The 284,546-nt window shown below is 41.8% G+C and overlaps 18 protein-coding genes and 3 non-coding genes across 26 annotated transcripts in view; 9 read left to right on the forward strand and 12 right to left on the reverse strand.

The window, feature by feature from the left end:
- The window catches only part of LOC132998606 (LIM and senescent cell antigen-like-containing domain protein 1), an 8,054-nt gene extending 3,095 nt beyond the window's left edge, over window positions 1-4,959 (reverse strand). For both annotated transcript variants that reach the window (XM_061068332.1, XM_061068333.1), the window contains exons 1-7: window positions 4,803-4,959; window positions 3,423-3,579; window positions 3,215-3,281; window positions 2,159-2,279; window positions 1,842-1,991; window positions 1,293-1,443; window positions 147-239 (exon numbers count right to left, since the gene is read on the reverse strand). In XM_061068332.1, the coding sequence (XP_060924315.1) occupies window positions 147-239; window positions 1,293-1,443; window positions 1,842-1,991; window positions 2,159-2,279; window positions 3,215-3,281; window positions 3,423-3,579; window positions 4,803-4,831 (768 nt within the window). In that variant the 5' untranslated portion in view covers window positions 4,832-4,959. The remainder of the gene's footprint in view (window positions 1-146; window positions 240-1,292; window positions 1,444-1,841; window positions 1,992-2,158; window positions 2,280-3,214; window positions 3,282-3,422; window positions 3,580-4,802) is intronic.
- Window positions 4,960-6,458: 1,499 nt separating this feature from the next.
- Window positions 6,459-14,064, reverse strand: LOC132998368 (F-box/LRR-repeat protein 3-like). The gene is made up of 6 exons (XM_061067974.1): window positions 13,889-14,064; window positions 12,322-12,565; window positions 10,902-11,066; window positions 10,649-10,771; window positions 9,966-10,137; window positions 6,459-9,618 (listed from the first exon to the last, which is right to left on the reverse strand). Exons 2-6 carry the CDS (start codon window positions 12,562-12,564, stop codon window positions 8,978-8,980), a joined length of 1,344 nt encoding a protein of 447 aa, XP_060923957.1. The 5' UTR covers window position 12,565; window positions 13,889-14,064; the 3' UTR covers window positions 6,459-8,977.
- Window positions 14,065-17,148: 3,084 nt separating this feature from the next.
- tgfbrap1 (transforming growth factor, beta receptor associated protein 1) lies at window positions 17,149-27,354 on the reverse strand. 3 transcript variants are annotated; one of them, XM_061068415.1, is made up of 13 exons: window positions 27,153-27,354; window positions 25,047-25,757; window positions 24,253-24,447; window positions 22,964-23,118; window positions 22,703-22,785; window positions 21,764-21,944; window positions 21,488-21,648; window positions 20,922-20,979; window positions 20,671-20,814; window positions 20,384-20,527; window positions 19,991-20,150; window positions 19,225-19,694; window positions 17,149-18,477 (listed from the first exon to the last, which is right to left on the reverse strand). In XM_061068415.1, exons 2-13 carry the CDS (start codon window positions 25,741-25,743, stop codon window positions 18,289-18,291), a joined length of 2,637 nt encoding a protein of 878 aa, XP_060924398.1. In that variant the 5' UTR covers window positions 25,744-25,757; window positions 27,153-27,354; the 3' UTR covers window positions 17,149-18,288. The 3 variants fall into 3 exon arrangements, with proteins under 3 accessions (XP_060924398.1, XP_060924397.1, XP_060924399.1); XM_061068414.1 differs by having other exon boundaries at window positions 25,047-25,762; XM_061068416.1 differs by having other exon boundaries at window positions 25,047-25,762; window positions 27,149-27,354.
- An 891-nt stretch (window positions 27,355-28,245) lies between these two features.
- Window positions 28,246-35,388, forward strand: cul4a (cullin 4A). 2 transcript variants are annotated; one of them, XM_061068023.1, is made up of 20 exons: window positions 28,246-28,840; window positions 29,930-30,045; window positions 30,405-30,508; window positions 30,678-30,747; window positions 30,837-30,910; window positions 30,987-31,149; window positions 31,236-31,325; window positions 31,459-31,541; window positions 31,820-31,887; window positions 32,287-32,405; window positions 32,493-32,685; window positions 32,785-32,889; window positions 33,043-33,153; window positions 33,303-33,388; window positions 33,510-33,617; window positions 33,761-33,874; window positions 33,964-34,069; window positions 34,174-34,346; window positions 34,444-34,596; window positions 34,684-35,388. In XM_061068023.1, the coding sequence occupies exons 1-20, from the start codon at window positions 28,699-28,701 to the stop codon at window positions 34,777-34,779; spliced, it is 2,274 nt and encodes a 757-aa protein (XP_060924006.1). In that variant the 5' UTR covers window positions 28,246-28,698; the 3' UTR covers window positions 34,780-35,388. The 2 variants fall into 2 exon arrangements, with proteins under 2 accessions (XP_060924006.1, XP_060924007.1); XM_061068024.1 differs by having other exon boundaries at window positions 33,519-33,617.
- A 2,711-nt stretch (window positions 35,389-38,099) lies between these two features.
- Window positions 38,100-45,149, forward strand: lamp1a (lysosomal associated membrane protein 1a). Its single transcript, XM_061067618.1, has 9 exons — window positions 38,100-38,470; window positions 41,507-41,613; window positions 41,696-41,918; window positions 42,036-42,197; window positions 42,289-42,494; window positions 42,592-42,717; window positions 42,797-42,863; window positions 42,960-43,127; window positions 44,124-45,149. The coding sequence occupies exons 1-9, from the start codon at window positions 38,416-38,418 to the stop codon at window positions 44,261-44,263; spliced, it is 1,254 nt and encodes a 417-aa protein (XP_060923601.1). The 5' UTR covers window positions 38,100-38,415; the 3' UTR covers window positions 44,264-45,149.
- A 225-nt stretch (window positions 45,150-45,374) lies between these two features.
- On the reverse strand, window positions 45,375-52,743 carry grtp1a (growth hormone regulated TBC protein 1a). Its single transcript, XM_061068025.1, has 8 exons — window positions 52,331-52,743; window positions 50,368-50,519; window positions 50,125-50,283; window positions 48,630-48,754; window positions 47,555-47,651; window positions 46,992-47,164; window positions 46,105-46,290; window positions 45,375-46,009 (listed from the first exon to the last, which is right to left on the reverse strand). Exons 1-8 carry the CDS (start codon window positions 52,414-52,416, stop codon window positions 45,917-45,919), a joined length of 1,071 nt encoding a protein of 356 aa, XP_060924008.1. The 5' UTR covers window positions 52,417-52,743; the 3' UTR covers window positions 45,375-45,916.
- Window positions 52,744-59,710: 6,967 nt separating this feature from the next.
- On the reverse strand, window positions 59,711-63,127 carry adprhl1 (ADP-ribosylhydrolase like 1). Its single transcript, XM_061068886.1, has 7 exons — window positions 62,914-63,127; window positions 61,068-61,232; window positions 60,856-60,981; window positions 60,519-60,659; window positions 60,192-60,319; window positions 59,974-60,106; window positions 59,711-59,880 (listed from the first exon to the last, which is right to left on the reverse strand). The coding sequence occupies exons 1-7, from the start codon at window positions 63,125-63,127 to the stop codon at window positions 59,711-59,713; spliced, it is 1,077 nt and encodes a 358-aa protein (XP_060924869.1).
- Window positions 63,128-64,475: 1,348 nt separating this feature from the next.
- Window positions 64,476-71,487, reverse strand: dcun1d2b (DCN1, defective in cullin neddylation 1, domain containing 2b). Its single transcript, XM_061067835.1, has 7 exons — window positions 71,135-71,487; window positions 68,834-69,050; window positions 68,571-68,739; window positions 68,147-68,277; window positions 67,951-68,033; window positions 67,532-67,628; window positions 64,476-67,045 (listed from the first exon to the last, which is right to left on the reverse strand). Exons 2-7 carry the CDS (start codon window positions 69,006-69,008, stop codon window positions 66,966-66,968), a joined length of 735 nt encoding a protein of 244 aa, XP_060923818.1. The 5' UTR covers window positions 69,009-69,050; window positions 71,135-71,487; the 3' UTR covers window positions 64,476-66,965.
- Window positions 70,988-80,132, forward strand: tmco3 (transmembrane and coiled-coil domains 3). Of its 2 annotated transcripts, none has more exons than XM_061067832.1 (15): window positions 70,988-71,503; window positions 72,637-72,770; window positions 73,671-73,977; window positions 74,690-74,857; window positions 75,224-75,403; window positions 75,613-75,813; window positions 75,945-76,073; window positions 76,163-76,255; window positions 76,770-76,956; window positions 77,245-77,362; window positions 77,480-77,675; window positions 77,759-77,909; window positions 78,019-78,098; window positions 78,200-78,349; window positions 78,709-80,132. In XM_061067832.1, exons 3-15 carry the CDS (start codon window positions 73,720-73,722, stop codon window positions 78,820-78,822), a joined length of 2,025 nt encoding a protein of 674 aa, XP_060923815.1. In that variant the 5' UTR covers window positions 70,988-71,503; window positions 72,637-72,770; window positions 73,671-73,719; the 3' UTR covers window positions 78,823-80,132. The 2 variants fall into 2 exon arrangements, with proteins under 2 accessions (XP_060923815.1, XP_060923816.1); XM_061067833.1 differs by having other exon boundaries at window positions 70,988-71,488.
- A 1,430-nt stretch (window positions 80,133-81,562) lies between these two features.
- Window positions 81,563-85,241, reverse strand: LOC132999110 (potassium-transporting ATPase subunit beta-like). Its single transcript, XM_061068897.1, has 7 exons — window positions 85,130-85,241; window positions 83,694-83,822; window positions 83,484-83,597; window positions 82,888-83,093; window positions 82,726-82,788; window positions 82,013-82,105; window positions 81,563-81,721 (listed from the first exon to the last, which is right to left on the reverse strand). Exons 1-7 carry the CDS (start codon window positions 85,239-85,241, stop codon window positions 81,563-81,565), a joined length of 876 nt encoding a protein of 291 aa, XP_060924880.1.
- Window positions 85,242-86,588: 1,347 nt separating this feature from the next.
- grk1a (G protein-coupled receptor kinase 1 a) lies at window positions 86,589-91,677 on the forward strand. Its single transcript, XM_061068455.1, has 7 exons — window positions 86,589-87,290; window positions 87,712-87,839; window positions 88,245-88,402; window positions 89,138-89,221; window positions 89,871-89,995; window positions 90,365-90,566; window positions 91,385-91,677. Exons 1-7 carry the CDS (start codon window positions 86,589-86,591, stop codon window positions 91,675-91,677), a joined length of 1,692 nt encoding a protein of 563 aa, XP_060924438.1.
- A 1,580-nt stretch (window positions 91,678-93,257) lies between these two features.
- On the forward strand, window positions 93,258-106,807 carry LOC132998877 (transmembrane protein 255B). The gene is made up of 9 exons (XM_061068621.1): window positions 93,258-93,318; window positions 95,148-95,290; window positions 95,427-95,489; window positions 102,815-102,904; window positions 103,955-104,032; window positions 104,961-105,046; window positions 105,672-105,831; window positions 106,209-106,349; window positions 106,583-106,807. The coding sequence occupies exons 1-9, from the start codon at window positions 93,258-93,260 to the stop codon at window positions 106,805-106,807; spliced, it is 1,047 nt and encodes a 348-aa protein (XP_060924604.1).
- Window positions 106,808-108,090: 1,283 nt separating this feature from the next.
- On the reverse strand, window positions 108,091-124,301 carry gas6 (growth arrest-specific 6). Its single transcript, XM_061067997.1, has 15 exons — window positions 123,852-124,301; window positions 123,465-123,625; window positions 118,811-118,835; window positions 118,637-118,699; window positions 116,489-116,611; window positions 115,317-115,436; window positions 114,909-115,031; window positions 113,643-113,764; window positions 113,077-113,195; window positions 112,116-112,305; window positions 111,856-112,020; window positions 111,600-111,768; window positions 111,278-111,417; window positions 110,996-111,197; window positions 108,091-110,198 (listed from the first exon to the last, which is right to left on the reverse strand). Exons 1-15 carry the CDS (start codon window positions 123,928-123,930, stop codon window positions 110,044-110,046), a joined length of 1,956 nt encoding a protein of 651 aa, XP_060923980.1. The 5' UTR covers window positions 123,931-124,301; the 3' UTR covers window positions 108,091-110,043.
- A 1,118-nt stretch (window positions 124,302-125,419) lies between these two features.
- pros1 (protein S) lies at window positions 125,420-134,439 on the reverse strand. The gene is made up of 14 exons (XM_061068775.1): window positions 134,297-134,439; window positions 133,232-133,389; window positions 132,696-132,720; window positions 132,514-132,597; window positions 132,291-132,413; window positions 132,045-132,170; window positions 129,895-130,023; window positions 129,525-129,765; window positions 128,872-129,058; window positions 128,585-128,749; window positions 128,279-128,447; window positions 127,499-127,635; window positions 127,180-127,408; window positions 125,420-126,526 (listed from the first exon to the last, which is right to left on the reverse strand). The coding sequence occupies exons 1-14, from the start codon at window positions 134,376-134,378 to the stop codon at window positions 126,339-126,341; spliced, it is 2,043 nt and encodes a 680-aa protein (XP_060924758.1). The 5' UTR covers window positions 134,379-134,439; the 3' UTR covers window positions 125,420-126,338.
- A 1,683-nt stretch (window positions 134,440-136,122) lies between these two features.
- Window positions 136,123-173,052, reverse strand: rasa3 (RAS p21 protein activator 3). The gene is made up of 24 exons (XM_061068774.1): window positions 172,859-173,052; window positions 161,077-161,194; window positions 158,727-158,830; window positions 157,724-157,818; window positions 154,722-154,798; window positions 150,783-150,863; window positions 150,620-150,692; window positions 148,587-148,660; window positions 148,392-148,496; window positions 147,591-147,747; window positions 147,350-147,498; window positions 146,282-146,396; window positions 146,058-146,132; window positions 145,836-145,959; window positions 144,957-145,063; window positions 144,342-144,419; window positions 144,164-144,241; window positions 143,893-143,966; window positions 141,177-141,283; window positions 140,716-140,798; window positions 140,403-140,611; window positions 140,216-140,319; window positions 139,944-140,127; window positions 136,123-139,601 (listed from the first exon to the last, which is right to left on the reverse strand). Exons 1-24 carry the CDS (start codon window positions 172,911-172,913, stop codon window positions 139,526-139,528), a joined length of 2,502 nt encoding a protein of 833 aa, XP_060924757.1. The 5' UTR covers window positions 172,914-173,052; the 3' UTR covers window positions 136,123-139,525.
- Window positions 173,053-179,284: 6,232 nt separating this feature from the next.
- Window positions 179,285-179,390, forward strand: LOC132999226 (U6 spliceosomal RNA). The gene has a single exon (XR_009678093.1). It is a non-coding gene; the product is annotated as a U6 spliceosomal RNA (small nuclear RNA).
- Window positions 179,391-182,413: 3,023 nt separating this feature from the next.
- On the forward strand, window positions 182,414-182,519 carry LOC132999227 (U6 spliceosomal RNA). The gene has a single exon (XR_009678094.1). It is a non-coding gene; the product is annotated as a U6 spliceosomal RNA (small nuclear RNA).
- Window positions 182,520-187,340: 4,821 nt separating this feature from the next.
- LOC132999228 (U6 spliceosomal RNA) lies at window positions 187,341-187,446 on the forward strand. Its single transcript, XR_009678095.1, has one exon. It is a non-coding gene; the product is annotated as a U6 spliceosomal RNA (small nuclear RNA).
- A 46,017-nt stretch (window positions 187,447-233,463) lies between these two features.
- mrps11 (mitochondrial ribosomal protein S11) lies at window positions 233,464-238,106 on the forward strand. The gene is made up of 6 exons (XM_061068363.1): window positions 233,464-233,635; window positions 233,791-233,883; window positions 233,977-234,075; window positions 235,812-235,941; window positions 236,884-236,949; window positions 237,924-238,106. Exons 1-6 carry the CDS (start codon window positions 233,547-233,549, stop codon window positions 238,029-238,031), a joined length of 585 nt encoding a protein of 194 aa, XP_060924346.1. The 5' UTR covers window positions 233,464-233,546; the 3' UTR covers window positions 238,032-238,106.
- Window positions 238,107-240,099: 1,993 nt separating this feature from the next.
- Window positions 240,100-254,450, reverse strand: pdpr (pyruvate dehydrogenase phosphatase regulatory subunit). Its single transcript, XM_061068684.1, has 18 exons — window positions 254,386-254,450; window positions 253,473-253,746; window positions 252,025-252,158; window positions 251,660-251,741; window positions 250,911-251,074; window positions 250,603-250,724; window positions 250,113-250,230; window positions 249,508-249,657; window positions 248,055-248,247; window positions 247,687-247,811; window positions 247,087-247,242; window positions 246,072-246,205; window positions 245,736-245,884; window positions 245,541-245,653; window positions 244,854-244,948; window positions 244,674-244,763; window positions 244,390-244,572; window positions 240,100-243,035 (listed from the first exon to the last, which is right to left on the reverse strand). Exons 2-18 carry the CDS (start codon window positions 253,733-253,735, stop codon window positions 242,628-242,630), a joined length of 2,679 nt encoding a protein of 892 aa, XP_060924667.1. The 5' UTR covers window positions 253,736-253,746; window positions 254,386-254,450; the 3' UTR covers window positions 240,100-242,627.
- Window positions 254,451-257,499: 3,049 nt separating this feature from the next.
- pnoca (prepronociceptin a) lies at window positions 257,500-259,979 on the reverse strand. The gene is made up of 2 exons (XM_061068890.1): window positions 259,860-259,979; window positions 257,500-258,117 (listed from the first exon to the last, which is right to left on the reverse strand). The coding sequence occupies exons 1-2, from the start codon at window positions 259,977-259,979 to the stop codon at window positions 257,500-257,502; spliced, it is 738 nt and encodes a 245-aa protein (XP_060924873.1).
- Window positions 259,980-284,546: the final 24,567 nt, after the last annotated feature.

Raw genomic sequence — 284,546 nt, forward strand, 5'->3', positions numbered from 1 at the left:
GGGGTTCAGCCAGCAAACACAACATGTATTTGGTGAAGCGATAAGATCCTATTAGTTGCGTACTCTTTTTTTTCCGGGGACTTTACCCGCATCATCATGTCTGTCATGTCCTTGAAGCCATTATTTTCTCTGGGCCTCTTTCTTACCTGGTTATAATGAGTCTCGCAGTACGCCAACCCCTTTCTCTCATAGTGGCGATGGCCAAGGAAAGGTTTCTCGCACTTGGCGCACACAAAATGCTGTGGACAAAAACAAAAGGTTGCTGAAGGCAAGAAGGGAAACTCCTAACGAAGGCATGTGAAACTGACTCAGGTAGGGGGGGGGTTCCTACTTCCAACACACTACGTGAGCAATGCTACCTTTCTAATGCCCGCTAAATAAAAGTTCATGAAGTAGTTGGTCGCAAAATTAATTCCAGCTAATGACCGTTTTTTAGAATGAAACCGGCTTCTATATACTTTTGATAGTGTTGGGGTTTTTTTGAGCAGTTTAAGATTCAGCAGCCTGCAGGCAGACAGACGAACACACAATTTGTTCTGCTGTGCTCTGCCTCAGGAGAAACAATCTTTTTTACAAGCGCTCACATCTCTCCGACTGCCTCAAATCAAATTAGCTCATTTACAGTCTTTTGGTTTTAAAGTGGTTTATTTAATGAATTCATTTTCCTTTGCATAAGTAATGGTAACTAAATGTGAAACTCATAATAGATTCTTATTCTGCTTTTGTGCCAAGGCATCATTGCACATAATATGAAATGTAAAAAGGTGTCCGTTATGACATTTGTCCACTTTTATTCATGTGACAGGAGTCCCTCTAAAGCCCATTTCCTGTCGTCCAGCTGACAATGTGCAGAACAGTTTTCACAGAGACACTTGTTAAGTTTTGCATGAATTAATAGCACATCATTTTGTTAATCATTCTTAATTATTCTATTAGCTTTCTGTGTTTAATGGCCCATTATGTGCAACTCTGGGAATCTGGACACCTCAAGTTGGAAGCTGAATGCAAAGATTATGTCTGGATGAGTAACACTTTCAATTTTCTGTGCAATCCAATTACTGAAAAAAAATAAACTTACAATGCTTATCTTTATTTCTTCCAAACAAATGCTAAACCGTGAACACATGATTGGTATGCAAGTGTGGCCTTTAAGCTTTCTCTAGGAGGGACAAACGCGTAGGCCTCAGAATAACAAGCAGGAATATAAGCATATAAACATGACTCTGAAAATGCAGGAATGCAACACTGTACCCAGTGTTATTAATAAATAGTCGGAGTTCTTGTTCACAAACCTCCACATGCCACTGCTTGCCCATAGCATTGACAACCCGCCCCTCAATGGGTCTCCTGCAGGCACCACAGATTGGAACACCCATCTTGTCGTGGCAGGGCAAACAGTAAAGCTCTCCCTTTAGTTCCCTGGCATCTGATGTCAATTCCTTCCTGGGTTCAGAGAAAAGGTAAAACATAAATCAAAGAAAACTGTCTTTGAAGTCGCTATTATGAGTTTTACTCATACATGATGAAGACGCAGACGAAAGGTGTCAACTTGGAGAGACAGAGACATTCAAGAGCTTCTGGTGATACGGGCCGACTCCATTGTCGATGAACTGTAAATAATCTTGATCTTCACAGCGAAATTTGTTTGCCTCCTGCGTGCTGCACCACTCCTTGCCTCAATGCTCTGGGAGATTTATGTGTTGTTGTGAACATGTCTGACCAGATGCGTTGTTCATATGTGAAAGGCAAACTCCAGAGAAGATCTGGACCCTGATGAGTGGATATTCCCTCGAGTTGCTGTTTTCAGTTAAAAAACAATGAGGTGTAATGTTAAGACTGACCCACAGTTGTTGCAGTTGAAGTGGTCCGGATGATAGGGATCATTCTTAAAGATCAGTGGCTGCTCCTCTATGATAGAATGGCACTTCTGGCAGATGTACTTGCCGAGCCCACGAGCTTTCTCACGGTTATGGCACGGGCGACAGAGGTGCCTGAAATAGAGGAGAATAAAGTTTAGTGGTCTGCAGCTGCTCCAAACTCCAACATATTCGCAAGGAAGGAGCAGTGAGTGAGTCACCGGGCCCATTGTGTGCGTAACCACATCTTCCACAGGCTGTCACAGTCTTATATTAAGTCTGTAATAAGATGGGATACTTGCCTGCCAGCATTTTTGACAAATCCCACGTCTGCAAGCACCGCCTGGCAAATGTCACAGCAGAAGCAGTCTGGGTGCCAACTATTGTTCATGGCCTTAATGACACGACCGATGATGAACTCCCCTGAGGGAAACCACAAGTGAGAGGTCATCTTAAGGAAAGTATAAGTTTGTCTTTTCCAATATTGCCTGAGCTAGTAGCTTTTCTTCTTTTATTACTGTATAGAAGTCAATAATGTGCACTCCATCACATAGGAGTCCTGCAGTTACTGCAATGCACTGCAGTGCTTTCTATAGTGTTCTCAAAGTGACACTTGAATGGTGAATGCGTTTTAATTGTCCATTTAATTTAATCAGAGCATGCGTCTGTCCCTGGCCACCCTCGAGCTGTATTTAAACTAATCTTACGTGGCACTAAAAGGTATCTTGGGTGATCTAAATGCAAGTGAGAGGTTCTAAGTGAAAGTGTTAATATACTTGAGGTTCAGTGAGGACACATTTGAAGCTGATCTCACAAATAAAATATGAAGGTCAGGGATTCTTAGACAGACATAAGCACCCCGGTGCAGTGGTTTAGAGAGGAGGAGGTGCTGTGAATGCATTGTTATAAAGTGCTTTGTTCTGAAATGTCTGCGATATCTCCAGATACTGTACATCTCTATGCTCTTTATCAGGGACCGACCGGAAAGTTTGGCAGGCCACCGTATTAATCGTTTTATATCTGCCAATGCCAAACAAGGTAACACAGTCATATTAATCTGTGCCAAATCCAAAAAGGCCAAAACAAGCTTCTTCTCTCTCCATAAGTGGGAATGTCGTATTTTCCTGTGTGGCTCCAGTCGCCATTTTAATAAAATCAAAAGTACATCTACACATAGTCTGACTGTGATGGGACTTCAGTGTGACAGGAGTAGAGTTAAATGAAAACTAACATTAAGACCTACCTAATGTATTTAAGACAGTGCTTAATAATACTAAAAACAATAATATTCAAGGCCGAGAATTCAGACTATTTTTTGACACTGCTAAAATGACACTGTGAGAAACTGTCACACTCACCACACTGGTGACAGCAAGGAGCAAAGAGCATCTGGAAGTCATGTTCACAGTATTTTCTTCCTTCAAACTGGGAGGAGAAGGAGGTTAAGATACATTCACAGGCAACATGCTCTATATAGTGCAGCAGAAAAATCGTTACCACTCTCACTACCGCTCATCATTGTGAAATGAATTATGGTGATGGCTGCAGGATATCTGAGTGCACTACCTCATAGAAGAGTCCCTCTGGAAACTGCTGGAAGCACTGGGCACACACAAAGCAGTGCTCGTGGTACAGCTCCCCATTACTGTTGACGATCTTCTCCGTCGGAGCGAAGCCGCTCTTACATCGCTCGCAGGCCGCGTTGGCCAGGGCATTAGCAATGCTGTTACAAGAGACAAGAAAAGACCTATTAGTGCATTTACTTCCCCCAGAGCCCCGATGACAAATAACTGGGATGCGAGGCCGGACCAGTGTTCATCATTTCACACGTCACTCCCACACGAGCAGCTGAGCTCGTTTCAGCTGCTGTCAGCGCGAGGGAATACAAATGATGTGTGCATCAGTTTGGGGAACTTGCTCAACACTTACTCACAGCACAGTCACTGCCTTATATGGTCAAGACGTGGAGGTACTGGAGCCGAGCTGAGACTCTGCAGCCTTTCCTCCTTACACACATATAAACAATAGAGCTATGACACTTAATTGATTCACTCGCTCTAAATTGAGAAAATCGATTGCCAATTATAATGAGAATTGATTATCTGCAAATATTTGTTCCAAACAACTGGTGGAAACCTTTCAAAATTGGATGATTTCCTATGATTATCTTTGTATCTTAATATTTATGCAGATTTTAGAATATTTATTTGATTATATTAAGACTCTTGTAAACCCAGTTGCAGCTAACATTGTAAAATACTACAAATATTACAAACTGATTATTATTACTAATTATATTAGTTGACCATGGAAAGTGTTGCAGCCCTACTACACCCACAGAGACACACAAACTAACCCACCAATTACCTATTACCTAAGTTAAATGCATATTAACCAAATTAAATCATGAGCGACAACTGACTTCATTATTATCATTATACCAGTTTATTATTTCTCTTGAACATAAATGTGTATAAAGTAACATTATATATTGAATTTAACAAACCCAACCAAACGTATTATGAAGTTAGTCCAGTTATGACATTAGTATTTAATTACTTTACTTTAATTAAGTTCACGTACGGTTGCTGAGGGCAAAACGTTTTCATATAAACTTAATTTTACCTAAAGTTAGAGCTAACTAGCATGCTAACCCAACAGTTAGGTCCAGTTACGCTAATGTTGATTAAGCAACAATAACAAATCAACCGTGAACAAACGCTTGGATTTTTGCTATGAAGCTAGACACAGATCGTTACTAACATATTTCCAAGTACTTAAAAAACCGGGTTTCTAGCAGCATGGAGGTAGCGGTGAGCTAACTGTGCCCCAATGCTAACAAGCTAGCACACCGTTAGCTTTAGCTTGCTAGCCTCCGGAGCTAACGGACCATCGGCCGGAAGTTGTTTACGTCTTCCCGAGCGGAACCAAGAGATCGTACATTACCTGCCCGTCATCCCTGCGACCCCCAGCATCCCCTCGTATCAGGGGCTTCAGCTCCGGTGTGGATGCGGTGACACGGACACTTGAAGCTAGTTCCTCCCGCTGAACTACCAAAGTTTTCCGGGTTGCTTCAAGGGGCTCGTCCTGCTCCTCGTCCCCTCCCAGCGGTGCCAGCGAGCCGGCAGGGGGCGGCGGCTCCGACCCGCCTACACGGGGGGAGGCTGCCGAGGAGAAGCAGCAGCAGCTGGGGAAACCTGGGGAGGGTTTTTTTTTTGATATTCTTTATTTTTTGAGAGTTGTTTTCAAAAACTTACATCAGCCTAAAGGCAATTTTCTTTCTTCTGCTGTCAAACTTGTTCAAATTTGGGTAACGTTGTACATTTTGGGAGAGGTAGACAATAATCACAGATCAATAGAGAAAAACAAATAAATGAATAAAAACAACCCGGACAAAACACATGTTAGAGGGTGAGAATGGGATAGAGGTCGATGAGGCTTGCTAAATCAAGGCAACATTACAGGATCATTCATTCAATACCTCCACAAAGTCTGGCCGTAAAGGTTTTACATATCTCACCCATTTGTTCCATAATTGGATGAATACAGTTTTCTGAAGACGAAGGGAGAAAGTAATACTTTCCATAACATAAATTTCATTTACTATATCTATCCATTCCTGTATCACCATAACTGAGTGTTCTTGTCAGGTTCAAATAGAGGAAGCTCCGTTCTTTAAAAGAAAACTTTAAACATTTCGCTTTACTTAGATCCTGCACTTGCCAGCACTCGTTTATAATTGTTTTATCAATGTTGTTTTATCTCTTTCTTTTCTGTTTTTGTGCATTTTTTTTATTAAACTTATTCATTTACTTTTCTTAACATTTTCGTAAAGGTTCAGTGTGTAGAATTAAGGGACATCTAGTGGTGAAGTTGCAGGTTGCACCTGAACACCCCTGACCTCCCCCTCCCATTCCAAACATGACAGAGAACCTGTTGTAGCCTTGAGTTGTCGTTAAAACTCAAAAAGTTTTTCCAGTCTGGGCTACTGTAAAACACATGGAGCCCTTCTTCAACGTATAAGTATTTAAATATAAAGGTAAAATGTTAAATTTTGCCTCAAACGTTATAAATAACCACCTTTCTGGAAAAAAAATTAAAAATCCATCCGCCTTGGTTGAACTTTGTGTTAAATGCTAATAAGCAAATGTTCACACTTGAGATTGTGACCAAGATGAACTTACTGTTAGCATAGTATTATTAGCATTTAGCTCAAATCACCACTGGGCCAAAGTACAACCTGACACAGCCTCCAGCACGGCTGCAGAGGAGACTAATTGTGTTGCTGTGTCTTGTTTTAGCATGAGGCATTAATCTCTTGCACAAACACACTAATCTGAAGGTTTACAGGGCAACATTTCAAAGAGGTTGTCTAAACGCAATTAATTTCTGATGGTTAATTTGATGTTCTCCACTCCCCCAAACTGTTTCCGTGACTGTTTTATTAAATCCCACTAAATGCTTTCTTGCTTAACTTGTGAAGCATCTTAGAAAGAGAGGTCAAACGGCTCCAATTCAGCTCAGCTCTTCAGACCTGTGTTGTCCAAAAAACATTACATTTTATTGAAGTGTTTTCTTTATAGTTAAAACACAGACAACATATTCAAACAATAATTTTAATGTGGCTATGAACTTCACTTAAATATGACATATCTTTGGGAAAGTACAAGAGGTTACCTTCCAATAAATCTCAGTACAATTCAGCCCTGTTTAGTTACAATAAAAACAACCCACTGTGACTGCACACTTATGAAAAACTGAAGCCCTTACTCAGCCTATAGTTGAGTATTACAATAATCATCTATAAGCACTTAACGCAAATGCAGTTAATATTAAACAGCAAACGGCATGTTTTTTATTCATACACAATCAAATATATTCTAAAGCCTTGTTGACCTTCAGGAAAAGTAAACATGAAATGAAGACATGATCAAGGTCAGATTGAAGGTCAACAACTGAAGAAATTGTGTGAATAGCTTTTTTTTTATATATAAACATTTTCAAACACTTAACATATCAACCCTGTGAAAAATATGAACTTCTCCACAAGCAACATTCTTGGTAAGTCCACCTTAAGACTCGTTCCAGCGACTATTCTTTCAGCATATCGCCACAAAACAATAGTGAGATACAAATATTAGACTCTTACACATTTCTGCAAAACATTCATTTACAACTACATTCAGCTACCACACCATCCTGTCCTCAGGGCTGCACATCACCCAATTGAAGTCACTATCTTCACATTTTACCATCTGCATCAGAATTGCCGCCAAATCCAAATACGAACTGGAATTTCCTGATGACACTTCATGTTTTGAGGAACAAGGACAAAACTTGAAGTAGCCCCATTGATTTAAGTTAAATCTGCCCTTATTTGAGGCCAGGAAACTGTTTGAGACTTGCTAAAAAATGATTGCATAAGTATTAAATTAATCATATTCACAGTTGGGAGATGTACATGTAATCGGGTTTACATTACCAGATTAGAAAGAGCAAGTACAAATAAATCCAAAACTGCTCAGATTAGATTGAAATTCAATGAATTATGTTACCACTTGCAAAAAACATGTCATGAATTTTGAATTCTGTCTCCATTTTAAAGTCATCTGCTCCAACCCTGGTCATAATTGGTCGTAATTGTGCAGCCCTGTGCTGGCATTTAAATCATCAATCCTTCCATCATAATACATTTAAACTAAATTCACATACAGTGTAAGAGTTTTAGAATTTTTTCTGCAACTGTTGCAACTTTGCTTTGTTTACAAACACAATAATAATGAATCAAATCCTGTAAAAATACAAAAGTCAGAATATATATTTCTTAGTTGGACTATAGCCTGTTAGCAAGGTGAATGATGTGCTGTCAAGCAGGTTTGGTTTATCCCTTTCACATTAGTTTTGCATTTTAGTGCGTCATCTCATCATTTTATTTTGGCTCTTACAAAAGTTAATGAAATACCAAAGGTGACTCATTGGCAGATTTACTTACAGAATTTAACTCCCTATTGACATTGTAGCTCATCTTGTGCCGTTCATTAAAGTAAAAGTGCTTTAGTAAGATTTGGTAAATGTACAAATATATTTATATAAAGTTAAAAATTCTCCCTCCCATTTGATTCTCACTTTGACACTGATATTTAGAATTAAAATAGGAACATGTGTCAGGTAATGCAGAAATATGGAAATATACTGTAGCTACAAAAATGAACTCTTAGACACACACGCACACACGTTACATATATATAACGTGTATTTACACACTTGCACACAGACACACACACAGAAAGTCACCTAAGAGCATCACCTTAACAGCCTTTTTAGAAAAAAGGAGTTGGAACTGTCTAAAGTCCGGTCGACATGAAATCAGAGGACGGAGAAAGAGACATTTCTCTTGCTCTTAATAAGATTCAGTGACTCAGAAACACAGTCAAAGACAGGACAATAAACTGTGATGGACAGATGGAAACAAAAAAACATATGGATTTAACATGGAACCTATATGTGCTATTGCTTCCTGACCGTGATCAACCACCTCGATAACAAGCTTCACACATAACTGTACCTTTACAATGAAATGTTTCTCATTCGTTTACAGTCACAATGTGTCAGTACTTGGGTTTTAAAGTGTAAGAAATTAAACAATAAAAATATAAACCTATTAGTTTTTTTAACTAAATCTAAAAAAATATTAGCTTATAATGGTGATTGTCCACATCTAACGTACTGCACATCCTTCCACCACAAGACGTTTAGAATAATAACTTTTAAAAACGGAACTTAATGACATTCCGGATAATTTCCATATGTAATACTCCTGAGACTCCAAACATAACCAATCTGCAGGATTTCAGAGCCCTTGAAAAATGGCAAATAAATGTAGACATAAATATACATATAAATATAAACATTTTATAAATGGAACAAAATGGTGCTGTTGAAATAAATGAACATATGTTTGATCACACAAACCTAAGATAGATATGAGAGTTATTTCTTCATGTAGTTGTACAGGAGAAGATGTATGGATGGTGTCTGAAGTTGTAGAAAGACGAGGACACGCATCACAAACACAAACACTCACTCATAAACTCATTCAAACCTAAACTTCTTCCAGAGCTCTACCAGGTCGGCATCACGTCTGGGGACCAGACCCGACCCAGATGCTTTGACACCTCCCAGTGGATATCATCCAACGCATAGTGGTGATCTGGGACCAGAACGTCCTCCATGATGGATAGCTGCGTCAGTCTGTCTCCGCACATCTTCACAAACTCCACAAATGCGCTGCAGGACACTTCACACTCTCCCAAGCCAATGGCTGACAGCTGCGTGCAGCGCTGGGCGATGCGGATCAGCTCCTCATCCAGCGGCCGCAGCCCGTTGGCGCACACCACCAGCTCCACCAGGCGCGGGCAGTTGAGCCCGACTCGACCCAGCACGTCTTTGCTGACAGAGCGGCCGAAGTACAAATGCGTGACAGGGATTTCTTCGCGGAAGAAAGGGCCGAACTCGTCCTCGTAGAGAAAGAAGTACATGACCAGATTGAATTTAGGAGAGTGACGCACCATGGCGTCCCAGCTGCTCTTCTTGATGGCGTGGAACTGCTGGCCAGGATTCTCACTAACCACGTCGATGCGAAGGTGCTCCAGGTGAACGTGTTTCTCCGAGGACAGGGCGATGAGGAGCTCGTCACTCAACAAATGGTAGGCGAGAGCCAGTTCTCTCAAGCCGTGGCATTGATCAGCCACGCACAGGATGCCTGGGATGGAGAGACACGTAAATCAGGAGGCTACAGATCTACTCACAGTTTAGGGCTGAGCACAGGAAAAGATGGAACTACCCTGACACTATTATTTCTCCCTGTAGGTTTAATATTGAGCAAGGCAGATCTGTTTAAACAGGTATATAAACCCCTTAACTCTATAATATAAATATTTCAAAATCATATCAATATATCTCCTACCTACATTAAGCCCAACTAAGCCTTGAAAGATAATGAGGATGCTTTAATATTCCTTTTACTTCACCAATCCCTCTTAAGTCCTAATTAGTCATTATCCAACATTAACGTTCACAATGCTTATCAGCCCTTCTATTGTTCAGTACCTGCAGGGGAAACGTGAGGGCAGCTGCTCATTTTCAACAATCGCAGTGTGTCACTGTTGTTGGCCACCAGCACTTTGAGGGAGGGGTCATCCACGGGTGTGTCGTCAATCTTCAGGGCCGACAGGGATTTGGAGTTGACAAAAACCACCGTTAGCGCTGAGATGAAGTGAGACTGGTGAAAAAGGGATAAAGACACAGACAGACACAGTTATTAATCCATCTTTCATCAGTTTCATTCAAAGATGGCTGAGTAGAATGCTTTTTCTTCCTATGAGACCATTTGTGGTGTGAATAAGGGATATACAAATAAAATCTGATTGATTTAACTATTCATTGAATGCTTATGGTTGATTAAGCTTAAAATCTTTAGTTACAGACGTCCTCACAAGCATCTTAAGCTGCTTTCTGACAAGCACTGACATGTTCCTGACATTTTGCAGAGGGGCTGTATGTGAGACAGCAAAGGTCCATGTCAGTTGCTCCGGACATTTGCAGAAAAACTTTCCTGCAATCCCCCCAGACCCAATATTGTGGATATTTGCTGCGGTTAATGACAGAAAAACAGCTTCAAACTATTTATTATCTATAAACTGTTGCATTGTTTCCCCACAGAGGGATATTACGATTCTAAACTAGAAACAGTAGGTGCACAGAAATAACGTATATATCTTGCTGCAGCTTACTTTGGGCAGCTCCATGAAACTGGGCCTGGCTGTGGAGATGAGCCCCAGTGTTTTCAAAGAACAGTTCACGAGCTGAGAAAGGATGTTGCAGGCTGCCTCCGCCGACTCTCTGCTGCTGTCCACCTTAACGATATTGAGAGAGAAATGTGAAAACCAGGTGACACTTTAATTTGAACAGAACATAAGAATTTCACTTCCACCGCACACTTCCACCACCTTCACCCCACACTGCTTCTTCGCTTTCCGTTCGTACCTTGAAGCTGACATACTGCAGGTGCTTGGAGTGCCTTTTGATTATCTGTTTGATGAGGTCTGGGTGTGTGGCCTTCAGGTACGAGCTGGCTGGCTGGTTTAATTCGAACTCAAAGCACCGCCACAGCTCGGGCATGTGAAAAGCCTGGTTCCAGCCTCGACACACCTGTGGTGACGTGAGTCAAATCAAGATATAAACCAGTTGTTTAAGCTTGAAAAACATTCATAGATTATTCAAAACAAGAAACAATAACATTCTTTTTAAATTAAATGAAAACAATCCCTAAGCAAGCTGACAAAATGCTTGTCCCAGGCGAGAGCAGAATCCTTAAATTTAAGTTTAATTTCATTATTGTCTCATTTGAAAATCTTGTGTTTTTATATTTTTTGTTAATGGACTAATTCTACTGGGTCAATGCATCAGATTAAGTCGACTTGTCAGTTATTATTAGTGTTAGTATTAATGATGTGTTGCAAAGGAATGAGATGAACTAAATGATTTATCAATAATACATGAGGAAAGATTGTGTGACTTTCCGCAAAGGATTCTCCAGAAAAGAAGAAAATCACAAGACCTGTCATGAGAATTTGCCTGCTCACATTACAGAGTCAGCTGAGTGTGAAAAGAAGTAAACAAGAGGGAAACTCAGTATCCAAAAAGGAGAAAGTATAAATAGATACGCAACACATACAAGCCTCAAAACTCTATTTTAGTAATTTCAACTTGTGGGGTGCTGCAGAGTTTCACTTAATGTTTGTACTTGAAGTTGACTTTTTTAAGTGTCTCTAAAGTTTCTTGGAGAACTGAGTTTAACGTTGTGCTTTCTCTATTTTAAATACAAACATACTGTTCATGAAAGGTGGCAGTAGACATGTAGAAGCTCTTAGTTGTAATATTTTAAGTAGATCAGATAAATGTTGAAAAAACACACAAATATCAGTGTCATGTGTAAAAAAAACAAGGTTTTCTTGTGTGTAATCTGGATAAAATCAATTGTAATGAATAGTGCCTGTGTACAAACTGCGCGGGTAAGTAACTTTTTCGTAAACCGACTATGTTTAATCCAGCTTTGTACTCAGTAGTGCCAAATGTGGAATAATTTCAAGTTGCAATAATAATTTTTCAATGGATTGACTGCCTTGTTGTTTTAACAGTGTTAAATAAAATCCAAACGTGACTCATCGATCGAACAGTAATGATAAGCAGCTTATTAAAAAACATGACAATGATTCCTTCTGGTTTGGTCCATATCTGATCCACTAATATGGAGGAGACGGATTTATACTGCACAGGTCCTATACTGCAGCCGGCCTCTAGGTGGCGACTGAGAGACTCTGGCTTCACTTTTTGGTAGCAGTTATGTCTTCCATCTTTACAAAGACTCTGAGATAGAGACTGACGGGCCATGCTGCGTGGGTACCTGAGACGCGTAGGCTCGGTCCAGGAGGGGCAGGTACTGGAAGATGTGAAGCAAGATCTCCTGAGGCAGACACTCGCATTGGGAAGCCTCCTCCTCCGAAGCCTCCTTCTCCAAATCCTCCTCCTCCTCCTCCGAAGCCTCCTCCTCCCTCGTCTGCTTGCAGGGTCGTTTAAGAGACTCAGGAGACCCAGCGCTGGTCCCGCCTCCGTCCTCCTGCTCATCCCCCTGGAGAACTCGCTTCATCCTGGGTAAACAGCAGGGTTTGTGCAGGGATTCTTCATTAAAAGACTTAACATTAGGGCTGTCAGTTTAACGCGTTATTAACGGCGTTAACGCAAACCCATTTTAACACCGTCAATTTTTTTAACTCGAGCTAAAGCAGAGCTGCAGCTGCAGCTTCAGTATCTGTGTTCGCCTCCAGTCTGACCTGCAGCAAACTTGAAAAAAAGAAAATATTAAGCCATGGTTTAACTGCACTATAGGCTGAGTCCTTGTTTACCTGAAATGTGCACTTTATAATTGTATTTTGTACCGCCCTGTTTGGCAATGTTGTTTTTCAATAATCTAAAACATTTGCATAAAGCAAGCCAATCCACTTTTCCATGTTGATAAGAGCATTAAAACGAAAGTAAAATTATGGAAAAATAATAAATGAAGGAACATTCAGAATAGATACAAATTTGCGATTAATCGCGAGTTAACTATGACAAAATGCGATAAATCGCGATTAAATATTTTAATCGTTTGACAGCTCTACTTAACATACAGAAGGTAATAGTGAAATTAGACATGGATGAAAAGCTACTAATTATTAACAGTAATCAATTAATTAATAATTAGGTGTAACAATTATAAGACAATAGTAATGTAGCATCTCAACTTAATGACAATTTTACAAACTTACAACTGTCACTTAGTTTAGCAACAGACAAAGGTAAATTGGTTTTCTTTAGGTAAATATAAAGGTTTAAAATAATACCATATGTGCTAATTTGTTGTGTATTTGATCAGTTTTAAATCGATACAAAAAATCATGACAATGACAAACGATACAATCAAATATATCAGTACAACACAATACGGAAAGTATACTATACCACCAGATGGTGTTTGCCATATTCACAGTATAGAGTACTGCATTTGTTTAGCAGTTCACACTAAGTTAACTTTCCTATCTGGTTGTTTTTAGGCCATCGTTGGAGAATTCAGAGGATTGGAAGGGAGAAAAAATACAAATGTCTAGTATTTTCTTTTGCAATTAACTAAAAACGCGATTTGATATTCTGACAACTCAGAAGAATCCAGAAGCTCTCCTGGATGATCTACTGGATGATCCATATTTGTATTATTCATTACAGGGAGTACCAGGTAAAATGTGTAAAGTTACACAAGCACAGTAACAGGTATTTGTAGAGGGGACACGCCCCCTCCTTCTAAAACGTGAGGAGTTAGCTTAGCCCAACCCAGCATCTTAGCTAACACCTCAACAAACAACTTGTAGTGGCTGTGAAGTGGACACGTGGACATGTCTGTGTTCAGTCTCCTGCTCACAGAGCTCAGGACCTACCTGTCTGTCTGCCTCTACCAGCCTGTCTGTCTGCCTCTACCTGTCTGCCTGACCCCTCGTCGGATGTGTGTTGCAGAAGTCGATTGCCCAGCCGGGGCCGACACTAGAAAAGTGTCTGCTGCTGTTCGAGGAGCCGGGCCCTCGTCTCTGCTCTGGACTCTGCTGCTCCGCTGGTTCTCCTGTCAGAGGAAAGATGGCGTCCGTGTTGTTGTTGTTGTGGTCTGCAGTTCCACCGCCATGCCGGCAGGGGGCGTGGGGGGTGGGTCACTCTGTTAACTTCCAGCTTCAAACCATAGACTATGCTTCAAACACATGAATGGAGGATAATTATTTAAAAAATAAAGGTTTTAGTTTTACATTTTAAGGATAATGTTAAGAACATAAAGTCGAAATGTTGAGAATAAAGTTGACCAACGTGAAAGGAGATTACATTTTTTTGCATGTCGAAAATTAGGGCCATATTAGAGATTTTGATAATAAAGTAATATGTAAAGAATAATGTCGTAATTTAATGAGAAAAGGTAATATTTACTGAAGAAAGTCATCATCTAGTTCTAAAAAAGCCATAATATTACAAGACAAGTCGTTTTTAATTAGAAATTAATTTAGCTAGAATCCAGTCATAATATTGAAAGAATCAAGTCACAATATTACAAGGATAACACCATCATTTAATTGGAAAAAGTCATTATATGAGGTATTAGAGTAACAATTTCGTTGTATTTATTAGCCTTCATATAACAAGAGTAAGGCCACACATTTACAAGAATAAAGTCTTAATTTAATAAGAAAATTAGTCGTAAATTCAAGAATACAATTTTTGTTTAATGAGCAAAACAAATAATTATAAATTATAAAAAAGAACTATCAAGGAGAACCTATGCTCACAGTACTCCCACTCCTTCTGGATCCAAAATCTTTATTACTAATCTCATTGTTTCTTGAAACACACAGATGTTACCAACCAAGTTGAGGCCTCACATGTGCACAACAAGTGAAAATATCCAATTACCATGCTCCAATAATAAAGACAACAAGAATGGCTGCAGATCATATGGAAGGATAAATAAAGCTATTCTGATTCTGATGAAGAGAATGTCCCATGTTAAACACAAATAATTATATTGTGCATTACTATATTAATATTCATGCATCAATGTATTTGGCGGCTGTTAACACTAACCTCCTGCGGGTTTCCATTGTGGATTATTTTGCTGTGCAGATGGAAATAAATTCATGGATCTTGATGTAAAAAATCCAGCACATTTAGGGGACTGATATTTATGAGTGTGAGCAATTTGGTGCCTGTCCATATAAAAATCCTGATCAAGTGAATTTGAATGTGGTTTCATAGGGAGACTGTTTGGCTTTGGTGGAGGTATCTGCTCTCCTGAGTGCCATCCTAGTTTATGGTGTATTTACCCATGCGTCTTAATTTCTGTCTGTAGATAGTACAATCATATGACTTGCTGGAAACTGGACAACTGAATTTAACAAGTGGATCAATGTATTTTCTATCCATCCATCCATCCATCCATGACATTACAGCTGACAATCATCATCACTCCCATACACAAAACTCACAACTACCTGTGTGTCTGGGATTTAATGAGCTGATACACAGTTTCATGTTTATTAAAATGGGACGGATTCACAGTTTGTACACATCCATCCACATTGGCATTGATTAAGAAAGCAACAAGTACAAATGCAGTATATACACACCAGTATACATATATAAATACAATAGTTGTTTTTTTTAAGAGCTTTACTGTATTTTTTTTAATCATTACTTGAAGTCGTTGCTAGGAGGACTTTAAAGCAAGCTACACTCAAAAATGTTTGGATAGAAGCTGCATAAGCTGTGAACTTCAGTCACGGATGGAAAAGGAGTCGCCAAACCCAATCTACAACAGATCAGATCAGATCTCCATGATGGAAAAATCGTCCCATGTTTCACAAACTCCCCAACAGAAACGTGTTTACCGTCACAGAAGACGAGGATCAACAGCACCGGCACCGGAGGAAACAAGCAAAACCCACAACAGTGATGTGTTTCAGTCGGGTGCAGAGACGCATAAAAGTTAAATAATAAACACTTGGAGGATTAGATTGAGGGATACTGACAGATTTGTTTTTCAGAACTCAATTGGATTCTTAAGGAGTTTGCCGTGTTTAAAAGGTGAGGATTTGTATTAGTGGAGAGAAAACGGCAAACGTTTCTTATTTTTACTTTAAATCTGAATGAGCATCTTCAGTGAGACGGACAATGGCACATTTCTAGGACAAGAGACAAATATGCAAACATGGCTCCACACTGATGTAAGAGTGTAATCGGCAGTCTTGTATAAAAGTTTTTCAAAGTGAGATAGTTTGCCATAGTTGAGAAAACTACTGCTTTTTAGCAAAGCATCCCCTCCAGCAGATGTTTAAGAACACGTCCCTGATTGTGACTGCTCTCACAATTTAGCAACACAGACACATTATGCCCTGCTATTAGTTATGTCTGTCTAGGGGAAGAAACCTTTACGAGGTCCAAGACGCACTTTATTGTTTTCTGACACGAACATGACGTTTGGAAAGAGCTAAAAGGAAAAGGCAGTGCTTTGTGATGACAAGTCTGTAAAGAATTTAAGGGCTTCATTATGATACAATGGGGCCGACTTCCGTCTCTGCGAGAAGTGTCAGGAGTAAAAGGTTAAAGCCGTAACTCCAGCACTTGGGGGGGAGACAGTCATGAAAGCTGAGATGCATCAAGCCATATGTTCTCGGGCCATCAAAGTCGTGGGTGATAAAAGTTTTTGTCTTCGCAGTTTCATTCACAACTTTCATTAGGAATGCGGGAGCACTGCATCCTCATCAAGCGTTTTATTTTCATACCAATGCTCTGTCCTGGTAGGTTGTTATTTTTCATGACTTCAAGGAAGATATTTTTAACAGCACAGTTCTAAAAGAATTTCACTTGAACCAAGATCAGGGTGTGTAATAAGAGATGGAATAAAATTTAAACAGGTTTGGAGGATTTGTTTCAAACAGGTATTTATGATCTGTTTCTCCATAACAAAAATACCTATTCAGATCCAGGGCAGAATCTTAGTAAAGAACATTTAATCATTTCCACAAAGTACCTGTGGTTGATTGCGTTTGTTTTTCAAAAGATTACACCACACTGCCATCTAGTGGGCAGAATCTTTTTTTGCAGCTTAAACAGAAAAATAACAATTACAAGATAAGAATAAAATAAGTGAAATACTCACAGATAACATTGACAATGTTTATTCACCTGTTTGGAACAAATTACCTCTTTTACTACACATTATAGAAGATTTCCAGCCGCACATTTTGACAGGACATTTGTTTAGTGTTGACAGAAGCAGGATTCAAATTAACTTTATCTATGTTATTGTTTGTACTAAACAAACAACATGATGGCAGGTGGACAGTGACAATCCCATTCAGTAACTTGATGTCAAACAAATATATCTGAAGCTTGATTTCCACATTATTTCACAATATAACTGAGCCGTAACATTTGCTGCCATGTGTACTGATCAGTAGTTTATTTGATTTGCGCTTTGTTTTTAGAAGGTCTCCACAACTGACTTGTTAATGATTTATGGAGCCATTGTAAGATTTCGCATAGTGTTTTACGTTGTTGTTGCTCCACAGGCGATAATCTAAACAAACAGGACATTCAACATGGAAAAGGTTTGGAATAAACTGCTGCCGTTAAGTCACTGACTGAAATACTGTGACGTTAGCATTGGACCACCCAAATGGATGAGGGAGAAATTAAAGCAGCACCGAGAGCAGATCTCAGGAGTAAGAGACGGAAACATAACATTTCGATGAGCAAGTTAGGACATTGTTAATACATTACCCATATGAGTTGATCAGCCGAAAAACATACCAGTGGTGATACTATTCATGCTTCAATAATATTTCTAAATAATTCAAATATTGTGAGTTTTCTGTAATTCTGTTTCTTAGATTCAGGTGTAAAACTGTACGTGTGGAGACAAGGACGGACACAGTACTGAACTCACAAAAAAGGACAGCAGCCCGTCTTTGTTTAAATATATTAAAAAGGGCAAGATGACTTAGATGTTGCGTTTTTTACTTCTATAAAAACTTGCAATCTGAAAGTGTGGTTTTATTGAAGCACAGGAATAAATAGCTGAAATCATCGGTTTCTCCCTCACACATACACATACAAAGGCCAACACAGCGTTGTTTGCGTCTCTCATTAACTCCACAGCATATTCTTCAATGGCAAAGTGTGCTCTGTGCTTTTTTTGTTGTTTACCCCCTCAGTCCTCAGCCATCCCAAATCTCAGCATGTCCTGCTTTAGTTTGGTGCCTCTGATCGCAAATCACATGACAGGTTAAAGGATCGAGTCTCACGTGTGGTTACTGTTATTAGTTAACAGTCTCTTTGTGGGAGAGTCTCTTACTCTCTGGGCGACGCAGTGAGTGTGGACAGGCACTCCACCGGGCAGACACACCACATCGGGCTCACTGAAGGTGTTGTGGCACAGGTGGCATCCTTTCTTTTCAGACAAAAAGATGGGTTTCTTACGCTCTTTCAACTGGAAGAGAAAAAACACGACAGAAGAGTGGCAATGAATCAAAGCAGCAATGGACACGAACGTGACACACTATATGTTAAAGTGTAGTAATTATAGGGTGTCAAAGTTAGTTTTTATGGACAATACTCATCACTCACTCCTTAATTTGCTTTATAGTTAAACTTAATTTTGACAAGATTAATAATGTCTGGCAATCGGATGTAATTCAATTTGCCAAATCAAATGTTAAAAAATAATTATTATAATATTTCAACCTTTAACATGATTTAAATTTTTTAGAAAGGTTGTCAATGTTCCTTTGATGACAGCATGTAACAAAAGTTTTCATTATGAATTAAATTGATTGTATTATCAACTGAACATGGACTTGCCCATGGAATTGTATTAATCTTCAAATACAATTATCTTTAGTTGACTTATGAGAATAGAAATATCATCTCCCACATGAGTAGCTGGAACCAGCAATTTTTTGTAAAATTACTATAATCATTCAATGATAAAAAATTTAGAGTTTAAAGAAACAGCTTTATTTTTGAATTTCGCTTATTCAAGATTGCTTCATCTATTGGAAAAGTTATAAAAAGAGTAGGTAATAAGAGATTTTAATAATTGTTGCACCTCATGCAACAACCTTGGTCGCATAACTAAAAACTGTATTTTTTAACTCTAGCATCTTAAACTACACATGCATTTATTCATCTAATTTGCACATTTATTAAATCATTTATTATGTTATGCATTTCTCACCCTGTCGTGCAGCAGTTGAAGGTTTTCGGAGTGGGCAAGCCCCACAGCGATCTGAGATGTGCGGCGGGCGTGCATACTGGCCCTGACCGCTCGACCCAGAAAGGGCCGCAGCAGCTGCATCGACCAGCCCTCCGGTAACATGCGAAGGACACGGGCGGCGTCGAACACCTCACCGTGGCGGTTAAGGAGGTCCACCGCTGCCATCTCCAAGTCTCCACTGCCACCTTCTGCTGCAGTCTGGGATTTTCCGGGATGGCTCGTCGTGTCAAGATAAACTCCCAAGAGCATTTGAAACAGCTGCTGCTGATAAGCAGAGTCCCGGCAAGACGATGCCCATATGCAGAAGGCTTCGGCGGAAGGGAAGTCTCTGAGCTTGTGAACCAGTATGTGCAGAGCTTTATCGTTCTCCTCCAGTTTCCCATGTAGTGTTGCACGCTCTAGCAGCAGTTGTTCACAGTTCTCCATCTTACCTACGCAGAGCAGAGAGCACAAAACATCAGCGGTCAAAACCTGCACGATGACTTTACAAGCCAATTTGGAAAAAGGTCATAAAGCTTTGGAGGATTTCCTTTTCACCCAGCAGTGCACTTAAGTCTGCATTACATTTAAGCCAAAACAATTTTTGATTGTACTATGACAAGCTAAACACCAGAACAATTTAGTCACTAAATAAGTGATGGTTAAAATATTGCAAAAAAAGCTTTCATATAAGTTTTGACAGCAACAGAAAGATCTCTCTTCAGTCACATACAGACACGTGTCTCACCTAAAAGAGACTGTGCTCTGTAGAGGTTGGACTCCCTGAGCAGGGCCTGGAGTCGGTCTCTAGCACTGCTGAGCTGCTGTTCATCTGTGGGCGACTGTGAGAGCAGTGACAAGACCCTCTCCAGGTACAACACAGCCAGGTGTGTGTGGAACTTCTCTTTCTGCGTCCAAAAACATGGAGAGAAAAAAAAAGATTACCTTTTGCCGATCAAGCTGCTTTGATGTAACAAATAGAAGTTAAATCCTCAAAGGGCAACTTGGAGGTATTATCTTGATTCATTTCTCTGAAGAAGAAATTGAAGAAGAATCCTGAACCAGGCGGTCCACCTTTCGGTTCTCACTCCAAAGCCTCTCATGCGCATGAATAGCAGATTTTTCATCCTTTTATTTGTACCTGTATCTTCCTCTCCAGCACCAGGTGTTCCAAGTAAAGAAGCAGCGCCTGGCTGTGCTTTCCAAGGTAAGTGATGACATCGTCAGAATTCAACTGTGGGTGATCTTTACAGACAGGTCTCTTGGTGAAGATGTGGATGCCTATCTACAAACAAAAAGAGGCATGTTAATACCACTTTATGCACAATATTAGAAAATATGTTTAAAAATCTGCTTAATTACAAGTTGACTGGCACTAATAATCTTTGACAGCAGTTGCTGAGGTTATTTAATGTACAGATAACCTACGGTGGGATTCTTCAGCAAGGCCCAGTCTGCATATTTCCATACGAGGTCCGGATTGGAGCAGGAACAAAGGAAGTCCACAACGTACTCATAAAGATCAGATCTTGTCGAGTCTTGCAGATCCCCATCGACCACACGAATCCACAACTGTCACAAACATACGAAAAACAAATAAGTTCACATTGTCAAACATAATATTGGTGCTGATTCTTCTGTAAGAATCAAATGATGGGCAAATGTGTAGGCGTACACACCTGAAGCGCTGCTGAATCCTGACCATTATAATGATAGAGCAGCCCAAGTGCAAAATATCTAAGAGAGGGAGAAAGAAGCATGAATGAGGCAAAGCTGATCCCTCAAGACTCAAATATTGTAACACGTAATTGAAATGGATTAACTAAACTGGGCACAGAGCTGGAGCTTTACCCGGGTGGCAATTATCAGTGGGTGGAAAAAAAAAAGTATTTACCCAACAAAGCCTTGTAACCCTGTAAGACTTCAATAATTAGTGGAAATTACACTGATCCCCACAAGAGTATTCCTCCTCCAGTTACCACAGTGTTAAGAAAAATAGGAGATGATAAATTAAGACCCCTACTTTACTAAAATCTTCATAAAACACTCAAACCAAATTCACATAAAAAGACGATATTTAACAAGCTCAGTCCATCTGGATTCAAAATAAATGGAGTTTGTTTCACTTCAACCGTTTGCATGTGTCAATGCCAGTATTAGTGTTGAAATTCACTGATTTTCACACTTTTTAAATTATATGAACTTAATAAGGCGCATGTTAAATCAAAAATGATGGCATACATACTTGTGATATTTTTCGAGCCACGGGACACTGTCTGCCATCAGGCAGGCATTGTCTGAAGCTACCAGGTCTAGAAGGCTGTCGTGATCTTGTTCAGCGTAAAGCTTTAACAGTGCCGTGTCCACGTCCTCTCTGCAACCATTAGCCACCTCTGTGCTTCGTACCTGTGTGTGAGGATGAAGAAAAACTTTTTGTAATACATTAACAGTGCGATAAGGACGTCTGTCGTGTGAACTCTGCAAAATCTGGTGTAAACTAAATCAGTTTTTCCCCATTTACCTCGCCCAAATAACTGATGAGGAATCTCTTGCACCGCAGCACTTTCTCCTGGTCGCCCTGTGCCAGATGGTTGAGATCGGCGAACTCGTGGAGAGGAGGGTGGCAGCGAGTGAAAGGAGAGGAAGATGGCAGCAGTAGAGGGTAGAGAGATATCAGCTCTCGCACGTCCAGCTGACCCTTCCTGAAAAAAAATATATTGATAAATAATCAAGAAATGCACACCACAACTCAAAACAGCTTGATCCTTAATATTTGTTATAGTTATAATACCATAAATAGCTATACAGCTCATCACTTAAGGGTTGTTGAGGTGACTGGAGCCCATCCTAGCTGAGTCTGAGGGTAAGAGGCAAGATACACCCTGGAAAAGTCACCAGTCTATCTCTGGGAGGTTTTTAACAACGGAAAATCTTCATATTCTTTTTCAATTTGGATTTGTGTGATATCTAAAAGAATTATACCATTATGTGGATTCAGATTTACACCAAAAGCAAATTTAAAGTTTCTCTGTCCGTGGCCAAACCTTGAAACAGGAAAACACACAGGACAGGAAACATGACCTCCTCGGCAGTGGAATGCATAAAATTATGAAGTCGTAAATAAATCACAAAGAGTTGGAACTAAAGGTTCAACTACAGGTGCTTTAAACATCAGTTAGTGCTGAAACAGTTTGGACTACAATGGGGTATCAGCTTTGGTCAAGTCTGCAAAACCACTTTATACAGAGACAGCAAAGCTCCTGAAGTCTAAATAAAATATGTGTTCTGAAAAGATTGTAATGAATAACCCTGTGAATTGTATGACTGCTGTTCAAGAGTTAACAATTTATTTCAACTTTCGATTTGATTTCAAAACCTTGGTTATGAATGGTTTAATTTAATCTCATGACCCATCAAATTATGTTTTAACAAAAGGTGGTAAATGATCAATGACTCTTACCTGAAGTGTTCTCTTGCTTCTACAAGCTGAAGTTGACCGAACTGTATGAAGCCCGCCTGCTGGAGGATTCGTTTGTGCAAAATCTGTACATATGGAAAGCGACAATATGAGAGTTTGGTTTAGATAAAATACTTTCAATTGTGTGATTCAGATAAATTTAAAGTTATAACATCTTTGAGTAATATGATACCAATATTACCGTAGTGACTATGACTCATTTTTTCAATACAGCCATTCAAATCTAAACAGACAGTTTGTTACCTGGAACTTGTCTTTGGGAATATTTCTCTGTGCTCCCTCAGTGAGGGTGAGCGCCTCCTCCACTCTGTGACTGGCCAGTAGGTCCTGGATCTGTCTCTCCAGTGGCAGAGGCACCAGGACGTACACTCCCTTAGTGGAAGCCAGGATTACCTTCCCTAAAACACACAAGGCTCACAGGTCAGTACCTCAGCAGCGCTCTCACACAACCAGAAATATGTACCGTGATATCACAGGTGGCTTTAATCTTCAAACATCATTTTTGAATGATTGCAGAAACACCAGAGGTAACGAATAGCATGTTAAAACACTCTTACAGGGTTTCCAGAGCTTTTATTCTGAGCATCCACTATGAGGATGAATGTTGTGTGTCTGTTTTCCAAAGCTTATCATCTTTCAGCTGCTTTTTTTTTCTCTTCAGATATTTTATGCGCATTTTACGGCTTTACGTTATAGATAGGACAGTGAACAGAAAGCCTGAAATGGGAAGAGAGAATCGGGGAAAGATACGCAGCACAGGGCTGGATCGGAAACAAATCGCGGGCGCTGCCGGAAGAGACAAGCCGCTGCCGGAGAGTCAGTTTCAAAGAACTGCAGATATTTTAAAAAACAAGTTGAGGAGTTTATCAGTGCCTCCCAGTTGCATGTTTTTTTAAAGCTATGTAGTGTAATATTTATTTATTCTGCCACTGCACTGAAAGATGTGTTCTAATAGAAAAAAGCTTGCCGTGCTTTAGATCCCATGAGGGAAGTCAAGATCCAAGTGTACAGCCTGTCACAGCTTTCTTATAAAATATTTTGGTGGCTCAGTCCAGAAAACTTACTTTTTAATGAGAGAGCCTATTTTCCTCAACAGAAGCACATCGCTGTGAAAGAAACATCTAATTTGAATGATCTCCTATAAATTAGATGGACAAGGACAAACTCTTTCAACTAAAAAGTTGTCAAAGTTTACAGGTCCTGGAGAATCTCTGCATATATGAAACAAGTTGTAAAAAGCCTATTGTGGCACCACACCTGTCAAGTGAGGTTTATGAAATCAAGTCCTAAACAGCAACAAGGTTAATTAATGTTAATTATTAGACCTGCTGGAGGCAAGACCTCTTTCACCTTGTTCTTACATCATTTCACACAAGTGTGTATTATTAAGGGAGCTTGTTGACTATTCATCATTAAACCTGTCACAATGTTTAATGAATAATGTTAAAAAGATTATTACTCTTTCATTTGTTTAATAAGTGGTTTGACCAGACGACGGGTTGATTCCCTAGGAAAGCATTATGTGTTATTACCTTCAAAGTCTTGCAGAATGTGTCCATCCCTGAATGAAAGGGTCTGTTTTAACTGTTGGTCCAACATGCTGTGGATGGTGATGAAGCTCTCATCCAAGGCCACCACGTATGGAAAACACACAGCGGCACCAATCACGCTCTCTGACCAGTTGACTGGAGCCCGCTGAGATACTCCTTCTGCATTGGCAAACATTCCTGGAGGGAGCAGGGGACAAAGGTTGTGAACATTTTTAAATGTTAAAATGTATGAAGCTTGTTTGGTTTTGATTTACTACATTATAAATACTGTGCATAGTAACTGTGGGTTGCCAACACTGACCACACATAAATGCTGGAAACGGGTTAATAATTAAAGTTCAAGACACAATTCAGCAGGGTTCACCAAATTAAATTGAAGAATTGTTTTTGATTGTTTTAATGTCAATTATAAAGCATTTTCTCTGATCATACAGGTCAAAGAATAACAGAAAACCAGTGGAGACTAGAAAGTACACAAACTGACACTTTTGTCAGAACTTCCCAGCTGTGTATAAAAATAATTCTTTGTAATATAATAAATTAGTAAGCGTGGAGTGGAGCTAGATAAGTGGCAGATAATTGATGGACGGTTTAACCAATTAAGAAATAATCAATCAAATTATTAAAGATCTGCCATAACTTCTGTTACCATCCATGGCAGGCCAGAAACATAACCAGGACCATTGTATATGAAAGTTAAGACTATATAAAAGCTTCTAAGGATCTTTAAAGACTTCTTAAGATCTGCAGATACCTCGTTTTTGTTACTGACTTACCGAGACCACCAGGTGCTGCTAAGAGGAACTCCTCCCTGCCGATAGTTTTCACAAGGGGCCTCCTCTCATCGCTGTTGTAAGGGAAGAGGTCTTGAGAAGCTCCCGTGTTGTAGTTCAGGATCATGTATTGTGTAGCGAGGGCCAAGCACAAGAAGTAACCATCGAGACTGACCGCACACGGCTGCTCAGGAGTGGTCACCTCTTTGACCAGCTGGACTCGGTCCTCGTACACCATGAAAATCTGCACCGTCCGCCGCTTGGAGGAGAGAACTCCCATTTCCACACAGAAGGGATCCCCATTCACCGGGTTCTCATTAATGCAAAACGACGTAACACCTCGGATCTTGGCTCCGCCTCCTGCAGCCGAGGGCACAGTCTCTAACGTCACCATGTCCACGAGGAACACGATTCCATCACAAAGTACTATCAGGCGCTCCAAAGCAGAAGCGGCACGCAGCTCAGCAACTGGTTTCTTGAGGCCCAGGTATTTGTGCAGCAGCTTCTGAGGCGAGTAACTCAGTTTCCCTTTGGAAGACGTGACCTCGTCCAGCAGGAAGTGGTGGATGAAGCAGTCGTTGGTGCCCACGTACAAGTGCTTCCCACAGCATTCAATGCACTCGATGTTGATCCGAGCTTTGTCGCCCATGAGGAGATCTCGCTCCACAGCGGGGACAAGCTCAAAAGCCTTCACACTCATCTCAGCCAAGGCATCTACACTGGATGATACAAAACAGACAGGCATCAAGAAAACTGCAGTCGAGTCAAAACAATCAATATAAGAAGGTAATGCAAACCATGAACTGGATACATTAAGAGTTTACTGGCAATATCTGAGTCATGATGAGGTATGGACGCTTTCAATCTGCTTCAAAGGAAGCTCAGAGTTTTCCTTGTTTCTGACTGATTTACCTCTGAATAAAGACTCACGTGAGAGTGAGACTTTAAAATGCCAAATATCATGAGTATAGGTTAGAAACCTTGAGCTCTGGGAGAAACATTTTGCATAACTTTTAGGACATCTTAAAGTTCATATAATTATTTACCTGATAAATAAATTGAAAGATTTGTTTCCAGCTTTATATACTGTATCAACTCACCAACACACAGGTCAGCTTATGCTCAGTTAAGATCAAACATTTTTGCCTTTGACTGTTACCCGTTTAATTTAGATGAAGCTGAGAATTAACACAATAATTGTAAATTATCCAGGCATAAACTATAATGTGATCTTTTACACTATTTCTGTAAACCAGTGCCAGACATCACTGTGAGTTTGAAAAACACAGGTGACTGTCACAACACTGTGTGTTACACATTAGACATATGACAGGGTTTAATAACTTCCTGTCAACATTCAATTGTGCTTATTGTTTAACAGTTAATAATGTATATGCTCTGATATACATGAATATAAATTGCATTGTGTGTGTTTTGATCAGCTTTTTATTTTGCCTATGAAGGGACCTAATTTGACGTATTACTTAAGGGTCAAGCCCTTCTTCACATCTGTAACTATTTATATCTAAGATGATAGTAGGTTTCTTTCATTACCAAATATTATTAAGGGTGTCTCATCCATTTCTGTGCTGGTTGGGTAACTTGCTTTTCTTTACATAGAAGCGGATAATCCACTTTATTATCATTTCCCAGGGGTGACAGCTAATAGCATTAACGCTAGCTAGCTTGTCAAACCCACAAAGGCCAACAATAGCAATAAAACGAAGTCCACTGGTTGACACCACCTGTCAGGAGGTGGAATCAACTGAGAGTAACATATATTATACATGTGAGGAAGGTGTTGTCTGTTTTATACTTGATTAAGCTGCTCCTGGGCCAGCTAGCCGAGTAAGTTAGCTAGCTAACGTTAGCTTACAGAGTCTGCTCCCCAGTGATGTCCATGCTAGCAGGCTAATGAAGCTAGGCTAGGTTTCTAGGGTGGCTAAAGGATGGGTTGTTACTGGTGTGAACTCAGGAGCTGTGTTGTTGGATCACCGAACAGAAACAGCGGCTCGTTGCCTGTCTCCAGCCGGCCTCTCTCCCCCTGAGACGATGCTCTCACGCCCCAGCTTCCTGACGACTTTCCCCGGGAGCTGTTAGCATACCTACCGCTGCAGGCAGCGCTCAGGACGGCAGGCGGGTTCCCCAGACGCAGGCGAGCCTCTCTACTCCACAAACAGCGGCCACGACATAGATTCACACATGAGGATGACTTCTCCCATGCTGCTGGGGGTCGACACCGCACCGAAAAGCGGGAATTACAGCCTGAACGGCGGCGGAGGGTCCTTCCTCGTCCCGTAGAAAACACCCAGTGACACCGAGGAGCCGCTGCTGGCTGCAGGTGATGCTGCGTTCAAGACCGTCGAGTGGGAGGGGGAATTGTTGACGATTTGTGAACACATTCAAAAATGGGTTATACATTTATTTTATGTTTTTTTTATTCATTTTTTTCGAATCAGATTAGAGCCATGGATCTTTTTCAAGAGACAATGTACCAAGAAATAAACACACAATGAACAACCAGAAGTAACATAACCGAGATCCAAGATAGTAAAGTGTTAAAATCTTTTTTATGCAGTTTGCATTTCATACCAATTAAAAGCTGCACAGTAAAAACATTAAGGTTGATTACACAATAACTTTGATTATGTTTTATTTAGTCTCTGATTCTAACCGAGAAACCAGGATTTTAAATTTCAAATGATACACAAGATTGTCATGTGACAGTTGGCTTTTAAGCCATTTGTGTGTCAAAACAAGAGTGATATGGATTCCCATATAACAATGGGTTCTAATGGGATAGTGGTGGAAAATATAATATGATAATAAAATACAAATGTGCTGTGAGTCTTTATATTCAAAATGAAACGTGTTGCAAAAGTAATAACAACCCGGGTCAAATTATATAAAAAATAAATATGAACAAATAAATGAACGAAAAAATTAACAAATAAATAAATAAGTAAATAAAGCTTGTGTTGGAAAAATTATATATCTGAGTTTCTATATTTACTTATTAATGGACTGATCCCTGAATTTATTCCTTAATTTATTTATTTACACAATCCTCAATTAATGTCCCATTTGTGTCCTCGTGTTAAGCCAGTGTGTCCAAAAAATCAGAAAAACCGCTAACAAGCTGTTAAAAATCCCGAACTGTCCCTGAACGTGACACCACCGCTTTTCACCCAGGATGCACCTGTCCAACAGAGCTGCCTGAGAAAAGCCATTTTGTTGTGCTAGCTAGCCACATGCTAAAGAAAGCCACCAACAAAACATGGATCTGATGTGTCACCGCTGAGTGTGTCGCTGTTGTGTGTTGCTCTACTGTCGCAAAACACAATAACTGAACTCGCTAAAAAACGTGTAAGTAGCGGAGCCTAGCATGGACTAGCCGGGTGAGGCTAACGGGGGCTACAGTCTCAGATAACACACTGCTAGCTTGTTTACGTAGCTGACCGCAGTTATGTTTTCTGTTTAATTAACCCTACGTGAGTCCGAGGTAGTTTGCGAGTGCGTTGTTGAGCCGACTGCGAGGGTCCGAGCTCCCAGTGCTCCCAGTGCAGGGACCGTGCTGTGTCACAGGAAGACCCCGCGGTTACTTAGCATAACACTTGGACCCACACAGCGTTTAAGCCATAGCGCTAATCTGATAATGGCAGAGGACACTCGACAGGACAAGAGAGCCAGCTTCTCTGCCATAACAGAGCACAGCACCAACGGGATGGGCCGGACCTCCGCCGTGGCCTCAGGCAAAAGTGGTGCCTCCAAGAAGATAACGATCAAAAATTTCAAAGGTATTGTTGGACGATCCATCTCCTCCCTTTACGTTGTCTTATCGAGCAGAGCATGTGAGCCAAGCGTTAGATCGTACAGTCCAAAACAAAAAAGTTGTGGTTTGAGTTACGTACGTCAAGTGTAACATGCTGTCTGATGTGTTAATTAGGTTGTTTCTTAGGCTTTTACTCCAGCAGTTATTTTAGCTTTGAAGAGTCTCTGACGACATCTGGTTTTGGCAAATCTGGTTTTAGACGTAGCCAGTGTGTAAAAAAAGCCACTGCCCTCCAGGTGTGGGTCAGATGAGAGAAGATACATAACCTTGTTATATAAGAGGTATTCACCCAGTTTGAGCAATGCAGGTGGCACTGATGACCCTTATTGGAAATGTCTCATGTCAGTTAAAAATAGTTAACTTGAAGATCAAATCAAACTTAAACTAGGACGTTAGACTACACACCACCACCTAGGCCCAACAGTCCTCTCATGAAACCACATTTAACTTCACTAGAGCTGGATTTTTATTTGGATCTGCCTCAAATTACACACACATACATATCTGACCCCTAAATATGTCAGATTGTTTCTTCTCATCAACTTCCATGAATTATTCTATGAGAAATTAACAAAAAGGCAGAATTTCGCAACCTTAAAGAAAGTAAAAAAACAAGCCGTGCAGTCCAAAGTACCAGACGTCTATATCTAACTACATGTAATATGATTTAACAAAAACTCATAAGAAATTAAAATGGAATAGCAACAGTGAAAAGTTCTGTAACTAGCATAATTTGCTTTTTGCACCTCCCATCATTAAATTTTTGTATTTACCAACTTATCTGAGGGTCCAAAGTGTAAAAGTGTATGATGTGCTCCTGCCTTAGTTCATTGTTCTGTATCCAGGTAAATTTAACCAAGACAGATATAATTTTGCCTTTGACAGCAGTAGGTTTGAAGTTGTTTAATTTTTTTTTAAAGAAATAGAAAAGTAAGTGGAAAAAGTTGTTCAAAAACTTCGATTATTTTCATTTGCATGAATGGGCTGTTGTTAGTGTGTCTGTCCTGTTGTGGAGTGGATGTAAATGAACATTATTGCTGACTTTTTGAAACAGAAGGGCCAAAACTAGCAGAGACCTACACTGAAGACACATGGCTGAAGCTACGAGATGCGGTGGGAGCCATTCAGAACAGCACCTCTATAAAGTACAACCTGGAGGAGCTCTATCAGGTTTGCCGACTTTCTTTCTTAACCCATTCTGTGTGATGATTTTTCTCAGGCCTCCATTAACATTTTGAAGTGTTGGATTTTTAGAAAACTGTCACTGCAAAACTACAGAACATGACATATAGCAAATGCTTTGTAGTTACTTGATTTTCAACACATGATCGTTCAGCAGATCATAATACACAGACTTGTATTGTATGCTAGTGTTTAATTTCAGGGGCTAAAGTTCACCTGTAGAAATCTGTGAGTTGCCTGAGTTCGGTCATCTGTCTGAAGAGAATCTCTACTTTTATGTTTGTTACTGTTGTATGGGGACATTGGCTGTTTGCATAGAGCTGTTAACAATCTTTGTTTTCTGGAAGGCGGTGGAGAACCTGTGTTCCTATAAAGTCTCCCCCACGCTATACAAGCAGCTACGGCAGGTCTGTGAAGATCATGTGCAAGCCCAGATCTACCAGTTCAGAGAATATCCTTTTTTGTGAATAACTATTCTAAGTAAGATACTTATTAAGCCCACTGAAACATGTATAAACCTCCAAGGTGATTATACATTTTTCCTGTGATGAATGGTCATTCAGTATTTTTGTTGAATGACTTGAGTGAGTGACAGATAATTTCCTTAACATGGATCTCACAGAGTCTCTGGACAACCTTTCCTTCCTTAAGCGAATGAATCGCTGCTGGCAGGACCACTGCAGACAAACTGTAAGGTTTGATGTTTGCCACATTCACATATTTCAACAGCACTTTGCAAATCATCTTACGCTTAGACTGTTTTCACTTTTCCCTTATAGATAATGATCCGAAGTATCTTTCTCTTCCTGGATCGTACCTACGTGCTTCAGAACTCTCTTCTCCCCTCCATATGGTAAAACTACAGTTTATTCAAATCACTCTGTTTGTTAAGGTGTTCTGTGGAGGCTGATGTTAGGTGTGCGTTGCAGGGACACTGGCTTGGAGCTGTTCCGTACCCACATTGTGAGTGACAGTGCGGTGCAGAAGCGGACCGTCGATGGCATTCTGGAGCAGGTAGAACAGGAGCGGAACGGGGAGACAGTGGATCGTAGTCTGCTCAGGAGCCTATTGGGCATGTTGTCAGACCTGCAGGTACCTGATCCCCTGGTCAGCATTGTTAATAATCAGTAGATCGACTGAACAAGTGTCATTTAATCTCCTGATCCTCTCATGTTCAGGTTTACAAAGATTCCTTTGAAGAGAGATTTTTGATTGAGACCAATCGTCTGTACGCAGCAGAGGGACAGCGGCTGATGCAGGAGAGAGATGTGAGTGACAATCCCAATGGATCTATGTGTCATGTGGTCACATTAAGTCCTCAGGGACTCGTATTACACAAAATGCCAAGGATGTGTTTTCAGCTGACGAACGTACTGAATACGTGAGTTTGTATTTGTCCAGGTGCCCGAGTATCTGCATCATGTGGCTCGTCGGTTGGAGGAGGAGAATGATCGTATCTTGAGCTACCTCGACCAGAGCACTCAGTAATTGTTTTCTTTCTTAATATATATATAATAATAATAATTAATGTTCAACTGTGTTCCTTAAATAACATCAAATAATAACATCCATCTCATGTGCAATAAATTCTCAGAAAGTAAATGGAAACACTTTTTCATTTGTTTTTAACAAATACCTGATGAATAGGGATGCTAAGTGAAGAGCTTGTTGTGCAGGAGCTTATAAATATCTATGTATCTATTGGACTTTTGAACATGCTTGCTTATACCCTCCCACTCATTCTCTTCTTATGATTTCACAGGAAACCTCTTATTAGCTGTGTGGAGAAACAACTTTTAGGAGAACATATGACAGCAATGCTACAAAAGGGTATGTGTTTGTGTGGAAGAATTGAGAATTGAGAAAGTCCTTTTCATTAGCATGTGTGTTTGTTGCAATATGAATTATATTTATTTAACTGCGCTAGAGGAATAAACATTTCAAAATAAACAATGCAGAATTTACTTTGCTGTTTGAAATCTTATTTAGGCTTATTAACTCCTCAGTTTTGTGGCTCTCTGGGAACTGTGATTAAAATGTACCCGACCACTGTCTTTGACCAAAGCAAACAATTCTATCTACCCTTCTTGTGGAGCTATAAACATCCTTTAATTTTCCAACTTTTGGATTTGATTTTTAATTATTATTTATGACATAGGGGCTTTTTACTTTTCAGTATATATATATATAAATGAATGTATGCAGTAATTTGCAACATTTTGGTGGCAGGTCTGAGCATCCTGCTGGATGAGAACCGTGTGACTGAGCTGGCCCTCCTCTACCAGCTCTTCAGCAAGGTGAAGGGGGGACTTCCCACACTACTGCAGTTCTGGAGGGATTATATCAAGGTAAACACATACTGTAGATCAACAAACATACTCTATGTTGGAGAAATACATCATATTCACCTTATTGTAAACGGTCTCTGCTCTCAGACCTTCGGTGGAGAGATTGTGTGCACTCCAGAGAAAGACAAGGACATGGTGCAAGAGCTGCTGGACTTTAAGGACAAGATGGACAACGTGGCACAGAGCTGCTTCACAAGGAGCGAGGGATTCATCAACGCCATGAAGGAAGCCTTTGAGACCTTTATCAACAAGAGGCCGAACAAACCTGCAGAACTCATTGGTAGGTCAGACAAAGAAATTGTACATCACGGCTGCACATTTTAACATGGTTGTTGTGAATTCTGTGTCTTGATAACAGCGTTTTTGTTTTCCTATCCAGCTAAATATGTGGATTCTAAGTTAAGAGCAGGGAACAAAGAGGCTACAGAGGAGGAGCTGGAGAGAATCCTGGATAAGATAATGATAATCTTTCGTTTCATTCATGGTCAGTTACACTTCTCTATCTGTGGGTGTGAGTGCTTGGGGTGTTTATGTATATGTCACTGATTTTTCTCTATCAGTCAATTACTTTAATTAACCACTTTGAAGCTTGTTACGCTTTGAGTAGAATTCTTGATATCTGTTTCCTTTTTTTCAGGTAAAGACGTGTTTGAAGCTTTTTATAAGAAGGACTTGGCCAAACGCCTGCTTGTCGGCAAGAGTGCTTCTGTAGATGCTGAAAAGTCCATGCTCTCCAAACTCAAGCACGGTAAATCAGTAATCCAATCTCTTATAGCTTTTATAACCAAGTTGCAATTAATCATTTCATTTCTCAGATTCATAAGGGCAGTTTAAGGAAATGGATATACCTGCAGTTTATTGTATTTAATGACACTTAAAATTTGAATGTGGTTGCAGAATGCGGAGCAGCATTCACCAGTAAGCTTGAGGGGATGTTTAAGGACATGGAGCTGTCCAAAGACATCATGATCCAGTTCAAACAGGTACGAGGAAAACAAGTGCAGCTTGAAGAGGTTGATGCCATGTTTGCAGTGTGCGTGTTAATTCTGCTGTACTGGCTTAAATGCATTTTTCATTCGTAGCTGACATGATATCTTTCCTCAGTATATACAGAACCAGAGTGAACCCAGCAACATAGAACTTACAGTTAACATCCTGACGATGGGCTACTGGCCGTCATACACGCCCATGGAGGTCCACTTGCCCGCAGAGGTAAGAATCTTTATGATTATTTGTGCATGAAGTCAAGTTATTGAGGAAAACAGTCAAAACTAAATATCTGTGTTCATTGTATGTTGATGATAGTGATGTTGGTCAACAATTTGGTACAAATGTAATCTCTCTTGTTTTGTTAGATGGTCAAACTGCAGGAGGTGTTCAAGCTGTTCTACCTGGGGAAGCACAGTGGGAGGAAGCTGCAGTGGCAGCCAACCCTGGGTCACGCTGTATTAAAAGCAGAGTTTAAAGAGGTAAGCGCTTGATATATTCTAATGGGGCATGAAAAAGAGAGAGAGACAGTTTGATAAACGGCAGTTACAATGATCACTTTCTCCTGCAGGGCAAAAAGGAGCTGCAGGTCTCCCTGTTCCAGACTCTGGTGCTGCTGATGTTTAATGAGGGAGAGGAGTTCAGCATTGATGAGATCCGCACTGCGACCGGCATAGGTTATACATTACACTATGTCTTTGAATTTGTTGTACAGCTATTCTGTGGTGGAGAGAGTTACCTGCTGTATCACACTGTCTGACATTTGTCTTATCGTGCACAGAGGAGGGAGAGCTCAAGCGTACACTGCAGTCCCTGGCCTGCGGAAAAGCAAGAGTCCTTAACAAGGTCCCTCGAGGAAAAGATGTGGAGGACGGAGACCGCTTTAATTCCAACAATGATTTTAAACACAAACTGTTCCGCATCAAGATCAACCAGATCCAGATGAAGGAGACGGTAAAAACACTCGCAAATTTCTTTCTTTCTTTCATCACAGACTCCTCCTCAACCTGGGAACACTTTTCCATATTTAAAATCCCATTTCCCCTCACAGGTAGAGGAGCAGGTGAGCACAACAGAACGTGTGTTTCAAGACCGACAGTATCAGATTGATGCGGCTGTGGTCCGCATCATGAAGATGAGGAAGACCCTGAGTCACAACCTCCTCGTATCAGAGCTCTACAACCAGCTGAAGTTCCCTGTTAAGGTGAGGCATCTCAAGATTCTCATTCCTTTTGATTTTACACACACACACACAGAAAGCTCATCACCTGCTTTATCTTCCTCTCCCCAGCCGGGCGATCTTAAGAAGCGCATTGAGTCGCTCATAGACAGAGACTACATGGAACGTGACAAGGAGACTCCAAACCAGTACCACTATGTTGCCTAAAGGGGGCTCTACTGTCACTGCCATGCTTCTCTCACAGCATGCGGACAGCTGCCCCCCCACAAAACAGCATTACAGCCCTTCAGCCACCCGGCTCTCCTCTGGTGCCCACCGTTCCCTCCATCCACAATCCTGGACACAGCGTCCAGATCACACAGAGCTCCAGTGAGATGAGAGACACTTGGCTGTTCAGTTCCCACCCTGCGATATCTTTTTGTGGGACTGTGAGACCGGAGCTGGAGGAGCGGCCCGGGTGGTTGATGGTTGGTTTATGTGACTTACAAATCTGCTAATGCAAAACTCAACTGAAAATAACGAGCACTTTCCTCCTGTTTTTGTTTTGTTTTGTTTTTCCCTCCTCCGGGTTGGGATTTTTGTTCTCCCGCATCCCTTTGTTCTAAAAATCGCTTATTTTCTACTGTAGTTGGTTTGTCATGAGTTTAAAGAATTATTTTTTTTTTTTGTTGGTTTTTAATTTCTGTTCAAGGTTTCCTCCACATGAATGGCTGCATTACAGTGCCGAGTTTAAATCTGATTGGTTGGTTGCGTGATTTGGCAGAGAAGCAGCTGTTGAGGACACGAGGATGGATGAAGGGGTCCAGAGGGGCTGGGTCAGAGGAGGGAGGGGAAGACGGGGGGGTTAAAACTTGTAACACAGATGCTAAATGATTTGCAGACAAGCCACTTGGGTATGTCTTTGGGTTTCTTGTATGTTTTGACCAAAATGTCCAAATGTCCAATGTCATGTGCTGATGTTTTTGTAGATCAGATTGTATTCTATGTACGAGTGAGAAAAGTGAACTTGAATAAATGGATATTTAATGATTCAGATCGTGATTTGTAGGTCATCAGTTGATGCTTGTCGCCTCCACTGAGGAGGTGAACTCTTTGTCCGTGCTTGTTTATTTGATCAGCAGGATTACAGAAAAACTACTGGACGGATTACTACGAAACTTGGTGGAAAGATGGGTCAGGAGAAAACCCATTCTATTTCGGTGCAGATCTGGATCAGTGGGCCGATCCAAGAATTATCTTTCACATTCTTGAACAGTACGAGGGCAAAATTGTTGTTATTTTCTCAGAGAATAATTCAAGGACATTGATGATCTATTGAATTTGAATTCGGTTTCATAAGGGAACTGTTGGGCTGTGGCAGAGGTTTAGTTTAGTTTCGTTTTCTCAGCCTACACTGTGATTGATTTGCCTATCAGCCAAGCGGTTACTCATGCTGACATCTCCTGCAGTCTAACTGAATTTAATCAAATCCGTTTTTGCTAAATGAGAAAGATAAGGAAAATAAAAAATCTGAACAAATTAATAGTAATGAAATCATGACCAGTCTAGGCAAGTGAATAACAAGGAGGATTTCAGTCTTTTATTGCAATTTTTTTGGCATGAAAACATAATATAACGAATGTCCCTCAGTAGATGAAATAGCAAATACCTCCGTTAATGCCGAACAATCTTACACGTGATTTTGTAGTTCTTATTGTGGAAATGAAATAGAAAATAGGAAGCAGCCTCGTGACCAAAAAACAATGTAACGTGTATTCCTAATTCCCTGCATCAGGTCAAAATAACTAAACATAACACAGGTTTACATAGCAACACAAAATATGGCAACTAGAGAGGCACCAGTTAAACACCAGTTGTACAAGAAATTGATAAAAATGGATCCAGGCCAAATTGTACACACTTATAAATATCAGCCCACTATATATGACATTTACAAAATCAAGATATGTGCGTTATTCCCTGACAGATCAACAAACGCATTGCAAAAACAATCTGTTCAAGAAACTGACTTATACTTAAAGTTACTGGAAGATGGAACTGAAAATAAAAGAGGGAAATTTTCAATACTTTCATTATCACAGCAGGAAAAATGCAGCTTATCCTTTACTTTAGAAAAGGATCTTTAAAAGCCCTCGGGCGTTGTAGTCTGGATTTAAGACGACTAAACTGTGTGTGTCTTTTGTTGAAGAGCAAGGGGGAAGTATGCAGGGAGAATGTGGCAGGGTCCTGACAGAGTCTTGGACAGCAGCAAGTGAGCAGCCTCTGCGTTCCTTCAAGGGTTTTGCACCCCCTCGTGAATTGACGAAGGTGTCAGCTGACTGCCCACAACACATGCACTTGCAGCCGACACTGTACCATGTGTGTGTGCGTGTGTGTGTACTTGTACTTATAACTCTGTGAGGGCCACCTTAAGTATGAACCTTATGAAGTGACGACATTTTGAGGGTTAAGTACTTGCTTTTAGAATTAAGTTTATGTTATGATAATGGTGATTGTGAAGGTTAAGGTTCCAGATGAGGTTGTTCACAATGAATGCAAGTTAATGCAAAATGTCAATTGTTGTCTTCAAACGTGCTACCCTAATGTAACCCCCCTCACAGCTTCTCTATTATATTAGATAAATATTGTATTTTAAATTCCATTTTGAATATTGAACGTAAGTGCAGGGACAAATGTGTCAAACCAATCAACTAATGGAGGCCGATAAATGTTATATCAGCATCTGGTCTGTTTATACTGTCCCTCCCATATTATTGCATTTTAATCACTTTAGATTTTAATAAACTTGACATGCCACTCCTGTGAGTTCCCTGGAAAACCACAATTTTAATTGTAATATAATTCCTGGAAGCTCGTTCTTTTCTCACTAGATGTCTCTTTACACCTTGTTGGCATCACCTACATTATTGAAGTCTGTACAAATATTAGCTACGAGCATTAAACATCTCTTTACACCTTGTTGGCATCACCCACATTATTCAAGTCTGTAAAAACATTATTCACAAGCAAAAACAAAACAAAATGTTTCTCACTAGAAGTCTCTTTACCCCTTATTGGCATCACCTACATTATTCAAGTCTGTAAAAATATTAGTTACGAGCATTAAACATCTCTTTACACATTGTTGGCATCACACACATTGTTCAAGTCTGTCATAATATTATTCCCAAGCAAAAAAAACAAATATGTTTCTCACTCGATGTCTCTTTACTCCTTATTGTCATCACCTACATTATTAAAGTCTTTAAAAACATTATCTATCAGCAGCAACTCCATGTTTTACTTGCAGTTCCTCAGGATGAGTCGTGTGTGTGTGTGTGTGTGTGTGTGTGTGTGTGTGTGTGTGTGTGTGTGTGTGTGTGTGTGTGTGCGTGCGTGCGTGCGTGCGTGCGTGTGTGTGTGTGTGTGTGTGTGTGTGTGTGTGTGTATCAGTGTGTGTTACCGCTGCTGTGAATGGAGCTCATACACAGCCAGGGGGGGGAGGCCTCTCACGTGACTGCTCAGCTCTGACTCTCTGTTCACATGACCAGACTCTAGACCAGACCACAGACCAGAGGACCAGAGCTGGTTCCTTCCGTCACCGTCTCTGCCAGACACCAGCTCCGCTCCCCGTGGTTCAATAGAGAGACGGAAACCAGAAGAAGAAGGAGAAGGAGAAGAAGAAGAAGAAGAGGAACAGCTGCTTCGTGAAGCTCTCGCTCCTCCGTCAGGTCAGGTGCAGCTGGTTCTTGCGTCAACCTGTGACGCGGCGGCACGACGACCCTGCTCCCCGGGCTTTCCCTCGTCTTCCCCCGGCGATCATTAGAAGTCAGGTCCGCTCCGTGTGGCGTCTGGAGTCCGAGGATGGAACTCTCTCATGCGGTGGTCGCGGTGCTCCTCGCCTGCTCTGCCTGGCTAGGTGAGTGTTTCCCGGGCTGTGGAAAGCTCCATGTCGAGCGACGTCATCCAGAACTGTCGTCGGTTAGTCGAGTTCACTGTTAAACAAGTCGAGCATCGATCTATTAGTCGATTACACTTGATCATACAGCATCAAGCTGTGGAATCAACAAAGCAAATTCGAAGCTGGCATCTTTCTTGTTTTTATTTGTTTACTTTCCTGTATATTTTCATATAGATAAATAAAATAAACAAATGTAATCAAATCATATAGTCTTTGACATGTCCTTGTTGTTAAAATCAAAAGTCCAATTAAATATTTTTTTTGCATTACATTTAATTTTTAAAGGTTTAAAGGTTTTTTCACTACAGAATTATTTTCAAATATGTAAATATAGTCAAGGATCAATTTTAAAAATGCAATAACTTTTAAACATCATATTAGTCCATGACGTTTATTATATCAGGTTTATAAAATATATTATTAAGTATTTTACTTTTTAGAAAATAGAGGAAATTCATGATGCTCCAGGTATTGTACATGTAGGTTGGTAAATTAATCTGAAACTATTTAGAATATGGTTCAAACATAGCAGTATTATCATATTTCAGGTTTTGCGTCATTCTCTTTTTATCATTTTAATAATTGCAACAAACAATAACTTGTTTTCAGGTTTGTAATACTGACTGGAAAGAAAACTATCTTTGTAAAAAATGGGATCAGTAATTTTACTTGTATTAAATATTAAGTATTTTTTACAATGTTGTATTAGTGGATCTGAAGATACTTACACTGGTCTCCATATAGTCTTCAGTGATAGTCAACTTAATATGATGGAGTTTGGACACTTGTCAAGATGCCATTTTGGGCGAGAGGCCAGACAGATGGACATTCTTGAGTGTAGACGTTTGTTACAGTCTTTCATGACTTGACTTTACACACAGATTAAATGTGTTTATGATTAAACGAAAGATTTCCTGGTGTTGTTCAATAACCAGTGGAAACTAAGGAGAACTCACTGCATTTCAGAATTTTATAGCTCTGTCCAAAGTCCAAAATCTAAAGGTCAGCAGTCCTCAGGTATTGATGTCAAAACAGACCTAAGAAGTCTCTGGACTTTATTATTTTCTATTCTATTTTATTCTAATCTCTTGTATGATCCCTGGGTTTTGTCTGTGTTTGGGAGCAGCAGATTGGTCTCTTTGTTGTGTCATTTGAGAGCTTTGTGTGACTGCTATGATGGCTTTGTGTTGTACACTGGGGGCTGACAGTGTTATTTTATGACCTGTTTAATTGGCCTGAACACACACAGACAGCTGGCTGCCAACAGGAAAACAGGCCGTGTTGTTGTAGTTCTCTCTCTCTAAATGCTCATTATAAAATATATAACTGGATTGATGTTCTTTTAGTAATCTCAAATTATAGTGGGTGGTCTGTTTCATTTTCCACTCACCAACATGTTGAGGCTTTAGTTTAGACAGAATTTAAGTCCACCAGAACCAGAATTTCCTGGTAGTATGGAACACTGTTTGAATCCTTTTTACGTTATTCTCTCCGCACCGACTGTATTATACTTATATCTGCAGCTTAATACTCTGCACACACAGACGCTTTTACTTTGTGATCAGATTATAGTGTTGTGTAAACTGTCGGCTGTGTGTATACAGGGTGAACTGAGAGGTGACGCTGGGGTCAAGTTTCAAAAAGGCACTCGGGAAGATGGCATCTGATTGATGGACTGAAGCACAGATTCCCATTAGGATCAGTAGATTGTATAATATGGAACACTGGAGACAAAGGGGAAGTGAGGCCACTGTGAAAGAGAGAAGAGTCACTGAGCTGTGTCATAAGTTATGAAATTACTGCCAGTAACATGGGGGAAGGCAACTAACACCACCAACAAGCCAAAAGCTGAATGAACTTCTCATCGATGTGAGAGATTTCAATTTGGACTCAAGTTTAAACTTATCACAATTGGATGGTCAAAGTTGAACGGTCAAGGTCGCTGTGACCTCACTAAGCACTTGGGAACACAATATCTCAGGAACGCCTCCAGGGAATCCTTTCAAATGTAGTCAAATTCTCACTTGGACTCAAAGATGATAAGATGGGCTCTTGAGCATAATATCTCAAGTCTGCCATTAGGACATTTCTTCAACTTTTGTCACTTGGACGCAAAGAGGAACTAATTAGTGCTTAGCGGTCAAACGTCACATTGCGCTCATACAATCTGGAAACAAATCTAAGTATACTGAAGCTTTAAAGAATTTTAATGATCCCAAACATTTGAGAAGTACTTAAAAATTACAGAAGTAGAATAACTGTCTGTGCTGATGGGAATCAACCACATTTAAGTTGTCTGTATCAACATCTTTGTAGACGTTTAGGGAAGTGAGAGTTGAGTGGTAAAACTCCAGTGTTGCATTACTGCATTATAACGTGGGTAAGAAAGTGTTTTTTTAAGGATATACGATCAGTAGGGTGGATGAGTACAGGAGTCCTGAATAGCCACTGTGGAAGTACACCCACTATGTCACATGTATGGACGCACAACAGTGAGTTGGCAGTTTCTAGGGCACAAAGATAATAACAGATAAAAGTGTATATAAGTTGCCAAGTCAGCTGAATGCTTTATTTGATCTGCTCAGAGGGGCCACATCGACTATATGCTCACCTCCATGCAGTACAGCTGTCATCAGTCATACAAATTATTATTGTTGTTTTACTGTTGTCATGTGACAACAAGTCTTTGGTAACATAAAAAGTGGCGAAACAACCAGGGAGAAGTTTGTGGTTCGAGTCTGTCACTCTCTGCTGCCTATAGACCCCTGCTGGTGGTTCATGTGAACTGCTTTAGCGTACATCATCATCATCATTTTTGCTTTATTTCTTGGAAGTGAAAGGTGCCACACAAATTAATACAAGTGTAATTACTTAGGTATTTGTTCAGATTATGGGAGAAATGCAGCTGAAAGAAAATATTTATTACTCTTATTGACATATTTTTTCCTATATTTTGATATTGTACCTCCTTGCTCATTATTTTCTCGCCCTCAGGTGGTGTTCAGGCTGTGACTCTGGAGGTAAAAGAGGGGAACTCCACCTGCATTAAGGCGGAGCTTTCTGCATCATTCTCCATCGCATACGACTCCATCAGCGGCACGGTACGTTCCGGTTTCCATCTCTGAGGGAATTTAAAACGTGACATATACCCTCCAGCTTATCGAATCCCTCGTGTCTCCTCAGAGTACAGCGCAGTTTCCTCTGCCCGACTCCGCCGCAGTCGACCCCGGCAGCAGCTCGTGCGGCACAGACACAGACAGCTTGTCGTGGCTGGTGGCGGTGTTCGGACCCGGCCATGCTCTGGGGCTGAGCTTTTCCTCCAACGCGAGTCTGTACAGCGTTGCCAACCTGACGCTGCAGTACAACCTCAGCGATTCCACGATCTTCCCTGGGGCCAACAGCTCCGGTAAGCTCCTTTTATGCCCAGGGGCCCTAAAGTCCCTATGAACACCCCTGCATATAAGACAGAAGATATATTTCAGATGTAACTAAATTGTTATTTGTTTGTGCGATTGTGTCCTAGGTGTGGTCACAGTGGTGTCGGCTTCCGTGGGGATCTCGGCGGCAATCAACACCACCTACCGCTGTGTGAGCCCCGTGGCTGTAAGCGTTGGTGGAGCGACTGTCACCTTCTCTGGCATGAGGGTGGAGGCCTTCATGCCAGGAAATGACCTAAGCCCAACAGGTAGGACTCTGATTTTCTTGTCGTGGCTGCATTTCCTGAAATCAGTGACCTGCTGCTCAATGGTGGAGTTTCTATTTTATTCTTGTCATAGAAAGCGTCTGTTTGGCGGATACTACCAGTACTACAGCTCCACCCACCACCACTGCTGCTTCGACAACAGCAGCTCCAGCACCGACGCCTGCAGGAACACCCGAACACAAAATGTACTCTGTGAAGAACAGCAACGGCACGGACTGTCTCCTGGCTCAGTTTGGACTTCAGTTCAACATCTCCTACTTCTCTAAATCTCAGAACAAGGTAATTTAAAGCTTAACAAAAAGAGGCCACTCATAGTAAAAATAAATAATAAAAATAGTCAAATAGAAATTGAACTTTTTTTTCTTTACTTTGTTAGACTGTTCAGGATTTGGTAAACCTGACCCCTAGTCAGACAAATGCATCAGGATCATGTGAAGCCAGCAGAGCTACCTTGGTTTTGTCAGAAGAGCGAGACACCACACTCAGCTTCACCTTCACGCTGGTAAATTCATCTCTCATCACTTTGTTATTGTGGGTGTGTGCGGTACACGTATCTATTCAGCTTCTCTTCTCAATCACAGAACTCCACCACTAAGAAGTACCACCTGAGTGGACTATCTCTGCTCGCCATCTGGCCTGATATGACAGGTAGAGTGATTTGTTCTGTAACAAACAAAAAGCTGTTATTGATTTGCCTTGACTGGTTTGGCTTAAGTAATAATTCTCTAATAATTCTGTCCACAGCTCAGTTCTCCGCCAGTAACACCAGTCTGGAATACCTGCGGAGTACACTGGGCCGCTCGTACATGTGTAACGCAGAGCAGACTCTGATTGTGGCACCAACCTTGTCTCTCAACACATTCGGACTGCAGGTCCAACCGTTTGGAGTCATCACAGACCAGTTTGCTACAGGTACATCTGCCATCAAACTCCTCTTCTATCTCCGTCCTCTGACCTCTATACCAAGGAGGTTATGTCTTCATTGCTGTTTGTCTGTCGGTCACCAGAATTACTGAAAAACCACTGAACAGATTACCATGGAATTTGGGGTTAGGGGCATGTCCCAGAGAGGAACCCATTACATTTTGAAGTGGATCTGCCTCAACACTTTCCTTGCTTTAATAAATGCGAGACAGGGTGTTAGCCTTGACAGAGGTATACGCTCTCTGACTGCCCTTCTTCAAGGAGATTATATCTTTGCCCCTGTTCATTGTTTTTTTTGTTTATCGGCAGGATCACAAAACTACAGAACAGATTTCCATGAAACTTGAAGGGACAGATGGGACATAGGCCATGAAAGAAGCCATTATATTTTAGTATGAATTCAGACAAAGGGGCAGATTCATAATTTTTTTTTCCATTCTTTAACTTTGACAACAGGACATTTGTTGGGTATTTTCACCAATTTCCAAGGGAATAATTCACGGATCTTGATGGAAAAAACAATAACTGTGTGTCCATGCAATGTGGAGCAGCTTGGTGAATTTAAGGGGACTGTCAGTCAGGCCCAGTGTTAATTCCAAGAAGAGCTCGGCTGTTGCTGGCTGTAGCTTCTTGCTCGTGAGAGTGTAATTGATATTCTCCTCTCACTCTTCATAAGGAGGTGGCAAATTGTTTATTTCAGAGTTGCTATTCCCAGAGGCCGACGTACAACAACTTGTTTTGCTGCATCAAGCTCATCCACACTCGCTACGCACTGAGTGTCGATTATTCTGTCAATAACAGCCATGCAAGGAGCACACTCACACTAGAACCATGCAAGTTACTGAAATAAATTAAATTGGAGATAAGGATCAAGATCAACAGTTTAGAGACACCCCTCATCAATCCATCTGTCCAGGCTCCAGCGGGTACACGACATTTACTGATTCTGTGACATAACATTTGATTCTCTTCTCTTGTCTCCAGCGGAGGAGTGTCAGATGGACCAGGACCAGATGCTCATCCCCATCATTGTCGGGGCAGCGCTCGCTGGCCTGGTGCTGATTGTGCTCATTGCCTACCTAATAGGTAGGAAGAGGAGCCATGCTGGATACCAGACCATCTGAGTGGCGCCTCCGCTGAACTTGAGCCTGACGGACTGAACAATGGAGAGATGAATGTGTGAATGAGCAGCTGGACACGAGCATGAGCGAATGGAGGTGGTTGTTTCGATGTGGCGAGTGCATGTTTTTTTTGCATCCTATGTGATCTCTGGACTTTTTATTTTCCTTTCACCGTCTCTGTGGAATGATGAGAAGCGATATACCTGCTGAGTACGGATGCTGGTGAAGCTGATGAAGCCGGAGAGGACAGTTTGAATGCTCGATAAAGTTGACCATCAGCTGCTTTGCTCTACTCTTATGTTCTAGGAATCAGTTGAATTTGCTTTAACTGCTGTTTGTTGTTGTTCCCCATGTAAATCTATTTTGTTAAACCTATTTAATATCCTGTGCAGATGAAAAAGAGGCAAATTAACGGTAGGAAAAAGTAGTTTTTTAAAGTTCCGATGTATAATCCACTGATGTATAAACATTTCAACTTGGGTGGAGTTTTATTCTTACACGTGTTCTCTTGTAGTTTTTTTTTTTTAACTTAAAAGATGAATGTAATGATTCTGAGAAGGGAGAGCTCTGAATCTTTTCCAAAAGCATTCCTCCACAGTGGAGACTGATACAGCTACCCCATCACTGAGGCACAATAAGGTAACTGATACTTGTGAAATATGTGGATTGCTGCTCCCTTTAAAAATGTAGCAGTCGGGCGATGTATCACTTAAATACTTTTTACAGGACAAGTGAGCAGGTGCCTGGGTTAATTATCTCTTTGCTTTTTGCCAACATCCCCTAAAGAAATCTTAATATAAATTGTTGTGATTTGATCTTTTATAGAAGATGATGTGATCTCGTTTTCTATTATGCATCTTACTGAAAGTTAATAAAAATCTTAAAAGTCCAGGACAGACATTTCACATTTACGATTTGTTTTAAAGGAGGTTCGATGGAAAATAAACATGGTTGTTTACTCAGCGCTGTTCAACCAGGTGTAAATAACACAGAATACCCAGAGCTGGGATCAACACCAAGGTTATTTTTGTCCAGAGCAACAAACTGATATCAGTGATCCTGCAGCAGCTTGCAGGGCAACAAAACCCAAACACACAACAAACTTGACAAACCATTGTTAGAAAACGAGAGCAGCCCTTTAATTGCTTCACCACAATGCAGAAAGAATGAACAGCATCAGATGAAGAATTGTTTAAAAGATGTTTCTGTCCTGAAATCAATATGATTCACATTGGATTGTGCCAGCATAGTACATCATACCGCTCTCTAATATTCATTCCAGACAAAATATTGTGAAATGTTGCAGGCAGATTTCTCTGTTGACACGTTTTATCAGATCAGGCCATTTTTCACCAAACCAGCTCTTCAGTGTCTCTGACTTACCAGAGTAAAGTGCATTAGTCCCCAGTTACCAAAAGAAGATAAACTACAGCACATATTAAGTTGAAATAAAATTATCAGCTAATACAGCACATGACTAATATTCTCAAATGATCATATATAAAACATGTAGATTGTATGGAAACACATGTTTAAGTCAAAAACTACTCGGAGTAGTTGTAGCGATATTGAGTCTTTAAAAGGTGCAAACAAGCGGCTGGGTTCTCCTCCCAGTGGAATTTGTTTGAGTTTAAGCAGCAAGTGAATCAGTCTGGGTCAAGATTCTTCTGCAATGATGCGAGATCGACATGTCGCCCGCAGCTTAGTCAAGGTTGCCATGGAGAGACTTCGTGGTTCCGTGAAGATTTTCTGGGAAGGCCGAAAAAAAAACCCAGCAGGATTATAGAAATGAAAGAAAGCCAATTATAAAAAGGATCCAGTTTGTTCACCTGTTTTTCTTTTACCTGCATGAAAGTGTGGCATTCATCCACAAATGGTCCATGGGTGATCTGCTTGAAGGTCTGGCAGACGTCTGGCATCGACTGGGCCTGTTGAATCAGAGTCTGGTTCTGGTTGATCAGAGTTAGAGCGACGCGGAAAAGGATTTTCGATCCCTCGTAGAACAGGCAATCCCAGATCCGCAGAACAGTCTGCAGATGTGACAGAGAAGTAAATCCCACGTGTGAGGTTTAACATAGGGATCAAAAAAGTTATTTCCCTAACCTCCGCTGTTGGCCACTAACACCTGCTTACATCTACTGGTAGTTGTGCAGAAGACCTTCAAACGTAAAAGGGATATTCACCATCTTGTTCTATATTCTAAAATTAATGACTTTTCCAGTGCACCGAAAAAGCTAAACGTAAAAGGTAGAGGCTGTGGCAAACTAAGAAGAATAATACTTACAATTATTTTCACAATTGAAAATGAAACACTTTAAACAATTTCCATATATCCTACCATTCAACGTTGCACTACCTTGCCAGCTACTATCAAACATGTAACTTGGATGTTTGTTTCAAGAGGAGCAAAGAAAAACTGTGGTGGTGACTCTGAATCAATCTGGATCTGAAATGAGTGGTTAGCCATGGCGGCTGAGAGTGTGGGGAGGGTGACATCTTGAGGGAATAGCTTGAATATATGCCAGGTTTTACATGGAACACCCTCCTCTGGCCAACAGAGGGAGCAACAACAGGGACTACACGTGGTGGATTGGCCATAATCTGTGTATGGAATGCATTTAAAGCAGCACGGGCATAAAAATACACAAATGAGTTCAATGAATGGTGTTTTTTGCCAAAACGTTTTGTTAAAAAAAAATTGGATAAATTGCAGTGAGGTCACGACAATCACCTCTACTGGCAAGACGTCTATGTAGAGACAGATGAACCATCGGGAGACCACGAGGGTCCACATGACGTTATGATCCTCCATGGTCTGCCACACACCAGGGATTTTAATCTTCACCAGCTCCCCCAACACCTCCTGGTCCGTTTTCAGCCCCAGCATGGCTGGACTGTAATAGTCTGTAACAACACACACTGTGAGTTCAACATTGCCCTTAAATAATAACAAATCCATTGGAGTAATACAAAAACTGGATTAACGGGTTGAATGGAAACATGATGCATGTGTTGACTGACAAACAACTGCTGTCTGAATCATATTGACATTCACTAATTTGAATGAGTGTAAATTCTAAATGAAAACATACTGTAGGTCTTAAGCCACACACAGATAAAGACCATGTGACCTCTTACAAGATTATTCTTAGCCGAGAGCAAAATAACAACCAGAGAATCTGTACGAACACACACACACACACACACACACACACACACACACACACACACACACACACCTGTCAGGAGAACAGAACAGTGTATGTATACACACACACACAGACAGACACACACCTGGTAATATTCTGCTGAGAAGTGCATCCATCAACCAGAAGGATTTCTCTTCATCTTTTGTGATGATGAGCAGATAGCCAGCTACGAAGTTCATCCCCTGAAGACAAAAGAGAGACACACTCAGGCTTCACATGAAGAGAACATGAGGAGCTCGAGATTAAAAGGACAGAGACCATGAAGTGGACTAGGGACATGAAATAAGTAGACAAATAACCATTCCAACTAGCACAGGCTACCTGAGTAGGATTAGAGATGAAAGAGTTCTTGTTTTACGACATGATGTAACCATAGGCAACCTGCTGCCTGTTTGAATTGCAAAACAAGCTGAATAGGGTTCTAGTGTAGGAAATTACCCTTTCAAATGAGTATCATGATCATTAACATATGACGCACTAAGTTTACACAAAGCAAACTGGCTGCCTGGAAGTACCAACTAAAATGACTGGTAAGGTTGACATGACAGCGCTGTAAAAAAAACAGCCGTTTTCATACATAATTGTGTACTTGAGTACTCAGTAAATGATAGAGAGACAGATTTGTAATGTGTAAGCATAACACATAATCCATTAAGCAAAAAAAGTATTGTTTACTTAATTTAGCTGTTAAAGATTTGACGGCTGATTTGAAAACTTTAATTCCTCAAAACAAAAAAGATGTGCATTTATGTTTCTATCTTACATCAAAATACATTTATTTTGTTGTATTTGTGTTGTTATTTTTATTCATATTATATATTTTTTGTAAAGTTTATGGTTCAACTTTAAAATATCAAACCTCAATTACATTTCTTGCATATATATATATATATTGGCTGATTTATCAGTGTTGGAAATGTTTTCACTTCAGTATCGGCCCCAAAAATCGATATCAGTCCGGCTATAATACTTTTTGTCCTATAATCCACAAATAACAAGCTGAACCCTTCACTGCATTTCAGCACTAAACAGAACAGTGTGTCATTCTAACACTACAAACAAAAAAACATAACAGTCTTTGCCACTACTGAATATGGTCACAGTAATCATATTGAACTTCATGAGAATAGGTATATTTTTGTGTTAAAGTTCAGTATTACCTGGCAGTAGCCCACAGTGGGATTGTGGTGACCACTAGCCACTAGCACATTGAACAGATCTTTCTGGAGACATGGGCTGGACGTCTTACGGAACTGGAGGTTGTCTGGAAATGTTCTGTTCAAGTCTGAAAGACACCACATACACGCTGATCACGCTGACTCTGTGCTTGTGTGTATACAAACAAGAGGGTGAGTGCCAGAGAAGCAGGACAGAGACACTTTCTGTTATCTCGTCTCTCATGTGGAGATAACAGTAACTCGATTATGTGAACTTTTCCAGATGCTTTGAGTGTAGGTTAAACTGTAAGGACTCCACACCACAGTGGAAAACACTTAAGCAGGTACAAGAGCCACAGTGTAAGTGAAACTCTTTCTGTTCACCTTTCACTTCAGAGAGAACGATCAATTTACTGTTTTTTTCCATAAAGGATGAATTTTTTGTTTACAGAGCTGAACAAATAAATATGATTTCCTCATAGAATTAAAAAAACCACAATGTACCTATCACTCTAATTGATTATCCTGTACTATACTTTATGATTTCACCAGTTTCTCACAGAATTCATTCCCATCCCTGGGGTTCTTTCACTGCTGTGCCGTTTCCAACCTGAATACCCAGAACACAACAATATCCTAAGTGAACATCCGCAGTTTATCTGCTCTGGCTGAAGAGAAGTATACAGTACTCTATTTATAGTACGTCACGATGAGTTGTATGAACTCTGAAAAAACAAAATGTTGAGCATCATTGTGGCCTGTGTAGCTCACAGTAGGTTTTGCAGTGTATTCAGGACCATAAGCTATAGTCAGCATAACCTGATGAGCTGAATCAGCCTCAGATGCCGTCAATGATGAAGAATTCCCTGACGGTGAGTTAAAAAGAAATCTCTTTTTCCACTCATTGAGGCCAGCTGGTCTTTTAGCTATCTGGCTTTTTTCTCACTAGCAAAGAAAACTGCATGATACTAAAGACATAACAAAAAAAAACCTTTATGGTATAAACTGCAACTTTTTATGAGGCTCACACTGATGTGAAACTAACTGGCTAATCATTGGATGAGGAACTGTTTTCCCCCTGGTTAGTGTTTACATGGAGGTGAGTGTGTAACAGAAGACATGAGGTGATCCACCTATAGGTGCTTTCAGACATGTACTGATGTTAATACAATTTCCTGAAGAATTCCAGAGGGGCTGTCAGTTGCTCTGGACATTTTCCTTCTACTTCCTGGTAAAATGACCAGGGAATATCTGAGTGAGCCCATGGGAGGATACAGCAGCAACATGTTGTTGTGAACACGTCTGAGCCAGATAAACTCCTGCTGTGCTCTTTATATGTGAACGGCAAACTCCAGAAAATGTCTGGACACAATTTTCTGGACATTTTCTGGAGTTCACATCTGAAAACAGCTTATGGTTCTTTTCCTGGTGCAAGCTCTTCGCGATTTGCTTGATGTGTACCAGGGCGCACAGCTGATGAGCCTATCTGCAGCCTGACCTGTGCAGATGGTGTCCACCAGTTTAGGATCATGTTTGGCTCCAAGCAGCGACTGGTAGTATCCTGGGTTCTTCTCTAACTGGTCTTGAGCCCCACTGGCCGTCATCCAGATCAGAGCCCGGTGCTCATTGGGAATCCCCTTACGCACATAGCGCTTTACTGAGAACAAAGAAGGGAACATTTAAGGTCAGTCGCTCCGTTTTTACTTTACAAGAATAGGTGTGCTTCAGTTTTCACACTTACATTTTACATTCTTCTGCACCTTGCTTTTGCCCTTCAGCAGCTTGGACCACTTGATTGACCGCTGGGTGAGCACAACGAGATACTCGGACATGAGCTCCTCATATAGCTCGTAGTCGAAGTCCTCTGAGCGCTCAAAGCCATATGGATCCACCCTGGGCAAAAACAAGCATAAGGTAAGACGCTGTAAGAGCTGTAGCATGTGTATCTACATCACCTAGGTCTACAGTCTGGTTCTAGATGAAAAAGCTGTGTATGTGTGTGAGTGGCTCCACCTAATGCCTTGAGTAACACGATTATCCCCCGGCAGCTTAACCCTTTCATGAGAGCAAAGTCATCCCTGGAGAAGAAACACACACGAGCCCTCACAGCCTGTTAACCCCCCCCCCACCACCACCTCTTTTACGTACCAAAAACAGTCCAGGCTCTACCTGGTGTGACTGTGTCAACACTAAAAGGTATTATTAGGTAAAGTTTACGTTCCTCATGGGGGGAAAATGTCCTTGTTGGCAAAACAAAAGCGAGGGCACACCTTGGCTGTATCAGTGTGGAGCCTGTGAATGTGGCAGCTGACTGCAGGTTGGTTTGGGTTATCACCATTTGTTTGAACAGTGCGACAGCCAAACTTCTCCATGGAAAATATCACTATACATATACGGAAGACTAAAGTATCGATGTCGCACGTCTGCAAAAAAAGTCAACATGCTTCCGCCTGTGTCTACAACTGCACTACTGTAATAAAACTTTAGTCCAATATACACCTGATGTCAGTTTATTTACAGAGAAGAGAACCGCCCTGCAATAAACCCAACCCTTGTAAAGGTCATAACATTGAAACTGCCCTAGGTATGTGATGATTCATCTTTATTATTTTAATGACTGTATTTTGGGATGTGCTGAATTCCATTCAGTCAATACAACAGAACAAGATAACAGAATTTGAGTGTAAGAGCAGCAACCCATCTGGGGATCCCTTAAGAGGAACCCTGTGTCCACACATGTTTTACAACCTTCACTGTTCTATTACCTCCACCAAGAGGTTTGTTTTCACCCCTGTCTGTTTGTTTGTTTGTCAACAGGATTAATGAAAAACTAACACAATGGATTTACACAATACTCTCTGGAAGGTATTTGCTACCGGGGTCCTGGGCTAAGAAATAACCATCAATGTTTGCGTGGATCCGCACAGAAGGGTGGCTTCTGAAATCTTGAATTACTTTCTATAACTATGCACAATGGGAATTTGTTTTAACATTTCCCAAAGATGAATTAATTGACCTTGATGAACTATATCTAGACTTATATCTTGAAACCAACCAAACAATTCCATAGTTAATACAGTCAACAGTTATTTATATTTAACAATTAATTGATTGTTCGGTGAATAAAATACTCTTCAATGTTCCCAAGTTAGCAAATTGCTTCATTTTGTCTGATGGGAAACCTAAAGATGTTGAGTTTACAGTCATCAACAATGGAAACTATTGACAATTGACAACATGGTAAAAGTGAATCTGTAGCATTTGTGTAGTTGGGTTCATTAGGTTGATTAATTGTATTAATAAAAACTATTTTATTAATTTGATAGGGTAAACAAAATACCACTATCATACCCACCAGAATTTATACTGATTTATTAAAAAATTGTGAAATAATTTACATTGCGACTACAGTTTTGGCAATTTACTCAAATATGTGGAAGTTTTTTTTTAATAGAAAGTTGTCATCAGTGAGTGTGTATGATTTGTAATAGTTCATAAGTTAGTAGTTTTAAGAAGCAGCTGTTAGATGCAGCTCCAGTAGAACCAGGAGCTCAGGCTGCAGCTCACATCTCCCACGAAATGAGGATTAAAGTCATTAGCTGCTTCCAGGAAAGTTCCTGAAACACCGCTAACCTTTTTCAAAACATGGAGTACCTGCGTTTTATATTAATTTAATGTTTCCAGGTTGGGTTAGCTGTCGTTACCTTTCCACCCGGTCTTTAGCTCTTCCTCCGGCGGCGGAGCGGCTTCCATTCTCCGGCCGGTACTTCTTCTCCATCGCCTCCTGCATTCCGGTGATTTCCCCCAGAAACTAATTGAATCTCAGCTTCAGTCTCACCATGGATCCACCGAGCTGCTGTGGGTTCTTCTTCCCGCTCAGACTCCACTACGGGCCGGGTAAGGGACTTTAAAGTTTCCCTTCACTTTCTCCATGTTTGTTTTTCTCCACATGCACCTGCTGCTGCTCCCGGTCCCTCTTCCTCTTCTTCTTCCTCCTCTTCCTCTTCTTCCTCCCGGAAATAAACTCTCGAGTCGCCCCACTAATACAACCCGACCTCCCCCATGCTCCTCATGTGTCCTCCTCCTCCATTGCTCCCGTCCAGACTCCTGCTCCGTGGAGGCTTCGGGACTCGTGACGTGCGCCCCTGGGACACCCACGTCAATCAGACCTAGTGGTGCGTTCAAGCGACTCCCGTGAAACACCACCGACTTCAGAAAGGAAAAGCGAGGTAACTCAAAGGGAGACAAAAGGAAGATCAGTCAATTTAGAATCAGTTTAAAAACAATTTTCAAGTAGATTTGAATAAAATGGTGGTTTGAGCTTCTAAGAGAGTTAAGTCGAAGGCACTTTTCAAAAAAAATGTTAGTAATCAGGTTTTAAAAACTCAAGGGTGTGAAGTGTGGCTCTTGAGTTTGCAGCTTGTCCAACACATGCTCATAACTTGTTGATCTGAGAAACAACCAAACAATATGAGGTAAAACCACTACGTAGGATAGGATAGAATTAAATGCAATAATAAATAACTATAACATGAATATGACAAACATTTTAAAAATCAGTGAGGTCGTGCATAAACCCATTTAAAAAGAAATGAGGACGATAACAGGAGAGTGGTTAAAGGACTTATGATAGCTTTTACAACATCTAGTTTTACTTGTATATTAACTGTAAGGCATACGTAAGGCATTTCCGAACATTTTGTAAAAGTATTCAATATTTATTTTGCAAATAATGTGTTATATAACTTCCAACTGTTAACACAGATAACAGCCTGCAACCCCTGATCCTTACATTTCTTCAGGTTCCCTCATTTCACCTGAACGGTTTTAATTTGTCTGATGACACGTGAAGGCAGCAAAACAAAGGCTTAGCAGCCGACGCCCTCTTCAGCACAGCCACGTGGCACAGGTGAATAAACATCGACTCACCTGGGCCTCTGCTGGGAAACTCAAACATATGGCACTCAAAACACTCCTTCTTTACCAGCATCTGCAGTTTCACATCTTCAGGGAAACATGACAAATTATGAATAAATGACTGTTTCAGTTCATATAATAAAATCACATATATGAACAGTAAGTAAGTAAGACAGGTGGACCTTTATGACTTTCTGGAAAAGGTGACGAGTATGAAAATGAGGCAAACCTCAAATGACGTCACAAGTTTTTAAAATTTGATTATGAGCAAATGAGAGAAACTGGAGCAGAACTGCAGACACTGTCCCAACACTGACATCCAGCTCCAGGAAAGTCTGCTTCACAACACTGACGCTGTTCATGGAGCCTGTTTCTTGTAAATTATGTTTTTTTTAAAAGCTGGGGGGGAAAGGAAGATAATGTGATCTTATTAATTTGTTTAGATTAAGTTACTTACGATTAAGTACTGAAAAGAGGTTAAAGGACACTTGTAAAGGCTGAAAAACAATCGCATACATTTTTTGGGATGTAGCCCATTTGGAGTATTGTTTTATACATGAAGGAAGCTGTCAGAAATATATATTGAGTATAAATAAAAAGAAAAAAACACAAAAAAACGTTATTGATATCGACACCAAGAGCCACGCATAAACCACATGTATCCTAAATCTACTTTAAATCAGGTATAAGTGTTGCTACCATACAAACACACACTATTACAACACAAAACTCCTGACTGGACAGACCAAGGTTCCATGAGGCTTCATTCTCTCTTTGTCTTGTGAAAATACCACACACTTATGTTTCTGGATGAACTTATCACACTGAAATTGTTGGCACTGATGTGTGACCAGTCGTCTTCTCAGCACTCGTCACCACGTGCAAACACTACAGTTTGGCGTAGGTGTGTGCTAGGCACTGTTCCACAGGCTGCCAAGGTCGTCTGAGTCCAGATAATCAAGTGTTGATTGAAGATTAACAAAACTTACTTCCTTTGAAACAACCTTCTAACCACTGTGACCATGTATTTCATCACCAGTTCCCTATAAAGTGATTTATAAACACACAATCTGAACCAAAATCACATTGGAGCTGTTTCATGCAGAATAATTGAGGTCAATACAAAATTACTATATTCCACTATGAGTGTGCTAATGTTTTTTATTTATTTATTACCTATACAGATAACACTGTGTTACCGTGAAGAATACACAGAGGCTGAAACGCAGTGCAGAGTGGTCCGTTTATTTTCTCTCAAGTAGAGAGAAAACTGTTTTGTGCAGAAAAAGAAACAGTAACCATGTTGACAGAACCGTTTTCAACAATTCAACCTTGATAAGCTCCTGGTCAAACAGTCTTACTGTTGTAGGTCACTTTGAGGTCATCAGTGTTATATTATTACTATTAATGATCCTTGTTCTTCTGTAGAACCCCTTTATTCATGTATATCGTATTCACTCAAAGGAATTTAAAACAAACATACTACAATGAAAGATGTTTTTTGAATCAACACTGTTGTGACACAAGATAAAAGTTAGCAATTCCTTTTTCTTGTGTTTTTCTTTATTGTAGAGACAGACCAACATACAGTATCCGCATTGGCATTTGTTTGCAGATATAAAACGTTTTACTTTACAGATTAAACAATGCAATGCATGGTTGTGGAAAGACAAAGAAAGACACCAGTGTTACTTGTTGCTGCTGCAGCTGTGATTGTTGTTGATGTATAAGTCAACATTATATCTGTGGAAGGATCAGCAAACACTGATTCTAGTTCTATGACCGTACGTCAACGTGCATTCATTGATAACAACCTAAAAAGTGAAGGTGTCAGTAAAACGTATGATTTTGGGTTTATATTTTTGTTTGACTGAAGGATCCCCGTAGTTGATTGTTGTATACTTTGGCCTCTGGATTGTCTCGTATTTCTCAGGTTTAATCTCAGGTAATGTTACATCGATGGTCTTATTGTCTTCAACCTCGTTGGCAGTGTCCTCAGAAAGTCTTTGCTGCATTTTAGTGTCTTCAATGTCCACTAGTGTTACTTCTTCTTCTGCCGCTGCAGCCTTCTTGTCTTTTTCTAGTGGTTTAGCCTCTGCTGGTTTCATCTTTGTTATACTATGATTGTTATGGCTTATATCAATGTATTCAAAATTCTCTATTTTCATTAATGCATCATTAGGAGCAGTCGTAGAAGTATCAGACTGTGACGGTGGACTTACAGTTTCTCTATCTGGAGCTGATTGAGAGTAAGAATTAGATCGATCAGGACCTTGTTGATGACAGTGAAATCTGTGAACACGTGGGATGACATATTTACGCAGCAGTCTCGGAATGTCATCTGCTCTGGAGTGAATTGGATCCTCTACTGCTCTGCTCTCCATGGAGTCAGGACCTGTTTCTGGGGATAGTCCCTGAACTTTAGGTTTTGTACGTCTTTCAGCTACTAGATCTGCGAGTTCAGCTGCAGCTAACTCGCCGTGACAGTATGTCAGCGCTCCACTAGGACTGTTTTTCTTCACATTTGGTTTCGTCTCTGAGGTCTCGGGCTTGGTTTCTTGCAGATATTGTTTCGGAGAGGAATCCAAACATGTGGACCAAAAAGCAGAGGTCACAATGGCCGCCACATGCCTTTTCAATGAGGGTTCGGATAGCGGAGACAGCCTGCAAGATTCTGGTGATGCCCACTCTGAGACAGATATTAAACAAAGCATCTGCTGACGTCCATATTTTAACCTGTTGGTGATGTACTGGGTTTCATTAGCTATGGTCCGAATTTGACCACATTCCCCTCCAGACATCCAGTCCTTTACGTCATTATTGTTAGCTTGACTATTCGTAGCTTGACTATCGCAAGTTTGACTATCCGTAGCTTGACTATCGTAAGTTTGACTATTCGTAGCTTGACTATCGTCAGTTTGACCATTCGTAGCTTGACAATCGTCAGTATGACCATTCGTAGCTTGACTATCGTCAGTTTGACCATTCGTAGCTTGACTATCGTTAGTTTGACTATTCTTTGCTTGACTTTTGTCAGTTTGACCATTCGTAGCTTGACAATCGTCAGTTTGACTATTCGTAGCTTGACTATCGTCAGTTTGACCATTCGTAGCTTGACAATCGTCAGTATGACCATTCGTAGCTTGACTATCGTCAGTTTGACCATTCGTAGCTTGACTATCGTTAGTTTGACTATTCTTTGCTTGACTTTTGTCAGTTTGACCATTCGTAGCTTGACAATCGTCAGTTTGACCATTCGTAGCTTGACTATCGTCAGTTTGACCATTCGTAGCTTGACAATCGTCAGTATGACCATTCGTAGCTTGACTATCGTCAGTTTGACCATTCGTAGCTTGACTATCGTTAGTTTGACTATTCTTTGCTTGACTTTTGTCAGTTTGACCATTCGTAGCTTGACTATCGTCAGTTTGACCATTCGTAGCTTGACTATTGTTAGTTTGACTAATCGTGGCTTGACTTTTGTCAGTTTGACCATTCGTAGCTTGACTATCGTCAGTTTGACCATTCGTAGCTTGACAATCGTTAGTTTGACTATTCGTAGCATGACTATCGTTTTTTTGACTATTAGTAGCTTGACTATCGTTAGCTTGGCTATTCACATGTTTTAATGAACAGTGACGATCAACCTTTGGATTTGGAAGCTGATAACCCATTTGTCTCATTTGTTCTACTTTCAAATAATTTTTTTCTCTCAGGTTTGTGTCTGATTCTGTTAGATTGTCCACTGTCGGCTCTGGTCTTTGCTCTTGCCTATTGGCAATTTGATTTCTCTTCAACTGCTGTAGAGGTTTACTTTTCATGACCTTGTGACGGTTTTGTTTGTGGAGAGTTTGATCTGCTGCCTCTCGTTGACCTCTTTCGTAACAGGCCACCTTCTGTTTTATACTGCCTGACACCGCCTTGTCATTTCCCCCAGAGGATATTTTAAGTGAACATTTGAAGTCTCTTCCCCTGCACACTGTGGCAATGCTCTCAAACCTCTCCATCAAAGAAGATAAGAGGATCCCTCGCCCAATGACCCCTGGTTTGATTGGCTGATTCTTCTGCATATTGAGTCCCATTTCTTTATGCTCAGCTGTTGCAAACCTGGAAACTATATCCTTCACACTGCCTCCCCTCTTCAGTCCTTTTTCTCTTTTAGCTTGGTCCGTCTTGTGCGTCTCTCGCTCACTGTCATGGTTGTGGCTCCTTCTACCTGCCACACCTCTGCTGGAGGACAGGATTCCTACCTCCCTCTGGTGGGTGATGGGAGGTTTAGGTGTAGACCTGGTGAATTTAGATTGGAGGAGCTGGAATGTGGTGAGACGCCGAGGAACTACGTCTTCTCCACACCTGCTTAGCAATCGGTCTATCCCCAGGTCCGACCGGAATTTTTTGAAGATCTTGGAACCGGTCTCAGTGTTTCTCTGCGTCTTTCGATCCTCCTCAGGAAACGGAATCATTGTGGAATTGGTCTGAAACTGAGAATGTTTCATGGAACCTCTCGTTCTCTGACCAGGACAATCTTTTGATGTGTTTCTGGCTGCCACAGTTCCAGACTCCGGCTTCTCCAGGTTTCTGTTTACGGTGGACCGCCCGGGCAGACACTGTGTTAGGTAATGCAGGAGAGTCTCAAAAATCCCTCGGAGCACTGGACGGCAGTTGCGATCTCTAACCAACTTCCTCAACATACCGGCATCAGGGCTGATAATGGTGTTCCGAGAATCTGGTCTAAGGAGAATAGAGGACATGTCAAACTTAATCCCTGTAGCCAAAGTTCTTTCTTTCTCTCTGAAACTAAATAATACTAGTAGAGTAAATTTGGCTGTTCACAGCACAGAGACCATATAAAACGAGCCACTGTTACTCTGAGTCATCTCTAAAATGTTTTCCTCTTCTCATTTTTCCTTATTAATCAATTACACTTGAGATGCAGCAAAGTACAGTACTTGAAGTGCAGTGTTTTAGCAGTGCCGACGTGTTACGGCTGATTAGTTCAGGGGAGTATAGAGGACATTTGTGCAACAACAATAGGAAATCTGGCCGGAAATTAAGAAGCAATCTGCAGTTAAGATAAAGAGACAGGCACGTCATGCGTAACAAATATCTGAGTCAATTTTAATTGTCATGTCATATTAATATTCACCATGTCGTGGTGCTTTTACAATAAAGTGTACCTGATAACAGCATCACAGTGCAAACAGTGATACATATTAAAAGAAAACAACTACTATTCTACAACTTCATACTGGTCAGCATAATCATTTCATCATTTCAACCACATTTACATGCACTGATCAGCTAAAGATAGATATACAGTAGGGCGCCTTAGATTCAGTTAATATTTTAGATAAAAGCATAAAATCTAGTTTAATGAGCCTAATGTTGAGAGCTTAACAATCAACTGTCAGAAGCCATTAATTACTAAAATTACTCCACAATACAACTTTGTGCTTAATGTTAATACAGGTTAGCCTAAGAGAAGGAACGGATTGGAAGGAAATTATCTTCTGGTTGTTAGTGCACAATTCTTCATTAACTGTTTTGAGAATTTTCTTTCCCATAGTTCTGTTATTAAAATTTGAAGCAAAACTATGCAGCTTTTTTTTAGTTTTACGCTGAGCTGTAGATTAGTTGAAAAGACAAAGAAGTCCTTAGCATTTATCTCCAATACTGAGTTTGATACTGCAGCTCTTAGTGTTCGGGAAAAAGGAATATCCATCTTTCAGTTGTGTTTCAGTTCAGTGTGTGGGGACTACTCAATCCGACCTGAGCCCAACAGAATTAGACGGCACGTGTGGCTTCAGAGGGCGCTGTTGCTCAGTAAAAAATACACAGTGTTGCTCTAAGCGAGATGAGTCTTTGCAGGATTAAGTTGTCCAAGAGGTTGAACTGGGCCAGATCCCCTTGCTATAAACTGACTCCAGATGTAAGAAGAGAGTCATGATCTAGTAGAAAACATTCATGTCAGATGTGTGGACAGTGGGCTGCAGCAAACACAGATGAGAAGAGGGCAAGATAGGTCAGAAGAGAACAGAAAGCCTATTAAGATAATTGAGACACTACCAAGGAGGACTAGAGGGTGGTGTGGGAAAGAGGGAAGCAGTTTTAGAGTCATATGCAGTTCCGCTGATAGCCAGTAGGATTCAGGCCAGCGAAGATCAGGATTACTTGTCTATTTTCTCTGTAGCTGCTGCCTTGTACAGCGCCTCCCCCAGCTCCTCCAGACGCTGTCTTTTGTCCAGATCCTGGTAAAGGCCTGGGGGAACCTGCTGGCTCAGGCCGTGCATGAGGCCATAGAGACAACCTGCGATCAGGCCTGTGGCTTCACTCTCACCTGAAACAACACGCAGTGAGCACACAGTGAGCAGAGCATGGGTTAAATGAGTTTTTAAAATGTCTCGCAGGTGCAGAGTGCTGTGTTTCTCACCTCCATGGAACATGGCTCGTTTACACAGCTCAGACCAGTCACTACCAGCAGCCAGAAGGGCGTCGTAGGCTATCATGGGGGCATCGTGACCCCTGCGACCCGCAAGGCCCTCTGAGCTCCAACGCTTATATATCTGTGCAGACAAGGATACAGATAATAGTAGATGTGAAGGTGAATCCATCCGTGTGTGTCTTGGTGTTTTCTGAGTCTGAACTTACCTTGTCTGTCTCCTCAGCATTATAGTGATCAGCGAACAAAGGTTTGTTCTGTTCTTCTGTTTCTATCTGTCTCTCTTCAAGGTAAAACTGCCACTTGGCCTCAAAGTAGAACCAGTTTTCCTGATACTCTGCATAGAAATGTACAATCACACACAGAACTGACAACAGCAGACACAACTCTGACTGAAACTGAAAATTACTGCACTGTGAACAAACACATTGTAATATGTTGTTTTTTACACTGGAGCTTCAACTGACTTGGATTAACTCAACGAAGCTGTCAAACGAGGACGCCTCCTTCACTTTAACACAGAAACAGAGTCTAACCTGACATGTGTCGGATAGTCTTCCTGCAGTACTCCTCTGCCCGAGGGATGACCTTCATGAGCTCCCGGCCCCAGGTCACAGGGGATTTCCCCTGGATCGCGTAGGAGGCAAACAGTGCTGTCGTCATGGAACCAAGGAAACCTGAAGACAAGGGAGATACTTCAAGTCACAATGGTTCTGTCTACTGACACGTCAAAGTCACCAAATATTGAATTAAGTATTAAATCAATGTTCTGAAAATACAACTAGATGCTTGACAGTGAATCAGCAGCACAGTGATATGTCTGTAGTTACTGGATTCTTTGAGATATGTTAAAAGAAACACCAACGCTGTCACCTGTGGGATGGTTGTGTGTCATTCTGCCGATTTCAATGCTGACCTCCACCAGGTTCTCTAGTCTCTCCGGCTGCCAGTATCTCATTCCAACACACATGGCCTTAGCAGCTGCCCCGAATCCAGACCCTGGACACAGGCACAGCATGTTCATGTGATGCAGTCATGTTGGAGCGACTAATATTATCTAATATAATTCAAAAATGTTCAATAACCTTTTTCATTGAAGGGTGTGTGCCAGGCGAGCAGGAAGTTGTGAGGTTTGAGGTGAACACATCCCTCCACTGTGGCAGGATCAGGGGCTCTGCCCTGGAGGGACACCATGGCATCCACATAGAGACGCACCAGCTCCCGGTACAGGTCCTCCAGACACCAGTAATCTGGACACACACACACACACACACACACACACACACACTGAGGATCATTCATGACTGGCATGCAAGGCGAGATGAGCGGGCTAAGTTTAGCCTCAGCCTGCCTCACCACAGATTAGGACCAGCATGCCTGTGGGGCGAGTGGAGTCAGTTCCACACACCATGAGGTAAATTGGGATCCAGGGGCAGAATCTCCAGCTCCCTGCCAGAGTTTGTTTATGTGTGTACTGTGTGTGTGTGTGTGCGTGAAAGAGAGAGAGAGAGCTGCGCTGACAAAGAAGCCTCACCAGATTTAGTGGTTAAGCGTTTTGATGAAAGACGGGAACTTTCATCTTAGTGACTGGACGGTGGTTCAGATTGAGTTACACAGAGGGCGAGGCAGGAGAGAACTGGAGTCCTCCATACATGAAGAGGGAGCTGAGAGAAGAGTAATAATGTTTAAGACCAAGTCCCTTTAGTTGAGTTCCAATAATTCCTTTTAACAAAGGATCCAGTTTGCTTTTATTACCTCTGCTGAGAGGGTTTCTCCATTAGTGTGTTTGCTTGTTTGTCAGCAAGATTTCCACAAATCCTGGTGGACACGGAGGCAGATTCAGGGTCTTTCAGCTTTGGAAAATAAAAGGCACATTTAGGGAACTGATATCTATGAGTGTGTGAAATTCGGTGCAGCTTGATTGATTTCAAGCAGGTCTGCTCTCTACTGAGTGTTTTGCTCGGTGGAAGGATAGGACCTGATCAAAGACTGAACCCATTCAATTGTGGATCCAGATCCGGGTCTAATCCAGAAATGCTTTTTTACATTAATGATTTCCCAGGGAATCATTAATGGATAATTTAGGGGATTGCTGAGTTTCGAATTTTGTGCAGTTTGTGGTTTGTGCAGCTTGTGGACGGTTGGCGGTGGTATGCTTTCTACTAATTGCCAAGTTTTTGCTATAGCATTTATTTGTACATGCTGTTTGTCTGCGTGCTGGTATGAAGAGTCAGTGTTTACAGTAACAACATTTATTCCACTCCATACTCTTTGGGCTGACTGCTGTCTGGTGTGTGTGTGTGTGTGTGTGTGTGTGTGTGTGTGTGTGTGTGTGTACAGGCATGTTGAATTGTGGCTAAATAGGGCCTCCTAATCTCAAAAGATGTCACCACCATTTCTCTGGACCACTGTCACTGGCTTTGAGCCGCACCTGCAGCCGAACATGATAGCGGCAGATTACGGAGTCGTCTGTCCATTGTTCGGTGACGGAGAAGTGGGGATCAGCTTTTCCAGAGTGGTCTATTTTAGAATATTCTGGCCTGGTAACTCCTGATGGTATTTGGGTGACGGTATTCATACAAAGGATTTTTAACATAGATTTTGTCATTGACGTCCTGTTTCATGGTGCGTCAGGTTTGGTCACCCAGTACAGGGTCAGCAGCCTACACTGACTAGATGGAGCCATTCTGGTTCTTCTAACTGTAGAAAGATTCAAAGCCTAGTGTATATATTTTAGGGATGTGATGGGTTGTGGTGATACATTTCTTAACAGCTAAGGAAATAAACATGTAGGTATAGCTGAGGTTACAATTGTCGATTTTCATTTCAAACATTTTAAAAATGAGAAAGAATCACATTAGTTGCTGTGATTTTCACTCAGTAATCTGCCTCTTAGACTATCTAAAATCCTCTTTATGACATTATTCCTACCTGTTATCAGACCTTCTGCTGTGGTCATGAGCATCAGCGTTGCATCACTCAGGGGCCAGCTGTCAGGGACCAGTTTCAGGGCCCCGAGTCCTCCCAGGGAGGCCAGCTCCTCCTGGATCTTCTTGCCTGAGATGCAGCCTTCCCAGCGGCCCTTCCTGTAGCCCAAGGCATCGCCAACAGCACCCAGAACCATGGCTGCCTTGAATTTCTCCATGATGTCCGGGGCTCCACTCCTGTGAGCTCGTCCCTGCTGATCAAGTCAAGATCTCTCGAATGAGCTCTCCCGGGATTTGGACGACTCCTGGTCCAAACAGATCTGAATCTTAACTCCTGTAGAATTCAAACAGCCCACTAAGATTCCTACTAGACGTGGAACTACCAAAGACTCTGTCTCTTCTTTGTATTAATCTTCTGTACTTCCAACCATCAGAGCTCTCTGCGTGTCTCTAATTAAGGGTGGACTCACACGCATACACAAACACACAAAAGCATCTCTCTATCAGCCACAGCTTCTTTGTGTTGGGGCGGTGGTGACTTCAGCAGTGATTAGGTGTCTCCTAAAAAGGCAATCCCCATGGCCCCAGGGGCTATAAGCTGGGTGTGAAGGGGTAAAGGGAGGGGGCTGGATGCACTGGAAGAAGAGATGCTCATGTGCTGCTGGGCTGGTCAGCTGGTGCCGGACTTTGTTGACATCCCACCCGTCCCGTAAGAGGAGGGTAAGAATGGAGCATGATCCCAGTTGATGCTCCTCTACAACCACTCTAACCACTGAGCCTCTCTAATCTGTACCTCACTATTTAAAACTTTTTTCATGAATCATCTCCTGCTCTGACATCAGCTAATCAGCATGACAGTCATGTGCAGCACATCCGGGAGTTTCCCTCCTTCCTTTAATCCTCAGATTTGACGCAAATCTGTTATTCACGACCTATTATGCACATTTCACTTGGCCCTTCACCTTCTTGTATGTGGCCCTTAACATAGTCAGAGTAACAGTAGACAGTGCGATACCATGAGAGCCAACAATGATGACATGGAGGAATTTAGCCGATAAGAGGCAACTGTTAGCACACACACATTTTACACACACTCTCAAACACACACTGAAGGCCAGTGGTAGTCTATAGGAAGATGGAGATTTTTTTTTCATGTCCATTCACTACTTATGTCCAAATTGCGTATCTCTTAAATCAGACCGTTTTTGTGCCTGGATAAAAACCTGCTGCACTTTAGCAGTTTTACAAAAGACTTTTATCGAAACGAAATTAAATATTCATGTCAGACCAACAAAAAAAGTGATGGAGTGAAGAGGTTTGTTTTGAAACCCAAATCTCAGCATTTGAATAATTCTTTCTTAGATTTTTAGATTAGATTACACAAATACTGCTCAACCGATTTATGTTAAATTCTGTGGGGGGGTGGGACCTGGCCCAAGAATGAACCCATTTTATTCTGGAACAGGTCTGAAAAGATTATCGATCCAGGACACATTTGTATTTGAAATCTAAACCAATCAGCAGGTCACCTTGTTTCAGATCTACCTTGTTGGAATGAATGAGACGTTTTAAAAACAACATGCTTTATTGACAACTTTCTGAAAGAAAACAATGAAAGGTACGTTTCTGTGACAAAACATAATATTCTGTCAATAGGACCTACCAGTTTCCTTGCTGGTAAATATAACACTGTTCTGATGAGAATGATTTGCATGACTAAAAACAGTTGATCACATATTTGACAAGTAGACTCGTCGGTAATGTACCATATTAGCACTGAATACTGAAAGATGTCACATTTTCTTTCTTAGCTCTCACACCACATCACTGTCGTCCTGACTGTGATCGGTTTACACACATTTCAACAGAACTGACAGATTATATATCTCACTGAAGCAACACTGAAGTCTTTTCTGCCGTCATTGTGAAGATGACATTCAATCTGGGACAGAAATCATAATTAACTTCTATCCAGATTTCACTCAATTTCATGAAGGCTACATTCATGATCACCACTGTGGTTTATCAGGGACTCATGTCTGCATAATAATGAGAATTGAAAAGTAATAATCTCCCCCTGCAGTTGGCTGTTGAGAGGGAACTCATCCACCTATATCTCACATGGCAAAGGTTTGATCATGATGACAACACTTGGCTCGTCGCCAGTTAGAACAGAAAGCTTAGGTAGGGTTCATAATTGTGTTAGTACAGGAGGCTGCCTGCTGTGAGCCGACTGGTACCTGAGCTCTTTACCTTCTGTAACACTCTGAATCTCGGAGAATGGATGGAATTAACACACACACTTGTTTAGTGTTTATAATGACACTGAAATGGGAGAAGCATTGCTGTACTAAGCGCTAAGGGTAACAAGGTCAAATCATGTGACCCCTATCTAGCTATAGCCCATTGATGGCAGAACAAGCAGTGTTCTTAAAGTGGCATGTTTTTCTCATATATATATAGATGGACGAAATGAGTGCTGCCAAAAGTGAAGCCAACGTGTCTCGAACACCTCCTGGTGGCTGGTTGCAGTATAGGTCCTAAACCCAGCCTCTTCCATGTGAGTGGATGGGAAATGGACCAAACTACAAAAGTTAAAGTCATATCAAAATGGGGTGAAATGCCATGATTGACAGCTCTAAACCACGATCCCTATAACGCAGACTGGCTCCAACAAGATGGTTTGCATCCTGGATATTCTGACTTCATGATTATACACAGGGTGGAAGTGGAGATGCCCTGTCCAGCTTTATAAACTCTGTTCGTCTCTGCATTAGCTCTATGGAGATTTAACATACCACTTCTGCCCTACAATTGCTAATAAAGACTAAAACCTTAAAGCTGTGTAAACAAACTTATCTTGGATGTGGATTTTGATTTCAAAAAGTCTAAAGTGTAAATGAAACCTACTGTCGTGTAAACTCATTAAAAACTTAAATCCTAAAACAACAGAAAAAGTGTAAATCAGTGCAGTTTGCAGAGTTGGCAAAGTCCTTATTACCTGGATTGTAGTAATAGAATAAAACAGTCAATGTGCCAGTCAGTTTATGTTTGTGTACAGCAGTTTACACACTGCAAAACTAAAGGAAACCAACACTAACAAATGTAACAGCATTTAAAAAAATGTAGGATCTTAATCTAAATGCTTCTCATGTTCCAAAGATTATAAACGTCATGACCTGTTTTCACAGATACACATTTTTGTTCTATTCTTATTTCAGTGAGAACGGTGTGTTACAACTGTAACAAGTCTGCTGGTGCTGAGCTCAAAAAGCATGCTGCTCCATCCAATCCTCCGTCTGAGTACAAAACGTGTCTCTGAACCTTTTCACCATCACTTTAACTCTTATATTAATTAAAACAAATCAAAAATATTTCGCATTGTATTGTAAAAGAGGCAATCTGTTTAACTCCCTGCCCCAAACACACACACACACACACACACCCGTCACACACACACTTTCTCTACTCGCAATGTGATTGTTAGAGATCTACACATTCACAATCTCCGTCAAAATAATGTAGATTACTTTCTCTCTCCTTAGCGTCCACGGCACAGCTTCACACGAGCCGACAAAAACATGCAGATTTAAAACAAACCGTTCCATTCGAAATTTACAAAGTGAGAAGCAACGTCCTGCTACTGCATCTTCCACTGAATCCCCTGCATGTGCTGGACGCTCACTTTGACTGCCCCTCCTCACTGTGCCGAGGGTGGAGGTAAGTGAGCCATGTCCACAGCAGCAGTTCAAAGCTGCACCCATCTGTGATTTACCCTTGAGTGTCGAGTTTTTTGGTACCCATCATATGCATATTGCAAATACAGTCTGTCCCTGTCAGCATTCATCTCATGTTGATTTCCCTCCTTGCCAGGTCACTCCTCACCCAAGGCATCATCTGCAGTTTGGAAGAACAATCTCAACAACAAGCCACGGACGAGCTTATTGAGAAGTTTAAGTGTCTTTTTGGCTCATTTGTATAAAAATTCTCAGTCAAAGAAAAAGAGAAACTGGAAGAAACACAAAGTCCATCCGCTGCATGAAGCCGGGACAAACATTATGTGAAGCTGCGTTTAATCCCCGTCACGATCGGCCGGGCAAACTCCACAAAGTCATCTATGAGGACAGGCCATGCCCCTGAGGAGAGGAGACAGGATATTAATTCTAGACGCAATCTAATACAATGACTTTACAGGATGCTGGGGTTATTAGCTTGTTTCCCTCCACAATAAACCAGCAGGTTAGTTTTAAAAAGAAAATCTCAAACAAAAGATTGTGCTTCGAACCAATAGTCTTCACAAATGAACCTAAACACAATCGTTTACAAAGTAGATCATATTTTGGAAAAGTGTGAGTATAAACAATACTACAAAGAGCACTCTCTTTTACTATGTCATCTTTGAAAGATTTTTTCAGGTGTACGATAATATGACAGTTTAGTGGTCTTGTGTTTCCCCAGTGGAAATTGTATTCGTTTATGTTAATGCAGAAGTATGTTACTGTTTCACCATGATAGACTGAGTGAGGTCTTTTACTACAGAACATTTGATTAGATCACATTCACTTGAGAATCTGCTCAGACAGGGAATTTAATATCACTTCAACAGTCTTTAATAAACTCACCTTCCTCGTCATAGTTTGACATGTCGTCTGCAATCATATTGCCAAAGTCCAGGAGGAGGTTCCATGTGTCCTTGGGTATCGACCGCTTGTGATGCTCCTGAATGCAGCGAAGAATCACGCAAGTCTAACATTATAACACATATTAACTTAGTGAAAATTATAATAATTGTAATATTGTTGTTGACATCGCCAGACTGATGTTGGGCATTTTGGAGCTGGGGTTGTCTGTGTGAAAAGTTTTTTCTAAAAACTTCTGATCCTTAATGTGTTTAAATGAGGTGGAAGTAACAAACATCTAAATAGAACTGTATGAATCTAGTCATAAAGTTCAAATAACATGCTAACTAAGAGACACACAGTTTAAATAACTTTAAAAGAGTGAAAAAAATAAACCTCATTGCATATGTGACAACACTCACCACCAGGAACCGGTTCCAGAGATCCAAGAACTTAAAGCGATCTGTGAGAACTAGATTCCAATAAGCCACAGCCATCTCCAGGTCTACAGTGGAAAGTTATCAGATTAGATTTGGTGTCTTTTAGATTAAGACACAGGTGAACTTTCGAAAAACAGCAAGATATTTTTGGGTGGAAAAATCTATCAAACAGTTTTACCTAAACCTTTCTGGCCGGGGTTCTTGGCAAAGCTGAAGGTAAACTGGTAGAAGTCTCGGAACTTTGCTGTGTCTTTCAGCTCCTGCTCCAGTCTGGGAAGGATAGTCTTGAGCTTTTCAGGACTGTCACAGCTGCGGGAGACAATGAGGACAAACAGACGATTAAAAAAACTTAAATCTTCTCATAGGGAGAAGTAGAGATGTGTACACAAGAAATGAGCCAATGAAATCTGAGGTTTGTGACCATTTAAGTTCATAAGTAACACATTCAGTTTAAGATCCAATATATTTTACTCGTAGAAACAAACGGCAAAGTTACACACTTTAATAAACTCTGACATTAATGTGTTTTTCTTAACTACAGCTATATAAAGAATGCAGTAGCATCCCTGATTATTGTAGGTTGCAGTATCCGTGTTGCTCACCCTAGCTCCGACATGCCGTCCACAAACTCTTTCCTGCTGAACTCGCACTGCGTGGCCGCCCGGAACTTCCACGCCACCACAAGTATGCTCATGCTAGCTGGGTCCAGGATCAGGTCGTCGCAGAACTGCTGGATCCCATCAATGCCGATCTTATCGTCATCCTGGGGGTCTGAAGGGGAAGAGAGGGCAAAACAATGCACAAGTGCGACAGACGCGACAGAACAAAACTGTCCGACGTTAACGTTAGGGTCGGAAACACTTGCCTTTATATCGGGTGTACAGCTGCTCCAGCCTCTTGCGGTCCACCAGGGTTTTCATGGATTCTTTGTAGTAGAGGTCTGGGTTTTGGAAGTAGTTGTCTGTGGCGACTTCTAGTTTCCAGTCATTCTGCGTCAGGCAGTACACGGCTGTCCTCTCCCCAGCCTGTGAGAAAGACATGAACTGCCGAACCTTGTCCTTCTGCGATGACCTCAACTTGTGCTGTAAAAGAAGACACGGGGTTGGAGTAACATGTTATAGGACAAACTATGGCCTCCTATTAAGGAGACACTAACAGAAACTGTAAACCTATCATAGTTCCTGCACTGGAATATTAATTGCATTGGGTGTAATAACTTTTTTATGTCAATAACTTGTTTAAGGGTTCGTATCCATCTGCCTTAAGAAGCGATAGCAGCCTGTGTGGGGAATAAAGTGACTGATGTTTGTTCACAATTTACTTGATTTGATATTGATTAATAACAAGATATATTTAAAATCAATTTTCCAAAAATAAAAGTGGAATAATTTTCTCGTTTCTATCAGACAGGAATCCTGAAACCACAAAATCTTCGGGAGGGATCCTCCATCACTCTTTTTTCTCCTTTTTCCGTCTCCTCCTCCTCTATACGTAAACTGCAGTCCGTGAGATGACGGAGCCATGAACTGCAACGTTATTTAAAGTACTGTCAGATTTTTAAAAATAGACTTTTTTGTGCTTAAGTGGTGGACATTAATAAACAGTTTGCACATAAATAAAAGTACCATAAAAAGGGATTGCTAATCACAGATGACAATGGGGCCCAATCAGGTCAAGGGTCCCGAGGACAAGTTATATGAAAACATGGGGTGCAGAGATGTGCACGTCGAGCTGAGGCTGCACATCAATATTCACAGCTTCAACTTTCTAATGCATTTGAATAAGAGATGGAGGATTTTTAATTCAACTCTCCTGACTGACTGCAAACCCGGAAATACACACTAATAACAGCTGGATGTTGTGTAAAACGTGTCCTGACTGCTGGAGTTGTGAATGAAGAAGTAAAGACTCCTTCTGACCGCAGCAGCGTGAGGGTTAGAGGAAGTGGATCGAGGGGAAACCCTGACACCTCGTCCTGATCCGGATCCTGATCGGGAGGCTTGCACGTTGTATGCAGAGCAGCGGATCTGATCCACCCGGGGATCGGACCCTCGGTGACCGGTGACAGGCCGGTCGCTGCTTGGCGACCTCCGTGTCCCTATGAGGAGTGAGTGGGAGGAGGAGGAGGGGGACGTGTGATCCTGCAGCCCCTCTCTCTCTCCCTCCCTCTCTCTCTCTCTCTCTCTCTCTCTGACCCCGGGGCTCCAGCTACCATAAAGGGAAAGGTACGTGCTGCTCTCTCAAAATACCAACAACTGACCTTCCTTCCACATCTCTGCCCCCCCACCCTCCCTCCACAGCACCGACACACATCAGCCCTGACACTGCGACACTTGGCTGAGGACACTCGGACCCCCCCCCCCCCCCCAGCGGCTGTTCCCACCAGTGTACCGGGGCCATGGAGCCGGTGTGTGGGATGGTTTTATAAAAGATCACCTACCATTTTATCACCCGCTGTTATTGCCCCAAGTTGATATATCCAATTACCGCCGGTGCGCATGCGCGAAACGAATGCGCTACTGTTGCGGCGCCGGTGCTCATGGGAAATGTAGTTGAGAGACGCTGCGAGCTCACAGGCCCCAGTGTTACAGATCTAACTTTAGCTTTCTGCATTTGTAGTTAACACTTTCGGTATAACACTTAATTTAAGAGCGATCAACCCGACCTGTGATTGGAGGATAAATATGTTTTAAATAGCTCGGGTATAACTAGCACGGATTTTCTGAAGGTTTGACCCAGTTAACTCCGTTAAACTAGTTCAAACAGCGATGTTGTGTTAACAAAAAATAAACCACCTGATGTGTAACAAGTGATCCGACGTGTTCCAGGCAAATGAACCCGGTGACAGCCTCTATTAAACCCCCCCACACACCTGAAAACTACAACTCCCAATATCAAACCTGATCAACATTAGGAAGTCATCTGTGCACGGATCCCATTAAAAACCAGTGTTTGTGATGATGATGATGGTGATGATGATGGTGGTGACGCGGTGCTAACGCTAGCTCCCGAAGTTATGCTAGCAGCTGTCGGGTTGTGTTACAATAAGTGTGTGACAGCCCGGAGCTAAACCACCACTAACTTCACAACACACCGGCTGAGCTCCGGGAGGCTCGATTCAGCGGTGACACGGTCGTGGTCCCCCCCGGGAGAAGTGGTCGCTCACCTGGGTGCTGGTGTCGCTAGCCTCCCCCTCTGCTAGCTGCTAGCTGCTGGTTCCCGGAGTAAACACTGGAGTTGAGTCACCGGAGTGAACCGGTGAACGCCTGCATCGCCTTCAGCAGCAGTTATGTGGCAGAGGAGGAGGAGGAGGAGGGGGGGAGTCACCACCGAGGCACAGCCACATGATTGTTCTCCTCTTCTTCCTCTTCTTCTTCTTTCGGCCTCTTCCTCAGTCCAGGAGCCGGGACACAGCTCGGTTCTCCCCGGTAGCTGCAGCCTCCTCCTCGGGAACTTTCACTCCTCTGTCAGACATTGATGTGGATCCGTGGAGGGAAGTCAGGGATCCGGGATTGAGATTGTGAGTGATTTCCGGGTAAGTCCGGTGTGTGTATGTGTGAGTCTGAGTGTGTGTTTTCTTTGCACTCAATTTGAAAGGTCTGTTTATGTTTTATACAAATGTGTGCATGCAAAAGTTTGTGGAAGAAAACACATTACATGACAGTTTTACTTGATTGTTGTCATTTGTTTGCATTATAAACTTGTACTCCACCATATTTCAGCCAAATATTACACTGTTGACAACAACCAAGAATTATGTCAATACAATATTAATCTGCTGATTACTTAATAAAAAGTACATCCTTGACATTCCAAAGTGCAGTGATATTTATGTTGTTGTCATGTTTATGCTTGACTTAATAACATGTCAAAATGATTAAGATTCATTGATCAAAATAGCGAGCAATTAAAACCTCTTTCTGCTGATTTAATATTGATTAATCTTGAGAAAATAGTTATGAATGCACAGTATTACACTATGCAAGGCATTAAATGTCTTATCTTGTCCAAATTCTCACATATAAGATCCTAGAGTAATCAAATGTTATGTATTTATGATAAATGACTAATATTGACTATTGATTTCCCTTCAATCAACTAATCTATGAATCAGCTAATCACTGCTGTTCTAAATTTTACACCACATTTCTACAACTATAGTTACTTTTTAGATTAGGTTTTTACGTACATGTCTGTTTTAGGATGTTTTAAGATCAGCATTGTGACACAAATCCACCAACAGTGAATGAAACACCAGCATTACAAACTAACATGATTTAAAGCATATCGTACACACACACAGCGTGACACCACACGTACTAACTTCCTGAAGTAACTTCCACTTGAGTAAACTGAGGATCCAGGATGTTTACCTTTTAATGGGTTGTTTTCATTACCTCGTATTCCTACTTGTATTTTTACTGGAGCAGATGTTTGGGCTCGTACAGCAGTTTTGTTAAAGGTGAAAAGAGAAACTGGGAAGATAAATATTTCTGTAATTTGAAAGTGTGTGTGCCCTCAAATCTAATAGGTTTAAATATGACTATATAACATTTATAACATTTTCAAATTGAAGGAACTGAGGTTATTTCTCTCTATGTGTCTGTTTCTGTGTGTTTGTGTGTGTGTTTGTGTGACTGTGTGTGTGTGTGTGCTTGCTCTTTTCAGGAGCCAGATCCCAAACAGAGGTGCTATTGATTTCCAGCAACAGTAGCAGAGTGGCGGCCGTCCAGGGAGACGGACAGAGGAGGAGTTTGGAAAGTTAACATCACCATCACTCAGTGGGACTCATGCTCACAAAGGTCCAGACCAGCTTGGTTTTAAGTTCACTACAGATATTTGGTGTACTCAGAGATTCATGTGTAACCAAGCAGCAGCTTCTTTAGTTGGCACAGCTCTTAGACATTTGAATTCCAAGCTTGGGCAGAATTGCCGCATAGAGTACAACAGGAATTTTGACATGTGACGTGCAGAGTCAAGTGAAGTGGCCCTACAGCTCTACAAGGTGCTGTCAGCCACTCACAGCACAGGCCACAGGCGTGTGTCCACAGCTGTTGTTAAAGCTGTTCCACAGTAACCACACCCGGCCCAAAGACTAAAGCCTCTCTGGAAGTGTCTCGCAAAAGCACACAGTGGCCCAGATAAAAGAGATTTTCTACATGAAGCCTTTTGTCGAACATGAAAAGGAAAAATTACTATCTGTTCTTTAAAGGGGACGAAGGGAATTTACTGTGTTCCTACATTTTTACTTTTTCACCCCTGTCAGCTTGATTGTTGGTTTGTTTGTTAGCAAGATTACACAAAAAACTACCTAATGAATTACCACGAAACTTGGTGGTGGTATGTGGTACTGGTCATACAAGACCCTATTAAATTCAATTGCGGATCAGGATCAGGGGTCGGATCCATAGACTTTATTTTCTCTTTCTTTAAAGTTGCAAGATACAGTAGGTCAGTTTGAAACACTTCCTTTGTTTTGTCAGAAAATAATTAATGGGTCTTGATTTAAAAAAAAGAACAGACATGTTCAGGGGACTGATATCTATGAAAGTGTGAAAGTGTGATTGAATTTAAGGGGACTATTGGGGCTTGGTGGAGGATCGTGCTCTGCTTAATGACGTTCTAGAAATGTCTGTTGATTATTGTAAGCACTGTGCCCTTCAGACTGTAATTTGTCTCGCTCTGTCTCATCCACCCCCCAGGTCTCCTCCTCCTGATCACACTCTGCGGAAGGCAGCAGCAGAGGTTTGGATGCAGGTTGTCTATTGGCTGCTGTGCCTTGGCCTGGCAAGTGCAGCCGCTGTGCTGCAGAGGGACCAGGTGGCCAAGAATGCCATCCACCTCTACCGGAGCAAGGGGGTCAAACAAGGCCACAGCTGGGTGGCCAACAACTGCAAGCGCATGGTTGGTCTCCTGCGTCAGAAGAATGTGGTTGTCAAGAAGCTGGCTGCCGCTGCCGATGCTGTTGGAAGAGACCTGGCGCTGTCGGAGTCCGAGAGGCACTTCCAGGTACCAGACTGAAACTAACTACCAGATGCAAGAAAGGGCCTTTGTTTAGATCAGTTAATGTCTGTATATTTATTTTTATAGCCCATCACTCTGGTGCAGTTCTTATAATGTGTTACACATAAGGGGACCTCGTCCGGGTGGTGTCTTTGTTTGTGTTGTTGACACATACGGTCAACACAAAAACCTCACTCCAGCACAAGTTCATATTTCATACTGATGGTTCAAAAAGACGAGGTTAGAGTAACTTTAATGTTTAATTTCACTATGTATTACCAGTGATCTATTTTTGTGATTAAGAAATTCAATTAAAACCAACTGATTTACACTTACAAATATCCAAACATAGAAAAAACAGTGATTTCTCACACTGGAGAACAATGGAACAAGCATTTAGGTAAATTTGTGACTGTAAAGATAAATAGATGAGTTCAGAATTGTTGCTGATTCATTTGATGTCAATTGATTAATTGACTAATTAATTCAGTTGCGGTTTAGACAATGGGCTGAAGGCAAGGCAAGTTAGCTCCTTCTTAAGTTGCTACAAGCTGCTGGGACACGATAGTTGTTCGAGTGTTCCTTGGAACTCTTTTAAATGACTAAACTGCTCTTATCAACTGCTCATAAATAAAGACTGTATACAGAGGCTCCAGTAAAAGAGCATGTCACATACTTTACAGCCGACTGACTGGTATTTCTCTCTGTGTGCATTCAGGTTCACACTCTGGAGGTTTTCCAGAAAGAGCTGAATGAGAGCGAGCACCTGGTGTTCCAGGCGGTGCACAGCCTGCAGAGGGCGCTGCAGGGCGACTACAAGGACGTGGTGAACATGAAGGAGAGCAGCAGACAGAGGCTGGAGGCCCTCAGGGAGGCGGCCATAAAGGTGAGGGGTGAGGTCACCTGTGTTTTCATGGGCACTGTGTCAGGAGTCTGGTTCATACTTTATTCTGTAAATTTTTACATAGTACTTATAACAAAGAGACTTTATATTGTTAAATAAAACAGAGAGCATGTGAAATCAAATATGTGCAAATATGAAAGTATCAAAATGAGTCAGTAAAGTTTGATTTTAGTTATATGTTTGGATCCATTTGTCATATTTTGATATATGCCAATTTAAACTATATCCCTAAGCCCTGCATCAAGTGCAGAGTAATATCTATAATTGTATGCTTTATGCCCTATGTGTGTATTCAGTTTGTGTTTCCCTGGTTTGTCAGCTAATGCTTGTTCTCTTCTCTCCCTTCAGGAGGAGCAGGAGTACATGGAGCTGGTGGCTGCAGAGAAGCACCAGCAGGAGGCTGTGAAGAGCGCTTTGGCCCAGAACAAGACTCTGTCCATGCTAGATGAAATCCTGGAGGATGTCCGGAAGGCAGCAGACCGACTGGAGGAGGAGATCGAGGAGCACGTCTTCGACAACAACAAACAGGTCGGAAGCAAAACCTTTCACAGTCATCAAACAAGATTCCACTTGGGAAAAAAATAGTCAGGATGCTAGAATCAGCACAAACATGATACAGAGTTGGTCCCAGCTTTTATACCTCACATGTGTAAAAACTTTTTAGCTGGCAGTTCAACACACATGTTATCAACAAAGCATCCGATTTTGTCCTTTCTCACTCTGGGTTTTGTGTCTAGATGAAAGGAGTGAACGTAGAGGCAGTGCTGAGAGTGGAGGAAGATGAGGAGAACGGAGGGAAGAGGAAAAACAAGTCCAGGCACAAGGAAGTGGAGGATGACATGGGGCTTAGCATGCTCATCGACTCGCAGAGCAACCAGTACGTTCTGACTAAACCACGAGACTCCACGATGCCGAGAGTTGACCACCACTTCATCAAGGTCAGTTACTCCTATTTCATCCTGGCTATAGGTCAGGAAACTTGTGATTTATTATTTAATAATGGTCGGAGTAAGACATATTCTACCTCTTTAATACTATTTCACCTTTTTGTTGCTTTGTGTTTGTGCAGGACTTGGTGACCGTGGTGATGCTGTCTTTACCTTGCGGCTGGATCTGCTCTTTAGTAGGTCTGCCTCCAATGTTTGGATACGTCATCTGTGGGGTCCTGCTTGGTCCTTCTGGCCTCAACAGCATCAGGGTGTGTGTGACTGGGTGTCTGAATACGAGACCAGTCTAAAGTTACTCCTGGGTTAGTTGTTGATGTCATTGTCTCACTCTCTGTTCCAGTCGATGGTGCAGGTGGAGACTCTTGGGGAGCTGGGTGTGTTCTTCACTCTCTTTGTGGTGGGACTGGAGTTCTCACCTGAGCGCCTTCGAAAGGTAAACAAAAGGGATTTACAAGTCATTTAAATAAACACCAAATGTTTTGAAAGAGACATGAAAATGCAAAGAAATGTAGTTTTTTCCGTCTCTTTTTTCTGGGGGTCCTGTTCTCATTGATTTAGATTTAGAATTTCACTCTCAACATTTTGTGGTTTATGTAGGATGCCTGTTTGACTTATTATTTTTAGTATTTTAATTTGATACATCGTCGACTTTCTCTGACATGAAGGAACTTCATTTCTGTTTCTTTCTTCAGTAACTCCTGCTTCTCTTTCTTCATACTTTGCGAAGGTACCTTCCTTGTAATATGGAAATCGTTACCTAATAAAGTAGATGAAAGAAAGCCTTCTCATCAAAATACTTAAATGTCCCTGAATGTTTTAGTTAATTACATTTTTTATCCTGTTCGAGTTTTCATACTTTTAAGTATATATACCTACTAAAAGCAGGTATAAGTATGAAAACTTTTGAATACTGAAATTCTGATTTTCAACTGTGTGTGGGTTTGTAGGTTTGGAAGACGTCAGTTCAGGGGACGTGCTACCTGAGTCTGCTGATGGTGGGGGCCGGTTTGTTGTGGGGACAAGCCTTGCATATTCGACCCACCCAGACGGTCTTCATCTCCACCTGTCTGTCCCTGTCCAGCACTCCACTCGTGTCCCGCTTCCTCGCAGGAGGGAGCAGAGTGGACAAAGAAGGTAATCAACAGACACCATGAATCAAAAGTGAAATCTTTCCAGATTTAATTGAAATTAAACCACTTAAAGTCTGGTGGATAACCTTAAATGACATAAAGGTAAGCAGTGAACTGATTCCTGTGGTTAGAAAATTGACTTACCTCACTTGGCTCAGCCTCATTTGCATATCTAACATTGAGCATAAATGAGCTTTAAGGGTTGGAAATGAAATGTTAAGTATATATTATATTATATTATTATATATTGCCCCCAAGAATGACCAAGTGTGTGTGTGTGTGGGTGAGACAGGTGACTCGGACTACAGCAGTGTTCTTCTTGGGATGTTGGTGATGCAGGATGTTCAGCTCGGCCTCTTCATCGCTGTCATGCCGACTCTGATCCAGGCACAGAGTGGAGACATGGACAGGTCAGTTAGCTTTTGCTCTTGCGTGTGTCATCTTCCCTCTAATCACACACACACACACATGCATGGACACAAACACAGCTTTGTAAAACCCATTGTTACTTCTGCTCTGCACCACAGCCTCCTGTTTGAAGGCCTGCGCGTGCTGTACCTCCTGCTCCAGGTCCTGGTGTCCCTCGCTGCCGTGCTGCTGCTGTGTTTGCTTCTCAAGAAATTCGTGATTGGTCCGTATTACAAGAAGCTGCACGCTGAGAGCAAAGGCAACAAGGAGATCCTGGTGCTTGGGATGGCAGCGTTTGTCTTTTTCATGCTGACGGTATGTTCTTTTCTTCAGATTTCCCAAACTCCTTTGACAAATGTCTGATTTTAGTTTTTCTCTCCTCCTGACGGGTTCCCTAGGTAACGGAGTATCTTGACATTTCTATGGAGCTGGGCTGTTTCCTGGCTGGAGCGTTGCTGTCCACACAGGGTCACATGGTCACCACAGAGGTCACGGGATGCATCGAGCCAATCAGGGATTTCCTCGTTATCATCTTCTTTGCCTCTATTGGTCAGAACCAACATTGCCATCTATGACTGATCTTACTTTTATTATCGTGAGACTTTTGCAGCATTAACAGTGAAACTTGCTCATTGTGTGTGTTTTTGTGTCGCTGCAGGTCTCCACGTGTTCCCGACGTTCGTGCTGTATGAGCTCACCATCCTGCTGGTGCTCACATTCACTCTCGTCATTATGAAGGTACAACTCGTTTGTCGCATTTGCTCTTTTGATTTCCCAGAGTGCACCATGACGCACTCTCACTCCTTCCCGTTTCTCCTTTACCCCTCATGTCCTTCCAGTTTTTCATGGCTGTGCTGGTGCTCTCAGCGATCCTACCTCCGGGCTCTCGACACATACGATGGATCGTCTCAGCCGGACTTGCGCAGGTCAGCGAGTTCTCCTTCGTCCTGAGCAGCCGTGCACGTCGAGCTGGCATCATCTCCAGAGAGGTCAGTTCTGACTTTTTTTTTCCAAGTTTTTAAAGTTATTTTCCCCCAGTGCAAATTTGAATTATTTAAAGGTTCAGTGTGTAGAATTTAGTGACATCTAGTGGTGAAGTTTCATGTTGCAGCTGAACACCCCTAAACTCACCCTCAGCTTCCAAACATGGAAGAGAACCTGTACTAGCCTTCAGTTGTCATAAAAACTCAAAAGGTGTTTAGTTTGTCCAGTCTGGACTACTGTAAAAAAACATGGCGGCCTCCGTAGAGAGGAGCTGCATAACTTTGATGAGAGGATTAATGGGAGGGGGTGGTGTCATGTGTAAGTTGCAGTTTTCCTGTGTTTTAATGTGTCTCCCTCCGCTCAGGTGTACCTGCTGATTCTCAGTGTCACCACTCTCAGTTTGCTGCTGGCTCCGGTGCTGTGGAGAGTAACCACACACAGATGGGTTCCCCGGGTCGAGCTCAAAACAGTCCCATGAACAGAGAGCGACCTCAGGGCCCCAGCGGCCCCTGTGGGCACTGACTGTTACTCAGCCGGCAGCAGCGTCACGAGGAGCAGAAGTCAAGTCTTATTAGTCCATTCAGGAACTCTCTTATTTTAATGCACATGATATGACGCAGACTGTTGGACCAAATGTTTCTCTTTCTCGATTCAGCAGAATCAACCCTCTTCATGCAGGGCGAGGATCTTCATCAGTTCCATTCTGGCATTGTTATGAAGGACATGTTCTTCAAGCATGTACACTAGGTACAATAGCGATGAGATTATTGTATAAGGTCTTATTTAAAACACATAACGTGTAGTTGTAGGTTATATTAATGAAGCCCTTCACTGTTCAGTCAACAACCCTGAAGCCTTTTCTTAATTCTTAGAGGAGCACAAAGAACTGGATAACCCCCCCAGCTCTGATGCTTTTAATGCACCTGATCTTGAAGATGTGCAAACGAAAGAAAAGAGAAAAAAGCTTCACTCTCTCTGTTGACACTCATTCACGTTTGCACTTTGAACCTCACGCTTGCCTTTCTTTAATTGTGTCAATCACATGGACCAAATCTGAGGTTTCAACTGTAAATGGTGTTTTTCTTTTTATGTGTTGCTACATTTCCTTGATAGGAGGATTTAAGACATCCTCCATCTTTCCTTTAGTTGACACTACAGCTGACTCTATTCAAATTGAGCTTATTATGAATGGCAGATTCAGTTTCTGATTGAAGTGCAAACCTTCTCTCTGCTGTAGTTAATAGAGGATACATGTATTTTAATCCTGATTCTATGTCTGTCCATACAGGTGTGATACCTAAAATCTGCAGTTACTCTTTTTAAATATCTCTAATGTCTCGTTGAAAATCATGGTACCAGTCGCATCAGTATTAAAGGAATGAAGTTAATCAAGTAATCTGAATTTAGACAGTACCTCACTTAATGATTTAAATGTCATGTGAATTTATTAATTTGCGTTTAAAGAGACATCCTGCACTGGTTACCACTGAATGTCAAAACGAATAAGCTAGCTCATCACTCTTCTGCAGCAGCAGAGGAAAGACTGTAGGGGGCGTCATCTCACCGTTAGAGCTCCTCTGTGCTGTATCTCACACTGTACGTGTCCTTGTCTTACGATTCATAATGTGCAATTTTAATGTGTGTAACACTACCACATGTTACAATTTTTTGTTTTCTGATATTTTCCTGCATTAGATTTACATAGAGGGTATTTTAGTTTACGTGTGTGTGCCTGGGCACAAAGACATGTTGCAATCAAAATGTTCATGTATTTTTTAAATTATTGAGATTAAGTGATTTATTTATTAAAAAATTGAAAAAAAAATGTTTACTTCTCTGTTCTTTACATGTAGTTCTTTCTTTGGGGAAATTATAATTATTTGAGTAGGCGGAGATCTAATTTCATGATTAACCTCTATCGATTTACAGAACTCAGGCTGTGCTACTATGACTCAGCCTCCTCTTATTAGCAAGTTTTTCTTCTGTGTATTTCTTTTCTTTCATGGGCCTCAGATGGGCTTGCAATATGAAAAATGTTGGAAGTCAATGGCACATTTAAAAAAGATAATGAGTTTAAGCTTTGATTATAAGTAACTGACTTCTGTGTGCTCCATCACTTAGACTGAAACAGAACCTCCTCATGTTAATTGAGGGTCCTGATTCGTTGGGCTTGGCCAGTATCTGTCGAGGTTTCTTTGACTTGCATTAAGGGGATGAGCACCAAAGATGATTGACCAGAATTCTATAATAGAAATAAAATCAGAGGTTTATGAAAGAATTGTATTTTTTTCTCTTTCTCATCCCTTGTGTAATTATTCAATAACCTCTTATTTATGTTCACTTCTTTGCTCCACTGTGTGTGGCCCAGATATTGCTTAAGTTGTGGGGACAAAAGCAAGTCCCCATAATGTAAATCATTACACTCTTAAGGTTAAGACATGTTTTAAGGTTAGGGTTAGGCAAGTAGTAGCCTCAATGTAATGTAAGTCAATGTTACGTATGTCCTCTGAAGTCATGAAGACATGGCCGTGTGCCTGTATGTGTGTTTGTGTGTGTCTGTGTGTGTGTGTGTGTGTGTACGTCTGAACTGTGTAAGCTGATAACCTTCACACTCTGCAGTCAGCAGATTTATGAGAAACCTTATCACCCCTATCATCCTATTAGTGAGGATACAAATACAAACACACTACACACTCTGCTTAGGTAGAGTTTTAGAAACACAGCTTCATCTTTCTTTCTGAAGTGAGAGTTTTGCCTAAAGCTTGAGCTGCTGGTAAAACACACTGATGAGACCAAACCGAAGAGGAATTAATTTTTATTTAGAAATGGTATTATTTTGTTTAGATACATTTGTCATGGCCGTCTAAGGACACATTTAGCACTTCAAATAAAATCTCAAAATCACAATTAACCTCAAGAATGTAGTCATAATGACTCCACTGGAGTTTTCCTCACTTATCCTTTAGGTTTATAGATGTAACTGTTTAATGCGTTGGCAAAATCTAAAAGTCAGTATACAAAGAAGTTCATGAATCACACATGAGAAATCACCTGAAAATAAAAGCACCACACAGCACAGAGATTAAAATGTGGCTGCAGTGTTGGGTTAAGTTTAGGATTAGTAGTTGGAAGGTTGTTGATGTGTTGACACCTTCTCGGTCTGTCACGCTGACAGGCGACACGATTATGAGATATCTGAGTATTTTCTCTTCTGTTTCTCATTTCACTGCATTCAGGGAGAAGAGGACTTTTCCCTCGTAGGGGTCGTGGTAGTTCTCGTAGCTGATCTGCTGGGAGACCACTCTGCACTGGATCTGGGCCGACTTCTCTCCGACCAGGTGGAAACGAACGGCCACCAGTGGGTTGACATACAAAGGCTGAGGAAAAGGAGGAAGGAGGCCGGGCAGACGGCTGGTTAGTGCTGTTTTCATATCATTATTTCTCATGTTTTTTAAATGTATTTATTTAAGAATATGTAACATGTTAACGTTTGTATCAAGTTGAATATAAACACAAAATTACTCAAAATGATTATATAACAATGGGGAACACTATTTAAAAAAAGGAGGCTTGGGCTGCTGCAGTAGTTTCCCACTTTTTCCCAACTTTGTCTGCACTACAGAGTTGTGTTTGGACATGTGAACATCGAGTGGGGGATTCATGCTCACCTGTGCCAGTTTTCCATAATAAGGAAAGTAGGAGCGATCCATAATCCCCCCCTCAGGGAAATACTCGATTCTCTCCACATTGCCATGTCCTTCCTATATAAATGGACACAAAATATGTATATTCAAGGAGGCGCTCATTAAAAAATGGTTTACTTTCTCCTCGTGCAACAACTGCTGTGTCATGTGAAATGCTTATTGGAGACAACTTGTTTATAATTGGCTTAAAGGACAGGGTTGAAGAATCCACTGTTTTGGAGATTGACCTGCATAAAAGTCAGCTCCCAGTCATACCTCTGCATCATTACCTCCATTCAGGAGGTTCTATTCCTTCCTGTCCATTTGCTTGTTGCTTTGTTCGTTTGAAAGTAAAATTCAGCAAAAACTAGTGGATGGATTTCTACAAAACCTTTGTTGTGGATCTGGATAATGGGACCAATCCAGGAATTTCTTTCTCTTTGTTAACCATTCTGAGATAGAGCATTTGTTTTTTGACATTTTTACTGTTCTCCAATGGAATAATCATAAACTGATAATGAATTCATCTATGAATGTTGGACATTTGGTGCAGCTTGATTTAATAGGATTTAAGGGGACTCTTGCTAACCTTCCAATATTGTAAATCACTGACTTACCCATTCAACTAAAATACTATATTTCCAACTCATTTTCTTTAACACATGCTGTTACATTCAGCACAAGCAGATGTTGCTCACCAGTATCGTACAGTTGACATGTGGGGCAGGCTCAGAATAATTAGATGGCAAAAAGTTAATGATCTGCAGAGAAGAAACAGAAAAAGTACTTTTTAGTCATGGTGATTGAAAGTGATATGTACTTTTATGCTCAGAGGGATGTTTGTTATTAATAGAACTTACCCTATTCATCTTAATGATGACACACGGCATGCTGCAGTTGTAGCCAAAGGTCGGGTCCTCTTGTCCTGAGCAGTCTCCCAGCATGCTTTTGGTGAAGGGACATGCCCACTTTGTGTGGTGAGGGGCAGAGAAGTCGTTCTGGATGTAGAACTTTCCCTTGGTGCAGTTATGGTTGTAACATTCTTGTTGTGCAGTGTCATTATAGGCTGAAGGAAAGAGAGAGAAAGATTTACAGTGTGTTCGTTTGCCATCGGTCTGTTAGTTAGCAAGATTACGCAAAAACTACAGGATGGATTAAAGAAAAGCTGTTGGATTCAGTTGGAAGGATGTGGTGTTGGTCAGGGAAGAGCCCATAATATTTTAATGTCGATCCAGATCAGGTGGCGGATCCAGGAGTTTTTATTTGACCTTCTTTAACATTGTCAAAAAGGGCATTTTTTCAACATTTTAAATTCATGGATCTTGAAGAAAAAATGAGGCATGGTCAGGAGACTGATATTTGTGAGTGTGCGCAATTTGGTGCACATCCAAATACAAACAAAAGCAAATTCTGACATATTAGATATTAGCGTATTGTCCGATAAATAAATACTCACGCTCCAGGAACTTATTAAGGATGTTGGTCATCTTCATCCAGCTGCACTTGTCTGATGTGTTGTAGTTGATTTCAACGTTCTCCTCTCCATAAGTGTCCGGCCACACCATCACCCCTGAGCAAGTAAACAGAGAGACGGTTCAGAAGCTCTGAGCTCGAGTTTATTGTTATTGTTTATTGTCATGCCTCCTTGTTGTTGTTGTTGTTTTACCTGGGGATTGTAGCCGATCTTGGTAGTCAGGCTTGTACGTATCCAAGGTGTACATGAGCACATAGATGGCCAAACAAAAAAAGCTTGTCATCACCACGTAGAACGCCACGTAATACAAGCTGATGAACACTGTGAAGGAAAGAGAAATAAATCATTCCTTTAATTACAGTAGCAAGGCAGTTAAAGAGAAAACAACAATTTTGGTTTGATCACAAAGGCTTGTGTCGTTATTTCCGGAGGTCAAGGTGTCCTCTGTCAACGGAAGGGGAATTTAATCTGTGAGATCAAACACAAAATAAACACAGTTTATCTCAAGACACCAGCCTTATCTCTCCCCGTCCACATGCTGCAAACATACAAGTCGCGCTGGTGATTTTGAGAAAGGACAGAAAAAGTCACACACACATTCAAGTTCATCCAGCGTGACTGAGCTCTTTCAGGATATATCACATTTATGTTGCAATAAATACTTGAAAATGTGTTATTCCGTTTTAGGAATTGATTTTAGATTTTTGGACTGGAGACATCTGGCTTAAGGACAGATAGGTAAGGTTAAACCACCCGACAATATATAAAGTATTTCAAAATTCCTCCACATTGACCAAGTCCAAGTTTACATTTCTGCTTAGAAACAATATTCACTATAATATCATACTGACGGGAGCCATCCCTCTGAAGGGAGTACTTTTAATATTTAAAATAAATGTTACTTTTACTACGTTTACATTTTGAAAGCCGTGCTCTCACTTGTAATGAAGCATATTGATCTTGAATTATTGCTTATTCGACCACAGACTATAAATCACAGTAATTGTTGTTCCTGTGCATATTGGTCAGGATGATACGTGACTCAGATGTAATATCCACTTAATATAAGTTGAAGTTTAGAGCGAATTAATCACTTCAGGGTTAATAGAGACGAAATAACCACGACGACCGTAACTCAAAGGATATACAGTACATTGGGCCATGTTGTTTTAAGATACAATACTCAAGGAATCTATCCTTTAACTTTAATTTGACCAAATATTTACACTTTTGGGAAAAACTAGATATGGTGAAGTACAATTTCAGGTTTTCCAGATGAGCATGATAACATTTGACACTGTCTCTTCTGTCGATATTCAACTTGTGTCTTAAAGAGTTGTTCAATTAAAGTCCCGGAAAAGTATTTCTTAGTCATTGCTGCTGAGATAGCTATTGCATAAATGTTTGGCAGCTCTGCTCACAATGAGTGAACAGTGATGCAACATGGAAAAGAGAAAACGATCATGACAACATATGTTAAAAATACAAAACTACACTGGACCTTCACCAGTAATGAATACAACTACAGCCTCATAAATAATTAAATATAATAAAATACATCTTTCTGCTAAACTCTGGATATTTTCAAGATTTATTACTCTTATTTATTCCTATTATTTCATTCCTACCCCATTTCACTGGTGTCCTCCCCATAAATGTCCCATTGTCTGAGTTCCAGACAAAACGGCCAAAGTCTTCACATCGCTGCCCACAGGTCCTCTTCTCCTTCAAGGTGGCCATGATGACGCGTTGTGCTGACCGGGATCCACGGCAGAACTTTTCCTTCCTTTATTCAACTCTACCCTTTACTTCTCTTCTTCCTTCCTTCGAACAGTAATACTACTTTTCTCCTCCCTCCCGAAAAAGACTGTGAGGCCCTTTCAGGTGTGTGCTGTCCGTCTTGTCCCCTTTCTCATTCTCTACCACAGCGAAAGCTCAAAGTGACTCCCTGGATGTCGCTCCAGAGTGTGATGCATGTCTTATCTCTTATTCACTATTTATAAGGCCTTGATAAAAGTGGGTAGTGAAGTTGAGGTGGGTCAACGTAGAAACTGGTGAACTTCCTCCTCCACCAATGACGTCCTTTACTCCGTACATCAGGATCACCTTGAACAGCCAGCGTACTGAAACCTGCAGGCTACATCTGCTTGAAGGTAACAGTACAGGTACAAAGTTGTTAGTTGCAGCATGAGTACAGCATGACGGCCAAATTTCAGTATAGCAGAAATATTTGTACTCAAGTGGCAGACACGTATTGGATGCGAATAAACCAAATTCAAAGTAAAACTGTGGGGAAACTCACAGTTTTCAATTAAATTATTGGAGGCAAACACAATAAATTTAGCACTACTTGTATCTCCAAGAATTCACAATAGCCTCCCTTTGAGCTTGACTCATCTTAGGTTTGGAGGTTTTATAAAAATTAAAATATTCAGGAATTTATCTCCATGAAAGCTACAAACCTCAACATACATACATTTTGAGTGGAAGCATGTTGTTAACTCCAATGAACACGTTCTGCTTTTTTCTCTTTTCTCTCTGTAACACTGCCTCTTGTGTCACTCTGTGCCAACGTCACTGCATTCCTGTCATTACCAGCCCACTACATGCCAGCACATCTATCCCTCTCCTCCCTCTCTCCTTCTCTCTTTCATTTTCTGTCTCCCCTCTCCACCGTGTGCCATCACTTCGCTCTCTTCTTCGTCTGCGGCGTGCACATGGGTCAGCACGGGATAAAGCATTACAGAGACACGGAGTGGATAAATCCCCTTGTGGAAAGATGATGAGTCAGGAGGATCTGCATGTGTGTCTGCATGTGGCTGAGAGGAAAGAGAGGGACAATGTGGGAAACGGGTCGCTCTCTGTGGGTGTCTGTAGCTAGCAAGTGGCCGTATGCATGACACACCCTCCTTCTAAATCATTTGAAGGAGGAAGAAACCTATATCCCATCTGATCCAGCTTCTTCTGCTGTAGTCAACTTCTTCTTTTGTTATCTCGTCTTCTCTTCTATATCCCTGTAGTACCTTTTCTCTTTTGGTCCATCTCACACATTGTTCCCGTCCCTCCTCACTTTTCCACTGTGTCTTCATGGATATTGGTGGCCTGACGACAGTGGTGGCCAACTCTGCCTACATCTCAGCCCGTGGGAGCGTGGATGGAACAGCCAACCCTGCATCCAATCGAGACAGGAGGTACCACTCCCACCTGAAGCTGCCTCACATCACGGTTTGCGAGGGTCTGCAGGAGACTTTAGACCTGGGCTTCCAGACGGTTTGTGTGGAGCAGCCCATCGGCAAACGTCTCTTCCGAGAGTTCCTAGACTCCAACAAGGAGTATAAAGGTCCCTGCCGTCTGTGGCAGGATATCGAGGAGTACAACATGGCAGAGAATGAGGATCGTGTGCAGAAAGCAAGTAAGATGTTGTCCCGGTACATGGAGCCTGGCACCAAGTATTTCTGCCCCTCCCTGCCAGAAAACGCCATCACAAAGGTCAAAGAGAAACATCAGGAGGCTGGGGATGATCTTTTCAATGAAACCATGGACAATGTGATGCACTTCCTCAAGGAAGTGCCCTACACTTTCTTCCTGGAGAGCATGTATCTGAAGAGGTTTCTGCAGTGGAAGTGGCTGGAGATGCAGCCAATGGGAGAGGACTGGTTTTTGGATTTTCGTGTGTTGGGGAAAGGGGGTTTTGGGGAAGTGTCTGCCTGTCAGATGAAGGCCACGGGGAAACTGTATGCCTGCAAGAAGCTCAACAAGAAGAGGCTGAAGAAGAGGAAAGGCTGCGAGGTAAGAAAGTACATTATGAAAAGTAGTTGCTCATTCTGAAAAGAGTGAAACTACCGTAGAGGCAGATTATTGATCTAGCTACACAACTTGAGTTATGGGTTGATGAGTTTATATATCTTATCTTTGTCATCTTTTAAATTTTCCTCTTTTAACTACAGTCACTAACTAGATTGAGCCTTGCCAACAACATCAGGCATCTTTGACTTATATACTTATTGCCCAGAGCTTTATAACTTTTTGTTCTCCTTATAAATTGCCAAACTTGCCATGTTTATATTGGAGAAGTTGTGGCTTCACTTTTCAGGAGCAGTCATGTCCTCCAATCTGTATATACAGTCTATGGTTATTGTTGATCATTGTTATGGCCTTGAGTGGTGTAAACATAAGAAATGTTTACTCATTTTCCCTTCCTGTCCTGTAGGGGGCAATGGTAGAGAAGAGGATCTTGGCTCGAGTTCACAGCAGGTTCATTGTTTATTTGTCCTACGCCTTCCAGTCGAAAACTGAGTTGTGTCTGGTCATGACCATCATGAATGGAGGAGACCTGAGGTGAGATGTAAGTCTCGCTTGGTAACATTCAGAAAATGGGGAGAAATACCTGTTTGCTAATTTGTTATATTTGGTAATAGTCAGTTTAGTATTCCACAACCTTAAGGTATCAAATTAGTATCATATATGGCAACAAGCATCAAATCCTGACATTTCAGAGAATGGAACAAGGAGATGTTTGGTTATTTTGCTTGGAAATTAGCTGAGATGATCATTTGATTATCAGAATAGCTGTCAATTATTAGTCAATTAATCGACTTACCAGTTAATCGATTATTGTCGCGTATACTGTGCATAAAGAGCCACATAAGAGCACTACCTATATCTCTTTAGAAAGGGGAAAGAGTAGTGTGTATAAAATAAATGTGTGTCACAAACCTGTGTCCTCTCTTACTGTACCTCCAGATTTCAAATTTATAACGTGGATGAAAACAACCCGGGGTTTGACGAACCACGGTCCTGCTACTATGCAGCTCAGATCATCCAGGGCCTGGAGCACCTCCACCAGAAGAGGATCATCTACAGGGACCTCAAACCAGAGAACGTGCTGCTGGATAATCAAGGTCAGAAGGTCACGTACTGGAAAGAGACAGTCTTCAGTGTTCTAGGTTTCTCACTGTTGTTGTGTATGTAATTGTAACTCTACAGATGAGGCCCATTTCCATATTTAAAGGTTATTAATGCATTCAAGAGACCATATCTGGGTTCATTTAGGATGTTTGTGTTACTGTCTATTATTTAAACCAATGTAATGTTTAGTAAAAACATTAATTTGACATTTAAGGAGGAGTTAGATGAGGAGATTGGTACCAAGAGATGATTAGCTCAGCTTAATGTTGTCATCATGATTGGAAGTAAGGGCAAGCATGTGCCCTGGCTCCAGCTAGGCTAATGTGTCCCGGCTGCAGCTAAGCTAATTGAACAAACTTAATTAATCAGCGTGTTACAAACAAATTTTTTTAAGTTTGTAAAGATTTAAAATTTGTCAGTGTCCAACAGGATAAACCAATTTATTGGACTGTAATGAAACCTCTCACTTTGACTTTTAAAGAATGTGTCTCATTCTTGGCCTCCTGAGATCCAACACACACAAACACACACACACACACACACACACACACACACACACACACACACACACTAAACCCCCTACAGTACACTTTGCGTCTTACATACAAGGACATCTTTGGGTTATCACTCTACAACGGGTTAATGAGTTGGAGACGTAGTGGGCCGGTCAACATCGGTATCTGTGACGTGCACAGCTCTTGACATTGCTGTGGTGTTTGCTCTCGCAGGTAACGTACGTATCTCTGACCTTGGTCTGGCCGTGGAGCTCGCAGACGATCAGTTCAGAATCAAAGGCTACGCTGGGACGCCAGGTACAATCCACAATTTGCACTTATCTGGTGACAGTTATTCTCACAGCAGTGAACACAACCACACCCAGAAAGGCCACAGCTCCACAATGTTCTCAGAGAAAACATCAGATTAAAATAAATGACACATTCTGATATTCTTCCACATTAGCTATTTGAAAAGAAAAATCCATCAATCCAAAAATGCTTCCATCACCGGAGCTCTTTACTAAGCACCATGTCTGACTGCAGACTTTGTTCAGACAAAAGTCATACAGAAGAATCCTTAATTAGATTTTCTTTGCTCAGTAAGTCCTGGAGGCAGACTTTGTGTCAGATGAGGTGATGTTATCTCACCACAGTTTTTATTCCTATACTACTTTAGTGCTACTATCAATAGTGGTTCTACTATGTTGATAGTTTAAAGTCTTTTCATTTGCAGTATTCCTTTCTTAAATACACTCTGCTATAAATATTAAGTTGTAGATACATATAAATACTCAAGTAGAGTACTTCAGATCATATGTGTATCACCTGAGTAAATACATGTGTCACTAGCAGCTGTAGTGAAATCTGATGACTCGACTCTTTGGTCTCAGGGATTTAGTTTGAACAGATACTGTTTACAGATCTTTAAAAATGGATGTTTCATGTTGTCCACTGTCACCTGCAGGTTTCATGGCTCCAGAGTTGCTGAAAGGGGAAGAGTACGACTACTCTGTAGATTATTTCACTCTGGGCGTCACTCTGTACGAGTTCCTGGCTGCTAAAGGACCGTTTAGGACAAGAGGGGAGAAGGTAAATTCATTGTGTTGAATAAAAATGTGTTTGTTGGTTATTTTGGCTGCAGTTCCTCCGCCTCTTTTCCTCTTTTAACGCTCCCCTGTCATATAATCTGTTTAAATTTATACTTACAACTCAGTGTCACCTCCCTGTGGCTTGATGCTTATCAAATATGAAGCACTGACCCCTCATGTAAATTCAAACAATTTGTATTACACTAGTCCATATTCATAACTATAGGTATTTACTTTATCAAGGTATCAAAGTTGTATTGGTGTAAGCATGAACATGAACTTTCATTTCTGATGCATTTGCGGACACTTACATGTTTTAAACGAACATGAGATATATAGATTTGATTGAGATATTCTCTGCTGTTTGAAGGTGGAGAACAAGGTGGTGAAGAAGCGGATCCTGAACGATGCTGTGACGTATCCTGAGAAGTTCAGTGAGAACGCTCGCTCCATCTGTGAGGCTCTGCTGAGCAAAGAGGTCGACAAGAGGCTCGGCTTCAGGAACGGATCATGTGACCAGCTCAGGGCACATCCCTTCTTCAGCGAGATCAACTGGTGGAAATTGAACGCAGGTCAGTTACATGTCAATACCAGTTAATGACTTGTCACTACTGCACTGTTTAATTTGCATACTGCTGTTGTTTTTGAATATACTCCAATGTTTTCAATTGCTTCTGTATGGATTTTCAAAACATATTTTAAAATATTTAATCCAATTTAGTTAATTTAATATAAAATTGCATGCATTTTATGACTTTTCAAGACCTACATTTACCCTGCATAGCTTTTAAAAAGAATTTTATTGTAAAAATGCATTAGAACTACCAATGTTTTGCCGCCCAAATTAGATTTTCGATCATATTGATTGGAAACCGAGCTGAGTGACTGTTAACCACTTAATTATAAGTTGTTTAAATAAAACATATTGAATATTTTGTGAAGAGTTTGAGTTTTGAGAGGGACTTCAATACTAAAAATTCTCATTTCGAATTCTTCAGAGGTGTTCATCTATGAGCCCAGTTATATAACTGACACAAAATCAAACCCGTTGGTGAGTTTATGTATTATTTGTTGTAAAGAATATAAATGAAGGGAAGGCCCTGCACTAAGAACAGACTTTGACTTCCAATGAGCCATTAAGTATTTAAAGTTAATCAAATCAAGACTTGGCCACTTTTTTATATTCATATTTGTGTAAATATTTAATGTAAAACAACATGACAATTCAAGTTGCTTCACAAAACATAAAAGCCTTTAAAAAAAAAGACAATATAAAAGCTATAAAAGATCAAATAAACCTTCAGCTGAGGGGCAAACAAAGAAAAGGGAAAATCTGAAAACTTCACCTCAAAATGTCAGACATGCTCATCATCCTGTTGTTTCTCCTCAGGGATCCTTCCACCTCCTTTCGTTCCAGACCCGAAGACGGTTTATGCCAAGAACGTAGACGACGTCGGGGCCTTCTCCACAGTTAAAGGTGTGCAGCTGGAGGACAAGGACATGGTCTTTTTTAATGAGTTCTCCTCAGGGAACATCTCCATCCCCTGGCAGGAGGAGATGATCGAGACGGGGATCTACGGCGAGCTCACAGTCTGGGGCCCGGACGGCGCTTCGCCCAACGACCTGCGGCGGGAATCCATCCTGGAGCAGCCGCCCAAGTCGTCCACCTGCACGGTGTCATGAGGAGCTGCAGAACTGTTTGTCTATCAGGGAATCGAACTGCATTCCATGAGCACTTTATGGGTTTAAAGGGGAATAAATTAATCTGTTTATAGATCATGACGATGCACTTTTTCATGTATTTTCCTCAAAAATAGCTGTCTTTGTGGAAAATGTTGAATTTTTGCAGACAGCTTCAATCTGGAACGTTATTGTTTGTTTGTTACACTTTCTTACAGTTTTATTTAAGGTGTGAATGATCAGTTTTGAATGTGAATAAAGTGTTTTCTTAACATTTCCTAACATTGAAGCCCAGTATGGTGCAGATCACTGGTTCTGTTTAGCGGCTCCCTGAGGCTCAGGTATTCATAACTCTCTCAATCCTACCTGGATGACAAATTCATGGAAGAAACATGTCTCTGTAAATTTCTCTACTGTGTTTTAACCGTTTCTCTTTTTGTATATATCTATTGTGAGATATTTATGAATTCATATTAAATATTTTGTCATTAAAATCACACCCATTTACATTTCATGATTCAGTTGCTCCACCTACAGCCAGGCATTAGATTCGATAAATGCATGTGGCACACAGTATGCAGAAGTAGCCTATACACACACAGGTCTTACCATATTGTTAGAAATGTTTTAATGCTTATATTCCATCTAAATGTATGTGAGCATGTTTACCAAGGAATTTATTACTTTATTTACTACTCTTTGATCTTTACATTTAAAGAGCTGCAAATGATTGTTATTTTCTTAATTGTCGCCACGTTGAAAATACTTGATTTTCTTTGTGACCAAATCTTTTATCAGCTCAACTCTTTTCCCCTTTTATATTAATCATGAGGGAGGTTAGAACATACATATTTATTATATTATATTAATATTTATTTTAACAAGAAAGAAAGAAAAGGCAACATTTTTCATTTGACAGTCAGTGAAATAAAAGATGTGCAGTGGATCTTGGATTCAAACTGTGTAAATGGCTGATATGTCAAGTGTTGGCCAATGGGGGGCGCTGTAAACTCATATTACCACTGACAACCTCCATATTAATGCTGCAGCAAGTCAACCATAAAATAAATAATAAACACGCAGTAGAGTTTAGTCACATACTGTAAACATGTTTAACATGAACCTTGAATACAAGCAGCATTATAACTTATGTGCGGCTAATGATTAAATAATCGAATAAACAATAATTTAGCACAGAGGTGAAAAAAAACAGAGTCTCTCTCTCGCTCTCTCTCTCTGTCTCTCTCTGTCTCTCTCTCTCTCTCTGTCTCTCTCTCTCTCTCTCTTTCTCTCTATTTCTCTCTCTCCCTCTCTCTCCCTCTCCCTCTCTCTCAGAAGAAAAGTTGAAGCTGTGTGTGAATCAGCTGCAGCTCTGAATGAATTTATATATACATCCAAAAGATGTTTGAGTTATAAGAAGAAAAAGAGGAAACGTATTTCTTGCAGCTCTGTGGAGGACGATGAAGACTCTTTCCTGAATCAACATAAAAAAGACTGAAGAAGAAAGAAAAAAAACTCAGCTGCTTCCTGGTGTTTTTATCTGTTCTTCCTTTTAAAAGCGGATTCATTGAGACTGAGTGGAGATGCAGCCTGAAGCTCAGCAGACAGCTCAACAAACAGCCACAGACATACTGGATCCTGCAGGTAAACTATATCATCAACACTCATCCTGAAATACTTTAAAGTTTAATATTATCAACAAGAAAACACTTAAAAAACTATATGCATGTGATTGTTAGTTGCCTAGGTCACTGTTTATAAATGGTTTATAAACTGTTATCGATTAAACTATCCATATAATTTACTAATGTTTTATAAGACAAAAATTAGAGTGTCCAGGTTGTGGCAGCATGACACTTTGCTTGTTTCCTTTTATACCATGTATCATGTTTAAATAAAGCTGCAGGACATTATGGACCAAAAACTAATTCATAAACCTAGATATATGACAATAGACAATTTATTACGTCTTACAAAGTGTTTGAGTTGCTCCTGATCTGCATGCAGAACTCAGAATAATAGAAAAAAGGAGATTATGTTGTTTTGTTTGAACAATGTCAAGTTTAATGTTTACAGTGTGTGTATATACTTTATATATTCAGCTGTAATGCAGATTTAAATGTTGGTAAACCATAAATAAGTATTCGGGCTTCGTATGACAGTAATGAAGGTTACTGGGAGACGTCTACCTGATGAATTTTCCTGAACCTGGCAACTCAAAAGGTTGTTATTGTTATTAATGGCTCATAACTGACCAATAAAGTGTGAGTGAATAATTTATCAACCGATTATAAATCCATTAATTACAGCTTGTGAGTCCTTTATGAACGATGCCTTGCCAGGAAGTGGTGCCGTTGTTTTCCTGATTCATTGAATAGATTTTTTTCTCATCAGACATTTTGACATGTTACATAGGGAGAAGCACCTGTGGTGACTGATAATATTAACACGGCTCTGTTGCATTCAGCAGACGTGACAGTGGCACAGTGATCCAAAAAACATTTAGACCTTGAAACTGAAGCAGCTATATGGAATCCAGCCGTCGTTATGTTGTGACAGGTGGAAATGCCATCAGGGAAAAGTATTCAATCAGAGCTTTGTGAGCAAAAGGTTGCAACAAGTCTTATGAAGCAAACACACGTAGCTATTTAAATTCTACTACTTGTACTTATTTAGTATTTGAATTTTATACTTCGACTCCACTAACATCCAGAAGAAAATGTTGTACTTTTACTCCACTGTTATTTGTCTGCCATAGTGATACCTCAATATTTACGCTTCCTAAATTGTGTAATAATTACATTAGGTTCTTGGAAACTAGCAAGTAAGAAATCCTGCATATGTCTGATTAATAAATACACTCTAAGTACACAAAGTATTATTCCTTGTGATGCAGTAAATAAAACCACCCAACAGTACAAGGTAGAATCTGTCCCAACATAACCTGCTACTTAAATACACACTACAAACTATTGTCTCCTGGTTATTACTGGTACATATATTGGATTAATTTATTTGAATACTTCTCTCATCAATGCTCATCTATCAACAACAAAAAGGAGAAATTACTATAAGAGTATACTAAAATCAGGGGTGGCACAGTGATGCAGAGGTTCTTAGCGGCAAGAAGGTTCTTGGTTTGAATCCCGTTTTGTCCGAGTTCTATTTGTGTGGAATTTGAATTTTCTCCTCATGGGTTTTTCCTGAGTACTCTGACTTCCTCCCAGAGTCCAAAGACATGTAGACTGGGGTTAGAATTGAATAGTTGGACACTGAAGCTTGGATTGGCTCAAATGCCCCTATAATGCTTCAATAAGGAGATAGTTTAGATAATAATGGATGGATGGTAAAATAATGCCATTATGTGCTTGTCTCAAAAAGCAGGTTAGAGATTTAGCTTTCTGGTCAGAATGACATTTCAGAACAAGGTGGATTGTTAGTGATGAAGAGGTCCTCCTCATGTTGCTCCTCAGATCAGTACCTGCGCCGGAGGAGGACGGCCCTGTGGGTGACTGTGTTTCTTCTGGCTCTGTCTCTTGTGGTGCTGACGGTGGGTCTCCTCTCTGCCACCCGCACCGACAATGTGCCCGTCGCTGGGTATTACCCAGGCATCACCGTGAGTGACAATCACCTCCCGTCTCACCTTCACACGTCCAGACGCAGACGATTCACTGTCATTCAATCCTGCAAATATGATTGTGACCTGGTGTCTGAGACCTAATGTTTCTCCTTGTTTCTCCCTGAACCTCCAGCTGAGTTTTGGAGCCTTTCTGGGAATTGTCGGCCTCCACCTGGTGGAAAACCGCAGACCCATGGTGAGTCTGTTCCTCTGACTGTCAGAAAACTGTGACAACATATATTTCTGGTCTTTCCTGACACCCCCAACTTTATATCAGGCTTCAGGACACGTCATATTATTTATTGCATTCGTACATAACTTGAAAAATAGCATAGAAGCTTTTATACGATGACAGAGGAAGTGTGCCAACCTGCTGGATCACTGCAGACACTCAGGTAAGAGGATAAACCTTCTCCAGTCACTAAACCAATGCAGAAGAAGAGGAGGCAATGAGATTAAGTCACAAAAGAGTCTCAGACAAACCCAACCAAACCAAACGCCCCACACTGATCTGATGTTGTTGTCTGCAGCCACTTTCTTCAGTCGTCACATGCGTCATGCACATCATGATTTATTCAATAAGTCTGATCTCATTACACTTTGTTTTTATTAATTCAACATCTCCAACACCTCAGCCAAGCATGTAAACTTATTTACTGAGAGATGGCGTCAGTAATGTGCTGTGACAATGCAAACTAAGATGTCACCTATAACTGAGGAAGAAAGTTTAACAGCTAAAGGTTCAAGTCTTTTCCCACCGGTTTGCAGACACCAAAACAAAACTGAGATAAAAGGATGAACCAAAACAATCGACCAGTGAACGGATCCAAATGATCAATACTGTTGCTCAGGTTCTGCTGATGATATGAATCTGTTGTCGTCGCAGCTTGTTCTACCGCAGCCGAGGGGAAGTAACAATTGTTTGTAAATGTAAGAAAATTCTTTCATCTCGATAGTTGGCCCTCATTTGACCTATAGCCCTATGTTTATTCTCTCTCAAGGTGACTTGTCAATAAAATTCATTTTCTAAAAATGAGACATTGTTCCTGGAAAACAGGACACACACATATAAATAACCAGGAATCAGGGGATCGTGTTACAGACTCTGTAAATCCACTAAACTGGAAATTGCTCTGTTATGACCAAGAAGCAAATGTGATTACTCGAAGGCAGCGTAATGTGTTCTTGGTTCTTGAGCCCGGGTCAGTGTAACATGACTGGATCTGTGGTCGGGGGAAGTGAACATCATCGGCTCTGGATTTCAGTGACATGAGGGGACAATGACATTAGTATTGGTCGGTCGCTCACAGGGCTCCTTTATTTCAGACAGGGACACAGATAGAATATCATCAAATACCTCTCTGTACAACAACATATATAGTATTATACAAAATATAATCGTGTCCATGACTCCAGAGTAAAGAGACAATTAGAGGAACAGGCCCCCAGACCTGCCTGAAATTGATTATTCCCGGAACTTCCAATCAGCTGATTTCAACCAGGTTGAGACGACAGTAACACAAACGTTACTCAAGTTCCAGTGGGAACCAGAAACTGACCCTCTCCCTGTGTGTAATGTAAGTCGTATCATCAGTATCACATTCGCAGTGTATCAAACCCAGCATGAGACTGACTGAGTTAAGTTCCTTGAAGAAGACACCAGTGACACAGAAACCTCAGTCTTTTCACCTCTGCATTTGTCCTGATTACCTTCAAGCAGCTTCTGTTTTACTCCCTGTCCATTGGTTTGTAAGTAAGATAACATCAAAAAAACAACTAAACCAATTTTCTTCCACAAAACTCTGTGGAAGGAAGCAGTATGTGTCAGAGAAGAACCCATCTAATCTTCGGGGTCACATACGACTCAGCTGGCAGATCCAGGATTTTTTTATAGGAGAGATAGGACCTCTTTCATAATTGTTTGTGATTTCAGTGTAACATTTTAAATAATATCTTCAATACATTCTATTTACATAAATTATTTTTTGATTCCAATTGTTTTGAGTCCTTATTTAAAAGGAATATGAAAACACAAACAAATACAGAAATTACATTTACAGTACTAGATCAAGACTTTTATTTGGATCTGCACCACATTGCTGACTCATAAATATCAGATGCCTGTTTTTTGTCATCAAGAAATCCATGAAACTGCTGAAAAATATCCAATCTCACAATGTTAAAGAAAGTGAAAATAAATTCCTGGATCCAGATCTACAACTAAATTTAATGGAGTCTCCCTCTGACTTTTACCACATGCTTCCACCAGTGGTCCAGGCCTCTGACCTCTGACCTCTACATAACAACACCGCATCAAGATCCTTGAGGGTCATTGACAGTGAGCACCGAGCTTCTCTTACGGATTCTCTTGCTCCATGAAACTGAGCAGTCTACAACTCTGAGTATAAAATATCCGGGTACTTCAGTGTCCACGCACGATAAGAGAACCCTTCCTCTTATCGTGCGGGAAGGAGGCTTCCAATATATGTTTTCACTGGTCATGTTGCCACAACCTGGCAACCCAATTTTTTCTTTATGTCTTCTCCACACTACAGTACCTTTACATTAACTGCCTATACCTGTTGATCATGTTGATTGGAGGGTTAAACGTCACACAAAACTTTCCCCAAATTATAAAAACCTGCCCCACTATATCTCTACCTGTCCACTTAAAGATAAGGTAGCTCTGTGTATGTCCCCTGTCTCCATGACTGTGGTGTATCAGTCTGTGTTGTAAATATTTCATGTGGCGTGCAGGGTGTTGTGTGCCTGTGGTCGGATCATTTTGTCTTACCTTACACCACAGTGTACTGTATATACAAAAAACAATGATGTGTCCGTGTTCATGCAGCTGACAAAGGACAATTAAAAGCATCATTTACCAAGGATGTACACATTCTTCATATTTAAAAAGTTCTGTATTTAGGGCCGGTTCTTGTTGTTTCACTTCTCGTGTTGTGAGTGGAGGAAAAATGTGTAAGACACCTGTAGTATCTATTTGGCAAAAAACTTCTATGAGACCTGATAAAAACTATTTGTTGTTACTATCGACTCTCACTGCACCATTTTGAATATTTCCCCAGATACCCATAAACTGACCAGTACTCCGGAGCTGAAATGATCAATTGATCAGTCAGTAGGTTAAAAATGTTGTATTTTTTTTAATCAAAATACAAAACAATCACCGGTACCATCTTTGTACCAAAGTTAAGAAAAGAAATTTGAATGTTAACTTCAAATAACCCGAATCCAACCCCAAAGAAAATAAGTGACTTGTTTATTGATAATGAAAACACTCGTTGGTTACTACTGGGAATAATAATCAATAATGTGTGAATGACACTGATAAAACACCATTTTAAAACAAAGCAGCTCAAACTTAAAAAGTTCCTCTTTCAGACCAGAGCCAAAGGATGGAGGATTCAGGACCCGTCAGTAATGACCTGAGGTTTTTAGGCCCCACTTTGCCTGATAAACCAGCCTTGGCTGCACATGTCGGCCTCTCTGGCATCGCTCTCGGCTCTGTGGGTGTTAAACTTTAATGGCGTGATCGCTGCCACACAACCAGTGGTCTACAGAATCTCCTATGAGGAACATGTGGCACCACGTTGGCCCTCACACAGGTGTCTTCTTCCAAGCTTAGCACTGTAACATGAGCGCCAGCTGGCAGGTCACTCATTAAAGAACAACTGCGCTCACCACAATGCCACACTGACATCTGAGAGCTCTGAAGCTTCTCCTGCTTCCTGTGGCTCACAGCTCTGTACTCCTCAGGCTTTGATGAGAAAGGAGTCAAGTGCCAAACAGAAACGTTTCCTGTGTGACTGGCCCAAATACCATCCTTCATACCAATTTGCTTTGTGATCCGTCCATTAGCTTTTGTGTAAACTTGCTTACAAACAAACTAACCAACCAACCAACCAACAAATAAACAGGGTTGAATAAACAATTCCAATAATAATTTCATAATCTAGTTCAGTGTATTTATTTTCACTTAGTATTCATCCTGCACAAGGATTTTTAAATGATTCCCTACACTTTACTTTAATAACTTTATCAAAATTGCAGTGATGGTTTAGGTCCTTTGTTTTTTAGTATAAATGTGAGTAATATTTGAAGGTAAGGTTTTATTTGTAGTTTTGCTTACCATGTAAAATATGATAATCTGAAATTAGTTGTGAATCATGGTGTAACAAGGAAACAAAAGCGTGTTTTTTGATTGAGAGAGTAAAAATCCACAGCTTTACATATAATTAGCTCGATATGATTATTGTAATAATCACCTTTGAAAACAAAAAATATTGGAAAAAATGGTGATCCCTCAATTTTCCACCGTACAATGCCACTGTCTAGTACTTCAGTGATATTCTGTTAGTCGTTAATACTGCAGAGAAACCAGATCTCTTTATGAATCAGAAACTTGTTGCAGGTAAAACGCACATTCACGCTCCGTCGACATTTCCCAGATAAAGCATTAAAAACCTGAACGGCTCATATATCTGCGCTCTTCATTTCATTTTATCCTCAAACGTTCAAAAGCACCGTGGAGCATGAAATTCTCTCTGTGAAAGGGCGAAAGAGGAAAATCTGCACTTTCACCCTGTCAGGCTTCACTGCTCTGAGATTTATTCATCACTCTGTATGAACCAGCTTCACGTCGCTTCAGCTCTCTGCTCCAGCAGCCTCTTGTAGCTTCTGCCTGTATATCTCACAACCCTGTCGTCCTTCTGGTCACCTTGCAGCGCACAGAGCAGAACAGAGAACCTGCAAAAGGTCGTATTTTACCCAACAGGTTCCGGGACGATCGGTTCTCATTACTGCTGTGTCCAGATGTGGTTGTGATCGCTCACCGGACCACTGAGCAGGAGAAGAAGACCTTGCAGTGGTCAGCGACTTTAGTTACATAACCTGTTAGGTATCTTGACCAAGGCTGATGAGTTTTCTTCTCTAAAACATTTATCCTCTTTGTCTTTTATTCCCAATTCTCTGAAATAAGTATTCAGATTGTTTACTTAATGAAAACACATCATTACTATGTAAGAACAATGGGATAGTGAGATTATCACCTGAACAGCAGATAAACACAGTGAAGAACATTTAGCAGCTAAAGAGACAGATATTTCTCTCAGGGGTTTAAACAGAGATTAACAGCAACATGAAGAAAGTGAATATTGGACCTAACATCCATCAGGTGGCTACAAACACATCTGCAAATTACAGCTGCAGTAAAGTGTTTCAGTGATGAAGAAGACTAAGGTGGACCTGTAGTTTCAACAAATAAATAGACAGAGGTTATACAGGCAGAAACTACAACATTTTGCAGTCAAATCCAATCAAATGAAAAGAAGAAGAGCCTTAGTAACTGTATTTTAAATATTAAATATTTCTTTAGTGAATCGACTCCTGAGAGCAGAAACTGTCTTTAATCTGTTACACCACTTGGTTGTTCTCTCTGCTTCAGTTGCACCAGGGGAGGTTTTGGTGGTTTGGACGATGGAGTGTGTTCAGGTGTTTTATGGGCTGGCAGCCGGTGCTAATGTGAAGTAATGCAGTTGTCAGGCTCTATTGTCTCTGCCTCTGGCCTCATCTCCCACTTGCTGGCCATAAAAGCAGAGTCATTTAAACCGCTAATGAAGTGGAGAGTCTGGACCAGTGGCAGATAAAACCCAGTCAGAAAAAGCTCATTTTCTCAGTTTGACTCTGCTTCACCTTACTGGGGGGAGTTCTTTTATAATTCCCTTGTTTTCACATCTCTGTCACTTCAACTTGTGTTGTGCTCTCACACACAGCTCAAGGCCTTTTATTCATAACACACAAGACATTCGCTCAGGTTAGAAATCTTAGATCTCCAGTTAGGAGCGGTGTTCCCCAGGGCTCTGTTTTGGATCCCCTCATATTTATAATTTACCCACTAACTCTATCTGGGTACGAACAGGGTTATGTCTGATTTCTGACTGCTTACCAGAAAATAGATTCTAGTCCTCGTTTGTAATTTACTTTGTAGTACACCAAGACTGTAATGGCTGGGATCCAATATTTTCTCCTAAAGGAGGAAAGTCCCAAATATCAATGCAGAATCACACAGTTTTTTAGAAGATAGACATTATTACATTAATTGTTAATTTTTGTGACAAAGAGCTGAGTCCCAGCTGTTGCTTCAGGGAGATGAATGCAGCAGCTGAAAGAACAAAGTGTGTGTTTAATCTGATGTTTGAGTGCAGGAGGGTTTGGGTCCTGGAGGAGCTGTTGAACAGACAGGAAACGATGCTCAGGGATAAAGTTTATGATCAGACATCTGTGATCAGTCAGCTGCATCCGCTCTGCCAAGTGTGTGTGTGTGTGTGTGTGTGTGTCTTATGTCTTATATTAGTAGTTTTACAGAAGAACCTCCTTTGTTACATCATTCATATTTTGGTTTGTTGATCAGTGATCAGTTTGTTGGGGTTATTTCACACAACTGAATCTGTGCGATTGTTTTGCCTTAATCCTGTGTGTGTGTGTGTGTGTGTGTGTGTGTGTGTGTGTGTGTGTGTGTGTGTGTGTGTATCTCATGGGGAGAATTAGATTGACCTTGCTGGTACAAAAGGCCGTCCCTTTGTCCTGTGCGTTGCCTTTTTTCCCCATAAATAACCCACAAAGCACTTTTGTGTTGGCAGAGTAGGAGGCCGTACATTTCCTTTATCGTCCTGCAGTCGAGACGCCGCAGACGAGGACACACACCAGCACAGAAACTAATCCTACGAGTTTTAACTTCAATCAGGATTTTGCCTTTATGTTATACAAGTTGCAACATATTTATAATCATTCAGAAGCATATACCAAACACTGGGATGATGTAAAAACATTTGAATTGAATTTTTTAACTATAGCAGCACTTATGTCTGAAACAATTTCAATCTGGAAAAAAAATAACCAGAAAATTGAAAAGGAAAACACCACTTTGTTACTGAAGTATAGATTTCTTGGTATTACTGGAAAAATCCTGTACCTAATAAATCACTTATACCAGTTTGCAATGTATTATGTTCAATCCAACCTTATTTAAATTACTGCAATATTGCTTGGTTAAGATTTGAGGACAACAGATTTTTTTGTATGTTTATTCATATCCTACCAGACAGTCTCATCCTCTTGTTCCTGTCATGTTGTTTTGTGTAATTTAGACACAAATAAGCTGTTCAGTGGGATTAACTCTCATAAACATCATAATTTATCGTCTTTATTTACTTTTCAGAAAAATCGTACAATTTAAGAGTCAGAACTTAATTTGCCGCGTGTAGTTTTTTCCTTTAAAAAAGGCTGCAGTTGCACCTTTCGTCTGGAAAACATCTGAGAGGTCTGAACCAACTCTGCATCAACAGCTGTTGCAGAATTGATGAGATCCTAGAGTGTGTTGCACAGTTAGAATGACTTCGATCTTTAAAGTGTTATTCTTCTCCTGCTCGTTTACGCAGATGATGGCTTCTGATGCTTTTTTACTAACGACTGTATCCTCTTCATCCTCCTCCTCCTCTCTTTCAGCTTGTGGCAGCGATCATCTTCATCAGTATCGGAGTCATCGCGTCTTTCTTCTGTGCCATCGTGGACGGGATCATCGCTTCAGAATTCATCGTGAGTTTCATCTTATGTCTTGTTATTTATGGTCTATAGTCTGGGAGGGGAGAAAGAAACACAAACTAATTCATCTTTCTTCCCCGAGACACTCGCACATCACATTTGATCAGACATGCTCAGGTCTGCAGAGACGCGGCTCAGACACAACAGAAAGATCAGGAACTTTGCAGATGTAATCAGACAGAATGGAGACAGCACAGTTAAACCAGTTGGACTCATCTCAGTGTCTGCTGGGTCACCAGAGGAGCTGTGGAAAACGTTCAGCACAACAGGGCTGATTAAATCTTTACCACAATTCTCTACGGCACAACACCTCTTTGTCTCCCAGGCTCAATCGGCATGCATTAAAAATCACATGTCTACATATACCTGCATTTGTTAGGGAACTAAAAACGCGTAGAGGTCAGATAAGGTCAAAGCCGCTCCCCTCCTGCACATCTTTAATGTTTCTACACATGCACATACACAAACACTTCAGTTTGTCACTTCGGCCTAATGAATTTTAATGAGGTTTTTAATGAGTATGGAGCAGGAGCAGAGTTTAAAAAGCTGGAGCTCTCAGCACCTGGCACCCGCTCGCTGATATCGATCACCAGTGCAATCAAAGCCCTGCAGATATGCTTTTCTTTCTCCACTCGCGGGACAGTAAAAGTCCCAGTTATTGCACCTTCAAGCTCTGGACGATGAAAATGATTTTATTACGTTTCACACTGTGTCAAGTCGAGTGAGGTTTAGTGCTGGAGGTTGTTTTTTTGCTGTCCGGTGCAGGGGACGAGTTGTGAGAGCAAACCTTCACTGCTGCAGGGACAGAGAGACAGCTGGAGGACGGACAGACGGACACAGGGCTCCAATGCACACAAAACATTACTGAACCCTTTAAATCAGAGGTTCTCAATCTTTTGCACTTCAATGATTCCTGAACTGACATAAATCAGCTCTTTTAGAGGTTTTATTACATTGACGTGTATGAAATTCAGGACCAAAGTCGTCTAATAAACTCGTCCATCAGCTTCTCTAAACTGACATTTTGATATTTCCAACACACAGGACATGAGACCCCTGCAGGAGGACATGTGCCACCACACCAGTGGATCGGCCTACGCCTACGACAACTACTACACAGAGGTGATTCTCACTCCTACGATAAACAACAAAAGCCTGGGCCAAAATTCAAAACCGCTGCATCATGGCACAATAATCACATTTTAAGATAGAGTGTCGTAGGGTGTTTGATCTAGCTGAATACAAACAAGTCAGATGGACTACCTGAAGATACAGGCCACAGAGTACAACCTCAAGGCAACACAAGCTATTACAAATTATAAAAGTACCTGTGAAGATAACAGCTTCTTCAATTTGGCCTCTGTGGTGTCTAATGCAACATGTGTTCACATAGTAAGGAAACTATCAGAATAAGTCATTGACCAGATTTCATAAAGATGGGAGAAGGAACAACCGGTGTTATAAAAGAGATGGACGAGTGCTTTTGATGCTGCACAAAAGGGAACCATCTGTGGAAAGTGGTGTGGCGGTGACAGATCAGCTGCATGAGTGCAACATGTGCAGGAGAGAGATCATTTAAAGAGGAACAGACTGTGAATTTAGGTTTGTCATCACTGATAATGAATGAAATGATGACGCCCAGTCTCAGGACACAGATGAACAGCAGAGCATCTCTTCACATATTTGAGAAAGACTGGTATATCGTCCATGCCCAGGAGGAGGCGCTCTTACAGAATATTGAATAGAATATCTATTACATTCAACAAATCATTAAATTTCACTATTGTTAAATAAGTCAATCAGCTTTGTTTTCCCCCCAAAATAATAAACTGATGGTGTAAGGACATCTAGTGGTCAGATGATGCTATACAGAATATATTTTTTTTTTAGAGCAACAACCAAATGTCATGAACTTACAGGTTACAATAGACATTATGGATATGACAAACATATATTTACCTTCAGTTCATGTATCTCTATCTAATGTGTTCGTCCAGCTCTTGCTTCTCTGATGACATTACAAAATGTTAAGAGAATCTTTACCCTGCAGGTGACGTGTCGCTCATTTGACAAATCCTGCAAGCTCAAACTGAGGAGCAACACCTGCTACTGCTGCTACCTGTACAACTGTGATAGGTGAGCAATGCAACTTAACTTCTACTTACTCATGTGACTCACATTTCTGCTCAGAAACATATGGAAACAGGAGTATAGGCTGACCCTTCATCAGACAAAATTACAAAATGACAAAAAAGAAAATTGGGGGAAATTCCGGAATTAGCATAAATCTATGATATATGTTAATACGAAATCCTGCTATTGGTAGATGAAGTATGTCAGACAAATCAAATAATGACAACTAATATTTTCATAAAATTTCGTTTTCACAGAATTCCCAAGTCCAACTTTGTGACCATTCCTGTTTTGTTTTCAACGAACAGAACAAAACTCAAAAATATTAAAATTAAGATAAAACACAAACAAAGATAATCAGCATATCCTCAAACTAGAATCAGCAAATGTTGATCGGATTGTTTCCACTTTAGAAATAAAGAGAATTCAGTCCCAGGATGACGATGGCGATGAAGATGATTGACAGGCATTGCAAATAAAGTCGATGTCAGATTCACAAATACAAAAAAGAAAGGGAAATCGAAACAATCAAATGTTCAAATGCAACTTAAAGACTTAATATGAACGGTAATTTGAAACATAAATCCTTTGGGATTAATGTCCTGACCCATCCCCGTCCCTCCTCCAGCACAGACTACCACACACAGTACTTCGAGTTCACTGGTGTGAGCAGCTGCTGGGACGCGATCCACCTGTACCGGCTGCTGTGGGCCTCAGTGGTGCTCAACGTGATCGGCCTGTTCCTGGGCATCATCACTGCCGCCATCCTCGGCGCGTACAAGGACATGGTGAGTCCAGAAAAAGACAAAAAACTGAGACTAAAGCTCCTCTTCATCCTGAGTAAAATAAACATGACCCTCGAAGCTTCCAAATTTTACTCAACACTTACAATGAGTTAACATTTTTTTTATATCGGACACAAAGCAACTGACTGTTTCTTTCCTGTGTTTAAACCAGCTCCTGTGTTGAACTAATAGAATGTATTATTTTAACACTTTGAATATCTCTCATTCGAGCTTGTTTCAAAGCTTCCCTTTTGTGTTTTAAGTTTGGATACTGAAAGTTGAGACACATTCAACTCATTGAACAAGATAGATCTGTCAATATCTGGCATTTTCTAAAGTACAATTAAGTTTCTCTGTCATCTTTTTGTTTCCTGCCGCAGAAGCCTAATCCTCAACTGGCTCCCAGCCCTGCACCCCCACCCCACATCCTGTACAACCCCACCCAGCACATGCTCACCTACGCTGGGCTCTGTTCAGGACAGAGTCTGCCTGCCTACCCCAACTATCCAATGTCCATGCAGGTACGAGCCAGGAGCAAAAACAACGGGAACTATCAATGACCAGATTAAATTGTGTGACTGATCATGTTTCACAGATTGATTATCGATTATGTCTAATAATTGCTGATATTTCTTGACTTCTACAAACTACACAATCCCACATCTCCCATGACGATGTGTAAAATAATGTCAAGTATCTTTGGCTCTATGTTCACAAACCACAGCACCACTCCCTCTCCTCTCCTCTCCCGCAGCATAACAGCAACTACCAGGCACCTGCTACGCCCCAGATGAACCCCGACGGAGGCCTCTCCTCCGGCTCCTGCCCGTCGGAGGAGAACCAGCCCCCCTCTCAGGCCTCCACCCAGCCTCAGGGAGCCACCCAGGAACCAGGCGGCTACATGCTGACCCCCAACGCTCCCGTCCTCTACGGACCCTCCTTCGGCTCCTTTGAGAAACCTCCTCCCTACGCCTGCTGATCCCTCAGGCATGTTGGGATCTGATCTGATCAGGCGGAGTGTAGCATATTTTCAGACATTTCTTAGGTGACCTTATAGAAGGAAAACCCACCAGTGAGTTTCACCAATTCTGATTTAAAAGCTGTTTACTGTTTCTAGTGGACGTGAACTGAACAGATTTATAGTGTGAATATATAGACATTATTTATATATATATATATATTTCATGTGCATTCATTGAGAGAATCAGCTCTGGAAACACAGACAGTTCTTGATCGAGAAAACTGATTCCACTCACACATCTATAGGTAAATATGAGCCAGCAGCTGTTTATCTTAGCTTAGCGGAGCATAAAGACAGCCCCCCTCATTCTGTTCAAAGGTTAACAAAGTCTGTCTGAATAATTTCCTTGAACCCTAGAGCTGATCTTCAGATGCTCAGACATTACATAAAGAGATTGTATAAAATCAACTGTGATCTGACAGTTTGTTTCTGTTCTACAGGTGTATGTGTGTACTGTCTAACTAAACTATCTACCGTAGAGTAAATAAAAGGGCTTTCTTGTAATGTGAACTGGAGAGTAAATGACGTTACTTATGTTTGTGTGAATCATTTAATGTGCACTTTAGAGTTAATACACTGGATATATTATTTATGATGCATGTTCACGGCTGTGGGATGGGGCGGCTGTAGCTGTTGCCACGAGATAGATTGTGTATAGAAAAGGCACCTGTAAGAAATCCATGACGTATAAAAATACATGTGGAGTAAGGGCTTTATCATTTTTTGGGGGGGAAAGTGTATTTGTTGAGCTGCTGAAAGTCAGGTGAGAATATTGAAAGATTGATATGGTGGCCCACAAGTGTCAATCAGAATTTTAAAGTCACAACACAAATATAAAAGCCACAACACAAAGAAAGTGAGTGACAATAGATGTTGATCAGATGGCCATGGCAATACTAACACTGCAGACTCACTTCTATCGTTAGTGCATCTTGTTTGACACTTCTGGGCCATTGTAGTTACTCTAACAAATACTACTCATTTGTTAGAGAAGTTACACGCCAGCCACCAGTTAACCTAGGTTAGCATAAAGTCTTCAAATAGGGAAATGGAAAGTCTGGCTCTGTCTGAACGTAATAAAATCCACCTTCCACATGTTGTGCGTTTGTTTACTGACGTTGACTCAGCATCAGTGTAACAGCATCACTCAGTGCTGCGCTACATTTACCTTTATCCCCTCATTACCACTCATGGTTATACTGCTAAACTTTTAGAGCAATAACAACATGTCACACACGGAGCAGGAAATGAAAAGTTTATCTTGTAACATAACCACATAGCATACAAATCCATTGTTGGAAAACACATTTCATACGACCGCTTTTATTTTTGTTTTTTTTTAAATAGGATTTTTCACTGTCGAGGGAAGTTTAAAACTGAAAAGGCAGACTTCTCTCAGCATCATACACATACTGGCAGTTAAAGTGAAAAATAAAAACTAAAGAGAAGTTCAATATACAACAACAGATATTATAATAAAAAAAAAAACATAACACATCAAGCTCTATCTTCCGGCAGTCATTCATCAGAACACTGGAAAATGAAACATTACAGAGAGAAGTCAAATAGCACTGGAGCCCTTTTGGTATTTCTCAATCACAATGCTCCTGACATTCTTTATCTTTATTGAGTTTTTGATTTGCTCAGCACCTATAAATTTAAATTTAAAACAGAGCACCTAATGATTGACAGTATTTAGATCCCTGGCTATTGCTCTCAGTTGCAAAAAAAAACTAAATCATTTCAAGAAATGAAAAAGGTATGGATTTGTTGCTCAACCTTTTTTTTTTAAAAGCAGATGAAATGAAGCGACTCAGATTACGGTTTAACTTTGGATCAACTCAAAATGTGCAGAAAACCTCAGTGAGCATAAGGTAGTGTTTGTTTTCTGTCTTCTATAAAGCATTGTACAGTCACATTATTTACATATTCAGTATTTTACAGCGCACTCTTCTCTTAACTCTCAGTAGCTTGTGTGGTGCGAATGATGCAGTGCTCTCTCTCCTTCATGGAGCGGGCCCCTTCCCGTGTCCCTGTGCTTCTGAGACTAATCTGTCGTCCGCCGCTCGTGTATGTGGCAGGTTTTTAACTGTGAGTGGGGGGGGGTTCTGAGGGAAAGAAGGGGCCATCGTGATGAAGTTATATCGACTGATTGTTGAGAATCGGGATGTCGAACAAGTTCTTTAACAGACTGTAATACTTCCAAAATGCATAGTGTGTTAACTGCTCTGTTTGTGTGTCGCAGCACTGCACCCCCGTGAAACGGTCGACCTGTCGAGAAGTTTGGGTTTGCTTGTTCTTGGCAGGCACGTGGTCGGTTTTTAAGGTTGCAGGCAGACATGGAGCGCTGCTTCGATCGATAAAATGGCTTCAGGTGGCAGTCCATTTCTACCTGCAACAATGTGCAAGGTTTTCTTTAGAGCACTAAGCTGTGCCTAGCCTGGTAGAGGATAAGATTGTCTTATAAGGAGCAAATAATATTTATTTAGTCCATAATCGACTACTCAAACATTACACACCAAACACTCATGAAGATCCGAGCACCTAATTCCGCATTCTCTCGGCTGATTTCTAAACTTTTTATTCAGTGCCTGTGTTCTTCCCCTATTTCATCGGATTCTGCATGAGGCTTGGATTATTTGAAGCTTTGTGAACGTGGGCCTCAGGTGAGCTGGATGTAAGCAACATGACCTCAGCTCTATCAGCTGAGATGCTGCAGCTAAGAGTCATTTCCAGTCAGATCTGTATTTTGAGCACAGGATGCCAGGCGCAATAGGCTGACCCAGGTCCAACCAGTTAACATATGACAGATAAGACCCTGTATGTTCCTGTGGGCTGACAAGGATGTGATACACGGGCAGTTCTGAGGCAATGTTGTGCAGCATTTATTCCCATATCTTCTGCCTAGTGAAGGGGATGTTGACCACCGGGTGACTAACAACCCAACTAAGTGACAATACTGTGAAGATCCCTGCACACACCTCTAGGCGGCAGTGTTGTCACAGTGGAGGGACAGGCTGATCCTGGGTTAAGGCTCAGTCTGCACCACAATACCTGGTCTAGTTTTTAGTTTTTTTACATTCCAATCTAAAAGATCTCCCCCACTGGTCAAAACTTTTATAAACATATTGGAACTCATCCCCATTGCCTCAATCAACTGCTAATGGATCAGTTTTGGCAGACTGGCACGCTGGTCACTGGTGGGAGTCCAGCAGGGGGCAGGAGTGTGAGCGGATGTCGTTGTGCTTATGGATGGCCTGGTCCAAGTCCAAAGGCCGGCTGTTTACGCTGACCTCCATGCAGCCGCTGTAGGGGGCCGACACCAGCGTGGAAACCAACAGGACGTCGTCTGAGGGATGAAACAACAACATGTGAACGAGTGTGGTGACAGTTTTTTCAAAATAACAATTTGGCAAAAAGCACAACATCCTTATTATGTTTTCTTTCCAGTTTGAGGAATATTGCACAGTTGTGCAGAACGAAGGAAGCTGTGACTGAATTTTAAGTTATATACAAGAATAACCAACAATGACAAAAGAGAAAATGTCTGACAATCATTTTAGTTTTTCAATGTGCCTTTAACCAATAACCTAATTTCCACTGACTATAAAATAACTTAGACAAGCTTGAGATGGCTCTACTATTTCAATAAGTAGAATTCTAAGTACTGATCATTTGTAAGACTGTTCTGGGTTCATCAAAATTACTCTGCAGCAGAGGTTCCTCACAGAAGTGAGACCAACCAGTGTGTGACAGAAGTGCGAAATTAAGAGTCCTCTCTGAAACTTATCATCCTATTGTCACAGTTATAGTTGGCAGTGGGTGTTTATATTGGATTAGAACATATGAGAGAAATTCTGCTGTCGGGGCAAAATTGGAGCAGGAGCTTGTCTTGGGTCTTGATGAGCTGGAGCATTTATTTACTGACTAATAACTTGAACTGCAGATTGGTCTGTGAACAGGCAAGATCATTCATGGGACAGGACCATTTGTGAGATCAGATATAAGGAGAGATATGGCTTCCACATCGGTATTGTCCAACTGAGCATTAACGGGTCTTGCCCAGCTTGTCTTAATGGAATGCCACTGCTATTTATCTTAGAATAACATCCTGCAGAGTGTGCACATAACCATGTGGGCCCTCACCAGGGATGCCTCCTAGGAAGGTGGTGGATTGAGAGAAAAGGTCGGTAGGAACTTCAGTGTCTTCACTTCTTCCAGCCTGGCCATCGACCAGCAGCAGCGTCTGGTTGCCCGTGATCGTCACCTGGATTTCATGACTCTCACCGTCACACAGCGGAGCGGGAGAGCTGGCGATGATGGCATCACCGGTAGACACCAGAATAAACTGAAGACACACAAAAGAGGTAAGTTTCCAAAACAGACATACAGTTTTTATACAAACTAATTTTGCACACATCTACTCACATCTCTCCATTCATCCGTGCCAGGATGGTAGTTGGCCAGAGCGATGGAGAGAGGGACTCTGTCCTGGTAAACAAGTGCAAACAGCACGCCCATAGCGACAGTTGGACGTAGGGTCAGCTTGAGGCTCAGATTCTGTGATTCTGATGCGAGAACAGAAAGTCATGAACTTTGTCGAAAAACAAGACGGTTTACAAAAGTGTAGGCAGTAATGTAAATCAACTTATAGTGATCCAAACAACTGAAACATTGACTAACTACTGCAGGAAGAAGGTAATTAAACTGAGTTATGCAAGCTTCAAACACGCTAACACACACGCTGTACCATAGCTGATGTTGAAGAGAGCGAAGCCAGTGCCGGGGTAATAAGCTCCAGGATTCTCTGTGCTGAAGCACTGCATGTTGTCGTTGGACCGAATGGTCTCTTGTATGGAGGAGTCTTCGCCCGTCAGCCACCGCCACTCCCTCATGCAGCCGTCCAGACGAGGGTTCACCTGCGACATGAACACCATATTCGAGGAATATGTAAAGAGCGTATGGTACAAATTCAAGAAAACACAAGAGCACATGCAAATACACACCTGATTGACGAGGCCATCCTCTCTGAACGGGACTCCGCCCACGGTGAGGTTGAGTTCGTGCATGCCTTTCTTCAGGGTAAACAGATCACCATTCACTGCGATCTTCATGACCGCCTCCCTGTCGATCTTAATCACCAGACTCCGCCCCTGCTCCTCCACGGAGATCTGATGAGAAAACAGGACATTTGAGGAACTTTGGATCAGCTAATGAAGCTCCTGTAGACAGCGTTTTATTTTCCACGACGGCTGAAGCCTCCAACCTTTCTCCATTGGCCGTCATTGACGATCGGTCCGCTGCTGGTCACCCTGCTGACTGTGCCATACTTAAGCTGCAGCTCCAGCTTCCCCTGGTGCATCGCCAGCACGATCCAGGAACTGTTCAGGTGACCACCGGCAAAGAAAATCACCCCCTCGGGATCGTAGGTACGGAGGTCGAATTCTGCTGAGAAGCTGTGAAAAGAGTTGGAGATTGAGGGGAGTGTAGGTATGAGCATGTGTGTTTAAATGACAAAGGTTTGGTGGGAATACATCAGAAATATAAGGGAGAAAGAGTCAAACAAAAAATGTTAGTGACAAAAATAGTTTTATCTTCTACCCACTCTGATAATGTGGGTGGTATTTTCCTTCCCGCTAATATTATAAATTATTTTTAGAATGAGCTGATTCAATTTCTCACGGTGTCTATGTATGGTAAAAACAGGTTTTCTTTTAAGACCTGTGATGAACTGTTCACCCCTTAATTTTCACTTTACGATAAACACTCATTTAAACAAGAACTTATAAAAGGTTTTGCCTGAAGCATTTTGTTTGAACTGCATTTTCAAAGCTGGTGAAAAAGAGTCAAGTGGGAGTATATTTCTGGTAAAAGGTTAATCCCCTTATCTTCTAAGGCATTTTAAAATCAACAAACATGCAGAAACATGATTCAAGGTCAATACTTTTCTAATCGCAGTACTGGGATGTTTTGTTGCCAGAGTAATGTGAGACACTTCCAAACTAATTTGGCAAAAAGTTACATTACTGGAGAATCAATTTAGTTCATTATTAGTTTAAGTTAAATAACCAGAATCATGGAACTGGAAAAGGTAAATCAATTGTATTTTGATCCTTTCAATCTTTCTACTCAGTGAAACTTGTGAATAAATGTGGAAGAGGTCAGACATGTTTGTCAAAAGACATAAGTTGAGATTGATGAGCATCAACACAGAACAATTTTCTCACCCAGTTTGAATCCTCCTACGGAAACGCAGCCTCACCACCGGAACGCCACTGAACATGCGACCAAGGTAAAGAGAACGAGAGTTCCTCTTCAGAGACGGCGACAAACAGGGAGTTATGTTCTAAAGGAAAAAAACAGACAAACAACAAACTGAAGATCAGGCACGCTGCCACATCATGAGAACCACACAAGTTCCCCAAAGCTGCATCTTCACTTATACAACAGGTTTCTGCAGGTTCACCGAGTTCAATTGAAGACTTTTTAATACAGGAAAGGATCCAACAACGTGTTTAATGACCCTACCAGTCAAAATAAGACTGTGACAACAATCCTTCTTTTACAAGAGTGTGACATTTCCCAGAATCTGGCATTCGCTCATAAAAACATTTTTACCTTCAGTGCTGCCAATGGCAGGCAAGAGAAAATATCTCAGATCTCTAAGACCTCACCTCTCCGAATTGTATAAAAGATCATGAAAGTTGTTTATAGTTTTATAGATCTTTTACAACTGGAGTGGAAGCTGAAATCTGAAATGGCTGCTAAATATACAACAGTCAGTGTATTTCACCTTACAGCCCCTGAGGTCCTGGCCCAGCTTCATGCCCTGTCGACCATCACAGAAGCATCGGAAACTCCCGGGAGTGTTCAGACACTCCTCTGCACACACACCTGTCAAGCACTCATCCACATCTGAAGAGCGACAGAGCAGGATGGAGGAAAATTAAAGAGAAGGAGAGATGAAAGTGACTACTGAGGTACAAAGAGTTTCAGAGCAACAGACCGTTCTGTAAGTTAACAAAGTCACATCATTGGTGGAATTAGTCAAAACATGACCAAGGATCAGAAAAACATCAGAGGAATGTATGAAAGAAAATCTGTCTTATCAGGGAATGCAAACAACACTCGAGTCAAGTGGTCTTTGACGATGACGGGTTGAGTCTCTACTCCGTGTATAACCTTACATGGCCATGAGGACCTTGTCTATAATTACTGTTATTTCTCTGAGGAGAGACATGGAGGTTATGAAAAGTCTGGTTTCCACAGCAGAGCACGACAGGGCACAGAAGTGACGGATGACTTTTCCATGTTGTCAGTAAAAAATATTAATTGTATCTTTCTGTTATCTTATTGAATAAAAATACATGGCTTTTTCGTGGGAAAACTAAATCCTCCTTGTGTAATTAAATAAAGACTGAGCCTTTAATGTTTACTACTATTTATTCTGTGGAGAATAAGTATTTATCCTGTTTGATATATACAAGAACAGATTTGTATAGTTTGAGCTCCTCATTACACCCAGCTCCAGAATATGGGTAGAGAGTGGTTGTAACTGTAACATCAACATCAATGTCAACTTTATAAAAAGATGGACAACATCTTTCTTGGCCGTGCTGATTGGGGGATGGATCCTGCAGATACCTGTGCTTGACCAATCATGAGTCAGCTGTCCATAGTGATGTGTCACCCCATTCTTATAGCATCAAATAACAAAATAAACACCAGAGAGATTACAACTAACTCAAATAACAGAAACCATCTTTTGAGTAAAAATTTATTTGACATACTATGACTTTTGAGTTCTCAATGTCCAATAAATTAACATGGAGATTTCTGACCCATACTGCAGCCATTGCAAATTGAGCCCAAGGAGACATTGACCTGTTACCTACTTAAACAGTGTCTGCAAATGTCTTCGCATTCCTTTCCTGACCTCACAACACAGCTGCACGAGTTCCCGCTGAGCCTGAAGCTGCTCCTCACCTACTTTTCATCAAACTGTGTGTGACTTTCTTCTAATGTGTGTGTGTGTGTGTGTGTGTGTGAGTACACTTACCAACACACGTCTTGGTTTCGTTGTCGTAGACATAGCCGGCATCGCACAAGCACTCATAGCTGCCGTCCTTATTCTCACACCGAGCTGTTCCACACACACCTGCGTCCTCACACTCATTCACATCTGAAAGACACAAAGTGTGGTCACAGCTGCACAAGACCGATGGAGACTCAATAAAACCAAGATGACCTTAACATCAACCTCTCTGCTGGAAAAACATGATCTAATCATTTGTGTGTATGAAAAAAAAGGAAACCTACCAAGAAAGTATTAGAAATAACAACCAAAGTTATAGGGTAATAATAATGAATAACTCTGAGACTGAAGTCGTAAATGTACAAAGCAAACTCTGCAGGACCTACATGAATACAGTTGTTAGGTTATGTGCATCTGTGGTTTGTGGCTTACCATTACACATCTGGCGTCCCACCAACATGTATCCTTGGTGACAGGAGCAGCGGTAACTGCCCATAGTGTTGTTGCACTTGTGATCACACCCTCCGTTTCTCTTGCTGCACTCGTCGACATCTGCGAATAGGATGGTAGTGCTGTCAGCGTGAGCGCAGGGAAAAACATCATCATGGGTTGTGCACAGCATTAGGTTGTTAGGCGTGTGTTGAGATTTCCCATAGCAGGCAAATTCATGATCCAAATGTACTTAACGAGGCCAGTTGTAAAAGTTCATATTTGACATTTGGAATTGTTAGTTTGATACAGGTTGAAAAGCTGACATAAATATCCTATGAATTAGTGCTTTGTTTAAACGACTTACAAGTAACTGACACACTGTGGCCGAGTGTTTTAGGAGCAGTGTGGTTGTCAAGTGGAAAAGGCTCGGACCGAGTTCGGCTGAATCTGCTTTGGTTTCCTCTCACGGTAAGGTGGCAGGATGAGTCAGAGTGGAAATGTGTGGAATGATGGCCGTTGCTATAAATCAGACAAAAATATTTCTCCCTCACAGAGTGTGTGTGTTTTTAAGTTTTGTATGTTTTTCCGTTTATACACTTAATATTTGAAAAGTCTTTGCTCTGAATTTCACTTTTTCTCAGAGGAGATACAGATTTACATACAGAGTAACTAGCTTTGACTCTCCACAGAGACTCGCTCGGTTTCTGACGTGAACTCTGTGACCACAGTTCCCGTTCATGGAGTTCATATTGATGTGACACACAATTCACACATCATTAATAACAGCGGTGTCGGCAGCAGCAGCAGCAGCAGCACTTGGTTGCTAAATATTCACTTCAACAATAACAGCTGCAGCAATTATAATAAAACAAAAACTAGAAAGCTAAAAGGGAGTTTAGCAAGGGTACATAAATGTTAGCACCACTGACATGTAAAATGATGAGAAATATAATATATAGGACTAATAAGAGAGAGGGATAGAGCTCCTTCTCTCAGTTGACAGGGCAGGGATTGGCTGTCAGAACCAAGGTCACAGTGTTGACATCCACCCAGTGACGCTGGACAAGACACTGAATGACGCGGCAAAAATTCAACCTCTGCTCCTCTCTTGCACGCACATTTTTTCCTGCTATATATTTTCTCTATCTTTTCAAAGTCGAGGATGACGGTACCTTTCTCACATCTGGCGCCCATCCAGCCTGTAAAACAGTGACACAGGAAGTCGCCCTTTTTGTCCTCGCAGCGCACCGTACCTCTGGCGTTACAGGGGGAGGGAGAGCACTGGTCTGGAATATCTTCAAGAGAGAGGAAAAACAAAGACAGACACATGCAAGGAATTAAGTGTCATCATTGTTTTGTGGTTGGTACAAACCGGATGCGCTCGGTACATGTGATTGTAAAGTGATACCAGATAGACAAAGGGCATCTCTGATGTTCGGGCATATCAGGACGTCAATATAAATAGCTTTATGCTGGCTAAGCTCTCCTGCCACTGATGCCCTAGTTCAGTCCTTCCCAGCATACCTGACCTCCAGCACTCAAGAAGAAACGGATGTTTGTATCTGTATTTAACAATCTCTTCATTTAGGTTTGTCCTGTTTCTGTTAAATAGTGTCACTTGAGTTCTCTCCAAACTTGTGTAAGTGAGCTTGTGTAAATCTTTTCTTTCCCCCTTCAGTTTCTTTTTCCTAGAAGAGGAGTTTTGAGTGCTAGACAAGTCTGGGCATGTTAGCTGCAGCTCAGAAAGAGAGAGTTACAGACAGGGACAGAGCCTGGAGAAAGTGAGGGGAGCAACAGAGCGAGAGTTCACATCAGCAAGCAAATCCTTTTCCATTGGCTGATAATACATTGTTGTATCTTAATAAATATATATTTATACATATAGACAATAGATGTAGTGAAAATGAGCATCAATTACAAGAAGCAGGTGTATTAAGTTGCATTTCTGCCAGATTTTACTGCCAATTTATACCAACAACAAATGAATGGATACTGAGTTATGTCATTTAGTAAGTGCAGATGATTAATAAAATTTATATTTTCAAAGGCATCAAATAAATGCAATGCACAGTGATAAACAGTAATATTGGCAATCAGTGAATGAAAGTTCTCTCGACAACTACAGCAATGAAAAACTTTTGTTTAATTGTATAATCAGATTTAATTTTAATGATGCAGAAATCTAAATTTATTTGTTGATGTCAAATGTCATTTGCCATAATTGTGATATGAAAAATATGGATGCAACTTAGATAGGGATAGCAGATAAAAGGGGATGGATGCCGAAAGTATTGTTAGAATAAACTCTTTCTGTTGTGCCTACAAATAATTACACTTTTGTGATGTTGGTAGCATGGTCTATAAAATCAAATAATCTGTATTCGTGGAATCTGCTTTTTGACACTGGTTTACCACCCACCACTAAACAGATACTGGTTTACCACCCACCACTAAACAGATACTGGTTTACCACCCACCACTAAACAGATACTGGTTTACCACCCACCACTAAACAGATTCTGGTTAACCACCCACCACTAAACAGATACTGGTTTACCACCCCCCTCTTGACTGAAACAGGTGACAGGGGGACAGAGATTTGCAGTGAGAGAGAACGATGGTGTGCTGAATGATAAGCAAAAAAAAAGAACCACCGTATCTTTAAGTGCCACAATGCTGCAGCTGAGTCATAGAACCAACACCCCCCACCCCACCCCTCTCCCGGCTTCCTCGGCCAATCGCAGCGAAGCCGGGTCGGTGCCGGTCTATTGTATCCTGATGCAGCAGAAATCCTGTGCTCCACTCACGGCCGACGCTTGTTTCACGTCACTCTCGCACGCTGAGCCAGCTGACGGAGGAGCTGGTGCAGTCACCCTGAGCGTGAGGGAGGGAGTGTGTGACGTTGTGAGGGGTGTGTTGCTCATTCACCAATGTGCGGCATCACTGTGGCAAAGTGCTGCAATGTTACCGATAGCGACCTGCGTGGATCGAGCACATAAGGTACGCTCCCTTCAACGTCAGAGACACACACTGCAGGAGGTGACGCAAAAATAATCCAGCATCATTTAATCATCCTTCCTTATTTCACCTTTTTTACACTTGGAGAGTGTATGTGCTGGCATGAGACTGCAGAGCAATGATACTGCAGTGTAGCCCAGCCCTGCACTACATCTAGGTAGCTCCCTCTGGAAGCACTGATACTTGCACAGTGAAAAATGAGAGGGGAAGGGTGAGGGGGGAAAAGCAGCATCTATAAACTTCTATAATCAGCCTTAAGGTGAAGTTGATAGACAGATAAGTAAGGGTGTGAAAAAACCTACTGTGGACACACGTGACCAGATCCTGTTTCTTCTTTTCCGAGTCTCCAAACTTGTCCATGCAGGCTGGAGAGAGACAAAAGTGAAGAAATTTAATGACCTGATTACAAACGTATAACCAGAAAATCTGGCTGTTATGAGTAGAGATGAAGGGTTTGTGTCAAAATGAAAACTTACCTAAATACTTTGGATAAAAGTAGTCCTAAATCAGGGAGAAGAGAGGGATAAAGTTACTCAGGTGCATTAACAAGAATCTAAACAGAGCATGATAATCCAAACAGATGCTTACAACTAGAAGGGAGGTCTCTGCTAATGCTTGACACAATCTTGGGATTTGGTTTCGTTTTCGACCAGATCTCTGGACTCATTCTCTCACAGCAGGGAAGAGCAATTCCTAAATAATCATTAATTTCAAGTGTGGCATTGGTCCATGTCCCGTAGGTGTCTGTGTGTTATATCGAGACAGAGCTTATAGAGTGATTACTGTAATCTGTGTGTGTGTGTGTTCTTTCTCTAATGGGTGCGGCCTTTTGCCAGGGGCTTCCTGAGAATTCTCTGCATTCCGGATAGTTGTAGCATCCCTCTCTCCTCCTGGCTGCAGTTTTCAAAGTTTTGGGAGAAGGAACAGAGGAAAGAGACTTCAGGGAGTTTATGCTGCAGTAGGAGCCAGATGCAGCAAGCCGAGGTATAAAAAAGAGTCAGCAATCGGAGGAAAGTTGAGCTAAAGCCAGACACATGAAGCCTGATTATAACCCCAATGGGATTGCTGATTCGTGACAGTAGTAGAGCAAATTCTGGGTGATTAGAAACCATAATACTCAGTTGGGACACCTTATTATTGATTATCTGTCCCTCTGGAAAAGTCAGTTAAACAGATGAGAGTCCAGGAACTTGGAGTAATCGCTTTTGTTGCCAGTATCTGGGAACACCCCCCTGTCTCTCTCTCTCTATCTGCAGTAGGAGAACTGCAGTAGAAGAAAATGCAGAGTCAGAGACGGGTTTTTTAGAATGAATAATGCAGTCTATGGATGAGACTGCAGCTTTCTGTCACGACATGGTAGAAAAGCTACAGGCGTCCAAACGCTGCCACGCTGGTGATGTGCGTCCAGCGTCACCTAGCTTCACCTTTTCCCCTGAACCCAGCTCGACTCCACGTTTAATCCTCCCTCCGACGGCTTCCATGTCTCCGCACTTGGATAATCTTACGAATAATCTGAGTCATTGATTGCCTCATTCCCTCGCTCTCTGCCATCATTCGCAGTGTCTAAAGTGAGTAAAGGCGACCGTTAAAGAACGGCGGAGGCTTCGCCGGCACTATGCTAACAAACACTCCCTGTGCGCACAGTTTAAACTTGTTCTGAATCCCTGACTTACAAATCATGCAATTAAACTGACAAAATGCAAAAATAAAAACATTTAGCACTGCCAGAATTTACTTGTTGCTCATATTTCTTGACAGCTGACATTCTGAAGACGTTCGGGCAGGAGTCTGCACCGTAACTTATCCTGTTGATTAACAAAACACACACACGCTGACACATGCAACATACCACACACACCGACGTCTGCTTTAAGAATTAAGAATTAAGAGTTAAAGGTCTTAAGCTAATGAATGTTTACACCTCTTGGCCCAAAAGCTGTTGCATGTTTTCTGACACACTGGGTTATTTATATCTCTGGATCTGATTTGCATAATTAGCACAAGTAGTATTAAGCAGGATTAGGTTTTCACATGGACAGAGGCTGATTCACACATTCTTGAAACCAGAAGGGAAACTAATCGGCAGTAAATATTCCTGAGCACACAAGGCGTGATGGATTTGGTTTGTTGGTAAAACGGAAATGAGAAAAACAGGGTGGGGGGGAAGCATGTATGCAGATTAGTGAGAAAACATGCATTAGTGGGAGTTGAATGAAACTGCTAATCAGCTCCTAAAGAGACCAATCAGAAGGGTTTGTTTGCATCGTTCACGCGCCCTTGTGTGTAAGGACATGAAGTCGTGGACATGTGCAGACGCTACAGATGTTGAGATGGAGAAGAGATATCCAGGGGTTTCCTATTTTTGGCAGGAACCTAAGCCGAGCAGATCTCCAGCAGACGGAGCCACTTTTAGCAAATGGAAGACATAAGTGACTATGTACAGGGAAAGCAGTGTCTTCACTAATACTGTACTTTCACAAATTCCAGCCTAGTCACACTGACTCAACGTCTGTCACAGAAACAAACTGAGAGGAGACGACAACAACGTCCCAAGTCCTTGACACGGACATGTTATGTGCACTGATGGCTATCAGCGATCTGGACTTATTGGAGCATGAACATCACCAGCCCAGACAGTGAATCATTAGTCTAGTGTCACATTGCATTCATCAGTTTGACGTCAATATGAAACCAACCAACCTCGCAGCCTTATGGTAAATGACAAATACAAGGTTTTTGGTGCCTAAGGAGACGAGGGGGGTGTGATGCTGTGTCGGTTTGGGGGTCATCGGAATCTACATGCAACCTTGACTGAAAAGACCAAACATTTAAGTCTTGTTTTGCGATACACACAGGGGCGGATCCAGATTTGGGGCCAGGGGGGCAGGTACACAATGTCCTTGAACGAGGAACAAGTTTCAAAATCTGTTCAATGAACGCCAACACAATTGGGTCCGGACTTTCTCGGGAGCTGGCCTTTGTCAAAGGAACAAGGCTCAGACGTGTTCACAACAACACAGGACTGGCCGGAGTGTTAACGTGACGGGTGGCACAACGGGCATGGGCAGGAAGTAACGCATCAATTCTGCTCCGGGGTTCACATTTTTGTTTACAGAACATCGACACTGCCGTTGAGTCTTATCACCAAAAGCTCTATTGACATCTTTGTCAAGGTCTTCTACGTGTGTGTCATCTGCTGAGTTCACACATCTACTTCTCCTGGACTTCTACAGACATTATATTAGTAGGTCATGCGAATGAAGTCCAATGAAACTAAGGAGCGTCTCACTGAGACACCTGCGTTCACTCATGCATCTCCTCTGGAGAATGTCAGGAGATTATCCAAAGTTCAGTGCATGTCTGAAAGCAGCTTCAGACATTTGCGTTCTCACCTATGGAGAATGTCAGTAAATTATCCGGAGTTCAGTGCATGTCTGAAAGCAGCTTCAAACATTTACATTCTCACAGACAGACTCTCTGGAGAATGTCAGGAGATTATTCGGAGTTCAGTGCATGTCTGAAAGCAGCTTCAGACATTAGCGTTCTCACAGACAACCCCTCTGGAGAATGTCAGGAGATTATCTGGAGTTCAGTGCATGTCTGAAAGCAGCTTCAGACATTAGCGTTCTCACAGACAACCCCTCTGGAGAATGTCAGGAGATTATCTGGAGTTCAGTGCATGTCTGAAAGCAGCTTCAGACATTTGCATTCTCACAGACAGCCCCTCTGGAGAATGTCAGGAGATTATCCGGAGTTCAGTGCATGTCTGAAAGCAGCTTCAGACATTAGCGTTCTCACAGACAGACTCTCTGGAGAATGTCAGGAAATTATCCGGAGTTCAGTGCATGTCTGAAAGCAGCTTCAAACATTTGCATTCTCACAGACAGCCCCTCTGGAGAATGTCAGGAGATTATCTGGAGTTCAGTGCATGTCTGAAAGCAGCTTCAGACATTTGCATTCTCACAGACAGCCCCTCTGGAGAATGTCAGGAGATTATCCGGAGTTCAGTGCATGTCTGAAAGCAGCTTCAGACATTAGCGTTCTCACAGACAACCCCTCTGGAGAATGTCAGGAGATTATCCGGAGTTCAGTGCATGTCTGAAAGCAGCTTCAGAATTTTGCTTTCTACAGACAGCCCCTCTGGAGAATGTCAGGAGATTATCCGGAGTTCAGTGCATGTCTGAAAGCAGCTTCAGACATTTACGTTCTCACAGACAGCCCCTTCGGAGAATGTCAGGAGATTATCCGGAGTTCAGTGTGTGTCTGAAAGCAGCTTCAGACATTTGCATTCTCACAGACAGCCCCTCTGGAAAATGTCAGGAGATTATCCGGAGTTCAGCGCATGTCTGAAAGCAGCTTCAGACATTTGCTTCCTCACAGACAGCCCCTCTGGAGAATGTCAGGAGATTATCCGGAGTTCAGTGCATGTCTGAAAGCAGCTTCAGACATTAGCGTTCTAACAGACAGACTCTCTGGAGAATGTCAGGAGATTATCCGGAGTTCAAAGCATGTCTGAAAGCGGCTTCAGACTTTTGCATTCTCACAGACAGCCCCTCTGGAGAATGTCAGGAGATTATCCGGAGTTCAAAGCATGTCTGAAAGCAGCTTCAGACATTAGCGTTCTAACAGACAGACTCTCTGGAGAATGTCAGGAGATTATCCGGAGTTCAAAGCATGTCTGAAAGCGGCTTCAGACTTTTGCATTCTCACAGACAGCTTCTCTGGAGAATGTCAGGAGATTATCCAGAGTTCAGTGCATGTCTGAAAGCGGTTTCAGACATTTGCGTTCTCACCGACAGCCCCTCTGGAGAATGTCAGGAGATAATCCGGAGTTCAGTGCATGTCTGAAAGCAGCTTCAGACATTAGCGTTCTAACAGACAGACTCTCTGGAGAATGTCAGGAGATTATCCGGAGTTCAAAGCATGTCTGAAAGCGGCTTCAGACTTTTGCATTCTCACAGACAGCTTCTCTGGAGAACGTCAGGAGATTATCCGGAGTTCAGTGCACGTCTGAAGCGTCCTTACTGAATCAGGATGGATGTCTCTCATACAGTTGCCCTCTCTGAGTGCATCTAGAACAATCCTAGATATCTAGAGTCCTCTGGCTGTATAAAGAAGTGAAGTACTCACAGTCTCCGGGTCGTTCTCGAACACCTCCCTGGCCTCCTCCTTGCTGCACCTCTCCTCCACGCACTCCCTCTCCAGGTGGCCCTGCTTCGTCTCCTCGAACACTTGGTTGGCTCTCCGGTGTCTGCTCAGGAACTGGTTCGCCTCCTTGGGGGACAAGGAAACTAAAAATAGAAGAAGAAGAAGAGGAAAACTAAATACACGGTGTTCATAAAGGCAGCAGGGGGCAAGGAAGGGGTCAAACATCTGCGGCTCCACAAAAACAAAACATTGGAGTTGAGGTTGCGACACATCAGCAGTTGATGACTTTGATAAATCAGCTGCAACACAAATGTCAAAGGGGGAATTAGCAGGGTTAGCTAGCCACCTAGCATGTGGGTGTTTACTTACTGCCGTGGGAGCAGCGGACCCCCAGCAGCAGGAGCAGCACGGCGGCCGGGGAGAGGCACTTCTCCGGGGTCAGCCGCATTGTTCAGCCGCTGTGTCTGCGCCGAGCTCCGGAAACTTTCTCCTGTTGTCCCGGTCCCTGCCTCCTCCTCCTCCTTCTTCTCCTCCGGTTCTCCTCTGTGTCTCTCTCCCCCAAAGCGTCTCTCAATGTCCCCCCTGTCCGCTCCCGAGGACACACTGCAGGTATTCAGGTGGATCCCGTTCAGGTTGCGGGCTGAAGTGTGCGGTGCTTCTCACGCATTCACTACCATCGACCTCGGTTTCTCTTTGACTCTCACTTGCGGTTCAGCTCGTCCCCCATGGCGGGCTTTCCTGAAGTGTCCCGAGCCTCCTGTCTGTCTGTGTGTGTCTGTGTGTGTGTGTGTGTCTCCGGTGCTCGGTGCTCCTCTGTGGCCGGACTCGGTCTGCACTGCCTGGGCTGCAGCTGCCTCGGGAGGGGGAGTGACTGTGGGCAGGAGCAGCCCCACTGCTACCACTCAGGGCCGGAGCCACCTCCAAGCAGGGGTCCTGGGGCAGCAAATGTGTGGTTGGGCCCCCCACCACAGATAACTTGTTTTTAAAAAGTAGAAAACTGAGGGGAAAAAAATACCAAACAAGGTAACTTATTCCTGATTCTCAAGTGGTGGCAGAGAGAGCCACAGAAATTCACATTCTTGTCATTTTAACAAAAATTTGCATTAGCTGACACCAAAGCGACTTACAATCAGTGCATTCAACACTCAACGCACTTCAATTAAGAAATGATGTAGATTTAATATTCATCCAATTCTGTGTGATTTGTTTTAATGCCACTATACGTAGATTGGTGTATAGGTATTTATCCCCTTCCTTCCTGCAGCCACCAGGTGGCGATGAGAAACCTTGGCTTCACTTTTGGAGAGCCATCATGTGTCATCCGTCTTTATGTAAAGTGTATGGTTGCAGTATTAAAGTTATTTGGAATGTACAATAACACAATTGAATACAATAAAAGACAACGTATGCTAAGATATAATATATATTGCATTGATTGATTTGAATGAAAGTATAATTAGTGACTGGTGTGTGGACTCATTGTTCAGTATGTTGGACTATCAAGCATTAGTATCACTTTATTTTAAAACCAGGTACAAATATAAAGTGACTACCTTTAAGTCATTTTAAATACAATGCCATTACTTTTCATGTCATCCTCTACAGGTCTGCTCACCATCCTCCATAGGAGCCTGAGAAGCTTTATTGACATTAGGTGTGCCACCCTGTGAAACTCTCTCCAGATCCGCAATGCCTCATCTCTGGATTCTTTAAAAAGCTCCTTAAAATCCACCTGTACACAAAGGCTTTTTACTTCTAATTTCATTTGCTATTATTTTCTGACCTTGGCTAGTTTAAAAAAATAATAATTCTTAACTCTTTGAAGCGGCCTTGGGTACATTGAAAGGTGCAATATAAAAAAGACCCTTTCTTGACTGGCCTTGGTTCTGGCGCGAGGGCAGAAATGTAAACAGTATTAAAATTCAACAGCATCAAAATGAGATAGCTTGGCTCAGTTTTATTTTAACAAACAAACAACAATGAACACCTACATTTAAGTTATATATTAAAGATGGCCTGTTTTATATACAAGTCAAATAGTGTACACAGGAGAACTCTGAAGATGAAGACAGAAATAGAAGAACAGCTGAGGTTTTTACAGCCACAATGAGAGGTGTCTACATCTGGTGACAACAATGGTGGGTTCTGGGAACGACTAAATCATAACACATGTTTCTTAGGGATAATGATTCAATCAAGAAATTGGAGCAGAGTTGGATCGAAAGCCAGGAGGCTCCACTTACTCCTCTGTGGTTTTCCCCGCCACAACCAACCTGCACAATTTCAGCTGGTTTTCTCCAGATGTCTTCCTCAATGAGACCAAAGTGAAAGAGAATTTAGACATCGTACTATGATTCAACAGTAAGGAGAAAAAAGATGCAGGTGGTCTCACAGCCTGGTCCAATGTGACCATTTGTTTATTCCTCTACACAAACATCACCCATCTCTTGCTCAACACACGGGAAGTGCACTACAGAGCTCAGCTCTATTTCAAAGCCTCTTGGAAAGAATTGAATTCATTGCAACAAAGTGCTATGACTACGTCATCCAGTTTCTGAGTAGGTCACTGGCAAGCCAGCTTTCACTGTGCCTCACTAAGAAAAACAAGAACACAAAAAAAACTGAACGAAATGCTCCCAGAACAGGAGCAATAATACTGTATTTACCAAAAGCTTAAAATAAACCGATCTGAGAAAGTCGACAAAAATGACTATAACCATCTACCTCTATTTCCTCTTCTTGCCATTTCTCAAACCCCGCTCCCCCCGCCATCCCATATATATCTCTCATTCCAAAATATCCCAGGAAGTGGCCACTGTGGGACGCTTCCAAAAGTGACACTGCAGTTAATTAAGGTCACTTTCTGTACGGGTGCGGTGGTTCATGTTGGATTTCGGGGGGAGAGAAGGGAGGACAGGAATGACTCTTGATACTGTTGTGTTTGCCGAGAGCCTCGTCGAAGTCCAGCTGGCGGCCTTTGACAGAGATGTCCATGCAGCCGTGGTAAAACGCCGTCACAGGGGTGGCAGGTAACGGGACTTCGTCTTAGGAGAGAGAGAGAGAATGTGACAGTCAGTGAGAATGACAACAATGAGAGATGGAGAATAACACAGCCCTGACCAAGGTCAAAACATGGTATAATAACAAAAAGTAACAATAGAAGCCAGCGTACATTTCACAATTGGGGAGAACAACCTTGTCTTGGGATTTTTTCCTTGAATATGAAATCTAAAACTCACTCTATTAAGATGTTTATAAGATGGAACGAGTTGGACTTGACCCTTTACCTCTCAAAGATTAAAGTTAACAAACACCGATGAAAACATAGCCTACTTGGCAGAGTTATAATAGTAACCTTGAATGTTCCAGCCCCCCCACCAGGACAGACTGACATCACTGAATTACTTTGTTTATTCATACAATCAAGAACATATCTATGAGTGTTCAGGGGGGATAAATCAACTTAGGACAACGTTTTGGCAATGTGAGTCTTTTGGTGGCTTCATCACTTTGGTCCGGACTGAAATGTCTCAACAACTATTAAATTGATTTATGTAAACATTTGTACAGATGTTCATGTTCTTCAATTTTAATTTAGTGACATCTCTGCGACAGTTCCCACACGTTGGCCACATTACATTTTACAGCTGATATATATTTTGCTCAAAGTTAACTTGTACTTGTTGCTCTGACGTACCTGGTATCCCACCAATGTATGTGCTGATGGGTTTCTGCATGGTGGTGTTGAGGCGCTCCAGTGCCACCTGCAGGGCGTCAGAGGCCATGTACGTAACCGTGGAGGAGTTGGCTGAGATTTGGATTTCTGTGGGAGTCACACTCAGCTGCAGTGTCAGCCGCTCAGGATAACACAACATCAGTGAGTCCAGCTTCGCCACGGAGACACCGTCCAAGAACACTTGCAGGTCCTGGAGAATGGAGGGCAAACACATCGCAAAGTTTAACTTATCTTAACTTTAAGATAGATATGAGCTGATTTGTGAACAAAATTAACTCACAGCCTCTCCTTCACCCTTCGTTACTACAGCGACCGATAGGGGGACAATGTTATTGGAGACAAGAGCAAAGAGGACGCCTGTGCTGCTGGACGGACGTATATTCAGCTTTATATCCACTTTCCAGCTTCCAGAATCACCTTGTTAAACACACACATACACACAGAGAAACACAATTTAGTTGCATATATTTTGTCAGGTTGGACATTTAGAAAAAACATGTAAATCCCATGATTCTAGCTTTACTTAATTAAAACATTTTCTAAAAATCATAGGGTTGCAACGCTGAAGAAAGTCTGTCTTCCTAAAGCCATGATGAGTTCTGTCATAATGTGAAATGATATGGACTATATTGTCCATGCTGGTTCTACATTGTACCTGTGTGGGTCTGTTCTAGAGTCCCGAAACAAGTGAAATAAAATAATATGTATTAAGGAAAACTAAAAAGGATTTAAAGTAATCTTTTCTGCATTATTTATTCTGGAATATAAAAGTTTTTGTATCGGTACATATCTGCAAACATACACAATGATACCAATGTGTCTGTGAAAGGTTATTTTTTCTCGGCCAACAACCAAAATCGGTCGGGCTCTTGTCTGCACTTCTACATAAAATAAGTCTTTGTTCAAAATCCACCAGGACAATCTGGTGTGGAACATTTAGCTTCTTAGTTCATCAATTTCCCTCCCACTCCAAAAAAGAGGCATGTTTGTTAACATCTCTCTTTGAATCAAAGCACTAAGCACAAATAGGGATTAATAATGTATAACTTAACTTACTCACTGTAGTCAATGTTGAAGTGTGCCAGTCCTGCCCCAGTGAAGAAAGACCCTCGTTCCACATACACAAAGCAATGTTTACTCTTCTTCTCCTGGATGACCTCCTTCACCCCAGATGCTCCTTGATTCATCAAGTTCCAGCCCCTGATGCAGCCGTCCAGTCGAGGGTTGATCTGACAGAAACACAGAGTGCAGCAGTTTGGGATTTCTGGACTAAAGCCCAGTATCTTAGTCAACACTTTATCCAGATTGTTATTTTAGCATCCACCATGTCAGCTGGGTGATTCAGTAGAGTGTGTGTGTAGCTTACAGGTTTGATGATGTTGTCTGTGCGGTTGGGCAGACAGGCGATGTAGACCTTGGTCTCCAGTTTGCCATTAACTGAAGTAAAGAGCCTCTCGGGGCTGTTGATGCTCATCACAGCTTCCTTGCTGATCTTCACACTGATGCTGCTTTCCAGTTCATCCACAGAGATCTGGATGTAACACATGATACTTTACTCAACACAGTTTGAAACTACAACGCACAGTTATCACAACAAAACTCCACTTTTAACAATTCAGTTTACTGAATTTGTGAACTATAGCTCTTTCTCACCACATGCCACTGTCCATCATTTATGGCTTTTCCTCCGCTGGTGACCTTGAACGTGTGCTGGTTCTTGAACTGGACTTCGATGCGCCCGTCCCTCAGCCCCAACATGAACCATGAGTCCTGCGAGGACTCGGCATACAGAACAACTCCCTCGGGGTCGAATGTGCGGAAGTCAAACTCTGCTGCAAACCTAACGACATCAGCAGACAGAAATATCAATTCACACACTATGAATGTAACTGCATCGTCTCTATGAATGCTTTAGCATGTTTTCACTAACAATCTTCGAACCAACATTTGTTTTACATTTATGGACATTTGAGTTGGTTTTGTATTTGTCGACTTCTACTTCTACTTTTTTATTGCATTTCCATACAATGACAACTGACATAGAAGATGCCTACTGTAATTAATCATAGATCTCGACCATCAAGTCTAGTGAACTATATTATGGGGACTTGTCTTCATAAAGGGGACATAAAGCAATTTCACATAACATAAGAATATTTGATTTTAGGTTGAGGTTAAGGTTAGGCAAAATTAACACGTTGACTTGACTGTGTGTGTGTGTGTGTGTGTGTGTGTGTGTGTGTGTGTGTGTGTGTGTGTGTGTGTGTGTGTGTGTGTGTGTGTGTGTGTGAGATATATAGACTCACTTTGTGTTCTCCGGCAGACGGAAAAGCAGGAAGATGACCGGCAGGCCTGAGAAATGCTCCCCCAGGTAGAGCATCTCTGAGTGTTTGTGGTCGTACAGGTCCACACAAACAGGGATTCTCTCACAGAACCGGTGATTCTCAACCAGACGTAAGCCCTGGCGACCATCACAGTGACACGCAAAGCTGCCCACTGTGTTTATACATGTGCCGTCACACATGCTCCACTCACACTCGTCTACATCTGCAGCAGTGGGAAAAAAAGAAACATGAGCATGCAGTGATGTTCGGCTCAAGTGTCTGTGGCAGCTGGTTGATGGAAGTAGTCTTAGACCCTAGGTGGTCAAACAGGAGCAATAAAATGAAGTCTCACCATTGCAGGTTTTGGAAGTGAAGTTGTATTTAAATCCCAGCGGACACTGGCACTCATATATCCCAGGCGTGTTGACACATTTAGCTCGTTTTCCACAGATACTGGGATACATGAGGCACTCGTCGATATCTGGAAAACAGTGACAATGGACACATTGTCTGGTGAGAATTTGTACTATGATATATCTGAGTGCTGATTTATACAACAAAAATCATCAAGCTGCATTTTGACAGCTTTCTTTTCATGCAGATTTTGGACACCTGCATATTGTTGGAAAAGCGACAAGAGCATTGTCCCATAATGGAGTGCAGAGACTGTTTCGGGATCGAGGAAGCTGCTGAATATTATTACTTTATACTTCAGATGATTCTTATCCATCGGTAAATATCTTCGGGGAAACTTCTGATCGGTCCCTGAATCATAAAGAACTATCTTCAGTAAGGAAAAACAAGGAATACTGCAATACATAGTCCAGCCTCACAGAGGCCAGATCTCAACGCCTGAGAAGACACGAAGAGACAATAGGATTTAGGTTTTCAGTTTTTTGCACAGTTTTTGCTGCTTCTGACTTCATTCCCTGGTTTTCTGCTGTGTGTTATAGTGAATGCTAAATGCTGCTAACACTTATCGCTAGAAAATAAATCTCTGGTCTTACTCTTCACCATTTCAGTTTGAGCTGTTTGTTTGTATTATTTTCTGTAACTGAGTAACCGACAACAAATAGACAACCTACTTCCTGTTTACACACACTCTGGGTATGTGTATAGTCATGTGATATATGTTTTCAGGTGTTCTTCCAGTTCACCAATCTCTCACCAATTCATCTAAACACCTGGGCTCCAGAGTCTTATCCATAACAAGACATGGCATTTTATAAGGACAGGCTCCACCAAATTGAAATGCGTCGGCCCACCACTCGGCCTTTGTTTGGGAACAGTCTTACTTCCACCTGTTCGTACAAATCTGACCCCTGTTGTTTTTGCCTTTGCTTAGGATAACATACGGTTTGTGCCTTTGCAATAACCTCCCTCACTCAGCCAGCCCCCTCTGCCATGTGGTCATGTTTGAACTTTTGTCATCACGCTCACTTGACTGGATGTGTACTCTGAGTAGCAAAATGGTTGGATTATCAGAACCCGGGACATTCTCCGTATAGATTCGTTCATTCTGGTTCAGAGTTCCTGTGCAAACGACTAACACTTAGTTTGATTTGTTTGTGCACAACCCTCTTTATGGTCTTGTATCTCTTAAATCCTATCAAAAAAATAGGAGAAGGTAAATTGACCAAATTGACTCAGTCTATGTTTGTCAAGACTTTGAACTCCATGAGCATTTAACCCACTCGAAGACAAACACTGACTCAACACAAAAGAGGACAGACAGTTCGGTTGTAACAGCTCATAGAAATGAGACTGGTAAAAAAACAAGGGCCAATCTTTTTAGATGTTAAAAGTTTTTCACATTCAGGTCAAATCTGGTCAGCTTTAAAAAAAATCACAAATACTCCGGGCCCCGGGGACGACAGCTGGGAGAGCAGTTTTGTTATGAAGTGCGCAGGGTTCCACCGTCCAGATGAATACATTTAAAAAACTAAACTTATCAAAAAGAATAATACACTGTACAGAAACATATGTTTTCTCAGCTGCTTAGTCCGACTAAATGTTCCTCTTCCATGTTGACAGTACCACAGCTGGATGTCTTTATATATGTGACATAAGCTAAAGCCACTTATACACACACATAGATAGGATTCATGGACTTTGCGTACCGATCCGATACAAATGCATTTAAAGAAGTACCAACTTCTTTAAGGTATTTTTACAGCTTTCTGTTACTATGTTGCTCTTTTTCTTGTGAGACTTTCAGCATGAAATATCTCAAAATTGCTGACATTTCAGCTAGTTCTGGCTAAAGCTACTCTACCGGAATTAACTTCTTGTTCTCCAATCTAAGAAAAGGATTCACCAGTGTAAGCACAGAGGAATAGTTATAAAGAAGAAAAAGTGATTTCCAGAAAAAGAATACAGCAGTTGTATGTGCTTTTAAGATGTGGTATTGTCAGCATTTTTCCGTAGGCATTTCTGATGCTGCTATCTGTATCAGAATCTATATCTCTAATTAAACTTTAACATAACACAATGAAGTCTTACCCACGCAGTTGATTTTGTCATTGATGAAGTAGCCCTCTTCACACAGGCAGTAGAAACTGCCGGGGACGTTGATACATTTTTGATTACATCCCCCTGGAAATTCAGGATCTGAACACTCATCGATGTCTGTCAACACATCACACAGAACGCCTCAGCATTTCTAACAGCGAAATATATCAGTCTTAGGTCCAATTCTAAGTAAAAACCACAGGATGTTTATGCTCAACATTTTGAATCAAGACTCACCGTCCTCACAGCGAACCCCCTTCCAGCCGGGCTTACACACACATGTGAAGGTGGCCTGGCCGTCCTGGCAGCTCTCTGTGCCCTCCTTGTAGCATGGATACGGTGTGCACTGGTTACTGATCTCTGCAACCAACAGTTTAAGTCACTTACCCAGAGGATGTCATTGAAAATATTTCATTCCTGAAACAGAAAGTAATTTGGGATCCTCGGGAAAGCCCCTCACCGTTCACACAGGTGCGGAGGTCCGCTGGGATGGAAGAATCCGAGTTGTGGTTGTTGATGCCGACACGGTGTGAACCAAGACACACTGCAACAGAGAGTGGTGTTCATCGGGACAGGCTAGTAAAGGCTAAACTAATTTATATCACAATGTCTTGAACTATACAGTAAACCCAGAAAACTTACCGACATATTTGGGATAGAAGTATTCCTGCAGGAAAAAAATTGAGATTCAACAAATATTCACTTCGGGGAAAAAAACAATCAAACAAGAGAATCCGGGACGAGAGGGTGAGCAGATACACACAGTCTTCTCCGAATCAGTGAATCAGTCCAAAGTAAAGCTTCAGTAAAACATGAGGTGGCATCAGCATTTCAGGTTTCTAAATTTCACTGTTAGAAAACTGAGTGTTTTTAAGATACAGCATCTGATCTAAAGCTGACAAGACTGTAAGATATTGAAGTAAGTTGTTATTAAATTCACTTCCGCCTTTTCACTGGCTTTGTAAAACCTCTCTGATAGTAGATGGACTATATTCCAATTGTTTAAAATGTGTGTCTGACAAAATCATAAAGAATTTGAGGAGGCCAGCTCGTGAGAAATTTGGCCGTTGCTTTTTGAACTGCTTATAAACTCAAGAATGTAGTGAACGATTATCTTTCTTGTTATGTGTTGAAGATCAATCAGACGCATTTCATGACACGACCAAGGCACTGGTTACCGTCTCCGGCTCGTTCTCAAAGATCTCCCTGGCCTCCTCCTTGTTGCACAGCTCCTCGATGCACTCCCTCTCCATGTTGCCCTTCTTGCTCTCCTCGAACAGAGAGTTGGCTCTCCGGTGCCTCCTCAGGAACTGGGAGGCTGAGGTCTGGCTCAGGACTGGGAAATTAAACATAATGTGTGAAGAATAAAACAATAGCAATAATTATCATCAACAGCAATATAATCGATAAATTGATGGACCGTTGTGAAAGCGTAGTGAGGAGGTATAACACATAACTGATCCAGCTCACATGTTTAAAATGTTTTGCTGTTTATCAAGTGTTTGTGATTCTCTGCTCATAAAGAAGAGTTTAAAATCCACGACCTCAGTCTTCAAACTTAAAAGCTGTTGTGGTCAAATAATCCCTTTTGAGATACAGTGGAGCAGAAGTAGAAAGTTGCATTAATGCCAATATTAATGTAAACTACAAGTAAATCAAATGTGAACTGAAGTACAAGACCTGAGTAAATGCACTTAGTTACTGCTTATGTGATATTATTGTGATAATTATCGATATCGACTGATGTGAACATTGTGGACATATTGTCCAGCCTCAGTATTAATCCATCTATCTATCTATTGCAGTGTAAAGTAAGATATGGACCTTTTAGGCATAAGGCTAACAACAACAACATCAGGTCTAAACCTATCACAGATTACTCTGCTCTCACTTGTGTGATTAATACATTATAACAACACATGATCCCAGCAGGAATGCCAGTGCTGTGTTTCCAGCTGATAGATTCGAGCTGATGTGGCTGAAGTGGACACAACCTAATTACACTTCTATGAAACCTGACTGATACAAAATACCCAAAAATAACACGCTCGTTGCGAAACCGTTATTTCCCAGAAATGACCTGGTCCTGTTGTCACGCTGTTCAGAGGTTCCGCGAGGAGAAGTCACGACACTTTCTCTGGTGCTCGTCCAAAGTTTTTACACAAAAAGCTGCGGGTTTCTGACCAGGACGCTGAGCTTCGTGTGTTCACCGTGTTAAACCGCGAAATGTCCGAATCACTTACATCGATGGGCATCGACGAGCGTCACAAGAAACACCAGACAGGCCAAGGTTTCCCCGAGAGGACGTTTCTTCCTCCTCCACATAGTCGAGCCGTTCTGCGTGCGAGGCCTCGTCTGGCTCTGAGCTCCTGTGACTACAGAGAGGGAGGGAGGGAGAGAGGGGGGGGGGGGGGGAGAGAGAGAGAGGGGGGGAGAGAGAGAAAACAACAAAACTTAATTCTTCCCGAAAGTGTTTTCATGGAGAGGGAGAGAGAAAGAGAGAGAGAAAGAGAGGAGGGGGTGGGGGTGATGGAAGGCTGCCAGGAGAGCAGATATAGAGAGAGGGGGGACGGGGGAGAGAGAGAGAGCTGCAATCACACACATTGTTTACTCAAATCTGTCCATCCACCTGTCTGTCTGTCTGTCTATCTATCTATCCATCCATGTATTTATCCATGTATCTATGTATCTATGTATCTATGTATCTATCTATCTATCTATCTATCTATCTATCTATCTATCTATCTATCTATCTATCTATCTATCTATCTATCTATCTATCCATCCATCCATCCATCCATCCATCCATCCATCCATCCATCCATCCATCCATCATCCATCCAACCATCTATCCATCCATACATCCATACATCTATCCATCCATCCATCCATACATCCATCCATCCATACATCTATCCATCCATTTATCTACATCTATCAGCCTAACCACTGAAACTGTATCGCTCATCTTAACCCTGACCCATCCATGACTAACTCTAACCTTAACCTAATAGTCATGATCTTCACTCCGACATTAACCTCACACCTGACATTTAGCCTCATCAGGACCATGAGGTCTACTGGTCCCGACCATGTAAGTGTTTCTGCTGGAAAAGGTTCTGAAGAGACTTCCAGTCTACACACACAAACCCCCCCCCCCCCCCCCCCACACACACACACACACACACACACACACACACACAGGTCAGTGGCTCAGGTCACAATGGCCGGCATACAGCCTCCTGATCTGCAGCCAACCCTCATGTTGTCAGGATAATGAGCAGTTGCTATGCGACGGACAACAAAAGGGATGTTGCTGCTCTCTGGTCGAATATAATGTTAAAAATGGTTTTGTGTTTCCCAGAAGTGTCTTCACTTTAAATTGGAGCTAAATCAATTTCCCCTGCATCTGCTGGACCACACACGAAGACACCAGTGAGGTCAGCTCATGGCCGGAGTGAGGAAAATGAGCCCCTGGGTGAAGACAGACAAAAGCCCCCCCACCAACATCACAACCCCACTGAAGGCCCCCCACCACCACCACCACACAACTGAGTCTTTTCTAACTGTTTCAGTCGCATCGCAAGTAGAGTGAGATTAGTGTGATCAACAGGTGTAAAACAGCAACACTGATGCATACAATTATTCACCAACTAACTACCACTAATCTTTTACCTAAGTCAGTCTTCCAGAACAGCAAATGCTTCAAGAACAAAGGAAAACATTTAATTAAAACTGGGAGAAGGATTTTAATAATACGTGAAAATGTCTGAGAAATTTGATTCATCACAACATCCATTTTAAAATCAGCTGATTCACTGGAGATGATAGACAATAGCTGAAAATAATTTGGAAGGCATTTGTTTGAATGCAAGTGACTTTTAAAATACAGATGCAAGTAATAACAATGATTGAATGTCTGTTCCATGTCGATATCTAATTAAAACACAACAGGAAAGTGCACGTTGATGTATGTCCCCTTTATTCTTCCTGCCACATCACAATGTCATGTTTGCTGTGAAAAACATCTGGATTAAAAAAAAAAAGAACAAATGACACAGACTCCATGTTTGCATTAATATCGGTTTCATTTAGTTATTCAGGAAAAAAACAAACACAACACATTTTCACCATTCACTCAGCTGCTTTATGTACACAAATAACAGGCGTACTGTAATACTTTTAAAATATTTGTACAAAATACACTGTTCTCCCTTTATGATAATCACGTGTGTCTCCGAAGAGACATATTTTGCTGCGAGAGGTCAGCAGATGTGCGCTGTTAATTTGTGGGGTCGGGGGGGGGGGGATGTTTGTTAATATTATTGCATGCTGAAACACAATTATTGCATAATTCATTCCTGTATAGGCTGCAGGGGGGAAGGGGGGAGTTTGTATTACTGTAACTGCCGTTACACCCCCCACCAACTCCGCTGATGTTTCTGGGAAGGTTTGGCAAAACTGAAGATCAAAAAGAAAATAAATACGGTTTCCAGTTTGGGGACGAGAGACAGAAATGTTTTTGCTGTGTTTCATGTTTTGGAAGAATAAATTGGCAAATGTGTCTCGAAAAGGATCAGTGGTTCTATACAAGGAGAAAGAGGAGAAACTTCCTATGAGGCCAGAGCAGAGCAACAGCTTCCACAGGGCGACTAGAGAGTCTTCAGTAAAAGTACAGGCAGTGATTTTTTGTATTTTTTGTGGGATGCTGCCTTTCCTGACCTGTAACACTGGGTTCATTCAATTGGCAATACAACCCGTCTTTTCAGTCACACACACACATACACAAAACACACACACACACACCTCAGTCACTGAATTCAGACGCACAGCAAGATTCCTGTATGACAAGACAAAGATAGAAAACAGAGTCGAACCATCTCTCCATCCCCTGTACGCCAGATCCACATATTCAACAAAGAAAAGAAGATGTCCTCTGAATAACTGCTGTCCGTTTTGAAAACAGTTATAGGTTCTTAGATATATAAAAAAAAACATGTCTAAACAATGATATATTTTTTTGTTCGTTTTTTTTCTCAAAAATAATTTTTGAAAAGTGATGACTGGCACTGTTTGAGGGGGATCTGGTGACCACCAGAGCAGCCGGTGAGGCTACACAACCATTTTTGGGGAAAATACAAAAATTTTATTCATTGGTTTGTGGTCACCTGGTCGCACAATGCGGAGGCCACCGACCCTGTGTGGCTACGACTAAACTTCACATGCACAGGTTTTGGCGAGAGAGTGAGTGCTGATGAACGTTGGAAGCCAAAAGAGAGAGGCAGTTGCATTTTGGGGGGGGCGGGGGCGTCAAACTACACAACCCAGCCGGGTTAACGACAAAAAATCCTGCACCTTCAACAAAATCCTGACCGGTGAGATTCACAGCGAGCAGTTTCTCAGAGAAGTGCACATAAATAGGTTTCAGGCTAAAGGGGGGGCCGCTTCTTCCAAAAAAAGTAAGATGGAGCTAGGTCACTAGAACAGAAAGATCATCATCAGGCAGCCAACTGGGCAACACAACCAGGAACACACCATCCATTTCACAAGCATAACTGGAGACTGGTTATAACGTTAGTACATGTAATAATTAGGAGTGAAGCTAAGAACCACAGCGCATGAGCCGGACTCACACAGATTCTGCTTTGTGTGACGCTTGAAGGGATCGTTTGTTTTTCTTTTTTTTTCTCTTACGCAGAGTTTAACAAACACCTGCCTTCATCATGTCTGTATGCTGCTTGACATGGAACATGGAAAAGCTTCTCCATGCAGATCCTGTAATAGTTACTCATTTATTCTTATTTTAGGGTTAGGGTGGTTGGGAAAAGAGGCTACAGCCCAAAGGCCCCAGATCTACAGGGGCCCAGAGGCTCCTGGTTCATGTTGCAGTTTGTTAATATTCAGAGATGTTTCTCTTATTCTGCTTTAAATTTTGTGGAGGGTTGGGACATAACGAAAAATTGAACCCATTACACTTTGGTGCAGATTTAAATCAGGGTGTGGATCAAGAATTTGTTGTTGTCTAACACATTGTCATTGATTTCTCAAAACAACTTTTCTTTGAAGAAAAAATATGAGTTTGCAATTTGGTGCAGATCCCAAAAAAAAGATCGTTGGGCCTTGGCAGAGATTTGCACTTAATGCATAGGTGTAATTCTAGTTGAATTTATAGATTCCTGACAGAAACAGGATCATTATATAAATTCTAAGAGCAGAATTTGATGTAGAGCTTTTGTATGGAATATAAATATACAGAACCAATGGGTGTATATTATGAACACATTGTTATTTCAGTTTAAATTGTGGTTACATGGTACATTTTTCTAAATAAAGTTGTGCTAGTGCACAAATTCACAAACTGTGGGAGTTAACAGGGGCCCACAACACTGTTTGAAATCTTTTTGAACTTGGATACGATCTAATGTCTTCATTCAAAGATGGAGATGAAATAATCTTCCATCCAGGATATTTATCTTTACTCAAAAGTGAAGTTGCACCTTAACATTCGGCGACTTCTTAACACCCTTCAATCAGCATACAGAGATAGAAAAAGACATCTGTGAGTTTGTCAGACTCAGTGTACGCAGAAATAAAAAACTTTAACTTAAATATCCAAGCTAATTGTATAAGCCAGGTACTGGTTACACAGGGCACAACTAAGAGTGTAACCACAACATACCAAGACTCAAAACGTGAACTCTTCAACCTGTACACCCGTTAGCATGATGATGATAAGGGTTTTAAAAAATGAGGGATAAAACTGCCCGTGGAGTGATTTTCTCATGGCAAACGTCAAGCTGTTTTCGGGCCGTGCTTGGTCCGGATAATCCCTTCTTGTATTCTCTCGACCTTCGCAGCCTTCCTGAGGAGGTTGGGGACAAAACATAACGAAAACAAAAAAACACCCCACAGAGGGTTCAAAACACGGTCCTTTCCTTCTAGAGTTTGGTCTGGTCAGACGTGAAATACAACGGAACATTTCAAACAACGTTTAAAAACAAATCAAACAGATAAAATAAGCTTTTTGAAAGTGTGCTGCGAGGCTTGTTCATCCACAGATCTGGAGACGATTAAAGTGCGTGTCGCTCACTGTCAGAACTGTCCAGTGAAAACGTTTGTTTGTTCTCTCGTCACATCAGGGAAAGGAGACTCAAACAGACTCGTGGTGTGATTATCTTCTTCAGACGTATCCACGTCTGTTCCTCTCTTTCTGTCCTTACTGATCTGAGGTCTGTTTCTCCGAACCTGGTGTGATGCACCACGAGGTCCTGCAGAAAAAAATGTCCATCCACACAGCTCGTTCAGCCTGGCAGTGGGTTGAGAGATAAATGATCTCACCTTCTTCTTTAGTAAAAAATAAAGTTTTAAAACTCAATGCTAGACCCAGAGCAGTGTTAAGATGGATTTTTTTTTGCAGAAGTGAAAAAATATGCTGGTTCTGGGCATCATGGAAACAGTCTACAGGACCATGGCTAGATGGAGTAGGTGGAGCTCTCAGACTGCTGGCGGATGTAGCACTGAAAACTCTTGTCTCCAATCGGGTGCTCTCTGTGGAAGCAAAGAGAAAGATGGTGGCAGAGGTTAGAGAATCGTCTCATGAGACAGAATAGAGCATAAATTTAATAAAAGTCGATATTCCTGTTTAAAGAACAGAGCTGGAGGAGAACTGGACTGAAGAGAAAATCCAGCTCACAGTTTTAAGTTATTTAAAATGTTGGAATTGCTTCGTTCAATCTCCAACATCCTTTGCACATGTTAAATGAATAACACTGTACCAGAGCACCACCTGCAGGTTGCTCAGTGTTGATTTACAGTTAGAAATCTCCCATTTTCTCCACAGTTCTCACCCAACAATGCATTAAATACAGTATAGTACAATAAACCACGTACTGGCTGCCGATCTTTGTCTTCTTGAACTTGTCCCGTTTGTACTTGGTGTGCTGCTGCTCCAAAGTCTGCACGGCTGAAACGATCAGCTTCAGGGTTTTGTAGGTCTCCTGCGGGCAGTCGATGACAAAGCTGGAGTACTCCTCCTGTTCGGGCCCGTCGTACACTGACTTACTGCCACAGGCCTCTGCGGGGGGGACACCAGGCGGCAGAGTCAGGGACAGTGTGCAAATGATCACAGGAGATAAACACGCGACACATGAAATCCTGCACACCTTGCATCTTGATCAGTTTGGTCATGTACGTGCTGAACAGGGAGTAAATCCTCTCCGTCTCTCGGTCTCCGTCCACGTCCAGCTGAATGTTTGCCGGGAGGCCGCTGAAAACGCAGGCAGATGGAAAGATTAGGGAGAGACATGGGAAAGAAGGTGATGCTGGATGGATCTGGACGAGTTCACTAACCCGGTGCATGGCGTGCATCCCGGGGCTGTGTCCGCCGAGACCTTGCAGCAGAGCCAGTGGCCGTTGAGGTAGGCTGAGGGATGGTAGGTGCTCAGGCGCTTGCGGTTGCACTGGCTGACTTTAGTCAGGATGTCGATCCAGTCGCGCGCCTCCACACAGTTGTTGGCCTGGATGTAGAGGGCTCGCTCTGGCTGAATGACCTGGAACATCTGGAGGAGGGAGAGTGGAAAGGAGAAGTAAGCGAGGGAATCGAGATACATGTGGGACAGATTTTGGACAAATATTAAAGGCTATAAAGTTTGTGAGGTCCTACATTTTTCATTTTGAAAGACTCCTCCTCCAGCCGCTCTACAGCCAGGATGTTTTCTATGGGAATGCTGCACAGAGCGCACTCACCTGAAGGGAAGGGAAACACATAAGACATGAGAAAGAAAAACAGGCTGTTTTCACACATTAACTCATCTGGAAAATTGGGTCCAGACATTTTCTGGAGTTGGCCTCCCACATATGAAGAACACAGAATGAGATTTTTCTTGGGGTCTTGCAGGAAATGTGTTGCAGAATGTCCAGATCAACTAATTCTGACATTTGCATCCTTACATACAGCCCAGAAAATGTACCGACTTCAGTGCATGTCTGAAAGCAGCTTCCGTAAAAGGCTGATGAATGTTGTTTTCATGTTGTCGGGATAAACGCACATTCAGCTCATCTTAACACAAATAGACGAGGAAACATTGTAAATGTGAGGAGATCCTGAGAAACTTTGAATCGTACCTTTGGTCTTGTGGTAGGTGAACTCGTGGTTCGTGAGGCGAAACCATCTCTTTTTGAAGTTCTTCATCCCAAACCTGTTTCTCCCCTGTGCTCTCTTTATCATAAATCTGTGGGGTAAATGGATGAGAGAAAATAAAAACCACTATAAACCTTGACATATTTTGATATTTCACAAACTTTAAATTTCTCTGGCAGAATACATCTTTTACACATGTGCAATATGTAAATGTTTACTTGCATAAAATTAATTGCTTCATATAAAACAGTTGGTATCCAGCACTTTTTTCTGGTTAAAGGAATCTTGTACAGTCAGTAATATTTGATCATTCCAGTTGCATGCTGTCAGTTCTTTGGATTCATCTCTGCTGAATATTTAAAAAAACTTCAGTACAGCACTCAAAGATTTAAAAGTCTATGGGTTTAAAAAGGAGACATGTCGGCAGATTAAAAGGTATCTAGTACCTAGTGTCCACTTTCTTTCAATACAGATACCAGAGGTGTTTTTACATATTCTAACTAATCACCTATAATTTGTATAAATCAAGAACTTGCAGATACTTGAGATAGTAAATCAATAACACTATTTACAGTGTGTGTCATGTATGTTGTGTGTTATATTAGCATGTCATGTGGTTATGCAGTTGTCGACAGGAAGTGTGTGTTGTGGTGTTAATGAGTGTAATGACCCTTTGAGTGTTGACAATTCTATTAGATGCAAAAATATAAAGAAATTCTTAAATGAGAAGGTCCTAATTGAAAGTTAATCAGCAACTATTTATAAATTATTAAGACTTTCTCAATTTTTCTATTAAAAATTGCCAAAAATATTTGTTTTTCCCCCCTAAAAATGTATTGATTGATCCAGAAAAAAACTGTGGATTCCCTGATAATGAAAATGACAGTGTATTAATGTTATTTTCATATTTACTTCTTTTAAATCTCTTGGTTTGCAGAGCTTGTCAACTTGCAACATGTTAATGATAAATAAATGTATAAATAAATAAATATGACTGTCTACTAAGGTGGATAAGCTGTATCAAGGAAGCTTCAAATCTCTGTAAGTTCATTTTAACACTCTGATGAAATACGTGGGATGGGATGTGAGATATATTTGTTATTAGAACATATAAAACCACCACCATGGTCCTTTAAAGAATAGTAAACGCCAAGATGTCTTAGTTTTTAAAGTTTGAAGGCCACATAATACATGGAATTCAAAGTACCAGGGTTATAAACACCAACACTCTCCCACAGGAAAACCCGTTCTCATATTTCACTACTGAGCCCAGAAAAAGAAAAAACGTGCTGGTTTCACATCTGCCATGACGCCTGGCGCTGTGCTGGGGTCTCTAATGTGTCCGGTTGGGATATGGTCACAGTCTGCACAGGAGGTATTGTGGGGTCAGGATGCGGGCAGAAATGAAATCTAAGAAAGGTTTGCACACTAACCAACCCCTGCTGCCGCTGTCACACCAAGCATGTGTGGCGTGGCGAGGGGCGAGAAGGACAATCAGCGTGAGAGTCATCTCCTCAGTAAGCAGGCCTTAAGGTGAACACTTTACTTTATACCAGTAGTGAGGCGCAGTCCACAGCCACAGTGTCACCGTTCAAGTTGCTTTCACTCAGGCCAGATATAAAGTAAAGTGCAGCAGCGTCTACGGCAGCACGGGAAGTCGGTGGGGGGAGAAAATGTCCGGCTCGGTTTGGATGGGGGGGGCACGGTGCACACACAGGAGGGGGGCGGGGTCACAAGGGCGAAGCCTTTATACAGAGAAGCTCTTACCTGCCCTTTGTGCCTTTTGACCCTCTCCCATCAACCCTCTTTATTGTGAGTTTTACACTCCTACGCCCGGTAGCAGAAACAAAAGAGGGGTGGGGGGGTGTTGATGAGCGAGGCACCGGCACAACCACCAACAACTGGAAACTCTCCGAAACTTTTGCCATTGAAAACTATCAAAATAAAAGCCCCTATTTGCTTTCTGAATAACAGTTTGGTGTAATGATTGATACCACTCTCACTCTAACATCTGCTCAGTGTGAGTCTGCAGCCCACCGCTGGTTAGCGTAGCATTAAAACAGAGGAAACATGCAGCCTGGCTTCATCTGAGATAAACGTAATCTGCTAACCAGCACCAGAAAACCTAATGTGAACCAGAAGCTAGTAACTTCCTCAAATCCCTTATGATTCTGAAATAGTCTGAAGCTGAAGACATCCTTCCTATTCCCAGATTACATCCAGTATTTGTAGCAAAACAGAATGAAAGTGTATATCTCCTTTACAAGTGGCATAAGCTGCAAAGGATTGCCAATAAAATGACACAGGCAATTAAACTTAAAAAGTATAAAAATAAAGTAAAACATTAAGGAAGCACAAGTTGAGCAGCTGATCACAGACCTTTAGCGTTATATTTACTGTACAGATGTGAGTGGTATCAATCTTCTCATTTTACTCTCCCAGGAAGTAACAGTTTAAAATGTAAAAGTATTAGGTAAAATGCAACCGTAGAAATCAACTTGGCTGTTTTGTCTGAAAGAAACGTCATTAGCAGTAAATTTAAGTGACTGGTGTTGTGGTAGAAGCCACAGTTGTATTAGACTTGGTTATTACAAAACCAAGTCGTGTGGAATAAATTCTCTATTTGGTTTAGGGTGCTTCTTGATATGTGGTCTGTATTTTTTTTACTTGTATTAGTTTGACAGTAAATTGGTTTCTCACCCCTCTTTGAGCATGATGGGTGTTTCAATGCTCTTCTGATCCCATTTGCCAGAGGTGGAGATCAGGTCCAGGAACTGCAGAGGGAAGAGAAGGATTTTATTTGTCTGTTTGTTCACTCTCAAAAGAAACCTTTGTTGGTTCTTTGTCCAAAATAGTTAAAATAATTTAACCCTTTGATGGGAGTGCATCTAGATTCACTAGATACGCAAGACAAAAAGAACATTTGATCAAGATCTTTTGGAAGCAACAAGGTAGGAAGCCGAACACTCACATTCTTCACAGCGTCCGCATATTTCTGCTCGTTGAAGTAGTCGTAAAACGCAGCCATGTAAGACTCTTTGAAGTTGGCCTTAAAAGGATGGAAAGACAGATCAGTGTAAAAGTTAAGATAAAAAAAAACGATAACATAAATGAAAATAGGAAAATACACTTTGAGCGACGAAACTCACAGATTTAGACTTTGCGAGACTTCCCAGGGTCTGAATCGTCTTGGAGATGAGGGTCAGGGTTCGTGAGGTGGGGGGATCCTTGGGACATAAACAAATTTGAAAGGTTAACGGTAGAAAACAATATATAAGAAAGATATAGTGCTATTAATTAAGGTTATATATAAAACAAATTTGGACTTGAACTTGAACAATATATATTTTTGTGAAGCAATACAAGCTCCACCTGCTGAGGAAGATCATGTGACACATAAAGCTACCGTTTCCAGGTCATTTTAACATTCTTAAAAAACAGCTCCTATTTCCAGAGTAATGAGTGTTCAAGAATGAAGACACTTTATCCGTCAAAACAGCAGATCCACAATCAAACACACATAATATAATCATAAGAAAAAGGTTCAACTACGGCCTCTGACTGGGAAGCCAATAACAAAAAAAGCAATATTGTAAAACAAGCACAAGTGTTATGTATTTATCAGTCTACTACACACAAGGTAAAGTGATACTGTGGCTGTGAACTAAGTGGCTTTTGGTATTTACTGTGTTTGCTTTACAGGCACATAATCTGAAACACATCTCTGATAGCATTAACTCCAAGTGTTCAACATTCAGACTCACTGGATGGTGCGGCCGTAGATGGAACAAGTTGGGGGAGAGGATGGCTGGAGCAAAGAAACGCAGGAAAATGAAACTGCTCACTGCTGTGTATCGTACATCCTGGTCGACTGGAGAGCAGAAAAACACAAAAAAGGGTTAGCTGATTAATATTACACCCAAAATATTACTTATAGTCATTCTGGAAAAATGCTCTGTCTGAATTAGAAAGTAAATTAGTTCCCGTTAGTTTTTTATTGTAGCCTTTACTGGGAACAATGGAAAGCTAATTTGTGAATATGGATGATATAGAATATGTTTTCTGTTCACATGTGAAATATTTAAATGATTAATTACCTTTGAGAAGCCCTGGGAGATATTGAAAAGGTCTTTATCTGAATATTTCTCATGATTGGGCAGTTATTTTAAATATCTGCATAAATATGTTATTTAAACGCATATAGAAACATTTATGACCAATGTTTTTTATTCCTTTATATGTATTTCAAGAAGATTTTTGTCTTGTAATCAAATTGGTGTGGAACCACTTTTATTTTTAAACCCATTTTTATAATATTTCTCAGCTTGAACCTCCTGTGACTGCAGTGCTTCGTGGTGGCCAACAGGAGGCAGTGCAGTATATGATAATGGGTGCACATAGACACACAGGCATAATAAGTGCGCAGGAGGCTTAAGTGGTTTCAGGTTTGACACAAAGAGCTGAGCACAAAACAGAAGAAAAAAACTTGCGATCCTGAGCGAACTGAAAAAAAAATGTCCTTGGACATCTTGCACATCCTGTTCTTTATTGTCTGTTTCCTGTTTGTAATTAGCTGCTTTCTTTCTTTATTTGTTTCTCTGTTCTTCCTCTTTCTCTTGTATTTTGTTCAGGAGGCGAGTTACCTTGGAAACGAGTGGCAGCGGACTCTCTCAGAGAGAAGAAGATATCACACATGACGGTGGGACAGCGAACGCCAGAGGTGGTGATGACGTTGAAGATGCGGTCGACATACTGACGAAGGTTTTCCTGAGGAGAGAGAGCAGGGCGGAGGTGTCACACAACACGGCAATGATCAACCCAACACAAACACACACACACACACACACACACACAGGCCTTCTTACCCTGTTAGTGTCCAGGTTCTCCGACTCTTTGAGCTTCACCGGGTCGATTTCACAGGGTTTGTGTTCTGCGCAGATCTGTGACGATTTAGAAAAAGCGTTTAAACCTCCGTTGGCAATTGATTTTCTAAAATATCCTCAGACCTGCCACATGTGTGACGAGTTAAAATACAGTGGAAAAACACTGAGAGCGAAGGAAAGGGCACGGGAGTATCGCAGCGTCATACCTCATCTATGATGGGTTTAAGTGTGACCTGCAGATAGTGCATTCCTGCCAGCTTCATGGTCTCATCAATGCACTTAGAAGTCAGCGAGTTTCCCCGGAAAATGGTATTTGGATCCCTGCAAAAAGGAAGCAGAGGGCGATTGTGAGCACAAACCGAAACTAACTAAATGAGACGACAAAGCTGAAACTAAATTAGAAAAACCTGACGTCTGACAGTAATTTAATATCCAAAGTTAAATAATATTAGAGAGGTAGAATATGTTTTGAGAGTCTGATCAAAGTAGTTCATGATGGCGACTGTAAAAAAAAACGAATCATGACCTGTTTTCAGACATGCACTGAAGTCATGGCTTTGTCCTGAAATATTCCAGAAGGGCTGTACGTGAGAATCAGATGTCAGAGTCAGGTTCTCCCTGGAAATTAGTTGGAACTTTTCCTGGACAACCCCCTTGTAAGATTTGTGGACAATGCCTGAGTCAGCCCGTGGGACAATGCAGCAGCAAACTTGTTTAGAAAATTCACAGTGAGCGAGTCAGTGTGATGATGTTTTTAAGATTACAAATATCTCTAAGGTAAAGTACAATTAGAGCCCATCGACAAGGATCTTAGCTAAGAAAGATAAGAAGATTTAAGAGCTTTAGCTGATAAAGGCCGACGCTAGTGTCAAATGTATACGTCATGTTCTGCCTCCTGCATGTTCTTTGTAGCGGCCACTCCTCGACTGAATGTTTTGAACATTTTCTGTTGTTCTGAATGTGTCTGACTCAAACCATCTCCTGCTGCATTCTTTATATGTGACAGAAATATCCTGAACTTAACCGGATCCAATTTTTCAGAAGTTGTCCAGACTTCCTGTCTGAAAACGCCTGTGGTGACACATCTGCAACTGAAATAGCAGCTTAATGAAATCCCTGATATATAATACGCTTATAAAAAAAAGGAAATCTACTCATTCTACTGCAAACAAAGATAAAAGCTGCACTCTGAGGTCAGACTGAATCGTGTTTTAGCTGCTGAGCTTGTTTCTGGTGTCTGGTGTCAAAGTGAAAAGGTGCGACGTGACACTCACTGTGTGCGGTTGACTTCAGCGTGAGCGATGCAGCTGATGAAAGGCACGATCTTGCCGTAATGAAGGAAGAGACGCACGAGGGGTATGGCGGCTTCTTGCTTTTCTCGACACACCTCCCCCAGGGTGTGAGCGGTGGACGCTGACACGGGCTGAACAGAGAGGACGAGGAGTGAACAAGAGGCGATCAGACAGCTGCGTGTGAACGTCTGAGCTGAGACACGCTAACATGCTCGTTCTGTACCTGGACCATAGCAGAGTACAGCAGCAGATCTCTGAGAGGAGTGTAATGTTCCGACGGGAAGACGTGGTCCTCGGTGTAAACGATGTTCAGACGCAGAGAGCCGAGCTCCTCCACCTTCACTGGCTTCCCTCCGTTCTCCCTTGGCTGGAGAAAGTACCTGAAGGGGAAAAAGGGCAAAATATCCCCAGTGTCACTGATTAGTCTTTGATTTAGATTTTTTTTAATAAATGAACGATTTTCAAACTAAAGGAGATTTAAAACATTAGTTTGAAGCTGCACTGAGCTATATTTTCATCGACAATGATAAAAATTACAATGCTGTGAAAAGTGTTGCCAGTTTCCCTCAAAGACTTTACTTTTTGTGTTAATAAGTACCGTTTTATATGTTTCCTTATTTGATTTTATCTTATCTTCTTTAGCCGCCTCATGTATTAATCGTGTATCTTTGCTTTTTATTTTAACGCACACTTAGTCTATACTTGTCATAGTAAATGTGCTATAGAAACAAACTTTGACTGATACATAAGATCATTCAACATATCAATGTTGTTTTCACCACTGACACTGACTTTGTGTTTGAGGGGTTATATTAAAAAAGGTTAACAAGCACGTGTTTAATCTTTATAAATCTGTTTTTTTGCAGTCATATTCAAGTATTGAGTTAAAAGTAAAATATTTTCACCTGAAATTTCAAGTAGACACCAGACATAAGTACAATATTTTCAATTTAGTACTTCAATACAGTAAAGAGTAAATGTACTTAGTTACTTCCCACCCCTGGACAGAACATGTTCCTCTCACCATGCGTCGTGAACCCCGACCTGACCCAGGACTCGCAGAGGAACCCGCACGCCGCCCAGGAACTCATCCCCGAACTTCAGGTTGCTGGCGTTCCACAGATCCACCCTGAACACAGACCACGGGGAAACAGCTCAAACATTGGAGAAGCTCTAAAAGACACAAAGTTAAATTCCTTTAAGACCGCTCCTGGCTCACCTCAGGGCCAATTTGTCCACGTCCTCTTCTTCGACATCAAAATGTCGCTTCGTGTAACTTAATGGTCGTGTCACCTAGAAATGGAGGCGGAGAAGAAGTCAGGATTTTGGGGCTGGTGCCCTACAGAGTCATATGCATCCTGAGCAATGTGCTGGTGGAAGAGTTGGAACATTAATCAATCTGCAGATGATTAATCTGAAACTATTCCATCTTTTTTGGTATCTCAGTTTTCACCATATAAAGCAAGCAAACTGAATATGTCCCTTCAGAATTAGGATTCCATCAATTATCTATTCAGCTTATCACAGGGAAAACATGCAAACTCCACAGAAACGATGCACGTGAACCAGGATTTGAGTCAAGAACCTTCTGCCCCAATTTGACTTATATGCAACATTTATATATTCAAAAAATCTATAGAGAAAACTATTGGTTGATAAATAAAACACAAAAATAATAATGGTTAATTTCTAAATTGTAACTTTTCCTTATCTAGTTTGTACGGCAAGAGTATAGTATTCTCTACAGCAGTAGTCACCAACCTTTTCACTTTTTTATTCTAAACGTAAGCCGAGATCTAGCACCCTGATGTTCTCCAACAAACCCACTTAGGAAGGTTATTAGTTTTAGCAATTTCTGTTAAAGGCTGAATGTACAATAAATAAATATACACAAAGGGCAGTTGTGCAACTTTTTCTCTTCATGCACAATATTCAAATCAATTCGTATTTACAATAAAATACAATATGTAGCTTCTCAGTTCCACAACATGTTCTGCAGAGGAGCTGCTACTGCAGCACAATGGTTTTACATATAGGCTTTAATTTGAATATGGCCACTTTATTGCCCTGTATGAAAGAAGTCCCTTGTACTCAAATAAATACCAGTACTACACAGTATGAAGCCTTGCATCTTACGCTCCTGCAAATATTTCACAATAAAAAAAAACTTTGAAAAAAGGGAATGGATTCCATCAACAGAAACGCTGGAGTCCTTGTATTTTGAAAAGGTATTTACAACACTTTCCAAACCCGTTTCTAAAAGCACTCCAGCGTTTCACCTTCTGAATCCACTCATTTGTTCCAACTGGACTTTGATTGTTATCGACAGACCGTAGAGTCCTGACATTTACTTTAGTACATAAACCAACTTGTTCTTGAAGGAAATATGTGTGATATTGGGCTACATAAATAAAATTAGCTTGACACAACATCATTTTCTGGTGTGGAAAACTCTAGTAACTGCTCTAGAGAAGAACGTGTCATGGTTCATGTGGGTTTGGAGCAGGAACACATGACTGAGGCATGATTAACCTCCTGAGTTTGCATGTGGACGCGGAGCTCTGTGTGTGACACACAGGGTGGGGGGGGATCGGGGGGCTGCAGGGCAGAAAGCACCACATTGGGAATAAATGAGAGGATCTTGTCGAGGCAGAAATCAATGGGCCGGATTGTTTGGTGGTTCGTCCGCATCAATCATGCTCTTGTCCCGCTGAGTCCTGGAGGCCAGAGGGAGGAGCCAAACAATAATGTCCGAGCAGTGTTGCTGGAGAGCGACGGTTAACTGGGGCAGTGATAGACTCAGAGAGGTTGTATGACGTTATATGAACCAATTTGTATAAATAGGAGCTATGATGTGTAATTAAATCATTACATTGGTACTTTTTATTCAAGTAACTTGGGGACAATATCAGTCAAAGACATAAAACTGCTAACTTTAATGTTTTCAGCTACTTTTGCAAATTTTTGCAGCTGATTTTTCACATTTTTTCTGATTTAACAAAATAAGTGAAAACGTTCTGGTCCAGTCCCTGTGTAGCAAATGCACTTATGACCATCACAGACCAATAGTTGGCCAATAGTTTCTAATAACCACATGAGTGTACTGTTCAGGTATCACATGCTTTTAGCCACATAGTGTGTTTATGACCCCTCATTGTCTCTTTGGATTTGACTGATTCTCGGCACGAACGCACAACTTCACATCAAAGGATTTATTTTGAACTAAACAAGTAAAATGCAGGAAACATTTACCTCAAAATAGAAAACCTCCTCATACTGCGGATTGTTGGTTTTCCTCTTCACCTTGGTCTTTTTGGCATCTGACCTGTGGAGGCATGGAGGTCAAATCACATGTTGGTGTAAAAGTCAAACATGAGAAATCAAAGGTGTGGAGGGCGACTGGTGAGGTCATCACCTTGAGGGTCCGAGTAAGGAAACAGCAGCGTAGGGATCACATTGGCCGTTGACTATTGGAAGACCTTGGCACTCCAACACTCTGTAGAAACACATAGAACCGACATAGATGAATTATGATATAGTGTGTCAGCACATGCATGGACATACACACACACACACACACACCTGTAACATGAACATAGTAAACGCACCATTAACACTACATGATCTCATCCTCTCCTATGATTGCCTGCCCTTATTGCCCAGATGTCAGGGATCATAACAGTAAAAGTTAAGTGGTAAATAAAACCATTTTATTCAATACAAACGTTTATAAGACTAAGTGAGATAAGTCATTGTTTCAGCCTATTTCAAACTATTTGCCTGAAACAATATGTGTTGAGCCCCTGCAAACTGCAGAGCGTTAGCAGATAATACATTTGTGCTTGCAGCCTTTTTGTGGCTACAGGAAACTTGTGGCCATCATCCAATAGATAATAATAACAGTGGAGATGCATAAAAACACAAGTGATAAAAAGCCTATTTAGCTTTAGCATTTAATCCATAAATCACCTGAAAGACGGCATTGTACAAGTGGCAGCCACTTACAATCGCTTTTCTGTGTTTTTGTGGATTTTTGTTCTTTTCGTGTCTTTTACCACTGCAAATTACTCAAGATATTTCTATACAAAACAAGATTTCCTTAGTGAAAGGTGTACAGCCTATTAAGTAAATATTCTGTATTTTCTTTCTTTATTCTCTTTTACCTCATTCTGACATTATGTCTGCTGCTGCTGAATGACCTCAGTGTGGGATCAATAAAGTTTTATCAAATTTTTTTAATTGGTGAAAATTAAATATTACTTAATTTGAGAACACATGTTGTTTTTTCAATGTACAAAAACGTCAGCATCATCTCAAGTTAGTGAGCTGCACCCTTATCACAGATATATAACAACACACTGTACTCACTGCTCCTGAGTTTAGAGCTCTTTGAGTTTTTTCAGTGGGAAGTTACAAAGTACATTTTCTTTCAGTTACTCTCCTTTAGTAGAAATTTGATAAATGGAGGGAAGTAACTACATGTGAGCAGTTGGCAAAGACTTTTAAAATCCTGAATGGTCCAGCAACTTCAGATACAGCACAAATAAAAAGCATATAGAAGAATATAACTTGTGCTTCTGATCACTGAATTTGATTTAACTTTCACATTTTCAAACTGTGTATCCATCTCTGATCTAAGGTCTGTATTTTCAGCTAAAAAACAGAAGACAAACATTCATTCTGAAAGATAAAATATAGTTGCATAACCCTCCATCCACCCCCTCCATTCGCTCATTCATCCGTTCATCCATCCATCCCTCCATTCGCTCATTCATTCGTTCATCCATCCATCCATCCCTCCCACCATTCATTCATCCCTAACCCTGATGACATCATGTCGTAAGGGGATTAGCAAACCAAACAGGACAGGACACCCAGTAGGACGAATCACTTCCTGTGTGTCATGGTGATGCACTACTCGTCACTCCACATGATGTATTACACAGCAAATCACAGTGCTGCCCACACACACACAGACACACAGACACACAGACACACAGAGACACACACACACACACACGCACACACACACACACACACACACACACACACACACACACACACACACACACACAAGCAAACAAACACACGCTCACAGGTTCCTAATAAGGAATAAGGAGTGGGCTGGGTTAAGCATCACTAATGCCAGAGTACTTCCTGTCCAATAAGCTTGTTTATATAACCCCTGCTTGGCCTACTATCCAGGCCTCACTGTCCCTCTCCCTCACCGCCGCTGTTTGCTCTGCCGTGCCAGACAGTGGTGGCAGGAGGCAGACGTGTTGTTGGTTGACATTACTCATATTAGGCTAATGTGCTTCTTTTCTGCGCCCACGCATCCTGTCCAAAACAATTTCCCTCATAAACGTAGGAAATAAAGTACATCACAGTCACCCCGACCCCTAAAGAAACACCACATAAAGAAACCAAATGTGATCATGAGTCAGTGTCACGGACTGATACATTATTTAAAATAAGTACGATTTAATATCAAGTTAAATTAGAACACGGAATTGAGTATTTACAAAAAGGAAAGCATGTGTTTTGCCATGAGACGCCTCAGAAGTTGTTCATGGTTTTGCAAAAACGACTGCGTCCATACCACAAGTAAACATATTAGATAGCATTCAAAATATTAGCCTCTAGAGGGCGCTGCACGATTCTGAGTTGCCTTGAGTGATATCACATGGGTCAGCAACAGTGCAAGTTTGAAAATAAACCAAATCTGAAGATTTTAAAAATAATTTATATATATTTACTTCCAACCCATAGACTGCATATAAAGACGGACCGCGTGTCTCCGCTTCCTCCAACTATCTAGACATGAGGCTAAAATTTCATGGATATGAACGTCGCCATCTTGCGTATTTGGAGCCAGAGTTCGCACGCTAGCGCTCAGGGATCCGGGGATGGAGCCGCAGTAGTGAAGTCCCACTGATACACACGCTCGACCAACAACGAGTTAGTCTCAGCAGTCAATCATGATGTTTCACACCGTTTTTATAGCTTCAAATAACTAATTAAATCCAAGACTGTGTGTAAAGATGGACGAAATGCCGGCTCCCCAAAAGTGAAGCCAAATCATCAGGATCACACCCTGGTGGCTGGCTGCAGTAAAGGTCATAAATTCTGCCTCCTCCATGTTAGTGGATGGGACATGGGCCAAACTAAAAAGCAAAAGTACACATCAAATGATTGTTTCCCTGATTAACAGTTGAGACGGACATTTGACATATGATTGATTTGAGCACAGATTTAATCTGCCGTTGTATGAGATATAGAATACACTGCAAATTACCTTAACCTTGACATGAAACAGTAAAAAGAAGTGTGTAGTGTGCGATTTCTTGCAGTCGATCAGTTTGATGTGCGGCCCTGAGTGTACACAGTTAGTCCCATACACACACACAGGTCTTTTCATAGAGATGTGACTAAATGACCTTCTGCTCAACACTCTAAGCTCCTTACCCACAGTGTGCTCTATGAGCAGAGCCCTGCTGGCTCATCATCAGACTTTACAAGTTACAGAAGAAGAGCTGGAGAGCAAACAAGCACACACACACACCTACACACTGAGTTATCCATCCAGAGGCATATCATTGATCCCCTGCAAACACATTTTACACACACAACAACACACTCACACACACGTAAGAGCAGATTTACAAATTCACGACTTCCACTTCCAGAATGTGTAAATGAACACAGTGATCTGCAGTTGGCAGCAGTGAGGTGTCAAAGGTAAAGAAGTAGACTGCGTGCAGCAAAACATGAATTGCATATTGTGCAATTAAAGAAAACTGCAAATGTTGGCAGAAGAAACACAGGAAACACACAGGGATTTGTTTTCTTAGTGACTAAAGTAATGAGATCCCAAAAGACGATGGTTTCACCAAAATCAGTCTGTTAATCTATCATGGTTCCGTCATCCTGTATTTCAACACAAGACCGTGTCATTGTATTGTGGTTTTGGTGTGAGTTTCATATTGTGACACCCCTGATGCTCTCAGTACGTTCTGGTCGGAAACTTTGAATAAACAGAATTTTCTTGTTTGCGTACAACTCAACACTTCAGACTTTCCCGACCTTCGACATTGGGGGAAGTTAACCTTTTGTTCATTATTATATTATTTGTTTTGACACTGTTAATGTTACACTGTTATCATTATAAAACTGTATTTCCAAGTTTAAGTGTGTATTTTTTATTATTACTTTTTTTTTAACCAGCAGGGTGAGGGCAATAAATATGTCTTTGTCCCAATTGTGTGTGTGTGTGTGTGTGTGTGTGTGTGTGTGTGTGTGTGTGTGTGTGTGTGTGTGTGTGTGTGTGTGTGTGTGTGTGTGTGTGTTGCCTCACCGTGTGGCTAGTTTATGGCTGATGACTCCGCTGTCGGTGATGACTTCACTCAGACGAAGCTCCAGGTGCACTTTTCCCTGCACAACACACACACACAAATAGACACTTTTTTATTCATCACATATTTTTCCAATGAGATAACACACAGTTCAAAGTTCTGGTCGTTAACGATTAGTTATGAACACTTCACACGGCCAAGTGCCCAGTGACCAGGAGGACATTCACTATCCAGTGAGAACCACCCACTAACACCAGTGTGTGTGTGCATTAGAGTCGAGTCTGACAACAACCTAATCCAATCGAAGATGTCAACTTTTCAAACTTTCTCCAGTCTTGGTGACGATCATGGAAAATAACCAAATGGGTTTCAACTCCATGACTTTTGAAGGGATTCAATAGACGGTATTAAGTTTATGTTGTCACAATAAGCACGGGATTGCTTGAGTTATGTGTGGTCACAGTTAAAACGTCCCTCGAGGTGATTCTCAGATATCATGTTCGCGAAACCTAAAAACCTGTCTTGTGACGTCACACTGACTTTGACCTTTAACCTGATTCTTATCTGTTTATCCTTGAGTCCAAATTATTTTATTTCAAAGCAGAAATATGGATACATACAGAGACACATGGAAAACCTGAGCGCATCTACCTACTGTATCTATTTATCCATCCTTCAGTCCATCTATCATCTATTCATCAATCTACCTATCCATCCATCCATCTATTTAGCTATCATTCTACCCATCTACATAAGATAACTATTTTAAATAAACTTTCTTATATCCTGTATCTATTGTATAAGGTCAGATATAGTTGGAACTGTTCTCCAAATGTTGTTCTATAGTCTGTATTTTGAGCCTAAAAACAAACAGATAAACATTAAACCTTAAACATAAGCATAAGCATTATTCCTAAAAAAAAAAACCACACACATAAAAGAATTGGCGACATCCCTCCACCACCAGAGACACTGTATCTGTGAGCCTGAGCGTCATGCTGAAGTTATTCCTCCTCTGAAGTGATTGGATTAATGACATAATGACAGTGTAGCGGTGCAGCTGTCGAGAAAAGCTCCATTAATTAACAGCATCAGTATGCAAACTCACAGGCGCAGCTCTTTCTGGGCCCGATCGAGCAGAGGGAACAAACACAAGCACTTATACATGTGCACACAGGTCAAACAATGCGTCCTCTATTGAAAAGAGAAGAGAGACACTCTATCTTCCTACTTCATTTGATCCTTCTCCCTCGCTTTTCTCTCTTCTCTGTCACTGTCTCACACATCCTTCCTCTCCCCAGCTCCTCGGATGAATGTGTCTCTGTTTCAGATCCCTGCTCCAGGGCTACACACACCCATCTGTCTGCAGATGTTACTGTTCACTGTTGACTGTGTCGCTCACCCTGTGTGTGTGTGTGTGTGTGTGTGTGTGTGTGTGTGTGTGTGTGTGTGTGTGTGTGTGTGTGTGTGTGTGTGTGTGTGTGTGTGTGTGTGTGTGTGTGTGTGTGTGTGTGTGTGTGTGGGGCACCATTTGCTGGGTGTGTGCGTTCCTCTTCGTGTGTGCATGTGTGTGGGTGAGTGAGACTGCTGAATAGTGAATAGTGTAAAATATTTGATGTATTGAATAAGCATGTAGGACAGGACAGCTCTCCATAGCTGATTACTGGAATATTAAATTTTTTTTAATTAATGAATCACTGAGATCAATGTCATTAATACATTAATACAGCTCTGCCTCTAGGTTAGGATACAGATTTAGATTACTCAGATTGCCTTTAGGGTATTTTATATAACTGTTCATAGGAATGTACAGTTATATTCACTGAGTTTATCCGTGGCTGAGCAAACCCTCAGTTAACATACCCAATGGAAACTGCGGCGAGGGTGGCATCTTATTTCAGTAACATCGACCGTGTGACAGTTTCACAGCTTTTACCACAAGTGTGTGCAGCCAAGGAAAACAGTCAGACAAAAGTTGAAGTCTAAATGGTGCACGCTCTATTTCAACCTGGAAGATGCACATTGCACGGATGTGTTCAATTAAATGTATTAATTTAATAGCGGAAAAAAAGGTGTCTTCACTTTGACTCTTAATTAATAACGGAATGTGCAATAAACCAATCACAGTGCCATCTCCTGTCCTCTTTGAAAGTCAGGTGCTCTTACACCTTTGTGGAGAGATGGCTTCTCTGCAGAGGAAGACCATTGATGCCAGTATACATGCTTTTGGCTAGAGGTAGAGCAAGAGTGTGTACAATATAAAATAGTTGCACGCTAGAAAATCAACAGGAAGACGACACCCGCGTCAATCTGAAACTGGAAAAGACACCCGGTCACTACTCTGTGTGTCGCTGTGCAGTATGTGTAAGATCGGAACCTGAAACTGAACAATCTACATCTGAGCATAACATTTCAATCAGGACGGTCTACCAGCAGGACAATAAGGTACGTATTTCTGTAACACTCAACGATACCCTGTTATCATTACTTTCCACAATAAATTAAAAGCACAACCTTCACCTTCTATCAAAAGCAAGTGTCATTAATTAATGACAAGTGAGAATGTAGAAACTGTAGTGATCTTTATGAAAGTTGTGATCTCACTCTTTGATCGGCTGGTGACAAACTGAGCTGTGATGGGGGTGAACACATTGGTTTTTTTAACCGTATACACAGAAGCAGCCGGTGACTTTGACCCTGCAGCTCAGGTGTTTTAGGTGCACACATGCTTTGTTTGTTAGGGGTCTGCACCACTGCAAACATGAACCTGCAGACACACAATCACACATATACTGCATGCAGGGGAAGTGTGAACGTCTGGGCGTCGCTCAAAATATTTTGATATCAGTAAATTTACAATACCTGAATTTGATTATACTTAAAACAGCCCTGTTTTTTAGATCACGAGAGATGTGTTGTGCGCTTAATTGTGTGTGTGTGTGTACGTGTGTGTGCGTGTGTTTGTTTGTGTGTGTGTGCTTGTGCACGTTCTCTCTGTACTGACCTGCACCTCTGAGTCAGCGCTGACAGGTTGAACCTGGAACCAGGTGTCTTTGCCGTGATATTTCTGCAGGTCCTCTTTCTTCACTGCAACCTTGCCTATGCACACGACACAGATAAATGGGATGAAGACACAGACGTGTTTTTTCATTTTCCTAAAAAGACAGAAAGGTTCAGACGCCAGCAACAACAAACACCCACGCACGCTCACATGCCTGCTCACTTACTGTTAATCCACATGCCACTCACTTGCATGTGTGCACCTGGTGCAGAAACACTGGCAAAGTCACAGTCAGTGAACTGGAAATGACCCTGTCATGTCTACTCTGAAACTGAGTTACACCCACGCACACACACACGCACACACAGGGGACCAGTGATGGTGTTAAAGATACAAATCACACCCAAGAAAGATTTTTGCAGTTTGTGGTCACTAATCACATCAACAATCACACACACAAACACCATATGAAACTACCCCACCCTGTTATACCAACAAAAACATCCGTCCACACTCACACAGAAACACAGCCTTCTTCCACTTGGTGAAGTATGTTGTTCTTTTCGTCTGTTTAATACAAAACTACAGCAGCCAGCAGAGCAGCTTAGTATTAAGATTTTATTAATTTAAATTATATGTTGTAGCTGGAATTTTAAATCAGACATTTTAGTGTTTGTTACATGTTGCTTTAACCTTGATTTTCTATAGCTTGTTTGCATTAAAATTGTCTGAGGTTCACCCACATGTTACACGTGACAGGATTTATACACACAAACAAGAAGGCTGCTGTTTTATAACACAATTGCAAGACTACTGCTGTTTATCGAAAACATTTAAAAAGCCCGCCAATGTGCTTTAGTAGCTGTGGAATCATGGTGAAGCCTGTTGAGGCTTTTTTTTTCTCTTTCCAAACAATCAACATAAATAAAGCAAATCTAATTTTATCTTGCAAGCTGCGTTGAGGCCTCGGTGTGAAACACAACAGACGGAGCAGCTGTTTGCTCACCAATGCTGGAGTCCCTCCTGAACACATCCCTGTCGAAGATGTAGAAGGAGAGGTGTCTGAAGCTTCGTGGGATCTCACAGTAGAAATCCTCCCCGTAGAACGGACTGAAGGGGGAGAGGAGACACAAGTCAGATGAGATTAGATCTGATCTGTCGTCTGATAGAACATGTTTTTACCACAAATTCAGTTTTACAACTAAAGAAAAAAAGGAAACACCCCCTCATGCGTTTTCAAAGGCCTTTCTTGAGGTTACTTTTGAAAAAAGGTCTTTGACCAAAATGTTGTATTAAACGTGCTTCATCAAGAAACTGTTGGCAGCTTGCAGGTGTTTCCTCTTCATCTTGTTTGGTTGTGTCTGCTCCGCCTTCTTTTGGATGTCACACTCAAAGGATTCTTAATGAAGTGCCACATATTCAGTAGCTGAAAGAAGTCAAGTGGCATCTTGAAGCAAAGAAAGAAATGTGGGAGGATCAAAAATCCCCCATAGAAATTAAGCTGCTAATTATGTGAAAAGACGGATATTTCAGATAAAAACAAAATCCTCTCAAGTCACATGTGTGTAATATGTTTTGATCGCAGCAGCATGCAGATCGGAAACATATTGTTTACAATGTTATTATACAACCCAAAATCTCAAATTCATGGAAACACATAACAATTTAAAAAAGAGACCTTATCAATTAATTTTGAATTCAGCGTCTGAATATTAAGATGTACTACCACATAATTACATTTGAAGTTTCATAACAGGGAGAAGGCTATTAGAAAAAAATTCAGGGCCAAAAATGTGTTCTCCAGAAAACATAATTACTTATTTATTTAATAATTACAGTGTGGTTGTACCCTAACAGTCTGTTATGAAACACTGTTTTAGATTGAGGTTGATCCATTATGATTCCTCATTAGCAAGAAATTAGATGTGACCTATTATAAACCTGTCTATCAACACAGTGGTGTGCAGCAGTACTCAGTGTGATGAGTACATATGTACATAATAAGTTCATAATAGTACATAATAATCAGTTATGTGATTGCCCTCTTGTTCCTGTGCTAGCTCTGTCACTGTTTGATTGGTTAATCTGTAAACTGTTTCTGCCTCTGGAACATTTGTCTGTTCTGTTTGTCCCGGTTACTGAAACATTCAGGTTTCATTTCACCTTCACGCAAACATCACAGACAGAAGCCTTCCTCCCAGACAGAACCTAAAATAGAGACCACATGTGTCCCCATCTTGCCACGAGTCATGTGGACTCTGCTACAACAATAAGCCTGTTTGTGTCCAGTGGCTGGAAGGTTCGACCATCGCCGCACACAGCGCTACCTAAACCACGACCATAGAAATCACAGCAATGAGAATCTCGTGAGCCGAGGCCTCGGGGCCACCGCCAACAATTAATGAGTAACTGAAGAAGTTACTGAGTGGACATGAAGACAGACAGAGACCCGACTGCATTCGTAAACAATACCACAAATACAGGGCGCTTGAATCAATCTAATTCAGTTTTGTGCTGTAATGAGCTCTTCATTAACCCGGAAAAAAAATTGAAAGCTCGAGGCTGGAGAGTCACAATCTGTTCAGACAAACGCTATCTACAAATAACACTGGGATAAAAAACTGGATCTGCTGAGCTGCGTATCCTGACATCATTTCTGAAAAGTGGCAGGAAGTGGAGACGTGTCCTCCATCTTTATATACAGCGTATGGACTGAGGCTAGCTGATAGCTAACTTCCGTAGAATAAAATAATGAATAGAACCAAGAGGTTACTGAGTTGAATGAGTGACTCAGCTCTTGACGAGTAGTGGAATAAAACCTGACAGTTGTCTTCTAGACAAGCAAGTAAGTGCAAACCATAAAAGTTTACGATAATGACAGTCCCCCCAAGTGACACTAAATCATCTTTATGCCTCTGGTGGACAGCTTCAGTATAGGTCAGAAACCCTGCCTCCTCCCTGTTGATAGATGTCACATGGACCAAACCCCAAATGGTTTCCGTCACTTTAAGTTGTTGATGTATCGAATGTTTACTTTTCCAGTAAGTTGGGTTCTAATCAGTTATTTGACGGCATCAAATCGTGGCAAGATCTAGGGATTTACAGCTGAGACTGACTTGTGATTGGTCGAGCGAGTGTATGCAGTCTACGATGCTGTAGCTGCTCAGTGGTGTCTTTATTTATCTATTTAGTTTATCATAGAAAAGCCTCTCTGAGCGTCTCAGGGAAATGTAATTTGAACGTTTACGCTATATCAGCCTTGAGTCTTGATTTGACTTTCACTATTGCCCATGTCTGTATCTACCCAGTGAAAGGATGAGGAAGAAAGCAAATGGGTGAAGGGGCCGCCAGCATACCAGAGTGACTTCTCCACAATCTTGGTCCTGAAGACCTCCTCTTGGTCCAGGTTGACGGTGCAGTAGCAGTCCCTCATCCTGTTGGGCCCCGGGTAAGGAGGGAGATTTTTTGCTTCTCCTACAAAAAGAAACAGGAGTAGAGGGAGCAGCAAGGAGGGAGAAAGAGAGCAGATATTATTTAGGGACGCTGTTGTAAGCAATAACAATGTTTATTCATGCATGCTGCTATAAATGATGAATTATTTAAGAACACTGAAAGTAGGCAGATTCAAAAAGGGAAGAAAAAAGGGTTATGCAAGTTTACACCTGTTTTAGCTTTGCATGCATCAGGGCACACAAATATCAACTCATGCTCTCGGAAACACACATGAATGTCAATATAACAAGTGTGTGTATATGTGTGTGTGTGTGTGTGTGTGTGTGTGTGTGTGTGTGTGTGTGTGTGTGTGTGTGTGTGTGTGTGTGTGTGTGTGTGTGTGTGTGTGTGTGTGTGTGTGTGTGTGCACTGTCAGATCTGTGAATGAAAGAATCTGCGTGGGACATTTCCTGCTGAAGCTCAATCTGTTCATCACATGTGTGTGACAGATAGCACTCCCTTTCACAAGAATGTGGTTCAACCACCCACCGAGACACACAAACACACCAGGTCACACACACATACACATGACACCACACAGGCGGTGCTCCAATCCCACAGGAGCAATATATTCTCCATTATGATCCGTGGATCCATGTTAGTCACTGCCATGTCCCTGACTGTGTTTCTCTTCACCCTGGGGACCCTCGGGACTTTGTGGTCTATAGTTACACGTGTGTTAACCCAATATTGTGTCACTTTTTTGTTCCAAAGCGCTCAATTATCTGCACAGGAATCGGATGCTGCCATTCAGACAACAAGCTGAGCCGTGGTAAATCTTGTGCTGTTATATTTGGCTTTTAATGAGTAACTTCTTCCCAATTAAAGCATGGGACGGTGGGTGGGTGCTGCTACTTGCCAACAGAAACTTGCTGTGGCCTTCCCCCACATTTTTGGTTTCAAGCTCAGGAAATTGAAATTAATATTCTACTTTTTTCGAATTCTTCTTGCATTCTTTCAGTTTAATGATTTTCAGGAGGAGGTTAAGTGTCTGGTGGGTCATGAAAATGAGTAAGGGTCTGATAAAGGTCTGGAAAAAAAACTTATTTTAATTTTGTTACTCCTTATATTTAATTTGGAACACAAGATTGTAAAGGCTTAATAGGATTTACATAATGTGATTATGTTGCTAGGAATATTTTATTGAAAATGAATACATTACTTCAAGCTGCAGCAACAACAAATTGCCAGTCACTAAAGAGGAGCTCTCTAGTAGCCATAATGCATTTGACATATGAATTGTTTTACATTAAGGGGCGACACTGTGACTGCCTCTCTGGATACTTACAAACTTACTTTCCAAAAATTCACAACACAACATTTCCTCACAAAAGAGTTGGAAAACATGGTGCACATTCTTTTACTTAGATTTATTTTGACAGACTCTGTGTTTACATGTGAGAGCAGAGCAATGATGTAAGTCACTCTTATCTACGCCTTTATCCCTTCACTTCCCTCTGTTTCTTGATCTTCCTCCTGTTTCTTCTTTTCTCTCTCGTATACTCCCCAACACTTATTTTATCTCCTGTATTCCTACTTGTTCACCCGACACACTCCTGAGTTCCCTCCAAACTCTTATTCATGACATGTGTGGTCCATGAGTGGAACGCACCATCATCCAGGTAACCAAAATATCATGGGATTACTGTGTGTGTGTGTGTTAAGTGACTCAACTTGCAGAGGCATAAAACTTGGCATAGTTACAGTGAACGTCCAGTTGTCTTTACATTTGTAAGGGAAGCATGAATAATGCTTCCACCATTCTGAGATGAGTTATAATAATATATCACACAAGTGGAAACTGACAAAATGTAAGTCTTGTATTCCAATGGGTTGAAGAGGGAGCGCTAACAAGTAAACAAGATAATTCCAGAACCATAACCCTAAATCCTCTCATATCCTACAATTACTTGTATTTTTATAAATTGATTTATGCCATGGATTTTGTTAAGCACTTTGTAACCTTCTTGAGATAAGTGCTATACATATAAAGTTATTATTATATTTAATATTATCTGTATAACTTGTTATTATTGTCTGTATGTGGCGGTAAGTGTTTTAACTGTGTTCTCTTCTTTTTTTTAGTTATCGTATGTATTTTCTTTACTGGTTCTCTGTGCAAGATCTACTCAGCACACGTCCGCCAGAGTTGTCGTCTTCTGTGTTAAAAACATGACGCAACAGAAAACAACACACTAAGTTAACAAGTCGCCCAACCTACAGTTTGGAGGAATCCAGCAGAAACCTGACTACGCATTACACAGTTCTCCACGTGTTCATAAACTTTAAATAAAACCAGGTGACTCCTGTAACCGGTGTGAATCAGCAAAGAACAACCGAACACATTCCGTTTACAATAATATGACAAAGAAAAACAGTGAAGGTTCTCATTTCCGAACCTAATAAAATAACTATATATGGATTAAGATGAAATCCTGTCTGCAAACTGCACTCATCAGGTGGTCGTCTGTATGAAACCGCATCTGTCCCTTCATTGTCAAGCATAGTATCAGTCTAGAATGCTTGATAACATAAAAAAAATATTTCATCTGCTCTTTATCCAGCCCAGTTACTCAAGGAGCATCAGCCCAGTCACTATACACAGGAGTGACATCTCGCAGCTTCCTGTTTAGGGGAGAAGGAAGTGCTAGAGAGTCGTCTTGTATTTCTGGACGAGTTGATAAGAAGCAGGGACTGGAGAGTTTGTCAGTTCAAGGGAAGTATGACAATAGTGATGTTTTTTGTATAGAGGCTTTTGTTTTGTGTATTTGTCTGTGAGTTTCCAGTAACCTTCCATTAAACACGTTATTCTCTGTCTCCTGCTTCTCCTTCTCTGTTACTTTCTTTTCATCCTGGTCACTGAGCTTCTCTTTTCTCTTTTGCTCTCTGTCTGAAGCTCGTCTTGCAAAGTCACCGTCCTTTTTACTTTTTTTTTCAAAATTAGCTTTCACCTAAATTTCCCTTCACTCTATTTATGGTTGCTTCCCTTCTTTCATCTTTCCCTCTTTTACTTTCTCCCTCCTTCCTCTTTTACTCTCTCCCTCCTTCAAGATTCATAACAAGCAGAAAATAAAAAACAACAACAACAACAACAACAACAACAACAGCAACGACAGCAGTTTTCTCTTTTCATCTAGCATCACTGCAGCTGCCCTTGGAGAATATCTTGCCCTAGTATCTGAGCAAAACAACACAGTGCAAAGACACTGTGGGCACGTGTGTGAGCGCTGTGTGGTGTGCATGAGAGAGCGGTGAGCACTGATGATGACAGGAGGATCACCCCCGAGTGGCAGAGAGTGAAAAATAACACATCAACACGTTAGCAAACTTGACTCCTCGTCTCAATCCTGATCGCGAGTTGAGAAAGGGGGGGGGGGGAGAAATGAGGAAGCACAAGTGTTTGAAAACGCCGTTATGGACACAGTGAACGTGGAGCTTTGTTCCTCCTCCTCCTTCTCCCCCTCCACTACTCAGCTCCAGCTCTGCTCGACTCGTAATCGTCCCTGACATGAACACATTCGAGGAGACGCGGCGTGAAAGAGAGAGAGAGAGAGAGAGAGAGAGAGAGAGAGAGAGGGAGAGAGAGAGAGAGAGAGAGAGAGAGAGAGAGAGAGAGAGAGAGAGAGAGAGAGAGAGAGAGACGTCAGCCAGATAGAAAACTGGAGAGCGGTTAGCTTTGGAGAAAGTACAACAGGAAATGAGATGAGGAGAATGGAATTTCGACTGGATCCAAGATGTAGCTTAAAAGCAGCGAACAACCCAGTTACCCCTGACAATGTGTGTGTGTGTGTGTGTGTGTGTGTGTGTGTGTGTGTGTGTGTGTGTGTGTGTGTGTGTGTGTGTGTGTGTGTGTGTGTGTGTGTGTGTGTGTGTGTGTGAGCTTGTAATGCAGAGAGAGACCCCGTGAGAAAGGACAAGGAGTGAAACGTGTACAATATAATCCTGCTGTTAATTATCATCTAAAGAGACAAAACAAGAACTGCTTCTCTGAAAATCAAGAAACATGATAACATCACACACACACACACACACACACACACACACACACACACACACACTCACACACACACACACACCGACACACATCTACTCTGTTCACAGTTGTGTTTTTTCCGAACCGCTGTTCTGCTTTGACCCTCAGGGTCGCCGCATGCCTCCTTCCTAACTTTCCAGAGATGTAAATCCAGGCTGTTTCTCAGTGTTATGGCATCTGACGCATTCATCTGTTTTTCAAATGGGACTTTCTGGATTCTACATGTTTTTTTTCTGCTTGTGCGCCCAGTGAGCAACTTTTCGTTGACATCATAGACTATTAATAAGATGCATCCCCACTTCCTCCTACTATCCAAAAGTGAAGTAAAAATATCACAGATACTGACGCTGTCCCCTTCTGCATTTGGAGCCAGAGTCTGCCCAGCAGTGATCGGGGGAATGGAGCCGTAGAATCAAGGTCCCGCCAATACATGTGCTCGACCAATCATGAGTCAGTATTTGCTGGCAATCATGGTTTCTGTATTTAGGGCTTCAAATAACCAAAACCAAACTTGATAACATAACTTCTCCCAAAAAGTGAAGCCAAAGCCTAATGATTGCCACCTGTTGGCTGGCTGCGGTATAGGTCATAAATCCTGTGTCCTCCATGTTAGATGATGGGACATAGAAAAGACTAAAAAGTGAAGATGGTTTCTGTAATTTTAGGTTGTTCATTTCACACGTATTCAATTGCTCATTGTTCCTGTGACTCTGGTTTTAATTGTTTAATTAATGATTGACAGCTGAGACTGACTCACAATTGGTGATTGACAGCTGAGACTGACTCACAATTGGTCATGTATGTTAAATTGACGGAACATCGTTGCCATGGCTCCATTGGCTGATCGCAAGATGGCAGAGTTCTTATCAGATAAATTTAGCTTTATTCAAGGAAGCTCTGACTGATGTGACATAAACAGTTACAGAAATCACTGAATCTATTCGTTTCCTGGTTCACTAAAGTTTCATTTACGTGAGAGCAGGATACTATTTTATAGCTACACCATAAGAGCATCATTAAGAAACATGTCTCTGAATTTTAATCAAGCCTGACGTATTAACCTTTGGGATCTTGCCGACAATTTTCTAATAATGTTCTAAGCACTACTTAAAAAGCTGGAGAATACGATGCGTCAAACAGAAAACAGATGAAACGAAACACATCAGGAATTGATAATCCACACATTTCCTGTCAGTGTCATTACTTGTGATTTGTCTGGTTTAGCAGCTGATTTGGTTTATTCGTTGGTCACAGTCAGCATTTATACCCTGCTGGCTATACCAAGGAGGAGTAATAAACCACCACTGAAACCGGCTGAGCTGCTGAGGTTTCCACACGACCACAACAGTTGCTGGAGCAGCATGAGAGTCAGAAAGCTGAAGGCGATAAACTGATGTTCGGTTACTGATCAAACTCACTCTCTGCCCGGTGAAGTCCGGAGCTAATGTTCACACAGATTCGTTAGTCTCAATGGAAAACTTGAGTAAAAGTAAAATACACAAACAGGCAAAGGGGGCACACGCAGAGAAGTTACACTGTGTTGAGACAATCAGCTTTGTGATCTGAAACCTGGTATGTTCACTCAAAGATGAGGGAAGTTAGAAGTACAAGGAGAGGCTCAGCGGACGAGGTTGCTTCCTCAGGTCTGAACGTCCCGATCAGGACAAGGTTTAACCTCAACAACCCCCCCATTCTTTTACGTAATTCTCAAAACATTCCTTTTACTTTTTGACTCCCAGAAATAAACGCTTAAAGTTGTAGAGTAAGGTCAACCCGGCCCTTATTCTCTGCTCCGTACAGCCGCACTCACAAACAGGCCTGGCACACACAACGGTGACACGATACGATATCTTTTGCAATCATAGGAAAGAAAGCGCAAGCCGAGTCCCTGTAATGTGGCAAGCTGACATTGCTCATGTCGCCAGAGGTGAGTAACACGCTTGCAAAACCTGATTTAATCAGCACTAGTGGAGCCGTTTCCTTCAGAAATGAAGTTTTGAACGACTTTCTGCTGCAGTTCATTTCTCTTTTTTAACTGCTTCTCTTGCTTCTTGACACTTGGATTCCTCCCTCCACTGCGCAGCCAGGTGCACGTTTTCACTCTCGTGTCATTGCCAGCAGGTAGAGGTCGTTCCGGCCAGGGATCGAGTCGGCGTCTCCCACGGGGGGAACCTGAAGGACATCCTGAAGGAGCGGCCCTCCGCAGCCCTCTATTTACCCCTGCTGACCCTGCATGCTGGGCCTGTGGTGATACCTCCCCATGTTTCCTGGTACTGTGTTCTCTCCCACAGCGCTGAGTGCAGGAAGAGCTGCTGAACGCAACCCGGATTATTCCACCGGCCTAAAGCTGCGTGAAGCGAAACGCGCTCGGCATCAACACACATGTTTACAGCAAACTGCTTCCCAGAGAGCCGGCCTTCCAGGACAAAATGGAGAATATATACGCCAGACTTCCTCCACAGACAAACTAATTACCGACATAACGTAATCATTATATTACAGCCTCATATGCAGCTTGTTATTACTCTCGACTGAATGCAATCTGAAGCCTAAATAAGAGCGGGAGTCCTCCACACACACACACACCCACACAGATGAAGCGTTCAGCACCCCATCCCCCTGCCCCCCCCTCCTCGTCACGCCATGTCTCCTATTCAGTCTGGACGGGAGGAAGTTTGGGAACCTCTGTTGGCCAGCTGTCAAGGGAAGGAGAGGGGGGGGGGCACTGTCACTACAAACTGACTTTTCCCTTCCAGGCTACTCGCCGTGGCCTGACTCATCCAGCCGGAGCTGCCCAAATTCAGCCGCCCACTCCTCGCTTCCTGGACCCCCAGCACTTCACCTCCTCCACATGATATGCAATCTAAAGTTTCTTTCCCTCTGGTCCACTCAGCCATTGAACGCTATTCCCACTACGTCCAAAAATGACACTTTTTTCTTTTGTTGCAGCTATGGCGTGGTGTCACGCCAAAACAGGCGTCAGCGGAGAGGATCAAGTAGCTTACGAGGAGAAGTGAGGCCAGACGGTGCCATGTGTGGAGGAGATATTCTCTCAGGCCAATCCAATAACTTATCCCGGGACAAATCATCTGGTGAGAGGCACCGAATGAACTCTGGAAGGTTCTCAACTATTCACTTGGAAACAGCAAATTACACAGAGACAACGCTGCTATAGCTAAGAAACCAACCATAAGAGATTTATCCACAGATACATCATCTAGATTATAAAATACACTTTACCATTACCTCTAAAGTTTCCTATGTTTAAATAAGTATCTTTAAAGCTGCTGTAATATGATATTTCTAATAAACAAAGAGTAAAACTGAATATGTGTAATGTGGAACAGGTTAATATGACAAACTAATAATTACCACCAAGCTCCACAGCTTCCTCTCATCTCTAAGAAGCCTTTGAGGAGTTTTAAGCTAAACTGTTTTTGTTTCTGTTTCACTGTTTTGGTTCATTCAAACCGCTCTAATTAGCATCATAGTAGCTATATCCAGGGAAGATCGGATTTACCCCTCAGGTATATTTGGAAAAACTAGGTTCTCTATTAAAATTTGTAATTAAATGTGCCCTGTGGCATTTTCTTGTGTAGCTCCCAGGTGTAAAAGGCATCTCGAATGGATCTTCTTTCTCATCTTAAATATCCCTATGAGATTTTCTTTTTCATCGCCTTTAATGGAGCAATTTTTCTATAGTCAGGGCACTAGATCAGCAGAATAGTGTGAAATACAAACGAATATGACACGTGTTGTGCACGGACATGTGTGTCGTCATATATGTGTGAGATGTTAACAAAACACTGGCCCACTAAAAAAAACATTGCTCCACAGGGCTGCTGGTGGTGAAGAACACTGCAGAGTAGCTTTAAGTTTGAATGAGCTCATGACCATTGATAAACTGACAGTGGGATATAAGATATTTACGTCATTTATTTGAATGCATCTCTTCCAAGGAGTGGGGATCGAACCGTGTTTCTCGCAGTGACAGAGACGTCCGCTGCACATATGTCGTTGTTAATTAGGGCAAAGTCCCGACTCCAGCTGTGCCCCCGTCTCTCAGAGCAATGACAGACGAAGCCCAGCCGGCTCCTGAGTGAGAGACACCACCTCTGTCCCCGGCTCAGAGTCCCTCTACATCTGCTTTGTATTAGCGTGTTGCCATGCAGGAAAAAACACAATTCTTTTGTAGCCTCGTCCAACCAATCAGGAAGTGAATTGGGGGTAGTTTCCTGTTTCCTGTGTTCCCCCAGACAGTGCCGACTCGGGGCCTGCAGGTCGGTTTCCAAAATCACGTGTTCCTCCAGGAAACTGAGAGGATTCATCACCTGGCGGAGCATAACAATAATACACCCCCCCCTCTCTCTCTCTCTCTCTCACTGTCTCTCTCTGCTACAAATATGTGGCAGATTTTCAGCTCTGAGTCATCAGCCAACCGCAGCCTCATGCCAAAGGACAAGACTTCGATGAAAACAATGTGATGCAAGGGTTACAGAGACATTACTGGGAGCAGAGCACCATGGGAATCAGACTGACAGCCAGTAGGACTGCTGCTAGGCAACCACACAGTGTGAACTGGACTGTCGTCACCCTGTGACAGGACAGAGGAGCCAGGACTGAGTGTGGACCTGGAAGTGACAACAGCATGAATATTTTTAATGAACGTCAGTCAACTGTAAATAACAGATAATAACAACTGTTGTCCTTGGTAATATGAAGTCATATCGCCAGCGGAGGAATGTAGCTAAGTACATTTACTCATGCACTGCACTAACGTAGAAATTTCAGATACTTATGATTTACTTTAGTAGTACTTTTATCTGATTACTTTTCAGAGGTTCCACTATGCTTATTTAACAGCTGTAAATTAGCTATGACGACTGAATAACAGTTACTTTATGAATTTATATGTTTGACTTTTACCTCAATTAATCAATGATGTTTTGTGGTTAAGTCCACGGTTACGTCATCGAGTGTCATAATGTCCAAACTCAAATATATTCATTCACCTTAATATAAAACAAAACCAATCAATAAATCTTATTGGTTCAGCCCATTCACAAATCCCAGTGTGTTTGGACACAGCGAACAGTCGCCACCAGGCACATACTGATCATCCTGCAACATCTACACCCTCAGACCCGTTACTACCAACCAGGAAACCTAAACAATATAATTCAGTGTCAGATGATTTGTCGGCATTTCTGCTTGAGAAAAATCGTGAAGCTACGAGTAACATATGAAAAACCCTTGTTATTGACAAACCTCGAGGGCATCGAATGAACTGTGCTTTAGAAGAATTGGATTTATAAAGCATCATATTACTATATCTTAAAATATAAGTTTACATGACTGAACTAATCAATTCACATCACTTGATACATAAAATGTTATATGATGCAATAGAAATATTGGAAATTAGGAAAAAACTGCTATTAAAGCATATCAATTCCTTCACATTCTTCACAAATAGTTCTTTAGGCAATCCACTCACTGATTAATAAACTACAACATTAAAATGCTATTTATAGATGAATACATTAGAACTAAATCATTAATATAGGGGTCATTCAGAGTCCATGTTTTGACTATTGACCTGTTTGATCATGACACTTCTGGATGACTTCTAATCAGGTATTGTACTTTGACTTCATAAAAGGATCTGTTACTTCCTCTACCACTGTTTTTGAAGTGGTTTGTGTATTAGGAAATAAGTGGGAGACAGAACAAGGTCTTCCAGTCATTCGGTTTCTAGTTTCAGGAACTCGATGGCCCTGCATGACTGAACATCCATTCACAAAGTGCAGCAAACTAATGAGGCCTTTGTGATCTGACTATTACAACTTTCCCTGGAGTTACATGTCTGGGCATATTATCTCACTAGGGCCGGGCTATCTGATTAATTCCACTCAGGCTGGTTCTTTCTTACAGCTGTTTGCCAGGGACTGCGCAACCGAATTTAACAGCAGGTAAGGAGCTTAAGAACACGGCCTAACTTTGTTATATCAGCTCAGCAGAAGAAGAAGAACTGGCCACCAGAGTGTTTCTTTCTGATGCTGGCTGGCATCACCACACAGTCCCACAGCTTGTGTGTCTGTTTGTTGTCATTTTTTTTTCCTAGGCTCATCCCTTCTGTCGCATGTTTGGAGTGAAAACAAACCAGAAAGCACAGCCAGGATGAAATGGGTGCCAGATGTCAGAGAAAGAGTCACAAACGTCCCACAGTGACCCGAGATAACAATTACAGCCCACACAGAGGAAGTGACAGTTTGCTTTGCATATTCAGATGGATTCTAAAAAAAATCTAAAAGTTGTCCGACAGGTCAGATCGCATTTGAAAATTATTCCTCGAACAGAATAGTATAATCCAATAATCCACATATTAATGACAATAATCATAACCTGTAACCATAACTTGAATAATGTACATGCTATGTATATGTAACCGAAAACTGAGCTTACAGTCATGTTATATGATTATTATCATTCCCCCTTCTGCAGGGAGGACAACAGATATTGAGTAACTAATAATAATAAATTATACCAACACTATATACAATACAACTGCAATATTATTCTATTTTTCTTATGTGCAATATTATTATTAATGTGAAACATGTAATATTCTTTCATCAAATAATGTCATTCTCATGTGCAATATTCCACATAACTTACTCCAATTATCATCACAAGCTTATTGCCACAGTTTAGTATTTACTGTCTCATGTAACTCGCTTATTTTATGCTCTATTGTTATTGGTTCTTAATTACTCTTTTCAGACTTTAGACTTAGTACTCAAGTGTTTTATTCACTGTATCTATCTATTATACATTGCGACACGATAGTCTTGGAGCCAGCTGGCACAAGAAGGTCTCAAAGAACGATTAATAAAGTCCTATCCTGTCTTATATTATTTTAGGATTAGAAATATCTATAACAATGTGTGGGATATTATGCTAGTATTAGTATTAATGTGCTGTTTCCACTATGCAATGTTTCTACTTTTACATCAGGGAGATTTATTTCTTGTGGTTTCTGAAAAGACACTTCTCCCTTGAGCCAACATACTCGTGGCTCCATTCACAAGATATGCATGCCTGCTACAAACCAGGGGTACCCACTGGAGACCAGCTACACATCTAAATATAGAAATCTAGGCTAACAATCAATAGCAAGACAGTCGAGCATGAAGCAGTTAGGAGGGGGGGGGGGTGAGAGAGAGAGAGGAGAGGGTGCAATAGCATGAATGAGAGTCTGCAGCCGAGGCGGAGCGAGGCTCTGTGTGATCTGCAGATTAGAGACAACAACGCATCTGGATGTATCTGCAGCTGTGGAAGCCTTTATGTGAGGGATCAGCCCAGTCGGGCCCCAGTCTCCATATGTAAACCAGTCCAGCACATGATGTGGATCCCAGAGCCAGCTGCCAGATCCCCAGTGTTCCCACAGGACTGTGAAACCCTCCCTCCCTCACATTTCCAGTTTTACAGGAGGCGAGCGTGTGATTTGAATTACAACAACACATCTGAGCCTGGGCCCGTTAACATGGAGCCCATCCATTCAGCCTCTAAACACTGGGGGGTTGGGGGTATTTTTTTTTTATTCCTCTTACCTATTTTTATTTTAACGCTCTGGAAAACCCGGAGACCTTCCTCTTCCACCGCCATGCTGTGGCCGGGGCTCGGTCCCTCTCGGCGGCTACTCGGACGCGCGGCTCCCCGGTGCTCGGCTCCGGCCTCTCCAGGTTACTCCAGCGGTTCTGAGCATCGATGCGCTGCGGACAGGGATCGCACTCCTCCGGCCCGAGCTCCGCCGCTGCTGCTGGCTGAGTGCAAGCGGGACCTCGGTGTCTGTGCAGGGGGGAGGTGGCTCCACAGAACACCGCCCACACAGAGGAGTACGGAGGGCGATCAGTGGCGCACCACCAGGGAGAAAGTGGCGTCATTGAGGAATGTGAACTGTAGACAGAGTCCCGCCCACTCTCCCAACCAGACACAAGCTGGATGAGGCCAATTTTTTAGTTTTTGGTGATTAAAGGTCCAGTGTGTACCAATAAGGTGAAAGGGATCTATGGGGAGGAATTGAATATAAAATAGTGTGCTTCAACGAAATTGTACAAATTGTTTTCATTACCCAAGAATGGGCATTTTATATTTAAATACTTTATATCCACATCGGGAGCGGGTCCTCTCTAGGGAGGCCGTCATGTTTTTTTTACAGTGGTCCAAACTGGACAAACTAAACATCTGAAGGCTACCACAGGCTCTCTTTCATGTTTGGAAGGGGAGGGTGAGGTGGCTTTCTGTAAAAAACTTTTTTTTCTTCAAAATAAACTTAAAACAAGATGCCACAAATGCACCAGTTTAGTTGGATTGTACTCTGGCAATTAAGAATTCCATTGTTCAGGCAAGAGGGCAAACCTACATGTGTTCCTCTTGCGGCTTCTCTTCTTGCACTGGTAAAAAAAAGAAAAGTCCCTTCCTGGTGCCTCCCTGACATTAACCCACCTGCTCCCTTTACTCTAAATCCTACCTGGTCTGATGCTTAGTGCCCCTAGTGTCTACCAATATAGAAGTTACACACTTAACTTTTAAATGATGTAACACTCGTCCAAGCAGAAATGGGGTGTATAGTGATGCCAGGTTGGCCACAGGTATTCACTTAAGTTCATGGCCATCATCGGAGGGATTGCTGATGATGAACGAGCAGAGAAGCTAACACTTGTTGACGGAGCTCAGAAATGCTATTTTGGGGGTTATTGTTTTACCTTGTTCTACAGTATTGGAAGTGACTACCATTGTGGTGAACAAATAAAAATATGCCATACTTAAAGTATTGGTTTAAGTAGAAAAATACTCTTTTTAAGGAGTACTACTCATAATAATCTCCCTCATCAGCAGCCAGTAGCGGCTAAAGTGTAGGACTTGGTCACTACACAAGCTGGTTATTAATTCAGCGGCCTCATCCTGCACAGGACTCAGAGGCTGTCATCGGCTGCATCCTCAAACGGCGTGTAAACTGCAGTAGGGAAATGAGATAGTCTGGTCTTATTTTTGCATCACAAGATGCAAACCACTGTTGTTGTAACCACCGTTACAGCCGTCGCCTGGCAACAAAGCTATGGGCAGTTAGGATCTTCAGTTTATTAAAAATGTTATTCTTTTTATATCTGTACCGTGAGCTGTTCAGTTGAGTACTTACATTTAAAAATAAATTCCCCTGACGTTTTAACCACGTGAATCATGAGATATGTACACTGCCAAAAATCACACAGCTTGTCTTCTGGCCCATGCCTGGCATTAATCACCCCTCATACATAGGCTGCTATGCTACTGGATTTCCTAGGCATTAATCACCCCTCATACTTGTCTACAAAGTTCCTGCCCCTCTTTAATCTCCTCATGAATTGGTTGGCTAAATTCTGAATTGACAAGAACTGGCCTAAAATGTTGAATGATTAAAATACATTTATGAATACAAGCATTGGCTGGCAATTCCTGTGCTTCGGGATTTATTTGTCCCCCCCACCCTCTCTGAGAACTGACAAAACCTCATCTGTGTCTGTGAGCGTTCTCCCCCTACATGGGCCCCCCACATGCTGCAGTGTGGGCCCCACTCCACTGGATCGCCCCTGATTGTTTCCTGTCTCAGATACTGTAGACCGCAAATGCAAAAAGCAACAAAACAGCTTGATACCGTTATTTATATCTGTGGAGTGAATGATTAACTATTGCTATTCCTAACATCTGAGGTTTAAAGACTGTGAAATGCAGAGAATTTGTTACTAATTTACAAATTCTGTTAATACTAAGTTTGTTAGCAAGATGATTTAATTGGTCATGTGTCAATCTGTGCCTAGATTTCATTCATGAACACACAAAGCAATACAGTATCAACCACTAACTGAGCTTTGGAGAGATACTGGATATCGTTGTAATGTGTATTTCTTAGTTTCCCTCATGATTAGAAACCAAGTTTGTGTCTCTCAGAGATCCACAGAAACGTTCTTTAAGGCAGCCACCTAACAAGACAGCAACAGCCAAGCAAGTATATGTGGTTCTCTTTTTCCTGCCTGGGCCAAATTTACCAGATGGATGAATGGACGAGGTGCACGGTGGGACGGATGTCTGGACAGGCTTTGAGATCCATTCAGGTGAAAGGAGCAGGGTCATCATCTGCCCACGCTTGAGCCTTTTGAGCCACACCTCTGAGATCACCATGACCACATTCCTCAAAATAACCCAACTCCGGTTTGGAACACTGCACCAACCCGGCTGGCCAGGCCCAACCCAGCCGAGAAGTGGGACTTAGAGAACAGCCGGGACAACTGTGTCTACCAGGGACGAGCTGCAGTGCGTCTGCTGCTGTCCGAGGTGTTGGGATTAGCTGCGACTCCTTTAGAACAGCTCTAAATCTAATTAGGTGACATTAGGTCTCATCACTCCTGTTGCTCTGTCACACTTTTGTGACGAGAAATCACACAGGGCAGCAACTCTGCCGTGGACTTCAGCTAACTGAGGGCAGTAGTGACGAGTAAAGTATGTTTACTCAACTACAGACTTAAATACATATTGGAAAGTTGAGTGTTTCTATTTCATACGGTTTCATACGGCTTTGGTTTGTGTATTCTGGTCAGCTGTGGTACTGTACTGAAGTGCAGTACTTTACAGATACTTATTCTTGAGTTCAGTCCAGTTTTCCATAAACATTTTGGACTTTTGACCACTTACAAAAAGCAGTGTCCAGTGGAGGCCTATGTACACAGGTTTCAGATGTCCATGAGTTGTATGCAGTTCCACATAATGTCAAAATCATTTCCCATCTTTATTAAGATCATCTGAAGTCAAATGATCCAATATTTCACAAACCTCAGTAAAGACTAAAGAAATGTAAGAAAACACGAGTACAGGTTTGTGCAGCCAAACTTTGTCAGATCCTTGACCAGCTACAGCAGTAAAATTTGTTATGATGCGTTATCATAGATAAACTACCCGACAATCCAAATATATTATATAGAGTTATGTAAAATAGGCCATTCTGACAAGTGAGCAATTTAACCTCTGGTACTAAGTATATAAATATATTTTAATGAATTGATGTAACTTAGATTTGACTTTGACTCGGGAACTTTTTCCACTGACTGAGCATATTGTGCCTGTGTATGCATATCAGTGACGAAGTTTGTGTGCATTGGACTATCTCTAAGCTATTTCCCTAGATAAGAACCGTGGCATTAGCCATGCTGCATGAATAACCTCTCCAGGTTCCGTTGCGATGAAAAACCTGATGCTAGCATGTTGGGGCACCGGTGATGATGTTGGCCACATCCTGTCAGCAGAATGTTTGTGCAGCTTGTAGAAAGACGGGAGTGGCCTTTTAGCTGGAACTTGATTTCTAGATGATTTAGTACAACAGGTAAATCCAGAGCTCTCCTGTTTGCTTTGCATTTAAGATCCCCATAATATTGGACTACTGTGCAACAGTCAAGGGATGCTCATATCATGACATACCACTGATATCTGCAGGAAAATACCGTTTAGTTTTTTTCCAACTGTATGCACAACATCACATATAAAGCTTTAAAGATTTTGCTAAAGTGACTACGCCCTGTGGTAAACACCAAACCTCAAGCTTGTGTATGTGTGTATATGGTGTGTGTCTTGTGTCATAAGCTTCCTTTAGGGACACATTGCAGACAAACAACCAGTGAACAGCTTACCCTATTAGGGACAAAAACATTGGACAAAAGCCAATTTGTGGGTCAGTAGTTAAGGTGAGGGTTAGGTTCACGTTAGTTTATGGGCTGGGGTTAGTGGTTATTATAGTCATGGTTAAGGCAATGTCCCCAAAAGCTGTCCATGACTGCCTGTGTGTCTAACCCTAACCCAAAACAGAAACAGAGAAACCTCTTGTATTTTGCAGCTCTCATTTATTGACAGCAACAAAAAAAAAAATCTGAACAAAGACATACAAAGTATTGCATCGTGTGTGTGTGTGTGTTTGCTTTATAATGCACAGCCACTGACAGAAAGAGGAAGAGAAAGCAGATACAGATTCTAACTAGATTAGTGTAAAGGATGCTCACTATTGTTTTATTACCCACAAAGCCACAGCCACCAGGGTTTGAGGGCGTCGGCACACTTTGAATAACTGTACTCTAACCCGCCCTTCTGCAACTTGTGCTCTTTTTTCCCCCTCGTATGAGCACATTCTGTAACATAAAGAGTACGCGTGTGAATGCATATGGTGGACACAGGTATGAACACTGAGGGGAGCCTGTTGGCGGTTGAGATGCGCAGAGTCAATCATGTTATTATGGGACAAACGAATAAAATCTCTATGAATAAAGCATGAATCGAGTCGACAGTGCATTCGAAATTAGTCCGTGTAAAAATAGTGCTTAGTAACAATTAATTCATCCAACTCATATAGGCAGAGCATTTATGTTAATCATATTTTAGTCATTAATTTAGCTGTTTATACACTACATTGGTGGAATGAGCTCACAATCGACATCCGGACATCAGAAAGTTTACACATCTTCTGCCGCAAACTAAAAACATACCTCTTCCGACTATACCTTGAATAAAAAATGTACTAACAATTTTTGAAACTAACAATTTAGTAGCATAAATGGCACTTACTTATAGCATTTTGTAGTTTTGCTTTATTTTTGAAGAAATTGTACTTTCTTGATTCTTGTTGTTTTTGGTTTGTTCCCTCGGGGTTGAATGCACTTATTGTAAGTCGCTTTGGATAAAAGCGTCAGCTAAATGAAATGTAATTTAATGTAATGTAATTGCATCTGTAGACAATAAAAACATGCAGCAGTCTGTAAGTGTGGTGACAGACTCACACATGAACACCACATGCGGGTATGGAGACAGTCCTGTCACCAACATTTCAGTTAAACTAATTACTCAAACATTTAAACATCACCGTCTCTTTATGTGCCACAGCCTCTGATTGTGATTAACAAATAATGAATCTATATGTGTTGTGTTTAATTTATTATATATCAGATTTAAAATTTCAATCCAGATATGATGTGAGGTTTAGATGAAGAAAGAACTGAGCAAACTGAAGATCTATTCTATTCTATGTTTAAAATCCAAAATATTTTTTGAAATAAAGCAGAAGCACTGTTCAACTTTACTGAGAATTACCTCCGATCAAAGAGCACAGCATGACTGCAGCAATCACAAGACTTTATGTATCATAGCGCCATCTAGAGTCCTCATCCTGCAGCAATTCCAACTACAAGATTTACAGGATGCGAGCAAGACTAGTATGAAATGAAGCTCATGGTGCTTTACAACAAATTAATTTACGTAAAAGACATACAATGAATTTAAAATAATTGCAGAAGAATGTTCCTGATTTGAAGGGGTTTATAGTCCGGTCAAAACCAAAATTTGCCTTTGAAACTTCGGTCTCAAGGTATACTACAATTGGAACGATACAGAGACGATTCGCATGGTGCCAAGGGGCAGCCAATCAGAAACACGGCGTTTCCCGTGGTTTTGCCGGCGGGAAACAATTGGAAGAAGGCAAAGCTTTAACAACACAGTTGACTTTACAGTACACACATTATTTCACAATGACACACGACAGAAACACAGCACTTTTCTTTAGTGCAGAGCAATAGCATTGTAATGATATTAAGGGTAGGGGAGTCTAGAACACCCCCCCCACCCCCGGGAATCTGCCGCCCCAGTGAACAATGAAGCAGATCTCTCAGAGTGATTGTGGGTGGAGCCGTTGAGCTCTCGCCTGTAGTCAACCAATCAGACTGCCGTGACGAAGGGCTCATTTGAATATTTCTCCCATCAGCCCTGTGAGCTTGTGAACAATGTGGAGTTTAATAAATAAATAAGGTTGAAAAAGCAGATTCCAAAGAGAGTGTGAGTCTCCAGTTGTGTGTCTGCCTCTGTGTGAGCTACACGCGAAGTCTCAAAAAATAAAATTTCAGCACCATGACTAAGGACTGGTCCTGACTCGACGGGGTTTATATTGCGGTCCCAACCATGTTCTCTTTGTGAGACTTCGGTCTCACATATACTAAAATTGGAACGATACAGAGAAGATTAGCATGGCCCCTGCGCAAGGATGACACGCAAATTCGTGAAGCGTTCCTCATTTTGTTCTATTTTTGTCCCAATTTTGTCCTCTTTGTCCTCTTTTTGCTCAAAATGGAGACGGGACCTGCAGGTGTCGGGCTCCCTCTTGTGGTGGACCAACAGCATCACAGCCACCGAACTGGCCCGAAGCAGACGCTAGATGGCGCCATGACACAAGAGAAAACCCTGGTGCAAGCTCCGTTTCTCGGATAAATAACTAAAAGAGGAACATGTAAGAGGCTGTTTATCAAGATTACGAACATTGAAGAGTAGAATTATGATTCAAACCAGAGGGAGGTTAAAATAAATCATGAAGCTGAGTAAAGACACACAAAAACCGGACAACACATTTTAAATTATATTTAATCATAAATCATTCACACAAACACACACACAGTCATGAGGTTGCTTCAATTTCCAGGACCAGAAGTAAGTCAATACTGAATCTGCCAATCCAGTTAGTTTATTTCGCTGTGTCAGAATTTCCTGATTTCTGAAAGTCTTCTTGGACATAGGTCTGAGTTTCAGTGTTTTATGGAAGCGACCTCACACACTAAGTTTAGCTTTTGGTGCTGCTTTCAGCTGCTGTCGAAAAAACCCAGACACTAGTTAGAGGACGACCAATTTAGTTTTTCCCCTATTTGGATATTTTTTAATTCTAATTCCAATGTCAGACTGTATATTCTTGAGAATTAAAAGTTCATTGCTCCTTATAAGCGTTATTGTTATCATACTAGAATGTTATCATTACACCAGTGGAATTAAATGGTTTAAAAATGATAACAATAAAATAATTTATCACAATCATTTCTGAGACACATCGTCACAGACCTACCTTCATATTTTTAATAATGCACCAAGTTAGAGCTTTCCTTGCACAGTTTACAGCTTCAGTTCTCTGAGAATTTATTTCATATCCAAGCTAAATTGGTTTTGTAGACATATCAACAGCTGAATCGATATTGAATCAAATCGGATACCGAATACTAGAAACCTTGTTAATCGAATTCAAATCAATTTGGGAAATCAGTGGACTAGTTGGACAGTATCAGTAGAAAAAAACGCTGTTCCCCGTGTTCATTCTGCATGCAGAGCATTTGTACACTAATCATACGAGACATTGGAAGCCTATTAGTATTCTTATTAGTATTCTTCTTCTTATTAAAGCTTGTTTTTGTTTAAACTTATTTTATTGTTTGTTGAAGTGATGTGTTAATAGGATCACATGTCTCCTCTCATACAGGAGTTTTTTTCAGGTCAGTTCATCATTCATGGTTTGATTTGATTTCTCAGAGGTGTGCCTGTTCATCAGACTAACTTCCTGCTGTCCTCTCTGACTCACAGACGGCCTCCAGTGAACTAAGTGCCCTGAGGGTCAATGGTCCCTGATCCGCAGCACCAGGTGTATCCAACCCACCTTTTACATTTGGTCAAGCAGTCGCCCTCTCCATTATCACATTCATCTCACTTCAGGTGAGGAATGACAGATAAAATGCATTATTGTCAAGTAGAATGATATAAAGGGAACACATTGTTAACAGGCTGTAACCACATGTGGTTTCAAACAGATATTCTTTGTGACTGAGTTCCGAGAGACAGCCGCCTCTCACCTGCACATCCTTCGAGGTCCTGGGATCTGGCTGTTCGTGCTGGTCGGCTGTGCAGGTCAGCCCACATAACTAACAATTTAGCAGCACTTAAATGGCACTTACTAATAGCATTTTGTAGTTTTGCTTTATTTTTGAAGAAATTGTACTTTCTTGATTCTTGTTGTTCTTGGTTTGTTCCCTCGGGGTTGAATGCACTTATATTAAGTCGCTTTGGATAAAAGCGTCAGCTAAATGAAATGTAATGTAATGTAATGTAATTGCATCTGTAGACAATAAAAACATGCAGCAGGCTGTAAGTGTGGTGACAGACTCACACATGAACACCACATGCAGGTATGGAGACAGTTATGTCACCAACATTTCAGTTAAACTAACTACTCAAACATTTAAACATCACCGTCTCTTTATGTGCCACAGCCTCTGATTGTGATTAACAAATAATGAATCTACATGTGTTGTGTTTAATTTATTATATATCAGATTTAAAATTTCAAGCCAGATATGATGTGAGGTTTAGATGAAGAAAGAACTGAGCAAACTGAAGATCTATTCTATTCTATGTTTAAAATCTAAAATACTTTTTGAAATAAAGCAGAAGCACTATTAAACTTAACTGAGAATTACCTCCGATCAAAGAGCACAGCATGACTGCAGCAATCACAAGACTTTATGTATCATAGCGCCATCTAGAGTCCTCATCCTGCAGCGATTCCAACTACAAGGTTTACAGGATGCGAGCAAGACTAGTATGAAATGAAGCTCGTGGTGCTTTACAACAAATGAATTTACATAAAAGACATACAATGAATTTAAAATAATTGCAGAAGAATGTTCCTGATTTGAAGGGGTTTGTAGTGCGGTCATAACCAAAATTTGCCTTTGAAACTTCGGTCTCAGGGTATACTATAATTGGAACGATACAGAGACGATTCGCATGGTGCCAAGGGGCAGCCAATTACAACACGTCAGAAACACGGCGTTTCCCGTGGTTTTGCCTGCGGGAAACAACTGGAAGAAGGCGACAGCTTTAACAACACAGTTGACTTTACAGTACACACATTATTTCACAATGACACACGACAGAAACACAGCACTTTTCTTTAGGGAGTCCGCTCTCTCTTTGTCTGTGTCGCTCTCTCTCTCTCGCTGACTTCCTGTGTCTAAAACCGGAAGTCAGTAACACAACGGAGGGAGGGAGCGAGTGTTTGATAGTGTTACTACTTACAATTATTTAAGCATTGCAATGATATTAAGGGTAGGGGAGTCTAGAACTAAGGTTGAAAAAGGAGATTCCAAAGAGAGTGTGAGTCTCCAGGTGTGTGTCTGCCTCTGTGTGAGCTACACGCGAAGTCTCAACAATTTGAGAAAAAGCACCATGACTAAGGAATGGTCCTGACTCGAAGGGGTTTATATTCCGGTTCCAACCATGTTCTCCTTGTGAGACTTCGGTCTCACATATACTAAAATTGGAACGATACAGAGAAGATTAGCATGGCCCCTGCGCAAGGATGACACGCAAATTCGTGAAGCGTTCCTCATTTTGTTCTATTTTTGTCCCAATTTTGTTCTCTTTGTCCTCTTTTTCCTCAAAATGGAGAAGGGACCTGCAGGTGTCGGGCTCCCTCTTGTGGTGGACCAACAGCATCACAGCCACAGAACTGGCCCGAAGCCTACGCTAGGTGGCGCCATGACACAAGAGAAAACCCTGGTGCAAGCTCCGTTTCTCGGATAAATAACTAAAAGAGGAACATGTAAGAGGCTGTTTATCAAGATTACGAACATTGAAGAGTAGAATTATGATTCAAACAAGAGGGAGGTTAAAATAAATCATGAAGCTGAGTAAAGACACACAAATACAAGACAACACATTTTAAATTATATTTAATCATAAATCATTCACACAAACACACACACACAGTCATGAGGTTGCTTCAATTTCCAGGACCAGAAGTAAGTCAATACTGAATCTGCCAATCCAGTTAGTTTCTTTCGCTGTGTCAGAATTTCCTGATTTCTGAAAGTCTTCTTGGACATAGGTCTGAGTTTCAGTGTTTTGTGGAAGCGACCTCACACACTAAGTTCAGCTTTTGGTGCTGCTTTCAGGTGCTGTCGAAAAAACCCAGACACTAGTTAGAGGACGACCAATTTAGTTTTTCCCCTATTTGTCAGACTGTATATTCTTGAGAATTAAAAGATAATTGCTCCATTATAAGTGTTATTGTTATCAAACTAGGATATTATCATTATACCAGTGGAATTAAATGGTTTAAAAATGATAACAATAAAATAATTTATCACAATCATTTCTGAGACACATCGTCACAGACCTACATTCATATTTTTAATAATGCACCAAGTTAGAGCTTTCCTTGCACAGTTTACAGCTTCAGTTCTCTGAGAATTTATTTAATATCCAAGCTAATTGGTTTTGAAGAGATATCAACAACTGAATCGATATTGAATCAAATCGGATACCGAATACTAGAAACCTTGTTAATCGGATTCAAATCAATTTTGGAAATCAGTTGACTAGTTGGACGTTATTAGTAGAAAAAGACGCTGTTCCCCGTGTTCATTCTGTTTGCAGAGCATTTGTACACTAATCATACAAGACATTGGAAGCCTATTAGTATTCTAATTAGTATTCTTGTTCTTATTAAAGCTTGTTTTTGTTTAAACTTATTTTATTGTTTGTTGAAGTGATGTGTTAAATAGGATCACATGTCTCCTCTCATACAGGAGTTTTTTTCAGGTCAGTTCATCATTCATGGTTTGATTTGATTTCTCAGAGCTGTGCCTGTTCATCAGATTCACTTCCTGCTGTCCTCTCTGACTCACAGACGACCTCCAGTGTACTAAGTGCCCTGAGGGTCAATGGTCCCTGATCCGCAGCACCAGGTGTATCCAACCCACCTTTTACATTTGGTCAAGCAGTCGCCCTCTCCATTATCACATTCATCTCAATTCAGGTGAGGAATGACAGATAAAATGCATTATTGTCAAGTAGAATGATATAAAGGGAACACATTGTTAACAGGCTTTAACCACATGTGGTTTCAAACAGATATTCTTTGTGACTGAGTTCCGAGAGACAGCCGCCTCTCACCTGCACATCCTTCGAGGTCCTGGGATCTGGCTGTTCGTGCTGGTCGGCTGTGCAGGTCAGCCCATGTGGCAAACATGAAAAAAGACTTTGTGAGAGCCTTCCTGTCATGCCCAGTGTCACCTTTGACTGGATTTGCCTTATTGCAATGTGTTATGGCTCTTCACTCATTCATGTGCACTTTGACTGGTAGAGGTTCTCGGAGGTTCGGGACCCCTGCCAGGTTTTCACAGCCACCGAACTGGCCCGAAGCAGACGCTAGATGGCGCCATGACACAAGAGAAAACCCTGGTGCAAGCTCCGTTTCTCGGATAAATAACTAAAAGAGGAACATGTAAGAGGCTGTTTATCAAGATTACGAATATTGAAGAGTAGAATTATGATTCAAACAAAAGGGAGGTTAAAATAAATCATGAAGCTGAGTAAAGACACACAAATACAAGACAACACATTTTAAATTATATTTAATCATAAATCATTCACACAAACACACACACAGTCATGAGGTTGCTTCAATTTCCAGGACCAGAAGTAAGTCAATACTGAATCTGCCAATCCAGGTAGTTTCTTTCGCTGTGTCAGAATTTCCTGATTTCTGAAAGTCTTCTTGGACATAGGTCTGAGTTTCAGTATTTTATGGAAGCGACCTCATACACTAAGTTTAGCTTTTGGTGCTGCTTTCAGCTGCTGTCGAAAAAACCCAGACACTAGTTATAGGACGACCAATTTTGTTTTTCCCCTATTTGGATATTTTTTAATTCTAATTCCAATGTCAGACTGTATATTCTTGAGAATTAAAAGTTCATTGCTCCTTATAAGCGTTATTGTTATCATACTAGGATGTTATCATTATACCAGTGGAATTAAATGGTTTAAAAATGAAAACAATAAAATAATTTATCACAATCATTTCTGAGACACATCGTCACAGACCTACCTTCATATTTTTAATAATGCACCAAGTTAGAGCTTTCCTTGCACAGTTTACAGCTTCAGTTCTCTGAGAATTTATTTCATATCCAAGCTAAATTGGTTTTGTAGACATATCAACAGCTGAATCGATATTGAATCAAATCGGATACCGAATAGAAACCTTGTTAATCGGGGTTGAATCAATTTGGGAAATCAGTGGACTAGTTGGACAGTATCAGTAGAAAAAAACGCTGTTCCCCGTGTTCATTCTGCATGCAGAGCATTTGTACACTAATCATACGAGACATTGGAAGCCTATTAGTATTCTTATTAGTATTCTTCTTCTTATTAAAGCTTGTTTTTGTTTAAACTTATTTTATTGTTTGTTGAAGTGATGTGTTAATAGGATCACATGTCTCCTCTCATACAGGAGTTTTTTTCAGGTCAGTTCATCATTCATGGTTTGATTTGATTTCTCAGAGGTGTGCCTGTTCATCAGACTAACTTCCTGCTGTCCTCTCTGACTCACAGACGGCCTCCAGTGAACTAAGTGGCCTGAGGGTCAATGGTCCCTGATCCGCAGCACCAGGTGTATCCAACCCACCTTTTACATTTGGTCAAGCAGTCGCCCTCTCCATTATCACATTCATCTCACTTCAGGTGAGGAATGACAGATAAAATGCATTATTGTCAAGTAGAATGATATAAAGGGAACACATTGTTAACAGGCTGAAACCACATGTGGTTTCAAACAGATATTCTTTGTGACTGAGTTCCGAGAGACAGCCGCCTCTCACCTGCACATCCTTCGAGCCCACATAACTAACAATTTAGCAGGACTTAAATGGCACTTACTTATAGCATTTTGTAGTTTTGCTTTATTTTTGAAGAAATTGTACTTTCTTGATTCTTGTTGTTCTTGGTTTGTTCCCTCGGGGTTGAATGCACTTATATTAAGTCGCTTTGGATAAAAGCGTCAGCTAAATGAAATGTAATGTAATTGCACCTGTAGACAATAAAAACATGCAGCAGGCTGTAAGTGTGGTGACAGACTCACACATGAACACCACATGCGGGTATGGAGACAGTCCTGTCACCAACATTTCAGTTAAACTAACTACTCAAACATTTAAACATCACCGTCTCTTTATGTGCCACAGCCTCTGATTGTGATTAACAAATAATGAATCTACATGTGTTGTGTTTAATTTATTATGTATCAGATTTAAAATTTCAAGCCAGATATGATGTGAGGTTTAGATGAAGAAAGAACTGAGCAAACTGAAGATCTATTCTATTCTATGTTTAAAATCTAAAATAATTTTTGAAATAAAGCAGAAGCACTATTAAACTTTACTGAGAATTACCTCCGATCAAAGAGCACAGCATGACTGCAGCAATCACAAGACTATATGTATCATAGCGCCATCTAGAGTCCTCCTCATGCAGCGATTCCAACTACAAGATTTACAGGATGCGAGCAAGACTAGTATGAAATGAAGCTCGTGGTTCTTTACAACAAATGAATTTACATAAAAGACATACAATGAATTTAAAATAATTGCAGAAGAATGTTCCTGATTTGAAGGGGTTTGTAGTCCGCTCATAACCAAAATTTGCCTTTGAAACTTCGGTCTCAGGGTATACTACAATTGGAACGATACAGAGACGATTCGCATGGTGCCAAGGGGCAGCCAATTACAACACGTCAGAAACACGGCGTTTCCCTTGGTTTTGCCGGCGGGAAACAACTGGAAGAAGGCGACAGCTTTAACAACACAGTTGACTTTACAGTACACACATTATTTCACAATGACACAAGACAGAAACACAGCACTTTTCTTTAGTGAGTCCGCCGCTCTCTCTCTCTGTCTGTGTCGCTCTCTCTCTCTCTCGCTGACTTCCTGTGTATTCGACCGGAAGCGAGAGGGAGGGAGCGAATTTTAGATAGTGTTACTACTGACAATTATTTAATGATATTAAGGGTAGTTAATGTAGAACACCCCCCTCGGGAATCTGCCGCCCCAGTGAACAATGAAGCAGATCTCTCAGAGTGATTGTGGGTGGAGCCGTTGAGCTCTCGCCTGTAGTCAACCAATCAGACTGCCGTGATGAAGGGCTCATTTGAATATTTCTCCCATCAGCCCTGTGAGCTTGTGAACAATGTGGAGTTTAATAAATAAATAAGGTTGAAAAAGCAGATTCCAAAGAGAGTGTGAGTCTCCAGGTGTGTGTCTGCCTCTGTGTGAGCTACACGCGAAGTCTCAAAAAATAAAATTTCAGCACCATGACTAAGGACTGGTCCTGACTCGACGGGGTTTATATTGCGGTCCCAACCATGTTCTCTTTGTGAGACTTCGGTCTCACATATACTAAAATTGGAACGATACAGAGAAGATTAGCATGGCCCCTGCGCAAGGATGACACGCAAATTCGTGAAGCGTTCCTCATTTTGTTCTATTTTTGTCCCAATTTTGTCCTCTTTGTCCTCTTTTTGCTCAAAATGGAGACGGGACCTGCAGGTGTCGGGCTCCCTCTTGCGGTGGACCAACAGCATCACAGCCACCGAACTGGCCCGAAGCAGACGCTAGATGGCGCCATGACACAAGAGAAAACCCTGGTGCAAGCTCCGTTTCTCGGATAAATAACTAAAAGAGGAACATGTTAGAGGCTTTTTATCAAGATTACGAACATTGAAGAGTAGAATTATGATTCAAACAAGAGGGAGGTTAAAATAAATCATGAAGCTGAGTAAAGACACACAAATACAAGACAACACATTTTAAATTATATTTAATCATAAATCATTCACACAAACACACACACACAGTCATGAGGTTGCTTCAATTTCCAGGACCAGAAGTAAGTCAATACTGAATCTGCCAATTTATTTCATATCCAAGCTAAATTGGTTTTGTAGACATATCAACAGCTGAATCGATATTGAATCAAATCGGATACCGAATACTAGAAACCTTGTTAATCGAATTCAAATCAATTTGGGAAATCAGTGGACTAGTTGGACAGTATCAGTAGAAAAAAACGCTGTTCCCCGTGTTCATTCTGCATGCAGAGCATTTGTTCACTAATCATACGAGACATTGGAAGCCTATTAGTATTCTTATTAGTATTCTTCTTCTTATTAAAGCTTGTTTTTGTTTAAACTTATTTTATTGTTTGTTGAAGTGATGTGTTAAATAGGATCACATGTCTCCTCTCATACAGGAGTTTTTTTCAGGTCAGTTCATCATTCATGGTTTGATTTGATTTCTCAGAGCTGTGCCTGTTCATCAGATTCACTTCCTGCTGTCCTCTCTGACTCACAGACGACCTCCAGTGTACTAAGTGCCCTGAGGGTCAATGGTCCCTGATCCGCAGCACCAGGTGTATCCAACCCACCTTTTACATTTGGTCAAGCAGTCGCCCTCTCCATTATCACATTCATCTCAATTCAGGTGAGGAATGACAGATAAAATGCATTATTGTCAAGTAGAATGATATAAAGGGAACACATTGTTAACAGGCTGTAACCACATGTGGTTTCAAACAGATATTCTTTGTGACTGAGTTCCGAGAGACAGCCGCCTCTCACCTGCACATCCTTCGAGGTCCTGGGATCTGGCTGTTCGTGCTGGTCGGCTGTGCAGGTCAGCCCATGTGGCAAACATGAAAATAGACTTTGTGAGAGCCTTCCTGTCATGCCCAGTGTCACCTTTGACTGGATTTGCCTTAATGCAATGTGTTATGGCTCTTCACTCATTCATGTGCACTTTGACTGGTAGAGGTTCTTCGAGGTTCGGGACCCTTGCCAGCTTCCTTTACTTTTGAGAACTCACATGTCAGGCTTTTGCCTTCGGACGTCCTCCTTGAATTTTTTCCCAATGTCCAGTAAATTACATGCCTTTCAAAGTCAGGGACAGCGGTGGGGCCGCTCACGTGCATATCAGACCCTCAAGCAACAATGAGACAAGGGGCCGACGGGATTTAAACACAGGAGGAGTGCACGCCCGCTCTCTCTCTCTCTACCAGTGTCAGCATTCATTCATGGGATGGAATTATCGAGCAATGACAAACACAAATAAAGGAAGATATTGAACTGCAAGAGGGAGGACCCAGTCTGGTGTAAATATTAACTATTTAGATATAAAGGGCCCATCATTTTGTACAATTGAGATGATACACATTTGTGACAACTTCACTAGGATTATTTGATAATCAATTGCTGCCAATACCTTTCTTCACCTACATCTTACACACTCACTGGAGCCTTGAGGGGCAAATGATGACAAATAATAACACCTGTGCAACATGTTAAATGAGCAGTCTGAGAAGAGTGTAAAGTGCCAAATAAGGCTTTTTATTATAAAAAAAACACCACAACCAACAACAACACACAAAGAGATCAGTCGTTATCCTCCTCCTCCCTCTGCTCCTCCTCCTGAATAAAAAGGAAAGAGACTGTCATTCCAGTTCAAGAAACGTACAAGATATGAACAAAACACACACAAAGGGTTGGCCAAGTCTTTTTGATCTGATGCAGAGAGGTGTCTGTTTGCATAGCTTGTGTGTGTGTGTGTGTGTGTGTGTGTGTGTCAGAGAGAGAGACAAACACATTTTCAATTTAATGAATGTTGTTTATATTTCCTGAGTAACTGAGGGTTAAATGTATTCTCTGTGAACTGAAAGCATCTTTTGTCAAGACCTGTCATTCGGGTGCGAGAAACTTGAAGAAAACACACAAGCATGCAAAGTAAAAAAGGAGAATACTTTAACGCAGACAACAAGATGATCGACCCACTTAACGAATGACAATGATGTGGGAAGCGTGTCGGGCACCGTGCGTGGCATCGGGTCACTGACCTGTTGTCTCTGCCACTCTGCCACCTCCTCTGCCCTTTTCTCCTCCAGCCAGTCCTTTACTGAGCGGCCCTCCGCACTGGAGCAGAAAAACTGGGATCTGTAGCGACTGTGGCCGTATTCACGGGACTTTGGCTGGCCACAGCGCTTACAGGTCAAATGTGAAGTCTTCTTCCTGCTCTTCGTGGGAAGGCCCAACGCCTTGCGCCGCCGCTCCTGTTCCTCCCGGACCTTCCTCGCCCAGGCAGTCGTTTTGGGCACGGCAGCGGCGGGGGCAGCAGAGGCGACAGCGGGGGCAGCAGAGGTGGAGGCCACGGGGTGGGAAGCAGAGGTGGACGCCACGGCTTGGGAAGCAGAGGTGGAGGCCACGGGGTGGGAAGCAGAGGTGGACGCCACGGCTTGGGAAGCAGAGGTGGAGGCCACGGGGTGGGAAGCAGAGGTGGAGGCCACGGGGTGGGAAGCAGAGGTGGACGCCACGGGGTGGGCAGCAGAGGTGGTGGCCACGGGGTGGGAAGCAGAGGTGGAGGCCACGGGGTGGGAAGCAGAGGTGGTGGCCACGGGGTGGGAAGCAGAGGTGGACGCCACGGCTTGGGAAGCAGAGGTGGACGCCACGGCTTGGGAAGCAGAGGTGGACGCCACGGCTTTTGAAGCAGAGGTGGAGGCCACAGGGTGGGCAGCAGAGGTGGTGGCCACAGGGTGGGCAGCAGAGGTGGTGGCCACGGGGTGGGAAGCAGAGGTGGAGGCCACGGCTTGGGAAGCAGAGGTGGACGCCACGGGGTGGGCAGCAGAGGCTTGGGCTGCAGAGGCAAGGATTTTGAACAGCGGCGGTGCCAGGGGCTCTCTTCGCGTGACAGCCTGACCAGAGGCGTCCTCTGGCAGAGAGAGCACGAGAGGCCGCAGAGGCTCCTGCAGCAGAGCCCTGGCCGGAGGAAACGGCTCCGCTGCTGTTTGCTGAGCGCTGGGCCCCGGCATCCCCTGGCACACCGTTTCCACCCTCCTTCGCTTGCTCCTCTTGTGGTGCCTGATGGGAGTGAATTCAATGATATTGATAATAGCCTTGCAGGATGCACATTTTACACATCGCACGCAAAAGGCGCTCGCTCACCAGTGCAGAAGGGTCCATTGGTTGACCTCGAGGAGTTGGACTGGGGCAACTTTTGACAGCTCCCGACTGTTATACAGGTTCTCCCTGATCCGGGAGTAGTCACGCCTGATGAGACCCCAGCGGTTCACCCGGACCCCAGCGACGGTACGGCCCCCCTGGTGAATGTTGCACAGCTGCAAGAAGACGGCCTCCATCAACCTGCTGGCATCCGGGAACTGTGCAGCTGCCCTGCCCTGCCCGAGATACGAACTGCACACAGAGAGAGAGAGAGAGAAACAGAGAGAGAGAGAGAGAGAGAGAGACCATGGTCACATTCAGCACTATCAATCGCATATCCCACGCATAATCAAAAGATGAAAATGGATATGATTATGTCCCAAAGAGTAGAAAGCGAATTTACCACGTCACGCTGTCAACGCTGGGCGTGGTGCTCGTCTTGGAGCCGCGCCTTTTGAAGCGACCCTTGGTCAGATGCTTCTGGTGCCGCGGGAGGAAGGAGATAGGGGCCTTGTCCCTGTCTGACAGCTTCTGCCAGAGAGCCCCTATCTCCCTCAACTGCCCCGGCGTAACGTACAGGTGTTCACGCAGCCCCACCAACGCCAGGGCCAGATGGCAGACATGCTGGTACCCGCCGTGTCCGTCTGGACCGGGTACATCCTGAAACAGACAATGGAAGCAACCACAGAGGTTAAGCATTTAATAGGCGCGGCAAACGGCCCCTCCCTCCGTCGGCCAACTTGACGAGTCTTACTTCCTCCTCCTCCTCCTCCGCGACAGCCAGTTGGCGGGGCTCGATCCGCAATATGTTCTCGATCCCGGGCAGCTCCTCATGAATGCCCTCTTCCTCCTCCTCATCGTCTTCCCACTCCTCTTCCATCCCGTCGGCCGCGTCGGGATCGCGAGCCATTTCCTGCCGCAGAGCACCGTTGCCTGTCTGGGCGAAGAGGTACTCCACCCCGATGAGCTCCCCTGAGTTGAAGAGGAAAAAGAGAAATGGGGTTTGTACCCGGAAAAAAAAAAGCCTCAGAGCATTACACCTCTGTTATATACGCACGTGTACCTGTGTACTCCCCAGGCTGCGTGAAGTTCTCTACAAGCGTCTTCCCCATGTATTTCTGGCTCAGCCTGCTGACAGCGCTTTGCAGCTGGGCGTCGTAGCTGCGGGCAGTGGATTGCCGAGCATCACCGGCCACCGAGGCCCGGGCGCGGTCTTCGTTCCACCGCACCAGGCCCTCCAGCAGGTACACCTGGAGGTGGAGGGCGTTGGCAGATGTTCCTGCGAGGGGACACACAGAGGGAGCAGGACGTCAGTAAGTCAGTCTAAAGGAACACGCTGGCTCATCCTTAAACACACACACACACACACCTGGGATGAACCGGCACAGGTGGACGTGGAACGAATCCAGGGAAGTGGCGCCTCGGGCGCAGCGGTAGACAGGAAGCACCATGCCGCCCCTGGTCATCTCCCCCGTCTTCGCATACAGCTCCACTCCCGGCGGGTCCTGGATACAGCAGAGATGGCGACGCTGCGTGCTCCAGATGTCCTCCATTTTCGGGCGGTCGATAAGAGGGACACCCATGACGTCAGTGGACTCCCACATGGTGTCCAGCAGCTCCTGGATGAGCCGCTCCGTCTCCTCCGCGCCCCTGGTGCGTTGGCGGCAGTGACGGGCCAGCTCTCTGGACGTGGGATCCAGGGGGGACTGCCTGGCCTCTTGCAGGCGTGTCACGTCGTCGGCGTCCCACTCAAAGATGGCTAACGACAGCCGCGCCATGAACACGCGGTACAGCGGGTGGCTGACGTTGGTGAGGCCCCTGGCGAAGCGTCGCATCAAGTGCAAAACGTCCAGCCTCACCACCAGCTGCTCCCACTCGCCGAACATCTCCGCCGTCTGAAGAAGAAGAAGACGACATTTGTTTTAGTTGGATAAATCAAGCAGCCTGTAGGTGTCGTCATTGATGTTGTATTCTTTACCGTGCAGCGTCCGACGACGGAACAGCAGTCCCGGTCAATGTACAGCACCCGAGGAGGGGCCTTTCCCGCTGCTCGGTAGCGCCGCACAAGCCCGGCGGCCATGGGAAACAGCCCCTCCCCCTCTGACTCGGTGAGAACCGACATTAGCACCTGCCCGTGCTCGTTGCCCACATTGGTGACCCAGGCCGCCGTCCCGGCAGCGTCGCCAGCGAGCTTCTTGGTCATCTGAAAATGAGAACCGAAGCACGTCACGTCACGTGTGTGAGTGTGTTTCCAACTTATAATATCATATATGTATTGCGCTTGCCTTCTTGGTGGACTCCATTTTCAGGATGTCCCCAAAGACGGACGTGACCCTGGCTTTCGTCTCCTCCAGACGCCCGAGGGCCTCCTTGGCGTAGACTGAAATCAGCCAGGGCACGTTGGGGACAGGTCTCAGGGGCGGCACCGTCACCTGCTGCGGAGCCACGCCGGGCAGCTGGAGCTGGTCCAGCACCGACAGGTAGCGCAGGATCCGCACCAACCAGTCTCTTGAATGCTGCTCCGCCAGAGCGGCACGGAGGCGAGATGCACTGTTTCCCAAAGTGCGGGCCTTCATCATACCCACCACCCTCTTATCGCAAGACAACCTGCAAAGGCACGAGGAGACTAGTGTCAGCTGAGAAACACACACACACACACACACACACACACACACACACACACACACACACACACACACACACACACACACACTAACATTGCAGCTTACTTGTAGGTGAGCACAGCCGGAAACTGTGCCCGGTGAGCCAGGTCCAGCTGACTCATGATGACTTGGCCCCACGCTGCGTACTTCCTCTTGCAGGACCCGCCGCATTCCAGGTACTCCGTGCCCATGAAATACCAGCCGTCGATGTCCAGCACGCGGCGGACGTTCTTATAGAGGCCAGCACCGGTCAGCTTCCGCTTGCAGTTGGGGCAGGAGAGCTTGTAGGCCCACATCCTGTAGGGCGCCCAAAGGAAAAAACGGCTCTGGAAGAAGGTGTGGACAGAGGGGATCTGGGTGAAGAGGAGCCGGGCTCCCGGAGGGTTCCACCAGAGGCGCAGCTCGCTGGTGAGGACAGGATGCTTGCCCGTGCCGGCAGTAAACAGAGCCCGGCCCAACCACTCCTGCTGCTCCTCCGGCAACGTCTGCCTCCAGCCCTTGGGAAGAAGCTGTGTGGACAATCGCATATCCAGATTAAACTCGAATGTCAGATGATATTGACGACTACACACAAGTTGTTACTGCACTTTTACCTGCGCGCCGGTGACCAGCAGTGGGGGATGACGCGGTGCATCGCCCACAGGTCCAACCCGGTTTGGTCCAGGCCGGGACGATCCAGCCAGGGAGGGTCCAGCCCGGGAAACTGTAAAATACACAATCTCAAGTTGTCACAGTGATAATATATATATATAGTAACAACGATGTTTAAAGTCAAATACACTCACGCGGAGTGTCAACCTCCATGGCAGCGTCGAAGAGGTCGTCGTCGTCGTCCGACAGCTCGATCACAGGGTTCGCAGATGCCGCACCTGCGCTTGTGCAGAGGAGGGAAAATGCATGTGCCTATTAACATTTGAACACACTACTCATTAGCTATAGACAGACAGGCAGGCAGATCTTACTGGATGCAGGCCGCGTAGCGCTCTGCTGAGCCAGGGGAGCAGCTGGAGGAGGGGCAGAGGCCGACGACCCTGCTGCTGACCCCTCTTTGTCCCGGCCCAGCATGTACACCTGCACGGTGTGCATCAGCGACCCTGCGTTGACCTTCTGGATCCGAACCCAACGCCTGTATCTGCAGACGGGAAAAGGAACAAAGTATATGTTATAACACACGTCCGGGTGCATCCTCAACTGCACCTGCGGCCGAAATACTTACATTTGACACTCTTTGCTTGTGGACTCATACAGGGCTCGGAGCGACATGTGGGCGTGCGCTCCGAACCCCACCAGCGTCTGGTCCATGCCCCTCACCGACACAAAGCCCTCGCACATCCGACGCCACTGTATCACCTGCACCATCTGTGGTAGCAGCTGTGCGTAGGAGGCGAGGGCGTCCTTGTGGACGGCGAGGGACGACTGGGAGGTGTCCCCGGCTTCCCTCTCCTGTATGTGGGACACCAGGATCCCACAGGCGTAGCCCACATCGTTCTCTAGGAGCCACTTTAAGGTTTGACCCCGGTACTGGCCAAACTGGAGCTGGCTCTCACTGAGCACCAGCTGCCAGCACTCGGGGTCTCCTCCGCCCAGGAGGATGCGGGCCTTGGCCTCCTCCTTCACCGCCTCTGGACCCTTCAGGGCGAAAGCTGTGGTTGCCCTACGGTTGCGCTGGGCCACGGTAAGTGCAGCTGCTGAGGCCTTGAGGACCAGGGTGTTGGTGGAAGGGACGTACCGAAAAACTGGACGGAAATCCATTCTGCAAAGACATGAAGCAGACAACCAGCAACGTTAGACGTGTCAGATTGTTGTGTTGTGATTGACAGACAGATCCATCTATTGATATTGACCCCCAGGAACATTTATGCAGGCACAATAGACAGTAGCAGCAGCACACAAAACAGTCAAACACAAAAGCATATGAGTTAAACCAGTCCATGGAGATAATACAGATATTTACAGTAGAAGGTGATTGAAAGATCAATGGCTGGAAGTGTGAAGTTGGTTACAAGTGTGCAGTAGATGCAAGTGATACAACCAGAGATGGGCAGTATTTCTATTACTTGTATAATGTGGAACATGGCCTTCATTTTGGCCATGTTCCACATTTTTACTTTGATGTACTTGTACCAGGGCTTTCATCGGATCAACTTCAAATTGAGATGAGTGTCATCACAACAAGATGGAGATAAAAACTGACTGAGGGATTGATTTTTCGTCACACTGTGTTACCGTGGCGTCAAAGTTTGATTACATGCCAATAAAACATGATGTTCTGTAACGCAGACATACATGGACCATGAATCCTTTGATGCTTTGATGAGCCGCAAACAAACAACTCCACTCCTGCAGTTTCAGTCTTCCTAGATCAAAGGAAACGTTATGTCTTGCAAAGGTGACGTCTCTTTCTCTCTCAGAACTGGGACATCTCCTCAAACTGTGTCAACGGCGAAGGTTCATTTCAGTGTGTTTTCCGTGTTTTAACATATTAATGGGTGCTTGCATATCAATCATATTACAAATGAAGATTGTAGTGAACAAATGACAAAACATCACTTCCGTTAAGAATGTACTCTGTCAGTAAGGGGTTTTAATTAATCTCCCTCTCACATTAAAACTTTTTTTAATCTCTTCATATCCGCTAAGAACTCTTCTGGTTGAAATATGTATTTCAATTGCTTTTGAGTGTTTTGTAATTTGTAGTTGATAGGGCCGAAGAAAATCTAACGTAATTTGTAACAAAATACTTAAGAGTGGAGTAATTTTGCGTCACTTAAATGAGTCCGCAAATACCGTATAACCCACTGTATATGCGCAAGTACATTAAACAACCGTCTATGACATTAACAACATCCAAAGAATGCAATTTTGAAAAAATACCTTTTTTTTTTACTGTGGTATCGAAATTGGCATCGAGAATCGTGTTATTTTACTGGTATTGACACCGACTACTGAATTGTTAGTATCGTGACAAACCCCTAGATACAACACATGTACACCACTTACAGCGGAAAAAAGAACATTAAGCATGCAGATTGCTCGCGGCTACTCACATCTCGCTTGATAAGATTCACTTTATTCTCCCAGGAGATGTGTCTCTTGTGAAGTTCACAGGCAGAATGAACTAACCTCCCCCCCACCCGGCTAATTCTACCTGGGCAGCCAGCCAATCAGAGGGCAGTTGTTCTAAAAGCTACAGCCAATCGAACGTTGGGAAAAATTCGGCCATTTTCTGATTGGCTAAAGAGTTAGAACAGGAAGAGGTGGGTGGGACTTCAAAGGAGTCCAGGATCTGAAGCGGAGCAGAACGAGGCTGCAAGATGATGCAGAAGTGGTCAAGAAACCGTCGATCGCCATCTATCGGTCGATCCCAGTAACTCTCTGGACTCACTGCTGGGGAGCTGCTGATTTATCGTGTGCATTTCCTTCAATCCAAGTTGGATTCTATACTAAACTAAATGTCAGGACTCTGCGGTATGAAGACGTGCATATTCCGGTCTGATGATAACAGTCAAAGTCCCTTAGGGGTAGAAGAATGGACTTAGAAGTTAAAAACGCTGGAGTTCTTTTACTTTGAAACGGATTTGGGAAGTGTTGGAAATACGTTAATTTGTGAGAGACATAAACATTGTGTTTCACAGCAGAATAAACAATGATAATTATATTTCACCTGAGTTATAATATTTGAACACAGCGTTTTTGTGGACCGAAGCCATTCTTTTGTTTGAAAGAGGTCTTTATTGTGAAATATTGGCAGGAGTGGAACATATATTCGGCTTCATACTGGGTAGTACTGGTATTTATTTGAATACACAGGACTACATACATTTTAAACAAGACAATAGTCATGTTTGTGGGCATATTCAAGGCGAAGCCAAGTCCCCCCCCCCCCACACACACACTACTGTGTTCTGTCAGACCGTCACGTGACTCAGCGCCGCCGGCCAGGCAAACAAGCGATCGGAGCCCCCCACCCACCCTCCCCCCGTACAGCAGTACAGCTCCCAAGCAGCACAGAGACGGAGCAGAAGAATGGAAGAGGCGAAGTGTATTAAAACTGAAAAGTGTGAATATGATTCTGTTCCTGAGCAAAAACCCTGAACCAAAACCTCTGTTCTGCACAGGGGGCCAGGGCCAGCAGGGGGGGGCTTCTGGGAATATGTTTTTGAACTCAAGGCTTTGGGGGTGGTTCAGTTATTTACACTTTGTTTATTGTACTTTCAATAATAGTTTTTCATTTTCAATTATTTTTTCCAAAGCCAAAACAGAAGTGCACTGCAGGGGAGAAATTTGTTGTATTTTTATATCGTATTTCCTTAATGTTCTACTTGAAAAAAATGCTTTGTACCTGTTCTGTTACTGTAGTTTCTGATCTAGTTTTTGCTGTGTGACAGAGGCGGAGCGGAAAGATTGTAAGTGAACATTTAATGTTTTGTGACTCAGGGGATGTAAAACCATTGGATTTAAAATGAATGTCTATGTGTAATTGCGTCAGATACAGATACACACACGCACACACACACACACACACACACACACACACACACACACACACACACACAGCCACACACACACAGCCACACGAGTCACACAATCAGATCTGTGCAAAGCACTTGGCCTGGGCGTGGTGTGAATTGAGAGGTCCGTTTCAGAATTGAGCCATCGCCGGAAACCGACACCTCTTGGTGTGAACTGCAGGGGGCGTGTTCAGAGAGCCCCTAGAAATTCAAACAGCCAGTGTTTCTCTGAAGTGTGTGGGAACTTCCTCTCGCCGATCTGATTAAAGTTGAGAGTAGTTGGTGGCTGTGAGTCCTTGGTATTGGATCAAAGTATTGGTGGAGGTGTAAAAACGTTGACTGTTGCTGGTGACCTTCTTCTAATCCCCAGATCAAACCTTGTCCCTATTTCTGCGTTTGCATACAAATGCACAATAATGTTTTGCACAGTGAATAATACACACTTCAATGTGAGTTGAAAATGTTGTTGTTATCAATATTACTGGTGAAGAATGTCATCTAAATGCTACCACGTGACATTAGAAAAACATGACAGGCATTATTATCACTTACTTTGTCGTTATTAAATCATGTGGGATTGTAGTTATAACCGTTTGTTGTTTGTGGAATATCAAAGTGTAATTTGATATGTAATACTGAGATTTAGTCAAATGAGTGGATATAGTCAATTTCCAACAAGAAGTACTTCATATATTGGACTGTTTTGGAATGAAGCAGTTCATATATTAATAGTATAATTGGTTTATAAAGTGATCAATTGTCACACTCACAGGGAGAAAGTTCAAATACCTAGTGTGTCTAGTCATATTTAATATGTCTGTGGTTTTCTCCTAAAAAAAATCCTCATAGACTAAATATGAATTTGAGATAAGGTTTCAAGTCTATGAAATAAAAACTGTAAGCACATGTACTAATAGACAGCAGTCTGGACTCTTTAGTGAAGAACATTGTACCAATAGCATTGCATCATGTAGAGAAGTGCAGTTTAATGTTGTGCATTGTTGAACAAAAATTCTACATCAGGAATAAATGTATATTATACATGTAACCTACAACCTGCATCCTTTTAACAAGGATATTACATTATTCAAATGAAATGTACACACAACAAAATAACATAACATTGTACTGACTAGAAAACCAAGAATCACATGAAACCAATGAAGCTGTACAGATTTATTTACATTATAAAGAAAACATAATTTAAACAGCCACACTAAACGTTTGTCTTTCTCTGTCTCTGCAGGTTTAGATACATATCTACAGTTTTTGAAAGCAGTCATTTAACTACTAAATTATGCTTCTGGTTCGCTGGTTGTCTCCTCAGCTGTTCCTCTGTTTGTGTTGAGGTTTCTGTCATATCTGAAGGAATGAAAAGTTGTATTATTCAGTGTGAATTTTATATAATATGCAATGTAGATGAGTGATTTTCTGTTCAAAAGTAAGCTTTCATTAAATGTTATCAGTGTCCTATAATAATACTGTCAATGTAGCATGTTGTTGAAAAGGTTTTGTGAAAACATTAATATTGAGCTGGAAATGTATACTGGATATGTCTTGTATTGGATTGGAAATAGGATGGAACCTGTTATAAAGCATTGTAAACAAAGCACACTAAGCAAATACAGTACGCAGAGATAATACAGAATGCAATGTTTCAAACAAATCAACAAAGTTACCATCTTGACAAAATGCTGCACAGGATTGCAGCACCTCTACTTCTTGCAGGGCATCCTTTTACTTGCTCTGTGCAGGATTCAGCTGCTGCTGAAGAGAAGCAGCTTGTTGGTGCGCAGCCTTCTTCAGCCTGACAAGCTTCACCACAACTTGTGTGCATTTGTTGTGTGCCTCATATGTTATGATCTAGACATGCATAATACAAAGAAAAAGATACAGAGATATAAGGGTGTAAGAGCAATATGATGAGGACATGAACAAGGCATGTCATGTCATTCCTTGAGCCATATTATTAAGAATGCAGTATAAAGAATCAGGTAATTAATATAAACATAACTATGGACATCAGCAAAGGGTTTTACACTTAAATGATTTCATTTTAGTGGCAGAAACTTGGACTACTGGCAGAAAAAGGTCTCTGGTTCGATGCTGGCTCGACTCCACGGTTCGACTTCACTGAGTTTCAACAAAAACTTACCTGGATAGAATAACAACATAAAGACGAACCTGGATCTGTCCAAAGGATCAAAAGACTGTTCTCCCTACCCTGTCTAGTGCCCCTGAGCAAGGCACCTTACTCCCCCAACATCTGCTCCCCGGGCGCTGTACATTGCTGCCCACTGCTCTGCTCTGTGTGTCTGTCCAAAGATCACACCAGATGGGATAAATGCAGAGGACTAATTTCCCCATTGCATGAGTGTGTCTATGCATGTTTGTGCATGTGTGTGGGATAAATAAAGTGTATCTTCTTCTTCTTCTTCTTCTTCTTCTTCTTCTTCTTCTTCTTCTTCTTCTTCTTCTTCTTCTTCTTCTTCTTCTTCTTCTTCTTCTTCTTCTTCTTCTTCTTCTTCTTCTTCTTCTTAAAACAGTAATGTTTCAATTATATTCAGAATATGTCATTGTGATGTACAACTTTTGCTTGAACATGTTCAATGAAACCTCTTATGAGATGCACTATAGGTTGGTATTTCAAAGAGTCACACAGCATTGTCTATCAATATGTTTTGTGATCCATGCTCATGTAATACTAATGAAACTTAAGAACGTGTTGGTGTCTATTATTAGATTATAAAGTTAGAGAGATTTTTAGGAGTGTGGGAACCAACTGAAGATTAGTTTCAGAAGCTGTTTGATATATGCATCCTTATGTGGGAGTGGGGGGGGAGGGGGTAGTGCCGGTATCAGGACTATTTGTGAGTGTGAAGTCTGCCTATTTAACAGAGGTGATGAAAGGAAGCACACTTACATGTTCGAGATGCAGTTTTCTAGATGCACACATTCCCTGTTTGCAGTGAGATATTAGCATTTCACAAAGTCTTGGTGGCATGTGTGTATGTGTGTTGTAAATATGGATTGGCTGGCGGTTCTCCATTCCTGCCATATGAACACATGGACACTGGCAATAACTTAATGAGACATGTTCATGAAGTTACATTACCAAGGGTGCAAAATTGGCTGTAATTCTCTGAAATTGTCTGGTACTGATCGTATATGTTTTGTAACATGACTCAGTCGCTATTAATATTAACAAAACAAGCACTTAGTGAAGTTACACAGGAAACTTGGAAGTCACCTTGGAAGTTCTTGGAGGTGTGTGTGTGTGGAAGGGGGGGGGGGGTCATTCACCTCCTCATTTGAATTTCAGGTGTCTGGGTATAATCCTCAGCTTCCCCTGTTGTCACCTCTGAATGACCCGTTCTTCTAACGATGGACCGTTTTGTTGCCCTTTGTTAGCCGTGGCTTGTTCTCTGGGAACAGCAGCCAGTCTTCGTTGGGACAGTACAGGCCACAAAGAGGTTTAAATAATTTTTGATCCACACTATTAACCCATGAATGTCCTGTTTGTGCGGCTCGCAGAGTGCACTGCAAATAGTCACATTAACACAGGCCTGCAGTGCCGCATACGTTTCTTTGAGCATCTCCTTATTGACTTTGTGATCATAGGCTGGTGGTGAGATGTACTAAGTTATGATAAAATGCAGATTTGACATGTATTACAGATCAATGCGATTAGATATGAATATAATGTTGGTTTCGGATACGGAGTTAATTAATTCAGTTGTTGTCACAATCCTAGCTCCAGATTTATTTCGTATTTTTTATTCATCTTAATTCATCCTGGTAGCAACTGGTTGGGGACTATCAGTTTCAACAAGACTGCTTGATATACAACATGTCTACTCAGATACTATTGATTTAGTGTCATACCGTTTTACGGCCAAATTTGTGTTGTGAGTGGTGTAACATGTGAATATTTTTTTGTCCTTTAAAAAGATTTTCAAACCCCACAGAGATAATTCACATTTGTGAATTTGAGCAATGTGAATACAATTTGATTGGTTGACTTGATAGTATTTGAAATGCTTATGTGTGGAGTTGTCAAACTATTATTTTATGTGTCATTTTTTATGTACACATGTATTTATACTTATCGAAGTATTATTAATTTGTCTATCTATTCTTTTGTTTATACTTGTTTGTGTTTGTATATTGATCCTTTGTGTAACCTACTGGACAGAACAAAATAAAATTGTTAACTGCAGTCATCAAAAGACAGAGGGTGGGTTAAAGGTTCTAATTGGTGAGTGAACAGTGTCACCGACCGACCCAGCAGGCTGAACCAGACGATTGAGCTCTTTTAGATGGAGATACGAGTTTGGTTTGCACTGAAGCTAAAATCCTTCAGTAGGAGATGAGGCAGGAAGAAATATGTTTTTTTGTTGAACAGCAGAGAGTGCTATGTCAGAATGTTGTTACACACATGTAGTTTGTGGGAGAGTTAACAATGAACAGTGGAGTTATAGCAATTTCGTGTGTCACACTTGAATTGATGAACTTTAACGCCACCCCAGTAATACTGCATTTGACGAAAGCTCACAGTAATGTTATGTTTACATTATCAATGTCTTGAGACCCTTTGACACAGTTTGACATGGTTGCGGAGGAATAGTGGTGTTACTGCTGCCTGAGAGACGATATGCACAATTTAATTCTGACCTGTCATAAATACAACACCGTCAGAATTAAATTGCAGATGTCTGTAATACATATAAAAAACGCATTGTACAAGAAGCTGTAAAGGTTTTTATTAATATTGAATTAAACTGCACTTCTCTACATGATGCAATGTTATTAGTACAATGTTCTTCACTTAAGAGTCCAGACTGCTGTCTATTAGTACATGTGTTTACAGTTTTTATTTTATTGACTGGAAACCTTATCTCAAATTCACATTTAGTCTATGTGGATTTCTAAGGAGGAAACCACAGACATATTAAATATGACTAAACACACTAGGTATTGGAACTTTCTCACTCTGACAATTGATCAGTATTTAAACCAATGATACTATTAATATAGGAACTGCTTCCTTCCAAAACAGTCCATATATGAAGTACCTCTTGTTAGAAATTGACTATATCCACGCATTTTACTTTATCTCAGTACTGTGATTATTACACTTTGATATTCCACATACAAAAAACCATTATAACACAATCACACGTGATTTAATAATGACACAGTTGGTGATAACATTGCCTGTCATGTTTTTCTAATGTCACTAGGTGGTAGCATTTAGATGACATTCTTCAACAATCACATTGATAACAACATTTTCAATTCACATTGAAATGTGTATTATTCACTGTGAAAAACATTATTGTGTAGTGATTGACCAAACCTGAATCATATGCTAACGGCCTCTCATCCTACAGAGATAAGTTATTACGCAGAGGGCAGCGGGCAGCGACATGCACTCACATCTAAGCCTCACGCATAGATCATTTAAGCACTGTTTAAGTATGCAAATGCAGAAACAGGGACAAGGTTTGATCTGGGGATCAGAAGAAGGTCACCTGCAACAGCCAACATTTTGTAGCTTACACCTCCACCAATACTTTGATCAAATACCAAGGACTCAACAGCCACCAACTACTCTCAACTTTAATCTGATTGGCGAGAGGAAGTTCCCACACACTTCACAGAAACACTGGCTGTTTGAATTTTTAAAAGGGCTCTCTGTCACACCCAACCCCTGCATGTGTTTCACCTGTCTATGTAAGTCTCTGCTTCCTTTTGTCCTGGTCAGTTCATAGTCGGCTTACATGGCTGTTTCCAGGTGGTGAACATTGCCTTCAGGTGTGCGCTAGTACACTTTAACATGAATCCCATGCATTGTTTAATAAATGAGACCCCAGGTACCTTAACTTTAAACTGACTGAGTGTTGGCAAACTGTCAAATGCTAAATAATGTGGCTATATGTGATTGCTAGCTATTTATCTAATAAAATAAAATTACTAGCAGCAACCATAACTATTTAGAACAACGAAATATTTTTTTTCTTGCGTTTGACTTTTTTGTTTGCTGCTAATGTTTTTTATGCCTGGCTTAATCTCCCAGGGGGACAATATCAAAAGATGGATCTGTCTATTACCCCACAACAAGCCGACATGTCTGTCTGTATTCTGAGCGGCGTGCGTTAAACAATAATAATATTGCTTCTTGTCTGCTCAGTTTCTTTGCAGAATGGATTTCCGTCCTGCCTTCCACAGGCTGCCTACAAGCGCTCCACTCCCCCTCCAGCCCTCAGCTGAAGACTCATTTATAAAAGAGAAACGTGTCAGAAACTACAGTAACAGAACAGTTACAAAACATTTTTGTCCCCATAAATTGTCATGACGGTTTTTTTCTTAAACAGACAAAGTGCACTCCACAACAGATATTTTTATTTTGTATTTCAAGTAGAATGTTAAGGAAATACAGTATACAAATAAAAAAAATCTTCGCCCACCACTGTCGTCCTCGTCACGTTTATGACACAATGTTTATGTCTGTCACAAATTAACCCTTCCCAAATCCGTTTCAAAGTAAAAGAACTCTGGCGTTTTAACTTCCAATTCCATTCATTTGGTCCTCAGGGGCTTTGAGTGTTATCATCAGACCGGATTATGCATGTCTTCATACCGCAGAGTCCTGACATTTAGTTTAGTATAGAATCCGACTTGGATTGAAGGAAATGTACGCGATAAACCAGCAGCTCCCCGGCAGTGAGTCCAGAGAGTTACTGGGATCGACCGATAGATGGCGATCGACGGTTTGACGACCACTGATGCGTCATCTCGCAGGTACAAGTCACTCATCAGTTGATCTTCCATCCTGACGGTCGACTCCGGAGAACCACACGACAAAGAGATGTGAGTAAAGTTTCATGTGCAGGTTTAATGTCATTTTCTGAGGCGGCCTCAACTTTTTCTCTTTACCGTAAAATGACGTAAAGGTTTCTACGTGTTTCTTTTACGTGTTCCTGTTTCTGTCATGGTTGATGGTGAAATAATGTGTTTACATAACGGCCAAGTTTGCCGTCCATGTGGGGGCTGTCTTGAGAAGTTTTTTTCCGCCGGAGAAAAGCTGTGTTGACAGTGAAATAGTGCGTGTACATTACGGTAATGTTGCTGCCGTCTCCCATTTTTTTTCGCGTTAAAAAAGTCGCCTTTCATGTTGAAATGATGCGATCACCGTGATCCTTTGAAGAAACACTGGCCTCATGTAAAACCATAGAGTTCGGATGACGACTGGAATGCAGTTAATGGTGTTTGTGTTTAATTATCATCAAATACCGGGAATTTACATAAAATACACTTCATGTACTGTCCACTAATTTGACAGGATAAGTTCAATGCCCAAAGTAGCTTGTAGCCAAGTTATAACTTCCAGTTCTTGATCTTTCAAACGTTCATATTTTTCATGAACGCTGAACTGAACGAATCAGTTTTCATATGATGAACGATAACATTCAGTTTTTAAATCATCATCATATCAGGCCTGTAGCATCCCCGGCTGAATGACGGTCGGACTCTCTGAACTGATGGTTCACAACCTCTTCATTTCCATTTATTTCCATCCATTAGGTGCTTAACAACTAATAGTAATGATTTTCCATACAACGAGGAACACCTACCATTTTACCGATCATTACCGATTTTCAGGAACTACCTTTTCAAAATAAAAGTATAACATTTCTCATTCCGTTTACACCATTTCAAAAATAAATGCATCAAAACCAATAGTGGCATCTATTTGCACAGAATTAACGCAGGATTCAGAATATGAATCTATATGTCTCTAAAATATATTCTAATAAAAAAATCATGTTTAATCGGTCATTTACAATGCCATCATATGAAATACCAGGAGGAGAGAAAGTGTGCGTGCGTGCTCCCAGACACACTCAGTGAGATCAGAGCTTGTTCACGTGAAGCAGGAGGTCGGTGACTTTGTTGGAAAACAGTGCAACACGGAGTTTGACACAAGTGAACTGACACAACACTGTTGTCAACATCCCCATAAGTAGTGACAGCATTGTACTAGTAGTTCAGGTGGTGGGTTCATCTCTCTGCAGTGTACTTATTCTGGATTGGTATGATTATGATCTTCTGTTTGACTGTTTTGTGTGCTGCTAAAATGTTCCTGGGGATCAATATCAATTGATGGATTCTTCTATCACACCACAACAAGCTGACATGTCTGTTTGGATCCTGAGCGGGTTGTGTTAAATAATAACTAATATTGCTTCTTGTCTGCTAAATGTCTTTGCAGAATGGATTTCCGTCCTGCCTTTCGCAGGCAGCCTCAGCAGCCAGCTTCACGGCCTGCATTGAGTAAGATCTGTCTGTCTGTATACCAGAGGTCACGAGTAGTGTTTCCATATGTTAATACGCACATTTATTTGTCCTCCTCCGCACAAATGCAGGTGCAACACCCGCGGTCCCATCTTCGGAAGGGTCTGATGTCCTCCTCGTCACTGCAATGGAGGTTGACACTGAGCGTGAGTATATTTTACTTTAAACATCCTCGTTACTATATCAGTGTGACAACTTGAGAGTGTGTATTTTCCAGTCTCCCTGGCTGGATCCCCCTCGCCTGGACCCTCAGGCGATGGACCGGTTCAACCCAGCCCCCCACCGCTGTTCAACGGCGCACAGGTAAAAGTGTTGACATGTGCGCAGAATTGTCTGAGTTGTCCATATTGTCTGCTTGCGTTTAATCTGGATATGTGATTTGATTATGCGGCAGCTGCTGCCCACAGGCTGGAGGCAGACGCTGCCAGAGGACCAGCAGGACTGGGTGGGCCGGGCTCTTTTCACCAGCCGCAACGGCCAGAAGCCTGTCCTCACCAGCGAGCTGCGTCTGTGGTGGAACCCCCCAGGAGCCCGTCTCCTCTACACACAGACCCCCTCTGCCCACAACTTCTACCAGTGCCGGTTCTTCCTGTGGGCGCCCTACAAGATGTGGGCCTACCGGCTCAAGTGTCTTAACTGTGGGAACAAACTGACCGGCGCTGGGCTCTACAAAACCGTCCGTCGTGTGCTTGACATTGATGGGTGGTACTATATGGGCACAGAGTACCTGGAATGCTGTTCTTGCAAGAGGAAGTACTCGGCGTGGGCGCAAGACATCATTAAACAGCTGGACCTGGTGCACCAGGAGCTGTTTCCAGCTGTTCTCACGTACAAGTAGGCAGTGATGTGAAATCCTGTGTATGTGTGTCATACAATGTTTAGCCCTCAGCTGACAGTAGTCGTCTTGTGCCCCGCAGGTTGTCTTGCGACAAGAGAGTGGTGGGCCAAATGAAGGAGCGCACTTTGGGCAACAGTGCGTCTCGCCTCCGTGCCACTCTGGTGGAACAGCACACCAAAGAGTGGATGGTGCGGTCGATGAGTTACCTCTCCGTGCTCAGAAAGCTTCAGGTGCCGGGCGTGGCAGGGCAGGTGTCTCTGCCGCCCATGAAGCCGATCCCCACTGTGCCCTGGCTGATTTCCATCTACGCCAGGGAGGCCCTTGGCCGTCTGGAGGAGATGAAAGCCAGGGTCACGTCCATCTTTGGGGACATACTGAAGCTGGGTTACACCAAAGAGGCAAGCTTTGGATCATTTGTGAATGATTGAGAATACACACTTTGATGATTGAGGATGTGATCTCGTTCTCATTTTCAGATTACAAAGAAGCTTGCGGGTAACGCCGCTGGGATGGCCTCAAGGGTCACCAACGTGAGCAACGAGCACGGGCAGGTGCTCATGTCGGTCCTCACCGCCTCTGAGGGGGACGAACTGGTTCCCATGGCGGCCGGGCTTGTGCGGCGGTACAGGGAAGCCGGAAGGGCCCCTCCTCGGGTCTTGTATGTAAACCGGGATTGCTGTGCCACCACCGGACGCTGTAAGGTAAAAAAAACTAGTGCTGTCAAACGATTAAAATATTTAATTGCGATTATTCCCATTTATGTCATAGTTAACTAGCGATTAATCGCAATTAATCGCACATTTTTATCTATTTCTAAATGTCCCTTCATTTATATTTTCTACAATTTTTTTGTTTTAATGCTCTTATCAACATGGAAAAGTGGATTGGCTTGCTTTATGCAAATGTTTTCTTTTGTTGATAAACAACATTGCCAAACAGGGCGGTACAAAATAAAATTCTAAATTGCACGTTTCAGGTAAACAAGGACTAGTGCAGTTAAACCATGGCTTAATATTTTATTTTTTTCAAGTTAGCTGTGAACATAGCACTCAGGCTTCTTATTTCAGAAACAATGAACCAACAGTTAGGTTACCAATAAAAGGTAAGCCTACTACTTCTTTACTTTCAGCCAGCTACTCAAACATACAAGCAACAAAATAACAAACAAACAAAATACACAGGCAAGTGTCGGCCTACTTTGAAATAAATTAAACACAGAATTTTGTAGGGCTATTTGAGTCCTCCCCATATTTGTGGAAAATGTATGAAATAAGAAGTACCCTATTTTGAAATAAATAAAAACATATTGATGTTAAAAAAATTGACGACGTTACAATGGGTTTGTGTAAACGCCGTTAAAAACGCGTTTAACTGACAGCACTAAAAAAAAAACACATCAAGAACAAGTCCACTGGCCACTTTATTATCCCTCGACTCAAACTGAAACAAATGTCTTCTTCTGCTGGTTTTCTCAGGTGGCAGCCTTGTTCAGCGAATGGGAGCAGCTGTTGGTCAGGCTGGACGTGCGGCAACTAATGCAACGCTTAGCGAAGGCCATCACTGCCGACAATCACCAGCATTATGGCCCATTTATGTCCCGGCTTTCGTTTGCCATGCTTGAGTGGGATGGCTCTGACGTGGCCCGCCTGAAAGAGGCCAAACAGTCCAAGAAGGGGAGGGACGCCCACGTGAAGCTCACGTCCAAGGAGCTGACCCGCCACTGCCGCCGCCACACGAGGGGTGTAGCGGAGACGGAGCTGCTGGTTCAGAAGGTGCTAGACTCCTTCTCTGAGGTGAACGACACCATGGGCGTCCCACTCTTCGACCGTGCCAAGATGGAGGCGATTTGGAGCACACAGCGTCACCATCTCCGCTGCATTCAGGACCCGCCAGGAGTGGAACTGTATGCGAAGACAGGGGAGGTGACCAGGGGGGGTGTCAAGCTCCCCGTCTACCGCTGTGCCCGAGGCACCAGTTCCCTCGAGTCGTTCCACAACCGCATTTGCATGTTCGTTCCAGGTGAGTGTCTCAGAATGAGCGAGTTCGTTTGTGTGTGAGTGCGTGCGTGCGTAACTAATGTTCTCCACCCTCTGTCTGTCCCATCACAGGCACGTCTGCCAACGCCCTCCACTTCCAGGTGTACCTGCTGGAGGGCGTGGTGAGATGGAATGAAGACTGTGCCAGAGATGCAGTGGAGGGCGATGCCGGACGTTCGTCACTGCGTTGCTACAGCGCCCAGCTGCAGACAGGCCTCGCCCAGCTCACCCAACAGTTCTTGGGGAGGACGCTGGTAGAGAATTACACCCAGCCTGGGGAGTACACAGGTATAATACAAACAGCTGTATTATATATCACAGGCCAAATGTCGAAACCGCATTTCCTTTTTTTTCTTCTTTTTTTTCTTTATGTAGGGGAGCTCATCGGGGTGGAGTACCTCTACTCCCAGACAGGCACCGCCGGTCTGCAGCCGGACGCGGGCCCAGATGATGATGATGATGCTCTTGATGGGACGGATGAGCTGGAAGAGGACGAGGAAGAGGACGAGGAAGAGGAGGAGTATGAGGGCTTTGAAGAGGAGCTGCACCCTTTGCAGCCCGCTGTTCCCACACAGCCGTATCATCCACCCGCAGTGGAGGAGGAGGAGGTAAGCGATGTCGAGTCTGATGATGGACTTGAAGGGGCTGTGCGTATTGAATACTTGACCTCTGTAGTACCTCTGTCTATTGCAGGAGGTACGGGGTCCAGATGGACACAGAGGCTACCAGCATGCCGTCCATCTAGCACATGCCCTCGTAGAGCTGCGTCACAACGCCTTCGTTACGCAGCGGCAGGTGAAGGAGATAATGGCTCTTTGGCAGAAGCTGTCACACAGGGACAAGGTGCCAATCTCCTTCCCCCAGGGCCACTGCTCCAAAGCTGCCTGCACGCCTGGAGGGGACAGCGGGACAAGGTAAGTGTAGCGTGTACAATTCAACCTCAGCTCATAGTCCTTTTTTTTATATTGGTCTATTTTTATATTTCATTTACTCCACAGCAAATTCATTGTTTGATTGTGCTCTACGTGACTCCAGTCTGTAACCCAGGACACGTCTTTCTCCTCCTCTCTCTCTCTCTCTCTCTCTCTCTCCCTCTCTCGCTCTCTCTCTCTCTCTCTGTGTGTGCAGTTCGTATCTCGGGCAGGGCGCGGGAGCGGCACAGTTTCCGTATGCCAACAGGATGCTCGAGGCCCTCTTTTTGGAGCTGTGCCGCGTTCACCCTGAGGGTTGTACCATCGCTGGGGTCCCGGTGAACCGCTGGGGGGCTGTCGAGAGGGACTATTCTGTCATCAGAGACAATCTGTACAACAGGCCGGACCTCTTGGCAGATTCCCCCATCCAACTCCCAGAGATCAACAATCGGACCCTTCTGCAGTGGTGAGCGCCTTTTGCGTGAGTGCTATGATTTGGAGAATGTTCATACTGGACAGAAGATGCTAATAATCAATATCATTGAATTCACTTCCGTCAAGGCACAACGAGCGGAGCAAGGCGATGATGACGGCCATGGTGCGTGCAGCGGTGCCGGGGCCCAGTGCTCAGCAGACAGCAGCAGAGTGGCGTTCTCCGGCCAGGCCTCTGCTGCAGGAGCCTTTCTGTCCTGACCAGCCTCTCGCACTCTCTCTCCCCGAGGACGCCCCTGGTCAGGTTGTCACAAACAGTGTAGCCCTGGCATCGGCGCTGTACAAATTCATCACCACCACTGCAGCCTCCTCCTCCACACCGACCACCTCTCGTGCCTCCCCCTCTGCTGCCCCCCCTGCCACCTCCACCTCTGCCCCTGCTGTGCCCCGAACCACCGCCTGGCGGAGGAGCGTCCGTGAGGAAGAGCAGCGGCGGGCCAAGGAGCTGGGCCTTCCTGTCAAGACCAGGAAGAGGTGTGAACATTTCATGTGTCAGCGCTGTGGCCAGCCGAAGACCAAAGAATATGGTCACAGTCGCTATAGAGCAGAGCACTTCTGCTCCCGTGCCGAGGGATCCTCGGTGGCTGACTGGCTGGCAGAGAAAAGGGCCCAGGAGGCCAAACAGAGGGAGAGACAACAGGTCAGTTACCTGATACACACAGCGACTGAGACGCTTCCCTCATCACTGTCATAAACCATGTTGTTCATCTTGTTGTCTGCAGGCTGAAGCTGCCCAGGCTTCACAGAGCCCCTCCAGCCAGACACAGAGCCAGCAGGTAGGACAGTTAATACAGGGGAGAAACGGCACAGTCAAAGTTCGGGAGTATCAAAATATCAATGAAATGCTAAAGTGTGTACATCAATGAATCATGCTATTGTATAACTAGAGGTGGTATTTTTTTCCTTCTCAAAAAACAGTTAATTCAGAACAGAAATTAAAGGTCTAACAAAAGATGCTTTCAGTTCACAGAGAAGTGATTTAACCCTCAGTTACTCAGGAAGTATAAACAACACTCATTAAATTGGAAATGTGTTTGTCTCTCTCTCTGACACACACACACACACACACACACACACACACACACACACACACACAAGCTACGCAAACAGACACCTCTCTGCATCAGATCAAAAAGACCTGGCCAACCCTTTGTGTGTGTTTTGTTCATATCTTATACGTTTCTTGAATTGGAATGACAGTCTCTTTCCTTTTTATTCAGGAGGAGCAGAGGGAGGAGGAGGACAACGACTGATCTCTTTGTGTGTTGTTGTTGGTTGTGGCGTTTTTTTTAATAAAAAGCCTTTTTTTGTACTTTACACTCTTCTCAGACTGCTCATTTAACATGTTGCACAGGTGTTATGATTTGTCATCATTTGCCCCTCAAGGCTCCAGTGAGTGTGTAAGATGTAGGTGAAGAAAGGTATTGGCAGCAATTGATTATCAAATAATCCTAGTGATGTTGTCACTAGTGTGTAATCATCTCAATTGTACAAAATGATGGGCCCTTTATATCTAAATACTTAATATTAACACCAGACTCGGTCCTCCCTCTTGCAGTTCAATATCTTTCTTTATCTGTGTTTGTCATTGCTCGATAAATCCATCCGAAAAAATTAAGGAGGACGTCCGAAGGCAAAAGGCTGACAGGTGAGTCGGCAAAAGTAAAGAGAGCTGGCAGGGGTCCCGAACCTCGAAGAACCTCTACCAGTCAAAGTGCACATGAATGAGTGAAGAGCCATAACACATTGCATTAAGGCAAATCCAGTCAAAGGTGACACTGGGCATGACAGGAAGGCTCTCACAAAGTCTATTTTTGTGTTTGCCACATGGGCTGAGCTGCACAGCCGACCAGCACGAACAGCCAGATCCCAGGACCTCGAAGGATGTGCAGGTGAGAGGCGGCTGTCTCTCGGGACTCAGTCACAAAGAATATCTGATCCACATGTGGTTTCAGCCTGTTAACAATGTGTTCTCTTTATATCATTCTACTTGACAATAATGTAATTTATCTGTCATTACTCACCTGAAGTGAGATGAATGTGATAATGGAGAGGCACACAACAAATGCACACAAGTTGTGGTGAAGCTTGTCAGGCTGAAGAAGGCTGCGCACCAACAAGCTGCTTCTCTGAAAGGAGAAAGGATGCCCTGCAAGAAGTAGAGGTGCTGCAATCCTGTGCAGCATTTTGTAAAGATGGTAAGTTTATTGATTTGTTTGAAACATTGCATTCTGTATTATCTCTGCGTACTGTATTTGCTAAGTGTGCTTTGTTTACAATGCTTTATAACAGGTTCCATCCTATTTCCAATCCAATACAAGACATATCCAGTATATACATTTCCAGCTCAATATTAATGTTTTCACAAAACCTTTTCAACAACATGCTACATTGACAGTATTATTATAGGACACTGATAACATTTAATGAAAGCTTACTTTTGAACAGAAAATCACTCATCTACATTGCATATTATATAAAATTCACACTGAATAATACATCTTTTCATTCCTTCAGATAAGACAGAAACCTCAACACAAACAGAGGAACAGCTGAGGAGACAACCAGCGAACCAGAAGCATAATTTTGTAGTTAAATGACTGCTTTCAAAAGCTGTAGATATGTATCTAAACCTGCAGAGACAGAGAAAGACAAACATTTAGTGTGGCTGTTTAAATTATGTTTTCTTTATTATGTAAATAAATCTGTAAAACGTTATTGGTTTCATGTGATTCTTGGTTTTCTGGTCAGTACAATGTAATGTTTTTTTGTTGTGTGTACATTTCATTTGAATAATGTAATATCCTTGTTACAAGGATGAAAGACAGGTTGTAGACTACATGTATAATAAACAATTATTCCTGATGTGGAATATTGTTCAACAATTCAAAAACTTAAACTGCACTTCTCTACATGATGCAATGTTATAAGTACAAGGTTCTTCACTAAAGAGTCCAAACTGCTGTCTATTATATGTGACAGTTAATATTGACATTTAATACTTTTTTCATTAGGGCCCGAGCACAGACATCAAAGGTGTCTGGTGAGACCCTATTGAAATTGTAATGATTATTATTATTATTATTCAGGCAAATGAATTGGCTTTTTGAGGGCTTTAACATGCTCAACTTCTTACCAAAATTTGCAGAAAGTTAGAAAGTGGTGAAAATTTACGTATTCTGAAGGAATTTTCAATGGGCGTCGCAAAATGGCTCAACAGTGCCCCCCGAGACCCCCGGAAGGTGTTCCCATTGACCTGTCTTCACAAAAATCGATATACAGGTCTATCATGACCAAACAAACAAAAAAGTCTCTGGGTGCAATTGTAAAAACAAAACAGGAAGCCTGATATTTTGTATTTAGTGGCCATTTTGGCCATATTCCACATTTTTTCTTTGATACACTTGTACCAGGGTTTTCATCGGATCAACTTCAAATTGAGATGAGTGTCATCACAACAAGATGGAGATAAAAACTGACTGACGGATTTTTTTTTAATCACACGGTGTGACCGTGGCGTGGTGTCAAAGTTTGATTAATCGCCATTAAAACACGATGTTCTGTAACGCGGACATACATGGACCATGAATCCTTTGATTTCAGTCTTCCTAGATCAAAGGAAACTTTATGTCTTGCAAAGGTCACGTCTCTTTCTCTCTCAGAACTGGTTATTTTTGTTTTTTCAGACAAAAAGCATGCAACGCTTCAAAATGGATGTGCTCGGGCCCACCCAGTGCTGCTTTGCAGCCCTAAAAATGTTAGTTAATATTAATGTTGTATTGTCTTCTTTTCTCCATCGCTTCTTATCTTCCTTCCTTGTTTCCTCCTTGTTCGCTTCCTTTCTTTTTATTCAAATTTCAATTAAATGCAACAAAACCAAACTGAAGTTTTCCTCCGTATATTTTGTATTTATTATTATTATTTATTTATTATTAGGGCCCGAGCACAGACATCAAAGGTGTCTGGTTTACAATTATAATCTCATAAACGAACCCAGTTAAGGGCAATAGAGCAAAAATATATTTGATCTTTATTTATTATTATTATTATTATTATTATTATTCAGGCAAATGAATTGGCTTTTTGAGGGCTTTAACATGCTCAACTTCTTACCAAAATTTGCAGAAAGTTAGAAAGTGGTGAAAATTTATTTAATCTGTTTCCTCTTATTTTCATAAACACACAGTATGTGGTTTTCAGTTTAACATGGTCTTGATTGGTTGAGCCTTTCTGTCAAATGTTGCTGGGCTTGCAGGAGCTCAACCCGAAGCTTGTTAGTTATGCAAAAAGCAGTAAGTGTTCGTTTTAGGGATCTGACTCCTTGTGGAGTTAGCACTGGGTTCTCCATCGTTTGGGGATGGGGTCGTTGTAAGTGCAATTGGGGGGTGGGGGGGTGGTTCAGTGTGTTGTTTTTTTTTTTTTTTTCTTTTCTTCTTCCTTCCTTGGGGATCCGCATTCAGTCTATTCAATCTATTTCTATCTCTGGGGATTTGACATATGGCCACCAATACTAATACTTCTGTTGTCCCACTTACTGGGTCCTCTGTGAGATTCTTGAGCTGGAATATTAAAGGCATGGGGAGTCCAATTAAGAGATCAAGGATATTTGCTCATTTGAAACGTCTTAAAGCGGACTTAGTGTTTCTGCAGGAAACCCACATGCTCACTAAAGATCAGATCAGACTTAAATGTCCCTGGGTTTCTGAGGTGTTTCACTTTAATTTCAACTCTAAGGCCAGGGGGGTTGCTATTTTAATTAGTAAGTCGATTCAGTTTTCAGCATCTAAGGTGATATCAGACAAAAATGGCAGATACTTAATTGTTACAGGTACGCTATTCTATATTCCCATTTTATTAGTTAACATATATGCCCCCAATTTCGATGATCCACACTTTATGAATAAGCTATTTGAACGTCTTCCCTCATTGAATAACAGCCTCCTTATAATTGGCGGGGACATGAACTGTGTAATTGATCCCAAACTAGACCGCTCCAACCCACGAACTCTGACCCCTTCTTCAATGTCGAGGTCACTTTCAGATTTTGTGTCCAAGAACGGTTGTACTGATCCTTGGAGATTTTATAACACTCGTAACAAGGAATATTCCTTCTTTTCTCAGATGCATCAATCTTTCTCTCGGATTGATTATTATTTTATTGATGCAAAACTAATTCCCAAAGTACTGTCTGTTAATTATCATCCTATTGTCATTTCTGACCACGCCCCTCTTTCTTTAGATATTCAGTTCTCTTCACAACCCCGGTACTCAACACCTTTGAGGTTCAATACATTACTTCTCCCTCAGATGATAAGTTCACCAAATTTATTACAACTAAAATTGATGATTATATCTCTCTAAATCAAAATGATATGGAACCAGTTTCATGTTCACTGCTGTGGGAATCATTAAAAGCATACTTGCGGGGACAAATTATTTCCTACTCTGCCCATTTGAATAAATCCCGTAAAGCTAAATTGCAAGAACTCTCTATCAATATCACCAAATTGGACCAACAACTCGCTACTTGCCCCTCTCCCAGTTTAATTAAACAGCGTGTTGATATACACTCTGAATTTGATCTCATCACCACTAGTGATGCAGAGCGACTTCTTTTACGATCACGCTCCACATATTATGAACATGGTGACAAGGCAAGTCGGCTCCTGGCTCATCAACTACGTCGCCAGGCAGCCTCACGTTTGATCCCTCAAATAAAAGATTCATCTGGCTCATTGCATAAGGATCCCGCCACCATTAATTCTGTCTTTCACTCATTCTATCCCTCTTTATATAAGTCTGAATCTCCACCTGACACCACTGAATTGAATTCATTCTTAGATAGCCTCAACTTTCCTGTGATAAGCTCAGATGCTGCTAAAAAACTTGAGTCACCATTAACAGTAGAGGAAATCACTCTCGCTGTGAGAAATATGCAGAATAACAAAGCTCCTGGCCCTGATGGATTTCCAGTGGAATTTTTTAAGAGATTTCAGGATAAATTGTCCCCTCTACTACATGCTGTTTATAAGAAATTACTGGAACATGGTAGCCTGGGTGCCAGACGAACTTAGCCCCACCCACGACATTTGTTGTTCGGGAAGTTCGGTCTGGAGTCGCTCCGTTGGGGAGAAACTATGCTCAAAACCGAAGCGGTTCGATCCAATCAGATCGTCAGGGCGGGCTTTATACGATGATTGACAGATGATCTACAGTGACGTAGTCAACCACGTCAGCAAAGAGCGCTGGAGAGCTGAGACGTATTTAGACATAGTGTTTATATCTATGAGCTGAGATGTGTCGATGATGCCATCGAGTCTGTTTCAGCAGACATCGACAGCGCATTCATTTTGAAAGAGGAACAGAGGAACGTGATCAAGGCTTTTGTAGATCGAAAAGATGTTTTTGCCGTCCTCCTACGGGATTCATAAAAAGTTTAATTTATCAGCTGGCCCCGATGCTGCGGCCACACAAGCAGTCATATACATAAAAAGAGAGTGGGGGGGCGCTACGCTCCTCAGCACATATGAGACAAAAGACACATGTTGGGACGCTGTTAATGTTGGAGCAACAAGGAAGTGAATGCTTGAAAAAAACGATTAGCTGCCGTTTCTTCTCCTCGCTGATGCAGAGCCATGACGGCGGAGCTCTGCAGCGCAGCGTGCGGATCAGGAGCTCCGTGGAGTTCTGGTAGCGACGGATCTCTCTCAGAGCCTCGGTCCCGGGCCGGTAACGGTGCCGGGCCGGTCGCGAGGCTCTGAGAGAGATCCGTAGTGGGCTTCTTCACGCCGCCGGCGGCCGGGGCTCTCACGAGCAGCCCTGGCCTCCAGCTGCTTCCTGGGGGCTTTGCCTCCGGTGGAGATACGAGCGGCATTTGCAGCATTTCCATTGATTTATTTAGAGAGTGAATAAACTCGTGAAACAGACAACTGATAACAACTATGCCAGACAGACGTCACATACTACGTTGCTCTGATTGGTTGTAGGTCTATCCAATTGAGCGAAGAGGCACTTGGTTTCCTGGTTCGGTTGAAACACACCCCATAATCACAGCCCAATGGAGCGGTCTCAGACTCATATTCTGACTAGAATAATGAGTCTGACAACGTCAGGCTAGGAACATGGCACTCTCCCTCCTACTTTAAGGCAAGCCTCCATAAGTCTTCTTTTAAAAAAAGATAAGGATCCGAATCTCTGCGGCTCATACAGACCTCTTTCATTAATAAATGTAGATGCTAAGATCCTTGCTAAAGCTTTGGCCTATCGCCTGGAGAACATTGTACCAACTATTGTCTCACATGAGCAAACTGGATTTGTTAAGGGGCGGCAGTTATTCTTTAATGTCCGAACACTCCTAAATATTATTTACTCTAAAACTGCCACAACAACACCTGAGGTAGTGATCTCGGTCGATGCTGAAAAAGCATTCGATAGGGTTGAAAGGGACTATTTATTTACTGTACTAAAGAAGTTTGGACTGGGTAATGGGTTCATTTCGTGGATACGTCTCCTTTACACATCTCCACAAGCAAACATTTCCACTAATGGCATTCAGTCCAATTTTTTTACTCTAACCCGTGGCACCAGACAGGGGTGTCCCCTATCTCCTCTATTGTTCGCGCTAACTATAGAGCCCCTGTCAGTCTTTCTGAGGTCCTCCTCCACTTTTACTGGGATCTCACGATTGGGCACAGAATTTAAGTTGTCACTTTATGCGGATGACTTATTAATGTATGTCTCAGATCCTGTCCTTTCGATTCCCACAATTTTATCTGCTTTCCAGAGATTTGGATCATTCTCAGGCTATAAAGTGAATACTTCTAAAAGTGAATGCTATCCTGTCAATGCTTCAGCATCACAGCTCACACAGTCAGATGTCCCTTTTAAAATGAGCCTTACTGGCTTTAAGTACCTCGGGATCAGCGTAACCAGAATAAACTTTAGAGATGAGTGATTTTTGAAGATTATTGAAGTGGAGCGTAAACTCTCTTTTTTCTGCTAATTTCTCACCTTTAATGTCTAAAATTAAATCTGACCTCCAAAAATGGAGGAGCTTACCTCTCTCGTTAATTGGAAGAATTAACGCGGTTAAAATGAACATTTTGCCCAAATTTCTATTTTTGTTCCATTGTCTCCCACTTTTCCTGCCAAAGCAGTTTTTTAAAACAATTGATCAAACTATTTCTGACTTCTTGTGGTGTGGAAAGGCTCCTAGGATCCGCAAATCCACACTTCAGAGATGTAAATTCAATGGCGGATTGGCACTTCCAAATTTCCAACTGTATTATTGGGCGACACATATTCAAAAAATGTCATTTTGGTTCAAGTCTGTGAATCTGCCATGGTTTCACTTGGAGGCACAGTCATGTGTTTCATCCTCCTTACCTGCTCTACTTACCTCTTCTATTCCATCCAACCTCTCTGGCTTTACAAATAATCAAGTGGTTCACTCCACACTTAAAATTTGGTATCAGTTTAGGAAACACTTCAAATTTAAGTCAACATCTACTTTAGCTCCTTTACTGAACAATCATTTATTTCGACCTCCGGTAACAGATTCAACCTTTCTTGCATGGCATAATAAAGGCCTGAAATGTTTTGAGGATCTTTACAAGGATGGTATTTTTCGCAGCTTTACAGATCTCTCAGGAGAATTTCATCTCCCACCTTCTCATCTCTTTCGATACTTTCAAATTAGACACTGCGCTAAAGCTTTGTTTCCAATTTTTCCCTCCTCGCCGCCGACCCTACAGTGGGAGGTGCTTTTAAACCACGATCCACTTCAAAAATCACTCATCTCTAAAGTTTATAATGAACTTCTGTCTTTTGATTGCTCTCCAGTTACTAAAGTTAGGGCTGCCTGGGAAGATGAACTGGATCTAAACTTAGAGGATGACTGGTGGGACACTGCTCTTAAGAAAATGTACACTAGTTCATCCTGCGCTCGTCTCACACTTATACAGTTTAAAGTACTGTTTAGAGTCCACTTTTCTAAAGCTTGACTGTCGCAAATCTATCCCAGTATCACTGACAAATGTGACAAATGTCATGCCTCATCCTGCAATTAAACCCATATGTTCTACTCTTGTCCACTACTCTCTCGCTTTTGGTTGAATTATTTTGACACCATGTCAAAAATACTTTCAGTAACTATAAAAGTCTCCCCCCATGTTGCCATATTCGGGCTCCCAGAGGACCATAACCGGTTTACCTCTACTCAATTAGACATTTTAGCTTTTACTTCCTTACTGGCAAGACGCCACCTTCTTCTCCACTGGAAGTCGACAGGAAGCTCCCTCCAGTACTCAGTGGCTCAACAACACCATGTCTTTCCTAAAGCTGGAAAAGATCAGATATTCAGTGAAAGGTAGCTCTAACAAATTTTATAATAAGTGGCTTCCCTTTCTTACATTCTTCCACTCTCTCCAGTCCCTGCCCCCCTGATTACCTTTTTATTTATTCATTTACTTATTCTTTTTTTATTTTATTTTTATTTATTTATGCTGTGCAGCTTTAATACTTAATTATTACTTAATAGAATTTTCAGTTATTTTTTATCATTATTATTCTTATTTTCATTGAATTGTGTAATGTATTGTTCGCAGGACCACGTTCATGTGGTCCTTTAATTAAGAAAAACATCCAAGGAGGTTGACTGTATCATTGATTCTTGTTCTACTGTGCCTTACCTCCTAATAAAAATATTAGACTTTTTCTCACAATTTAACAGCCCATACACTTTGGCTTGGTATCGACAAGAAAATATTCATCACATATGAATAGCAACACACATTAGGCCTATGTATACTATAAAAGCAAAATATAGAATTAAAACCAGTTGTACACAGGTAAAGAGCCTAAATAAATTACTGTACATTTCTGCACAGAAAAATGAATAAAAGTAAAAGGGAAATAGTAAATCAATTCAAAAGTGAACAGGTAACTTGTGAACTCGTGAACTAATTTTTTATTTGTGGAGAAAGTATTTTGAGTATTTTAAATACAAAATTACTCCACTCTTACGTATTTTGTTACAAATTACGTTAGATTTTCTTCGGCCCTATCAAATACAAATTACAAAATACTCAAAAGTAATTGAAATACATATTTCAACCAGAAGAATTCTAAGCGGATATGAAGAGATTAAAAAACGTTTTACTGTGAGGGGGAGATTAATTAAAACACCTTACTGACAGAGTACATTCTTAACGGAAGTGATGTTTGGTCATTTGTTCACTACAATCTTCATTTGTAATATGATTGATATGCAAGTTCCCATTAATATGTGAAAACACAGAAAACACACTAAAATGAACCTTCGGCATTGACACGGTTTAAGGAGATGTCCCAGTTCTGAGAGAGAAAAAAACGTCACCTTTGCAAGACATAAAGTTTCCTTTGAACTAGGAAGACTGACACTGCAGGAGTGGAGTGGTTTGTTTGCGGCTCATCAAAGCATCAAAGAATTCATGGTCTATGTATGTCTGCGTTACAGAACATCATGTTTTATTGGCATGTAATCAAACTTTGACGCCACGCCACGGTAACACAGTGTGACGAAAAATCAATCCCTCGGTCAGTGTTTATCTCCATCTTGTTATGATGACACTCATCTCAATTTGAAGAACATCAAAGTAAAAATGTGGAACATGGCCAACATTTTGGCCATGTTCCACATTATACAAGTCATAGAAATACTGCCCATCTCTGGTTGTATCATCATCACTTGCATCTACTGCACAGTAATTTTCCAGTCTGTAATGTAGCTTGTTATCAAGTTCTCACTTCCAGCCATTGATCTTTCAATCACCTTCTACTGTAAATATCTGTATTATCTCCATGGACTGGTTTAACTATTATGCTTTTGTGTTTGACTGTTTTGTGTGCTGCTGCTACTGTCTATTGTGCCTGCATAAATGTTCCTGGGGGTCAATATCAATAGATGGATCTGTCTATCTGTCAATCACAACACAACAATCTGACACGTCTAACGTTGCTGGTTGTCTGCTTTATGTCTTTGCAGAATGGATTCCCGTAGGGCCACTGCTGCATACGGCGTGAAGGGACCAGAGGCGGTGAGGGAGGAGGCCAAGGCCCGCATCCTCCAGGCCGGAGGAGACCCCGAGTGCTGGCAGCTGGTGCTCAGTGAGAGCCAGCTCCAGTTTGGCCGGTACCGGGGTCAAACCTTAAAGTGGCTCCTAGAGAACGATGTGGGCTACGCCTGTGGGATCCTGGTGTCCCACATGCAGGAGAGGGAAGCCGGGGACACCTCCCAGTCGTCCCTCGCCGTCCACAAGGACGCACTCGCCTCCTACGCCCAGCTGTTCCCACAGATGGTGCAGGTGATCCAGTGGCGTCAGATGTGCGAGGGCTTTGTGTCGGTGAGGGGCATGGACCAGACGCTGGTGGGGTTCGGAGCGCACGCCCACATGTCGCTCCGAGCCCTGTATGAGTCCACAAGCAAAGAGTGTCAAATGTAAGTATTTCGGCCGCAGGTGCAGTTGAGGATGCACCCGGACGTGTGTTATAACATATACTTTGTCCCTTTTCCCGTCTGAAGCTACAGGCGTTGGGTTCGGATCCAGAAGGTCAACGCAGGGTCGCTGATGCACACCGTGCAGGTGTACATGCTGGGCCGGGACAAAGAGGGGTCAGCAGCAGGGTCGTCGGCCTCTGCCCCTCCTCCAGCTGCTCCCCTGGCTCAGCAGAGCGCTACGCGGCCTGCATCCAGTAAGATCTGCCTGCCTGTCTGTCTATAGCTAATGAGTAGTGTGTTCAAATGTTAATAGGCACAAGCATTTTCCCTCCTCTGCACAAGCGCAGGTGCGGCATCTGTGAACCCTGTGATCGAGCTGTCGGACGACGACGACGACCTCTTCGACGCTGCCATGGAGGTTGACACTCCGCGTGAGTGTATTTGACTTTATACATCGTTGTTACTATATATATATATTATCACTGTGACAACTTGAGATTGTGTATTTTACAGTTTCCCGGGCTGGACCCTCCCTGGCTGGATCGTCCCGGCCTGGACCCAACCGGGTTGGACCTGTGGGCGATGCACCGCGTCATCCCCCACTGCTGGTCACCGGCGCGCAGGTAAAAGTGCAGTAACAACTTGTGTGTAGTCGTCAATATCATCTGACTTTCGAGTTTAATCTGGATATGCGATTGTCCACACAGCTTCTTCCCAAGGGCTGGAGGCAGACGTTGCCGGAGGAGCAGCAGGAGTGGTTGGGCCGGGCTCTGTTTACTGCCGGCACGGGCAAGCATCCTGTCCTCACCAGCGAGCTGCGCCTCTGGTGGAACCCTCCGGGAGCCCGGCTCCTCTACACCCAGATCCCCTCCGTCCACACCTTCTTCCAGAGCCGGTTTTTCCTTTGGGCGCCCTACAGGATGTGGGCCTACAAGCTCTCCTGCCCCAACTGCAAGCGGCAGCTGACCAGCGCTGGCCTCTACAGGACCGTCCGCCGTGTGCTGGACATCGACGGCTGGTATTTCATGGGCACGGAGTACCTGGAATGCGGCGGGTCCTGCAAGAGGAAGTACGCAGCGTGGGGCCAAGTCATTATGAGTCAGCTGGACCTGGCTCACCGGGCACAGTTTCCGGCTGTGCTCACCTACAAGTAAGCTGCAATGCTAAAGCCCATGCATGCATGTGTATGTGTGTGTGTGTTTCTCAGCTGACACTAGTCTCCTCGTGCCTTTGCAGGTTGTCTTGCGATAAGAGGGTGGTGGGTGTGATGAAGGCCCGCACTTTGGGAAACAGTGCATCTCGCCTCCGTGCCGCTCTGGTGGAGCAGCACACCACAGACTGGTTGGTGCGGATCCTGCGCTACCTGTCGGTGCTGGACCAGCTCCAGCTGCCCGGCGTGGCTCCGCAGCAGGTGACGGTGCCGCCCCTGAGACCTGTCCCCAACGTGCCCTGGCTGATTTCAGTCTACGCCAAGGAGGCCCTCGGGCGTCTGGAGGAGACGAAAGCCAGGGTCACGTCCGTCTTTGGGGACATCCTGAAAATGGAGTCCACCAAGAAGGCAAGCGCAATAAATATATGATATTATAAGTTGGAAACACACACACACACGTGACGTGACCTGCTTCGGTTCTCATTTTCAGATGACCAAGAAGCTCGCTGGCGACGCTGCCGGGATGGCGGCCTGGGTCACCAACGTGGGAAACGAGCACGGGCAGGTGCTAATGTCGGTCCTCACCGAGTCCGAGGGGGAGGGGCTGTTGCCCATGGCGGACGGGCTGATGCGGCGCTACAGAGCGGGTGGAAAGGCCCCTCCTCGGGTCCTTTACGTTGACCGGGACTGCTGTTCCGTCGTCGGATGCTGCAAGGTAAAGAATACAACATCAACGACGACAGACTGGTCGCTTGATTTATCCAACCGAAACATATGTCGTCTTCGTCTTCTTCTTCTTCTTCTTCAGATGGAGGAGATGTTCGGCGAGTGGGATCAGCTGGTGGTGAGGCTGGACGTCTGGCACCTGATGCAACGCTTCGCCAGGGGCGTCACCAACGTCAGCCACCCGCTGTACGGCCTATTTATGTCACGCCTGTCATTCGCCATCTTTGAGTGGGACGCCGACGACGTGACACGCCTGCAAAAGGCCAGGCAGTCCCCCCTGGCTCCCACAGCCAGAGAGCTGGCCCGTCACTGCCGCCGACGCACCAGGGGCACGGAGGAGACGGAGCGGCTCATCCAGGAGCTGCTGGACACCATGTGGGAGTCCACTGACGTCATGGGTGTCCCTCTCATCGACCGCCCGAAAATGGAGGACATCTGGAGCAGGCAGCGTCGCCATCTCTGCTGTATCCAGGACCCGCCGGGAGTGGAGCTGTATGCGAAGATGGGGGAGTCGCTCAGGGGCGGCATGGTGCTTCCTGTCTACCGCTGCGCCCGAGGCGCCACTTCCCTGGAGTCCTTCCACCTCCACTTGTGCCGGTTCATTCCGGGTGAGTGTTTGTGACTCTGTGTGTCGCTGTCAGGATGAGCCAGCGTGTTCATACTGACTGACTGACGTCCTCCTCACTCTGTGTGTCCCCTCGCAGGCACGTCTGCCAACGCCCTCCACCTCCAGGTGTACCTGCTGGAGGGCCTGGTGAGGTGGAATGAAGACCGCGCTCGAGCTGCGGTGGCTGGCGGTGCCAAGTTCTCCACCGCCCGCTGCTACGACACCTGGCTGCTGAGAAGCGTCAACAAGCTCAGCCAAAAGTACATGAGGAAGACGCTGGTGGAGAACTTCACGCAGCCTGGGGAGTACACAGGTACACACCTGCGTACATAACATCGGTGTAATGCTCTGATGCTTTTGCGGGGTACAAACCCTATTTCTCTTTTTCCTCTTTAACTCAGGGGAGCTCATCGGGGTTGAGTACCTCTACTCCCACACAGGCAACGGCGCTCTGCAGCGGGAAATGGCCCGCGATCGGGGCGCGGACGACGGGATGGAAGAGGAGTGGGATGAGGACGCGGACGAAGAGGGGGAGGAGGATGAGGGCTTTCAAGAGGAGCTGCCCGGGGTCGAGGCCCTTTTGCGTCATCTCCCGCCCGTGCAGGAGGAAGTAAGCCTCATCGAGTCGGGCGACGGAGGGAGGGGCCTTTTGCCGCGCCTATAAATGCCTAACACAGGGTTCCCACGGTCAGGGAAAACCTGGAAATGTCATGGAATTTTAAAATGTGTTTTTCCAAGCCTGGAAAAGTAATGGAAAAAAATAATCTCCCAAAAGTTTTGGAAAAGTCATGGAAATTTGTTATATTCATATTTTCATGTCGTTCATTTTAGGGATGGGCATAATTAATAGACGATCGATTAATTGATCATTAAGAATTTCGTAAATTACATTTTTTCATCAATGAAAACTATTGCATGTTCGCAATGAGGCAGGAGGTCGGAATATCCGAGTTGCCCTGAAAGCAGCACAGTGAAGTTGTTAGTAGCTGAAGGAAGCAGCCCGGAGATAAGCCTCCGCTGCTCGGCTTCATGTCCGCACACCGACCCTCAGTCCACGGGGAAGGGAGCCCTGACAGAGCCGAGTCTGGGTGAGGGGTTCCGGGAGTGAGGGCGTGACAACCACCGGACTGAGATGTCGAGACCCGTCAGATCGAGCTAGCTCTCAGCGGCTAGCTGATGCTCTCATCGGGGCTTAAGAGTACAGCAGCGCATATTTTCCAGTGTAACCATTGAACGGATCCCGTTTAACTGCCACAAGAGTTGTTCATATTCATTTTGTAATAAATCTCTTTCACTGCATTTTAATATAGCCTATAAAGAGTGCATTTTAATATAAAAATATTAATGATTAATCGAAAATCGATCGTTAATTCTCCCAACGATCGATTAAGACAATTTAATCGAATGCCCATCCCTAGTTCATTTATACTGAGTTTTAAATTATTCATATGCTTTTAAAGAAATACGCTAAAAATATAGGCAGGCATACTTGGGTTTGTGTCATTTAAGGTATACTGTATGCCTTGGAATACAGTTGTAAGTTTCATTGTAAGTTTGAATACTACATTTTGTCACTTTTTCGCGTATACACCGAGATTTCACAAAATGTTCGGTCATGGAAATTTGGTTTAAAGTTATTGAAAAGTCATGTAAAAGTCATGGAAATCCATTGGTCAAAATGTGTATGAACCCTGTTAACCTCTGCGGTTGCTTTCCTCTGTCTGTTGCAGGATGTACCCGGTCCAGACGGACACGGCGAGGACCATCAAGTCGTACGTCTGGCCCACGCGTTGGTGAAGCTGCGCAAATGCTCGTACGTCACGCCGGGGCAGGTAAGGGAGATAGGGGCTCTCTGGCAGAAGCTGTCAGACAGGGACAAGGCCCCTATCTCCTTCCCCCCGCGGCACCAGAAGCGTCTCAGGCAGGGCAGGGCAGCTGCACACTTCCCGGATGCCAGCAGGTTGCTGGAGGCCGTCTTCTTGGAGCTGTGCAGCATTCACCATGAGGGCCGTACCCTCGCCGGGGTCCGGGTGAACCGCTGGAGGGCCATCAGGACGGACTACTTCCGGATAAGGGAGAACTTCTACACAGCTTGGGGGCTGTCAAAAGCTGCCCTGGTCCAACTCCTGGAGGTCAACCAGCGGACCTTTCTGCAGTGGTGAGTGAGCGCCTTTTGCGTGCGATGTGTAGAATGTGCCTACTGGAAGGAAGATGCTGATAATCAATATCATTGAATTCACTCCCATCAGGCACCACAAGAGGAACAAGCGGATGGTGGAAGTAGTGCGCAAGGGGGTGCCGGGGCCCAGTCAGCAAGCAGCGGCGGAGCTGTTTCCTCCGGACAGGGCTCTGCTGCAGGAGCCTCTGCGGCCTCTCGTGCTCTCTCTGCCAGAGGACGCCTCCAGCCAGGTCAGCCAGCAGGAAGGGCAGTAAAATACACACAGCAGCACAGTTTGTGAGTATGAAATATCAATGCAATGATAGGGAGTGTACGTGCTGGTGTATAACCATGCATATAACCGCAGTTTACACTGTTGCTACTTCAAAAAAACACTATCGCGACACAAAGGACAGAGATGGGAAATAGCTGGATGTAATAGTTGCCTAATAATTGTGTACACAGTGTATTGTCGGCGCGCCCACAATTGACTCTGCTTTTGTTTCATCCTTCCCGTATAGCATGGAAAAGTCATCGTAGTCGTCGTCGTTGACCTCTGCTGCTGTACGTTAAAGAATTCTCTTTTTTTACTTTGCATGCTTGTGTGTTTTCTTCATTTTTCTCGCACCCGAATGACAGGTCTTGACAAAAGATGCTTTCAGTTCACAGAGAATACATTTAACCCTCAGTTTCTCAGGAAATATAAACAACACTCATTAAATTGAAAATGTGTGTCGATCTCTCTCTGACACACACACACACACACACACGCACACACCCACACAAGCTATGCAAACAGACACCTCTCTGCATCAGATCAAAAAGACTTGGCCAACCTTTTGTGTGTGTTTTGTTTATATCTATACGTTTCTTGAACTGGAATGACAGTCTCTTTCCTTTTTATTGGTGGTGGCGTTTTTTTATAATAAAAAGCCTTTTTTTGCACTTTACACTCTTCTCAGACTGCTCATTTAACATGTTGCACAGGTGTTATGATTTGTCATCATTTGCCCCTCAAGGCTCCAGTGAGTGTGTAAGATGTAGGTGAAGAAAGGTATTGGCAGCAGTTGATTATCAAATAATCCTAGTGATGTTGTCACTAGTGTGTTATCATCTCAATTGTACAAAATGATGGGCCCTTTATATCTAAATACTTAATATTTACACCAGACTCGGTCCTCCCTCTTGCAGTTCAATATCTTGCTTTATTTGTGTTTGTCATTGCTCGATAAATCCATCCCATGAATCAATGCTGACACTGGGAGAGAGAGAGAGAGAGAGCGTGCACTCCTCCTGTGTTAAAATCCCGTCGGCCCCTTGTCTCATTGGTGCTTGAGGGTCTGATATGCACGTGAGCGTCCCCACTGCTGTCGCTGAGTTTGAAAGGCATGTCATTTACTGGACATTGGGAAAAAATTCAAGGAGGACGTCCGAAGGCAAAAGGCTGACAGGTGAGTCAGCAAAAGTAAAGGAAGCTGGCAGGGGTCCCGAACCTCGAAGAACCTCTACCAGTCAGAGGCTTTCGGCTCCAGAGGCTTCTCCGCCATGAAAGTGCACATGAATGAGTGAAGATGAGTAGGAGGAAGCTCAGTTGATCAGCAAAGCTCTTTCTGCAGTCCCCCTCTCGAGGTTACACACACACACACAGGCATAATTATACAGCAGTGCTCGTCTGCGGCTGGGGTGCAGATACTGCCATCATCTGTTCACCAGCACGTCTTCCCCAAACACAGCACTCCGAACAGCAGCAGTGTTTTCAGTGACAAATGCGTTATCGGGCAGGACGCGCCAGTGAAGTGGCCACAGAAGAAGAAGCATCATGGCCGCTCATCTCACCTACATCCAATCATCAAATCACCCCACCTGTTACAGATCTCTCATCAACCCTTCCCCTTTAAATAGTCCTGTGTTTGTTTTGTTGGCGAGAGGAGGCTTTTGTGGTGAGCTGTGGCAGAGCTCTAATTGTTTGGTTTGGGCTATGATGTTTGCTGGTGTATTGAATTAGTTTTACCAGTAGTATTTAAGTTGTAGCAGCCTACTTTTGTTTTGTCTTTGTTAACTTTGTTTGTTGTGCACACAGGGACTACAAGGACAGGTAAGATACTCCGGGGTCTACATATCACACACGTAGGTTTACTGCTTGTTAATCCCTTAGGTTAGAGTGAGCACCACCCGCTGTACTTTTGGGTGCTAAGCACCTGTAAAGGGGGGGATTTCTTTGTGTTCTTTTTCTTTGGTGCCACTGATAGTCCTTGCTGATCCCTGTGTTGCTTTGTTTAAATAAATATTGTCTTTGTCTAATATCGGGTCTTGTCTTCTGTGTGATTGCACCCTCACTTATTCAAACCTGTTGCATTTATGTTATGTCCTGCTACGAGCCACCAGGGGGCGTAACAGTTACGCTGCAACAACAACAACTTACGAGTAGAAAAACTGCTACATTAAGTGGATGTGACATTTATTTGAACAAGAAGAATGTGTTTTTCCTGGAAACATTTCTGATGCTCACTGAGGTCTAAACGAGGACCGAGCAGAGCCTGTAATTATAAAATACAATATTTTCTATATATTTTTTATCACAATTAAAATAGTTAAATCTAAGTTTTGTAATTGTTTAACACTTTTTGAAAAAACAGAATATGCAAAGTGAGCTGCATGTTTTTTAGTTTCCCGTAATTATTCCAAACATTTACCCTTTTACTTTCCTATTCCCGAGTTAAACATATTCTCAATACTGTGTGGGAGTAACTTATATGCTTTCTACATTATTTGTACAATGTTTGACTCAACTAAATCTCAACATTGGAGGGTATATAACTATAAAGTGTTTCACAATAACCACATCAATTGACAACTCTCCCTTTCTATATCTGTGAGGTTCCCATGAGAATTGACCTTTGACTTACGAGTCGAGACATTCTCAGTAAAACACACCATTCAGAAGCTTTGTATAATGAAGCTAAAGCTACTTTTATTTATGTCTATGTGATTCCTCCTTGACGACTGAAGTGACTTTTGAGAGTTTTTAAATAGCCACTACAATCGTGTCGCCCAGAACTGTCCTCACTCAACTGAATCTGGATCCACTAACAGATGTCCAGGTGTCGCGTCACAGCTCGTCCTAATATTTGGGGCCAACCTTCCACTTTCAATATAAAGTGGAATTTAAGAGAAATGCATATTCAAGATATTTCCTGCTCTAGTTTTTTTTGACATTGTTAGATGTAAAATTTCAGTTAAAGAATAAAAGTACTGAATAATTTGGTTAGAAAGCTAAAAGTTCTTGAATGTGTAACCTACATGCGTTTTTTTTGTTTTTCAGAACAGAACTAAGGGTTTGAACTAAAAATGAAACATTTGCATAAATACTAAATAATCCATTTAGAACGGGTTTGACACAGCAATGACATGTCGCCCTTGGCAGCCTGCTATTGGCTGATTAGTCAGGCATGAGAGGGCATGTTGAGGTGTTACCGCAGTTAGTAATGGAAAAAGAATCAATTTGCTAAATGTTGCCTTCAGCTTCTTTATACAAAGATGTTATATAAATAGTAATAAGTTAAAGGTTAGGGTAAGGTTAGTGTTTTATCCACACTGGTGTGGAGGGAACTTGGTCATATCGGACACAACTGAACACCCATGATGCAAACATGTGGAAAAACAGTTTATTTATACAGTTAAGTTATACACTCCTTAACTTCACAGATCAGGCAGCAGCAGCAGCACGGCCATGTTAGAGATTCAATCCCTGCTCGGTCCAGTGATATTAAAAATGGATCAACTCCTGCTACTGTAAGACACTTTAAATACAACCCTGCACGAAATGGCACATGCTAATGTCAAGTGGAGGGTTTTAATGAAAAGCAATTGATGGAGTTGTCACATTAATTGTTGATGATGAGCAATGTTGTGAAACAGTTTTGGATACTCAGTCCCTGGTTTTTATTTCAATGCTTAAGAGTTTAAAGCTTAATTCGCCACTCACAGATTTCTTTTTCTTTTACAGCTGATGTTAAATATCTCGGATGAGGGATATGATGTATTTTATCCGTTGCACGTTTTGACCTCTGACCCTTAACGTCCTCCCCATCAGTAGCTTATCATGCAACTGATTAATTTGCTGAAGTCAGAGTTACAGCTGACATCTCTATCGTTCTGGTAGCAGAGCCAATCACAGACAGAGACAACAAACCAAAAACATGAAGATTATGTAGTCAACTCGTCTGCGTGACCTCTTTATTTCTTAGCACAGGATTCAAATTTAAAACCACTCGTACAGTGTTTGTTCTAAATCGTCCTGTTTGGAATGGACTGTTCTCTCGGTGTTAAAGCTCCGGAGCTACTTCGTCCTCCTTAAACAGTTCTACAATATGCTGTCACTTTTTATTGTTTGTGTGCAGATCTTTTCATAAAGCTTGGGTGAAGGTAGAAGCCATCTGACCAGGTTTATCTGTAATGTTTTTTATTAAAAAATGAAACAGAACTAGTTTTTATCACTGTTCACATGTGTGGCTTGTATATAAGAATGGTTCACTGAACTGATGTTATTTTTCCATACATTGCATGTTGACTATTGCAGAGGTCTGCAATACAGCATCAAACCAACCTTGGGCTTTTACTTTGAAGACAACTTGCTAACCAGGAAGTGGCTCTATGAATGTTGTTTCCATGATGAAGATCAACACCTGTGATTCCTGTGAATGTCTGTGCCAGTCTGGTAAATTGAAATAAAACTAATGGGATCATCAAAATGATCTGGTGGGACATTATTGGCTGCAGGCTGCCAGTTGCTAGTTTATCTGAGGACGTAGAAGAAGACATGTTGCTCTCGGTCCACAGACTTAAGACACACTGCTCGGCCCTCATTGACTACAACAGCACCTGGACTCCACCTCTGTGTATCAAATGTGCTTTACAAATAAAATTGCTTTGCCTTCCAGAGCACTATTCTCTCGTTTATTAAAATTTTATTTATAGTGAACGAATTGCTTGTCCACATGACACCAAACTCTGTTATGCACTTCCTGGGGCAATTCACAACACACAAGCCAAAAGTGAAGTCGATAAAATTAATGGTTTGCAATATGCATTCCACATGTAGACAGACATTTGTGGAATTAATAGTAAACACATAAATAAAACAATCTAATATTTACTTCATACCATCATGACTTTCAGATGCTGCACTACGTGAGGGACAAGCTTAAGCTACGACTACTATGCTTTTCTGAAATTCACTTTCCAAATGCGTAGAAAATCAATCTGTTTTCAAATCCACTCAATTCAAAGTGAATCAACTTCCGTGTGTCCGCATAAAACCATATGCGTCATATCACAGTGTTACATTAGCTGCAAGGTGCAAAATGACAGGGTGAGAGAGAAGGTCTGCAGCTGTTATGACGAGCGGGCCGATGGGAGGAGGTGGGATGAGTCCGTTGAATATTTCAAAGGGTAGTCTGCTCTTGCTGACTTTTCCATGATTATAATGAAGCTTGAACGTGTGCGGCCTACACAAGTGGCCTACAATGTTGTGGGCCTTTACACTTGCGCACTGATGAGTTTCACTCATCTGTCAAAATACATTGAGTCCACTAATCGGAGGGTCAAGACACTGACTGTAATTTGCCACCTGACAACTGTACCGACAAGGTGGTGAGATGTCAACTGCACTTTAATATAACAGTTATTTAACTTTCCTCCACATATTTGCACGCACACATTTTGAGGGGCTTGGAACTCTCCAGTAGTTTGGACGACAATCATAAATATTCTAAGACTATGTAAACAATGTATTTGCGTGGATGTAGACTCAGTGGCAGTGAGGGTTCCACTGGAGGTGTCACAGCTGCTGCTGCTGCCACGATCTGAAGCTGCTCCTGCTGTCAGACTTCCTGAAGCTAGACTCATACTAGGGACTCTCTCCGTCGCAGTCGTTGCCCGACACATAGAAGAACCGGAAAACTGACGAAGCCCGGTCTTCACTGCCACTGTGCTCCTGGAACAGGACAGAAACTTCCCCAGAGGCCGACCGGCCATTCCTACACAGGGCGCCGCCATCTTTTTCTGCTGTGTTCAGAGCACAGGCAGAAAAATTGTAACGATGGCGGATTAGGTTGAAATCACACGGAACGCGGGACTTTCATTCAAATTACTTCCCTTGCAACCCAAGAATACTCAAAATAAAAAGGAGATTTTCCTGTGGTAAACTATTGTCCTGTAATAAATCTGGAAGAAGAATACAGATTTCATATGGAGCCTTTAAACGAGTGTTTTCAAAGGTATGTTCATATTTACGAGAGTTTGCGAAGAACTTGAAAGCACCATATTCCTATTTCCTACCCACAATCCTTTGTGGAAGAAAGAACAGACCATTCTGATAAAAGTGGGGTACGGTGAAATTAGAATGCCCTTTAAAACACACAAACCACACCGTTACGTACTATTTAGGTATATTATAGTGTTTTTTAGCTTTACAATTGTATTTTACGATCTATTTTGCAAGTTAAACATAAATAATGTTTTGGTAACTATAACGTTATAACTGCTTTGCCACCCGTCAAAACCCAAAGCTTTTAGTGGCACGGTCCGTTCCGTTAGCATCTTCAATGTCACGTTTGTGTTGTTAGATGTAGCTGAATGTGGCTGCATTAGTTAAAGAACCCGACAGAAGATGTATAAATTCAACAGTTTATTAGTTGGTTCTGTCGGTAACGTGTGTCGACAGCTGGCTGCCTCCCTGAACGGGAATGGAAGCTCCCTGTAAGTGTGTTATTGATCCAGCGTGACTAGCATCATGCTAGCTGTCACAGTCTGCTGTTGGCTTGCAGCTGTGCAGCATGTGTTGTGTTGTGTTTTCCCTTTGCGGTAATGAACGGTGCTTAGTGTTGTTAATGAACTAGTGTGTGTGTGTGCAGATGCGGAAGCCTGCGGACACTGTGCAGCAGCGCGGTCGGACTCCAGCAGACTTCAGCCTCCCCGGACTCTGGGAAAGCGACCAAAGACTTCAGGTCACATCTCTGCTGTTAACTCCTGTTCAACCTGCTGGGAACACTGGGAACCACAGTAGAAATCAATCCATATCTTTGTGTTCACACCTGCAGCCATTTCCCTCCCCTGCCTGGTCAGGACAGTGCGCTGAGGTGGGCTGGGAAGAAGTTTGATGAGCTGCCCATCGTTCACATTAAAGCCACATACAACAAGTAAGTGAAGCCAGTGACATCAAACTGTAAAGTGACACATCCTCAGTTGTTATAGAGACATAAGCATGTTTCCATATTGGATTCTGTTCCCAGATAATCTACAATACTGTGCACATTAATACCAGATGATTGACGTTTACTCTGATCATTTGATTCCTCATATTATGTAGGTGTGGTAATAAGATACCAAACCAGGGTGTGCATGATGAGAAGGGAAATTTTAGAGTAGAAATAAAGTCAGTTTTTTGTCACTTTCTCACAAAGGGAACTTTTGATTGAGTGCAACTTATAATATCATATATTATCAGTGTTTTAGTTCCAAATTGATCGAGCTAAAAAATAAATTCGTATGACTTTTCATTCTTTATAGGAAAACTACTAGTGACGTTTATACGTTTTCAGATTTTTAAGTTGCCACCTGACTGATTCCTACGGAAGCGTATTGCATTGACTTATTAAAAAAAAAAAAAAGCCTTGGGTAAAAAAAAAAGAAAAAGTTCTTTACAAAAGTTATTCCTGTTTTTCGAAGTTTTTTCCCCCCTGTTTTTCGAAGTTTTTTATTTTCTGATTTTACGAGATAAAAATCCTGTTTTTCGAACTTTTTTATTTTCTGTTTTTACGAGGTAAAAATCCTGTTTTTCTGAGTTACGTTTTCTCCGGAAAAGGCGTTCCCTTCACGAGAGATGGTTAGATTGGGACATCACACTCGTTTATTTTCCTTCACACTTTTCTCTATCGATAGAACCCCTTTTCGTTAGAACCCCTTTCAAAACAAGAGTCCCAGGAAAAACAGGATTTTTATCTCGGAAAAACAGGGGTAAAAAAAGTTCGAAAAACAGGATTTTTATCTCAGAAAACAGGGGGAAAAAAAAAGTTCTAAAAACACGAAAAATCCTGTTTTTCGAACTTTTTATTTTTTTTACCCAGAGCTTTTTTTATTTTTTCAAGTGATTGCAATACGCTACCGTAGATTCCTGCAACACTTATTTAAAATGTCAGCTTTGTATATGGATAACAAAACAAGTAGAAAAAACAGTATTTTCTACTAGCTAGCTTCAGTCCCCTTTAGAAAATGCATCATACAGTTTGTACAAGTTTCCTCTCAATAGAGCTGTGCAATGTTAAATCATCTTCCATTTCATATTATGCTCTTTCATTCACACTCTTTATGTAAAAATGGACGACACTTGGGTCTTCCACACGCCACTAATGAAGAGATGTGCCTCAGAACAGGGTCATTCTGAACAGGGCAGGGATTCCAGTAGGAGTTACAAGGAACAATGTCCATCTGTTAGGACCTGAGATTTTATTGATAACAAAATTGTCTTACTTCAAATGCAGAAATTCAAACACTGAAAAAACAGACTGAACATAAACAGTAAATTATAAGTCTACATTGATTTTGTGTTTACTAATTAATAGCTGTTGTGAATCTGACCCTGGTGAGATATATACAAGTGGCAGATGCATTCTCAGGAGTCTAGTGAGTGTTGATCTGAGAACAGAAGCAGATTTTGCTGAACCAAACACAAAGCAGAAGAATCCGGTGTAGCTGCAGCTCCGTACAGAGGATTACCTTCTTATGATTTTGTGATGCTGTCAGGTATGTTATGGGGAACATTAGGCTAGTCATCAGTGTGACAGTGTATGAAATTCAGCCTTTTTAGTATTCAACAAACAAACTTTCCAATGAGTCTGGAGTCAGTGGCTCAGTAAACTGTTGTGTCCTGTGGCAGCACACACATACAGCTGACAGACAGCGCCGGGCAGTCCATGGTCAGGACGTCTTGCGGAACAGAAGGTTTCAAGAACATCAAGAAGTCGACACCCATCGCCGCTCAGACTGCGGGCATTTCTGCTGCTTCGGTAAGTTCTCACACGACGCACTGACACACACTCACTGTGAGACAGCAGGTCGGAAGCTCAAAGACACTTGGACAACAAGGCCACATGACAGGAGAGGCTCTGTGTTAAATGTTACAGGACGGATTGGAGCCGTCATTGTTAAAAAGCTCTTTTAGACTTTGTGTTGGCCTGACTTATAAAGACACAGGCACACCAGGTTAAGGTTGTAGTTTTCTCCACAAAGAAAACAGACTGGAGAAATAAGGTTTTATTATAGGGCTTCCATAGTCCTCCTGTATTGTTAACTAGTTTTTCAAATAGTGAACATATTGTGACCTAAACTGTTGTCGCATTTTATTATTTTTTACTACAGTTAAAGATAACAATATAAGAAGAGCTTTAACAAGAACATTGTCGATTTTATTGTCAGTAGAGCGAGTCTCAAAAGTAATACTGGTTATTTTCTGCTACAACGATTTATTTCTTGGTCCAGAAAATATCACAAAATAATGAAAACCACAGCTTGTGAAAACCCAGTGTGATTTGTCCAATCACTAGTTCTTTCTCAAACAGTCTCAAACCAAATGACTTTCAGTTTAACTTTAACACAAAGACAAAAGCAGCAAATCACCACAACTATGAAAGTGGGATAAGCTAATGTTTGGCCTTGATTAACTTGATTGTTTCACCTCTACAGTCAAACCTTTTTTTGTGCTGTTTCCTGTTAATCTCAAAGTAAAAAAATTGGCTTAAACTCATTACTAATTTGTTTATTTTAGTTGTATCAAGAAAAGTGCTGTGAAATAACTAATAGATGTTACAAACTGTTTATGTATGTTAATTACATCTGTTAGCCCCCATGGTCTGAAGTCCACACTCCTTTGAACTTTTGAACTGACTGTTGTGAACAGGCAGTCAGACAGATGCCTCACATTCATCCTCACTGTCTCTTCCTCTGAATAGAAAGCCACAACAAAGGGAGTAACGTTTGTTCGAGTTGTGGTCCAAGGTCTTGGTCCTGGACGTCTGGTGAGTACAAGAAAGAAATCCAGTGTATTACTGCTGCTACCATGAGTTGTTGGCTCGTGATCCCTGTAGAGAATCAATGTACCACCACAAAGTCCCTTTGAGTTATTGCAAATCTTGTTATTCAACCTTTAGACATTTTTTATGTTGTTGCTGCTACACCAGTAATTATTATCTGAAATGTCAGAAAACAGTGAGATTATCCAGTGCTTAATGCAGCCTCCTTGGAGGCCAATGGTCCAAAACCCATAAAGGGATAGTTCACCGAAAAATGAAAATGAACTTATCTACTCACCACTAAGTGTTTGAGTCCACAAAACACTTTCTTTCTGAAGGAGTCCCTAGTTACTTTAATTGTATTGAATTTGGCTGCAACACTGTTTACCCCTGAAACTCCGAAAGTGTTTTGTGGACTCAAGCACTTCACCCACCCCTCCATCTGCATAGTGGTGAGTAGATTAGTTCATTTTCATTTTTTGGTGAACTATCCCTTTAAGAATTTGTATGTGCATTGATTTACAATTTAACAGATTTACAGACATTTGAAAAGCTGGAACCATCAAATCCTCTGTGTTTCTGTCTGTTTAATTTATATTGATCAACTAATTGCTTAAAAAATAAATTGACATTAATATTCCAAAAATGTCCATATATTGATGTCATCAGTTTCTGTTCTTGGTTATTGTATTTGCAGCAATGGTTTGTACATTTTTAGAGTAACAGAGACATGAGTGTTGATCAAGTGCAAATGGGACAAGTGGAATGATCGACATGTTTTACATGTTGTATGACCGACCGGTTTGTGTTGATCTAATGATGGGTGGCAGAAAAAAACAACCTGTGACTGTACCGAGAAATTATCCCGTAATTCATATCTGACTTTTTTTACAATGAGGCTGTCAAAGGAGCCACATGCAACTCGATCTGTTCCTGAGAGTTTCAATAAGGAACAAATGGCTTTTATCTGTGTTGTGCAGTCTGCGATCAAAGGCTTGACGATGGGAGGCCTGGAGGTGGTATCGATCACCGACAACACCCCCGTGCCACACAACGGATGCCGCCCGCGCAAAGCCAGAAGGACGTGATCCTCTTGTACCAGAGCGAGCAGCAGGATGGAGATGTTTTGTTGAAAGATTCTAATAAAGTGTTAAATTGTGTAACTGCCTCTGAGCTGTCCATATGTTATTAGTCAGTGGAAATAATGGCAGAGCGTGTTGTTAATGAGCTGAGAACAGGTGTGTCTGTCCTCTGCTCACTGCAGACAGCGATATGATCATATGAGCACTGATGTTTACACACACACACTCTTGATGTTGCCAGATGTTTTTAATTAGTTTGAGATATACACTACCGTTCAAAAGTTTGGGGTCACATAGAAATGTTCTTATTTTTTCAAAGAAAAGCACTGTTTTTTTAAATGAAGATAACATTAAATTAATCAGAAATACACTCTATACATTGTTAATGTGGTAAATGACTATTCTAGGTGGAAACGTCTGGTTTTAAATGAAATATCTACATAGGTGTATAGAGGCCCATTTCCAGCAACTATTACTCCAGTGCTAATGGTACATTGTGTTTGCTAAACGCCTTAGAAGACTAATGGATGATTAGAAAACCCTTGTGCAATTATGTTAGCACAGCTGAAAACTGTTAAGCTGGTGAGAGAAGCTATACAACTGGCCTTCCTTTGAGCAAGTTGAGTATCTGGAGCATCACATTTGTGGATTCGATTATACTCTCAAAATGGCCAGAAAAAGAGAACTTTCATGTGAAACTCGCCAGTCTATTCTTGTTCTTAGAAATTAAGGCTATTCCATGCGAGGGAAAGGGAAGTGGGAGGCCCCGGTGCACAACTCAGCAAGAAGACAAGTATATTAGAGTCTCTAGTTTGAGAAATAGACGCCTCACAGGTCCTCAACTGGCAGCTTCTTTAAATGGTACCAGCAAAATGCCAGAGTGGCAGAGAAAAAGCCATATCTGAGACTGGCCAATAAAAAGAAAAGATTGATATGGGAAAAATAACACAGACATTGGACAGAGGAAGATGGAAAAAAGTGTTATGGACAGACAAATCAAAGTTTGAGGTGTTTGGATCACACAGAAGAACAGTTGTGAGACGCAGAACAGGTGAAAAGATGCTGGAAGAGTGCCTGACGCCATCTGTCAAGCATGGTGGAGGTCATGTGATGGTCTGGGGCTGCTTTGGTGCTGGTAAAGTGGGAGATTTGTACAAGGTAAAAGGGATTTTAAATGAGGAAGGCTATCACTCCATTTTGCAACGCCATGCCATACCCTGTGGACAGCGCTTGATTGGAGCCAATTTCCTCCTACAACAGGGCAATGACCCAAAGCACACCTCCAAATTATGCAAGAACTATTTAGGGAAGAAGCATGCAGCTGGTATGCTGTCTGTAATGTAACTTGCGGGAGGGGCTTCAGGAAGCGTGGGGTGAAATTTCTACAGATTACCTCAACAAATTAACAGCTAGAATGCCAAAGGTCTGCAATGCTGTAATTGCTGCAAATGGAGCATTTTTTGACGAAAGCAGTTAGAACAAAATTTATATTTCAAATAAAAATCATTATTTCTAACCTTGTCAATGTCTTGACTATATTTTCTATTCATTTTGCCACTCATTGGATAAATAAAAGTGTGAGTTTTCATGGAAAACACGAAATTGTCTGGGTGACCACAAGCTTTTGAACGGTAGTGTAATTATTGTATGTCTTTCTTTTATGAATTCCACAAGCTTTCAGTTATTTATTCATTAATTTCTATAAACTGTCATAATAAAATGTCTCATCTTATTTAACTTGACAGACTGGGGAGAGACCATTCAAGTCTGGAGGATTTTAATAAGAACTTGCTCATGCATCTCCTGTCTGTGGACATTTAAACCTTTTATTTCATTTATGGTGGGATTTTAACCAATCAAGTTGGTGTTTATAAGGTACATCTGCCCTCGTAGCAATAATTTAGTGTGGTGTTTTTTAAATCAAATCTCACACTCAATATACCCAGCCCTGATCTAAACCTAACTTAACAAACAGCCCACAATGTTCCCACTCTGTAAAGTTTTTCCTCAAAACGGTCCTCACAAAGATATAAGTACATGTACACACACACACACAATGAACAGATGAAGCAACTTCTGGTATGAATAATTTCTCTATATTTAACATGAGACAGTCAAGCATCAGTTTAATATATGAACACAACAGAATAAAGCTTTGGGGGGAAAGCTGTCATTTACAGATCAGTCCAGTATGACAGATGATAAGAGAAACCACTGCCCCTGGTGTTGAGTATGTGTATGTGACAGATGAGTCATCATCACGACAGACTTCCCTTAGCGTAACAATCTTCTGGACGTACGTTCTTATGTAAAACCTGGTAGATGTGTGTGATGAGAATATCACAGCCATGGTTAGAGTGTTAATCAGAAGCTCTATTGGTTGAAATGTGATTATGGAGCCTTGTACATTGGCTGAACAGAACATTTGGAAATGTTACATTTCAACATCGGACAACAGTTCAAGTCCAATGTGGCCATTTAGTGTCAAAGAGACAAAGCGGAGCATCTCTGCTGTAGGGAGATGTTGGTTCTACAGAGCAGAGGTCAGGGTTGAAGCCTCATAGTGAACACACTGACATAAAGACTCCTTATAATCCACCAGACTCTCGCATGCAAACGATTCATTTAATATTAAGTGCACACACAAACAAAATTAGCCCTTTATAAGCAATGAACCGACTCCCTATTGCAGCTGGAGATGAACAGAAACACGACACAAGACACACATCTTGTGCACTTTCTCAGCCATGTTGTATAGTGCACACAGCGGCCCTTTATCGTCCCGCTGCTGAGACGCCTCTGCTGCCAAACAGCTCGCCAACCACACCGAACATGTCCTTCATTCGTGCTTACATCCGTTTGCAGAGGAAAAGCCTGAGGTGGTTCGAAAACAGAGTCACACTCACGTCAATGAAGATTTAATGAGGCCGTCCATATTCTCGTTTTGTCAACACTGCAGCTGCTTTCTGGAACATCCAAACTTAAAGTGGCTGCAATCTACTCTCAGAGGTGAAAGTGCTTCAGACGGGGCTGCTGCTACTGCTGCTCGAGTTTAAGAGGATTTTCAGGGAAAGAAAATAAATAAATCTCGTAATAAATCGGAGCAAATCAATTCATGATTGTAACAATAAAGTTGGAGAAACCGTAAATAGAAAAATAAGCAACAGCCTTAAACAAAATCAATAACCATGAACATTTATTTAGCTGTTGCTCTCAGCTTAAATGTATGTGTGTTCTGTCAGTCAGCCGGAGAGAGGTGGGTGGTGTTTACTTTACGTCTGGATCACAGACTTTGCCTTTAATTCTACCATCCACCCTCCTCAAGTCAGGGCACTCAGGCAGAGTATGTGGCTCCCCCACACCAATTTATATTGTAGATGTTCTGTATTCAAACACACAGGTTGGAAAACCTCGAGCTGCGGCTGCATGTTGGGAATATTCTGGAAAGCATTTGAATTAATCCATGATCTGAAGGACGACTGCAAGGACGAAACTGCTCAAACTGACAATTCATACGGCCGATATAACTTAAAACTGACATAGAAAAAATGTGCAGTACAGAAAATAGAGATTTTATACATACTTGCTATACAAAAATACTTTGCTTTATCTTAAATGGAGTCCTTCCTTTACATAAATGTCTACACTCTGAATCAGGCAAAACTCAAATTGCCAATGTAAGAAAACGTGGACTCCAGTCAACAGGTCTGGGATTACAGCTCCGCTTGCAGCTCTCCCAGCCTGGTTTCACCTTATATCTGCCACGCATTCAACAGCATCAATACGACAAAACATCAGCATCAGAGGAGCAACGCTGATTCGAAACAAGCACAGAACATAAATAACAGGTTGGATTATATTACCGCGAACCTCACAGCAAAATAACCCCCAGAAAAGTTGATGGTTAATAGGGTTAAAGAAAATGGGTTGAGGCTTTTAGGAAGCGTTTTCATCAGGAGTGCAAGTGGCAGTAATGGGCGGCACACAAAGCAATGGTTTCATAATGATAATATCAGGCCTTTTCCCCCTGACTGGGGAGGATATTTTCCTGTTGTAAGACACGTCACATCACTCGCATTCTTTAAAGCAGCAAACGTTTCAATTTGAGGAACAGAGTCAACATCTACACACACACACATCAGCTCTGAATTTCTTTCAGACTCGTAACAATGACAGAAACACCACTGGAGTAGATGGTCGGTCAAATGAAAATTACATTCTGGACGAGTTAAAGTAAACAAAGTGAACAAAGTTCTCACGAGCTAGTGTTGGTGTTGCCTTGACAAAGGCACTTTAACTGCAGGTTGTCCCAGTGAAGGAGGCTCTGAGACTGTGTGGACTGTGTTGGATTGTTAAGGAGGAAAGGACTGAAAACAGACTTACATGACACAGGAGCTCAAGCACTTGGCTCATGTTAAATATTGCACTTTGAAAGAGGGAGATGCAACGTAGAAGTTAAACATTAAAGGGACCAGGAGTGATTGTGCAATCAGCCCTCTGAGCGGGAGCCAGAGAAGGGAAGATAGGTTGGCACTGTGAGTTAAGTGCAGGAGTGGATTTGGTGAGCTGAAGGAGTATCAGAGGATTTTCTGTTTCTCTGCATCACTTCCCCTGGAGGTTGCTGAGCTCAATGTCTTCCTTGCGGCGTTTTTGTTGAGTGAACAGGGAGCTGAAGGGGTAGAGTTTGGCTTTGGCTGGGTAGCGCTGGCCAGCAATGTCCACCTCGTAGTCTCCACGGTTGATGAAGTCCGGGGTGATGGGTGTGGGGAGCCCCTCTCGGCCTGGTGGCGGAGATACAAAGCCAAGGCAGACGTGGCGCTCCAGGGTGTAGCTATAGGCGCTGCTGGTGGTTGACCCGGCCAGCTGGCCGTTACGGTAGATGGGCTCCCCCCACCACGGCCACAGGTCTAGCTCAGTGTCATGATCGTCGAGAACCAGCATGACAAACCGCCGGAACACACCGTCCTGACGCTGCTGCAGCAACGCTTCACGGCCAAGGAAGTCTTTGTCCTGATGGTAGAGTGAGACAGGACAGAGGTACAGACACAGGACAGGATGGGAGGAGGATGAGGAGGAAACAAGAAGGAGTGAGGGAAGTGGACAAAAAGTGGAGGGGAGGAAGAAGAGAAGAGGAATATGTAAAAAAAATGAGGAGAGATAAACAGGAGAGATTAACAACAGAGAACTGTTAAGCTGCTTTCAGACCTGCATTGAACTTCTGATAATCTGACATTCTCTAGAGGGGCTGTATGTGAAAACGCAAATGGCCGAGTGAGAGGCTCTGGACTTTCTCCAGAGTTGCTCCTGCCAGCCCCCTAGTAAAAACTCTGCTTTACACATAAAAGACGCAGACGTCAATTTAAGCTGCCTTCAGACATGCACTCAACTCTGGAACTTCTCTGCACTTTCTCTGAAAGAGGAGCATGTGTGAACGCCAATGTCGGACTGAGAGCCTCCAGATTGGCTCTGGACTACTCCACCTGGCTCCCCCGTATAAAGTCAGCATCAAACCAGAAAAATCGGATTTCCTGGAAACTGAAAATCATCATCATATCCAGATGAAAAAGACAGACAAAGACTTTAACTTAGAGAGAGAACACATGATCTCAGCAGCTGAATGTATGTCCTGCTGTGCAACCTCTCACTGGAATGCTCCAGAGATTTCTGGGTTGTTGTGAACAGGTCTGAGCGAAGAATCTCCTGCTGCATTTAAGGCAAACTCCAGAGATAATCCAGCCCCAATTGAGCAGACATTCTGCAGAGTTACTGACTGAAAACGGCTTTAGATTATGAAGCCTGCCCTACAAACAAACAACATCCTCAAACATGACACTGAGCTGTGTGAATATAGGAGCGACAGCAACCACAGCTTTTTGATCTTACACATTTCTTCGTTAATATAGACTGATCATCGGAAAGCAACTGAAACTAATTTCACACTGTGGGTTCCAGTCTTTAATACTTTGACTCTGTCATTATACTTTAGATGTGTGCAGCAGACAGTGTCAATGTGAATGATGGTAAACTTCAGGTGGCTCTGAACACTCAGTGTGTTATGCCTGCAGGTGGAGTCTGGTGACATTTTTTTTTCCATCCTGGCAAAGCAACCCATATGTTCAAGGCTTCAGTACAGAAGAGCCTGTTAGTATTCTGCTCCTCTCTCATCTTTAAACCAATTCAAACTTAACAGAGAGCTTCAAAAAAGCATTTAGTACAATACTGAATATAATGCATCAATACTGATATTGTTGAATCTCTTCTCACCTACATCACCTTGGCAACACTAAGGTCTTGCCGTTTAATGACACTATAAGAAAACAGCTTTGTAATGTGATGTGGTTGCACAGCCCGAGTGTTTACTGACCGTGTCAAACTTAACCCTGAACTCTCGTCCACACTCCAGCGGGGTGGTGAAGGCGTCCAGGTCCTGACCCCAGAAGGCAAAGAACTTCTCTATGCGGAGGCTGCGCAGCGCGTAGTACCCTGCGTTACGAATCCCGTACTTGTGACCCACTGACATCAACTCGTTGTACACATGCAGGGCGTACTGTGGGGAGCAGAGGAGGAGAGTGATGAACTTCTTGTACTGTGTAATAAAAGCTTAGAAACCATCCTGTGACTACATGTTAGTGTGTGTGCAGGTTGAACCTCTATGGGGATGTAGAGCATGAAGCCGGGCTCTCCAGTGTGAGTCATACTCATCACTCTGATCCCGTTGGCGTAGCCCACACTCATCTCCTGTAAACACACACAAACACAATCAGCTACCATTCATGTCAACGTGTAGACAATCATATAATGGTACTGTTACTAGCCGTTGTTTCTTACCTTACAGAACATGGAGGGGAAGTGGTCAGGTGTCATTGAAACATATGACAGCTCAGCCAAAACATCCATTGCACGAGGTCCAATCAGATTTAAAGCTGCGGGTAATAGAGAAAAAAAGATCCCCTGATTAACAAACCTCAGCCCAGGTCAGGTTCGTCCTCCCTCCATGTTTCCTGACCTGGATCACAACCAGTAATAATATTAAAATGTACAAAGGAGCTGAGAGGGACTCAAGTCAGAGGTGAAGGTGCTATTTTTCTTTTTTTAAATAAAAAACCTGAGCTAATTGTACTTGTAAGCTAAAATTGAATTATTAACTAATAAAAATAATTAGTCTTAGTTACCACCAATAACATGTGGATCATTAGAGTTAGCTGCACAGTGCCTGCACAGGTTTTGGGATAGCTATTGTTGGTTGGTGTTTTATTTTGTATACAGAAAATGTATATTTACCTGTTAATGTTGCTCACATTTCAGACAGTTATGGTAATTACATTACAACCATACTGATATTTTTTGAATGTGTGATTAACCACCCACTTAATCACACTAATGTCTAACAATTGCCAGAATCAGGTCATGTAATAGGGTTCTGAGCAGATATCTGATGATGGTGCATTGCTTCCAGTGTCTAAAACAGTGTGGCCAGCTGGCAACATCACTGCAGATCAAGTGTGCTGCACTTACCTGTGTACTTCCAGCTGACATCCTCTAGGTGGAGCTGTGGTTCATCAGGCATGTGTTTCTTCATCCAGGACCAACAGTGGACCTGCTGGTCGGTCGGAGAAACGATGAAAAAGCTGCAAAGGAGAAGAAAAGTGTGAGTTATTCCAAGTGAATCATTATGATCTACAGGTGTACAGTGTTATTTGTGGTTCAGACCTGTTCTTGCTCAGGCGGACAACGCTGCAGTCGTTCTCGTAACCTCCCTTCTCGTTCAACATGCCGGTGTGGACGATGTGTCCAACAGGGACATCCAGGTCGTTGGCACACAGATGCTGCAGCAGCTCCATAGCCTGGTCTCCTGTTGCCTGGGACATCAGGACAGAGCAAAGGGGTTAACTTGGTAAACACATGCTGACGTCACTGACTGGCTGTGACCAGAGGGGAAATATATTATTCTAAATATGAAGCCACAAATAAGGGCAGCAGCAGTTTAATGCTTTATGAGATCCAGTGTTGATTAACAATTATTAGCTGTCATGCATCATCACTCACAGTCAGTTCAAACTTGGTGAAGGAGGACATGTCAATGACACACACGGCCTCTTTGCAGCATTTCACTTCTGCTCCAACAATGTCAAACCAGTCTGGTTTGTAGAAGGTCTTACTCTGGTCCAGAGAGAGCAAATCTACAAACACATTCAGTAAAATAAAACAAATAATTCAGGCATTAGAGAAAATACACTTGCTGCTGGGGACATGTTCTAACCACATCAAGACATTTAATTTATCAGAATTCATTAGATTCAAAATCCCCACTTGCTACTTTTAAATCTACAATTAAAAAGAGCTCTTTAAATGGAAATTCTCTCAAGATTATGAGCAGCATTTTTCAAGAGACTTCCCCGATGTGACAATAAGAAAATTAAGCAAAACTGGAAATCATCTGCTGATAGAAGCAATAACAGTCTTTCACAGTCCTTCCCAGTGTACAATATCAACTGAAATATTGATATCAATCATATAATATGATTATCAACAGATAACTTATCATAAAAGTGTCATGAAATTGTGTCATTTCTAGCTGCTTTATTCATTGCTGTATTATGATTCTCCTTCTTCGGTCGTGTCAGCTCCGCCTACACATCTGCCCCAAAGAACACTCAAGCGTGCGAGAGATCTGTGATGAACGGTTGTTACCAGGGAGGAAGAGTTTTCAAAGCTGTCTTTCTGTCTGTCAGCAAGATTATTAAAAAATTACAGAACTAATTTCTGAGAAGTGCAGGGAGGAAGAAATCATGACACATTGGGTGGATTTAAAGATACAGGCAGATACGGATTTTGTTTTACTTTCATTAACTGGGAGAAATATGGTGTTGGCCTTTGCAGAAGTATGTGCTCTACAAGCATCCTTCCTAGTTTTATTAATTACACCTGATGAACTTCATCAAAACTTACTGACCTGGCAGTTCTTCACAAGTTTAATACAATTAATTGATTTGTGAAGCTCACTCAAAAATGTAAGATAAAGTGAATGTAGATTGTATGTTTGCTGTTCAGTAACTCTTACCTTTCCCATGAGGAACAAAGTATTTGGGCCTCTCAAAGCCATGTTTCTCCATCCAGCGTGCTCCCTGAGTGTCCAGGCGGTCATACAGAGGACTGGTCCTTAGCTGACGGCCAGTCTGAAAGTCCCAGCGAGGAACCTTCAGTTCATACAGCAGAGCTGGACCCAAACACACACAGACACTTTGAAGCACCAAAGCAAAACTGCCAAAAACAGTTTACATTCATAGAATTATAAGCACAGGAAAAAATAAATAATGACCAAGTACATTTTTATTGTGTTTTAGGCCATCAGCGCTAACTACTTTACCAAATATCAACATCTGTCAGTTATTCTGATAAATTTTGGATGGCAAAAAAGTGAATCTTCCAATCTGATGCTTTAACTCTGTTCAGTTACTGGTTTCATGCCTGAGGGAGAAGTTTTTTTAATAACAAATATTGCTTTTCCCTTGGCATCACCTATGATATGTGAATAATGGGGAAATAACTAGCTTCTCACACTAGAGAGCTTGGGTTAATTGAGAGCATCATTTTTTTATTATCTTTAACAGAAATATTAAAATGGTTAAAAAAACGTAACCCTTAAAAGTATATTACTCACGCATGACTTCCATTACTCTGTGTCTCAGGAAGGTTCGGCTGCTCTGCAAGTTACCAAAGCGTTTGATGTCCAGTGGCCACACGTTGGCGGTGGGGTAGCCGTAGGTCATCCACTCTGCCAGGTACCTTCATAACAAATCACACACAAACACACACCATTTGTGCTTCATTGTAATGCAACCAAAACATATCACAATTCTGATCGCTGCCATTTAGAAACCGATTAGTTTCTGTGTCAGTCCCAAACCTAAATACATTAAGGTGTAGAATAAATTTCAGTCTGGTCTTCAAACCCATTTGATTACGTTCATTCACATCTACACCACAGGCTGTGCTCCAGCAAATACATTTAAATTTACACATCCTTACTTGCCAGCTCCTCCAGCGAAAGACAAACCGGAGGAGTTCATCCCTGCCAGCACGTAGTATCCAGAGAGGCCCGGGATCTCCCCCATCAGGCAGCGCATATCAGGCGTGAAGGACTCCGGACAGTTGACCAGCTGATGGATCTCAGCGGTCTCCAGACCAGGCATCCTCCTCATCAGAGATGTGAGCATTGGCTCTGGAGGGAAACAAGACAATGAGGTTGATCTTTTTAGAAAGTTCATAAAATATCCACATCAATGTGTAACATTTTAAATGATTAACAAACCAGTATATGATAAAGTTTACTATGCATGCCTCGTATTTCCCCATAAACCACAGACTTCCTGTCACAACACAAGGCGGCTACTTGTCTTTTCGACCTTCTCTGTTGTTTCTAGCATTACAAAAAAAAAATAGAAGAAATACTGGACTTGGCTTAAATTGCCTTTTGATTTACCTCCACCACCAACAGCCCTGTACAACTGTGAAATATTCCACAAGCTCAAGCTCCTTCTGCACAGCAGGAAGTGTAACCTTATCTCACATTGTGCCATAAACAGACCAGCAGGTATTCTTTCATGAAAGACGAACCTAAGGCAACAGTGTTCAGTGCTGTGTCAGTAGAAACTACATTGTGTTATCGCTCTTTTCTGTCTGTGAATTAGTTTGATAATTTAATTGATTTCATGGGTTTCCTAGATTTGATCACAGACTAGAAACACAGCGCAATAAAATGGAAAACTCGGTGGTACGAAAAATAACTGTGATTACAGTTGTCGAACCAGCCCTAACAGCTTGGTCTGACTCAGTGTGTTGCTGCAGTCCAGGGCCAGTTGTTGACACACTGCTGCCTTTATGACAACCTGTCAAACTGAATGAGGAATCTCAGATTACCAGTGCAAGGCCAAGGCCAAAGGACAGGTGTGCGTGCTTGTGTGCGTACTTGTGTGCGTACTTGTGTGCGTGCTTGTGTGCGTGCTTGTGTGCGTGCTTGTGTGCGTGCTTGTGTGCGTGCTTGTGTGCGTGCATACGCCTGTGGGGACATACATACATACATACCATACAATTAACATTTCAAAAGCATACAAAAAAGATGCCTGCACTGACCCAGTTTTTTTTTTCTTCTATCAACAAGGGATAATTATAAACGTATTAATAAATAAATAATAAATCCATGAGTATAGCCTTGCCAAAAAAATAATAATTAAATGAAATAATACTTATGATATGTATATACTTAAGAGATAGAGTGCAGTTGAACATCTGAGAAGACTTTGACAGCCAAGTGTCTCGAGTGATGTGTCTGCCTCGTCTACCAATAATCTCTCGATGTACAATTGCTCAAAATAGTATTAAATATACAAAATAAGTTTAAATGTGCAAAATAAATCTTTGTATGCAAAATATACATATTGCCTGTCCATCTCCCATCCCTCCCTCCAGCTCTCTCCTTTACCAAAGTGGTCCCAGTCCTCCTGCATGTTCTGGATCTCCAGCTGGTTGCGACCCTCTGTGAAAATGGGTTTGGGATTCTTCTCAAAGCCCCCCGACAGGAGACCACCCTGCCACGGCCGTGCATATATCCTGCCGTCCATATCGATCACCACTAAAGACAAGACACAAGTCAGTTAGATCACTCTCTCTCTCTCTCTCTCGTTTGGAACAAACCTGCAAAAAAGCATTTACATTAACACAAAGGATTATAACATTTTTACTGTAAATAATTATACATTTTCTGAGTATATTATCAATTATAAAGGACTGAATCTAGTAGCATTAAATTCAGTAAAATAATACATTCATTACATACACCTTATACTCTCACTCTCAACCAATAGTTTCATTCCTAGATGTATTTTTAAAGTGTGTATTCTCCAGTTCATTAATGCATATGACAAAGTAACTGCTATCGTGCTATCTGACTGATGTTTGTTGTAATATTACAATATTATAGATATGACTTTTTGCAGGAGATTAAATGATTGTAATTTACAATCTGTTGGTAAATGTGTATCTGTTGCAAAAGATGGTTCATTTTCCTGTGAGGTTAATGTGAGAGACCTGGGGTGCCGGGGGGAAGTGGCTCCTGGAGAGGTTTTGTGAGAAGGTAGAAGTGTTCACAGCCATGAAGAGGAACCGAAACCTTCGTCTCACTTGCCTGGCCAAGCTCGTAAGCCCACTGGAGAAGAGACAGGCATTACAAATGTGTCTATGTTGCTGGTAAGAAAACAAGTATATTGCTCAAAACAGCACATTTCACATAAAACTGACTATTTGTACAGTCGGGCAACACTCAGATCTAGCATGTCAGGCTAACTTCAGCCACCCCCATTCGAGTAATACGGATATTTGCTGTGCGAAATGCTACAGTCTGATCTCAATCTTCCCAATGTTTAGTTATATCTGGTTAATAATGTAGGTAAAAAGAACAAGAAATTGACATGATTCCCAAACGCTGACAAAGCTCTTCCCTCACAGACTCCTTGATTTAAGATGGCCCTGCGATTCATTGATGCGGACATGTATTCCTCAATTCCACTCAAAGGTTTACCTGTCCAGCACAGTTGACGAAGTATTCACACTCAATTGAGCCCCGGTCAGTCTCCACTGCCATCACATGACCCTTCTCCACCAGAACCTGCTGAACAGTGGTCCGCTCCAGGATTTGAACCCCTGGATAGTATGAGAATGATGAGGGGATGAGAAGAAAGGAGGAGGGAGGGAGGAGATGACAATGAAGAGGATGAGCAGAAGGTGGCAGAACAGTAAAATGGCTTGAATTAAAGATTAAAGAACTACTGGGTAAACATTTCTTAGAGTGTTCCATTACTGGTCCATCAAAGGTAAGTTCTGAGCTACCTTGTCCAGCAGCAGCCGTAGCCAAGGCATGGTTAACTTCAGGTGGAGACACCACAGCATCTTCAGGGAGGTAGAGCGCTCCTACCAGGTCATGAATATTAACAAGAGGGTGGAGTTTGGCCACTTCCTTAGGTTTAATGATGTTACAGCTGATCCCCATTACCCTAAGGATAGGAGATACACACAAAGGCTTAAAATGAATAAAGATTTTTAAACTTGTCCTTCGCATCAGTGTGACACCAGCTTTAAATATAATGACAAATGTTTGTGTGATAACAATATCAGACAAACACCTGGAGTGGAAGACAAAGATATAGCAGCTGTGTGATCATAGTTTTGATTTTCTACCAGTAATAAAATGGTCCAGTTAAAGAAACAAGGTAATCTGTCTTGTTTATATGTTAGAGCAACATATTACCACCAGGCTCAGAGTTCAGGCCCTGGAGTGACAGAGTCAGACAAAACTCAGTTACAGTATATCCACCAACTAACTCAGACTGGTTTAAATATAACTCTCTATATATCATGAGTTTCCTCAATGGGCAAACCATGTACTTTGATAATCAGCCAGCCCATGGATGTGTACATTTAAGAGTAAGTTTTCTATGTTTTGTAAGATTTGCTGTGTCGGCAGCGTTGTGTTTGATAATCAGATGTGTTGAATAGTTCAAAAAAATATCTTGGCCGCTTGACAGCGACCCCCTTCCATATATAAAATGTAATATTGACTTGGGGTTTTCAGGTCTTACTTTAGTCGGGATGCCAGGCGCTTCAGAGAGATGAAACGATCCTGATTTTGAGCCAAACACAAAGACCCCGTCTTCACATAACCTAAAACACACGTACACACAGAAAACAAGCAAACAACAAACAACAAAGTCAAAATGATTGTCCTCAAACTCAAAGTGATCATCATTCAAGCAAAGACTGTAATATGGAGAGATACAATAATGAAACGAAAAGCATATTAATCTTGAGAATATGTAAGGGTTGAAGGAAATTTATAAGCCACATGGACAATAATTATTCACAACAATGAGACATATCATAAACCTTGGTAGCATCATAGTTTGGGTCAATATGAGTCAGACATGACCGTGTCACAGAGGCAGACCTGTTTTGATCCCAGTGTCCCCCTCCAGCTGCTGGTAAAGGCTGTTGGAGTAGTTGGCCATTTGAACCTCTATGGAAATAGGCTTGGCCACACTGACGATGCCAGCACACAGTCTGGTGGTTCCTGCACCAAGTCTGTTATCAGGACAATAAAACAATAAAACATTATTTCAACATTCCCCAGGTTTCTCCAAAAGCTAAGAATCTGGCGCCCTATGCCAGACAATGAAAGAAACAGCACAGACTGCAGAACCCGGAACAGGGCCGATGGAAATGGATCAACTGAGGCCCAAGATGTGAGAGACACACACACACATCCAGGTCTGATCAGCGTGTGGTGGGCCGGCCTTAACGGAGGGTGTCTTCTGACTAAAAGGTTGAAACACCGGATGACACTAAGGTAAACAACTGATGATATGTCCCTTACAGCCGTTGGTTGTCGCCATTTTCCTGTTTTAAAAATAACAGAGCAATATCCAACCAACTCTTTTTACTGTTTCTATTGCCTCCTCACTTAAAGACTGTCTGTTTCTGCCCCCCCCTCCGAGAGGCCTTAAGAGGTCAGAGTTGGTGGCAGTCAGAGCTGCAAACTTTGGGGATCCGGTGTCCTAAAGGCCAACCACAAAACTGGGTCTGAAATATGATTCATTAAATTGCAACTCTACAATATTAGTGGTGGGGGAAAAAATCGATTCTGTTCAGAATCGCAATATTTTGCGCCAGCAATTATATCGATACTGTAGCACAAAGTATTTTTTTTTTAAATATTTATTTACAATTATACATGTAACAGCCCCTGGCTGGCAAAGCATGACGAGGAGAGTTTCAGAGTTTAAAAGATACCTAGTGTGTATGCGGAAAGGATGTTCTCCACTGCAGGAGATATAGTAACGGCCCAGAGGAGCACTTTAACATCTGAGCATGTTGACCAACTCCTTTTTCTGAACAAAAATGCCAATATTCCCAAATGAATTTAACATTTTGGGTCATGACCTCGCATGTCTCAATTTGATTGAAGCTCTAGGTTACTCTTATTTATATGATTGAGCTCAGTGTTCATGTGAGAGGTCTCCTATTCAGAAAATAATTACAAATGTCCTGTGTCCTGAATGTTCAAGGACAAAGTTTTTGCACTACCCTTTCTTAGTTTGTGCACTTCAGTTAATGTGTAGAAGAAAATGTTGTTCACAGAATTAAATGTGACATTTGAAGTGAGTTGAGCAGTCTTATTTTCCTCATTTTTTTGTAATGCCTTTGAATAATATGGGGGACACGAATCGCAATATATCGCAGAATCGAATTGCAATACTTGCAGTATCGCAATATATTGCAGAATCGCAATACTATTGAATCATGGCCCAAATATCGCAATACTATTGTATCGTCACATTTTAGCCAATTCCCACCCCGATACAATATCACCTAAAACTTTAAAGAGATGTATCTCACCTGCCCTGCTCCAGGAGCACAATGTCAGTCCAGCCCAGTTTGGCCAGGTGGTAAGCTACCGAGGTCCCCACTATGCCTCCTCCACAGATCACCACCCGGGCCTGGCTGGGCAGAGGCAGCAGCTGGGAGTCTCCATTGACGGCCAGGCAGTGCGGTGAGGTCCAGAGGGCCCTGCCGGACAACCTGTAGCCGGGCTGGGGCAGCAGCAGCCTGGGGAGCAGGGCAGGGGACAGAGCCCTGGAGCTCCGCACACAGCTGCACATAGCTGTGCTCACTGCACACAAACAAACACACAGCCTCACATACTGGTCATGTACTCACGATCCAAGGTTAATATACAGTACATGTCAGTACTGCACATGTCAAAAATCTAACTCCCTATAGGTTGTAAGATGATGAATGTTAATCTGCATTGAGTGCAGTTGTTAGGAGAGCCCAGGGACTGCTGTGTAGCTGAGCTAACAAGCTAACACTGGGTGACATTAACCCTAGCATCCAGCAGTGTGGCTGGTGGACACGGGGCCTGAGAGGTCCACAAGGTTGACTTGAAATAGACCTTGAGCTGTCACACTTGTATTCCTCTCTGGTGCTAGCTCCCAGCCTTCGCTGCACCTACACTTGTAGCAGCACAGCTAGTTTTAGCTGGTGTGACGTTTAGTTGTCATTGAACATTAGCTTAGCTGTACAGAGCCCGTCCTGACATGTGCGTCGTTAAAGTTTCGAGGAAGTTTACTGAACTGAAATTCTGTTTTTTCTCATATAGTTGCAGTTAGCATTGCAGTTAGCTAGCGACACTAGCTTCGGCTATGGGACAGCTAGCTACTGTTGGTTATTGAGCTGCAGCGGAGCTAAGCGGTGAAGAGACAGTGCTGTCCCGGGGTTTCTCTCACTGTCCACGGCGACAGAAACTCACAGATCCGATCAGGTCCAGACGCTGTTATTGTCAGGAGTCAGGTTCAGAGATACGACACAAACAGCAGCAGCAGCAGCTCCACTGTCAAATGCCTTCAGCACCGAGAGGAACATCCGGTCTGAACCTTCACAATTAAATCTTACACACTCAAGTGTGTTTCCTCCTTAATACGTCTCCTACCAATCAAGTATTATTAATGTGTTGAATCATTTAAACTGTCTTGTTCATGTTTGAGGTAAATTTTGTTTTTAATAAAATAAAACTGTCCATCCCTTTACTGGCTATACTAGCCCCATGCATGGACTTGCACTACATATTCTTATATATTTATATATGTATATATTTTTGTTGTTTTATATATTTATATTTTATTGTACTTTCCACTCCAGCAGTACAAGAACACTTCCCTACTGGACACTGACACTATCACATCATTGCATCCCATTCCTGTATCTGTATATATATTCTCCGTATGTGATTTATGTATGAATGTCAGTGAGGTGTTTAAGTGTTAACTGTATAAGCTACTGGATGATCTGAATTTCCCTCGGGATTAATAAAGTATCCATCTATCTATCTATCTATCTATCTATCTATCTATCTATCTATCTATCTATCTATCTATCTATCTATCTATCTATCTATCTATCTATCTATCTATCTATCTATCTATCTATCTATCTATCTATCTATCTATCTATCTATCTATCTATCTATCTATCTATCTATCTATCTATCTATCTATCTATCTATCTATCTATCTATCTATCTATCTATCTATCTAATGCAAATGCAGAAATACAGATGGGTGTGTACACCAGTGACCACTGAGGGGCGTCAGAGGACTGGGTTGTCTGTAAATTGGAAGGTTTGCATGGTTGATGCAGTGTTTGAAGGAAAGTTACAACAGCTCCCCTCCACCAATACACATTGTAGAAAATAGGATATGATCAATATCCCTTGCACGTCTGAAGGACTACCAGTAGATGTTATCAGATGTTAGGGACATAAGTTCAGTTGTGTACCTTAGTGTCATCAAGTGTTTTCAATGATACAGGCCAAACGCTGAGGCTAAAGGTAAATCTGACCGGCTACTGGCTTGTAGGACAGTAGGCTACTATGAAAGCCATGGGGACGCTCAGTAGGTCAGACATCATTACCTCTATGCCTTTTTAGAACATAGGACAAGATCGAGAATACCCCTTGTATGTTCTACCGCTCTTATTGATGCCTAACACCAATTGATGTTATTGGATGTTAATGACCATCGGATGTTAGGGACATATCTTCAGTTTTGTACCATAGTGTCATCTGGTGTTTGAGCCTTTTAATCACAAGACACCCTCTTCTAAGGCAGAAATACACTTCCTGTTTTCATGAAGCCTCAGAGTAGAACTAACACACCATAACAAAGTAGCATGGAAGAGTGAGTTGGGTGCAAAATAATGAATTTCAAATCATTAAATAATTCCAGTTTATAAGTTATACATTCTAAGAAAAGTATGAATTATAATATAGTTATGAATTGTAAGTTCTTATAATACAACCATGAATATAACATGAAATGTTTGGACCCCAACATAAACTATATTCAAGGTTTTTTAAAGGCCACATGGAAACTATAGATAGCAGCATATATCTATAGACTTTATTTGTAAGGCAGTGACAAATTAACTTACCAAATTGCTTCCACTTTATAATCAGTCATCCTTTATAACTAAGAAACTAGTTGGAATGATGGATTTATTATTGATAAATAAGATATTGTTATTAATGCTTCATAGATGAGCAATAAGTCATTGATAGTTATAAGCCACTAATTAGTTTATCATGTAGCCCAAAAGAGCATTTGATCTCTGAGCTGGTCGAAAAGAGGTCTAGGCATCAGAATACGCCGTTACTAAAGGTTCATTAATATTCATATATGCAGACTTCTTGTTGTATGAATATCAATAATTTTGAATGAATTGGCAACAGTTATAACTGCTTTATTTTCTAATATCAGAATCAGACACTAGTCAAAGAAGAATTACAAAACCAAAAGCACTGTCTATCGATAAAAGGAGGTAAACAGATTAATAACTGACTGTTAAAAATAAATACTTCAAGACACAGAATCAGTTGCTGCATGACAGGTCACAAAATGGAAATAGCAAACTATTTTTATTGACATTAAATTAAGCTATTTACAAATCCCCATAATGGGCAACAAAAACATTTCACACCGTTACAGTTAACAGAAAATATCAACTACTGTTTTTACATAAATGAATCTGGCATCTGGACACAGGAGCCAATCAGAGATGATGCCCACTTGTACATATCGTCGGTTTGGCAGACAGATTAGTAGTTTACTGTATAATGCATGAAAATTAAGTGTTGTGTAGTGTGTCCGTCCATCATAACACCAAACTGTGGGAGGTCTCTTTTACTTAAACCTGCCCCAGGAGACATGTTTTTTGGCACAGTGATAAATCAGTGTGTTTTTAAATTTTTAAAACAAAACACATACATTATACTCTATATTACTTCTGACATTGCCTAACCAAAATGCCAAAACATTAAAAACAATGGTATTTGTCTTTTTTCCTGGTGGTTTTCCTGATAGATTTAATAATGGAGGTTCTTGCCCATTTTTCAAGGACCCGTCCCCCCCACACAGCCAGAGACCTCCATGTTAGAAAATTTGGCACTTTTTACACATGACCCAGCAAAGAAATGATTATGTAAAGTAAAGCTACTGAATGATACAGGGGATTTTTTTATTGATGACTTAGCTCATAGATTACACTAAATATTGATATTATCCTTAATTTTGCTGTAAAACACACCAGGATTCCCACTTCGGCAGCTTTCAAATCTCATAAAGTGCAGCTATGATCAAATAAAACACGATTGTTTAACTGGTACAGCCATGTGAAGTCAATGCAAGTTTCAGGGGGACCAGTGTTTCTAATTACTCCACTGGAATCTTTGCGTTTTGTTTAATATCTGAATTTGAATAGGTCGTCTTTGGCAACGCCAGTTAGAGTTTGACCCATTGGTGAGTAAAATACAAAACAAGATTGGTGAAAATACATCTGTTTTATGTCATTGGCTTAAAGGTGCACTCTGCTAAATTTCATTCTGTCGGGTGAGGTCCTCTGACACACTGTTGAACTCAGTGGCCCGGCTGCTCATGCCCAGATACTGCTTCAGAAACTCGCTGAAACGTTTTTGGTTGTTCCACTTGCGGGCCGACTTCCGGATGCCGATGAAGCCACCATATCTCTTCTGGTACGATCTTCCCGGAGTCATCAGCTTTCTGTAGGCGTGCCTCCCTTTGACGAAGCCACCAAATCTCTTGGAGAAGCTCAACCCTACATCACTCTTTCCTCTCGCTGCCATGTCAGCATTCCCTTCTTCCTGCCCTTCTTCCTCTTCATACTCATCCTCGAGGGACATGGCATTCTGGGAATTGTAGGCAGCGTTCAGCTGGCTGTCTTTGCCGCCCAGATCCCTCTCATCCACCCCGAGCGCTTTGGTCACCTGATCGAACCTTTGCAATGCTATGGGCAGAACCAGACCTCCCTCCACCTGCTCCTCCTCCTCAGGAAACAGGGCCTCCACCTCCTCCTGAGATCTTTTCCGCAGCGTGCCACTGAGGGAGGACCCTGGAGACGACAGCACCTTACGACAGAGGTCCCAGGAGAAGGCTGGAGAGATGCTGCCTTCACATTCAATGAGACACACCTGTCAGAAACAAATACAATCCTCTTTATTTCCTCTTTGAAATCAGTCCAGGTCATTTAAATCACATTGCAAAACAGATTCAATATTTATAAATAATGTCATTGATTTCTCAGAGAATAGAGAATAATTTATGGATCTAGATTTTGAAAATCTGACTTATTTAGGACTCTAATATTTATGAGTCCAATTTGGTGCAGATCCAAATAAATATACAGATCTAGTGAATATAAACATCTAGGTGTACACTCTGCTGAGAGCCATTGTGATGTTACGTAACTCTGGAAGGGGAAAATAATAAAACCTAAGAGGGTGGGGAAGAAAACGTAATTATAAATTGTATACCTTAAAAATGAACATGAAGTACTCATAGCCTCTTGTGAGGGCTGTTGGATAGGAAGGTCCTTAGCTCATACAATACAAAAATCAATATGACAGAGAAAGATCGGTTGGAAATCCAACCGATCTTTCTCTGTCATTTTGAGCATTGAACCTACGTAGCGAGGACATTTTAGGAAAAGGAGGCCATTTTTGTCGGTTCTCACTTTTTAACCTCTTTAGGCTGTTTGAGGTTTAGGTTGATGCTAGGTAAAGCTAGGGGCATTAGGGTGAGGCATTTAGTTGTGATGGTTAAGGTTAGGGTAAAGGGCTAGGGAATGCATTGAGCGTGTAGTGTGTAGTGTAGTGTCCTCACTAAGATAGAAGTTAGAACATGAGTGTGTGTGTCTGTTACTGTGTATGAAAAACCTTATGCTCCTTTGAGGATTTACGTAAAGCACGCTAATCATAGAAACCCTGGTTCCTCATTGATCAAAGCAAAAGTTAAATTAATTTCATCTAAGAAGCAGAGATGGAGATAAAAGAGAGCAGAAAATATAAAAGTAGGCAAGTGAGGTATTAAAAATAAGGGGCATAAGTCAGTATGGCAGTATAGCAGTCATGTACATCCACACAAGGCAATAAATGCCCAGTCCCATTGGTTTACTTCACGTTCCCTTTGAATAAAAGTGCCTGGCACTATAGAACAACACTGACAGAGCCACACTTATGTTTGAAGCACATGAGCACTTAAGTGTCTTCTTGTTCTTTCCCTGCCAAAGTGCTCGCCTTTAACCAGAGAGAGACAACCGGCAGGCACATCCACAGTGAGGAGCAACACATCATCATTTAGCCACAACAAATTAAAACTCAAATGCCAAAAGGGTCATTTGTTGAGTAAGAGGAAGATGGAGAGACAACAGGATGACTACATGAAGGTGGGGTGAGGGTTTGCACTTATTTGATCTCCAAATTAAAAGAGCCCTGTGGACAGATTGTATTAGTATGAGTTTGTATATTTATGTGGGGGAACTGTGTGGTTTTGTCTGGATGGAGAGTATGCTCATTATTTAGAGTATGATTTTTAAGTACTGGCCTATCACTTTAGACATAGGCATAGGTCTGTTTCCTTCATGTGTTCCTGTGGTGGTGGTGCATTAAAAGACCAAAACCCAAAAGCAGCTAGTTTTATAATGACACCTGTGCTCTTCAATGTCTATGATATTCAAATAATAAAAATGAAAATTCTAATGGAGGATGAGGAGCAATGTTTTAGGATCTTTTCTTCAATCCACATATTTGGTTCCAATAGATGCGATAAAGTTGTTTCAATTTGCATTCATGTAGTCTGTTAATACAAATATGCACAGGAGTACCACTCTAGCAATCTGCAAGTGTGTGTGTGTGTGTGTGTGCAGACTCCTCACCATGGTGTTGAAACTGAGCTGTTTTGGCAGGACGTTGCTGCAGGACAGGCAGTCAGTCTGGCAGTCACTCTGTCCAGGATCACACAGACAGAGCAGCAGCAGAGCCACCAGAGTCTTCATAGTCCCACTGTCCGCTGCACAACACGGGACACATCAAACACATGTTCAGCACAACAATGCAATGCAATCTTTAGTATAATTTGAGTATAGACAGCATTGGTATAGTGTAGTAGAAGTTAATTGTAGTAAAGTGGTATTGCAGCTTGCTGTACAGGTATATTGCCTTTTACATCAGAGGTCATCCCTCCATTATCAACATTGCTTATCCTTTGAGGGTGCTGACCACAGCTGACACGGGGCAAGAGGTGGAGTTCCCCCCTGGAAATGCTGACTTTTATAGCAACAGACAATTTACAATCTCTAGTTAACATAAGTCCAGAGGAGACATTCATTGTGCTCATATCAGAGTTAAACTAAAGTTATCTTTTAAATCCAAATAGATGCATTCCAGATCATTTTTTATTGTGGGTAAAAATCAGCAGTCTCATACAGGAGAGACAAAACAACTTAGTCAGATGTCTCGTGCTCATTCAGAGTGCAGCAGCCAGAGTCCTTAGACATATATGAACATTTGTACAATACACTCGTTTTCAAAGCAATTAGTACATTTCTGACTGGGTCACTGGTCCCACCCCAGTCAGACCTCTCAGATAAGCAGGCAATGCTCTTCTAGCCGTACTCAGAATCAGTTCAGGTCTGGCGCCTTCAGTTATCATAGTCCTGTTCTCTGGAACAAGTTGCCTGCTGACCTGAGGTCAACTTTCACACCTCAACTGTGTTGTCTTTTTCAGCTGCTGTGTGATTGCTGTGAGTGTTATTGTCAGATTGATTAATGGACGTGTGGAGCATTGATGTATGCTTTATTTCATTATATTCTTGTATTTGTCGTTGTAGTTTACGGCATAACATCTGTTTATATGTATAGTTTTAATCCATTCTCTCAATGTGAAGCACATTGAGTTTCTTTGAAGGAAAACCCTAAATGGTCAGAGTACAATAAGAGAGCAATAATGGCAGGAGTGATTTAAAGAAGAACACCATGTGAGACTGAAGAACAGGTGGAGCAAGTGAGCAAAGCAGATATTTGTATTTCAAAAATGACAGAAAAGAAGATGAGAATAAAGACTTAAAGACTACAAATTTGTTTGACCTTATTCTGGGAGGAACAGCCCAGACTGGTGAGTCTGACGTCAGAAAACAACCAGAGTTTTCATCTCATTAAACAAACTCGTTAACTCTTTTAATTGATGCCTCAAATAAGGCCTGGGGCAACAGACTGACTCACTGTTGCTGCCAAACACACAGTCAAATGCAAAAAATACACACAATCCTCATACACAGAAACACACACGACACACATGTATACAAATATATACACACTATGTATACCTAGCACACACACTACATTTGTAGACACTCAAATACACACACATACACAATTACTCTGCTCTTTTGGTTGTCATTAAACTGACATGGCAGAAAAAAGTGCAATTACAGTCCATTCCAATTTCATACTCATAAATTCAGGAAAATAATTTGTCTTCCTGTGAAAACAATGAAAGTGTGTGACGTGCATTCTTAATTTGTCTTTCATTGGAAAAAGGATGTGTTTGTCAGTGAAGGACAAAAGAGCAGTAAAGTCATTTTAGACAGGAACATTGTAGGATAGCTGAGTGCGAGACACACCTTGACGATTTAGACAAACAACTTTGGTGTGTTCCTCTAGTCACATCTCATTTTATTGTCCATCCTGCTGCCAGTGACTCCATGCTTCTAAAAATTAGCTACTTTATATGCACAAAGCTAGGAACCACATGATGATGATGATGGTAGTTAATGTGATATACATAAACTTGTAAACCTATTCCCAACATGTCAAACCTATCAGCTTCACACTTGGCATGTGTCTCATAAAGGGAAGGGCAGTTTTGAATGTTGTAATATTTGTAGTCCTTAAAAACAGACAAGGAGCTCTCTGTAGCAGCAGTGGTGTTGCAGCTTTAGGGTCATGCAGCCGGTCTTTTCTTGACACAGCTCAATCACTGCAGGTCACTTTGACAGTGTCAGAAAGAAAAGCTGCAACCAGCATCACCACATGCCAAACAAACAGCCCATTCCAAACAGGCACGTTTACAATGGGCACTGCACTAGTATAATAAATTGGTCATCAACAAAAGGTTTGGAGACATCAACAATTTGATGGTGCTATAAAAGATTTAGGAATTGCAAAAGTTATTAGACTTGATCCCTAAAGAGACAAAACTGTCTCCACCTAATGTCATGGGAATCCATATAGTGATGGAGAATGGAGAAAAGGGAAGGGATCACCAAAGACATTCAGATTTATCTTCACAAAATCCTGAACATGTGCACCGCACTTCTCTCATTTAGCCCAGCACCTGTTGAGACATGTTTGGACATCTTTAGGCCAAAGTGGCCACTGAAATAACCAGCACACCAATCTTGCCCCAGAGCCACGCTGCTGGCTTTGCTAGAAATAGGTTTTAAAACAGTTTGCTAAGTGTTAGATTTTATGTTTTTTTGCAAAAACAGCAGCGCAGTTATCCATTCCTGTGAGTGGGATTTTTACAATAATCTTAAATTAGTCAAACATGGTCAAACATAACAGCAGAACACATTTCGACAGGTATCACTGGAGGCTCAATACTTCACATGAGAGTCAACGCAGGAAACAGTCAACTGCCTTGGCCAAGTTGGGCACCGGCACAATTGGATACTAATTCTTTCACCAAAACAATAAATGTCTACTTTTCTAACTAGAGCAACATAAGAGTAACAAACATATACTCTTCATAAGTTTGTCCTCTAGTCAGAAAGTTCTCTGTGTTGTTGAAAGCTTGATCAAAACGAGCAGGACTTCTCATGACTGATCTTTCCAGTAATCCTTCTCTGACATCCTCCAGGTTCTCTTGAGTGTCTTTAAAACCTAATTACTTTGCTTTTAATTAACTGATTAACCACGAAATAAACCAGTTAATTAAGTCATTACTGTCTGTGCTGGGGTGCAGCTGATGGAGGCTTTATGGTCCAGTGGATGATGAATAAAACCACCCTTCAGATGAAAGGAAGTATATATCAAAAGAGCTACTGCAAAAGAAAAATGCATTATCTGTCATGGAGGATCAGCCCGTTACCTGTTACTATGTGAATATATGATGCAAAACATCTAGTCCAATTCAGGATTAGCAATGGAGCAGTGAAAACCAAAAACCAGCAGTATGTGGTGTCATTCATGTTCTTCAAAACTATAACAACAACAATAACTCATACTCAGGTAAATAAGTGAAACAACACTTCAGTTAGTGGAAACATCAGCAGTCCAAAGTACAAAGAAGTAGTATCTTTATGATCGGTGAGCCTTTTTGTTGAAAAGTCGAAAAACTGTTCACCATCACAACCATCTCCATGTTACTGATTAAGAAATACCTCTACAGTCATGCAGCATGAATAAGTTCATTTAACATATTCAGTTGTTTGTTCCCGTCTGATTCCTCATCCAACAGCAACTGGTTCTGAGAAGGAAATCCTTACACCATGTTATCAACCCAACTCCACATTATTTTCCCCCATAATTGCCCTTTTCTCATCACGAATGTGAAGTATGAAATAAATCACTCCCAGTCCAAGAGCGACTTAAAGCCGGATTATTTGCGCATGGTTGAACAGAGGAGCAGCTTGTATCCACCCTGGTGTTCGTCTTTATTTTTAAAAGCTGAAGTGCAGATTATTACGTCACTAGAATGTTATAACCACAATATTGTCAAATTCACGTCGGTGCACTGTGTACTTTGCCAGGGACTTTTCAAACCTGTCTGGCAATTGGATACACAGTAGTTGCACAAATGCAAAAACAGCAAGAATTGCCATTTTTAAATGTTTTTTTTTTTTTACACAGTGATGTTAGATTGCTTCATGAAAACTTGACTGGAAAGTACAAAAACATTTTTTTATAAGATTTAAAGTAAGCAAATATGCACTACCAAACAGCATATTTAGATGTTAAAGTCTGATGGATGAAGAAACTGAAGAACAGGGCCCATATTCAAGAAAATAAAGCAAATATTGAATAATTAGAGTGTATTCTTGATGTTGGTGTTGTTATTTGTTGAGTTGATGAGAGTTTGACAGGTAATTAAACGTTATTTATTCTTCTGCCTCGAGCCAGATGGCTATTATCTGTCAGAAAAGTCAGTTTGATTGACAACTTGTCCCAGGCACAGTCAAAATACATTGTGCTCTTTGTTTTAATATTGATAGCTCAGTGGGAAAATGGCAGAGTGGTCATTGATTTGACACATTTCAGGGCGTTACATGTATCCCACCAATCAGTTTGATTATAATGTCAAACAAATTTATTATTCATCCCTGTCGCTACCTACATACATCAGCTTCTGACGGACTCATCTGTCTTTACCCCTCCCCTCACTGACTCAAACTGTCTGTCCTCAGCTTTCTGTCTCATTCTTTGTCTCTCACAGATGTATGAAATGCAACACAACTACTACTGGCATATAAGTGCACAAAGAGTTTAAGGTTAGGAATCCACTATTAATAAACAAAAAGAAAATACTGCACAAAAACAACTAAATTCAATTTTAATGAACTATAAGAAGTTACTTCACCTTCAATATTTTACCTTTATTAGAGCAGCATCCATCTTTGCAAAACATTAAAGGTTGAATCCTACATTAAATGATTTCCCATAATAGTAAAGAAAACTAATAGTCACCTCATATTAAATCATATATCCAGCCTGAAAGCCTAAAAATAAATATACGTGCCAAGGTAGTAATGGTGCAGTTGATCTTCTACTGGCAAAATATATTATTTCTTATGATCCAGCTCTTTGTTTTAAGGTCAAAGGTCTTTTCAGTTAAAGATGTGTCCACAGAGACACATATCTCCAGTTTTCCTTCTGACTGGAGATATGTCTTTACAAGACGTTCCCTGTCAGTCAGACGTTGAGTGTGTGTGTGTGTGTGTGTGTGTGTGTGTGTTTGTGTGTGTCTGGACATGGCAATATATTATATGTTGAGGCTATTACATGCAGACACACTAAGCTAAATCAATTTCCCTTCTCCATTCATCTAATAACCTAAGGTCAATTAATGGTTGGGAGGTGTGCCCACACGTTCTTCCACAACCACACCAGATCCCTTTCATTTTCATTTCATATCGATTTTTTTGTTTATGGTTACAGATTTGCAATTTGGCTTTCTTGAAGAAAATTGTACTTTCTTGATTCTTGCTGTTCTGGGATTGTACCCTCATGGTTAAATGCACTTATTTAAGTCTCTTTAGATAAAAGCGTCAGCTAAATGAAATGTAATGTAAAAGACGAGGTGGTGTCCTTTAAATGTTTACTTTTCTTAGAAAAAGCAGTGCACACATAAATCCAACGGGCCTTTTATCGAACACAGGTGCAACCAAAAACAATTCTAATAGCTGCATTACCTTGAGGTGTGATTGACTCACTAATGCACATACATGAAAGGAACCATCAATAACATAATTTATTACACCTTTGCCTTTTCTGTCGTGACGGGTCGAAAGAGATTCAATTCGATTCAATCACTGACTTATTGAATTTCAATAAAGTATAACGTATTTCTAGAGGTGTGGTCTATGGTGGTTTGGAATAGGATAGATGTATCCTATTGCTACAGCCTATTTGCACTAATGTGGTAACTTAGACTAGCATGGGGGTTGCCTAGTATGGTTTACAATAGGTTAGATGTATACTATTGCTACAGCCTATTTGCACTAATGTGGTAACTTAGACTAGCATGGGGGGGTTGCCTTTTTTCATGTTAGAGCAAAGGCCCCTCAAAATATATTTGTAGGTCCTAGTGTGACAATGCAGTTTAAGACTCACACAATAACCCACAGATAGCAAAGTGTAAGTCAACACATCCGAGTAGTTTAGGACATCATGAAATGTGTGTGACTGAACTTGCAAACCTTATAGTTTGCACTTTAACCTGAGCTAATCACATACATTTCAACAGATGTCGGTTACCATCGAGTTAATCTATGGTAGAAAGGGTTTGTGTGCATGAGTGTGAGAACTGCCCACAACTGGCTGAACACAATCCACACGCTTCAATCCCTAGAAGTCAAAGAGCTTGAGGAAAAGACAGGGCCTGTCTGCTGTGACATTTTCCATGATATTTTCATGTTATCATAAATATGAGTCAGAGTAAGAAAATATATATACGCCTGCCTCAGAATCATAATGAGTGCATCATCCGGTAGGAGTCAGGTCTCCTTCTGACGTGGTAAAAAGAGGGTAAAGAGGAGCACTGGAGGCAGTGAGGACACACGAAGAAGCATCTGTGAATCTTCCTGCACAAAAGGATAGGCAGGGACCCTGCTGCTCTCGGAACATTGTCTATCTGGATTAACTCCACACGTTCACAGCCAATTCAGTGCAGCCACCAGAGATGTATACGGCAGCACCGTGCTGTATATAGCCTTTGACCCGGCCCTCCTTATCCTCCCTTTATTTCCCCTTATCCTGCCCTTGGATGAGAATGGTTTCACGGGGTCATAGAAGTTTATCCATGAAGCTAATAAAGTGTGTGTTTACTGTTACTGAGGAGAAGAGGAGCTGGTTTAAAAAGGACTCTGAATTCATGAGATGCATCAGCCCTGGACTGTGGAGTAGCAACAGAAACTGAATAAAGCTGAAGGTGTGAATATTATAAATAACACAACCTATTCAGTTTTTCTTTGATATTATTTTGACATAGTTTGGGTTTTTGTAATTTTTTTTTTTTACATGTTAGTAACGTCATAGTAATTACAAGATGAATTACTAAATTTACCAAATTACAAATCGTTTGATATACCTCAAAATGCCATCACTGTTAGATGTAGAAATGCACTGCACATTTTCTATCACAAATATAGTGACCAAAATCATCAAAGTTATCACTATTATCACGGAATTGTTTAAATATGTTGAAAATTTCAAAAAGTACTGATACACAAATTACATACATACAATGTATATTAATTATCGATAAAAATAATGACAATATTTGACTTATTCATCGAAGTGAAGGAGAGAAAGTTAACAACTCGTTACGTTAAATGTAGATGTCAATCCCAAACATCAGTCTAAACAAAAACTGAATGTTTGTGAAGCATAATTTGGCGACAGTGGATGCCGGCAGTGGTTAGCTATGGCCAGAGCACTAGCAGCTCTCCAGGTGTTACAGCCCCACCTGCCGTCCGTCCGCTCCTTCCGCCATGTTTTTACAACCCACAACAAACGCATGGCTTGTTGTGTCTGCATCTCGGAGACTTGCTTACATCTGTTGATGCTGGAGGTATCAACCACATCATCACAGTATTTACGGTAATCTAAGCTTAAACGGTACAACTAATGGGAAAATGGGAACATTTGGAATTTTACAGGTTATACTGAACTTGATGGGTTCAGCTACAGGAAGTGGAACTCCTTCCTCCAAGCATGATTTGTCTCTTCTTGCTGCTGTGTGGAGATTTCTGTTAGGAAAGGGATCTTGACCTGTGCGTCTGATAGACTTGGACCGAAAGGTTTGCAAGAGATGTCCCAGAATTTTTTAACTATTTCTTCACGTGTTAAAATATCATCCAGTCCTACATGTCACCGAAGGGACCCAATGAAAATATCCCACAAAACAAGAACATTCATCACCAGCAGCTGTCATTTTTCAGTATAATTTTACAATCCAGCTGCAATATCTGAATATAAGGAATCTGTAAACAAGGGATCACGATTTTGGGGATGGATGCCTTTTGGTTTCTGTTACTAGTTCGACCAATCACGTTTGAGCGACCCTTTAGTTGCCTGCAGGTAGACAGTCCATGTGAACTCATTCACTGAAATGCTTCAGCTATCAGACGTTTCATTTACTGCGTTGGCATTCACATGCAGATAGCTGTTAGTAGAGATTGGCAAAAATATAATCTGGGTCTTAAACACCTACAAAAACGTTTGACTCGTGTGATAAAATAAACTAGTTTGTCTGTTAAGAATGTACAGCGAGCAGAAGACGTCTGGTGTCCCCTGTTTACACCAGGAGCCCCAAAGTATCACCCTTTGGCCACAGAGGATAATTCATTGTCAGAAATAGGTGATGGGCCCTGAGACCAAAAATGAACTTTACATGAGAGCATTCAGTTTTCAAATATTACATTTGTATTTAGATACTGTATTCATTCGGATTTAGGTTTCATTATTTCCTCACTGAAGTCAATACTAGCCTTCTTTTACGCAGTCAATGTAGTCGTGCCAGAACATGATACAAAGATAATCAGATCCTGAGTTAATCAGAGGTAAATTTCACAGTGAGCTTATATCTGTTGCTTTGAACATTTCACCCTGAGGAAAGAAAGCGCAGCCTCCAGATTTCTCTGAATCTGTTAAAACGGTCTTTGTTTCAGACTGAGCGTGACCTGCAGTTCTACGTCAGCCTCTTTATGACGATACGCAAGAAGCTTTTGTCACGAACGTACTTACAGCTATTTATATTTGTACAGGGATTGAAGATAAGTTATCATCAGTAGTTGTTGAATGAGGTGGTTTGTTGTAGCTCACATCAATAATTTATTTTGCAATGAGCCTGCATAAGGAGCTTCTTTCCAAGATTGATTGAGAAGTTAGCCCCGAGCTTAACAAAAACACTATGTTGATTATTCAATGTAAAAAAATAAATACATAAAAGGTCACACACAACCTTAAAGTTTGTCATTAACTTCCTAAATGTTTATTGACATCTCTATAATGAGTTTTATTTATAGATGCCTGAGGGCAAAAGGAGAAAAAAATTAAGAGAACTAACCCAGACAGAGCTACACCATTAATACCACCAGCACCACCACCACTTCTACTACTGCTGCTACACCTTTCTATCGTTTAAATTTTCAAAAAACTAAAACATTTGATTTTGAAATAAACTTGATAAAAGATCTGATCACAATCCCAGCACATTTCGTCTGATCCTTGTCCATTACTCCAGCCTCAGAACAGTTTGCACGGTTCAGGCTCATAAAGATCATAGAAAACCGCAGCACAGTTAGGGGCCAGATGTGACCAGATGCTTTATATGTGGTCAGTAAAAACCAGTGACACCGTTTTGTCTCTGTTTGGCGCATTCTTCCTCAGTGGGGGTCACGGTTTCTTAATGTCAAGACCAAAACCAAAAAAAATAAAAAATCTAAATTATCATCATGTTTTAGATTAAACTCAACAAACCTCCCCACGAATAATTTCCATATGTAAACTATGATAATTCGGGAATTGTTAAAAACAAAGCACATCAAAAATATTGCCACCGTTACATACTGTTGAAAATCTATCAATAGGCCACCTGATGAATGGAGCTTGGGAGAATGTGACCCCGATTAACCTACATGCACTAACCTAAATTACCTTTGATTTCTCTGTCTTGAGCGACAGTTTATACAGAAACCGTATCTTCTCCCCCTCCGTTCATGAAGCCCACCAGAGCACAGCAGTTAATCAGTCCTTAATGATTCAATCAGAACTAAGAATTTTCTGACCTTTCCCTCTTTACTAAAACACCAACACAATGAAAACACAAACTGCATGTGCAGAACGTCGTCACCTCGCGCTCTTTGCCTGATGCATTCAAACATATATTTAACCTGGGGCATTTCAGGTGTTAGGAGTCTGTCATTGCTCCTTTAATTGCACTGTTTCTGCAAAAGGCAGAATTCTTAATCGGAGACATGGTCCTGCCACAAGTGATTTATCCATGCTGCCTGTCACAGAGGCTGGCGGTTGTTTAAACTTAAATATTTTTGATCAGTATTTTTGATTTTTGATCGTTACAGGCACTCAGCCGTTTGGAGCTCAAAGGTCAGAGGGTCCCAGTGACAATAACTGCAGCAATTATCCTACAGCGGCAGTGGATGATGGAGTGATGCCGTTGTAAATGATTCATCTTGACAGGCCTGACAAATGTTGACAAACATGTCATGCTTTATCCTCACTTGTGTCTAGATGTTTTTTCTTTTATCAATAAACGATTAATGTATTTTATTAACTTTAGAATCAGCCAGTTAGGAGGTAAAAGGACAAAAAAACATTGCCCCACTTTCTAAAAAGTGTGACGGCAAACAGGTATTTGACTTATTTCGCTCCCGAGGGTGAATGTGGTACCAAATGTAATAAAATGTCAGTTGTTATTTGTATGATAAAAGTGCAAAAGATTCTGTATCAAAGGTCAAAGGTCACACCATCCCTCTTCCTTCCACCCCCTCCACCTCACCGGTTTCCTCTTACCTGTGTTGGCGTGAGCTTATAGCCTGTAGGGATCCCTGGGTTGCAGGTTGTAGGTTTCGTCAGCGTACGTTTCCCTCCCTCGGATCTGAGCGCAGTTTTTCTTTCTACGTTGAGGCTGGATTCAGCCGCTCTTATAGGGTCCCACCCCTCCCCTTCAACCTCCTCCTCTGATTCTCTCTCCCTCTCCCTCTCTCTCTCTCTCTTTCAAAACTCTTTTTTTCATCTCAGGGAGAGTCGAGGAGGGAGGGAGGGAAAGAGGGACTCACATCAGGGAGGAGAGAGAAGATGGGGGGTGAGCAGGGATAGTAGTGGGAAAGGAAGGTGGGAGGGAAGGAGGGAGAGGAAGACGGGAAGAAAAGTACACAGTTAGAGGAGGGAGGCCAGAGAGGAAATGGTGGGGTAAAAAAGGAGAGGGGGGCCAATGATTAAAAAGGGACAGGGAGAGGGGAGGTTGGGAAAAGAGGAAGGGAAAATATAAAGATGGAGATGTGCCCATCTATCCTGGTAGACATTTTAACTCTTCAATTGTTCTAGTTGATAAAAACAGCATTAACACGAAAAAATAGTAAAAATAAATAAATAAACACAGTGAGGTATGGGGACTGGGTTACAGGTCCCTCCCATCTTCATTTTAATTCATAACCAGCTGACAAACGGCTATAGCAACAGAAAATCCATATTCTTTTAGCATAAACATTATTTCTGTCGTGTGTTACATCTCAATTTAAACTTAAAATGAAACAAAACTATCAGAATGTGCGATTTAATGAGTTCAGCAATTACCTATTGGCCATTTCTCCAGACTACAGCAGTCGGGTATTCTAACTTTCCAATGAATAAGTATTGTGCTTTTCCCAGACAGACGTGACAGTCCATCAGTAGTTGTATCATTGCGGAATTAATATGTTTTGAAAAAACTACAACTTTTAATTTTAGTTTTCAATTGAAATATTTTCATGTCCTGCCTCCCTCAGTCCATTGTCAATCGATGTGACCTGGATGTTTTGTTTTTTAGTTACTGGAAAATGTTGTGATCAGCAAATCAAAGTGAAACTGTCTTCAACAAGGTTAGTCAAAATATGCAAAGAGGGACTCTGATGTTTTGTACAGGTGCTTTTGGACTTTATTTATTGTGATCAGATTTTCCACAGTGATCATTACAATGTCAATATCACGCCTGACTTTATTCACCAACTCACTGAAAACGTACATCTTTTAAAAGTGCCATTAGAAAATGTAGTTATGTTCATTATACTGGGCATTACCTGAATCACAGTATGATAGAAAACAAGTCCTTTTTTCCTTTGAATTTTTCTGTGCCTTTTATTATGATGAGAATTCCTACTAATTATCTATAACCAGTTATTCTTACCCATGTAAATACACACACATTTTAAACTGCCCTGTTACCTCCTAAACACAGAAAAGATGCCATATTTATCTTGTGGAAGTTTTGATGGGAGGTTGTTTGACACGTAGCTGTCACTCCTCCACTACACTGTGGGAGGGACAGTCAGATGTCCTCCAACCTCTCGTCTTCACAGTGGCAGGACTTTATTACTGTCATTCTACTCACAAACAAAACTCTGAGATGGAAACAAACAAATCCCGACAAGCGTGTGGTCTAGAGATTCATTATCAGCATATGAAAGATTCATCATCAGGGGGAGCTCTGATCAGGGTTACTGCACCTTATATATGGATATGCAAGTACATGAAACAAAAGTTACTCCCACCTGAGAAAAGAAGCAGGGGTTTCAAGTCATGTGTGGTTGTAATACATTAAATCAAATAATGTTTTCTGTCCTTAAAGTTAAGTTTAGCAACTCATTCCATAAGAGAGGGGAGTTGCTGTAATTTGACAAATGGCAAATGGCATCACCAAAAAGATCTATAACAAACAAAGTCTTTTTAACAAAGTTGGACACTAAGGTTGAGAAAATGATCACGTTATTGTTGGTGGATCCTTCATGGTCTGCTGAAGCTTATGTCATGGGCATGCATGAGTTTCAAACATACAATGTCCCGGCCCTTGGTTCTGAAAAGAGGGAATGTCACAGCCAAGTTCAGCTTCAGGGTGGGAGAGGTCCAGATACCATCCATCACAGAAAAGCCAGTGAAGAGCCTCGCGAGGGCTTCAAATGCAGCCTGAAGGATACTGAATCCATCAAGGCCACCAGTGCCGACCTGGAAGGATGATTAAGAACTGTGGACAGGTCTGGATCCCTGGAAAGTTCAAGGCCTGGGTCTACCAACACGGGATCGTCCCAAGAATCCTCTGGCCTCTGCTCATATATGAAGTCCTGATGGCCGTGGTGGTAGGCAGCTGCCTGTGCAGATAGGCGTAAGCTAGTGCAGGAGGAGGTGCGTATTTCCCTGGAGAATGAGCCAGCTAGCAGAACAGCGGCTATATGGAGGGCGGCTGTGGCTGAGGGGTAGAGTGGTCGTCCTCCAACCTGAAGGTCGGTGGTTCGATCCCCAGTCTGAACCATCTGCATGCCGAAGTGTCCTTGGGCAAGATGCTGAACCCTCAATACCCCCCCATAGAATAACAAAGTGCTGCAAGTAGATGCACAATGAATGTGTGTGTGAATGGGTGAATGTGAAACTGTACTGTAAAGCGCTTTGAGTGGTCTTCATCAGACTAGAAAAGTGCTAAACAAATCCCTTTACCAAATCCCTATACGTTAACAGGGAGCTTGGATGAAGTGGGATGATGACGATGGAGAGCAACATCACCTGGCATGACATCTGGAAGTGGAACCCCAAGAAGTTTAAGTTCTTGATTCAAGGGGTCTATAATGTCCTTCCAAGCCAATCTAACCAGGTTATATGGGGCAGAGTAGACACTTCCACATGCCCCCTGTGTTCGAGAAAGGGACCTTGCAACAAATATTAAATAGCTGCTCCAAGGCACTTGCTGAGGGGTGCTATCGCTGGAGACATGACCAGGTCCTCAAGTCCATCGCTGAGGCAATCATTAAGGGGATCAGCAAGAGCAGACACTCCCACACCAGAGCAAGAACCATCGTGTTAGTCAGGGAAGGTGAACTGCCACCGAAGAGCTCCTGGAGAAACTCAGCCGGATTGCTGACCACAGCCCGAGATGGTGACAGTAGACCTGGAGAGGCAGTGGAAAATTCCATCAAACATAACCCAGTCATCGCTGAGACCTGACATCTTCTTCGTCTCGGAAACAACAAGGCAGCTCATTCTACTGGAGCTAACCGTACCCTGGGAGTAGAGGATGGAGGAAGCTTAAGAAAGGAAAATAGCAAAATACAAGGAGCTGGTGGAGGACTGCCACAGGAACAGATGGAAGACCATCTGTATACCAGTGAAGGTGGGCAGTCAAGGGTTTGCAGGCCATTCCCTCAATCATTCCCAATGGATTCCTAGGGATCAGAGGACAGAGCAGGAGGAGAGCCATCAGTGACAACATGAAGGCAGCTGAGAAAGCATCCAGGTGGCTCCGGCTGAAAACGGGTGACCACCGAGGTCAGAAGAACGCCCCTGGAACACAGGCTGAGACAAGATCAATCTCGGTCGGTCGTCTGGATGAGGGTGTCTGCTGGAAGACCTGAAACTGCACAATGACTGATGATGTGTTCAAGTTAGTGCATCAGAGGATGTATGCATGAACAAATGCCAAAACGTGTCCTTAAATTTATCTTCATGAAAGAGGTATTCATAGATTTTAATCCTCAGTGGCCAGAGGTTGCATGTCCCGCGCTCTCTCTCCCCCTTCCACAGTCTGTCCCATGAATAAAAGCAGACATGACCAAGAAATATCTTTAAAAACCTTCCCCTCATAAAGTCAGATTTAAATAATGGTATTCTCTTTATTCCACAAAAGTGAAGTCGAACAATTTTCACTATTTCATCATCAACTACCTGTTTAGAAAAGAGTAGAAGTTCATACAGCCACACAAATGCTGATAGATTCATTTAAAACGCAATCAATTAACCTTTCTCATGCAATTATATACTGTACATAGTACATACCCATCAACTGCTGGAAGGAACAGGTTTTCCTTGAAGCCATATAATTGTATTCTTTAAAACATTCAAAGTTGGAAAGAAAAAAAACAATGATTTAAAGGGGACATTTTAATTTGGGCCTCCTGAAAAACTTTTCCAAATCTGAGGAAACTCAATTGAGATGATGAATAGTATTTCTCCAAAAGATAAATCCTGATTTAGTGTTCTGATGCTGATTGTGAAGAACATGTTAATCCCAAATCTCTCACTGGTGTCCACATGGAATGACATCTCCAGACTGTGAAGGTCATAGCCAAAGATTTATATTTAAATTTGAATGTACATCAAACCATTTAGTGATCCACTGTGCGCTGTGCAGAAGCGTTTACTGTATTTTCTACTAAGTTAAATATCTATGTTTTATTCCCCCATTAATATACAACTTTAATCTTGTTAGTTTTTTTCTCTCTAAATGCCTGATGTGTTAGCCAGGATGCAAGAGCTCATAAACACGTATCAACAAAGAAGAGGGAGTATAAGGGATCACCTCTTTGAATGAACTCACAAATCAAATTGAAGGAGCTTTGTTAATGAAACTCTCTGTCCTCCAATAAGACCTTTGAATTTGGGGCAGTGTAAATGCATTTCACCAGCAGCTTGAGTTAGAGGATTCACAGATTCATGTCAACCTGATGGCTTAGTTTGCTATTTCAAGAATATTCTCTGCCTCAGGTTGTTTGGGCATTATATCCGATTTTCTTCAGTCGGATGTCATCTAAAAACTGGAGAAGGTTTGCTACTTTAGTTCACCTACACACACGCACACACGCACACAACACACACACACACAGGTTTGTTGTTGTGAGGTTGCCATACAAACAGCTGAGACGTCACTGCTCAATACAATAATCTGGTACATCATCCCCTGGAGTCTTAGACAGATAGCACCGGGCTGTCACCAGTCCTAATGCTAAGCTAACTGGTGCCTGGCTCCAGCGCCACGTTTAATGAACAAAATATTTATATTTTCAAAAATGTTGTTTTATTACTTTAGATTACATTTGAACATATTGAGGCAGAACTATTTTGTTAAGTATATTCACAATTGTTGCCTTTCTAAGACCAAGCCGCAGAGCAATTGTTGAGATGGGGTTGTTGCAGCAGTAAAGACAGCCCTCTGGAGGTCAATAGGCCATTACTGAGTTTGTCTCATCCAGTCAGTGGTTCATTAGCAGATAACCATATATAGTCCAGGCAAAGTAGCCCATTTTGGAGCCAAAAATAGAAGTAATTGTAAAAGAATTTTTTTCAGCATAGATTATTTCTATGAGGTGTCCAGAACAACATACTAAAAGTCCTAAGAAATCCTAGTTGAGGAAATATGTTTAATTCTCATCAATGTGTGCCAATAAGGCCCGGCAACAATGGACCCCAAAAAGACTATTTTTTTCCTTTACTCCTATCAAAATGAAACTTTACACAATGAAAGTAGCCATTTAACATTTTTTGTATTACAGGTTTCTTTGAAAATTAATTTATGTATGTATTTGTAATACATATGAATGGTGTTTGCCTATGCAAATTAGGACATATTCAATAAGTGTGGAGCTCATGTGCTTGTCAAATTCATTTCAAAAGAAACTTGTAATACAAAAAATGTTACGTTTCATGGTTACTTTCATTGTGTAAAGTTTTATTTTGATTGGAGTAAAGGAAAAAAATAATTGGGGTGTATTGTTGCCGGGCCTTATTGGCACACATTGATGAGAATTAAACATATTTCCTCAACTAGGATTTCTTAGGACTTTTAGTATGTTGTTCTGGACACCTCATACAAAATGATCTATCGTGAAAAAAATTATTTTACAATTAGTCGGTCGTAAAACGCTACTTTGCCTGGACTAATAGGACAGACTACAGCTAGCTCAGGTAATCCAAAAGACTGTCCTAAAGCAGAGAAGTCTCAGGTTCATCGCCCGCTCGTCCGATATTTCTGTCCAGCACAGTGTCCACACAGCATTTGATATCATATCATATTATGATACACCTACCAACATCAATACAGATATCATCCTAATGGATGGGAAAATAGCACTGACGAGATGATTGGTAGTTTTACAGGTGCATTTCACACACACAACAAACATTACACAGAGTAAAAGACGAATCAAGACAAAAGAAACAAAGAGGGAGAGTCCAGCTCAGAGAAGAGACGCAGCACATACACTATGTTCATGACACGGAGTAACAGCATGTATGAAAGCTAAGAATTGGACAAAATGGCTGATAACACCCATGATATAGCACAGCAACAAAACCTTCCCCATCCCCTGGCCTTATTTAAATGTAGAATACTTCATTCAATACATTGTTTTGAATTTACATTTTATTGCTTTAACACTGTTTTAGTTCATTGCTTTTAATGTCATTTGATGTAAGAGTGGTTTGTGTTAAATAGTCTTTTAAACTTACATATATAGTACATTTCTTTGGAGTTCTGAAGTCCAAAAAGATGTTTTTTTTTCTTAATAAAAGTTATTATTTTGATGGAACAAGATATTTATTCTAAGAAAATGTTTGTGTTTTATTCACTCAGATGCACGCAGTCACAATATTTGTAACAGGGACAAAACAATCAAGTTTCAATTTTACCTAGAAATGTCATTCAATGTAATTCTTGTTGCTCTTGCACACAGACACAAGTCTGTCTGTACCTGTGTCCAACTGAAGGACAAAAGGCTCGGGGGACAGAAAGACTATGTTTCAATCATAAAACTTGAGAAATTAACAAACTCTTTGAAGCGACAGTAGTGGTAGCTCGACTGTCAGAAATGGGTTAGAGAGAATTGAATAATTCAACCCAGCCCAAATTAGCTCAGGACTCACACACTAATTAAATCAACACAGAGCAAACATTAACAACAGAGACAAGTCATCTGATACACATCTCTTTCAGTTCTTAGTTTCACTCTCCTCCATCTTCAGTGACCTAACTAGATGGAAAGGGTGAACCACGGCAGCATCACACGGCCACGCCCACAATTATGATGGTCTACAATGCTGACTTATTTGCCTGGCTCATCGAGTTTCCACCCATGATTCAATATGCTGGTGTTTAGGCAATCGGAAATACGACACTAAATGCAAAAGGAGAAATTTGCTTGTATTGTGGAGGCTACTTGAGCTAGTTAAACTGCTACTTAAGCCAAACAACACCAGAGAAACATACTTTCCACAGTCCATCAGAAAACAGTCAGAATAAAGACATGTAAAGAAACAGTTTTTTTTTCTAAATTCATGGATGATTCAGTGACTGGAACTAGGTCTGAGAAACAATGAGACACATCACTGTGTCTGATCTCAGCGTCTGATCCATGAAGCAGATTTTCCTCCACCAAATGAATCAATGTCATTAATTAAATACTCGTTAGGACTTTTCCTGTGGGAAATGGCTGATAGCTAAACAGTAAATTAGACAGAACCACAACAGATGCTAAATTTAGTCTGATTCAAAACAACCACAAGACAAAAGCAATATCCTTTAAACCACAATTGTGACTGTGCAGCGTGTGTTACATATATTGTCCCCCTACTTCTAAACTTTTCATATTAAAAGATACATATACCAATTTATCAAACTGTCCACTTTAGCCCTTCATGATATAGGTATATCTAAACTAGAGAAAAGGTTAAAATAACATACATCAATAGCAGCCTATCTTTTCTTCTTTATTTCATTTTATCATCATATTAGAAAATGTAATTTGCTTTTATCATTAGTTAAATTGTCGTGAAATCATTATGCTCCATCGAAAGCCATTCAGACTACACAACATGCTGTCTTTTAATCAGGAGTATTACAGTGATTTTTAGTTCATACTACGCGACTACACAATAACAGACTACACAATCTTTCACCAGGAGAGACCCCAGACAAGTATGTTTAGTCTGCTCTGATAGGCTGAAGTTGTTGCTGATTTGTCTAGATATTTAGCTTGATCAGTGAACAACATTCAACAACACAGTCCCTATCAACAGACATTATTTGTCGACAGGCAAGACTTTTTTACTTTCTGTCTATAATGTTCAAATTAGCAAGAAATCCTCTCCAATGCCACCTCTGCTTACTGCTGGTTACAAAGTTAGCATGCGTTCTCTGCTGGAAGATTAAAATGAGTAAGTAATAAGTAATACGTTTTAGTTCAACATACCGCTCCAAGATCTCTGTTCTGCCTGATTGACACTATTTTGGGTTATTTTGCTTTAGATTTCTACATCATATTTTTGCATCTTGTATACATACAAATCTCTCTTTAATCTTTCTTTTCTTCTCCTTTCCTGTGGTCCAGTCATGGGGAGGACAGAGGGAGGTTGCAGGCTTGTTGGGAAAAGATAACAGGTCTTATCTTCTGCCTGCCAGACGCTGGGAGGCCTGATCCAATCGAGAGCTGGTTAAAAGAATTCATTGACTTTTACACCCAAGCCTTAATAGTAGGTTTGCTGGAAAACAAAGGTGTTGATGGAGGGTTGGGAGGTTCTTTTAGTTAGATTCCATGTCATCTTTAGTGGAAGAGGTGGAGAATTAACGTGAAGTGAGATAATTTATGGGATAAACTTCAAGAGCAAACTAAAAGTAAATTTGAGTTATTCCCTTTATATAACTGGGACAACATGAATGTATTACTCATCCAGACTTGATGTGGCACAATGCCATGAACCAAGTGCTCCAGAAAGAATTCCATGCTGTACAATGTTGAACTGTTCTTCGAGCCTTGTGTTGCAACACCCCCACACCGTGTGTGAAAACATCTATAGACCACATGTCCTCGATGCGGTTCATCCAGGAGGCGTCAGACCTTGTCATTTTCCTACGCACTGAGACGACAAAAAGGTTACTGTGACGTCCCCCTTCCTCTCCACTTCAGACAGCTGCCATTCTTTCCCATCTAATTAAGGTGCTGTCTGTTAAGGTTAATGGTCATCCTCCTCCTGATGTAATGATGTGTAAGTGTTTGTCACTCCTGAGACAAGACAGCTTCTCTGTACATTATTTATAGCAAACTGTCATTTCTCGAAAAACAATATTACCAGACAAAGTAAGTCCACTTTTTAATCTTTAGTGAGAATTCTGCATTTGAAATTCTTTCAAATAAATTAAAAGACATATTTTATATAAACCTACAAGCATGAAAGCTCTTGTGGGTCAACTAATTTAATATTTTGTATGAAATGAATAATGATTTTAGTGTCATTTCAGATTCGCAGAATTAGCAGTGTTTTCTAAAATTGTATGGCTTTCTATAATGAGGGCAATGGAATTAATAGACCACTCCATGAGTTTCTGTTGCTATACCTTTCTTGGGTTCTGTTCCTTCACATATAAATGTAATGCTGCCAGAGCACACTAGAGCAATATGTTGCACCACTTTTCCCCCAAAGTGAAGAAATAGAATATTTGCAGGTCACATTAACCAGTTGAAAACCAATAAAACCCAATAATTTTCAAATCCATATTGACAGTGAAGGTGTATTGATTGAGTTCTATACCAACCCTTGCATTGGTAGCGCAGAAGAAAACGCTAAAGCTTAAAAGTTGCGAATTGCAGTCCTAATTCTGCGGTCAGCAAGAAACATCACAACAGCAGGACAGTTTGTGGTGTATCCCCAATACTGGAAGGTAAAGCTATCATAGCTGTGTTTTAATGGACTATTGATGAGTGTGATCTCTGCCTGCACTGCACACTTTCCTCACAATGCATATTTCCAATGTGGCCTCATTTTCTCAAAGTATATGAAATAATTCAAAAGCAACTACCAGTTGTATTTATTCAACTTTATTGCTTAATGCCGTGCCAACTTTAAATAATACTTCATTAGATCTCAGCACGATGAAACCGATCCTAAAGTCAGTCTAAAGTTTGGTAATACGATCAGTTAGAGTTGACTAATATGAAAAATTTCAAGTGTAATTTTCTATATGAGCCACAACATAATCACAGATTATTTTTCTTGTGCACACGTTGTTGTTTGTCGGCCAAAATAACAGCTGTGGCTAGCAGATAGCTACCTATTAAACTAAACATTAGCTTCCTGAGTTGGTAAACATGCTGTCACTGACTTTAAAAGGCCTACACCATACTAATGTTAAAACAAGAAGACCATAAAGGCAAAAAGTTGGCGACCCTTTTCACCACGCTGCTCTTGCCTTGTTGTGAAGAGCCATACTCTGACTGTTATTTCATACTGACACAATATTTAACATTTAATCGATCACAAGAGAAAATGTTGTTCTAATGAGCAATATAATAATATGTCACATACGAGTTTGGCCAAATTCAGTATCGACCAGCACCATGCTGTTAACATTTATAGGAATCTGTAGTAGCTTCTGGCTTCCAAATCGGGTTCCAAAATGTGTTAGTCACAAATAACTAAGGATTTGTAAATGTACTCCTCCATGGAAAGGGCTTTGACAGGTGAAACATTCTAAAGCTTAACATGCCTGCCATGCCTAGTTATGGTTGCTAAGCTTTGATTGGAAAAATTACTATTTGAAAATGAGATTAAGCAAACCTTTGTATAACAATTTATACTAATAAATTATTTTAGCAGTGGTGCTCATTTGAATGATTTCAAAGGAGTTTATTTTATTTCATGTTCCTTTTCACATTTTTCTCCTCTCCTATTGATCTTCTTTGCTGTCACCACACATTGCGTTGATTCTAATCGAGTTATTTTATCAGTCAGTGACATCAGAGCAGGAATCACAGGGGAGGAAGCATCACGCCTCATCATCTTGGTCCTGACTGATACTTATCATGACGACAGTGGGGATCAAAGTTAGTTTTTGTTGCTCTTGTCACTGCTTCCTTCAGCAGAAGATGTCAAGGCTTAAGCCAGTTAAGCACGAAGCCCAGCTGCACCACCACGATGGCTGATTTATCAGCCACTAAAAGCCACATCCTGATGGCCACATCAGGCAGAACTCATGAGCAAAGGATTGAATAAATATATTTCTCCATCTCTGTCTTGTGACGGCCCGTTGCAGCCAATGAGTTTAATGATGACAGAGAGCTTGGGTGGCAATGTAAATTCAATGCAATACCCTTCACTCATAGCAGAGAGTCATCAGCCGCTCGTTGGGGAGAGCGTCAATAATCTAGCCATTGGTTGTTCAATAGAACAGGGATGGAGGAAACAAGATGAGTAAAAGGAGGAGGGAGCTCAGAGAGAGGAATTTCACACTCCATTATATATGACCACAGGGACACATCTGGGATTTCTACGTCAGATGTGTGTTACCTAAGTCCCCCTTACCAGGATGGAAACGGATAAATCATAGAGCTGAGGGTCTCTATCAATAGGCTGAGGTGGATGTTCAGGCTGCTGTGTTAAATAGGGGAAGCAACTCAAAGAGAGGTCACCTGGTGAATTTGGAGGCAACTGTGTTGTACCAAGATGAGAAAAAGAAAAAAATGTTCGTTGAAATATATGTAGTCACTGCAACATGATAGAATGAAGATATGAAATGTGGATTTCTATTGTAGAGCAGGTGGCAAATGCAGACATAGAAAAAGCCACAAGTAAAATTGATTCAAAAAATAAGCAGGAGTCAGTTGGCAGACAGGTAAAAAGAAGAACATTCCAAAACCTCAAACTCAGCTGGAGGCTAAAAACAAGTGACACTAGAAACACTGAGGAACAAGCAAGAAGCAAACAGGACGTAAACTGAACAGACACCAAAAAGATGATCCTACACACAGGTGAAACACAATTGGGTGAAGAAGACAATCTCAATGGTGGGAAACCAGACAAAGAGAGACATTCACTACGTTTACATGATGGCATAAACCCGATTTGGGCTGAAGCCCGGTTTCTCTATCCATGGGGGGTTAACTGCTCTATCTCAGGGTACATGGCACTGAGAAATCCGACTCTTGTCCGAAAGCATTTCATACCCAGCTACGATAGGTGGCGCTGTTTTCATTACAGCTAGTGGTGATACAGCGCGGGAGGGAGGGGGGAGGCAGGATCTCAAGCATGCGCAAAGACGTCATCTCCAGTTGTTGTCTAGCTTCCAGAGTTACATGCACGCGTTGTCCGATATACAGCCAAATCCGATCGCTTATCTGGGGGTGGTTATCCGACTTCAGTCGGACACAAGAAATCTAGATTTGTGGAGTTACATGAAATGGATCTTCGATTGAAACCCGACAACGCCAGAAATCGGGTTTCAATCGGACACATGTAACCGCAGTGACTGGCAAATTATTTTCAAACAACTGAAAAACTGCTCTAAAGACTACAAATACAAATATGGACCAAAGTAAATTAAACGTCCAGAACGATATATCAAATAAAAAGTTAATTCAGATTCTAGCTGAAATAGGAAAATTGAGCAAAACGTGAATATAATCATGAGATCTTTCTAATTTCCAATAATGAACTAGTCAACATCATGCATTGCTAATTATTGTTTTTTCTATGGCTCCAGTTCTGCAAATGCTCCAAACAAACACACTGTTATCTGTAAAAATTGAAAGGTTAGAGTGTTGGTGTAGAAACTTTCATATCTTGTTTGTTCACAAGTTATGAGATCGACTATGTAGGCAGAGGGAGAGGGAAGGAAAAGACAAAGCTTTAGTTTAGACTATGACTTGGAGAAAGGTTGAAGGAAAGTTGCCATGGAATAACTGCCACCATGAAACATACTATTAGGGTGATGTACATTTGAAAAGTGTTGTAAGCTTCAAAAATAAATGTCTCTCACTCTCTTTCTCATTAAATTGCAAATTTGTGCACTGAATCATACAACAGTTTTTCCATCAAGAGTTGTTCTTAAACTGTTTTATTTTTAGATGCACGCACACGCACACACACACACACACTCACACACCCCCACACAAACACACACACACACACACACACACACATACAAGTACCTGGGTGTCACACTGGACAATAAACTGGACTGGTCCACCAACACAGAGGCCTTCTACAAGAAGGGCCTGAGCCGGCTTTACTTCCTGAGGAGGCTCAGGTCCTTCAATGTCTGCAACAAGATGCTGCAGATGTTCTACAAGTCTGTTGTGGCGAGCACCATCTTCTTTGCCGTGGTGTCCTGGGGTGAGGGCATCAAGGCAAAGGACGCCAACAGACTGAAAAAACTCATCAGGAAGGCAGAGTCTGTGGTTGGCTCTAAGCTTGTCACCCAAGAGGAGGTGGTGGAGGACAGGATGCTGGCAAAACTGCTGGCAATCATGGACAATCCCTCTCACCCCTCCACAAAACACTGGACAAGCTAAGGAGCAGCTTCAGCCACAGACTCATTTAACCCCGCTGCTCTAAGGAACGATACAGGAAATCGTTCCTTCCAACCGCAATACGACTGTACAACTCATCTACCTCTGTCAGAGCCATACACAGAACTGCACTAAACCTGTCTCCTTGCACTGTGTACCCTGTACAACACTGCGCTCCATATACTGGAACACTTACTTCACATCATATGTGATATGTGTTAATATAAACCATATTGATATTATATATCATTTTATACAATAATATTGTCTTTTGCACACTCTGTCTACATATTCTTACACTCATAGTATATTATATTATCTATTGTATAGTCAAATACTTATATTTATACCTCTACTATATATCATATATTATATCATACTCTTTGTATATTCTTTGTATATGTAAGTCTATATACACATATTTATACATGTGTACATGTTATTATTATTATTATATTTATTATTATTATTATATATACTGTTGCTGCCATTATTACTATATACTGCTATTATATTGGTATAATTACTATCATATATAAATATATATTATGTTATATTATATACTATATATACTGTACTATTTTTATATACTTTCTAACAATAACATTACCATCATATCATCAGTACTATTACCATCATCTTGCCACTGCACCTTATCTACCTATTTATCTTGTGTTTCTGTTTTTATTCTTTCTTCCTCAATATTTTTTATTTTATTCTATTATATTGTATTTTTTTTTTTTCAAATATACCGGCCTTCACCCAACCAATGATAAGGGTTGATTATCAGTTATAACTGTCCGATTTGATAATTTGTCTTCCTCATGAGCCTGAATCTTCCTTTTCAGGTGACGTCCGAACCATCAGGACACAACTCAACACCTCATGGCATAATATATTAATTAGACCAGCATTAGGCAGTGACTGACTTGTCCTTGTTTTCACAAACGATGGCTTGCTTCACTGCATTTGCTTTCAAAGCAACATCCGTTGTCACTCACTTTCGTTGTCTTATCCACTTTGGCA

Source organism: Limanda limanda, chromosome 3 (assembly GCF_963576545.1).
Source record: "Limanda limanda chromosome 3, fLimLim1.1, whole genome shotgun sequence".
Lineage (NCBI taxonomy): Eukaryota > Metazoa > Chordata > Actinopteri > Pleuronectiformes > Pleuronectidae > Limanda > Limanda limanda.

What these genes read in the sequence shown, in the direction of transcription:
- rasa3 (XM_061068774.1), bottom strand. Translation starts at nt 172,913, where the DNA reads ATGGCGGTGGAAGAGGAAGGTCTCCGGGTTTTCCAGAGCGTTAAAATA. An exon ending in GTGGACAAATTGGCCCTGAG is followed by an intron (nt 148,497 to 148,586) that starts GTGAGCCAGGAG and finishes GTCTGTGTTCAG; the next exon opens with GGTGGATCTGTGGAACGCCA. An exon ending in TGTACTCTGCTATGGTCCAG is followed by an intron (nt 147,499 to 147,590) that starts GTACAGAACGAG and finishes CTCTCTGTTCAG; the next exon opens with CCCGTGTCAGCGTCCACCGC.
- grk1a (XM_061068455.1), top strand. Translation starts at nt 86,589, where the DNA reads ATGGATATTGGTGGCCTGACGACAGTGGTGGCCAACTCTGCCTACATC. An exon ending in ATGAATGGAGGAGACCTGAG is followed by an intron (nt 87,840 to 88,244) that starts GTGAGATGTAAG and finishes CTGTACCTCCAG; the next exon opens with ATTTCAAATTTATAACGTGG. An exon ending in CTGGTGGAAATTGAACGCAG is followed by an intron (nt 90,567 to 91,384) that starts GTCAGTTACATG and finishes GTTTCTCCTCAG; the next exon opens with GGATCCTTCCACCTCCTTTC.
- grtp1a (XM_061068025.1), bottom strand. Translation starts at nt 52,416, where the DNA reads ATGCAGGAGGCGATGGAGAAGAAGTACCGGCCGGAGAATGGAAGCCGC. An exon ending in GCTAAAGACCGGGTGGAAAG is followed by an intron (nt 50,520 to 52,330) that starts GTAACGACAGCT and finishes GTTTTTGCCCAG; the next exon opens with GGTGGATCCATATGGCTTTG. An exon ending in TCTCAGCAGAATATTACCAG is followed by an intron (nt 47,165 to 47,554) that starts GTGTGTGTCTGT and finishes GTGTTGTTACAG; the next exon opens with ACTATTACAGTCCAGCCATG.
- tmco3 (XM_061067832.1), top strand. Translation starts at nt 73,720, where the DNA reads ATGCAGGTTGTCTATTGGCTGCTGTGCCTTGGCCTGGCAAGTGCAGCC. An exon ending in CAGAGTGGAGACATGGACAG is followed by an intron (nt 77,363 to 77,479) that starts GTCAGTTAGCTT and finishes TCTGCACCACAG; the next exon opens with CCTCCTGTTTGAAGGCCTGC. An exon ending in CTGGCATCATCTCCAGAGAG is followed by an intron (nt 78,350 to 78,708) that starts GTCAGTTCTGAC and finishes CCCTCCGCTCAG; the next exon opens with GTGTACCTGCTGATTCTCAG.
- lamp1a (XM_061067618.1), top strand. Translation starts at nt 38,416, where the DNA reads ATGGAACTCTCTCATGCGGTGGTCGCGGTGCTCCTCGCCTGCTCTGCC. An exon ending in CCCTGGGGCCAACAGCTCCG is followed by an intron (nt 41,919 to 42,035) that starts GTAAGCTCCTTT and finishes ATTGTGTCCTAG; the next exon opens with GTGTGGTCACAGTGGTGTCG. An exon ending in AAATGACCTAAGCCCAACAG is followed by an intron (nt 42,198 to 42,288) that starts GTAGGACTCTGA and finishes TTCTTGTCATAG; the next exon opens with AAAGCGTCTGTTTGGCGGAT.
- pnoca (XM_061068890.1), bottom strand. Translation starts at nt 259,979, where the DNA reads ATGAAGACTCTGGTGGCTCTGCTGCTGCTCTGTCTGTGTGATCCTGGA. An exon ending in AGCTCAGTTTCAACACCATG is followed by an intron (nt 258,118 to 259,859) that starts GTGAGGAGTCTG and finishes TGTTTCTGACAG; the next exon opens with GTGTGTCTCATTGAATGTGA.
- LOC132998877 (XM_061068621.1), top strand. Translation starts at nt 93,258, where the DNA reads ATGCAGCCTGAAGCTCAGCAGACAGCTCAACAAACAGCCACAGACATA. An exon ending in GGTATTACCCAGGCATCACC is followed by an intron (nt 95,291 to 95,426) that starts GTGAGTGACAAT and finishes CTGAACCTCCAG; the next exon opens with CTGAGTTTTGGAGCCTTTCT. An exon ending in ACGACAACTACTACACAGAG is followed by an intron (nt 104,033 to 104,960) that starts GTGATTCTCACT and finishes TTTACCCTGCAG; the next exon opens with GTGACGTGTCGCTCATTTGA.
- pdpr (XM_061068684.1), bottom strand. Translation starts at nt 253,735, where the DNA reads ATGTGCAGCTGTGTGCGGAGCTCCAGGGCTCTGTCCCCTGCCCTGCTC. An exon ending in GGACACTGGGATCAAAACAG is followed by an intron (nt 251,742 to 252,024) that starts GTCTGCCTCTGT and finishes CGTGTGTTTTAG; the next exon opens with GTTATGTGAAGACGGGGTCT. An exon ending in TTCGCTGGAGGAGCTGGCAA is followed by an intron (nt 247,812 to 248,054) that starts GTAAGGATGTGT and finishes TTTGTTATGAAG; the next exon opens with GTACCTGGCAGAGTGGATGA.
- pros1 (XM_061068775.1), bottom strand. Translation starts at nt 134,378, where the DNA reads ATGTGGAGGAGGAAGAAACGTCCTCTCGGGGAAACCTTGGCCTGTCTG. An exon ending in CTTCTATCCCAAATATGTCG is followed by an intron (nt 132,598 to 132,695) that starts GTAAGTTTTCTG and finishes TCTCTGTTGCAG; the next exon opens with TGTGTCTTGGTTCACACCGT. An exon ending in GGGGGTTCGCTGTGAGGACG is followed by an intron (nt 132,171 to 132,290) that starts GTGAGTCTTGAT and finishes ATGTGTTGACAG; the next exon opens with ACATCGATGAGTGTTCAGAT.
- LOC132998368 (XM_061067974.1), bottom strand. Translation starts at nt 12,564, where the DNA reads ATGAAGCGAGTTCTCCAGGGGGATGAGCAGGAGGACGGAGGCGGGACC. An exon ending in ACCGAGCCTACGCGTCTCAG is followed by an intron (nt 11,067 to 12,321) that starts GTACCCACGCAG and finishes ACGTCACCACAG; the next exon opens with GTGTGTCGAGGCTGGAACCA. An exon ending in GTTTCATGGAGCTGCCCAAA is followed by an intron (nt 10,138 to 10,648) that starts GTAAGCTGCAGC and finishes CTTTTTCACCAG; the next exon opens with TCTCACTTCATCTCAGCGCT.
- tgfbrap1 (XM_061068415.1), bottom strand. Translation starts at nt 25,743, where the DNA reads ATGAGTGTGAAGGCTTTTGAGCTTGTCCCCGCTGTGGAGCGAGATCTC. An exon ending in GAAGCAAGAGAACACTTCAG is followed by an intron (nt 21,945 to 22,702) that starts GTAAGAGTCATT and finishes ATTTTTTTTCAG; the next exon opens with GAAGGGTCAGCTGGACGTGC. An exon ending in CCTTGCTGAAGAATCCCACC is followed by an intron (nt 20,528 to 20,670) that starts GTAGGTTATCTG and finishes TTTTGTTTGTAG; the next exon opens with ATAGGCATCCACATCTTCAC.
- gas6 (XM_061067997.1), bottom strand. Translation starts at nt 123,930, where the DNA reads ATGCGGCTGACCCCGGAGAAGTGCCTCTCCCCGGCCGCCGTGCTGCTC. An exon ending in GGTCCGCTGCTCCCACGGCA is followed by an intron (nt 123,626 to 123,851) that starts GTAAGTAAACAC and finishes TTCTATTTTTAG; the next exon opens with TTTCCTTGTCCCCCAAGGAG. An exon ending in ATGACGGCCAATGGAGAAAG is followed by an intron (nt 112,021 to 112,115) that starts GTTGGAGGCTTC and finishes TTTTCTCATCAG; the next exon opens with ATCTCCGTGGAGGAGCAGGG.
- mrps11 (XM_061068363.1), top strand. Translation starts at nt 233,547, where the DNA reads ATGTATAAATTCAACAGTTTATTAGTTGGTTCTGTCGGTAACGTGTGT. An exon ending in ATTAAAGCCACATACAACAA is followed by an intron (nt 234,076 to 235,811) that starts GTAAGTGAAGCC and finishes GTCCTGTGGCAG; the next exon opens with CACACACATACAGCTGACAG. An exon ending in CGGGCATTTCTGCTGCTTCG is followed by an intron (nt 235,942 to 236,883) that starts GTAAGTTCTCAC and finishes TCCTCTGAATAG; the next exon opens with AAAGCCACAACAAAGGGAGT.
- cul4a (XM_061068023.1), top strand. Translation starts at nt 28,699, where the DNA reads ATGGCAGAGGACACTCGACAGGACAAGAGAGCCAGCTTCTCTGCCATA. An exon ending in TCTGGAGGGATTATATCAAG is followed by an intron (nt 32,406 to 32,492) that starts GTAAACACATAC and finishes CTCTGCTCTCAG; the next exon opens with ACCTTCGGTGGAGAGATTGT. An exon ending in CAAACCTGCAGAACTCATTG is followed by an intron (nt 32,686 to 32,784) that starts GTAGGTCAGACA and finishes TTTCCTATCCAG; the next exon opens with CTAAATATGTGGATTCTAAG.
- adprhl1 (XM_061068886.1), bottom strand. Translation starts at nt 63,127, where the DNA reads ATGGAGAAATTCAAGGCAGCCATGGTTCTGGGTGCTGTTGGCGATGCC. An exon ending in GACACACAACCATCCCACAG is followed by an intron (nt 60,660 to 60,855) that starts GTGACAGCGTTG and finishes CCTTGTCTTCAG; the next exon opens with GTTTCCTTGGTTCCATGACG. An exon ending in ATGCTGAGGAGACAGACAAG is followed by an intron (nt 60,107 to 60,191) that starts GTAAGTTCAGAC and finishes TTGTCTGCACAG; the next exon opens with ATATATAAGCGTTGGAGCTC.
- LOC132999110 (XM_061068897.1), bottom strand. Translation starts at nt 85,241, where the DNA reads ATGGCCACCTTGAAGGAGAAGAGGACCTGTGGGCAGCGATGTGAAGAC. An exon ending in GAGGACACCAGTGAAATGGG is followed by an intron (nt 83,823 to 85,129) that starts GTAGGAATGAAA and finishes TTTCCTTCACAG; the next exon opens with TGTTCATCAGCTTGTATTAC. An exon ending in TCATCATTAAGATGAATAGG is followed by an intron (nt 82,789 to 82,887) that starts GTAAGTTCTATT and finishes TCTTCTCTGCAG; the next exon opens with ATCATTAACTTTTTGCCATC.
- dcun1d2b (XM_061067835.1), bottom strand. Translation starts at nt 69,008, where the DNA reads ATGTCTTTCTCACAGGCTGGGGAGAGGACAGCCGTGTACTGCCTGACG. An exon ending in GCTGTACACCCGATATAAAG is followed by an intron (nt 68,740 to 68,833) that starts GCAAGTGTTTCC and finishes CTTCCCCTTCAG; the next exon opens with ACCCCCAGGATGACGATAAG. An exon ending in TCTGGAACCGGTTCCTGGTG is followed by an intron (nt 67,629 to 67,950) that starts GTGAGTGTTGTC and finishes CGCTGCATTCAG; the next exon opens with GAGCATCACAAGCGGTCGAT.